Source organism: Thermobia domestica, chromosome 17, assembly GCF_964235325.1.
Source record: "Thermobia domestica chromosome 17, izTheDome1.hap1.1, whole genome shotgun sequence".
NCBI classification, from domain to species: Eukaryota; Metazoa; Arthropoda; class Insecta; order Zygentoma; family Lepismatidae; genus Thermobia; species Thermobia domestica.
Window position 1 is genome coordinate 35,422,868 of NC_137470.1, and position 288,358 is coordinate 35,711,225.

Sequence of the window (288,358 nt, forward strand, 5' to 3'; positions counted from 1 at the left end):
ACTTGCTGGGTTTGGCTCATAATTCCGTCATGCAATGATAATGCCATGGTAAATGTAACATAAGATTTTTTTTCCTTCTTCATTAGGCATATACAAAAATTTGCTAGAACAAAACTAGGCCTAAGCATTTAATGCAACTGAGACTGTTTACCATAAGGCATACTGTAATAACGTAACGAAAATTTAGTTTTTGAAGATTTGTTTTTTTAGAAAATTGATGTCAAATTTCATCTTTCTGAATTTCTTAAGTTGTGCAGTTATTTTTTATGAAAGAGTATTAGTGATATTAGTGTCTCTTTTCAAGGCTTTTAGTGCGAAAACATCCGGGTCCTCGTTATGAAATACATTATAACCTATTTAAGTAGATTAACCTATTTAGATATACGGCTTTGAGCCCAAACATCTTGCGCAGAAACGGCCTTTCGCCCAAACGTCCTGCTCCGGATGGTGAGAGGCAAGGGAACTCATATTAAAAAAGCATCCCGAAGGGAACAAATTATTACTACATCCACGTCGTTGTTCCTGAGAAACGCTAAAACTAGATTTTAATACATTGATAAAAACAAACCTTAAGTGTTTCCAAATGCTGTCCCTTTAAGTGACATCTGTGACAGAAATTACACTAACAATGTGGACATAGTAATGTATTAAGTTCTGGAGGATCAAGTGTTTCTGCTATAAAACACCGGTTTATCATTACAGATTTTAGAATAACTGCCTTTCTAATATGAGATTGTAGAGGAGGAATCAACTATGGTGTAATTTGGTGGTATTTCCTAAAATATCACAAGTATTAACTTTTCTAATCTGATGTGTATTTTGTAACTTACTTTAATTTTCCCGAGTGTTTGAAACCTACCTTTACTTTGTACATTACAGCACCATCTATCACGCAACGTAAAAATGTTCAATACAAAAGTTACGTATATTTTCACGGAGAATCAGAATATGCAATAAAAAATGGTGGTTCCTATTCAAGATTTCAAAGTTGACCCCCCTGCTGCCCCCGGGGGTGGGGAAGGGGGTTCGAGTGTCGTATTACTGGATGTCCCCCTTTGAGACGAACAATTTTTACAACAACTTTTCAAAATCCGATTTGTAGTTTTCCAGATATTCCCAAAAACAGTTTTAAATGTCTCATTTCTCGTTTGTAAGCCATTTTGATTTTTGACGATTACAGCGCCATCTATCACGCAACGAAAAAAAATGTTCAATGCAGAAGTTACGTTTTTTTTTTTTTTTTTACGGAGAATCAGAATATGTAATAAAAATGGTGGTTCCTCTTTAAGATTTCAAAGTTGACCCCCTCCCGCCCCCGGGGGTGGGAGTAGGGGGTCGAGTGTGGTATCATTGGATGTCCCCCTTCGAGACGAACAACTTTTATTACAACTTTTTTCAAATCCGATTTGTGGTTTTCAAGATATTTCCAAAAGCAGTTTTAAATGCCTCACCCGGTATATCTGGGAACAAACAGACATGCACATAAAAGAATTTTAGTCAAATTCGAATGGTGATTTCCCCGTTGGAATAGTTTACGATTTACAAACACTATGTTACAAAAGAAGAAATGAAGATTGCCTTGTTATCCGTTTAAAACGGGATTTTCGCTAATCATCCTCTGCATAACAGTCGTTTTCATACTGTACTGTACATATCTCCATAATTGAAATTATTATCCTCCATAATTGAAATAACAGAATAGAAACGGGATTTTACTTATTTTGACTTCAAATTAATTTATTTCGGAATTTGATTTTAATAATCATTTGATTATTTAAAAAAAATTAAGTCATTTAAATCTTGATTTAAATCAAAATGATTTATCAGAATTAATTCAATGCTCCAGATTAAATCAGAATTAATCCAATGCTCCAGATATAGCACTTGACTAACTTCTTACGAAGTCCAATAAATTATTATAGACTACCAATTGCTCACTTAGACAATTTATGAAGTTCACTTTAACGTAACAGTTTTATACAAATTAGATATCTGGATAGATACTTAAGTATTGTTAGCATATTTAAAGTACTATCAAATATCATGACATATAATTATTAGTTTTAATTAACTCAAATGAGAAGAAAATCAAAGCCCGCTGGCGAAAGGTTAAATATTAACTTAAAAATACCTGTACCTTTTCAAAGTAATAAATACTGGTACCGTACGGTATTGGTTTCAAGGCAAATAGCTGTTTCTCCGAAATAATTTTAAAAAGTAAGCAAAGATTTTCGAGACATTCGAGTCGAATCAAGATTTTTACGAGCAATCGAATCGAAATTCGAAACGTGTCTTAACTCGTGCGCATCCCTACTTCTCGGTTCGGCTCCATAGTGAATGAGCTGTGAGTTGAGCCGCTCGAGCCGTTGACAACCCTAAACCCGGGCTGAGTAGTTTTGAACATGTTTGGCCGGCGCCCTATAACTTTTAACAAATTTTGGCTCGAGCCCGAATACTTGCTCCTCCGGAATTCAAATTCCAACCTCATGAACAGTCTTCACGACTACCTAGGTCGCAGTCAACTAGTTCTTAGTATCCAGATACATACCGCCTATCTTTCATGTTTATACACGGTGTTATAATAATAATAATAATAATAATAATAATAATAATAATAATAATAATAATAATAATAATAATAATAATAATAATAATAATTTGTAGTAGAAGTAGTAACATTGATAATAATTATATTGTCTATGTGGAATAATTCAACAGAGTACTTGAAACTACATACAGGATTTAGCTCGATTTGGATCGTTTTGGCTCGACTCGACTCGAAACTCGAGCAAAATTCGAGTCAAGTTTCGAGTCGAGTTGGAGGAAATTTTTCGAGCCGAGTTCCCGAGTCGAGCTAAAGGATGTCTGTTTCGAGTCGAGTTTCAAAGAAAACTCGCTCGAACTCGCTCGTGCTCATCCCTAAGTACAGTTCTTCAAATTAGAAAGAAATCTCGTTATAAGGTTGAAAAAAACTAAATTATTATCTTCAAGAAGAAGAAAACATGGTTATTTCATAAAACAATTTGGTCTACGCTAGAGCACTACATGTTCTGCCAGAGGTCCCTGCTTCAATAATCTATCACACAAAAGGCTACCCTTAATTTTATCGTGTACGTAGTTTCTTCTCGTCGTTCTCTGTTTCCTCCCACATAATTATACGAAGCCCTTCTCTTTGGTGGTCCAGTGGCTATGACGAGATTTTTTTTAATAACATGGTGTTTCTAATTCGATTCTCGGTCGTGCCAAATTGGGGAAAACGTTTAATTTGCTTCTGTTGGTTTTCTTTTAAAAACTAGGGCGCAAATGGTAGTTGCTTGGATGAAAGCGGTAAAATAATAATAATAATAATAATAATAATAATAAACAGAAATCAATAGTTTGATATTCATCACAAGGAAACTTGTTTTTTGTGGTTTCTGTTAGTTTAGCAGTCGTAGCATTAATAAGTTTTCATAGATATAATAAACAACGAGTTACCAAGTGTGTATGGATATTTCGATACTTTACGGTAAAAAAAATACGTCCTTAGCACACTGCGTGCAATTAAGTACGAATTATTAAAATAGAAAGGAATACGTTATGAGTGTGAGATTATTCGATAAAGAAAAAAATCGTTAGCAGAATGCTTACAATAAAGTAGAGTTCTTGAAATTAGAAAGAAATATCGTTCGTTATAAGGTTGAAAAAAACTAAATTATTTTCTTCAAGAATGAAAAACCATGGTTACTTCATTATACATTTTGCTCTGTGGTAGAGTGTTGCTTTTGTTGGTAGAAGTCCTTGCTTCAAAAACCCACCACGCAAGTTTATCTTAAATTATATCGTGTCCGTGATTTCTCTTCCTGCAGTTGGAAGGTGTACCAGGAATTCCACATTTGGAAAAAAAATTAAATTTTTTCGACCGTGTCCGCACCGGGAAACGAACCCAGGACCGCTCGCACCAAGCGCGAGAGCGTTAGCGAGTACCCTATGTGGAGCTGCAGGAAAATTTTAGAATTCACCGGGTTTGTAACTCGGGACTCTGTATAACAATTCATATTAGATCATTGTTCCAATTTTGGTTCAGTGAATAAGGAACGACATTAATGTATTTTAACCAACAATGACGATTCGTTTAAAAGATTTATTATTATTATTATTATTATTATTATTATTATTATTATTATTATTATTATTATTATTATTATTATTATTATTATTATTATTATTATTATTATACAGCACAGTAACGCTTTAATTTTCAACGTTGTACTCAGTAGCATCATTTCCGATTTTGTCATGAGGGAGGATCAGAGTGTTAACTGAGATAAGAGTTTTATCTGGCTTATTTGTGTACTGGTATACAATGTAGTACAAAAAACATGTGTTTATTGAGCTCAAGGAGGGAAATTATCCCCTGCCCTCCCCAAATGTCACCTGGTACATAGCACAACATCTATTTTCAAATTTCCACATGAAAACCACACCACACTGTGCTCATTTATTAGGTTTACTACGTCATTTGTGTGTTGTAAGTCTATGAAAGCAGCGCATCATTTATTCTTATATTATTATTGCGTTTCATCAGAACCTTCGAGAAATTCTCAAGTTCTGATTGCTTGTATAGAAACCTAAAATTTATAAAATTAAAATTGTAAAATTCTAATTTAACCTCGAATCATTTCGCTAGACTTAAAACAAAAGACACCAGAGGAGATATTATAACAGTCGCGTATTCGATGTTTAATGAGAATTTCAGTTTCTTCTGCTTGATAGAAAGAATATATCTCTTTATAGCAAAGGAATGAAATATAGGAATCAGGGAAACTCATTTTTATATAACAAAAGGCTTTACAAACTGTTAAAACGATTACAATTAATAGATTTCGTCCTATCTAGAAATCATAACGCTCTGCCACCTGTTGAACAACGTGAGAAAAGTGGAAATTAGTGTTTACAAGGATTTATTTCTTCTTTTTACGTGCTGCGTAGACACCTATTTAGCCAAATTAAATTTAGATTTTCTTGAAAACAGCTCAAAGGATTTTGTTTATATTTCATATATCAATACTTCGTTAGCAACTTCGTAATGTGTATAAGTCGTTTCTCTGTGTATATATATATAAACCACTGGAAACGGTAGTTTACTCTCGGAAAGAGCTTCTTCAAGCAATATTTGTTTCAGAAACGACTCAGACGACTTTGTTCATATTTCACAAATTAACATTTCATTAATAATCTGACGAAATACTGTAACTCGTTTGTTCTGAAAAGAAAGTTTCCAAAGGATACTTCACTCTTCAATACAATGGAACTGAAACAGAAACTTCAAAATGGAGTATACACGGTTTCTCAGTTTTATAGACCTTAAGTCTGGTGCATGGCATCCCCAGTTCGATCCCCGGCCATAGAACTTTATGGTGGAGTACATCCTGTCCGCGGAATTTCTCAGAGTACTCCAGTTGCCTCCCACATTACATTCCACTAATTCTTCCATCATCATTCACTTGCCATAATCATCCGTTTCCCTTAGCTTTAAGGGCTTAACCATAGAACTTTAAATTGAAAAATTTCATTTCATTTCTGAAAGAAACTTGAAAATATTAGTGTTAAAGCCTCTGAAAGAATATTAAGGCGTCGGCTCTCTGAAATGAAACTCAAGGCACGCAGACCTACTTAGAAGCCTAAATCAACCCGTGACATGTTTCGCAAACATTTTTTTCGTGTGTGTGCAAAATCCCACAAAGACAAAATCAGTTACTACTGTTTACATATCTTTCTGGTTGGTGAAGTATTGTGATTTTAGGAATTGCGACATGGACAGGAACATCTAATAATCAGAAGGGCCAATGTCAGGACTATATACTGGGTGCAGCATCTAATCGATGCCATCACCTTTCTTAATTTCTTGTTGCGCTTTTCGATCCGAGTATTGTTTTGTGTTATTCTGTTAGTGGTAGAGACCTCGCTAGGATTTAATCGATGCTGCTTGGTGAATTTCAAAATAAGAAGCTACTGAAATACTCTCTTTTTGGCATAAATTTGGAATCCCTTCCCTCTGTAAAGCCCAAATTATATATATATATATATATATATATATATATATATATATATATATATATATATATATATATATATATATATATACAGTTTGTTTCAAAAGTCCGGGAACACTTTAAAAAAATATATTGTAGCCAAACTAGTAGCTTTGTAAACTAACGAAGTAAATAATTTGAAACATTGAAGTTGTATTTTTTTTCATTGCAGGTGTAACGGGTAGTTCCATGTATCGCCACTAGGTGGTACCAAAGTCTAGGTGGCGCTTTCTGCAGGTGAGAAGGCTTTCTGCGTCCTACAATTTGACAAAACAAAGAGTGCAACAGATGTCCAACGAAAATTTAGGTTGAAGTACGGTAAAGCAGCACCAACATGAAAGGCATACTACAATCGGCATGAGAAGTTCGTTGAAACAGGGTGTCTGTGTGCCAAGAAGACACATGGTGGGCCAGGTGTCAGTGCAAATGACGTTGAACAAGTAAGAGGAGCTTTCAGAAGGAGCCCGAGAAAATCGTTACCCTGTGCTTCACTTGAGTTGCAAATGTCAACAACGTATGTGTGGCGTGTTTTGCATAAAAAATTGAACATGAAACTATACAGACTACAGTTAGTGCAAAAGTTATATTTAGCATAGATGAAATTCAAGAGAGCCATCATAACTAATTGTTGAAAAATTACAATTTGTCTGTAAATTCAGTATGCGGATGTGTTACATAAAAAGTGCAGTGTAAGAATACAAACCAACGTGTACTCGGTGGCCATTAAAGTATAGGAATACTATCTAATGGATTCAGCGTAGGGTAGAGCTAGTGGGCCCGTGCAGTAGCGCGTCCGAAGTGACCAGGTGCGTCAGCAGTGGTAATTAGACTCGTATGCAAGGGTACTGAAAACACGTGGGTTTTCACAGTAATATGAGTTTGCGAGTATTGCTACATTCATAAGCATAAAATACAGCTATTGTACACTCCAAAAATACTGCGCTGGGGGGAAATAGGGATGGCATTAAGCAGTGGCGGCCGGTGGATTGTGGTTTCGGGTGTTGCAGTATGAACGATAAGAGACAGAAGATAAAAAGTTGACTCATTGACTAATCAGCATAACTTTAGATGCAAATGCTATATGACATGTTATATTAAATAAAATTCTGTTTTTAAAAAATAAAAAAAATGCAGAACATTTTATCCGATTAATCACCTTAATTAATTAGTAAGTTTATTTTCCTCTCTATGATTGGAACAAATCTGTCTAATACATACTGGTTGAGCTCTGGTATTCTTATTGTCAGGTCTTTTTCGATTGAAAGCATAACCAATGGTGATAACCTTTCTTGGGACATTCAATTCCTTGAAAGTGTCAATTCTTTTCGATGTGGAAAAAAGCTTTTCTTATTTTCCTGACGCCATAGGTACACTTATATTAATTTCAGAAGCTTTGTAGATTCAATAAATATTTTTTCTAGATTATTGCGAACGATTCATTCTAGCAAACTCAGTCCCTGACAGTGATCCGAATCCCTCTTCAGGGTTGACTGAAGAGTTCGTAGCAGAGATTAGTGTTATAAAAAAAATGTATATAAAAATGTATATTACATTGAACACACTTTATTCACAGTTTATCCAGGAAAATTTAAAATAAATTGAGGAAAGGTATCTAGTGCAAACAACATTACTGCCATAAGATATCCTGTAAATTTAAACTGGATTTTTTTTTTCGAACACTCTCCTGAATTGCCCTTTGCTTGTTTTGTCTAAGCCTTAATTCCAAGTTTTTACTCAGTTGATAGCTGGTCAATGTTTTTTGAAAGTTATTTACAGAAGTCGTGGTATACAATCCATTCAGAATGTGTAGGTTATTTACAGAATTAAAGCACACACAATAAAATTAAATCTAATAATTAAAAACCAAAACAGCTTATACAAAAGAGGTACTGGTATATGAATTCCGAATGTCACATATTCATACATCAACACACACACATGTGCGTAAAAGGAAAAAAAACTACATTCCAAATCATCCGTCTTGATTGTTACGCAATGCACGATGAACACAATATACTTCCACGTGAGGCGAAACAATGCTTATCAATGTCATATGTTCCGGAAAAGAAACCTCGAAACCCGCCAGATGTAGGATCAGCATGTAACAAAAGCCAAAAATCAAACAACATCAAAACAAACAGCATTGTTAGTTTTACGCCCAGAAAAGTTAGCTGGGAGGGGTCGAAAGTATTTGAAAGAGGTCCAATACGTCTACGTAATATGGAACCTGTCTTATACTGCACCCGAAAAGACACTAAGTAATTCTTAATTACTGTTACCTATATTTTTAGAAAAAAATGATAGAACGATTATTTGTATAAGAAAAGAAAGAGTAAGTACATGATGACGCGTAAAATAAAATATTTAGCCTACATCAATCATTGCTCTGTTAAACAAGTATAGTTCGTTAGGAAAGCCTACAAATGTTAGTCAAGTTTCGAAATTTTTCGTAGTGTCCGCACCCGGTGGACCCCCCTCGTGACTACGGCCCTAAGCATTGCTAACTAGTCCCAAATTCAATGTGGCGTTCCCCATCATACAGTTTTATGTGGAAATTATCAAGAGTATAAACTATACTTATTTTATAAAAAAATATGTATATACTAAATTACTATTCACAGAGGGGGGGGGACGATTCTACATACTGACTTATTAATATTTGATTCACAAATTACTGTAGAAGAAACCTTCATTATCAATATAAGCTAAGAATTAACTTGTAAATGCAGGTCTACTTTCATTTGTTTTCTGCTCTACTAGATACTTTCTTTCTTATTTTGTAATTCTGAAATTACTTTTTTTAATTGTCATTATATTGATTTGCTTCAGTATGGTCCCGTAATTTAAAAACATGAATACATAAAAACAAATTTCATTTGTTAATTGCTAGTGAAATAAAATTCAGAAATCTTATTTAGCGCGAAAAACCTTCTCGTTCACTGGAAACCGTGCTGTGTTGCAGAAGCACTGCAACGACCAGTCCCTTTAACTTCTGAGATAGGGGAAAGGAGACTTAACATTTGCTCCAGTTGCCGCGCTGAAGGAATCTGGTCGTTGTATACTCGCTGCAACACAATATAAATTAGAGACTCTGTGACGGATTATTTTTCGCTTTTTAAAACGGATTAACAGAACGGACAGTTACAGAAGTAAAAAATATGTTATTTAAAGTGTATATATGCGAGTATTAAAAATATTTTTTCTGTTCTTTACTACTATTGATAATAATATTTTTTCTTGAAATACTTTGGTCGTTGCGCAACGCTGCAACACTAACATTAGCCGTCACTGGCATTAAGTATGTCCTCCAAATCGATCGACGGCTCCTGAGCCAGTAGTGTGACTTATTGTGAGCCATTTTAAACGACCTCATTTATGCGTATACCCACTGTCGTTGACGCACCTGCACCCAATGGACGCACCCCTTCGCTATCGCTCGGGCCTCCTGCTCTGACTCGGTTAGATAGCATTCATGCTATTGGGTGATATCAATAAAACGGAGAAGTTACTCATTATTCCAAAGTTTGTAGTAGTTACTCGCATTGGTATCAATAAAAAGAGAACCGAGTACTACTCGTCTCGGCTGACCTCGAAAAAGCCCCGCCCTTTTGAAGTAACCACACCTCTATTCTCGAGCCGAGTAACTACTCCGCGTTTGATATCAATAAAAATCAAAGACTCCTCTGTGATGCTTGTAACTTCTCCAAATTTGTGGAGGTGACTCCGTGCGAAATGTGGCAGAGTATATGATTGTTTTGCTACGTAGAAAAAACTCATAAACTGCATAGAAATGTTGCAAATAGAGATTACAAAGAACATTATACTTTCATGAAAGAAAATGTAGAGTGGCTGGCACAACATTTTTTATGAGAATCAACCAAAATTCGGAGTGGTGCACTACGTAATGACGAAAAGATGCGGGTTTTCTTGCGTTACGTGAGTGATCCGGGATTCCAGGTCGTAATTTCAGGAGATGCTGGTGTGGCTCAAAGTACTGTGTCTATGACTACTACAAGTGTAATGGATGCGATTATTGCGAATTCTAAAAATTGATTGTTTACGGAAGTGTGCTTAATATGCAAACAGCAAAGGCAGAGTGGCAAGAACAATATACATTTTCGGGTGCTATCGGAGCACTTGACTATACACATGTGGCAATGAAGAAACCTAGTATTTTGGAGACGAATACGCTAATAGGAAGAGCTCCTTTGTGGCTAAACGGTTAGCGTACATGCCTTTGGCTTGAGGGTCCCACGTTCGATTCCCGGCGGGAGCTCATGTGATTCGGATTCCACGTTAATCAATGGGTCCCGTCTCATATAGCCTCGCTACTGAAAAGGACGTTAAACTCAAAATTAGCTCAACTCATCTCAACGGAATGGTGTATACATGAGAATGTATTTTGTTTATGTGAAGGCGAAAGGGGATACGTAAGGTGTGGAAAACGCAATCACATGGACGTGCTTTATGACGTGACTGGCTGGACGTTTTTTTTAAAAAAAAAAAAGAAACAAAGGGGTCAAGTGTCTGATTTCGTTCTTAAAGCCAAACAATCTACAAAGACCTTGGACAACACGTGATATGCGCTTGTGTTAATCTTGATATTGCTGGATTCGAATCAACATCCAACAGCTCCAATAGGTTTTATTCTCGCTCGAATATTAAAGATTCTCTTTTGGATTTGTGTCTTAGTCGCAGATGTATTTGATATTTCGTTGCATTTCACTGTAATTGCCTTCAAAGCTTCGGCTTTCCTTCCTTTACTTTCTGGTAACTGAGACTTTGAAAGTGTACCACTGGAAACTCTTTTATAATATCCACAAATGCACTTTGATTGAAACTGTCGTTGCTACTTGCCCCTTCCATGGCGTTTAGGATACTACGCCATAGGTTAAAAACAACGAAATGACTGCGCGACGGATGGGAGAAATGAGGAATCACTTCCTTTATTGATACGACTCACTGCTACGCGCAGAGGAAACGCGAGTGAACGTTCATAAATCTGGAGCAGTCTAGACTTGAGTAGTGGCTTGTTTTATTGATACGAAATTGAGGGAGGAGATTACTCCAGGTGTAGTTACTCCGATTCTCGAGCAGGATATCTCAGGAGTAGTTACTTATTTTTATTGATATCACCCATTAAGTGGCGTCCTAGCAAAAGTTACTTCGTGCTTTATGCACTGTAGTTTTTATGCAATGTGTCCACACGGGCTCCATTGAATGACTAGATCACAATTACAAATAACGAATCGTAATCACTACCAAGTGAGCCAGTCATTACGAAGCGATTTGGGGTAGAAACTAAGACATACACAAGCATCTAATAGTAATCTTTCATATATACTTACTTACTTTAATCGTCGTAAAGAATTTTAATAAGTTTACACTAGCAACTCTACAATTGGAAACCTGAAATCCAGCTGTATTAGTTAGTATTTAATTCTGCCGTCTGCAGAAATTTGTTTCTTATGAATACGTCTTTTCATGCGGAGTACTGTAGTTGTAATTGTAAATTTTGCAAAATATGGTGTGGCTAAACTTGAAGAGCACCGACATTTTTTCCTTATAAATATGTCTATCCAGGCAGAGTGATGAATTTTACCTGTATTTTTGCAAAGTTCGGTGTGCTAAACGTGAGCAACACCTACCACAACAAATGTAACTAATAAGTAATAAAAAAGAAATTATAATTTTCAGGCATAACTACTCGTTCAACCATATGAAATCAAGACAAAAATTTATCTACTAAATTTCAGAGTCCCCGAAACTAATAAAGGTAATTATAAGCCAGAAAATATTTGTTGGCTAAACTGTAGTGTTGTTACAGTAACACAAGCCAGGGTACTTAAGATAATCTTCATTCACCTGTACTCAGGCCCGAGTTTATGTATTGTGCGCCCCTTTCCTTTAAAGAATTTGCCGCTCCCACAAAAATCCCCCCGAAAACGACCAATATTAGAGTTGAATTCATAGTTTTTGGGGTCGCTGAGATGAATAGTGAGAGTTTTAATCCGATTCAACTTCAAGTTCATACTCCATTCCCTAGGGAGGGAGCGAGATTTTAAAAGTAATCGAAAACGACAAATATTAGTGTTGAATTCATGGTTTCAGAGGTCGCTGAATTTAACGGTATCTGTTTTCATTATGTTCAAGTTCATTATCACCCCTTTCGGTGGGGGTGGAAAGGATGACTTTTTTAAAAAAAATAACCCGATAAGCTAGCTGATTAGTAACTACTATAATTAGAGCGAATTAAACACATTAACAAATTTTCTCGCGCTTGCTCTGGACTCTGCGGGTTGCTAGTTTTAAATATTACTTTATAGTAAATCTTAAAAGAATTCCAAAATTTTGAAGCCCCCTAAATTCTGGCTCCCTGTGCTGAAGCAAAAAATAGCACTTACCTAACCTGAGGGCCTGCCTGTACTGTTTTGACGTTTTTTTTTTTTTTTTGTAAAATATTTATTACATTTTTACATTGTACTCTTAATAAGAGAGCGAAAATATTCATTTAACTTACCTAATACTATTAGATGTTCATCAAAGTATATTTGTTACTAGCATACATTACCCGAGAGAGCCGCGGTCGCTCAATGGGAGCCGGTGGGTGTAGCCGAGCGGTCTGAGGCGTTAGGCTGATGATCGATAGGTGAAGCCCATTGGGGGTTCGAATCCCTCTGATGAGCAAGGGTGGAATTTTAACTGTCCTCGATGTTTCTGTGTTCGTGTCCCTGTCGTGTCTAGTAGTCCTGAGAAGTGGTTAAAATAGAAAAAAAAAAGTAGTCAGGAATTTTTTAAAGAAAAATGGTAGAGCGTTCATCTCTGGTGCTTGGGGTCCAGGGTTCGATCCCAGCCCCCGCCAAGCGATCTTTGTGGTAGCCAAACACCGTGTGCGTGGGTTTCCTCTAGGTTCTTCCAGTTTCATTCAACCATTTTCATTCATTACTGATCATCACCGACTCCTTTAGCCTATCCGGCATAATCGTGGGACGTAAAACTCAAGGATTTCATTTCATTTCATTTTTTCATACATTATCCGCTTCGTTGGGTTCAAATAAATAATTTAAATGAACATCTTTGTATCTCATGTATTTTATTGTTTATTGCAACAAGTATGTATACACAGTTTTTGTTAATGTTTTGGAACGTTGTGACGTAGTAACAATATTTTTTCATAGTTGTAAATTAAATGTGATTCGTGTTCTAATACTGCAGAAATAATTATATTATTTCGTAATTCAATTAGTGTCACTGTTCATCTCGGCGACCGCGAAGAACTATAGATTCAACAATATATTGGTCATTATTTTTACCATTTACATATATATAGTTCATTTATCATTTGCCATTTACATATATAGGGTCCCCATGTTGCGGGCCATGGCATCTAAAGGTCACCGTTCATCTCAGCGACCCCCAAAGATGTGAATTCAGCACTAATATCGGTCATTTTCTATCATTTTAAACATTTCTTCCTCCCCCACCCCAAGTTCCGGGATTGAATTTGAATTTAAACGTTATCGAAAGTATCATTGTTCATCTAAGCGACCCAGAAAACTATAAATTTGACAGTGATAGTGGCCATTTTTGATCATTTTATATATGTCTTTCTCCCCTACCAACTGACGGCGCTCATTTTGGCTTTAAACCGGATCGGAAATGTCACTGTTCATCTGAATGATCCCGAAAACTATAGATTCGACAATAATATTGGTCATTTTCGATTATTATTCCGTGCTGCGGCACATCGGAATTGTCACTGTTAATCTCAGCTATTCTTACGTTATACCCTCCGCCTCCCCAACGATCAGGGCTGAACTTGGATTGAAACAGCATCAGAAGTGTCACTGTTTTTGTCATTATCCCCAAAAACTATGGATTCAACACTAATATCGGTAATTTTCGTTCATGTTTAAATTTCTGTCCCTCTCCTATGCGTTGCATCGTCAAAGTGAATAGCCGAAAGTAATCTCTGCCCCTAAATTCATATATGTTGAAAATTTGATTGAGATCAGTCGGGTGGTTCAAGAGTGATAAAGTCATAAAGGCAGTCATTTTTATTTCAATTATTTTACATATATATCTCCCCCTCCCCTCTCCTACGTTGGCTCGCCAAAGTGAAACAATAAAAAAACACCCGAGGCCCGACCATGATATATGTTGAAAATTTAATCGGGATTGGTTGGGTGGTTTAAAAGTTATTAGGTTTTATTTTTTTATTTAAACGTCCCCCTCCCCTCCCCTAGGATCTACCGTTAAAATGAATTTTTTTAAAAAAATATTTCCAGATCCGAACCTCATGTATCTTGAAAATTTGATTGATATCGGTCATATAGTTCAAAAGTTATTAAGTTACAAAATAGTCACTTTCAATCTTATAAAAATTGATTTTTATATATATCCCCCTCCTTCCCCTCCCTTACTTTGTTTCGTCAAATTTAAATCATAAAAGCGATTCCAGTCATAAACTTCATCTATGTTGAAAATTTGATCTTTATCGGTCGAACGGATCTGGAGTAGTGATGAGCAAATGCAAGACCAAGACCAAGACCGGGGTGGTCTTGCTCTTGGTTTTGCATATCCAGTCTTGGTCTTGCACTAAAACACGTAGTTTTGGTCTTGGTCTTGGTCTTGCACACCCAGTCTTGGTCTTGGTCTTGCACACCCAGTCTTGGTCTTGGTCTTGGTCTTGCAAGTCTTGCTTTTAAAATATCTTATACTTTTCATAGGTAAATTTTACTCTGAACATAAGGGATAATAAATTCTACAATGGGCCAATAGTAACAGAAATACAATGTATGTTTCTAAATGTAACATAGTTTACCTTCGTGTATGATGATAATGCACAACATAGGTGATGACCTTAAAAATTTTTAATGGGTGTCTACGCTTCACTGCTTATAAGCAGTTCCTCACTGTCGGTTAGTTGTGCCTCCATTGAAACAAGCGCACAATGGGAGAAACGTCGAGAGGAAACACGTTGGCATATTTCTTTCTCTGTGGCAGCAACACGATCGCATTACGAGGTCAAAGTCAGATGATGCGAGGATTTCTGCATGCTGAACCAAAGGGAAGAGTAAATACTGGTCTGAAACGAACGGGACGTACAATTGTACACACGCGGAATCACACCGTGTGACAACAACAATGGCGTCAGCAATAGACCACGACGGGGGGAGGGCACATACTGTAACAATAAGCAGAAGTATATTTGCTGCTGTTGAATGAAGCTCTAAATAGGGAACCAATGACAATATTTGGATGGCAATATTTGAAGAGACTGCTTTCCGTATGGCTGCGACAGAAGCGCAGTGGATGGGGAGAACTATGATGAGGGACAATGTACGATGCTATAACAAAACGGAAGAAGAAACTATTGGTTGCAACGAAGAAAGACGAACCGAATGTGCTGTTGCCAAAGCATGGAACAAAACATGGGGACAGAAAGCTGAGGCGTTGCAATCAAGCCATTGGAGAAAGATGAGTAAAGAGCTAAAGGATCAGCTTACCTTCTGCGGAGTGTAGTCGACGCCCCCTGGCTTTTACAAATGTTCAAAGTGATGTCCCCGAACAGCAATACAGCTATTTATTCGCTGTACGTAATTGTGAGCAACAGCTTCCAACTCGGCCACGTTGATGTTCCGGAATGCGGTTGTAATGCGGTTTTGCATGTTGCGAATTGTAGTTGGTCGGTTGACATATACAACGCCCTTAATTCCACCCCAGAAAAAAATAGTCCATACAAGTAAGGTCGGGCGACCGCGGAGGAAACTGTGGATTGGAACCTCTTCCAATCCAGCGTTGCGGAATTAGAACATTTAGCTCTTCTCTACACATGGCAGCATTATGGGCTGGACAGTCATCTAATTGAAACCACAGCGTCTAACGTATATGGAGGGGTACATTTTCCAATAGCGGCTGTAGATGGTGTCGCAAGAAACCACGAAATATTGCACCTGTTAAATGACCAGCAAAAAAACCATGGCCTAATGACCTGAGTCCCTACAATGCCACCCCACACATTAATTCGCCATCGGTGTAGCCGATTGACTTCTTTCATCCAGTGAGGGTTCTCCGCTGCCCAGTAATGTGCATTGTGGAGATTCACGTTGCCATCACTGAAGAATGTTGCTTCATCTGTCCGTAAAATGAAGTGAATGAAATTCGGATGTTCTCTCACGCGATTGACCAGCCAGTTGCAGAACAGAGGACGTAAATTACAGTCCGCATCACTTAGTTCTTGATGCAGAGAGAGGTGGTACGGGTGAAAATGTGATTTCCACAGAATACGCAGGACACTACCTTGACTCATACCACGATCTCGTGCAATCTGCCGCGAAGATACATGAGGGTTTAATGCAATAGCGGCAAGTACATCAATGGCAACGGCTTCATTTTGTATGACTCTTCTCCGGACACGATAACGTCCAAGCATGATGCCTATACGCCGCAATCGTGCTGCTAATCTCCGCAGCAGATTGTGGGAAATAGTTTGTCGCTGTAGATACCGTTGAGCGTATAATCGAGCTGAAGCCCTATAATTTTCCCAGCATTCTCCTAAAATCATGAACATTTGGAATGCCTCCAAATTCGTATACCGCATGAATGTTATTTACTACCGACACTTTCTACTACAATCACTCAAACATCAACAAAATCAAAGAGGTTTCACTGCTTGTGGAAGTATTCGTCCCGTCACGAGCTTTTAATACACAGGGGTAGTAGGACTCGATGCACGACACCTTGTCCACTACACGGACCACTTTAACTCACTGCAGAGGTGTTTAATCACTCTCGGACTCTACACACTTGCGTTACCTGTTTTGGCCACAGCATCGCTCCTTCTGCACTCTGTCTGACATAGCAGTAATCGCCTGTTCGAGGCCGCATAGATTATGTCTTAAGCAAGGTCATGTACGTGCTAGCTACTGGATCTAAAATAGTACCACTACACAATCACTGGCAATGATAATCGAAACAACTACATACAAGCCCACAACACATGCTTTCGAATTTGGGAGATATTTCATATTGTACGTACGCACACAAGATACATCGCGCGTCTACGTCATTGTGGGTCTGGGCTACCCTTGGCTTAGGCCTCGAGTTAATCCTGTAAAGGCGTTGTTTGCCAAGGCATGGTTTGCACGCATGGTTTGCACGTTTGCATTCGCCTGATGTGACTGGGGACACCCTCGCACCATCTGACTTTCACCTAGTAATGCGACCGTGTTGTTGCCACAGAGGAAGAAATATGTCAACGTGTTTCCTCTCGACGTTTCTTCCATTGTGCGCTTGTCTCAATGGAGGCACAACCAACCCTTGTTTCCATGTCAAATTTTGCAGATGACCCCCGCTGGAGAAATTCACGATACGCCGCTGGTTTTGGTACTATTTTTATTGTATTCTACACATACGATTTGGTAGTTCAATTGTTTGACGGCTATTTGTGCATTATTAGCTGAGATAAAGGCCTGGTATGGGTAGTCAGATACAGGTCTGCAACAACGCCTCTAGCAGCTAAATGGGAAAGGTTTTGACAAAGTTTGTCCTCTAAAAGTTGCACGACATTTAATGTGTTTTGAACGATTACAACAGTTATAAAACTTTCCATTGCAAATTTGAAGTTGCCCCCATTGGAGATATTCACGAGACGCCACTGGTCTCGCTACTACTTTTATTGAATTCTACACATAAGATTAGGTATTGCAATTTTTTGTTTGAAGGCTCTACGTGCAGTATTAACTGCGATATAGGCCTGGTACGGATAGTCAGATACAAGTCTGCAACAACACCTCTAGCGACTAAATGGGAAAGGATATGGCAAAGTTTGTCCTCTAAAAGTTGCATAACATTTAATGTCCTTTCGAACGATTCCAACAGTTATAAAACTTTCCATTTCAAATTTTGAAGTTGCCCCCCGTTAGAGTTATTCACGAGACGCCACTGGTCTCGTTACTGTGTCTATTGCATTCTACAAATACGATTTGGTAATGCAATTTTTTGTTTGAAGGCTTTACGTACAGTATTAGCTGTGATAGGCCTGGTACGTTTTTATTGAATTACCCTGTATATATAGATTATGTATTTCCTCTCTTCCAACAGTAAGATTTTTTTTTGATATTTACATTACCTGGATAATCTCACAAAGAAAAACATGCATTTCTCCCAGTCACGAAAGACTCTTGAAACCAACAGCTTGTTGCAAGAATCTTAAATAAAAATTACTGTTTATTTTAATAAGAATTCCTAGATGGCAGGCAAAAATATGCAATTTAGTTAATGCATTTACTTCTTGCTAAAATGTGATCGAGAGGAAAACAAACTTTAAAATATTAGATAGTTTAACTGTTTATTTAGTCACACTATTATCTTTGAAAGCAATTGAATAGAAAAGTTAGTTGCAGTTGATATAACTCCAACAAATGAGGGTGACTTTTATAACAGGAAGTTTTATAGCTTCGTCAATGAACTTTCACTGCAAGGATAACACGTGTTTCTTTAGACACTAAGTTATCATCGAGGTTTAAATATATTTATTTTGTATTAAAACTCTCGTTTTTAACTGCTTCTGAAAGCAGTGTAACAAATAAAGTATATTAGAAAAAAAAAAACATTTCATGAACGCAGAAAAGCCAAGTTTTGTCAAATGGTATTAACAAAAAACACTTAGGACACCTATTCAAAAGATATTTACCTCATTGGTCGGAACCGAATTGTTTAAAATCGATATAATTTCATTGCCTTTCATTTACTGTTGTCACAAACAATTATAAAACAAACTGTATATTACATTATTCGAGTTTGCATAAAATGCTTCTTGATGTCACCTCTGAGCAAACTCATTTAGAAACGATGTAATGATTATAAGGAATCAATTTATCAAGGGGCGTTTTCACTTGGTCGATTCGTAGTCGATTCAGTTGAAATGTCATCACTTTCGAGTCTGTGTTTTTCCCTCGATTACTTTTAAGTTACAAATGGATCTTATTCCGTACCAGTCTCTGAAAATTTTTCATACGGAAACACAATGAAAAATCGCAATATGCCAATATTACTGCAATGCAGCTTTTCGCACAAGAAAGCACATATTTTCTGTCGCGTTGACGCAAACCGGTACAGAATATGGCTGTAAATATACGTAATCAGAAGCTTAAGTACATGAAGGCATGGATAATTTCTATTTTCTTCTTCTTATTATTTTCTTTAATAATTACAAGCTCTTTGAATTGTATGAAATTAGAAAATAAAGAATGAAGCTTCCCTTTCCATTACGGTTAGTATCAACGCAACGCAAATTTTTCATTTTAGTTAACTATATTCGGCATAATGGGCCTTATGCAGAGTCGTTCTGAAGTATTATTAGTGCCATACTAAAGAGTTCGACTAACATTTGTTTCCTGCAGTAGTCCGGCTTTTAGTATGACGCTAATAATACATCAAAATGACTTTGCATAAGGCGAAATATTTTTACTTAATGGTTGCATCTTTTGCGTTGTTCTGCGATACGCAAGGTTACCAAAGACTGTTGCAGAACAAATGGCGCATACAGGTTTGACGGCATGGGCTACCATTGACCTTGTCTATTGTTTTTAGTAATAATAATAATAATAATAATAATAATAATAATAATAATAATAATAATAATAATAATAATAATAATAATAATAATAGTAATTAAAATTTCAAGATATGTACAATAATGAAAAAATAGTGGTTGATGTGTTTAGATTGAACTTTTGTTTTCAGACTATTAATGTTTTCCAATATAAATGAAATGCCATCATACCTCTGCACAGTTAACTTGTCATGGATTGCACTTTTTTTTTTTTTTTTTTTTTACAATGTCACTTCTGTCGAAAGCCGGCTCTTTTACTGACATTGATTGTCATTCTGTACTAGTCTTTACAAAATTCTACGTACAACAACTAAACGCAAACAGTGCAGAAAGTCATGGTAATTGCTATCCCGATTATCGCAAAATAAATCGCAAATTTAGAGTAGCGTTAACGCAAACAGGTACAGAATGTGCCAGGTTCTTCGATGCAATATTTTTCTTGTTTAAACAAATCAAGAGCAATTTTTCGTTCATCAGATTGCATCACGAATTATATTTAGTGATATTGCTATTTGACCTTAAATCCATTGTTGTACTGATTTTAGGCTTACAAACAAACGTACTATACCAGTATACTTGTGACAAAAATTAAAAATTGTCAATTTTCTACGTAGTATTTCATTTTCCCGCTAGATACCAACGAAAACGTTCACAAGAGAGTAAATAGAAATCAACATATTTTCTAATCGACAATATGCCTCATTTGTGATTTCTATTGCCTTCTTTCGTACAGGTACGCGCAAAATTTGCGGATTATAATCCAATTCAAATAACGCAATAAGTAATTGTAAATACGGTACCAACAATCAGAAAGTAAAAGGCTAATTTTTGCATTGCGTTAACCAAACCATTACGGAATGATGCCCCAAAATTCTCAGATATCCCCAAAATGTTTGATATGTGATTGTTCCATAACTTTCATTTACTCTGTCGCATCGCCTATGGAATCCGATTTACAGAGATGGAACCTGCCTGGTTACCAACCCGTTCCTCGCTATCACATTGTTAAAGCAGAACTTTTACGACGACACGGAAACAACGATACGATCTTTCTGCTGGCAGTAGCAGGAGAGTGGAGAGTGGTATGCCAGGGGTTGACACATCATCAGTTGCTAAGAAAGCAAGAGGAATTGCTTTCAGAGCGTTGACAGCTATCTCTTATTCAGTTAGTACTATTCATGTTTTGTGAAAAAATATAGAGAAACTAGTGCCATGAATAAAACATAACAAGATTTTATGAATGTTAAAAAAATGGATCAAAAGTTTGCGATCTTTCCCAAGGATTTTAGGAATTATCCAAAAAATGGATCAAAAGTTTGCGATCTTGGCCAAGGATTTTAGGAATGATCCAAAAAATGGATCAAAAGTTTGCGATCTTGGCCAAGGATTTTAGGAATGATCCAAAAAATGGATCAAAAGTTTGCGATCTTGGCCAAGGATTTTAGGAATGATCCAAAAAATGGATCAAAGTTTGCGATCTTGGCCAAGGATTTTAGGAATGATCCAAAAAATGCATCAAAAGATTGCGTTCTTGCCCAACATTAATCTCGTGATAAGGGCCCATAAAAGGTTGGAGCGGCCCCTAAATCGAGTTTTTTTTTTTTTTTTTCACGGAATGAGCACATCACACTGAGTTAAGTGATAGTTTGCGTTTGGCTAGACAAGATGTAGTTCTCGAGATATAAGGCCTACAAGAAAAAATTTGCCTGACATATATTGAATCATTTGATCCAATAAACTGTAAACTCATTATTCTAATTTAGGTTATACATGTTTTATTAACTTTCATTCCTAATGTTGAAGGCCTTCCGCCGGTAGACTCGATTGCTCCTAAAATACGCTCCTGTACAGAATCAGCCTCAAACACTGGTTTAAACAAATATCTTGAAACAAAATATAATGCACTCAGCTGTTTATCAAATGTTAATTTTTTCGTCAACTTTTCACAATCGTTTAAAAAGGTAGAGAGAGAAATCTTACTGTAGCTAAATTAATGGAAGCAATTACGTACACTTTTAGCAATCAAAAAAGTTCACAACAATATTTCCAAATGCGTCAGATGTCCCATTTCAGCAAGAAATATAATCATTTTTCGGAAACTACAGCATATCATGCTTCTACATAGCCTACCAGAAAAGTAATGGTATGATACAGTCATCGATTTTTGTTGGGTGTTACACATTTAGACGGGATCAGAAATTATGTTGTTCGTCCGAAAAATGGGGTACGGTTGGCAGCTTTATATATATATATATATATATATATATATATATATATATATATATATATATATATATATATATTTAAATTTATGTCTTAAGGCCTCAAAGTTTCAAGGAAAAAATCTAGTTGAATTTTGGTCGGCTCAGGCTGCTTACTCAACATCTGGTGTATATTGTAAGGATCCCCACGTTGCCGTACCAGGCAATAACCACGTGTGAACTACATGTGTTGATAATAAACACAAACAAACAGACGACGTTCCCGAAGAGGAGTCGAACACCATCGCCATCAGTCGGAAGGACGAGTACCCACGATGGAAGCCGACAAGATAGAATAAAACGGACCTGCACACCTCGACCAACATCAATCTTCACGGATTGATCACAACACCTAAAACCCCTCTCACGACGCTTGGTCACCGAGAGGTACCTATCCTTATACCCACGACGCACGGTCAACGGGTTCCTATCCTCTTTCTCACGACGCACGGTCACCGAGAAAGAGAAACCTAATCTACACCCCTCTCACGACGCACGGTCACCGAGAGTACCTAACCCCAAAGCCCACGACGCTTGGTCACCGGGCTCCTATCTAATCTCACCTAAATATTAGAGGAATTTCTTACTATAATTTGTGTACATAAAACTTTTGTAATAAAAAGGTGAAGGGAAAAGTCCAAATCCCGAGTACATTATTTGCTCTACCCAAGAAATCTTTACATGGTAGATGCGTCGGCGTCTATTTGCAGACACTAAAAGGACTTTCCTACGGGGCGCTTTTTTTATTAACGAAAACACGGACTTAGAAACTTTTTTACAATACAGTGTAAGTGTTACTAAAAGCAGGTTCATATAAAAGATAGTATCCGTATTCTCATAAATACTCTCATTACTCTTAACGGTAGATTGATTCGTTATAGGCTGGCAGGTATTTATGCCGACAACTAGATCTGGGAAAAATACATATAAAGAAGGCGATAACAATATGGCAGAATCAGGCTCTTGTATACCTCTTAATATTCCTCACTTAACTAGATATTCTGGTCACAGTACTGACGATCCCGATCGATTTTTCATGCTGTTTGATCATTTGGCTTTACTTCAGGCTTGGACCCCCGAAAAGAAGAAAGAAATTCTTCCTATGTATCTACAGGAGGTAGCTCTTGACTTTGTCTTACAATTGCAAAATCTGAATCAATTCGACACACTAAATTACGAACAGCTGAAAACCAAATTAATTTCTCTGTCCCGCCCAAATATACCAGCGTATAAGGCGGAATTAGAAATTTTTCAAATTCAACAAAACGAAAATGAATCAGTCGAATCATATTTCTTAAGGAAATTGAGGACTATCAGACAGCTGATGCCAGAGGCTTCAGAGGAACAGAAAATTCATTTTCTTTCGTTAGGACTACAACGAAATTTGCTGCAAAAGATAGCGTTGGAATCCTTTCCAACAATCCAGCGGCTGCAGGAACGACTCCACAAACTGGAAAAAGCTCAAGATCTCATGCAAAAGAGGAATTATGTAGAATTGTCACGGGCAATTCATTCTTTAATCGGCCAACCTAACCGCCCCTCACCACACCCTTTGTACGACCATTATAGCCAAACGAATTCTAATTCATACATGCCAACCTATGCACAACAGCCAACTTCTACTGTGCATCACACCCAACCTGCTCCTAGTTATTCGCAATCGATACCTTCTGCACCTCCATCGCAGAATATCTTCCCTCCCCAGTCAACTTCCTCTGCACCTGAAGTTTCGAATCCGCACCCCCACCATAGTCAAAACCCGCCCTCACAACCTCCTCACACGGACCTTACCAAATTAGCAAATCAAATGGCCGAGTTATCGTTAATGGTAGCACAGAATGCCATGAAGTCTAATTATAGGCGTAACAACGGAGGAAAAGTTCGTAAAGGAAACGGACAAAAAGCGGATGCGAAGAATAGCAATAAAGGAAATAATGGTGGTAGAAAAAGGAACAATTTTGTAAAGGGCGACAAAATATCAGTCTGCTCAATTTGTTACAAGAAGAACCACGGAGCATCTACCTGTTGGAATAATCCAAAAAATTCCAACCAGGGAAACGCCTAGATGGGCTCGCAGGCCAAAGTCAAGCCTCGCGGGCCATTTCCGAAAAGTCGGCGCGGGCCACACAGACACCACCACAATTAAGATGTGTTGGCATTCAAGAAGAGCAGGCAACAGCGAAAACTCTTAAGGACACGAACGCCAAATTTTTCACCCAGACGACCAATAATGAACATCGTGAACATGTTAGATTGGGAATAGAAAATAATAAACTGTTACTCAATATTAATATAAGTACAAACAGTCTACCAGCTATAATAGACACTGGTTCTAGTCTTAGTCTATGGTCAAGACGGGACGTACCCCCAAAGTGTACGCTAATACCATTTCAAACTCGTATCAAGGGCATTGCCAATAAAGTTCTAACTTTAAAAGAAATAGCTTTAATTAAATTTAAAATTGGCAACACTACTTTCTCACATTACTTCCGCATCATAGATGCTGACTTTAATCCGATTTTTGGGAATGACATTCTCACAAGACTTTTCTCTCAAATAGACTTGGAGAATAAATCTATATCATTATACAGAAAAACTAGGAAACCTACGTTTCCAATAGAAAAGCAAGAATCGGAAGAAATGTCACGAGACACTATGCACTCATTGCACTTGCAAAGGAATGCAAACGTCATCACAGCAAGTAAAGTTACGATACCAGCGAAATCACATTTCTTCTTTCCTGTATCGATTCAAAGAGAAACAATTCATGACGCTGCATTTTACATTACTCCAATGCAATCATTATTAGACCGATATGGCTTACAGGCAATGACCATGAGAGTACCGAGTAACGACCTTACATTACTCATTTTCAATCCCACGTCACGAATAATAACATTAAATAAAGGTACACCAGTGGCGTATACAGAGGAGGGCGTGGAAGAATTTTCATTTACAATAGAAGAAGACGAAAAGAAAACACATCAATTTCGTACTCAAGAAGAGATAAAGGAAATATTAAGGCAAACTGCTAAATCTTTTAACATTAACCTTTTTGATATAAATCCAGATTTACCAGAATACCAGCGAATAGCTGTAACCAATTTATTGTATAAATACAGGGATGTGTTTTCATACAGCCCAGAGGATATAGGCTATTTTAGAGGATATGAACACAAAATTCGTATAGATAAAAGTGCGTCATTCCATCACCGTTCCCCACCAATTCCATTAGGGATAAGAGATCAAATTGATAAGCAGATACAACAGCTGTTTGATGCAAAAATCATAACGGAGACGCAGACTAGTAATTTCTCCTCACCTTTAATTGCAATTAAAAAGCCAATCAGTTCAGATTTCAGGCTTGTGTTGAACCTCCAGGCATGTAATGTTTATACAAAATACCTAAGCATACCATTTCAAAATACAGAGGACGTTTTACAGGTTTTAAAAGGAAAAGACCTGATTTCAAGTTTGGACATTTCCCAGTCGTATTTTCAAATAAAATTGCATCCAAAAAGCACTAAATATATGACTTTCGAGGTAAATCATACACGCAAAAGTTATAAATTCCTTAGATGCGTAATGGGCCATTGTTCCTCTTCCCAATCTTTAACCATAGTAATTAAAATGCTACTAGACGGCTTACCTAAACGCATTACCAATTTCGCAGATGACATCGTCATCGGTTCTTATACATGGGAACAACAACTTTCAGATTTGGAGCTTTTATTTCAAAAATTAAGGAAACACGACTTCCGAGCCAACCCCAAGAAGACGCACCTGTTATATAGAGAACTCCCAGTTCTAGGATTCCTTGTATCCGGAGAGAAGATAAGCATCTCACCAAAAATCGCTAAGAAGATCAAGAATTTTAAAAAGCCAACGACCAAACGCATACTTAAGAGCTTTATTGGCCTATGCTCTTATTTACGAAGTCATATCAAGGACTTCACGACCAAGGTAGAACATTTCCAGCAACTTCTTACCAAAAATGCCAAATTTAAATGGACAGAAAAACATGACGAATTATTTGAGAAGTTGAAAGAAGACATTTTGAATGCCCCTTCTCTCTATCATTTCGACGAAAAGCTAGAGATAAGGCTAAACACAGATGCATCCTCTCACCAGATCGGAGGGCTATTAGCTTGTTTTGATCCCAAAACTAACGAAGAAAGAATCGTATCCTATTGTAGCAGACGTCTCACAAAAACTGAGATCAAGAGCTCAGTATGGCAAAGAGAACTGTACGCTATTATATATGCTTTACGCAAATTTAGATATTTCTAACTCAATCGTAAATTTAAATTGTTTACAGACGCAAAATGTCTAACCTCTTTACGTAGTCACCCGGACAGAGTAGGAAAATACACTCGCTATAGACTTTTCTTAGCTGACTATAATTTTGATATCTGTCACATCGAAGGAAAGAAACATCCGGCTGATATCATTAGCCGCTTAGAGCAAAATACCAGTGATATTTCAGAACCCATGGACCCACATCAGGCAATCGAAGATCTACATGCATACAGATCTAATTCATTAGAGGAACCCATTCTCCAAATAGAATACTCAGGATCTTTGAAGAACTTACGAGAAGAACAGCGTAAGGATGACGCATACGCTGATATTATAACAGTTTTAGAAGGGGGAGAACCGGCTAAAAGTTCCACCACGAGAGCAGCCAAATATTTTCGATTAAAAGACAACATATTGTATCGAACACAGAAACATCCAGAACTTGGGCTACTTCATCTTTTGTGCATCCCGAAAAGCTTGGCAGGACATTGGTTCGAGTCTATTCATAAAAACCCGTCAGCTCCTCATTTTGGGTTTTCTAAGACATATAAGACTGTCCTTAACAAATACTACATGCCAAACATGAAATCATACTTGGCATTCAGAATCAAGAACTGTAGGGAGTGCCAACTCCTGAAAAAACTACCCAGAAAACAACAAGGTGAACTTCTGCACCACCCGATAGGCCATATAGGAGAACGATGGATGTTTGACGGCTTAGGTCCCTATCCGCACGAAGAAGGAAAACCAAAATATGTTTTAGTCGCCATCGAAACAAGTGCACGTTATATAGTGACAAAGGCTGTTAATGGGATTACAGCAGATACAATTGAACAATTCTTGTTGGAAGAAATAATTCTGAAATTCGGCGCCTTTCGTTTCCTTCATCTAGACAGACATCCTGTGCACAGAGCGAAGAAACTTCAAAAACTAGCAGAGATATATAACTTTGAATTTAAGTTTTGCCCTGCTTTCAACCATCAAGACATAGGATTAGTCGAAGTTATGAACAAAACACTGCAGAATTCCTTAAAATTTTTCGTCCAACAAAATCACGAAACATGGCCAAAGTTATTACCTCATATTACTTTTGGTTTAAATAGTTTCGCTCAATTAGGAACGAAGAAATCCAGCTTCTTTCTCATGTTTGGATACGAACCCAGGACCATCAGCGATTGCAAACTTCATATTACCCCTCAGCTACAGCTTGAACGGGACCAACTCGTAAAACTTCGAGAAAAGACACGGCATAACTTACTGAAGGCTCACGAACAACAAAAGAAGTACTTTGATAGAAGACATAAACAACAAACTTTTCACACTGGAGATAAAGTACTCATTTACTTTCCCTTTCGAAGAATTGGAGAGTCATCACAATGGACCGATAGATACTGCGGACCGGCTACAATAATTTCAAAACTAAACAATAATCTCTATCGCGTTCGCATGCCCCATAATTTCAGGGAGAAAGAACAGAATATTTACATTGACAGGATTAAGCCATTTCATGCAGCCGAAGAATACATATATAATGATAATGATGACGAACGCACCAGCTAGGAAGAAGGAAAGAGAAGATAAGAAGAGAGAAAACCAAGATCATCATCCTCTCAGCAGATATAAACAAGCGACATGCGAAGCGCACTCTTCGTTTCAGCGGCAAAGAAGAAAGAAAAAAAAACTAAATATGGAATAGAAGAAACCAAGATACACCTATAATACAGCTAACTATTTGAAGTGACCAAATCTAGTACCCACCTTAGTGTTCAAATCGCAAACGATCCCTTGTCTTTTTTTTTTCACTCTTATAATTTCTAACCAACCTGCATTCTGTCATATGAATAAGTATACATACATACAATTTCCTTCAGTAAACAAAATTGCAAGCCAGCATTTTCTTTCGACTTCGAGCGAACGAACTTCACAAGGCCAGCTATAACATTTTTATCTTCGCTTCTCTGCTTCGTATCATATAACTGTCACTAACATAATGACCTACATATATAGAGTGTTCGGAAAATCAGGACTTTTGATTGGCAACCTTTTTCCGCCGTGACTACAATTATCAATGTAATGACTTTAATCGTTCTCTAAGTATGTTCTGTCATCTATTAACTAGTACTAGCCAGAACTAGACCAATATTAGAAACATTTGTATAATAGCGCCATATGACGCGCGAACTTCATAACCTATACTGCGGACATTACTATCAGTGACGTGGTTATAACTATTAACTGTAATCATCAGAGCTTCGACAGCCTCTCCTTTGAGGGAAATGACGTGCCATACGGATCCTGCTTAGCTTAAGAGGACAAACTGTCAGTGCTCAACTTCAACTTTAAAACTTATGTGATAATATCTCAAACAGTGATATCAGTGACCAGTGCTTTTTAACTTTGATTTTGTGTTTCAGTGTTATAGTGTTTTCCAGTGTCTACTGTGCCCAATATGCAGATTCCATGCTGGCACAACCACGAAAAAATAATCCAGTGGCTTATTTTATTTCTACGCCCCGGGGGTGTAAGGATCCCCACGTTGCCGTACCAGGCAATAACCACGTGTGAACTACATGTGCTGATAATAAACACAAACAAACAGACGACGTTCCCGAAGAGGAGTCGAACACCATCGCCATCAGTCGGAAGGACGAGTACCCACGATGGAAGCCGACAAGATAGAATAAAACGGACCTGCACACCTCGACCAACATCAATCTTCACGGATTGATCACAACACCTAAAACCCCTCTCACGACGCTTGGTCACCGAGAGGTACCTATCCTTATACCCACGACGCACGGTCAACGGGTTCCTATCCTCTTTCTCACGACGCACGGTCACCGAGAAAGAGAAACCTAATCTACACCCCTCTCACGACGCATGGTCACCGAGAGTACCTAACCCCAAAGCCCACGATGCTTGGTCACCGGGCTCCTATCTAATCTCACCTAAATATTAGAGGAATTTCTTACTATAATTTGTGTACATAAAACTTTTGTAATGAAAAGGTGAAGGGAAAAGTCCAAATCCCGAGTACATTATTTGCTCTACCAAAGAAATCTTTACAATATGCTAGTTCTATGGTTCAGATATCAGCGCCTCGGGGAAAGTAACTGATAAGCAACACTTACGGTGAAATTAAGTTATTAGGTGCAATAGGTTGGGATCGGTCCACAGAACAGTATGTAGTTTAATTTCAGAAATGCACCTGCAGATACCAGGGGGAACTTGTTTTGTATGTGTTATTGCATAGCATTGCATAAGAATATTAAACATTATTTTCCAGTTTGCTCCAAAGTTAGAAGACGTGACATTTCATTGTCATATTCATATATCATGATTAATTCATGTTCTACTTTTTTGTTCATGTCCCTGAGATTTCATGACAGGAATTACATACTATGTATTGGCCATACACCTGAAGTAATTTATATTAATATGTTGACTAGTGAACATATTTTGCAGCTTGCCATACAGCAATTTTTCCTATATTGTAAATTATTCGTGTAAGAAGTTAGGTTGAATTAACTGAATTATGCACTGCGAAAAGTACAGAAACTACTTTTAGACACAGTGAGACACTGTACACATTACCGACACTCTTTGAACACCTCCAGATGACACATAATCACCCCTTGCACATACTGTGTTGTCCAAGTATGTTCCACATGTATATACAAAATGTGTTAAATGAATGTCATCACTTTGTGTTTGAACTGTTTTCGGATAATGAACGCTTTTGGATACGCAAAGCACACTGTATAAACACACACTTGATATTTTCTCCCTCAATATCTGTACTAAAAGTGTTAAAATGCTGTTTTAGTTTTTACAGTGTGTTGGAACATACTCACAACCATAGGTTTTTATATATACATATGGCATGATCAATTCCTTTGTCGTTGCCCTGTCAGAAAATTATAACCTGAGGATAATAAATACAGTCACAAAATAAGGAATGAATAGAATAAATAACGACTGGCAACACTGTAAATTCCCGAGCCAGCTGAAATGTTCGTTCTTGCCTAAGCTTTGTCTCAAATGTCATCGGGGTTGGCACCCAACGGCTAAGCGATTCCGAAAGCACAGTAATCGACGATAGATCCCAATGGATTCGATAGTAATCTCGATATATGTATATATATATATATATATATATATATATATATATATATATATATATATATATATATATATGTGTGTGTGTGTGTGTGTGTGTGTGATTGATGCTAAGTTCAACCTATAATGTTAATTTTCAAGTTTCATTACCCCCTTATATTTGCGATTTCTTCAATATAATAAATAAATTTGTTTTTTCTTTTTTGTAATTTAATTTTATCGTTTATTAATATAAACGCCTAGTTTAGTTAAATTCTGAAAGAAAAACCATATTTTGAAGGCACTTAATAGTCTATAGATGGATTGTAGCTTTCCAAATGTCAAAAGTCAAGTTAAGAAATGAGTTGAAAGTAAGTTGTATTTTCATACAATTTAAAAATAAAAGAGATTATTTGCATTTCACACGGATTTTGTTTCTTTTTCCCTCATAAATTCTGCTTTATAAATAAAAGGTGATGGGGCAGGCATTAAGTTGTTCAGCGTCACTGTTTCTTCCAGGCACGAAACATGGTGGCCCCCAAAGTGACCAACTCCTGCCCATCCTCACCGGAGCTGAAGTAAATTAAATTGTCGCTGTTGTGCAGGATTCATCCTTTAGCAACTAGTGTCCCAGTGCAATCTCCTCACAATTTGATTTTGCCCTCGAACAATGCTTGCTGGACAAAACTTCCTTGCAAGCAGCCGGCAAAAGTCCCTTCAGCTGCTTGTAGGAAGCGTTTTTAGCTATATGTTTCTACCGAGACAGGAGTTGAGCCAGTAATTTTGACAGGAGGTAATTGGTATTGAATGTTTCTTTTTTATCCCTTTCTCTTCGTAAATCGAAAGAAAGGAAATTTCCCTAACCAGAAAATTTCGACTATAGCCAAAGTTTTAAAAGATTTTGTCCGAATCTTGGGCTTCTTGGGAGTAGTTGCCAAAGTTTTCCGTGCGATTCTTTGAGGTTACGTTAGTTACCGAAGACAACAGAACACAATAAATCAAACGAAATTCCTTTGGTGACTACTCTCGACAAGTCCAAGATACGAACAAAACAATATTAAAACATTGACCATACTCGACATTCGCAGGTTAGGGAAATTTTCATTCCATCGACAAAGGTCGACATATTCAGTGAAAGGGTTAATAACATTCTAACACTCCCGTTCTGCAGATAGTTAAAAGATCTAAATACGTAATTCAATTGGAATTTGCTTTCTTTTATCTTAAAAATAAATATATCTGGTCATTCTGAAAGGATTCGTGTTCATTTTGGTGCCAGGGATGTTGGAGTGTATCATCACAAAACCCATCTCGATTAACTCTTATATTTTTTGAGTATGTTAGACCTTTGCCCTCAACAAGTTTACACCTTTTAATTCTACGGATGATGGTAGGTTCAAAGAGGACTCAAAATATTACGCGATGTAAAATTGGGGATATTAGCTACTTTGTATTGATAATAGACTCAGAGCAGATTTTGTGTTTTTGCATTAATAATAGTTTCTACGTATACTCAGCGTCGCTTCACATCTGCTACCTAGGGACGCACCACAGCCCGCCGAAAGCTTTCCAACATAAATGAACTTAACAAAAACTCAAATAGGAAGTGCCATGGAGCACATCGAATTGTGTTAATGGGGTGACCAACAGAGTTACCCTTCATGAGGGCCCAGGGCCTAATTTTAAAATTTTAAATGGAAACACGAAGCGACTGATACCCCGTTCGATAGATCTTTAAAAACTACAAAGCGTTGGTGCAAAAAAAAAAAAAATCATATCGGTCACCGTATAAAATGACATGGTGCCTATATCAAATAAAATGTTCAGTGCCATTAGTGAGAAAACGGTTGGAGATAAATGAAAAGAATAAAAACTGAAACAGGAAAATGGTATAGGGTACGCCGAATGATGGTGTTGTGGTGACTAAAGGGCCGCCTTTCGTGAGGGCCCAGGGCCTAACTTTGAAATTTTAAATGAAAATATGGGTCACGTTTATTTATTTAAACATTAAACAGCGTTGTGGCAAAACATTTTTCATAGGGATCACCGTTTTAAAATTGGCCTCCAAGACATGATCTCTGTATCAGATAAAACGTCCAGTACCACTAATATGGAAACGATTGGAGATAAATGAACAGAATAAAACTCGTGTAGGAAATCACAGAGGGTATTTATTATTCCACGGCTCGAGAACGATGCAACGGAGAAAAAGATAATTAAAATGAAAGTGACTTAATGCAAAGGAGGAAATCTAATTCCTAGAAAGTTATCATTGCAACCTGACTTCTCTGAAGTGGGAAAGAATGGTGAAATTGCAAATGAGAACCTTAGTTTTTGATAATTGAATCTATGAATTATCTGAAATGTGTTTTTATAAGAGATAGATGTCTCTGTAATGAGAAAAAGTAGGTAAAATTCGTGTTAAATGGTACATTCTATTTTTATTGCATGCAAAAATCAATCAACTGAAATGCAAAACAAAAGTGTCGAACGTTGCAGTGTTTCAATGTGAACGAGATATCACTCGCCCCAGATTTCCATTTAAAATTTTGAAATTGGCTCTGGGCCTCCCGGGGGGTAATGCGACAATACGATTCGATGTGCCCCATGGCGATGTGTACAGTTTATACACAAATTTCCTATTTGAGTTTTTGTTCGGTTCATTTATCATATTAATGGTACTGGACGTTTTATTTAATATTGTAATCATGTCTTGACGGCCATGTTGAATACTGTGACCGATACGAAAAATCTTTTACCGCAGTGCTTTTTAGTTTTTAAAGATCTATGGAACAAGGTATCACTCGCCCTATGTTTCCAATTAAAATTTTTGGGTTGAACCCTGGGATCCCATGAATGACGGCCCTGGAGGGCCCCGCGACATTACCATTCGACGTGCTCCATGGTCTTTCCTATTTGAGTTTTTGTTTGGTTCATTTATGTTCAACCGTTTTTATGTTAGCGATATTGGACGTTTTATCTGATACAGGCACCATGTCTTGGCGGCCATTATGAGTACGATGACCGATATGAAAAATCTTTTGACACAACGCTTTTTACCTTTTAAAGATCAATCGAACAAAGCATCACTCACCCCATGTTCCCATTTAAAATTTTAAAGTTCGACCGTGGGCTTCCCTGACGAGCGGCCCTGGGGGACACCGCGACAACACCATTCGATGTGTCCTATGGCATTTCTTTTTTGAGTTATTGCTTGGTTCATTTGTGTTGAACCGTTTTCGAGATATTTCCGTGGAAAAATTAAAATGGGCCACCCTGTATATATTTACATGAGTGACAGTTTATACAGCATATCGGTTTGTACTAGGGATGGCCACAAAATTCCAATTCATGGCTATCTGGTTTTAAGAACCGGTTCCAGACCTGGATCCGGAAGACTCCCAAAGACCCGTAAAGGAGGCACAAAGTTGACCTTCAAAACACTGCAAAGAGGATTACGTACTTGTGCCCTAGGCGCCCAGACCCGCTTGTGCCCTCCAAAAAAAAAAAATTGGTTCATCAGTGGGTGTTTAGCCAAATGAGTTTCACGGGCGTCGTTAAGGGGGGTAAAGGGGTTAGCCCCCCCAAAGTTCCCAATCTCTTGACAAGTTGGCAAATTAAAATACATAGTTGGCAATTTGAAGAATGCCGGTTTGTTCAATTGACTTATCCGGTTTAACATTTTATTAGGTACCCAGTTGCTGCAAATTATCAGTTCTCCTATAGACTTGGCATAAGTTTTGTGTAGTTTCCAATCTTGAAATAAATTGATATATTCGTTTAAAGTTTCTTTACTTGTTGCAAGTGATTACACTTCACTTTTGTTCATTTGATACTCGTAAACATTTTGAAGAATCTTTAATGAAAATCGGGAACCGTACCACTGACAAAAGCAGAATAGAGTTGACATGAAAAGACAGACAGAAGAGGCGTTTCGGTGGCAAGTAGAGCATTGGACGCAAAAGCATTTGATACAAGAGCGTATACAAGGCAACAGGTAGTGACTGGCAGAATTGTTGTTAATAAAACAAGAACAAGGCAGTGACTGGTTAGTATTAAGCCTACCATACGTCCCGTAAAAAACGGGACAGTCCCGATTTTGGACCCGAGAATCCCGCGTCCCAATAAATTTAGTCGGGACAGGCAAATGTTCCATATTTTAATTCCATCCCATTTCTGCTATCAATATAAGCTTATTCGAAAAGTAATGAAGTGGCTGGGATAATGTGAGTGAATAATAAAGTGTAGCATGTAACAGTTTTGAGCAAGTTATCACAATACCCTGTCCGACTTGATAGCGAGCGAAATTTGCAACACTGCCTTTTCCATTGTGCCTGGTGGAAACTCGAACACTCTCCAGCATAAAAAAAAGTAAGATGGCTTTGAGTGTTTCTACATGTACTGTACAAGCACAGGAAAGATGAGTGACTTTTTCTTCAGAGAGACATTAAATAAAGTAACAAGAATTATAATATTTTTGAGAGGTTATGGGAACAGAATTCTGCTTGGTCCAGGGCTTAGAAATATGTAAATTTGGTCCTGACAATTATAGACGACACAAGGAGAAAAATCAACTTTTCATCAGATTAAACTACAATTGTAATTTTTTTTCAAATACTACCATGTAAATAAATACTGCTAAACGCGCGAAGAATATTGAATGTAGATTGTGTCACTGATTTAAACAGTTTGCATATTGTTTTTCTGTAAAGCATTTTTATAAGACATTATCTTAAGTTTTTAAGGATTTTTTTTTTTTTTTTTTTTTTGTAGTTGGATTGTAAACATCTTCAGTCCGTAAAGTTAATTGCAGGGAACGACGAGAGAAAAGTAGCTCCAGCTTAGGGAACTTCCGCCTATTATATTGTTGATAAAAATAAATGTCGGCTAGGCTAAAGGAGATGTTGATGATGAGAAATGAATGAAATGGTGGAATGAGGAAAGTGGGAGGAAACGGGAGAACCCCGAGAAATCCACGCACACAGTGTTTTTCCACTACAAAGCTCACTGGAAGTGAGCTGGGATCGAACCAAGGACCCCATGCACCAGAAGTGAACGCTATATCACTGAGCCACCGCGCCCTATTATACTGTTATTCATAACCAGAGATATAGTTTATTTATTGGATTGTGTTGGAAAGTTTGGGGAGAAGGGGATCTAAGGTGTCCCGTATTCACATAAAGAAAACATGGCAGGTTTATTAGTATAAACTTTTTACTATGTGTAGTATGTAAATTTGACAAATTTAAGTTTTTTTTTTCTAACAGTAAAATGTCAAAGGGAAGTAGATTTTGATAACAGAGTGAATATGCTTTGTATTATGTAACCGTGTATGCTTTGTGTGTGACTAAACCTTTCGCTTTGAAACAAAAGCTGATCATATTAATATAGAGGACAAGAATAGCTTATTTCAGTTCTTTTTTGCTGTAAGACTTTCTATTTACAGGGCTTTTCGAGTAGGGAGAACTAAACAAAAGTGTGTTTTGGGAATGGCATTATCAGTTCCTTTCATAACGGGGGGCGATAGCCCCAGGCGCCGAAGAAAGAGGGCGCAAAATTGGGGAGAAAATGAAAAAAGAGAATGAAAGAAAAAGAGAGTAAGAAAAAATTACTTGGAATATTACTAGTATGTACTTAAATCCTCTTTCTGCTCTAGCAAGTGGTCCTATAATGTTAGTCATGTTAGGAAAATGTATGTGCACATATATAAAATGGAAGGAAAAGTAATAAAAAGTGTTCAAAATCAAGGAGGGTTTATTTTTGAATTTTTTTTTACGCTTCGCGCCAACCATGGTGGCGCTTCGCGAATGATCTGTCGCCCTAACTCATATGTACGAGGCCGCCGTCATATACTCTCGCCCCTGGTGCTGATTTTCCATAACACGGCACAGGGGGGCACAGTAGGTTTCTGGAAATGTTTTTCGATGGACGAAAGCTACAATGGATGAATCGAGTCATTCTGTCACTTCCGCTATGAACCGAAGTGCATGTTTCCAAAAGTCACATTTTGGGGGGCCAAACAATACGTCTGCTGGGTGAAAGCATTCATCGGTGTGTGTTTCACTTCATTTTCATACAAATGTGTTGCCTTTCCTACTTTGTTTTTAATCACATCATGTACGTAGTTGTTTCTTTCGGAAAGTAAAACAAAAATTGCAATTCTTCCTTTCTTTATAGTACTTATAAGTGAAAGCATTACGTAAATATTGTATGTTACTTATGTAGCTGATGGGGCAGCAAGCGAGGCACGTGACCCGGATTTGCGGTTGGAGGGGCGCCTAAAAGGGAGGTTTTATATTAGTACTTTTCTTGCCGGTATTTAATACTTTTCATCAGAGTGCGAAATTATGAAATCGAAGTGGGAGGAGGCTGGAGGACAGAAGAGAAAAAAAAAACCTACGCATTTCTGGTGAGGATTGACTGGTGCAGATTACCTAAACTAGCCATAAGTTGTCAAATTAACAGTTGTGCATCGTGGGAGATGATAATAATTTTGAGTTGAGGTGAGAAATTTTATTAGAAACCGGGGGCTGTTCGTATTCATATCTCAGGTGGGGCACGGAATGAGACGAATATGAAAATAAGGTTGCTGTAAAGTTTTCCGCAGGGTTGGTAAAAGTGAGACTAAGATTTTCGAAACACTTGGTATTTTTTTTTTTTTTTTTACCAAGACTTGGCATTTTTTAAATCAAGACTTGGCAATTTCAAGTTTCATATCCCCCCCCCAATCTGGTAATGCTCGTTACGCCGCTGATGAGTTTGCCTGTTTAGCCAATCAGTTTGCCAGTTTCTCAGTTTGTTTAGGCAAATAAGACAAGGGGCCGCCTGCCTGTCGCTTCCACTACTTCATCTAGCACATTGTTCACAGCCTGCCAGCAGCTCGGGTTTAGCGGTTGCACCATGAGAAAATAACAAGAAATTTATCATATAGGGCGTTGCATGAAAATGTTTACATTACATTATAGGCCCTACCTGACTGGAAAATCCGTTTGTGCAGCCTCACGAATAATTGAACATAACAAATAGATGTGGGAAAATTTACTGACAATGTTCAAATTCTTGCAGGATCTCCCTCTCCCGAGAAGAGGGGTGACGGACTTGGAAATTTCAAATGGAAAGGAGGGTCAACTGAAAACTAAAGATGGAGACAAAGTTCCGGATCCGGCGGAACCAGTTCCGCGAGAAACCGGTTCTTAGAGATTCACTTTTCAGAACCGGTTCCAGTCCTGGAACCAGTTCCTGACTTGAATCCGAAAACCCGGTTCCCGAACCGGATCTTAGGAACCGATTCCAGACCTGGATCCGAAAACCCGGTTCCGGAACCGGATCCGTACAGAGCCTAAAATCGGTTCCATCAGGAACTGATTCCGGCCATCCCTAGTTTGCAGGCAAGTTATCAATCTTCACGGAATTCATTGGACAAAATCAACGAAAATTCGAGTATAAAACATCTTAGAGAATCGTTTCAAGGAAGAATAGTACAGTATAGTAAGTTTACTTGAGACGAATAATCTTTTGTGGCATACAAGTTTGCACGTATATTATCAATCTGTAGACATTTGGAATGCTGCACGTAAATAAAACAGAGGCGTCATTTAGGGGAAAGGGGGGATTTTATCAATACAGTAGTAGAAAGTCAGTGAAAAACTCGAAATTTTACTTATATCAAGGGCTCTTGCCACCCCAAGTAAAATCTGAAATGACCCTCCTAAAATAAGACTGTATAATGTCTTACATAATCGTTCCAAACAACAGTGAGTAATGTGCGTTTTTAGCATGAATATATATATATATATATATATATATATATATATATATATATATATATAGAATTCCACGTCAGTTTGCACGCATATTATCAATCTGTGCGCTGTTGTTTGAGTATGAACCAGGAAAGTAACAGTACAGAATTTCTTAGCTAATCATTCAAAGCAAGTTTTTTTTTTTATTTATTTTTTTAGTATTTGACTACGTACGGCAAAGGTACACGGAAATTGATTCTTTCCAGTTGAGTAGCGTTGTGATTAATCTTAGTATAGAAATTTAAAATTTTCAAGATTTTTTTTTTTTTTTTTAAGAAAAAGAAATATTTATGTAAAATTTCTGATCCACTGGAATACGTAGTTTGCATTTGATCTGGTAATCGGTTCCGTTGAAGACCACTATTGTGGTAATTGTGATTAGCAGTAGTACATATATATTTGTGGGCCAAACACGGCTCGACTCAGTACGCATTGGCCTGATTCAGCTCGACTCACCTCGTGTAATATCTCACTGACAAATGCGTGTTGACTACTGTCAACTCACACTGCAGTCTCAGTGCGAAAAGTCCTTAATTTGTAATTATTACAATCAGAAATGATACATAAAAAGACTAATCATAAAGCTTATGTCATAACAGCTGTGGTACGAGTGAGTTCTGATCTTCAACAACCTGCCGCTCGGCTGAACTTTTCTGCATGGTAAGTAACAAATTATTCGTGAGCTACATTTCTGATCTTATTAATAATAATGACAAGGAAATGTTTTTGGATATAAATAATATATGGTAAATTATTTGGTTTGTTACAATAATTACAAATATTAAGCGATCTCCATCGAATGTGAGTTAAATTAAAAGTTGCTGGGTAAATGCACAACATTCCCCACCACCTAGTGAGCTAGTTAGGATTTATTTGTTACATTGCTATTAACATAGTAGCATTGTCAATGCGAACAACATACTTGGATGAAAATCATTGTAATCTCGTTCACAATTAATAGCCAGGGTCTCGTTAATTATATGCTGATGAGGTTACAGACCATGCGAGGTACTGGACAGTGGCGGCTGCACAAAAGGGGTGCGGGAGGCACCAAGCAATGAGAAATATTTTTGACAATATAGAAAAGTTTTAAATGAATGATGGCCTTTATTTAAGATAGAATAAATTAATAAGCATGTTACTAAAACCATGTATCTGTTAACTTTTAAGCAGTAAAATAAGCTTATGATAATTAAAATAATAAACTATGATAATTAAAATCTTTATCTTTATATACACATAAATGAATATATGAGTGTATGTATGTATGTATGTGTGTGTGTGTGTGTTCCAGCATAAGTGGAAGGGCTGGAGCTATTTTAACGGAAAGATGCTTTTGAAATAAGACTCAGAGCACACTAAGGAATAGGGAAGGGGGAGACATGTAAAGATCAAAAACGACTGAGATCAGTGTCGAATCCATAGTTTTCGTGATCCCTAAGTTGATTAGTGATAATTTTAGCATCCTTTAAGTCCAAGGTCAGTTCCCAGTTGGGGCAAGACCCTGTCACTCCTAGAGAAATGGGAGGGGAAGACATAAAATGATCGAAAGCCAGTGGTGGATCTAGAATGTAATACTGAAGGGGGGACCAAGAACTTAGACTATGATAGATACACCATGAGATTACTATAAACTTTCAAACAATATATAAATAATAGCTTTAGTTATTTTTGTCACTCAAGAAACTGGGGGGCGGATTTAGGATTTAGGAGTTAGATTTCTGGGCTTTCGGCATCTAAGGCCATTTAGCCCGTCATGATTTGAGAGTTGACGTCCCTCGGCAAGCACACAATCCGGGGAAAGTGAAGGAAGAATTGATTGGGGAAGAAACGAAGCGTCCTGGGACCTATAAACTAGATACCACCCCAGCATTTGCCTGGTGTGAATGAGGAAAACCCAGGAAAACCACATTCAGGGTGGCTGACCTGAAAAAGCGTGTTATACTTTTTCAATCGAGTGACCTCACCGGGAATCGAACGACGGACCGCTGGCACCGAACGCGAGAACGTTAGCTACAACGCTAAGCGAAACTGGAGGGGGTTTAGCCCTCCTGGTCCCAAGCTTTATCCGCCACTGTCGATAGAGAGATGATATTGTCGAAGTTCATAGTTTTCAGATCAATAATGACACTTCCTGTGCCGTTATCCGATTTAAACTTCATTGGCAATGCGGAGAGGAGTGAAATTGTGACACGTAAAAATATCGAAACCGACAGATATTAGTGTCGAATCATTAGTTTTCAGTGTCACTTACTTAATTGCTGGCAGTTCTTTTGTCGTTTAGGCCGTTGAAGTTCAGCCCCAAGTGATGGCAACACCCTTTGAGCACAGTTAGGGGGATTGGGAAAGGCAGACATAAGGAAACGATCGATATTAGGGTTGAATCCGTGGTTTTTGTGGTCATTTAATTAAAGAATCACATTCCAAATGTCATTTAAGTTCAAGTTTAGCCACCATTAGCACCCTGGGAGGGGGGTGGGGGTAATTGAGACATGTAAAGTTATTAAAAATGACCGATATTAGTATGGAAACCATCGTTTTCGGGGTCGCTGAAATGAACAGTGACGTCCTCAATGACGTTTAAGTCCAAATGAAATGAAATGTAATGAAATCTTTGAGTTGTACGTCCCATGCTTATGCCGGCTAGGCTAAAGGAGACTGTGATGATGAGAAATGAAATGAAATGATGGAACGAATTGAGGATAACCTTACGTGGTGGGTTTTTGAAGCAGGGACTTCTACCAACAAAAGCAACACTCTACCACAGAGCAAAGTGAATGATGAAGTAACCACGGTTTTTCCTTCTTAAAGAAAATAATGTAGTTTTCTCAATGTTATAAAGATATTTCTTTCTAATTTTAAGAACTGTACTTTATTGCAGGGAATCTGATAACATTTTTTTCTCTTTTTTGAAGAATCTTACAGTATTCGTAACGGATTTCTTTCTAATTTAAAAATTCGTACTTAATTGCACACAATGTGCTAAGGACTTATTTTCTTTACTGTAGAATTGCAAACGATCCACACACACTTGGGTAACTCGTTTTTATGTTGTAACTCTGAAAATTAATAAGTCCTTGCGTACCAGTGACATCCAAGCGGATGTCATAAAATACCCCATTGCAAAATACCAGTGACATCCAAGTGGATGTCATAAAATACCCCATTGCAAAATACCAGTGACATCCAAGTGGATGTCATAAAATACCCCATTGCAAAATACCAGTGACATCCATGGGAATGTCATGAAAACGTATCCTTATTGAGGGTCGTATTAATCCTGGAGGTGATGAAATTTTATAGTGAATGCAACGTACGAGTTTCTTCTTAGGTGCAGCACCTCACTGAAAGAAAATAAAAAAAATGTTTTGTCTTAGTAGATAGCAGACCTAAGGAAGTATTCAATTACGACACACTCGTTTTTTTATTACAAGATCGACAAAAGAGAATAAAGAAAAAAACTTTGTCTTTTATCTCCGATCAACAGAGATTGAGTGGGTCAGTAAAAACTTGACCCACGACCCACTACCAATCGTGACCCACTCTTACACACGAACCACCATTACCCACTTCGACCCAACACCCACTATGAACCATTCTTACGCACTGTGACCCACTCCGACCCACCAAAACTTATCGTCATCAACCCTGACCCATGATCCACGCCATCTCCACTGACTGAAGAGTTTTCGCTTTTAATAAAACAAGGCAGTGAAATTCTTACTAATTGAAGTTTTGAATTTCTACGATCAATCGCTGAAGCACCACTCTGTGACAATAACGGTGGATTTGACCTTTAAAATATAAAATGGTAAAGTCCGTGTCATGGCCCAAATTACGATGAATTTCGATTAAATTATTATGGTATAATTATTTCCTTGTTGAAATACCAAAATTTTTCAGTGGAAAAAAGTATGAAATTTGAAAGTCCCAAATCAAGGTAAATAGATCAATGTAAAGGGAAAAATGGTGTAAAATTTTCCATAAAATTAAGTGTACAGTACAAACTTAAAATTTCCATGTAATAAAGCTTACAGGAGAAATTCTATGTCTACTTTCTCACAATTTTATGAATTGACTAGCAGCGTTCACCCCGCTTCGCTGCGGTCACCCCGGAACGCAATAAACTTTGTTACTTAGATAATTTTTACTTTTTCGCTTTCAAGTGATATGATAAAAACCATAGAAGATTGCAGTAAATGTTAACATTATATCGCCTGTCATTTATGTTAACCCGCCCCGCTTCGCTGCGGTCACCCCCGAACGCAATAAACTTTGTTACTTAGATAATTTTTACTTTTTCGCTTTCAAGTGATATGATAAAAACCATTATAACGCCTGTCATTTATGTTAACCCGCCGAGTGACACGGTCATGCGGGTTGCATATACATACGTTTATTTTTATACCTATGATGAACTAACAAAGGATTTGTACGTAATGGACACCTGAATGGTCAATTATCTCAAGACACTGGTAATTGAAAATTAAAGTGATATGATAAAAACCATCTAGGGTCCAAATCCTAATAACCCCCCAAAAATAAAAGAAATTGGTTCAGCCGTATTAGCGTGATGAGCGGACAAAGGATTTGTACGTTCTCTTTTATATATATAGATTGTCTTGCGCTTTGAGCGCTTCATATAATAAACACAAGCTTCTGCGATTACTGTAATGGAAAGGAGTGGATATATAAAGCGAAGCACCGTATTTTTTGTTTCTTAATAATTGTTTGTGAATTTGTTTCTCAACTAATATCGACCGTTTTCGATTATTTTTATAAATCAATCCACTACCAATTTCCCATATTTCAAAACAACACCGACAACGTTTGGGAGGTGATTCCTGACACCAAGATAGGACAAAAAGTACATACCAACCTGGGTGCCCAAATGCTTCCTTTCGGAGATATAGGCCGCCGAAAACATGAAACAAATGAATTTTATAGGTCCATAGCTCCAAAAACAATGGGACCTACCGTAGTCGGGTCAAGACGTCACTTAGGAACTAGCATGTGCCCTATCCAAATATCCAAGTTTCAGAATCCTCGGTACTTCCGCAACCATTTTTACGAAGGTAGTTGGAGAGTACTTTAAATTATATGCCCGTAGCCAAACTCCCTCTATAAAAATTGTTATGAAAGCATCTCAGGATTCTGAAACACGCATTTTTGGTATAGGGCTTATATTAGTTCCTAACTGAATTATTGACCCGACTACGGTGAATCCCATAGTTTTGGAGCTATAAACCTTTGAAATTTATTATTTTTCTTGTTTTCGGCTGCCTATAACTCCAAAAGGCAGCATTTGTACTCTCAGGATGGTCTATACTTTTTGTCTTATTTTGGTGTCAGGAATCACCTCCCAAACGTTGTCGCTGTTGTTTTGAAACACCCTGTATAGAAAGTCCCCCCTAATAGAAGTTAATTCTAAAAATACTGTGACACGTTCTGTTTATTTATAATAAGGGGTTAGTATACTGAATTCTGGCTCCCTAAGTTAATCGGCTTCTGGGATACTCATTTTTTTCGCAAAAATTTGGACCCGCAGTATCCCCTTATGATATTTATTATAATAAAAGCGATATGATAACATCCCAGTTTGGATTGAGGCCTAGCTACATAGCAAAAATAATTTCATTTGACTTTGCAATTCTTTCGTGATGATCAGGCACATATAGTTATATTATTATTTTTTATATACCGTATAATAATTCATATGTTACAGATTATCCAAAAATGTATTTTTTTTAGTAGTTAGCTAACCTAAATTTCACAAGCTGTATGTCTGGAAAGCCAAGTAGTAAGTCCTACTGCTATTATTACAATTACAAATATCAATACCCAAGAGAGAGTACAAATGAAAAAGGAAGGGAAATGGAAGTCTTGAAAGAAAAACGGAGACAAATTGACGAGTGTTCAGAGGATGCTGTCTACAATGCACTGAGCAGTGGGTTGGCAGGTCAGAATGAGTCGGTGGATCAGTGGATCATGGTGGATAGGTGCGTCGCAGTGGGTAGTGGGTTGCATCTTGTTGACCCACGACCCACTGACAAATCTTGATCCACTTGACCCACCGGCCCACTGACGTAGTCCATATTTGCTGGTCAGTGTAGTCAACCTGAAGCAGTACAAAATCCCTTCACAGAACATCAAAATTTCCCTTGTTTAGCCCGAATGTTGCACAATGCAAATACTGTTTTTTTTATCTGTAACAGGAATGGTCTCCTCGCACGTGCACAATAACTATGCCCTATACAGCGTTCTAGTTGGTCTTTTAACAGTAAGCGAAACCCTGATATTACAGTTCGGAAAGAAAAATGGCACGTGAAATGCAAGGGCAAAATGCTACAATAGCCAAACTTTAACAGAAAGCATAGCTAACAAGTCGTCTTGAGACGAATATCAAATTATTAGCTTCTGTTCTGTTAATTTTTACCGCTTTCATCAAATCAACTACTAGTTGCGCTCTCCCATTCAATAGAAAACCAACAGAAGCAATTAAAAGTGTTTTTGAATTTTGGCACGACCGAGAATTACACTCGGAACCCCATGCAGAAAAGAACCGGAAGAAGAAGATGGCATTGGACCACCAAAGGGAAGTGCGTGGCATAATGAGGGAAAAAAGAGGGAATTCGAAAAGAAACCACGCACACGATATAATTGAGGATAACATTACGTGGTGGCTTATTGAAGCAAGAATCTCTGGCAGAAAATCTAACGCTCTACCACAGAGAAAGTGAATGGTGACGTAACCACGTTTTTTTTTTCTTTTTGAAGAAAATAATTTACTTTGTTTGATGTAATAACGATATTTCTTTCTAATTTGAAGAACTGTACTTCATTGCAAGGATTCTGCTAACGATCTTTTTTTCTTTTTTGAAGAATCTTACAGAATTCATAACGGAATATTTTTCTAATTGAAAATTCGTACTTAATTGCACACAACGTTCTAAGGACTTATTTTCTTTACTGTAGAGTTGGAAACGATTAACACCTACTTTCTAACCCTTTATTTCCTTATAATTTTGAAAATTACTAATGCTATGACTCCCAAACTTTAACATAAAGCATTACTAACAAGCACTGGCGGATCCACGGGGAGGGCGGAGGGGGCGACCGCCCCCTCCAAAGGATTTTTTAAACTTCCAACATTTACCATTGGGAAATTCTAATATAGTCTTTTACCGACCGATTCAATCTGTGTGACAAGCATTGCAGACTCTGATCAAAATGTGTGGTACTTAATAGTACTTAATACAGACATATTTGAATTGTGAATACTTCTCTTTCTTGGGGTGGCCAGCATAAGCCCCAAAGGAGCGAGAATATGATTCGTTCGTTGGACGAACAGCTGTAGGAAGAAGGGTAAGATGGCTCACTCTTTGAATTAAAAATGTGTTATTGTGTCCTAGAAAAAGGATATGAAATGCCGGATTATAACTTCAATTAACTTTAATAAAGAGAAATATAGAATCTTCAGCGCTCCTTCCGAAAAACTCTGAATCTGAGAGGAGACCTTTCGGTTGGTTGATTGATTAATACGTATTTACGTCGTTCGTCAAAATCAGTGCTTTACAGAACGATAACTAGAGTTTAAAATTGGATCTGAACCACTGTAATGCGTTCAATGCTCACTCACCGGAAATTAAACCACAGAACCTCATGCATCAAAGATCATAGGTACGTTCGCTAGCAACTGGATCAACAAAGAGAGCCGTGACTTTTGAGGATCAACACGGAAACATTAGGGAGGGACCAGGGATTTATTGTGACTTCTAATGGCATTTCATCTTTTCTTGGGAAAGCTGTTATTGTAATTCATACATAATAGGAAAAATCCTGAGTGAGTAACTTCGCACAGGCCAAACCGCTTAAGCGAGGAACTTGAAATTAGGACAGTAGATAAGATTTGTTACGTAGAGTATCACTAAAGAAGTTTTTTTTTTTCGGAAATCCGAATAAAGGAAGGGAGAATGGGGTGGAAATTATTTTAATAAGATGGCCATCTCTTCGAATCCGTTAAGACTAGAGACTTGAAATTTGGCATTTGGATTTCTCACTTAAGATAATTTGACACGCGTTTCAACGGTTTTTGATATTTTAGTAAAACGGAGAAAACCGAGATGGAAAGAAAAAGTGGCGGCGATTGCAAGTATTGTAATAAGATGTCAATATCTAAGAATCTTTGAGGGTTAGAAACATGAAATTTAGTACATGGACTTTCCACTTAAAATAATTCAATATGTATTCCAGCGTTTTTGATATTTTACCTAGGAGGGAAGAAAAGAAGTGGGATTATTATTATTATTATTATTATTATTATTATTATTATTATTATTATTATTATTATTATTATTATTATTATTATTATAAGATGCCCATATCTCGGGATCCCTTGTGGTTAGAAACATGAAAGTTGGAAGTTTGATTTTTCATATAAAAAAAATTCAACATGTATTTGAGCTTTTTTTCACTTAACGTAGAAGAGAAGTAAAAAAGGTGGGGTGGTTCATTAAAATGCCTTACGAGGTGTTTTAATTTCGTGACACAGTTTTAGCACAATCCAATTCTATATGAAAGACAGAAGGAAGAACGCGAAATATTGGGCCACAGTAGCACGTAGAAGCATTTGCTATATTGTGCAAGGCCGTATGCCGAGCAGATTGGGGATCTATGGACAAAGCCCCACTTAGACGAAGGCTAGTATAATATAATTTTATTGTTGTTGTAAGCATAGCTATAATTATACTATGTTTCGTGGACCCCACACAAATATAGAGATATATTAATCTAGTATTATTTTTTATGCACATATACTTTTGTTATCTATTTTTGCGTAGACCGAGCTTTTTTTTTTCTAACTGTTGTCGCGCAATTGCTATTCAAACTATAAATGATTAGAACAAATTGTACACTCTTTCGTTAAAATGAATGCCATCGTCATTTTTTAATTTTTTTTAAAATTATATTTATAAGCCTCCACTTCCCCCTGCTTGGCCGATTTCTTACGGTCTTATTATAGGGCAGTCGCAACTTGCCTCTGCCTTTTCTCTCTCTCATATACTCTTTTAAATCATTTTTTCTCTCTCTGCTCTGGGGAGGACAGGGGACAGTTGCCGTCCATGGGTTTAAGAAACAAAAGCTTCTTTAATAAATTGCATACTAATAAAATACAGGAAACTCTAATCTCAATGGACAATTTCCCCATCCTCCGTTGCAAAATAAATAAATAAATTTAAAAAAATTAAAAAAAAAATGAAATAGCTCTTTTGAGTACAATGATCCACATTAAAGTGTAACTGTGTTTCACGTGTGAAAAAGTATTTAGCAAGCTTAAAGATCTAATTAATAATAATAATAATAATAATAATAATACATATTTTAAATGAATCGTCATTGTTATTTAAAATACATCAATATTATTCCTTACTCGATGAACCAACTTCATAACATGGATCTACTGTATTTCATATACAAGGTGTTTCAAAACAGCACCGACAACGTTTGGAGGTGATTCCTGACACCAAGATAAGACAAAAAGTATAGAAGAATATGGGTGCACAAATGGTTCCTTTCGGAGTTATAGGCTCCCGAAAACATGAAAAAATCAATTTTAGAAGTCCATAGCTTCAAAACTATTTGACCTACTGGGAGATGAATTTAAAACACCTAAATGGCACATGCCTAGCACGTCTTGTGCTGTTAGGGTTTCTTCAGAAACATTATGTAAAACAATTGAAAACACATTGCGCGGTATGCATTTTGAAATTTTGCGTATACTGTAATCAGCACATTAAAGGTGTTATAATATTTAATTTGCATACTAAATTTTTGCAATATAATATGAATAATTAACCGTTTAATTAGGACGATTTTTATATTAATTTTAATTAATTTACATATGTTGCAGAGGGAGCAGACTTAATGTTGGTATTTTGTGTATATATATTGTTTGTGTAGCAGATTTGATCATATATATTTGACATCAGGACAGGACACGATACAAGGAACATTAATATATGGATACTATTTGCATATTATAAGATAGAAGGACATAGGAGTTGAGTTTGAAATACGCTAGGTTTTGCTTTTCGTCGAGGCAGAGAAGCCCTCAGAAAAAAAAAACTTTAAGAAAGCAAGCAGCCACTCTGTTGCTTTGTGCCAGCGAAGCTTGGGTGCGTACATTTATACACTGTATCCATCTTGTTTTGGAATAGTAACCCAAGAGCTTCAAACTTCGTTTATAAGAAGAGATAGGTACAGTTCCTAGTGTACTATTTGTTAGGAGCATACACTGTTCCAGAGTAGTCACCAAGTCGGTAAACACAATAGCTTTGCAGCACACGGAAATTTAGCGTGTTCATGGCAAATCGACGACACAATAGTGTGTGAATTTGGATAACTCCTCCTCTTTTTAGCGTCCTAGATAGGGTATGCGTCCTTTCCTCTAACGAACTTCTGCCTGGGTGGAGAAGCTGAAAATTTTGAAATTTGGAAGAGTCCACCCTGGTCCTTGATGTAGTAAGTCAGAAACACACGATAGATGTCTCTGACGTGTAAGAATTTTTCGTCTGCTTCCCTAGCATGTCCTGCTACTCGAGTATGTTTTGATATGTTGTAAAATAAACTTTCTGGATGATTACGAACTATTTACATAAATTTTAAATCGTTACTATGTTTTCAGTAAAGTAATGGCTTGTACTAATAAAGATCAGAAGCCTGGTTGATGGTTTTGTGAGGTAACATATGGGAAAGACACAAACCTAAGTTTATTTTAAACCTCCACCCATATGCTAATACTGGGAGCTAAGAAAGGAACCCTCGCCAGAAACACAATCCTTGATTTCATGTGTCACTCAATGACAGCCCCTAAGAGGCTGTTCACAGCTTAATTAATATGTATACTCTGTTTATTTTAACTCATTTACTTTGATAAACAATTTTAAAGCAAAGAAACATTGAAAGTAAACAGTGTAGATTGATGCTACCCCAAACGTCACTTGGACAAGAGTTTGGGTGATTGGTCACTAGGTGGCAGCACATGTCACGACACAGGTCGTAGTGCATGGCAAGTGACGATATTGCTATTTTTTGTGTTTATTTAAACATTCTGAATTAATACGTTACAGTGCTAGATAGTGAAATATATCAAATCAAAGCTCATTAAACGAGCTATGTAACGAGTCTAGTGACACTAAATACTTTAATTGGTGTGAACTATAAAGTGGTGAAATGTAGGCAAAATTGTTGATACTTAAAATAAGTAGGTCACAGGTAGCCTCATTGTGAGGGTGAAACTTCCACCCACTTTTTTTTTTTTTTTTTTTTTTTTTTTTTTTTTTTTTTTTTGAAGTTGCTGAAAGTGGATTCACCCGACGCGAGTTTCGGACGAACAATGAACTTCTGTTTGAATAAAACCGAAGAGGTCATGAGACTCGTGGCAGTTTCGTTTCAACTTTGGTGGTGCATGTATCAAGCACCACAAGCGTGATTATTAAGTGGCAGTTTCTACCTGATCGTTGAAGTGTGCTTGAAAACTTCTAACATGGTGATCACGTGTTAAGCTCAGGATGAGCATGTTATCTTATTCAGAGTGATTTTTAAAGATTATTTACTGATCCATTGGTGCTCACAAACTTAGTGCGTCCGTTTAATTTCATGCATAGTGAACCAATGCTTCGATTTAGTAAATTTTCAAATATAATCTCCAGTGTCGTACCCACTTACAAGAGACTGAGTACAACATAGCCTTGTACAAGTAGGGACTAAGTTAAAATCTACGACGTATCAAATTGTATATATATTTTTCGTCACCATGTATGAATATTCGTTCGTTAGTGCTTCGTGTATATAGATATTTTATTTGTGTGATTTATTGTTACTGCAGTCGAGCAAGACTTTCTAGTGCAAGTCCAATTAACCGCACTATGCTCGAACGTACAACCGACACTGATGTAATTCGACGCAGAGGGTATGAATGACGGACCCCTAAGGAAGCGAGGAATGCAGACATCCTGGGTTCCAGAGAAGGAAGTGATCCGGCAACCGAATCCAGAGTCCCACCGGCAACTGTAGGAATTTGCAAGAATCAGCGGTCATGTGGAGAAGGATCAAAAACGCAAATATATGGACACTGCAAGAAAGAAGACATCAGTGAAAGTGTGAAGAAAAAGCGTGCACGAACGGTATCTTAAGCGAGCTCTGCTAAAATATCAGTGGTTTATTCAAAATTCAAAATTTATTAAATTATTATTTTTTTTCTTTTTCGTATCTGCGCGCGAGTGAATTGTCAGAATGTATTATAACACTTTGAGTTCTCAACAACATCAGTAAAAGGATTGAAGCAGAATTATTGGAGAGTGTTCTCTTTTCATCACCCATCTTTGCCGTCAGGTATGTGTTGGCATTTCTATTCTTTATGTTCTCTTTTCAGGCCAGATGCCAGGATTGTGCACACACCGTGAATCTGCTGGGCACGTTTTATGTGTGAGTGAGTAATTTTCTACTCAGGTTGGTCGTTAAAACCGCGCGTACCTTGTAATCAAGATTCTCATGTTTCATATTTTCTAAATTATAGTTTCAAAATTTTGTTTTCAATATTTTAGACTCTACCGACTGACATAAATGCATTAGCATTGAACTTTGTGAGTGGAAGGGTACGCATAATTAACGTAATTATTAGCTTGTGTGTGATGTCTCCTCCTACATTATCATTTTACTAAAGTAATTAATTATTTGTTTTTCACAACACATACGTTAAATCTTCCCCCCGTTCACAATACCTGGATTTCTTTAAGTATTTCTTTCTACTGTATTTGTCTGTAGCTTCAATTCATTAGCCTTTATAATTAGACTAGCTTTTGGCTAACTGGGGGCTCCGCCCACAGGCCCCCGCCCCCAAGCCCCCGCCCCCAACCCCCGCCTTTGCTCGGCCTACGGCCTCGCATCTCTTAAATCCGCAATTCTACCAAATTTCAAGTTCTTTTTTCCTATTTCAGCTATCTAAAAGATTTTGTATCCTAAGAAAACGCCCATTTAAATAACATGGGGATTTTCTTCATCCGCGCTTTAGACCCCTTAAAAACTAAAAATATTCACTTTTGGCAATTTTCCTGTACGTTAGTTCCGGAAGGCTACACTCTTACGAAATTTCATCTTTCCAGTCCTGCTGGAAGTCTCTAAACATTTTGGGGTGTAGAAGATGTTCCATATAAATAACATGGGGAAGATTTTTCAGTTCCCCATAAAACCACTCTACAGTTGGAAATTTTTATTTTTAGCGATTTACGAAAACGTATAAACGTGCCGAATTTCAAATTTTTATTTCAATTCCAAGTACCTAAAATATGAGTCCAAAAATGCCCATTTAAATAACATGGGGATTTTTTTCACTTCTCCTTTAGATCCCCTAAAAATTAAAAATATTCACTTTGACAATTTTTCTGTCGGCTAGACCCAAAACGCTCCAATCATGTCAAATTTAATCATTGTAGCCCTAGAGGAAGTGCTCAATAATTTGTCATCTCATGTAGTTTTATATATAATGGAATCCCAACATATTTGGCAATCACGCAGAAAACAACACCGAAGATTCTACACTTGTGTTAATTTAACACACAGGCTGTGTGTCATTTCAACTGCCGGCATTTGACACAACTCCAAATGAAGAGTGAGTTGTTCTAACCGTTGTTTTTGTTATATTTTAACACAATCGTGTTAACACATAGGCATGTCGTTGAAATAACACAAGCTTTTTTACAATGTACAAATAAACCAGATGAAAATTTTATGTCAGTTACCATTTCCCATATAGGTAGAGGATGAATTTGGACTTGAAAAGAACTGGATGTGACACTGTTCATCTCAGCAACTACTAAGATAATGGATTTGTTTTAATATAGATGGTTTTTGATTACTTTTACATGGCATTCCCTTACGTCTTCTTCTCCCTTGGTGTAAATGTGCTCTACACCTAAATTAGGCCACGGTCCTCTAATGTAACGGAAATCATCAAAAGCGGTGCGAAGAGAGCGGATTGGTTAGCTAGGAAACAGTTACATTCGTTTTTATTTATAAAGGGCCGCAGTGGTTCAGTTTGCCCTCACCGGTTGTCTAGTGGCTATCAAGTGCGCTTTTGGTGTACGGAGTCCCAGGTTCGATTACCAGTGGGAGAACGTGAGGTCCCTGGTGGATGGGATCCCTGGTTCGATCTCAGCTCGCTCCAAGTGGAATTTGGGGTGAACAAACACTGCGTGCATGGGTTTTCCCGGGGTTCTCCCACTTTCTTCATTTCACTATTTCATTCTTTTCTCATCATTACCGTCTCCTTAAGCCACACGGCATAAGCGACGGACGTAAAACTCAAAGATTTATTTTTTGTTTTTACAGACTATATGAAAAATCCGTTCTTCGCATGGGATGTTTTGAACCACCCTGCGCATTCCTCTGACCTCCAGACTATCATCTGTTCACCTCCATGAAGATGCACATGGGTGGAGAAAAGTTCAATTGACGAGCAACTGAGGTGGAGGTGAAGAATTGGGCAAATAGATGGCGGCCGACTTCTTTGACCAAGGCATAGAAAAATGTATCCCTCGTCTCACTAAGTGCATCGAGGGGTATAGCAATTACGTGGAAGAATACTTCACATATGTACTGATGTAACCATGTAAAAGTTTTCTTTTAAGTAAGTTTTTGAATGCTACAAATATCTAGTACACTTATTTCTGGACGTGTCTCGTATATGCTCATGTGTATGAGCCGTCCCTTGATGAGTTTTTGGCTACGCCACTGATATCTAGTATTAATTATATTTATTACACGAAAATGCATTTAAAAACATAAATTTTACGATTTACCAGCTCTTGTTTCAGTTCTGATATTCAGCAAACCGCAACTCTGTAGAACTCTTATACGTGATGAGTAAAAAATTTTCAGTGAAATATATTTTCGATCTTAATAATAATAATGACAAAGAAATATTTTGAGATATAAATAATAAATGGTAAATTATCTCCTATGTTACAATAACTACACATATTAAACGACCTCCATCAAATATGAGTTTACTTAGAAGTTGCTCTCTAATTGCACAACATTTCCTTCCACCTAGTGAGCTAGTTATGATTTATTGTTACATTACCATTAACATAGCAGAATAACTCAGCACTGCCAATACGGATAACAGACTTCGATGGAAATCAACGAAATATTGTAATTAATAGGGAAGAACTCCTTGATTATGTTAATGGGGCAGTCTATAACCCTGGGCGCCAAATAAGAAGCGTGGTGGGTAGAAGAACACAGATGTTTTGTAGCTTTGTATCATAATTTTTTTAAAAATCTAACACCACTAGGCATAATATAAAAGCATCAGGGAAATAGAACAGGTAGTGTTTCTCTATACCTGAGCAGTATTATTTATGGTGATATGAAGTGCAAACGTGAAATAAAAGCAAGTGTACCAATAGCAAAAAAAAAAAAAGGAAAAAAGAATAGGAAAATATTTAAGAGGGAAAAATATATTTTATGGCACTTTGAATAGGGAGCCACAGGATTGCGCACACTATAGATCCCGAATTGCGCACAAATCTCTGTTGGTCTTTCTGAACACAGATTTTTGCCAAATGTTGCCACAATGGTAGATTTAAAATCTGTGAGCAAAGAAGGTTTTCCTTCAGACTAGGATAGAAACAGAAATTAGAAATAAAATTCATATTATATTGAGGATTAACTAAATATAATTTGGTCAGTAGATACAAGAAGTCATGATACCTCCGAATTTACAATCCAAATGTTAAAATTTTCTTGTCTCATAATCTGAATCCCTTTGGAGTTCTAGTACCTATTTTTAGTACTAAAGTAGCGTCTTCATTATTCGATTAAAAAAGAACCAGTAAAGCTTTTTACTTTTTTTCAAGTCTAGAGGCACTGCAGAATACGTTACGTATGTTTTCACGCCTTCCTGCATCGAGACATAGAAGGTGATGATACCATAACTTTAAAAAAATATTTTTTTAGACCTATTTTCATTATTTTTTGGCGGGCTTACTTTCGCACCCAGAAGATTGAAATTCTGTACAAACATTCAGTCTATATTCAGTCTACTATTTATTAGATTTTTTCGGATCTCCGCGTTAGCAAAAGGTGGATCCAGAAAGACAAAAAGGTAAATAAAAGAGATTTTGTGGTTTAAGAAATCCCTTTTTTCCCGATTTTCCCGCCTGAGATACATGATGGAGACATGTGAAGGGTCCGTTTGCAAGGCAGTTTTATTCTGAAGATAATAAAGGGCGAACTATGATTCTAGGATAAATAGGGATGTCTCAGGAAATGTTCTGCCTGAGATCAAGGTATTTTACAGTAATCTGGGGTATTGTGGGGATTATTGATATTTTTCCCGCCCTGACTGTTCAAGATAAAAGCTTGAAATTTTGTACAGGCATTTAGTACACCCCTTAGTGTTTTCCAGTTGAGTTTTAAGTCTCTGCATTAACACAGTGGGCGTCTCGGAAATATTTTCAAAGAAAAATCCCGATTTCCCTCAAAATTTCCCGCCTCAGGGACATGACAAGGAGATGTGAATGGTACCATTTGAAAGGTTGCTCTATTGTAAAAAGAAAACGAGGTATGAACCATGATCCTATGATAAATAGAAATCATGCTGTAGCCGCTTGACTGAAAGTCTGATTTACCTTAAAAAGCCGGAATCTATAAGGGTTAAGCATTTCATACTGCTTCAATATAATGTTATGTTTCTTTAAATCTTCCTCTTTTTTGTTTATTGGTATATCCTTTCGCAATTGATCTTAATTTCAATTTTGTTTCTGATTGTATCTTCAACAAAGAAGAGATCACCTGATAAATATCTGGACCAAGTGAATAGAATTATTAATTGTAATGTTTGTGAAATGTTTCCGCCCTATTTTCGTTCGAGGAGCTACTGAGGGTTCTGAAGCCCATATTCTAGGTGGGAAACTAAATAAAACAAAGAAAACATTTATGATGACATTCTTAATGTTAATAATAATAATAATAATAATAATAATAATAATAATAATAATAATAATAATAATAATAATAATAATAATAATAATAATAATAATAATAATAATAATATAGTATACATACTTCCCACTACTAGCCAAGTTTTATGGAAAAATTGAAAATTGAAAAAGTGAATAATTTTCTCCATTGTCGTAAAGTTTTGCTTTGGTAAATTTATTGAGGTCTATCGTTAACGTCTGGTCATATAATAGGATACTTGTTACAATAATATGTGCTATACAATAAACTTAAATTCAGTGGCGGCTAATGTTAGTGTTGCAGCGTTGCGCAACAACCAAAGTATTTCAAGAAAAATATTATTATCAATAGTAGTAAAAAACAGAAAAAATACTTTTTAATACTTCCGTATATACACTTTAAATAACTTTTTTTTTTTTACCTCTGTAACTGTCCGTTCCGTTAATCTGTTTTAAAGAAGCGAAAAATAATCCGTCACAGAGTCTGTAATTTACATTGTATTGCAGCGAGCATTCAACGACCAGATTCCTTCAGCGCGGCAATTGGAGCAAATATTAAGTCTCCTTTCCCCTATCTCAGAAGTTAAAGGGACTGGTCGTTGCAGTGCTTCTGCAACACAGCACGGTTTCTAGTGAACGAGAAGGATTTTCACGCTAAATGAAAGTTCTGAATTTTCTTTCACTAGCAATTAACAAATGGAATTTTTTTTATGCATTCATATTTTTAAATTACGGGACCATACTGAAGCAAATCAATATAATGACAATTAAAAAAAAGTGATTGCAAAATTACAAAATAAGAAAGAAAATATCTAGTAGAGGAGAAAACAAATGAAAGTAGACCCGCATTTACAAGTTAATTCTTACCTTATATTGATAATGAAGGCTTCTTCTACAGTAATTTGTGAATCAAATATTAATAAGTCAGTATGTATAATCGCCCCCCCCCCACTGTGGATAGTATTTTAGTATAAACATATTTCTTTTATAAAATAAGTATATTTTATACTCTTGATAATTTCCACATAAAACTGTCTGATGGGAACGCCACATTGAATTAGGGACTAGTTAGCAACATTTGTAGACTTTCTTAATAAACTATACTTTTTTAACACAGAAACGATTGATGTAGGCTAAATATTTTATTTTACGCCTCATCATGTACTATTCTTTTCTTATAAAAACAATCGTTCTATCATTTTTTCTAAAAATATAGGTAACAGTAAGTAAGAATTACTTATCGTCTTTTATTTAGATTATACCTGCAGTATAAGACAGGTTCCATATTATGTAGACGTGTTGGACCTCCCTCAAATACTTTGGACCCCTCCCAGTTAACATTTCTGGATGTAGAACTGGCAGTGCTGTTTGTTTTTATGTTCTTTGATTATCTTTTTTTTTTTGGCTTCTGTTATATGCTGATCCTTCATCTGGCGGGTTTCGAGGTTTCCTTTCCAGAACATATCACATTGGTAAGCGTTGTTTCGCCTCATGTGGAAGTATATTGTGTTCATCGTGCATTGCGTAGCAACCAAGACGGATGATTTGGAATGTAGTTTTTTTCTTTTACGCACAATCAATTGCAGAAACCCGGTTCTAGATGTATTTTACCGTTTCTGCTCTGATATCTCCTGACAGACAGACGGACATAACGTTCATAAAGACTTACGGCACTTATACATAGCATAGTTTCGAAGTATAATAATAATAATAATAATAATAATAATAATAATAATAATAATAATAATAATAAGAAGAAGAAGAAGAAGAAGAAGAAGAAGAAACAGAAGTTCTAAAATGAAAAAAAAAAGAATTTGGAGGGTCCTTGCAGCCCTTGCAGTCACCCTACGCTGGGAAAATGATGCTAATGTCTCGACAACACACTTTCGAGAATAATATAAAAAATGTTGCCCATTGCTGTAATACAGAACGAGATAAAAATTCAGAACGAAATTTCTATAAAAGAAACGTATTGTTTTTCATCTTGGAAGAGTTGTTGCAGACTTTTGCGTTGGCGGATCTGGTAACTCCTCTTAATTACCACAGACTCATGATTGACATATCGTTAGAAGTCTTGTGGAATTCAGATTCCAACGAGGTAACTCTTGTGAAGCTCCTGCCCTATTCGTAGAAGGAGAAGGGGAAACCAAAAAGTCCTAAAAATATGAAAAAAATAGAATTTAGGGAATCCTTGCAACACTTGCAGTCACCCTACGCTAGCAAAATGATGCTAAAGTGTAAGCAACACACTTGTGACAATAATATAAAAATAAAAAAAGCGTAATTAATTCGTTTTAGGTAGGAAGGGGGGTATGGTTCCCCAAAAAACCTGATATGAAAAAAACAGCAACACAAAATTTACCCTCTCCTCCGCCGTGGTACCTCCCAAATACATAAAATGCATGTCAGCGGAAATCTTCATTCTTCAGAAATACATTGATTTCAAAATTATTTTCTTAGCTTAATTAAGGACTGAGCTATTGATATTTAAAGCTTTAACACAGCAGTTGCGTCAATGTGCGTTTAAAGGTTAATAGCAATAAACATTAACTCAATAGATGGTGAAGATCATTGTGTATTTACAGAGCAAAATCTTATAGCCTTATATTTGGAGGAGGCAATTTAATAGATGCAATTATTTTAATATATTTAATAATACAACTTTTATTATTTATAAATCAAAATATTTCTTTTTCATTGGTATCAAGGAAAGTAAAATTATAAGGTCGCTGAAAATTCACTGCTCAACGTACAGAAAAGTACTGCCGAGTGACAATTTCCTTAATAGTAAGACTTTTACGGTGTCTGTAATCGATTTCCGAAAGTATTAGTCTTTTGTGTAACATGTCTGAATAATATATAATAATTACAAATTCGTGAAGCAAGCGCATTGAGCTTCATCCACTGAAATCACCTGGAATTTGTGTGCATGTCCGTTTCATGGTGATTCCCGTAATATTTGTCCCATTTCAATCAAACATTCTGTGTACGTTCCTTTAGCCTTCAGAAACAATTCTATGGTTTATCATTCAAACCTATCACAAATATGGGGGTGAACGGGACAACATACATATGTTGCAAGTGTGCATATATACTAATGCGTTTTTAAAAGTTTCCGTTATAATCTAAGTAAACATTGTTCGGTTCAGATAAAATTACTATAAATAAAAATAAAATCGACGTCAACTCTTACAGAATCACGAAAAAAAACTGCTCAAAATTTGAAACCAAATTTGACACCGTAAAGTACACGGACGTTATTATAACATTCTTATTGTATCTCAATAATGCTTTTGAAGCTTAGTATTGAAAATCGCAAATAGAATAATACACTACTTACGAACACTTAATATTTCTTGAAATTACATATTGATGCTAATATTTGTACTATTTCTGCTAATTTGTACTCGCAAAATATGTCTGAGTTCCATATATACAGTGCATAATAATATCTTTCTTGAAGAGTGCATAATATCTTGAACTATTTCTTTTTTTGCGTAGTTATCTTAATACTGTTGTAAACAATGGACTACTTTACATAGACCGTCCATGTTAAGTGTTGCAAGTAAGAGAAATAAGTAGATTTATTTGGGTAGCAGTATTATAATTTAAATCTGACTCTACAAATTTTAGATTTCTATATAAACAATTAGAAGTCGGGAATTCATCCAACGTTCTGATGCAACTGTTGTCTGACCAAATGACGTTGCGCATCCTACTGATATTGATACCAGACGCTATATTGTTGAATTGCACACCTTAAAAAACAACATAAAAATCAGAAGATAAATTAACAAAACATACCTCATCAGTACTTGCACCACTCTTTCATTTTGTCCAGTATTTTCACCCACATACGATCGCCGTAGATGATTAAACTTCTGTTTCACATCCTCAGAAGAGGTGTCAGGTCTCACAACGCATACTCGGGCAGCAATGTTTTCCAGAATTTGTTTTCACTTTCTCTCACCTGAGAGTCGATCCATTCTAAGTGATCAAGCATGTGCCGCTCGACCATCTCCAAAAAAATCTATTTTTTTCATGAATGTTTATATTATATCAAGAGTACTTCAAAACCACGATCATTGGGTTTTTGAAACATCTCGTAGCGAAGCAGCGGCTGCCGTCATTTTGCGTTTTCTCGATTTCAGGCGTTTACGTTGTTTCGAATATTTCAACAGGTCTTGCATCGTTTGGCCTAATCCTCGTTTCGCCTAACCAATTATCTGACACTTTTATGACAGATAAAAGATAAGCTTTATGTCCGCCATTTTAGGCGAAATAAGGATACTCATTTGGCCTGATCCTCGTTTCGCCTAAAATGGTGGACTATAAAAAAGTCGTGGAGATAAAACTGGAGGGAAATTTTTTGAAAAAAAAAAAAATATTCCCTACTATGTGAAGAACTGAAAAATACTGATGCAAAACCAGTTAAATCCTTCTTCCATATTCAGTTTCATAAACTGTTAAATTCCAAACCTCCAAATACTCTAATGAGAAAAGCAGAATCAAACCCGGTTAATTCCATATTTCAAACAATTTGATGTTTCGTACTGTATGGGATTAGTTTAGTAATCTGAATATTTATTGCAACTCTTCGTAAATCATTCGAAATTTTATTTGGCAGAATTTGAAGTGTGTGCTTTCATTATTTTTTTTAATTTTTTTTACTGAAAATTTAAAAAAAAATGAAATCTTTAGTTTTACGTCCCACAGTTATGCCAGTTAGGCTAAAGGAGACGGTGATGATGAGAAATGAATGAAATGGTGGAATGAAGAAAGTGGGAGGAAATGGGAGAACCCTGAGAAAATTCACGAGCACGGTGTTTGTCAACCACAAAGTCCACACGGCGCGAGCTGGGATCGAACCAGGGACCCCAAGCACCGGAGGTGAACGCAATACTACTGAGCCACCGCGCACCCTGGACTGAAAATGGAGACATTATACGTCTTAACCTAACTGTTCCTGAAACTTTTCTGTGCTTATTTGCTTTTCTTTAATAATTACTAGACAAATGCACGCAAAATCAAAAGGAAACGATACTCTAACCAGCGATGATCATAATTTTGTTATCAGGCAACACCAAAATTGTCTAGAAAACGTACAAGACACATGAAAAACTGCGAACGAAATGTAGCCAAAAGACAAGGTGAGTGGACTATCCTATGGTTAAAAGTCGTTTGTTTTGTATTTCAGGGTAACTCTTTAGTTTGAACAGAACATTGTAGGATTAGATTCTTCTCTAAACGGTCTCTTCAGCTTCAGCAGAACCTTTTTCTTAAAATGTCTCGTGTCAATTATCATTCAAAATTATAACATGCTTCTGGTTCAACATGTTTAAAAAATTTGCCAGTTATTTACCATTTTTGATTTTCTTTCTGCCACTGTTTTGCTCAAACTCAAGATTTGCACATTTTGTTTTGCTATATTTCAAATTCATATATTGGGATAATTGGCAAAATAATATTCACCCTATGTTAGTCCTTAAAAGGTTAGAAACTTTTCCAAAATATAGTCATTCAGTTTAGAAATGTATACGGATAGATATAATTACTCCGCTTGTAGTTACGAAGGGTTTGACGATTGAAAGCAGCTCAAAGCTTACGTTTTACAAAGAGGTTTTTGACGAATAGGAAACCGAGAAAATATTGTGATGCACCAGAGGACGACGGCGATATGGATTTCCATAGATGATGATGGAGAGGAGGTTACATAATTCAAGTTTTTGCACATTTGGATCCAGTATTAGTGACAATCTTATGCAATGTATAGTTGATAATACATCCCCCCCATATTTTAGTAGGCATAATACTGATTTCTGACTCTGACTCCCTTTCTTTTTGAAAGGTTTTGTATCTTGAGCCTCAACAAAAATGGCCGCTCATCCAGATGCAAAAGCTGTTATTTCCATTTACATAAGCAAAACATGTTAAATCCAAACCATTTTCTTCAATAACGAAATTCACAGACTAGTGTGATTATACAACTTTCGACGGGCCAACACTCACATTATTCTTAATTTTTTAATGTTCTCTAGTATCTAATGTTATTTTACAATTATGAAGTTTCTGATTCTAAAGGTTGAATGAACAATTTCCATAACATTTGCACGCCTTGTGATCTGTATGAGCAGCTTAGTGAAGTTCTTTTTTTTTCGAACTTTTTTCCTGTTTTCTTCAAAAATTTTCCGTACTACTCATCACAAAAGTCTGCGTTCAACAACACAACGCAAAATTACTGAGAATTATGACTGTTTGATCTATTATCGCGAACTAAATCGCAAATTTCGCGTTCTGTTGACGCAAACTATTACTGAATGTGCTCGATTGTTACTAATAGACTGGAGTAGTGGAGCCTTATGCATAGTCGTTTTGATGCGTGATTAGTACCATACTAAAGAGTTCGACTAACATATGTTTCCTGCAGTAGTCTAGCTTTTAGTATGCGGCTAATCATACGTCAAAACGACTCTGCATAAGGCGGGTGATGTCTATTAATTTCGTCTTATGGCAAATTATATCACGAAACTACCATAAGAAATACATCGGGAATATTTCTTTGGGTCAAATTCCCACCAAATTCAAAAGTAGTAATGATCTCTTCTAGTGCAATCGTTAGTATTTGCTAGTGCACCAACTCCGAACATTAGTTTTTCTTGTCGTGAATGCTTTTGTTGGGATGAGATACCGTGTTTTTGTCTTCCCTTAAGTTTCGTCTTTTAGCATTCATACAATAAGAGCACTAATATTAGGAGTTCCGCAAAAGACCCACTATTGTAATAGTTACCATTACACTACATATGTTCATTAGTGCTTTTAAATTTGGTGGAAATTTTACAAAATGGAAATTGCCACTTGTCTAAATTTAGCCCCGCACGCATCTGAATTACTACCAAAACATTTCACGTGGTTAGTGCTTCGTTAGTGCACATTAGGTCACAAAACACTAAAATTAGTGCTATGATAGTTTAGAAGTTATTAGTGAATAGCTCACGTGGGACTAAATTGAAATTTATTGAATTCTACAATAATTGTCTTACGAAGGTGGGATAAATGTCAAAAGTTAGTGCATCGTTATTGCTTGCCAAAGCCCCCAGCACTAATGTTAGTGCTATCATAGTTTAGGAGTTATTAATGAATAATATGCGCGAAGGTAAATTATCGAATTTTACAATAATTGTCAATCAAAATGTTGGATAATCGCTAAAGATTAGTGCTTTGTTAGTGCCCCAAAACATAGCAAACACTGACGATAGCAATATCATAGTTTAGGAGTTATTATCGAATAATTCAGATGAAACTCAATTAAAATTTATTGAATTTTATTAATAGTGTAAAAGTTAAAAAAAAAAAGATTTTAGCCCCGCCGAGTAAATTTATTAATAGCTCCTAAACTATGATGGCAGCGACGTTAGTGATTAGCGTTTTATGGACCACGAAGAGTGCGCTAAGCTTTGGTGGTTATTCCACGTTTGTGTAAAATTGTGGAAGTGAAACATCTAACTCTGCATAAGGCTCCACTACTCCAGTCTATTAGTAACAATCGAGCACATTCAGTAATAGTTTGAGTCAACAGAACGCAAAATTTGCGATTTAGTTCGCGATAATAGATCAAACAGTCATAATTCTCTGTAATTTTGCGTTGTGTTGTTGAACGCAGACTTTTGTGATGAGTAGTACGGAAAATTTTTGAAGAAAACTGGAAAAAAGTTCGAAAAAAAAGAACTTCACTAAGCTGCTCATACAGATCACAAGGCGTGCAAATGTTATGGAAATTGTTCATTCAACCTTTAGAATCAGAAACTTTGAAACGGTCTGGATATGTGTCATATGTTTTCTAATAAGCGGTTTTTCTACAGCACTAATCACACGTCAGAACGACTGCATAAGGTCCACAAGTTTGATTTAAATCGGATAAATATTACGGGAGTCATCATGATGCGGACAGACACAAAAATTCCAGTTGATTTCAATGAAAGAAGCTCTATGCGCTTGCTTCACTAGTTTGTGATTATTATAACTAACGATGTGTGCAATCGAAATTGTGGCCTGCTATAGGTGGCCTGCCAAATTCATGGACATAAAATTATGCGTATCTGATGTTAGATTTTTAGTCAATTAGCGCCCTTCTTATTTGGCGCCCATAGATTATGGTCCCACTAACATGTAATTTAGAAGACCCTTACTATTAATTACAAACGAAGATTTTTAAAAAAAAAAATGAAGTCATGCCAGTGCTGAGAGACTCTACTACGTTAATGGCAATGTAGCCATTAAATCATAATAAGCTCACTAGGTGGTGCGGAGCGTTGTGTATTTACAAAGCAACTTCTAAATGGACTCACATTTCATGGAGATCGTTTAATATTTGTAATTATAGTAACATTTGAGGTAATATATCATTTATTATTTATATGTGGAAATATTTATTTGTCACTATTATTAATAAAATCAAAAATATAGCTCATAGAAAATTTATTACTCATCACGCAGAAAAGTTCTGTCGAGTGACAGTTTGCTAAATACTAGGATTCACAGATAAACTGAGAATCTCAAAATTTTTATACTTTTTAATAATATATTTTTACGAAATAGCTCTAATTAATACTAGATATCAGTGGCGCAGCCAGAAACTCAACAAGGGACTCTCATACATAAGACCATATATATAGTGCTAGTGCTGTTATTTCAGGGTTCCATGATTATCTTTAACAACCGTTCTATTATATGATCAGTATAGTAAGTTGGCTGAGTACTGATATTATTAATATATGATTATATTACTATTATTATTTCAAAAAGAATTGAAATACTCATCCTCTGATTAATTTAAATAAAAGGAAATAAATAAATCCGTTAACTTTAAATCCATTGTTTTGCTTCGTTTCAGATTTTGGTAAATTATTGTGTGTGTATTATTATGAGCAACATTTTTACCTGAATTTCTCTTCAAATTTTGATATTTTGTAATTGGTATTACTGTTATTGTGCAAAGTTCGTATTATCGACAGAGAAAATGATTTTGCCTTGTTATCTTTTGTTTTTTATCACATGCAAAAATAATGGGAAACTACCGATATTAATCTCCAATTCATAAATTTTAGGGTCGTTGAGATGAATAATGCCATTCCAATGAAAAGAGATTGATATCAAAATATAGTCAAAGGTGATCGACATTAGTCTCAAACCAAAATTTTTTGGGGTCGCTGGAATGAACCGTAATACTTCTGATGTCTGTCATCTCAATGAAATACAGGTCTCATTAGCAATCCTGGGGAATAGAAAAGCGGTGCAATGTAAAAATAATCGAAAACGACCGATTTTGGAGTCGAATGCATGATAGTCAAGCTAGTAAGCTCATTGGTAACAGTCCGGATGTCCCATAAGCTCGTTTAAGTCTGAGGGGTAATACATTTTAGCATCCCTACGCTTAGGGGAGAGCGTGAATAAAATAATAAAAAATGACTGATTTCAGTATTGAATCTATAGATATCGGAGTCGCTGAGAAGAATAGTGACACTACCAATGCGTTTTAAATAGGAATTCACTCTGATCGGAATGAAAGTGATAAGGAATGAAAAATAAAATGTCCAAAATGATGAGTTTAGTGTTGAATCCACATATTTCAAAGCCGTTAAGTTGATTTGTGACAATCCAAATGGTATTTAAGCTCAAGTCTAGTCAAGAACGTGCATGTTAGCAGGTCCAGAGATTATCATGGAGTTATCATTGTCATTTATTATACGTAGTACCAAAACTACATGAGCTCCCGATCTCCCAGAATCAAACCCGCGTCCCCCACGCCAAAAGCTGATCGCTTACCTACGAGGGAGCTCAATCACATCATGGAGAAACAATTGACTCATTTGAAATGAATTTTGGACACAGTTAGTAACTACTTCAAGCTGGGCTTTTATTGTGACACTTTGATTAAAGAGCTTATTCAAAATATCTTGTATGTGTTTATCATTATACTCTCATTGAAATGCGTACCTTAAGAGACAAGAAAGGGTTCGACAAACTTATTTTCCCGTGCGAAGAACGGACGTTGCATTAAGTAAATAAATAAAAATTATACACTCTGAGCTACAACTGATGGAGAAATGAGACCTGCCAGCTACCACAGTGTGGCGCTGTGGCTCAGTGGTAGAGCGTTCACCTCTGGTGCTTGGGGTTTCTGGTTCGATACCAGCTCGCGCGGTGTGGACTTTGTGGTGGACAAACAACGTGCTCGTGGGCTTTCTCGGGGTTCTCCCATTTCCTCCCACTTTGTTCATTCAATCATTTCACTCATCATCACCGTCTCTTTTAGCCTAACTGGCATAATCGTGGAACGTAAAACTTAAATATTTCATTTCATTTTCAGATGGCACAGTTCGACTGCGAAACTCTTGTGGCCCAACTCCGTAATGGCTTGCGTAAACGTAACGCAAATTCTATGTTTTAGTTTGGGATAATGGACAAAACAGTCATAATGTCAAAACAATCATAACCGTCATAATGAATAATTGATTCATGCTAATTTTGCGTTGTGTTATGCTGCTTAATTTTTACAAATCATAGTAAGGAATAAGTCCATTGAATAGTACGTACATCAACTCAGAGCCATGAGGCTTTATGCAGAGTCATTTTGACGTATGATTAGCGTCATTCTAAAGGCCTGACTACAGAACGAAACATGTTAGTCGAACTCTTTAGTATGCCTCTAATCACACGTCAGAACGACTCTGCATATGGCTCTTTATTTCTAACTTTCCACACAAGGCCAGAGTCTGCTATCTGTTAATACAATTGCCTTATTTTGATGAGATTACCTGACGAAAATTTTAGAAGGGAAAAGGACGAGTTACATCTCTGGGCTTTGGACATCTATGACCATGTTAGCTCTTAACGTATGAGGGATGATGTCCCTCGGGGATCACACTATCCGAGGTAAAGGAAGGAAGGAAGTTGCGTCGGACCTATATGTTAGGTACCATCCCAGTATTTGCCTGGTGTGAATAAGGAAATCTCAGTAATGTCTCACTCAATATATCTGATTTCACAGTGAAACAAAGTAACGCTTTAATTTTCAACGTTGTACTCAGAAGCATCATTTCCGATTTTGCCATGAGGGAGGACCAGACTGTCAACTGAGATAAGACTTTTATCTGTTTCTTTTTGTATACTAGTATACAGGGTGGCCCAAAAGTAGGTATACAGTCCTGTACTGACCAGCTCATGGCATTTTATATCAGTTACTTATTATAATCTGTACAGGTAATGACTTAGTTTATTCATTGTCCGTTCTTAATTTCTTTTTACTTATGCCTTAAGCTTAGCACAGACCAAAGCAAATAAATTCATTATCTCAATAAATTGAAATGTCACACTTGATTGATGCAGGACTACTTTTGGACCACTCTGTATATTTAAAAAAAAAGCTTCTGTTTCTTAAACTTATGAAGGAAATTCCCCAAATTCCCCTGCCTTCCCCAAATGACGCCCCTGGTTGTACTTCAGTTTTTCACCCTAGTACACATCACAACATCTATTTTCAAATTGCCACATGAAAAGCCCATCACACTGTGTTCATTTATAAGGTTTAGTACATCATTTATGTATTGCAATTCTGGGAAAGCCGCGAATAATTTCCTCTTCTACTTCTTCTTCCTATTATTATTATTATTATTATTATTATTATTATTATTATTATTATTATTATTATTATTATTATTATTATTATTATTTTATGAGTTTCATCAGAACCTTCGAGAATTTCCCAAGTTCTGATTGCTTCTATAAAAATCTAAAACTTACAGTCAGATTTAAATTATAAAAGTTCTACTTTAACATCTTATTATTTCCCTAGACTTAAAACAAGAGACACTAGAGGAGATATTATAACAGTCTTGTATTCGATGTTTAATGAGAATTTCAGTTTCTTCTGTTTCAGAGAAAGGATATATTTCTTTATAGCAAAGGATTGAAGGAAGGAGTCAGGGAAACTCATTGTTATATAACAAAAGACTTTACAAACTGTTAAAACGAATACAATTTATAGATTTCGTCCTATCTAGAAATCATAACACTCTGCCACCTGTTGACCAACGAGAGAGAAGTGGAAATTACTGTTTACAAGGATTTATTTTTTTCTTAAGTGCTGCATTAATGTCTGCTGAGCCAAATTAAATCAGGTTGTTGTTACTAATTTCACAAAATTTTGTTCTTATCGTACAAAATTGAATATACATATATCAATCTTGACTTCCTGTAGATAAAAAATACGGACACACCAAGATATTCAAATTCTTAAACATTTCACAAAGTTGGAGTCATCTTTGAAAGTACTAAATGCTTAAATCAAAGAAAATATTTAGTTTTGCGTTTCATTATGCCCTTTGGGGTAAAGAAATGAATGATCGATGATCGTAAATAATTGGTGGAATAGTAATGATGGAGGAATTGGGAGAACTCCGAGAAAATCAATGCATACGATGCTGTCCACCACAAACTAGCGTGAGCACGGGGCTCGAATCAGGTACCCCTCGCAATATTCTTTGTTTCACCCTAGGAAGAATACAAAACGGAATACGTCAAACGCGTCAAACAAGTGCAGTCAGTAGCAAAAAGTGACTTTTCTGTCAGAAAGGATGAAAGACTATTGTCCCATTATACATGTGCATATAGTCTCATACAACAAGGTTACTGACCCTACGGTTGCTTCTATTCACAGAACAAGTGGGAAGTGAACAACACAAGTCACTTTATGTAGTTATTTATAACAATATCTTTACTTAAATAACCTAATAGTGTGTGTGATCCAATTTTATGTATGGGCAAACGGCAAAGCAGAATGAAAAGATTTTCTGTTTATATTAGACCCCAATCCCAATTGAGATATTATCATATCACATTCATTATAATAGTATACCAAGAAAGAGTGGGGAGAAGTCCGAATTTTTGCAAAAAAAAAAATAATAATAATAATAATAATAATAATAATAATAATAAATGAGTATCTCACCAGTCGCTCAACTTAAAAACTTGAAATTTTACATTTTTAAACAATAAGCAGACAGTCTAGCAATTTTAGCGTTTTTGATAATTCCCTTCAGATTCTAGGCCCTTCTACTATTCAATTTTCTTACGCACACCCCTGGATAGAAAAGGAATCCAATTCTATTTTCAAATCCAATTCCATCGATCAGTATCATATGTTTGTTGCATCAATTTAAAAAAAGGTTTGCTGATTTATTTGTTTCCTTTCAAAATACGAAGTAAACACATGCTCATGTCTGATTTTGTAAAGCACATAATTTTATTGTTTCGGAGTTTCGATCAAGACAATCAAAAATAATATGCATGCTTAATCCTTCTCTTCTGGGCGCCGCAGTACCTTCCGAGAAATAATTAAGCGTGTAAGAGTTTTCTTTTTAAGCAAATTGATACGTATAAATGAAGGTTGAGAGGGAGGAGACCATTAAACCAGTTATTATCACTAATAGTTGAGTTACAGAATATATTGCTTTGTGAAAACACCCCCTTTTATTTTGAACATCCCCCTAATTATAAGTTCCTGGTTTACGTATTGATTCCCCTTTTAATGAGAGGTCGCGCTTTTAGTATATTACGAGTTGGTAGTGGGCTGATATGTAAAAATAATCGGAAACGATTGATATTAGTGTCGAATTCATACTTCAGATGTCACTGAGATGAATAGTAACTCTCCCGAAGCTGTTCAAGTCTAAGCTTAGCCCCATCCACTTGGTGAGGATGAAAATGTCCAAACTCATTAAGATTAGTGTAGAACTCATTGTTTTTGGGGTCGCTAGATGTATAGTGACAATCTCCAATCTGTCCAAATAGAGTTGCTCACGAGAAGAGAAATAAGGTTTTCTCGCCTCGTCTCGATTATGGAAGACTCACTTCTCGTCTCAATTATCGAAGGATTAGTTCTCGTTTCATCTCAAAATTTATTCGGATTGTTTTGTAAATTTATTTATGCCCTGATTATTTTTAATTTCATCCACAATTTATGAGATTCCCTCCTTATCACAAGAGGTTTACGAAAAGTGTAGTATAACAGAAATTTAAAGTATGTTAATTTTTGTAGCAATAGTGTGGCCAGGGAGGATTCGGGGCTATACACCCCTAAACGTTTTCTTTTTTAAATTTCTGCATTATTATTTTTTGTAAAAGTTATAATTAGCCAATTTTAAAACTGTCCAAGTTAATAGCCTATACTATTCTTATTTTCAGTACACTGAATTTTTTATGTATTTTATTGTTATTTATGATGTAAAACTTGTTTAAATGCGCTTGCCCATTCTCTATTGGAAGTATTTAAGCAAAACTAAATTTGCTTGAGAAAGTCATTGAAGCGGTGGGGGAATATAAATTTGTAAAAAATGAAGCCTAAAACAACTTTTACGGGGGAGGGTTCCGGATTACCCACTGTCCTGTGTGGTATTCCATACTACTGGTGCGAAAAGAAATAACGGTTTTGCGGTTTTTAAAAGAACCGACAGAGATTTTTCAAAAACCGGGAAGATTATAAAACAGTTCCGATTTTTAGAGAAAATTGTTTCGAATTTAAAAACTGTTGCGTTTGTAACTGAAGCCGATTTTAATAGAAAACCGAACCTTTTTTTAGAAGAAAAACAAGCCGGTTTAAAACCAAAAACGGTTTTGGTGAATTTGGTTAGTGACATAATTTAAAATGTTTTTGAAGATTGTGGTAAAAACAGGGGTGTAGCCAAGGGGGGCCCATCGGGGCCAGGCCCCCCCAAATGATTTCCTGACCCCCCCAAAGGACCAGCTTTTAAAACATCATTGTAAAATTGTCTCGTTTCATTCATTTAAAAGTAACAAAATTTACTGACAATTAATAATTTACCATATAATAGTATGGAAAAATATTGTTTTTCCATACCGATCGAAAAATAGGATACTTTTTTGTGACAGCAAATTACACAATTTACTGCGATTTATATTTGACAGTTTGAAGACAAACGTTTTAACAAGGCACTATAAATACAGCCATAAAACAAAGGTACTAAACTGATTTGTAAGTACACTATATTTTTATATGCTTTAACAAGTATTTTAAAAGACTTAGAGGTTGGAAAATTTGGTGAGAAACAGTGTTTTTATTCAGTTTGGATTTCATTCGCTCTATCTTTTACTTCTACTCAGTGTAATAAAATAATTATGTTTTCTTTTCTTGTTTTAGTCACGAATAATTAATAAATATTTTTGTCAGGAAACCGTAAAGAAATTAAGTGAAATTTAAAAGAAAATCAATCTTATGTAGATAGGTTCTGTATACAAGGTCTTAAATTTAAATACAAAGGTAACCAAGAAAAGTTTTGTTGCTTTTTCACACACATCTTCGAAAATCGATATGTCACCTAACCTGGAAGATCGAAAATAGTCCCCATCAGAATCGACGACCTTCTCCCAACATTCTGAAAGGCCATGGATTCTATCGCGGTAGAACATGGTGGGCCGTGAAACGAAGAAGGTATCAGGTGCATTTTGCACTTCTACTAGGGATTTGAACTGGCGTCCTCTAAGGTGATTGTCCAAAGAATGGAACAGGTGATAATCGGACGGTGCAATACCCGGGGAATATAGTGGTTTCAATATTGTTTCCCATCCAAGGCGTAGAATGGTGTCCTGAGCCATCCTAGCCACGTGGGACTTAGCGTTGTCCCGTTAACGAGGACCCGTTTGCAATTCAGAAGTAATGGTTCCAGAGCTTTGAGCTTTTCTTGAACACAGCTCAACTTCTGACACTACACAGTTGCATTGATACTCTGACCAGCTGGTAGCAGTTCCCGATGTACGATGTGTCAAAGACACAGAAGGACCTTCTTCTGGTGCAGTGCTGGTTTCGGCTGTTTTGAAATCGGTTCATGGGATGCTAACTAATGATGACGGCGCCGTGAAACTTCGTACAGGACCCACTTTTTATCACATGTCAACACCCTGTCCAGAAATGGCCCCGAAACAGTAAATAAACACAGGCGACTGCCGCGTTGCCTTCTGGCCCGGAGTCAAAACATGTGGGACCCATCGACCCAACTTGTAGTGCTTACCAAGTTGATGGATGTGCTGCCGAATGGTTTCTCCACTCACACTGAATTGTAGTCCCAGTTCCTCTTTGTACATGTGTTGGTCTTCCGGCATGTGGTGTTTTCGGGTGTTTCATCATCGTCCTTATACTTGTTAAACCATCGCTGCACAGTCCGCGTCGTCACACCCTCACCAAATGCCTGGCATATCTTCTGTCCCACTGCAGCGGCGTTTGACCTCCGAGTAGTAGGGACCGACGTATATTGAGCCGAGTCAGCAAAAATTTTTGTGACGTCATAGGTCAAAGGTCAATGACCTTAGCCCAGGGTCAATGACCTAGGGGTACCTAGGACCACCCCCTCTAAATTTTGGCAGGGGTACCTTGGCCCACCCCCTAAATTTTGGCAGGGGTACATAGGACCACCCCGCTTAAATTTTGGAAATTGTCAAATCTAAAAATTTGGTATGGTAGCATAGGACCATAGTATGTACCTCTATCAGTATTGGGTGTCTATGTCGTTCCCTTTCATGGGTAAAAAATTGCCAAAAATTCAAATTTCGGGGGTTTTTGACCTAATTTATCCCCTTGGATGAGGTATTATTACCCTATATAGTTATATGGGCGTATACAGGGGTTCATTACCTTTCATAAGACATAGGTACATTAATGCACCCCTTGAAAATTTTGGCAGGGGTACCTTGGCCCACCCCTTAAATTTTGGAAATTGACCAATTTAAACATTGGGTATTATAGCACAGGACCCTAATATGTATCGTGATAAATTTGGGCGGTCCACCTCATTCCCTTCTAGGGGTACAAAATTGCCAAAATATAAACGTAAGCAATACGTTGTACCACGTGTTTGGTTTTCGACCTAATTTATCTCCTTGGATGAGGTCCTATTACCTTATATGATTATATGGTCATGTATAGGGGTCCATTCCTTTCATCAGACATAGGTACATTAATGCACACCTTGAAAATTTTGGCAGGGGTACATAGGACCACCCCCCCCGCCCCCCTTAAATTTTGGAAATTGCCAAATCTAAAAATTTGGTATGGTAGCCTAGGACCTTAGTATGTACCTCTATCAGTATTGGGTGTCTATGTCGTTCCCTTTCATGGGTAAAAAATTGCCAAAAATTCAAATTTCGGGTTTTTTTGACCTAATTTATCCCCTTTGATGAGGTGTTATTACCCTATATAGTTATATGGGCGTATACAGGGGTCCATTACCTTTCATGGGTACCTTGGCCCATCCCTTAAATTTTGGAAATTGACCAATTTAAACATTGGGTATTATAGCACAGGACCCTAATATGTATCGTGATAAATTTGGGCGGTCCACCTCATTCCCTTCTAGGGGTACAAAATTGCCAAAATATAAACGTAAGCAATACGTTATACCACGTGTTTGGTTTTTGGTCGATTTTATCCCCTTTGATGATGTGTTATTATCCTATATAGTTATATGGTCATGTATAGGGGTCCATTACCTTTCATAAGATATGGGTATATTTGTGCACTCCTTTAAAAATTTGGGAGGGGTACTTTGGCCCACCCCTTAAATTTTGGAAATTGACCAATTTAAACATTGGGTATTATAGCACAGGACCCTAATATGTATCGTGATAAATTTGGGCGGTCCACCTCATTCCCTTCTAGGGGTACAAAATTGCCAAAATATAAACGTAAGCAATACGTTATACCACGTGTTTGGTTTTTGGTCGATTTTATCCCCTTTGATGATGTGTTATTATCCTATATAGTTATATGGTCATGTATAGGGGTTCATTACCTTTCATAAGATATGGGTATATTTGTGCACTCCTTTAAAAATTTGGGAGGGGTACTTTGGCCCACCCCTTAAATTTTGGAAATTGCCCAATTTAAACATTTGGTATTATAGTACCGGATCCTAACATGTATTATGATAAATTTGGGCGGTCCACCTCATTCCCTTCTAGGGGTACAAAATTGCCAAAATATAAACGTAAGCAATACGTTATACCACGTGTTTGGTTTTTGGTCGATTTTATTCCCTTTGATGATGTGTTATTATCCTATATAGTTATATGGTCATGTATAGGGGTCCATTACCTTTCATAAGATATGGGTATATTCGTGCACTCCTTTAAAAATTTGGGAGGGGTACTTTGGCCCACCCCTTAAATTTTGGAAATTGCCCAATTTAAACATTTGGTATTATAGTACCGGATCCTAACATGTATTATGATAAATTTGGATGGTCCACCTCGTTTCCTTCTAGGGGTACAAAATTGTCAAAATATAAACGTAAGCAATACGTTGTACCACGTGTTTGGTCTTTTGGCCCAATTTATCCTCTTGGATGAGGTTCTATTACCTTATATGGTTATATGGTTATGTATAGGGGTCTATTCCCTATCATAAGACATAGGTACATTTGTGCACCCGGGGAGGGGTACCTTGGCCCACCCCTTAAATTTTAGAAATTGCTCATTTTATATATTTGGTATTATAGTACTGGACCCTAACATGTATTATGATAAATTTGGGTGGTCCACCTCGTTCCCTTTTAGGGGTACAAATTGCCAAAATATAAACGTAAGCAATACGTTGTACCACGTGTTTGGTTTTACCTAAGTTATCCCCTTGGATGAGGTTCTATTACCTTATATGGTTATATGGTTATGTATAGGGGTCTATTCCCTATCATAAGACATAGGTACATTTGTGCACTCCTTTAAAAATTTGGGAGGGGTACTTTGGCCCACCCCTTTAATTTTGGAAATTGCCCCTTTTTACATGTTTGGTATTATAGTATAGAACCCTAATATATATTACTATAAATTTGGGTGGTTTACCACGTTTCCTTTGATGGGTACGAAATTGCCAAATTTTAGTACAACCACGTGTTTGGTTTTGGCTCAATTTATCCCCTTGGATGAGGTCCTATTACCTTATATGGTTATATGATCATGTATAGGGGTCCATTCCATATCCCCTTAAATTTTGGAAATTTTCCAATTTAAGCATTCGGTATCATAGTACATGACCTCAACATGTATCATGATAAATTTGGGTGGTCCATCTTGTTCCCTTTCATGGGTAAAAATTACTAAAATATAAACATAAGCAATATGTTGTACCATGCGTTTGGTTTTTGGCCCAATTTCTTCCCTTTGATGGGGTTCTATTATCTTATATGGTTATATGGTCATGTATATGGGTTCATTTCCTATCATAAGACATGGGTACATTGACGCACCCCTTGAAAAATTTGGGAGGGGTATCTTGGCTCATCCACTCGGTTTTAGAAATTGTTTTAATATAAGCATTTGGTATCATAGTACAGGACTTCAATATGTACCACTATAAATTTGGATGGTCCACATCGTTCCCTTTCATGGGTAAAGAACTACCAAAAATCGAATTTCGGAGGTTATTGACGCCTATTTAGCACGTTATATGGTTTATTACCTTTATATGTTTATGTTCCCTTTTAAATTTGGGAATTATCAAATAACAAAATTCGGTAAACGTTTTCTAGGACCCATTGGTGTTCCTCTTATGGCCAAATATTCAAAATTTAAATGTTATTGACCGGCTTTATTATTGAATAAGTACAGGATTTATTACTTTTTCATAAGACACAGGTGTATTTGTGTACCAATCTTTAATTTTGGGAGGGGTACATTTCTTATTGTCATATCAATAATTGGTAATTGTTCTTTGGGTAAATCATTATGATCACGTGATCAGTTATTGACCTATGATGGGATTAGGAGTCCAGGACATTGGTACATTGAAACTTTGTAGGATAATTTGAGAATGCGTCATTGGTATTGATTATTACAGCCAAATATAAACGTAAGCAATACGATGTACCACGTGATTGACCTTGATGAGGTAGTGTACAGGGATACATAGCTAACCTTATTGAATCTTATGACTCATAGTCTTAAGGGAATACATGCTACAACACTGGCAAAGTTATTGTTGATGCAATTTGATTGGTTGATCACTATCTTTCGTGCAATCTGATTGGCTGATCACTATCTTTCGTGCAATCTGATTGGTTGCTGATTTTCAAATCTTTGCTGCATTCAGTTTTTAAGTTTTGTTTAACATTTAAAAATCTTGGTTTCGTTCAACATTTTGGACTCACTGATAAATATGATCAAAACCGTTTATTTGTTAATCGAATAGTTAAAAACCGGATAAAGTTTGACGGTTAACCGTGAAACGTAAAATTTTTTTAGTTTGAAATTTTTTGTTTTAATTTTTTTTGTTTCAGAATTTTGTTTGAAATTTGTTTCAAAATTTTTTGTTTGAAAATTTTTTTGTTTGAAATTTTTTTTGCAAAATTTTGTTTGAAATTTTTTTGTTTAAAATTTTTTGTTCGAAATTTTTGTTTTGAAATTTTTCGTTTCAGAATTTTTTGAAAATTTTTTTTGTAAATATTTTGTTTAAAATTTTTTTGTTTGAAATTTTTTTTCGTTTCAAATTTTTGTTTAAAATTTTTGTTTGAAATTTTTCGTTTCCAAATTTTGTTTGAAATTTTTTGTTTCAAAATTTTGAATTTTTTTTTGTTTCAAAATTTTGTTTGAATTTCTTTCGTTTGAAATTTTTTTGTTTGAATGTTTTTCGTTTCAAAATTTTGTTTCAAAGATTTTTGTTTGAAATTTTTTGTTTCAAAGTTTGGTTTGACATTTTTAAAGTTTGTGCACTCATTAGTAAAGAACCGGAACTGTTTAGAACTAAAACCTCTGGCAACATTGTGGTGCAATAGTACACGTTAGAACATGATGCAATAGTACACGTCAGAATATGGGGTTGCACTTGAAATGAAAAAAACACAATTCATTGAAATGGATCATTTTATTACACTCCACATACAACCATACCAGATAGTGGTTCTGGATATTGTCGATACAATGTATTTTGAACTTCTTGCACTAGTTTGTCTTTAGCATATAATTTTAATTCCAGTTGAAGTCTTTTAAGGTCTAATGCAATATCAATTGGTGGAAACTCAATGTCCATTTGATCACAAATAAACTGTTTATCAATACAATTATGCACCCACGAACGATGTTGACAACCAGCACAATATCTAGATACATGTTGTACAATATGCATAACACATTTTTCAAAATAGTACTTTTTCAGGAATATACTTGTTTTGTTGCACACTTCCACTGCATGTTTCACACACTGAAATACGCTGATGAATTTGTTCCATTCCGTTTGTGTTAGATACACCATGTTGCGAGGGGCATGAAATGTACTCTTTTTACGTAACAGCACCATCTTCTCTTCGAGCACCACTTCATGATTTGAGCCTAATGATTTGACTATGGTCACATTTAGCTCATCATTCATTTGGGCGATTCGTGCCATTCTTCACAGGTCAGTTGTACACCAAATTGTTCTGCTTTGCCCAATCGAATCACAGGTTCAAATGTTCTAGCACTGATACCAATCATCACATGTTTTGTTTATTGGATAATAGCTTGCGAAGATGAATTCTTTATCGTTAGAAGTACACATCTTTCCTCCTGAAAAGCACTTGCTCAAATGATTTCACGGTATTGGTTGATTTATAGAACTACGGCTGACGTCATGTGCTGACGCTTGAATACATGGTTTCATCACAGTTGCTGACGTCATGCTGACCAACCACATTCATACAACTATGTCTGATGTGGTGATGTTTGAATCACAATTGCTGACGAATCTGGCTGTGTACTAAATTCAAATTGATGACTTCGACCCAAGAGTCTTTTATAGCATAAAGATACAGATCCAGTATTTAAGAAACGCAGCAGTTCTTCTTGTTTTGATGCTTCCATGGGTAAATATCTTGCTGGTAAAATTATATTCTTATCATTTTCAAGCTTCACTACGATTCTTAATCCAAACTTTGTAGGGATCATTTGGCTAGCTAAGATTCTATAAGGTACATTCAGTTGTAAATCAGTAATCTTGGTAAATGATTTCATCACATCACGTGTGTTTAGAAACTGCAGACAAGTAGCCATGATGACGTTATTATGAATACTAACGCGAACGATGATGCAAAACTGATGACGTTTCATTATCATGTTCTGACGTGCACCACAATGTTGCCAGAGGTTTTAGTTCTAAACAGTTCCGGTTCTTTACTAATGAGTGCACAAACTTTAAAAATGTCAAACCAAACTTTGAAACAAAAAATTTCAAACAAAAATCTTTGAAACAAAATTTTGAAACGAAAAACATTCAAACAAAAAAATTTCAAACGAAAGAAATTCAAACAAAATTTTGAAACAAAAAAAATTTCAAAATTTTGAAACAAAAAATTTCAAACAAAATTTGGAAACGAAAAATTTCAAACAAAAATTTTAAACAAAAATTTGAAACGAAAAAAAATTTCAAACAAAAAAATTTTAAACAAAAAATTTACAAAAAAAATTTTCAAAAAATTCTGAAACGAAAAATTTCAAAACAAAAATTTCGAACAAAAAATTTTAAACAAAAAAATTTCAAACAAAATTTTGCAACAAAAAATTTCAAACAAAAAAATTTTCAAACAAAAAATTTTGAAACAAATTTCAAACAAAATTCTGAAACAAAAAAAATTAAAACAAAAAATTTCAAACTAAAAAAATTTTACGTTTCACGGTTAACCGTCAAACTTTATCCGGTTTTTAACTATTCGATTAACAAATAAACGGTTTTGATCATATTTATCAGTGAGTCCAAAATGTTGAACGAAACCAAGATTTTTAAATGTTAAACAAAACTTAAAAACTGAATGCAGCAAAGATTTGAAAATCAGCAACCAATCAGATTGCACGAAAGATAGTGATCAGCCAATCAGATTGCACGAAAGATAGTGATCAACCAATCAAATTGCATCAACAATAACTTTGCCAGTGTTGTAGCATGTATTCCCTTAAGACTATGAGTCATAAGATTCAATAAGGTTAGCTATGTATCCCTGTACACTACCTCATCAAGGTCAATCACGTGGTACATCGTATTGCTTACGTTTATATTTGGCTGTAATAATCAATACCAATGACGCATTCTCAAATTATCCTACAAAGTTTCAATGTACCAATGTCCTGGACTCCTAATCCCATCATAGGTCAATAACTGATCACGTGATCATAATGATTTACCCAAAGAACAATTACCAATTATTGATATGACAATAAGAAATGTACCCCTCCCAAAATTAAAGATTGGTACACAAATACACCTGTGTCTTATGAAAAAGTAATAAATCCTGTACTTATTCAATAATAAAGCCGGTCAATAACATTTAAATTTTGAATATTTGGCCATAAGAGGAACACCAATGGGTCCTAGAAAACGTTTACCGAATTTTGTTATTTGATAATTCCCAAATTTAAAAGGGAACATAAACATATAAAGGTAATAAACCATATAACGTGCTAAATAGGCGTCAATAACCTCCGAAATTCGATTTTTGGTAGTTCTTTACCCATGAAAGGGAACGATGTGGACCATCCAAATTTATAGTGGTACATATTGAAGTCCTGTACTATGATACCAAATGCTTATATTAAAACAATTTCTAAAACCGAGTGGATGAGCCAAGATACCCCTCCCAAATTTTTCAAGGGGTGCGTCAATGTACCCATGTCTTATGATAGGAAATGAACCCATATACATGACCATATAACCATATAAGGTAATAGAACCCCATCAAAGGGAAGAAATTGGGCCAAAAACCAAACGCATGGTACAACATATTGCTTATGTTTATATTTTAGTAATTTTTACCCATGAAAGGGAACAAGATGGACCACCCAAATTTATCATGATACATGTTGAGGTCATGTACTATGATACCGAATGCTTAAATTGGAAAATTTCCAAAATTTAAGGGGATATGGAATGGACCCCTATACATGATCATATAACCATATAAGGTAATAGGACCTCATCCAAGGGGATAAATTGAGCCAAAACCAAACACGTGGTTGTACTAAAATTTGGCAATTTCGTACCCATCAAAGGAAACGTGGTAAACCACCCAAATTTATAGTAATATATATTAGGGTTCTATACTATAATACCAAACATGTAAAAAGGGGCAATTTCCAAAATTAAAGGGGTGGGCCAAAGTACCCCTCCCAAATTTTTAAAGGAGTGCACAAATGTACCTATGTCTTATGATAGGGAATAGACCCCTATACATAACCATATAACCATATAAGGTAATAGAACCTCATCCAAGGGGATAACTTAGGTAAAACCAAACACGTGGTACAACGTATTGCTTACGTTTATATTTTGGCAATTTGTACCCCTAAAAGGGAACGAGGTGGACCACCCAAATTTATCATAATACATGTTAGGGTCCAGTACTATAATACCAAATATATAAAATGAGCAATTTCTAAAATTTAAGGGGTGGGCCAAGGTACCCCTCCCCGGGTGCACAAATGTACCTATGTCTTATGATAGGGAATAGACCCCTATACATAACCATATAACCATATAAGGTAATAGAACCTCATCCAAGAGGATAAATTGGGCCAAAAGACCAAACACGTGGTACAACGTATTGCTTACGTTTATATTTTGACAATTTTGTACCCCTAGAAGGAAACGAGGTGGACCATCCAAATTTATCATAATACATGTTAGGATCCGGTACTATAATACCAAATGTTTAAATTGGGCAATTTCCAAAATTTAAGGGGTGGGCCAAAGTACCCCTCCCAAATTTTTAAAGGAGTGCACGAATATACCCATATCTTATGAAAGGTAATGGACCCCTATACATGACCATATAACTATATAGGATAATAACACATCATCAAAGGGAATAAAATCGACCAAAAACCAAACACGTGGTATAACGTATTGCTTACGTTTATATTTTGGCAATTTTGTACCCCTAGAAGGGAATGAGGTGGACCGCCCAAATTTATCATAATACATGTTAGGATCCGGTACTATAATACCAAATGTTTAAATTGGGCAATTTCCAAAATTTAAGGGGTGGGCCAAAGTACCCCTCCCAAATTTTTAAAGGAGTGCACAAATATACCCATATCTTATGAAAGGTAATGGACCCCTATACATGACCATATAACTATATAGGATAATAACACATCATCAAAGGGGATAAAATCGACCAAAAACCAAACACGTGGTATAACGTATTGCTTACGTTTATATTTTGGCAATTTTGTACCCCTAGAAGGGAATGAGGTGGACCGCCCAAATTTATCACGATACATATTAGGGTCCTGTGCTATAATACCCAATGTTTAAATTGGTCAATTTCCAAAATTTAAGGGGTGGGCCAAAGTACCCCTCCCAAATTTTTAAAGGAGTGCACAAATATACCCATATCTTATGAAAGGTAATGGACCCCTATACATGACCATATAACTATATAGGATAATAACACATCATCAAAGGGGATAAAATCGACCAAAAACCAAACACGTGGTATAACGTATTGCTTACGTTTATATTTTGGCAATTTTGTACCCCTAGAAGGGAATGAGGTGGACCGCCCAAATTTATCACGATACATATTAGGGTCCTGTGCTATAATACCCAATGTTTAAATTGGTCAATTTCCAAAATTTAAGGGATGGGCCATGGTACCCCTACCAAATTTTTAAAGGGGTGCATTAATATTCCCATGTCTTATGAAAGGTAACGGACCCCTGTATACGCCCATATAACTATATAGGGTAATAACACCTCATCAAAGGGGATAAATTAGGTCAAAAACCCCCAAAATTTGAATTTTTGGCAATTTTTTACCCATGAAAGGGAACGACATAGACACCCAATACTGATAGAGGTACATACTATTGTCCTAGGCTACCACACCCAATTTTTAGATTTGGCAATTTCCAAAATTTAAGGGGGGTGGTCCTATGTACCCCTGCCAAAATTTAGGGGGTGGGCCAAGGTACCCCTGCCAAAATTTAGAGGGGGTGGTCCTAGGTACCCCTAGGTCATTGACCCTGGGCTAAGGTCATTGACCTTTGACCTATGACGTCACAAAAATTTTTGCTGACTCGGCTCAATATACGTCGGTCCCTACTACTCTCCGTTTGAACTCGTTCAGCATACATGCCCTTATGACGCTCTGTGAATGTCCCATGTTCCCTCTGTCCTTACGCAAGTTCACAGTGTATCTGAATTGCCACAACCAGGTAGTATGTTGGATATACCCACACCAACAACTGACCTTCGCCTTATCTCCACTCGCATTCAACTCACGGTGTGAGGACCAATTGAACACAGATCCACGAAAAGTGACAGAACTTTCTCGGTTACCTTTATAGTTACGCACAAAAGTGGGTCCCGTTTGGTCCCGGGCAGTAGTTCTTGATTAAGCATAATAAAAACTACCTTGAATGTAATTTTGGAGAAAAAGTTAATAATAAAATTAATAATAATAATAATAATAATAATAATAATAATAATAATAATAATAATAATAATAATAATAATAATAAGCTAAAATAGTGTTTTTAGTTTTCGAGAAGGAAACCAAAATTTTCCTTTTTTTCAGGTCCCAAAGACACTAGCAGCAACACATTTTTTTTGGCTTTGTACATTGTAGCTGGCCTCCTCTCAAAAACGACGGGCCCCTCCTACATAAAGCTGCTGGCTACACCCCTGGGTAAAAACAAATTAAACTTTAGAGTTGACTTGCGCGGCAGTTTATTTTGTGTTAGTAGTTAATTTTGTGTTTATCTGCTGTAGTGGTATTTTTGGAGACAGTCCCTGAAAATTCCCACATATTTATAAGAAGCAAAGAAAGAAGGTAAACCTCATTCTACTGGTGAAAAAGTCATATTATTAAACGTTTAATCATATTTTCGTAACCAGACAATGAAGCTGGAGAGAGGGTTTGTCCTTAGACGTCATGGCATCTCTGGAAAGGGGGGGAAGGGGTGAGAGGAATAGTGTGATTCATACCATGACTGAGAGTGGGTAAATTCTTGGAGCTGACCTCGTTTTTCGCGGCACAAAAACAGGTGATTATCACGGAGAATTTGAGCAACAGAATATGAACATTTCCAAGAAATACTCCTTTCGAATGTAGCACCAAATTCCGTGATTGTTATAGATAATGACCGCACACACTCAATAAAAGACGAAAAAAATCCGTACGAAATCATGATCCAAATAAAGAAATTGTAGAGTGGTTAAAAAACAAAAGTGTTAAATGTGATTCAAGCTGCAACAAATTTGAAGTACATGTAATAGAAATGTTAAATAAAGTTGCTTCTAACACAGGAGTCTCCTACAAAATAGACCGCATTGCAAAGGAAGTCGGATATTAAGTTCTTCGTCTCCACCTTACCATTGCGAACTCCCTCCCACTGAACTTGTGTGGAATAAAGATTTGGGTGCTTCTTTCCTCCAGGAATAGATTACGTATGGTTTCACAGTTTCTCTTCTATTATTATTATTATTATTATTATTATTATTATTATTATTATTATTATTATTATTATTATTATTATTATTATTATTATTATTATTATTATTATTATTGAGTCACTTACCGCTGCGCAGTTTGATTTGTGTTCTCTTTTTATTTTCTCAAATCGTCTTCCTCCTACTCATAATAAGTGGCAACGTCGCGCTCCTTGAACGTCATTTCCGTTTTATAATCTTCCTAGGATGGGACAGAGAGTAGAGGTGAGGGCTGAGTTCTACTGAGTTCTACTGAGTTTCCGCAACCGTAATATATAGCGAGTCTTTACTAGTAATTACTATAATATTTTAGACCCTACTATGTTCACTTGTTTTCTAACTTTCTAGCGACGACAGGAGAGAAGAAATATGGTGATCATGTAAAAATCGAATTGAGATTTCTACGGATTTACATATTTCATCGCCTCTACAAACTAAAAGGTGATTTTTTGGTTTCTTCTGTCTGTTCGTCCGTCCGTTCGTCATGGTGAAAATGTGTGCACTCGTTTAGATGCCTTATTTTTCAAACGTATCCACACAAAATTTGCAACTTAGGGGGCTTCATGCAGAGTCGTTCTGGCGCGTGATTAGTCCTATATTAAAGAGTTCGATTAACATATATTTCCTGCAGTAGCCAGGCCTTTAGTATGATGCTAACCATACGTCAAAACGACTTTGCATAAGGCGGAAGATGTTTATAAGATTATTCAGAGGGTTTACGAATTTATTTCCTACACCTAAAAATAAGGGTAGGCTACTGAAGAGTGAAAATCAACTCAAACAGCTCTAAAGATTGTGTTTATATTTCATATATTAATACTTTATTAGCAACTCTCTACTATGTATAAGTAGTTTCTCTGGGAGAAATCCAGAAGGGGTAGTTTATTCTTGGAGGTGAGCTTTTCCGAGCGATTTTTTTAAGAAACGACTCAGACGGCTTTGTTCATATTTCACAAATTAATAGTTCATTAATACTCTGACAAAATGCTGTAACTCGTTTGATCTGAAAAAGAAATCGGCAAGAAATACGTCACTCTTCAATACAATGGAACTGAAACTGAAAACGCTTAGGCACGGTAGCTCAGTAGTAAAGCGCTTACCTCTGGTGTGGGCTCCCTGGTTCAATTCCCGGCCTTGTAAGTTTGTGGGGGACAACACTGTGTCCGTGTGTTTCCTGGAGTACCCTTGCATTTTTTTCTTCCAACTCATTCCACCAATTCTTCTAACGTCATTCACTTATCTTAATCATCCGTTGTCCTTAGCCTAAAGAACATAATTGTGGGACTTTGAACTCAAAGATTTCATTTAATTTCTGAAAGAAATTTAAAATAGATTTGTTGAAGTCTCTGAATTAAGTCGTCGGCTTTCTTTTATGGACCTGAAGGTACGCAGACCTGCTTAGAAGCCAAAATTAACTCTTGCCAAGATGGCAAACATTTTCTTTGGACAAAAGCCCACAAAGATAAAGTCAGTCAGTCACAGTCAGTTGCATCCCCTGCTGGTTGGCGAAGCATTATGGTTTCATATATTGTGTCGTGGACCGAAACAGGTATAATCTGAAGGGCCAAAGCCAGGACTATATGCTGGCTATGGCATCTGATCGATGCAATTAAGTTTTTTACTTTCTTGTTGCATTTCTCGATTCGAGTGTGATTTTGCGTTATTCCGTTAGTACTAGGGACCTGTTTATGCCATAATTGGTCCTACTTGTTGAATTTAGATCACGTGACGATTCTGATTGGTTCTGAGACGTTACGTGTTATTACGTCACGCCCCCGTGGAAAATTCATAATTAACCCCGCCTCCTAGGTCACGTGGTATGACATAATGAAGTCGCATACTCCTAGGCCACACCCCATGAGTAATTCAAATTAGCAACACCCTTGACCTATGACTTCATTGAAACGGAATTTTTAATCAGAATCTATGATCTATAGGCTATCCAGAGTCTGGTCTGTACTGTGGCTGCTTATGGGCTTTTACTTCTGTGTACTTACCCCCTTAAACAGAATGGATTTCACTACTGTAGTTTATCTTAAAAAATGTTAAATATTTACCAACAATACAAAAATAATTTTCATAGCTTCTCCTCTCTTTATAACTTATTTAATTAGCTTTTATAGACTAGTTTTTGCTTTTGAAACTCAAAGGGGGAAGGCGTGATAAGCGTAACGGCTGCTAGAACGTTGCCGCTGCATTTGCACGTGACTAAAACTCTTTGCTCAAAGGTAGCGCTGCCAACTGCCGAGTAATGTCACCGTAGTGTCAACCTTCATTCGTTAGCTCATTAGTGTTGTCATTTCCACTGATTTCAAGTACGAAAAAAGGTAGCTGAAAAGGAATAAAAGTACTGGCAGAAAGAATCGAATGCACACTTTCTGATTTAGAAAAAGTAAAACTTCTTTCCATATCCTTTTCTTTCTTTTTTCCTATTTCAGCCGAAGAAAAATATTTTAATCGAAAACGGAAAGAGAGCAGAAAATGGTTACAACCTAACGTGGGATTCGAACTACTTGTGTCCCCCGAGACCCTTCGACTACAAGGCAACGAGGGTAACTACTCATCCACGGGAGTGTGCTGTGAATAGAAAGGCAGTAAATAATTCCAGGGGATGGTCTGTGGGTTTTTTTTTTCAAGTAGGAAATTACCATCTGAAATAGTTCAGTTTTATTAGGTCTATTATTATTATTATTATTATTATTATTATTATTATTATTATTATTATTATTATTATTATTATTATTATTTAACCAAGCTACGGACATAATCCATATCTTTTATATCTATATATCTTTAATATAATCCATATCTTTAATACTTGCTTTGTATTAACCCTTAAAGTATTTTTGTTACCATATGGCAACATTGGTTTCTTAGAAACTAAATATATAGTTCTGATGCTTCATGCCCGTTATGTCGCGTTGTAGACACTTGTCTACACCCTTTTAACCCAACTGTCAAGCACTGCTACCGTACGTCAGAAATTTGTAGCTTCCACAGTAGCTGAACTGTAGCTTTTAGCAGTTCGGATGGAAGACGACAAAAGTGGTAATATAATTTATTAAATATTATTATTATTTACTATGAACTGATTAACATTTTGAGTGGAGTGGTCACAATGACAACAAGAATTAAGAAGCAACACTTATAACATATCAGTAATGATTAGTAGATTGTTGATAGCGATTTGAATATGAGTGTTTCCATATGGACACATTGTGAAATAGGAGATACCTATTGATGTGATGTAGGAAAGAGTATACTGTTATTGTTTCTTGACACATACACATACATAGACATACATACATATATATAAGTAAAATCTCCATTTCCACATTTTCAATTGTTTTCTTCGGATGATCTTGTACATAACATAGTAAACCAGTCACACCTATATTCTGTTCAGCAGACTTTTCGATCAACTGCACTTCAAACGAGATGAAAGATTTTATAGCTATTATGCTATACCCGATAGCAGAACTTTCTTTGACTTTCTGCGATGAGGTTTTGTAAGTCAAAACTTTTCTGCAGGAATTCCAAAATGAATAAAGATGATACTGTCTTATTTTTATTACAACGTTACATGGCAATTATTCTGCACAGATGCGTGAGTTTTTCTGCGATCACATCACAGATCGCGGCATGTTCTGCTATTGGGATGCAATGTATGGGAATTATGAGTACTTCATCTTACAAAGATTACTGGGCTAATGGCACTTGGGTTCCGCAAGTAACTGATGTTATACCACTAAATAGGTTCATAAGGATAAGACGTATTGCTATGAAATGGGTTCATAATAAGTGCATAACAATAGCAGGAACATCCTGCGATGTAGAACCTGTGACAAGCATCAAAAAGTGTGACAAAAAGAAAAAGAAAAAAACGGATGTGCCTTGACCAGCTATCGTCAAAGAATTCAATAACCATAGAGGTGGTGTAGGTGTATCAGATATGATTGTGGAACAACATAAGACCCCATCAAACTCTAAACGGTGGTACTACCCCATATTTTCATACCTCCTTGACTTGTCCGTATCCAATGCATGGCTGTTGTATAGAAAGGACAATAACGCGGGTTTGGACACCAAAGAAATGACTCTCCAAGAATTCCGAAAATAGATCATAAGTTTTATGTAATGCAGGAAGATCAAAATGTGGTAGACCATCACAAGATAATGAAGCACAGCCTACTGGAAAGATAAAGAGTTCTAGTGGTTCCAAGACCAAATGATGATCAGATAGGACATTGGCCATCATACTGATCAAAAGGACGTTGCAGATTATGCCCTAAAGGAATGAGTAGAATGAAATGTACAAAGTGTGATTTTGTGTTGTGTTTCACAAAATGACAGAAGAAAAAAGATTATTTTATCCGTCTCCATGTAAGACTAATGTGCGAATGATTGAATGAATGTAAACTAATTTCCTGTAATCTAAAACTATAATGTAAATCTGCCTTGGTATAAGAAATTTGATAACATAATACTAGTATTGTATATTTGGTTTCTGCAACAATGCATATAGAAATATATTTTCTTAATTGTTTGTATCAATCACAACTAATAGTGCCAATAAACGCCATAAAATAAACAATCTTACCTAAGATTCCATATATCTGAATGTATTCATACATATTACCTTTAAGTGACAATGTTGCCATATGGACACAATTTCTAAAAATAGAACATCGACAACAATGAGCAAAATTTTCATTATTTCCAGCTCAGTAGGTCTAATTAGCGTAGTATATCAGTGAAAAAAATTTCATCCAACTTTTAGAGGGTCTGTGACTTTAAGGGTTAAAATAAACGCTAAGTGTAAAACTTCTTTGGCCTAGCACTGATTTATGAATTTTTTGTCGGTACATCTGAGTTCGATTATTAATTCGATATATTTCCCGTCGGCAAGGAAATTTCAGCGAGAATTGCTGTAGGACACATTTCGTATTTCTTCTTTTGACTTTCGTGTATTGAAATTTCTTTTGGAGTTCATAGCTGACTGACTTCTGTTGGATTTCATAATAGCATTTGTTTCAGAAACCACACCAGGAATTATGGAGACAGTTTGATGCATTGGATGGGACCAATTGCTTACCTACTGTATTGTCTATTGTCGCGCTAGATGACTCATGTCAGACTCCAGACAAATTTATTCTCTGTTGTGTCTTTGTTATTGTGCAGAGTGTGGTCTCTGAACATTCGGCATTTTATTTGAACATTCGGCATTCGCGTGTGGCTGTGTGCGCGTAGGATAGAGGTCTGCACGGGCCGGACTTTTACCCCGAGTCCGGACCGTGAATTTATAATGTGAGGTCTGAATCGAGTCCGAAATATGTTTTGGAATTTAGACCCGAACGCAGCCCGAGTACGTGTGATAATCAAATGAGCCCGAAATAAGCCCGAATTACAGAAACTGAATAATTAGAGCAAAATTGTATTTTTATTTACAGCAATTAGAGGTTTAGTTTTGTAGTTTTGCTTTAAAAGGTTTCCAATAAGAACGGTCCAATAAATATCGTTGTAGTACAGTATGTTTACAAAATTAGGCAAGAAAAGGCCCGAAAAATATGGTTGTATATTTAAAACTTTACGTACAGAGCCCAAAGTGATATATGTTTTGTAGTGTGCCCGTGCTGTACCATCAGTCATAGCTCAGAATAAGCTCTACAATACTCATTAAATGAGTGCAACGAATTGGGGATGAAACTGATGCACAACTCGGTACTTAACTGTAAAATTTTGGTTGAATTCAAATAAAATTCAAATGTTTTAACTTTGAAAATGACTAGTTGGGGAAATAGGTGAGAGAGAGAAATGGGTTGTGATTAAAAGATAAAGGATGAGCACTAGCCAGACAGATCCAATTAGACTGGTGTTGTCCTGGTCATCTGGCTGATGAAAGGTTTTCCCCAGAGGAGCCTGGATGTACTGGAGTCAGCCAACATCTGGATCTTAGTCCTGATGGACTGCCAGGGGCGTCGAGTTCTCTCGTCTTGATGCGTTTCCAATGATGTTCTCCTACAAATTCATTCAACTAGTCAGATATAGACTCTGTTGCTGCGTGTATGAACGAACAGAATGGTACTCTTAACACATGGAGTTGGTTGTTCTCCAATGGAGCGACGTGCCTCTCACGACGATACTGCACTCTCCTAAACTTTGTGGCGAATATCCTCTGTCGAAGTGTCCTCCGTGGTTTTGTCTAATCAAAAACGATGAATCTGATGCTCAGAAAACAATGAAATGTCAAGCTAGCCGGAAAAGAACGCGGAAAGGCAAGAGGGAAACTAGTCGCATTTATTGACAGTTTCAAAAGTAACAATTAACAATTTAATAAAGTAATTGAATTTAGCGAATTAAGTTAAGAGTTTACACAATTATCACATGGTCACTTCAGATCTAATACACAGCTACTTCACAGTAGGCCCGAGACCGGCCCGTGGGCCGGGTCGGTCCTAAGCCCGCGGGTTCGGCCCGAGTCCGTGCAGATCTCTAGTGTAGGTGTGTGCGTGTGTGTTAATATATCAAAATGGAATAAGTTACAGGCAGCACCTCTTTTAAGCGTAAGAGTAATCAAGTATTGGAGAGCAAATAAAGGGCCTTTGACATGAACATGTTTAATTATTTAAAACAGAAAAACCCGGGTAAAATTATAAGTTGGGTCTCGACTAAAACAGCTTGGAAAAAAGACGACATGTGGCAGTGGTTAACCTTGCACAATATTGAGTATGATGATGATATGTTAAGGAAAGATTTGTTGGATCTAATAAACATTGCCTCAAAACTTCCAATAATACTTTTCTTTTTTAATATTTTAATCTTAATGAGATTGCTAATAAAACTACAACTGACCAGAGCAGTGTGTATATATATTAAGATTATATATGTGTGTTACGTAGCCGAAACTGTAACACAAATATATACCCTATATATATCACATACTGTTTTGCTCAGTTGGAGTTTTATTGGCAGTCTTGAATTTACTAAAGCTGCAACGAATAATTTACAACTTGATAAGGTCTGTACAACTAAATAGTAAATCAAGTATACTTTTCAGAATTAGAAAAAAATGTAAACACTCATTCATTGATTGATCTAAATAAAAGAAACAAATAAAGTATTATTTTGTAAATTAGAAAGAAAGTAAACATTTTGAGCATTCGGAATCTAAATAAAAGAAAATAAATAAATCAGTTGGTTTTAAATACATTCTTTGTTTTCTTTCAGTTATTTATCATATATATATTCCTGTTAGTACTACTATTGCTATGAGCAACATTTTTATCTGAAATTCTCTTCAAATTTTGATAATTTTTGTTTGGTATTACTATTTTTACGGAAAGTTCCTATTTTCTTTGTTCCAAAGACGAAATTATTTTGCCTTATTCTCCCTCCTGTTTTTACTTTCAAGCACGGAGTGAATTATGGCAATCGTGAGAAGATTAATTCAAAATTTCAACGGATTTACATTTTTATGATCTATAGATACCGAAAAAGTGATTTTTCAACATATGTCTGTCTGTTCGTACACTCGTCCTAATGTACGCTCGCCTAGAGGTTATACCGTCCAACGTATCTCGACCAAATTTTAAACTTAAGACTTCTATGTGATTCTTCAGAAGGAGGTATCGAATTTTCTTCCTACCCCTATAGATAAGGGTAGTTTACTGAGGGGTGAAAATAAAAAAGTTGAATGTTCTCGAAAACAACTCTAACGATTTTGTTTCTATTTCATAAATCAACTTCTCAATAACAACTCCATCTGTGGTATGAGTCGTTTCTCTGGAAAAAATGAAGAAGGTTTAGTTAAGTCTTAGGGGTAAGTTTCTTCGTGCGATTTTCTCTAAAACGACTCAGGCGATCATGTCCATATTTCCTAAATAAATATTTCACTAATAACCTGATAATATGTCATAAATCATTTGTTCTGAAAATTTCTATAAGTTGTAGTTTATTCTTGTGGATGACTTTTTCGGACAATTTTCTCAAAAGTGACTGAGGCAATTATGTTCACATTTCCGAAATAAATATTCCATGAACCCATATATGCCCTTATCTTTTTTTGTTCAATGTTTTGATTTATTTTGGAAAATAGATAGTTTTCGACCTATTATTGGTGAATTTAGTGTCGTTTCTTTTTGCTGATCTCCCATTGGCTAATTATGATATTGGGTTGAAAACGACCCGGGGGGACTTTATCAATAACAAAATATGGAAGTGGGTCGTGTTCGACCCGTGAGGCTTAAATCGGTTAATAACATTAAAATATGGCACGAGTAATTTCTTATGGACAATCTACAAAATATAGTTTGCATTTGGGAAGTTTTCTTTCTTTTTTTGACGAAGTTTTCTGGTAACACCTTATAAATGTGTTCGTATTTTTACAAGAAAATGATTTAATTTAAGAAATTAGAACGACATAGTTCAGGACGCTGGCCCATAACTTTTAGTAAAAATAATCGATAACAACCGATAAATTAGTCTGGAATCCATAGTTTTCTGAGGTAGCTATGATGAATACTGACTTATGTCAAAATTTATTCCCGATATGTATCATAAAAGAGAAAGGATGCAAACACTTTGCATAAACCAGTATTACCCATGCGAAGAACGAGCATTCAAATAGCTTATGTAAATAAAAATGAATGTAACGATGTTCCTTTGATATCTTCTCGTTGACCGCTGAATCACTTTTATGGTTTTCGGAACGTGAGTGAAACCTGATCTAACTTAGGTGTAGATGGCAAGGGGAAAGGAGGGGTATGCCATTTAAAAGTAACCTATGTTAGTGTCAAATCCACAGTTTTTGGGGTTGGTGATATGAATACTGACATTCCCGATGCTCTTTAAATCCAAACTCGTCCCCCAAAGGCATGAGAGGTGGGAGTAGGAAAGATTGACATGTTAAAATAATCTAAAACGATCGATGTTATTGTCAAACCCATAGTTCAATGGGTTGATGATGTCAATAGTGACACTTCCAATGTTGATGAAATCCAAGTTCATCCCTATCGGTATGGGGCGTGAGGGATGAGGTGGGAACGAGTGACATGTAAAAGTAACCAAAAAGGACCGATGTTAATGTCCAATTCATAACTTTCGGCGTGTCACAGATGAATAGTTACAACACTGATTCACTTCAAGTTCAACTCATCCTCTATCGGTGTAGCGAGTGATCGAGTGGGAAGAGGATAACGTATAATAATAATAGAAAAAAAAATGAAATGAAATCTTTGAGTTTTACGTCCCACGGTTATGCCGGCTAGGCTAAAGGAGACGGCGATGATGAGTAATGAATGAAACGGTGGAATGAAGAAAGTGGGAGGAAACGGGAGGACCACGAGAAAACCCACGCACACGGTGTTTGTCCACCACAAAGTTCACTTGGCGGGGGCTGGGATCGAACCCGGGACCCCAAGCACCAGAGGTGAACGCTCTACCACTGAGCCACCGCGGCCCCCTAATAATAGAATAAAAGACCGATATTAGTAGTCGAATCCATTATTTTCGAGCTATCTAAGGTCATACGTAACAGTCCTGATGGCAGGTAAGCTCAGTTTAGCCGAAGGGGTAAGGCATCTTTAGCATCCCTAAGGTTGAGAAAGTGGGTAACGTAAATATAATCAAAAGTGACTTACTTTAACGCTGAATCCATTGATAAATAGTGACACTGCCAATGCAGCTTAAGTCCAACTTCAGCCTTCAACGGCATGGAAGTACTAATGGAGATGACTACGAGGTTGTCAATTTCCACAAGCGTTACTGCGTTTCCAAAATTTCGGTTTCAAAGGATGAATAGAATTTCTACAATCTTTTTGCCAATTGATACGGATGTTGTCTGTTGTTTGTAATAGCATCAGGTAGAAACAACTGCCCCGTCTGAAATGAATTTTAGACGCAGTTAGTACCTATTTCAAGCTGATTTTTCTATCATGATACTTTGATTAAAGGGCGTATCCTAACGGGGTGCGGGTTCAAATATCCATAGTGTGTATATTTATCATAATACTTTCATTGAAATGCGTATCTTAAGGGGGGAAACAGGGTTCAAACACTCTCAACAAATTTATCTTTCCCGTGTGAAGAAGGGACATTCTTGATAGTAAATAAATAAAAATTAAAAACTCTGAGCAAAAAATGTGAAGACTTTGAACGACCAGATTGTGCAATTCAACAGCATAATATTTGGGCCCTATTCCGTAATGGCTTCCGTCAATTCAAGGCCAGATCTGCGTTTTAGTTTGGAGTAATAGACAAAGCAGGTATAACTAATTCTTGCGAACTTTGCGTTACGCTCTGCATTTTTTCCAAAGCCTGGTAAAGAATAAGACTTTTGGTTAGTGTGTACATTATTTCTGACCTTCTGCTCCCTGGCAACACTATTTTCCACTTTAAAGATTAGAATCTAGTATCTATGAATGCAATTGACTTATTGTGGTGGGATTAGATCAGTAAAATGTGATGATTCACCGGGATTCTCTTCCAAGACTATGCGAACCAAAGCATATATGAAATACAGGAGATCAAGGAACGATGTTGATGTATTTCAAATAACAATGACGATTCTCTTAACATTATTATTATTATTATTATTATTATTATTATTATTATTATTATTATTATTATTATTATTATTATTATTATTATTATTATTATTATTAATCAATAAATCTTTTAGCTTAATAAAATACTGATTTTACAAGTGAGGGACAATTACTCTTTAATGTGGATCGTACTATTCAGAAGTGTCATTTCGGTTTTTGCGTTGTTAAAGTCATGGAGGGCACAGGGCCGCAACCAGAGCGGGCTGGGGTGCCTGGATTTTAAACTTTTCGTGGCCCCTCCAGACATCAAGACATGCTATTATTAATACAAAAAACACAATTTAGATATTTGTAAGAGAAATTTTAATGATTTGGCCCCCTAACCCTTCCATTACCACTGGGACATATGTGTTCCACGATACATTCTCAATGGACTCGTGGTAATTTACCGCATGTTATTGCTGTGAATCGATGTTCCACTGGTAAAGAAAAGCCTGCTAATGGTTTACAGAATTCTTATGAACATTATCAAATAGACAGTAGTGGAAGAGAACGTGGTGATAATGGAAAAGATGAAAGTGAAGAACAAGGTGCTAGTGACAAAGCAGTGGTTGCATGTACTGTTATTTGGAAAAGGATGTCGAAATGTAAAATATTTGTAATCATAAATACAACTCAACTGTTTTTCCGACAATATACGTATCATGACTGAAAATACAAGATGATCATTCATGTCACTACCACTGGGACATATAGGTCCGACATAAAAATATCAGTGGGATACATATGTCCCACCCTTCCCACTTCGAAGAACGAAACGGCGAATTTTTAAATATATATATTTATACGTTTGAAAACAACTTAAAGTAACCATATATTGTTTCACACTCCGAAACAAAATGGTAGTGAAAAGATTAACATATTCATGCCCGCCCCAAACCTCTGGCTGGTATTAAGCCTGAGAGGCCAATTGTTCCTGCCCTTCCGAAATGACGCCTCTAGTTATACTCCTCCCCTCGCAATTTCCAGATGTTTTTGGACCCGGGTAACACATCACAATATCTATTTTGAAATGTTAACTTGCAAAGGCCATTACAATATATTTATTTATTGTTCTTATGAATTACGAGGTACCGAAGTCGGGTCCAGAAAGTCAGAGACAATGGTGTTTGGAGTTGACACACTGACCAGTCATAACAACTTGTACGACCCCGTCACCGCCATTTGCGGATTTATCGCAAGGAAAGCCGAGCAATGTTTTTTATTATCATTATTAATAAAGAGTAATTGTCTCAGAAAGGTCGAGCAAATTCCAAATTTATTATAATCAATTGTTTATTACTAGACTAAAATTAATATTATTAGAACGAATATCTCAATCTTCCATTTTTCCTATACTTAAATCAAAAGACACTAGATAACATAATATCACAGTTGGGGATTCGATGTTTTGTGAGAATTTCAGTTTTTCCTACTTCAGAGAATTTATATGTTTCTTTATAAGAAAGAATCGAAAAAAAGGGAGTAAGGAAACTCATTTTTATGTAAGAAAGGGTTTTACAAACTGTTAAAATGGAAGCATTTAATGGTTTTCTTCTTACCTAGAAATAATAACGCACTGCCGTCTGTTGACCAACGGGAGAGAAATACTAATTAATGTAAACGAATATTATTATTTCTTAGTACGTGCTGTGTAAGTATCTGTTGAACCATATCAAATCAGGTTGTTGTTACTAATTCGAATAAAGTTTATTCTTATGGTACAAAGTTGAATTTATATCAATCTTGAATGCGTGCAGATTAAGATATTCAATTTCTTACTAATATCACAAAATTGGCGTTATCTTTGAAAGTACTAAATGTTTAAATCAAATTAAATTTTTAGTTTTGCGTCCCATTAATCCCTTTGGGCTAAAGGAAACGATTGATTAATGAGCGTATATTATTGTGAACAGAATTGGTAGCATGAGAATGAGGGAGGATAATTTGGGAGAACTCCGAGAAAGTACATAGACATGATGTCCACCACAATCTAGTGTAAATACGGTGCTCCTACCAGGTACCCGTCGCACCAGAAATGAGGGCTTTACCACTGAGTCTCCGTGCCCCTAGTATATAATAAATTTTTACTACTAGTTACTCTAATGCACCGCCCGCTGAAGTCACTCTTCTCTCGCTCGCTCTCTATACTGCCTGTCGAATCATCGAGAATAACATGGAGATCACCGTACGAACATTTTTCCTAATTCCGCCGCATGGGTGCAGCACTAAGCGAGGCTTGTGTGTATAAACTTAATAGAGGAAAATACATTGTGTGGTTCAGTATTTTCGCAAATTAAAGTGTATTACTGTTGTATGTCCTTTTCTAAGGCACGAAGAGGCATTTTAGAATACGTTCGGGTATCGTTTTACGAAATAGTATCGAGTATTCAACTACAGAAAAATGGTTAAGTAAAATATCAAGACATAGTGATACGATTGGTAGAAACTGAATTCTCCAGACAGATCTGTTGTTTGTTGTTAACATTCTGTAAAAGAAGATTTTTTAAAAAAATGTAAAATTCGGAAGCTGAAAGAAGACTCTGTGCCCAATGTGTTATCTGAATATTAGTAATAGACGACTAGAAGAACCACCTAGAAAGGTGAACTTCCATACTCTAAACTGTCTCACGTTTACCTCATTAAAGGACTGTAAGACTTCATAGAGGCTGCTATACCGGATTTCAAGAGATCGGTAGATTTACTGAGAAATCTGAGGCATTATGTTTGCCAGTTCTGCGGAATGTACTTTGTTGAACTGTCACAGTCAAGAAAAGCACAAATTTATATTATGAGAAATAATAGTGAAAAAAAAATGAGAAACCACTATTCATATGTGCAGAAAGCATAAACAAGGAGTTTTGATTTTCTTGAAATTTCAAACCCATTTCCAGAAAGACAGTTGAAACTCTAAAAAAAAGAGTATTGGACAATTTCCACTGTTTTGTATTATTATTATTATTATTATTATTATTATTATTATTATTATTATTATTATTATTCATAATAACATTCCGTTCAGCAGCGAGGCTATATGACACGTTGACCTAATGATTAACGTGGAAACCGAACCACATGAGCTCCCCGCCAGGAATCGAACCCGAGTCTCCTACGCCAAAGGCTAGCTAAGGAAGACGGATGATTAAGGCAAGTGAATGTTGATGGAAGAATTGGTGGAATGAAATGTGGAAGGAAACGACAATACCCTGAGAAAACCAACGGACACGAAGTTGTGCATCACAAACTTGCTTGGCCGGGAATAGAATCAGGAACTCCACGCATCAGAGGAACACCACTGAACCACCCTGCCCCTATATATATTTTTGTACTAATTTTAACGAATTACAGAGAATGATCAGTGTGTGCTAGAGTAAAAGAAATTGTTTTGAAGTTTTGTTCGTAAATTGTTAATATTGAAATACTAAAAAAATCTCAGAATAATTGTATTTGAATGTTGAAATTTATGTTTCTACTGCAATGTGAAGTTATTATTTTGGTTAGAATAATTAAATCCTTAATAAAACTTTTGAATATTATACTTTTTGTTCACACTAAAATCTTAATTTCAGTATCATCTTAATGAACACTAAATCATAAAGATTAATGAAGTGAAAGAAAATGGTATTATGAAACAGTATAATATGGAAATTGTTGCTATTGTCCAACTTATTTTAGATTTATATGAACTTTTGTCCTTAAAACAAATTTAAACTGATTCCTTCTTGCTTTGTACCGAACGAAGGTGTTCATCTCCCCAACATGATTAGCGTAATCATACTGAACTTCATGGAGGTGTTTACTGTCTCTAACCATGTTTATTATTCTTCATCTTTTGCATTTTTTTCGTTTTGCATATTAAATTTTGGTCCTACGGGCGATCATAAGATCGTTCTGCCCTTAGGTTGTGTCTAGTTGTTGTAGTGTTAAATCCTGCCTTGCACAGGATATATACATATCAGGTACAAAATTTCTTGGGTTGGCATAGAAAAATGTACGATGTATGAGAATGCATCTTGGGGAGATGGATAGTAAATCCTATTTCATTTTATAGTGTGTAGATTCAATGATAAGATTCAATGGCAGTCTTGTGTTTCTGAGATGATGAGTTGTTGCTCTTTTTGTCTATAATTTTAATATAATAATAATACTAATAATAATAATAATAATAATAATAATAATAATAATAATAATAATAATAATAATAATAATAATAATAATAATAATAATAATAATGGTGGTGGTGGTGCTCATCAACACCAGGTTGGTCTTATCAACTGAGTTGATCATAATTTAATTGCTTGGAGTATGTTTGGTCTATTTTGGATTTACTTCTTTGAGAAACTAACGATGATACTTTACGTATTTTCAATTACATATTATGTATTTTTTATATGTGAGAGAAATACTTAGCAAATCACAAATGACATGGCGTTAGTGATTGATACAGCTAACGATGATTACATGTCTATTGCGCTCTTTTTGTGTTAACCTTTCTCTTACTTTGTGATAATAGATATGTAGCATTTGTTAAAAGAAAAATTCTTATTTAAAAAATATGTACAACCTTCCCGTATGTAAGTAAGTTATTGAAAAATTGTACTAGTTCTATCAAAAATTGGGGAAAAATTATGCCGAATTGCTGTAGAGCTACATTGAAATTGAGAAGAAGCCTCGGCTTTCCCTTCCACCTAGCGGCCAATTTTTTTCTTTTTGTCGTACGCTATAAATCGTTGTTTCGACAGGCAGTATAAGGAGCGAGTGAGAGGAGTGACTCCAGCGGGCGGTGCTCTTATGTTTTAGACCCTACCATGTTCAGATGTTTTCTAACTTTCAAATGACGACAGGAGAGATGAAATATTTTGATTTTGGAAAAGTCGAATTTGACATTTCAACGGATTTACACGTTTCATAGTCAATATAATCCAGAAACGTGATTTTTGGTTATCAGACGTATGTTTGTTTGTTTGTTCGTTAGGATGTAAATCTGTCCACTTGTCTAGAAGCCTTATTGTCCAAACGTATCTACACCAAATTTTAAACTTAAGGTTTTCCTAAATATTCTCTAGGTTTCCTTCGAATTGTATTCCTACCCCTAAAACCAAGGTTAGTTTACTGAAGGGTGAAAATTAAAATTTGCATTTTTTTTTCAAAAACAGCTCTAACAACTTCGTTCATATTTCACAAACCAATGTTCCACTAACAATTCTATAATATGGCATAAGTCGTTTTTCTAGGAAAAATTCAAAAGGGGTAGTTTTGCTAAACTTTCTTAAAGCACACTTGTATGTTCAGTATAACCAATATGCCTTGTTTTCTTGCATTTGAAGTTTGACTATTTCATAGCTCATTTCACCTTTCTTTTCCTTCTTCTACTCAACATATGAATTCAAGATTGCTAAACAAGCATGTAGGCATCCAAATGATACAGTAAACTGACACGAATGGGCAGGAACATGGACTCTTACCTTTATTCGTACAAATGGTCTTCCAATTCTTTTTTAGTAAACGAAGTTAGTCAACACGTTTTGGCAAACTATAGAAACTGTGTTTGAAATGATTCTATTTTTTTTTCCCAGTTGCTTTTTAAGTAGTTCCAAGAATTACTTTTGTAGTTATAATTTAAAAAAAAATATAAAAAGAACAAAAAGAAAAGAAAAGATTGGAGGAAGAAAAGCAAAAACTTTATTTCTAAAATATGAAAACAAAAGCTTTTTAATTGATTTCGTTTGATCACCAACTGTGTCGAAAGTCCTCAGAGAGTAAGGCCTCTTTAAAACAAGGAAGACTTCATAACAAAGAAAGACTGGGGGTGATTTCTTCCATAACATAGTCTATAGAAAAATATACAGGAGAAAAGATTCATGAAGTAGTATAGTGATAAACAAAATTTGAAATATGCTATAATAAATTTAAGACTCAGATTGAGATAACGACAGAATACGAACTATTGTAGACGTTAATAACTGGATGCAACAAACGACAGACTTTTAGTAGTTGTAGTAAGATATGTAAATTAATGGGTAATTAATTTTGTTGATATCAGATAGAGATCTTAAAAGTAAATTATATGCAAAATGCCAAAAGTGCACTGAAGATTCCATTTGCTTATACTAGGGATGACCAAAATTTTCCGGAATCCAGATTTCGGAAAAAAATCCCTAGTTTAGAAAATTACCGGATTTAAAATACGGAATTCGGAAAAAAATTCATATTGCGAATTCGGAATACGGAATTCAGAAAGCAAAATAAAGTTATATGCTTGAGAAAATAAAGAAATAAATTGTCCCTCCTGAACCAAACTTCTCAGGAGGGGACATAGTCAAAACCTATTTTTATTTATTTTATTGAATAATTCCGGATAAAATCCAAAATTATTATACTAAACTGATATTACAATTTTTGAATAAATTGCGTGTCCGTATAATACACCTCATGTGGGCAAATCGGGGAAAACTGTGAGTTTTCTGTAAATAACTCTATTAAAATCTTTGCATCCCTCTGGTTCGGGCCTAGGTTGGCGTAGTGATCTCAAAATCACTGGAAAAATATCTTACGTTCGAAATACGTGTGCACAATTTCAATGTGATGTTTTGAAAACTAAGAGAGGATTTCTTTCTTTATTTATTTCTTTTTCTTTCTTTCGTTCTTTTTTTTTTTTTTTTTTTTTTTTTTGAAAAATCTCAAGGTGGCCAACCTTTTATATTAGTCGTTGATCACCAAAGGGACGTAACCGCTGTTTTAGTGCTTTTGAGAAAATCGAGTTAAAAAATGTGCCAATTTTTATTTTCACAATATCTTTTCAGTGTATTGTCCTCAGAAAACGATATTTAAGTTACACTTCAAATTTAGTTCTATCACAACCAAATTAAATCCATGATACATGTCTTCATAGGGTCAATTACGACCCCTTGGCTCTCAACCATCGAACGGCGTGAGGTAAATATTTCCTTACACAAGACTATTTGTTTCTGGATCATGTTTTGTACCTCATTCTCTTCAGAATAAAACAACCCTTTAAAGAGTACCACTCTCATGCTCATAGCATACAACAGAAATGAAAAGTTATGGGAAGTCCGGGATATTTCCAGAAAAAAAATTATTTTTGAAATTTTTGAACCTCTTGAGCCCGGGCGCGGGTTGACGTATAGATCATAAGAAATGATAAAAAGTAAGGGGTGTACACAATGCTTATGCAGAATTTCAATATGATATCTTAAGAGCTAAGGGCGGGAAACATTTTTGAAAATTGTCTCAAACAAAACAAATGATGTTATGCCCCACCCCATTTGGCGCCAGCAAACTGATCATCTGGTTTCAGAATGCATCTGGGGTGTTCTTTGGTCCATGTCTGACTTAACCAATAAAAGAAACGACTTAAATGCTTGTTATTGGACATAAATAAATGATTAAAGACAACACTGCATTTTGGTACGAAAACATACCATGGGTTTCACAAGTGTTAATAATTTTCAGTTATATCTTTAAAAATAACGATATATCAAGGTGGGTGTGGATCGTTCTCAATTTTGCAGCAAAGAAAATATGTCCTTAGCACATTGCGTGCAATCAAGTACGAATTTTCAAATTAGAAAGAAATCCGTTATGAATGCTGTAAGATTCTTCAAAAAAGAAAAAAAATCGTTATCAGATTCCTTGCAATAAATTACAGTTCTTCAAATTAGAAAGAAACATCGTTATAACGTTGAGAAAACTAAATTATTTTCTTCAAGAATGAAAAACCGTGGTAACTTCATCATTCACTTTGCTCTGTGGTGGAGTGTTGCTTTTGTTGGTAGAAAGCCTTGCTTCAAAAACCCGCCACGTAAGGTTATCCTCAATTATATCATGTCCGTGGTTTCTTTTCGAAGTCCCCATGTCTCCTCCCACATAATTATACTATGCCCTCCCCTTTGATGTTTCAGTGACAGTGAAGCGTTTGTTTACTGCATGGGATTCAGAAGTCGATTCCCAGTGGTCCAAAATTCCAAAACATGCGTAACTTAATTTTGAAGGTTTTTCTTCTGAAGAGCAGAGCGCACAACTAACTTGCAAAGATAATTTCAAACTGATCAGACATTTTTTCGACCTGTAAAACTATGAAGTCGACACAATCTTACATTTTTGACATTTTACTTTTCACATCCTCCCACCTCACCCTCTGCAAATGGGGAGAAACTACGACTTAAAAGTTGGGGACGCGGTAGCCCAGTGGTAGAGCGTTCATCCCTGGAGCAAGGATCCCTGGTTCGATTCCAGCTTGCGCCAAGTGAACTTTGTGGTGGACAAATACCGTTTACGAGGGTTTCCTTTCCTTTTATTTCATTTGGACTTAAACGCCATTGAGGATGTCACTGTTCATTTTAGCGACCTCGAAAACGATGATTTTTGTACTAATATAGGTCATTTTAATTACTTTACATGTGTCAATTTCACCCCCCCCCCCCTCAAAGGGTGCTAATGGCGGCTGAACTTGAACTTAAATGGCAATGGAAATGTGATGCCTCATTTAAACGACCAGAAAAACTATAGATTCGACACTAATATCGGTCGTTTCCTTATGTCTGCCCTTCACAATCCCCCTAACTGTGCTCAAAGGGTGTTGCCATCACTTGGGGCTGAACTTCAGCGTAAACGGCATAAGAACTGCCAGCAATTAAGTAATTGACACTGAAAACTAATGACTCGGCACTAATATCGTTCGCTTTCGATATTTTCACATGTCACAATTTCACTCCTCTCCCCATTGCCAATGAAATTTAAGTTAGATAACGGCACATGAAGTGTCATTATTGATCTGAGCGATCCTGAAATCTATGAAATTCGACAATAACATCTTTCTATCGACAGTGGCGGATAAAGCCTGGGACCTGGAGGGCTAAGCCCCCTCCAGTTTTGCGTAGCGTAGTCACTAACGCTCTCGCGTTCAGTGCGAGCAGCCCCTGGTTCGATTCCCGGTGGGGTTACACGGTCGAAAAAATATAACACGCTTTTTCATGCCAGCCACCCTGAATGTGGTTTTCCTCATTCACACCAGGCAAATGCCGGGGTGGTATCTAATTTATAGGTCCCAGGCCGCTTCCTTCCTTCCCTAATACTTTCTTCCTTCCCTTTCTCCGAATTGTGTGCTTGCCAAGGGATGTCTACTCTCAAATCATGACGGGTTAAATGGCCTTAGTTGCCGAAAGCCCGGAAATCTAACTCCTAAATCCTAATCCCCCTCCCAGTTTCATAAGTGACAAAAATAATCGTAGCTATTATTTATATATTTTTGAAAGTTTATAGTAAATTCATGGTATATCTATCATAGTCTTGGTTCTTGGTCCCCCCCTTCAGTTTTACCTTCTAGATCCGCCACTGGCTTTTGATCATTTTATGTCTCCCCTGCCATTCCTCTAGAAGTGACAGGGTCTCACCCCAACTGGGAACTGACCTTGGACTTAAAGGGTGCTAAAATTATCACTAATCAACTTAGGGATTCCGAGAACTACGGATTCGATACTAATATCAGTAATTTTCAATTATTTTTAAATGTCATCGTCCCACCTAAGGAGTACTAAGGTGGACTGAATAGGGAATTAAAGAGCATCAGAAGTGTTTCCGCGACCCCGAAAACTACGGATTCGACACTGATTTCAGTCGTTTTTGATCATTTTTATATGTCCCACTTCCCCTTGACTCTAGGTGTGCTTTGGGTCACAGGCACCGATTTTTCTGTAAGTTCGGGGGGAGGGAGGGAAGCATTCAGATGCAGAAAACATATATGAGGATTTCAAAACAAACTGCATTCAAATTATGCCAAATATTGTAGATTTACAAATGCAGTAAGAGGGCTACTTGAGTTTAGGGGATCGGGCCCCCTCGGCGCCCCGGGACCGGCGCCCTTGCTCTGGGTCTCATCTCAACAATACCTTTTCCAGACTCTAAGTAATTAATATCTATCAAGTTCGGTTAAACTAGCGCCAGACTTTCCAGTTATGTTGGTACATACACACATTCATACATTCATTTATGTGTATATAAAGATAAAGATTTTAATTATCATAGTTTATTATTTTAATTATCATAAGCTTATTTCACTGCTTAAAAGTTAATAGATTCATGGTTTTAATAACATGCTTATTAATTTATTCTATCTTAAATAAATACCATCATTCATTTAAAACTTTTCTATATTATCAAAAATATTTCTCATTAACTGGTGCCTCCCGCACCCCTTTTGTGGATCCGCCACTGTCCAGCACCCCTCTTGTTTTGCGCGCATGGTCTATAACTTCATCAGCATATAATTAACGAGACCCTGACTATTAATTGTGAACGAGATTACAATGATTTTCATCTAAGCATGTTGTTCGCATTGACAATGCTGCTACGTTAATGGCAATGTAACCAATAAATCATAACTAGCTCACTAGGTGGTGGAGAACGTTGTGTATTTAGAAAGCAACTTCTAAGTGAAATCACATTTGATGAAAGTCGTTTAATATTTGTAATTATTGTAAAATAGGAGATAATTTACCATTGATTACTTACATCTGAAAATATTTATTTGCCATTATTATTAATAAAATCAGAAATATAGCTCATAGAAAATTTGTTACTCACCATACAGAAAAGTTCTGCCAATCGGTAGGTTGTTGAAGATCAGGACTCACACGGAGTGCTGTTATTACAAACGATTTATAATTAGTCTTTTTATGTAACATTTATGATTATTATAATTACAAATTAAGGACTTTTCGCACTGAGACTGCAGCCTGAGTTCACAGTAGACACCATGCTTTTGTCAGTGCGATATTACCCGAGCTGAGTCAAGCTGAATCAGGCCAATGCGTACTGAGTCGAGCCGTGTTTGGCCCACAAATATATATGTACTACTGCAAATCACAATCACCACAATAGTGGTCTTCAACGGAACCAATTACCTGTTCAAATGCAAACTGCGTATTCCAGTGGATCAGAGACTTTACATAAACGTTTCTCTCACACACACACACTAACTAACTAACAAAAAAAAAACGAAAAAAATAAATTTATATACTAAGATTAATCACAACGCCACTTAAATGGAAAGAATCCATTTCCCTGTACATTTGCAGTAGGTAGTCAAATACTTAAAAAAAAAAAAAAAAAAAAAAAAAAAAAAATTGCTTCGAATGATTAGCTAAGAGATTCTGTACTGATACTTCCCTGGATCATACTCAAATAATTACGTACAGATTGATAATATGCTTGCAAGCTGTCTTGGCATGATATATATTCATGCCAAAAACGCACATTACTCACTGTTTCTCTTGTTTGGAACGATTCTATGACATTATACACCCTAATTTACGTGCATTATTCCAAATGTCTACAGATTGGTAATATACGTGCAAACTTGTATGCCACAAACATTGTTCATGTCAGGTACTATACTGCACTATTCTTCCTTGAAACGATTCTCTAAGATTTTTTATACTCGAATTTTTGTGGATTTTGTCCAATTAATTCCGTACAGATTGATAACTTGCCTCCAAACTACGGACGGCCGGAACAAGTTCCCTATGGAACCGGTTTTCCGCTCTGAACGGATCCGGTTCTATAAGATCCGGTTCCGGAACCGGGTTTTCGGACCCAGGTCTGGAACCAGTTCCAATGACCCGGTTCGGGAACCGGGTTTTCTTATTCAGGTCTGGAAACGTTTTTCGGATTCAGGCCCGAAACCGGTTCTGAAAACCGGATCTCCAGGAACCGGTTTCTCGCGGAACCTGTTCCGCCGTAACATAACTTTGTGTCCATCCCTAGTTTTCAGTTGAACCTCCTTTCCATTTCAAATTTTCAAGTCCGTTACCCCTCTTTTCGGGAGGATCCTGCAAGAATTTGAACATTGTCAGTAAATTTTCCCATTGCTATTTTTTATGTTCAATTATTCGTAAGGCTGCATAAACTGATTTTCCAGTCGGCTATTTCAGGTGTAATATAATGTAAACATTTCCGTGCAACACCCTGTATTATAAATTTCTCGTTATTTTCTCAAGGTGCAACCGCTAAACCCGAGCTGCTGTCAGGCTGTGAACAATGTGCTAGATGAAGTAATGGAAGTGATAGGCAGGCGGCGGCCGTTTTCTCATCTGACTAAACAAAATGTGTAACCGGCAAACTCATTTGGCTAAAGACCCACTGGTGAAACTTTTTTTTTTTTTTTTTTTTGTAGGGCACAAGCGTGTCTTGGCACGGAGGACACAAGAGCGTGGTCCTCTTTGCAGTGTTTTAAAGATCAAGTTTGTGCCTCCTTTACGGATCTTTGGGGGTGTTTCGGATCCAGATCTTGAACCGGTTCTGAAAACCAGATATCCAAGGACCGGTTTTTAGCGGAACTTGTTCCGCCGGAACCGGAACTTTGTGGCCATCTCTAGTCCAAACCGATGTGCTATATAAACTGTCACTCGTGTAAACACACACACACACACACACAAACACACACACACACACACACACACATATATATATATATATATATATATATATATATATATATATATATATATATATATATATATATATATATATCTTGGCAGATCCAGGATATGATTAAGGGAGGGGCTAAACCATAGTTTGCCGTTTTATCCAGTGTAAAGCAGGATTGAGGCCAATTTTATCCAGTGTATACCTGAGCGTCAAGGGGGGCTACAGCCGCTGTAGCAACCTTGGATCCGTCCCTATGTATATATAAGTGAGAATTGTATCTATTTCGCGTCAGGGGAGGATGAAACCGATGGACCCGCGCGGAAGTGGTCCATAGGGAACAGGTGTGAAGCGACGCTGAGTATACGTAGAAACTATTATTAATACAAAACACAACAATCTGCTATGAGTCTATTATCAATAAAAAGTAGCTAATATCCCCAAGTGTTACATCACGTAATATTTTGCGTCAACTTCGAACCTACCATCCTCCATAGAATTAAAAGGTGTAAACTTTCTGAAGGCGAGGGTCTAACGTACTCAAACATATAAGAGTTATGCGAGATGGGTTCTGTGATGATAGATTCCAACATCCCTGGCACCAAGATGAACACGAATCTTTCCAGAAGGTTCAGAGACACTTACTTATAAGATAAAAGTCAGCAAATTCTAATTGAATTACGTATGTAGATCTTTTAACTATCTGCAGAACGGGAGTGTTAGTATGTTATTAGAATAGCCCTTTCACTGCGTAAGTCGACGGAATGAAAATTTCCCCAACCTGAGAATGTCGACTATAGTCAATGTTTTAAAATTATTTTATCCGTATCTTGTACTTGTCGAGAGTAGTCGCCAAAGAATTTTCGTTGGATTTATTGTGTTCTGTTGTCTTCGGTAAATAATATAACTTCAAAGAATCGCACGGAAAGCTTTGGCAACTACTCCCAACAAGCCCAAGGTACGGACAAAAGCTTTTGAAACATTGACTATAGTCGTAATTCGCTGGTTAGGGAAATTTTCTTTCCGTCGATTTACGCAGTGAAAGTTTTTTTTTTTTTTTTAAAAAAAAAGAACATTCAATACCAATTACCTCCTGTCAAAATTACTGACTCAGCTCCTGTCTCGATAGGAACATGTAGCTAAAAACGCTTTTTAGCTACATGTAGCTAAACGCTAGATTTAGCTACAGTAAGATTTCTCTCTCTACCTTTTTTAAACGATTGTGAAAAGTTGACGAATTAATTAACATTTGATAAACAGTTGAGTGCATTATCTTTTGTTTCAAGATATTTGTTTAAACCAGTCTTTGAGGCTGATTCTGTACAGGGGTATATTTTAGGAGCAATCGAGTCTACTGGCGGAAGACTTTCAATATTAAGAATGAAAGTTAATATAACACATATAACCTAATTTAGAATAATAAGTTTACAGTTTATTGGATCAAAAGATTCAACATATTTCAGCAAAAATTTTCTTGTAGGCCTTAAATCTCGAGAACTACATATTGTGTAGCCAAACTCAAACTATCACTTAATTCAGTATGATGTGCTTATTACGCAAAAAAATACGATAACTCGATTTAGTGACCGTTCAAAAAATTTCTGGCCCCTGATTCAAAAAATCAAAATACTTCATTCAGTCAAACATTTTATTGCACGAATCAATACCTCGAGAACTACACATAGTGCAGCCAAACCAAAATTAACAATTTACTCAGTATGATGTGTTTATTCAAAAAAAAAAAAAAAAAATGAAAACTAGATTTAGGGGAAGTTCAAAAATTTTGTGGCCCCCGATCCACAAAATTCAATATATTTCATTCAATCAAACATTGTCTTTTACACCCTATACTTTAAGAACTAATATATCGTGTAGCCAAACCCAAACTATCATTTAACTCAGTATGGTGAGCTTATTTCGTAGTAAAACTCGATTTAGGGGCCGTTCAAAAATTTTCTGGCGCCTGGTCTACACAATTCATTACAAAATATAGTGTAGGCAAATTCAAACTATCACTTAACTCAGTATGATGTAATTATTCCACAAAAAAATAAGAAAACTTGATTTAGGGTCCGTTCAAAAATTTTTGCGGTCCTTGATCAAAAAAAAATCAATATATTTCATTCAATCAAATATTTTCTTGTACCCCCCATATTTTAAGAACTACATATATCGTAGCCAAACCCAAGCTATCACTTAACTCAGTATGATGAGTTTATTCCGTTAAAAGTACTAAAACTCGATTTAGGGGCCGCTTCATATTTTATGGCTTCTGATCAAGAAACTAAGGTTAGCCAAGATCGCAATCTTTTGATTCATTCTTTCATCTTTCCTGAAATCTTATGTTCTTTTCATGGTACTAGTTTCTCTAGATTTTTCACGAAACATGAATAGTACTAACTGGATAAGAGACAGCTGTTAATGCTTCGAAAGGAATTCATCTTTCTTTCTTAGAGACTGATGATGTGGCAACCTCTGGCATATCACTCTCTACTGTCGTGCTACTGCCAGCAGAAAGAACGGTATGACTGCTTCCGTGTCGTCGCAGAAGTTCTGGTTTAGCAATGGGATAACAAGGTACGGCCTGGCAACCAGGCAGGTTTCAACTGTGTGAATCCGATTCCGTAGGCGCAGCGACAGAGTAAATGAAAGTTAGAGAATAATCACATATCAACCATTTTGAGGATATCTGAGAATTTCGGGGCATCTTTCCGTAACGGTTTGGGTCAAAGCAATGCTAATTATTCTTTTATTTTCCGATTGTTCGTATCGCATTTACAATTACTTATTGCGTTATTTGAATTGGATTACAATCCGCAAACTTTACACTAATCTTTATGAAATGAGACAATAGAAATCAGAAATGATTCATATTGTCGATTAGAAAATATGTTGATTTCTATTTACTCTCTTGTGAACGTTGTCATAGATATCTAACGGAAATACTACGTAGAAAATTGACAATTTTTATTTTTGTCACAAACTAAATTGATTATAGTAAGTTTGTTTGTAAGTATAAAATCAGTAGAACAGTGGATTTAAGGTCAAAGAGCAATATCACTAAACATAATTCGTGATGCACTCTGATGAACGAAAAATTCCTCTTGATTTTTTAAACACGAGAAAAATATTGTATGGAATAACCTGGCACTTTCTGTACCTGTCTGCGTAAACGCAACTCTAAATTTGCTATTTAGGTTGTGATAATCAACATAGCAATTATCATGACACTCTGCACTGTTTGCGTTGCGTTGCTGTACGCAGAATTTTGTAAAGACTGGTACAGAATGACAATCAATATCAGTAACAGAGGTGGCTTTCGACAGAAGTGACATTGGTAAAAAAATAAAATAAAATAAAAAAATAACATTTTATGGATGCAATCCATGACAAGTTAACTCTGCAGAGGTATGATGGCATTTGATTTATAGTGAAAAATATTAATAGTCTGAAAACAAAAGTTCAATCTAAACACTCAGTGGGAGAGCATTCACCTCCGGTGCTTGGGTTCCCTGGTTCGATCCCAGCTCGCGCCGTGTGGACTTTGTGGTGGACAAACACCGTGCTTGTGGGTTTTCTCGGGGTTCTCCCGTTTCCTCCCACTTTCTTCACTTCACCATTTCACTCATTTCTCATTATCACCGTCTCCTTTAGCCTAACAGGCATAACTGTGGGACGTTAAACTTAAAGATTTCATTTCATTTTTTTTCAATCTAAACACATCAACCACTATTTGTTCATTATTGTGCATATCTTGTAAATTATTACTATTGTTATTATTACTAATAACAATTTACAAGGTCAATGGTAGCCCATACCGTCAAACCAGTATACGCCACTGGTTTTGTAACAGACTTTAATAAACTTGCGGATCGCAGAGCAATGCAAAAGATGCAGCCAGTACTTTAAATATTGGGCCTTATGCTGAGTCATTCTGACGCTGCAGTAATCAGGCCTTTAATATGACGCTAATTAGAGTTCAAAACGACTCTGCATAAGGCGGATTATGCCGAATATAGGAAACTAAAATGAAAATTTTGCGTTACGTTGGTACTAACCGTAATGGAAAGTTAAGCTTCATTCTTTTATTTCCTAATTTCATATAATTCAAAGAGCTTGTACTTATTTAAAAAAAAATAAGAAAATAGAAATTATCCATGCCAAGTTCCTGATTACATAAGTTTACAGCCACGTTCTGTAACGGTTTGCGTTATCGCGACAGAAAAATATGTACTTTCTTGTGCGAAAATCTGCATAGCAGTTATATTGGCATATTGCGATTTTTCATTGTGTTTCAGTATGCAAAATTTTCAGAGACTTGTACGGAATAAGGTATATTTGTAATTTAAAAGTAATCGAGGGAAATACACAGAGTCGAAAGTGATGACAGTTCAACTGAATCGACCACGAATCTATCAAGTGAAAACGCCCATTAATAAATGGTTTCCTAATTACAATTACGTTGTTCATAAATGAGTTTGCTCAGAGGTGACATCAAGAAGCATTTTATGCAAACTCGAATTAAGTAATACCTAGTTTGTTTTATAACTGTTTGTGACAATAGTAAATGAAAGACAATGAAATTACATCGATATTAGACAATATGGTTCCAACCAATGAGGTAAATATCTTTTGAAATGGTGTCCCAAGTATTGTTTTCTTTATACCAACTAACAAAACTTTGCTTTTCTGGTTTCATTAAATAAGTGTTTTTTTTTTAATCATTTTATTTGTTAGACTGTTTCCATGCGCTGTTAGAAACGAAAGTTTTCATACAAAATAATTAATATTTAAAGCTCGATGAAAATCTAGTGTCAAAACATGTGCTATCATTGGAGTGAAAATTCGTTGATGAAGATATAAAACTTCTTTTTCTAAATGTCACCCTCATTTGTAGGAGTTATATCAACTGCAACTAACTTTTATATTTAATTGATTTCAAAGTTAATAGTGTTACTAAACAAACAGTTAAACAATCTAATATTTTAAGGTTTGTTTTCCCCTCGTTCACATTTTAGAAAGGAGTAAATGCGTTAAGTAAATTGCATATTTTTGCCTGCCATCTAGGAATTCTTATTAAAATAAACAGTAATTTTAATTTAAGTTTCTTGCAACAAGCTGTTGGTTATGTCAGTCTTCCCTGAATGCGAGAAATGCATGTTTTCCTTTGTAAGATTTTTCCAGGTAATGTAAATATCAAAGGAATTTTACTCTTGAAAGAGAGGAAATACATAAACTAAATAAAGTATATAAAATTGAAAATCATTGTGTTCGTGACTCTAAATCCCCTGAACCGCCCCACCGATCTCGATCAAATTTGTAACATGGATGTGGTTCGAAGCTGGGCTGGTTTTAGGCTGTTCACTTTGAAGGTAGAACTCAGAGTCGGTGAGTTGGGGAAAATAAATAAAACATAATAACTCCTGATCCACTCGACCGATAATGAACAAATTTTCAACATAGAGATCAGGTTTAGACCTGGAATCGCTTTTATGATTTAACTTTGTCGAAACAATGTAGGAGAGAAGAAGGAGGGGGAGATATATAAAAATCAATTTTTATAAGACTGAAAGTGACTATTTTTGTATCTTAATAACTCTTGAACTTAGTAACTTAAAAACTCTGATCCAATCGATCTAAATCAAATTTTCAAGATACATGAGGTTCGGATTTGGAAACATTTTTGTAATTTCATTTTAACGGTAGATCCTAGGGGAGGGAGACGTATAAAACACTAATAAAACCTAATAACTTTTGAACCGCCCAACCAATCTGGATCAAAATCTCAACATATATGAGGGTCGGGCCTTGGGTGTTTTCTATTGTTTCACTTTGACAAGCCAACGTAGGAGAGGGGGAGATATGTGTATAACAATTGAAATTGAAATGACTGTCTTTGTGACTTCATCACTCTTGAACCATCCGACCGATCTCAATCAAATTTTCAACATACATGAGTTTAGGGGCAGGGATTGCTTTAGGCTATTCAATTTGACGAAGCAACGTAGGGGAGGGGGAGAAGGACAGAAATTTCAACATGGTCAAAAATGACCGATTTTAGTGTTGAATCCATAGTTTTCGGGATCAATGAGAGAAACAATGACACTTCTGATGTTGTTTCAATCCAAGTTTAGCCCTGATAGTTGGAGAGGGAGGATACAGCGTAAGGGAGGCGGATAAACATTTAAAGTGACTAATATTAGTGTCGAATCCATAGTTTTCGTGATCATTCAGATGAACGGTGACATTTAAATTCAAAATCAGCCCCGCCGCTTCCTTTGCATACGAGTCTAATTACCCCTGCTGACGCGCCTGGACACTTCGGACGCGCTTCTGCACGGGCCCACTAGCTTTGCCACCCTGAATCCATTACATAGCATTCCTATACTTTAATGGTCGCCTAGTACACGTTGGTTTGTGTTTTTGCACTGCACTTTTTATGTAACATCCGCATGCTGAATTTATAGACAAATTGTAATTTTTCAGCAATTAGTTATGATGACCCTCTTGAATTTAATCTATTCCAAGTAGGGTATTGTCATATCGTATAGTGTGAATCATATAAAATATTAAGTGAAGTAATTATAATACGTCAACAATTATTTCAAGTGCTGTACCTAAACTTGACCTACATGCAACTTTCTGTTGGTGGCAGAATTAAATACTCAGTAATACAACTTAATTTTACAGCGCGACAAATTTTTACTTTCGTAATTCCATTCATTTTATTCGATTCAGTGATTTGGAACTTTTTATTAGGGTTTTCAGATAGTATTTGTTCCTCTGTACTCCGTTTCATGTTATGAACATACTGAAGCGGAACTGGCGTTCAACGTGACATTGTGTAGTGTAGGCGACGTTGCCAGTAACAGTTGTTACTTGAACAGATGATCCCAACATCGGCAAGTGACTCAATAATAATAATAATAATAATAATAATAATAATAATAATAATAATAATAATAATAATAATAATAAAGTAAATGTAATTTACATATTATACGTTAGTTACCTCCTTTCCCTTCTTTCCAGAAGGTGCCATGAGGCCTGGGGACAATCTCTTCATCTTAACATCACGCTGTGCCTTTGTGTGCCCAGCGTTAACCCAAGTTTCTACCGCCTAAACAATGCACCTAACTGCATCACTTAGTTGCTTTAAATTCTTCAAATACTAAAGCCCGTCTCACACGGATCTGAACTAAGGCCTCAACCCAGGCTACAACTTAACAGTGTTGCTTAACTCAAACTTCCATACAATTTCTTTTATTCTGAGTTGATGTAGGGGTCTCAGACGATCCTTAAAACTAAGTAGGTTTTACCAGCAGAGCATCTCGTGGTCGCTGTATTAAAACAAACGAAAAACGCGTTACGCAAATCGTAAATATTATTGTTTTTCTATTTCACGATATGAGTTCATCTCAAGAGGATGAAATAGCCATAGAAGCGATATCTGCTCTGTCGCTGACACAAAATCCGCCCTCCCCTTCCCCTAAAAGAAACGAGAGAGAGAGAGAGTAAAGAGGAGCTGGTGGACCAGGGAGTGAATTCTTCGCCGCAATAATGCACAGGAAAGCACCGTGTTTCAATGGTGAATAATGAGGACTAGCTCGGGAGAGTAATGCTCCCGGAAGTAGAAACGAGAAACACATTTCTGATTGGTTGGCGTTATCCACTTCTTGCCACGTTTGCAGTCAAATAGCAGACAACAAACTCTTGCTGCCGTCGGCCTCAGTGGCCAAGTGGGCTAAGGCTATATGCTAGTAATAAAATCGTCTTTTGGCGCGAGTTCAAACCCCGCCCGAGGAAAGTTCTTTTTTATTTTTACATTTTTATAACACTTATTAAATTAAAATAATATGAAAAGAATACTTAAAAAAGTGATTTATTTATTTTTATGCAGATAAGTAGTTGTAGTACTTATGCCCTTGTACTCCATGATATAGGGTCGTTTTGTTCCCCTTGTACTTCATGATATAAATTTTGTGACCAACTTAAAACAATTGGCTAGGATAGCGCGTAAAACAACTGTCTAGAGTAGCGCGCGGAAAAACGTACTTCCGGGAGTATTACTCTCCCGAGCGGGTCGTGAATAATGAACTACTTACAAGTCCTCGTTCCTACAAATAAAAAAAAAAAAAAAACAACTACAGAATGGATTTTTCAGTTCCATACCCTATTGAAATTAGTAACTCCGAAAATTCGGCAACAAGATACGAACATGAGGGAGTCTGTATCAGCTGAAAAATGGTCTGTAGATCCTTGGATTCACCAGATTGTAAAACTGAAAATCAAATGGCTTGTCCAAATATGTAAATGAGGGCAGTTATCAGACGCGGAAAACTAAAATAAAGAAGAAAGAGCAATTTTCTAGTATAGGTACTGAGTGCATCCTCTCAGCTCAGTACCCACATAGCCCATAAAGTAAACTTATACCCACCGGGAACTCATCTCATACACTACACCTGGAATTTTTGTATTGTGCCAGCATTATAGAACTGTTCCCTAAAATTTCACAAAAGCCACATAACACTGATGACAATTAAATCTCATTGTTTCTGTTTTTGGCGCTGGTTTACTTTTGGCGCATCACATCTGAATTTTATATTTACAAGTGTAGGATTACTAATTATTACAAGTGCTTTACGACGGATAAAATAAATGAGTTGATATGAAAGATGCCTATATAGAAACTATTTTCCACAGGCGATGAATTTCTGCACAGTTTACAGAAGTTGTATTTTGTTTACAAGAAGAACGCTACTAGTATGAAACCATGACAAATGCTATTGAAACTCGTATTGTTGTCAAAACCCACTCGTTTTCACTACCCTCGCTTATACGAATACCCACCTTCGCTGACGCGCCTGTTCCCTTCAGACGCACCACCTCACTAAGTTTCGGGCCCTACAGCTTCGCTCTGCTATGACTCGGTTAGATAGCATTCGTGCTTTTTAGTGGCGACCTAGCGCAGATTGTTTTGTGCTTTTTGGGCTGTAGTTTTTATGCATGCATCCGGACACTGTATTTATACGCAAATCGTAAAATAATTATAATTTTTCAACAATTGCTTATGATACCCCCTTGAATTTTAACTATGCCATATGGATATTTTCATATCACCCAGCATAAATCATTTAGAAAACAATAAGAAGGTAATTAGTGAAAGAATTCTAATTTTTGAACAATTATTTCGAGTGGTGCGCCAAAAGTAAACCTGCACGCTTTTTTTAACATGTTACATTTTTGTGTAATACAAATTGCACAATAACCACCTATTTTTATTCTTTTAAAAGATGTAATTACATTTGTTCACAGCTGTAGTGTTCGGGCGGATGCCTTCACTGCATACCTCCTCTGAGGTCTTTATTCTTGCATTTTTTAAATAATATAAATCATGCTACAAAAAATCATATTTTTCGTATGACTATTAATACTATTTGTGCTTCTCTTGTCCAGGCAGCATTGTCTTGAAATTACAGCGAGAAATAAAGTTGAATGTCGTCAGGCGCTGATTGGTAGTTGTATGCAAGTCCAGATGAAAATAGAAACTGCTTCTATTCTTTCCAAGTCAGGATCCAAATAAGGACAACAGAAAATTTCAACCTGAACTAGGGGCAGGTTACTTCTCACACGATTGTTAAGTAAGGTTGTGAATTTTACATGGTGAATCGCAGCCTTACTTCAGTCCCGTCTGAGACAGGCTTTAGGCCTCCATGTTATCATGGCCTTCCTCTCAATAAATAGGGAATGACATTTGTGACATGCCCACCTTGCTGATGAAATGCAAAGTGGTTAGCTTTTAGAAACGAGGTTTCAGATTCAATTCCCTATGGAAAAGCACAAAATTTTAATTTCACAATCATTAGTTTCAATTCAATTAGTCATCCGTCACGTTTAACGTAAAGGGAACTAAAATAAAAATCATTTTTGCTTACGGAAGATTAATCTAAATTCTATTTTCTGTAGCGCGCTGCATTGCCGACACTGATACAGTGGGTAGGTCATCGTCTTCTGCTACAATGCCATGAAATTTTTTCAAAGAAGGGAGCACATTTTCTATACATAAATGAATTTTACTGCGTGTTTATGCTTGGATGAATGTGTCATATTTTGGTTCGGCCCTTACGTTAGGATATAGGTCCAAATCTCATATAGCGACACTGGTGAACGGGAGGCTAAACTCCAATGCAATGTTGTTTAATGTCTTGCGTTGCCATCCGCAAATTTTGCAAATACTTATTCCGAATGGAACCCTAGGCTTTTTTTGGGGGGGGGGTTGATTAGAAACGTTTCATTAGACCTTAAGCAGAGTTGTTTTGGCGTTTGATTAGAGTAATACTAAAGGCATGACTAATGCAAGAAACATATTTTAGTCTAACTCTTAGTATGGTACCAATCACGCATCAAAATTACTCTGCATAAATTCTATTTAGTTTAGTACGATAGTATTTCTGTAGAACTTTTAATATTGTTATGGTTCCACCTAATGTTGCTTCAGATGTCTTCTGAACTGCTTCTGAAACAGATTCAGTACTTCCTGTCGCTGTATTGCTTCGGAAATATGAATAAGCGTTTAATATAAATTTCCCTTTTTTTCCCTCCTTAAAAGAGCGTAGAGAATTCGCAGACATTGTCAAAAAAGAAGAAGGAGGAGGAAATAAATAGAGGTGTTCTCAACACTTGTAACAAGATAGGATTTTTAACGAACAGCACTAACAATAACACAGAGTAATATCACCAACAACGACAAGAAAATTAATAACAAGCGGGTACATTCAGTAATAGTTTGCGTCAACGCAACTTAAAATTGGCGATTTTGTTTGCAATAATTTATCAAGCAGTCATTATTCTCTGTAATTTTGCGTCGTGTTGTTGAACGCAGACTTTTGTGAACAAATTTTGAAGAACAAGAAAAAAAATTCGCAAAAAAAAAAAAAAAGAAAAGAAAGAACGTCACTAAGCTGCTCATACAGATCACAAGGCGTGCAAAATGTTATGGAAATTGTCCATTCGACCTTTAGAATCAGAAACTGTGAAACGGTTTGGATATGTGTCAACTGTTTTCTAATAAGGGTTTTTTATACAGCACTAATCACACGTCATAACTTTGCATAAGGTCCACAAGTTTGATTTAGATCGGACAAATATTACGGGAGTCACCATGATACGGACAGACACACAAATTCCAGTTGATTTCAATGAAAGAAGCTCTATGCGCTTGCTTCACTAGTTTGTGATTATTATATATTAATTAGACATGTTACACAAGAGAGTAATGCCTTCAGAAATCGATTACAGACACCGTAAAAGTCTTACTATTAAATACATTGTCACTCGGCAGACAATTTCTGCACACTGAGCAGCGAATTTTCAGTGACCTTATAATTTTACTCTCATTGATAGTAATGAGAAAGAAATATTTTTATTTATAAATAATAAAAGTTGTATTATGCAATATGTTAAAATAATTAAAGCTATTTAATTATTTCCTTCATATATAAGGTCACTAAGATGTTGCTCTGTAAATACACAACGTTCTGCACCATCTATTGAGTTCGTGTTCATTGCTATTAACCTAGCAGAGATTTTTAGCATTGTCAATACTAATAATGGACTTCGATGATAATGAAATGTTCGTTCATAATTAATGGCCAGGGCTGGGGTATACGTGGCAAGGTGGTCTAGTGGGGGGGGGGGAATGATTTTTAAACGGGAACTTGGATTTGTAATATTAAAAGCAAATAAAGAGTCTTCTTTCAAGATATGAAGGAACTGATACTTCAACATACAAACTTAAATATTACACATATATATACGTATTATTATTATTATTATTATTAGACTTCAAACTATGCTATACGTAAGTGCCGGAGGTTAATGAACTGTTATGCCCGTCTGTCTGTCAGGAGGTATCAGAATAGAAACTTTAACCTCTACAGTCCCCCAGTACTCATTTGAGTACATTCATTTAATATTACGTAAATATATGCTGTTTCACTTCAATCGCACCTTTAAACGTTTTGCTTCTCAAGTACTCATTCGAGAACACATTTAGTGCACTCTGGGTCCTTCAGATGGCAAAATTGAGCGTACAATGTTAGATTCAAAAGTATGGCTGCAGCAGGAGAGAAAGGGACTGAAAGTCCTGACAAAAAAAAAAAAAAAAAAAAAAAACGTGAGTATATTATTTTATTTACCTTCGGCATGGTATAAAAAATTATTTTCTTGTAGCTTAATAGAAACTTCTTGATATTAAAAAATTACTTGTGGTTTGGATTTTCTGTACATTTCAAAACTTACTAAAATTCTCATGTACTCAGATGAGTACTTCGGGACTTACGTATACATATTATTTCCCTGTCCTCATTTGAGTAATTTTCATATTGCTAGATATCTTTTATCTCTCAAAAGCTATTTTAAGTTTTGATTTATTTTAATTGCATTTAGAAAAAAATATGCTCCCTTTTGTAGATAACTTATCTCATGATCCCGAATCACCAGAGAAAATTTGGAAAATGAAGTCAATAGTTGATGAGATAGAACACGGTTGTTGCCTGTTGCCACAAACAAAGTCCGTTGTTATCGACGAACAAATTGTATCTTTTTTAGGACAGAAAGTAACTCCAGGTTTGAAGCAGTATGTTCCTTCAGGCCCAATTCTTAGGGATTAAAAAAATGCTCTAGCAGCGTGTAATGGTTTGGATTTAATCTTTTTGAAATATCAAGGTAAAAATACATTTCTTGAAGAGATAGTAAAAGTGTATGTAGTAGGAGGAACTGTTGCGAAAAATTGGTTGAACCAATGGATTTTGTAAAATTTGTTTAGACTGACAAGGGTTTTACTAGTGTATTCGTTGCTGGAAAAGTCTTGGAGGCAAATATATATTGTACTGGTACAGTAATGCGAAATAGGGTAGGGAGAGCAATTAAAAATCTGAGGAGTGATAAGGAAATGGTAAGAGGCAGAAGTGATGTAGTATGTAGAAGTGATGGTAAAATAGTTATAGTTAAATGGAAGAACAATAAGAGTCTTCTCTTGTTATCTACGGCTTTTGGTAGTTTACCACAAGATCAAGTCCTAAGATGCAGCAAATAAGGTAAGTATCATATTTATGTTTCTAGGCCTTTTGTAGTAAAACATTATAATGAGAAAATGGTGGTATAGATTTGCAAGATTGATTTCGTACTACAGAATCTCCACTAAGACTAAGAAATGGACTGTAATGGTATACACTCATTTCTTGGATTTTGCTGTTGTTATGTTATAATAAATAATTTAGCTTCAAAACAAAAACAAGTAAATCTTTATTGATAGCTAGCTTCTAATACTTGCTTCGTTCCTAGCAGAAACATCCTTTTTTATTTTTTTATTTAGAATAAATATATGTAGTACGCCCCAAAAGTACTCAAATGAGCACATGCCCTCCCTGTGGTATATTTTAATACGAAATTGCTTTTAATACACTGAAATGCCTATAACTAGAAAATATTCAGAAATATTTTTCTGGTGAAGTAGAAAAAAAAAGTCGGGTCTGTAGAGGTTAAGATACATCGAGAAGCGGTTTTCTGTAATCGATTGGACGTCCCAAGAATACTTTGCATCTCCTCCATTCCCTTTCTGTTAGTTGCATACCAAGATACTTGAACCCGGTTAATTGCGTCCCTCTTTAGATGAAATAGGCAGTCAATTGCTTCTTAACTTTTTTCCAAAGCAGTGTATCAGCGTTTTACAGGAGACACCAGGAGGAAGTTGACTCCATAGTCTCCCATATATAGTATATATAAATGAAACTGACTATGTTTGTGACTTCTTAACCCTTATATCACCAGACCGATCTCGATCAAATTTTCAACGTAGATGAGGTTCGGCCCTGGGATGATTTTTATCACTTCGCTTTTATGGTGCAACAAAGGAGAGGGGAGGGAGATATACATAAAATGATCGATATTAGTGTTGAGTCCATAGCTTTTGGGGTCGCTGAGATGAACAATGATACTTCGGATGTCTTTTAAATCCAAATTCATCTCCGCAACTTAGAGAGGAGTATATATATACAGGGTGAGGCAAAAGTTCGGATATCCCCTTATAAAAGTCGAACGGTGTGAGGAATCATAATGTCGTTTGGTATGGGGTGTCTATAGGTTGGGGCGCAATTTATAGAAGCTATGTTGACAGCGCCGGCGATCTTAAAATCTGCCATCTTAGATTTGTGTTGCGTTTTTCAAATAGGAAGGAGGTCATATCTCATATTATTTTAGACTGCCTTTTTTCTGACGAATGCACCCGTGCAATCCGTTTTGCGATAGGAGCTAAGTTGACAGAGTAAGCATTACAGCATACTCTCAATTTGACCTCCATTCCGCTGAATAAACAATCGGAGTCTTTTTTTTTTTTTTTTTGCCACTCCTGCTGCGCACGTCCCAGGGTCTTTGGGTCAACAGAGCTACATACCTTCTCAATACGCGGGCAGAGATGGGGTGCATTATTGATTTCATACACAATTGATTTCAAATGACCCCACAGATAAAAGTCAAGAGGTGTGAGATCAGGGGACCGTGTTAGCCATTCCATAGGTCCCCTCCTACCTATCCAGTGACCTGGAAACTGTTCATTCAGAAACAGTTTGACATCAGTAGTGGGAAGGTGTACCTGTCCTGTTGAGTCCTGTTGGAAGAAAATTGCGAAATCACCCTGCGGATTCAACAATGTTGAAAACACATAATCGCGGAGCATGTTAAGATACCTCTCCCCATTCAATGTTCCATCAATAAACACCGGACCTAAGATTCTTGTGTCCCAAATCTCACACCAAACCATCCTTTTTCCACCACCAGCACATTTACAGGGATCCACCTACTAGAGGTCTGCATCTGACCAGTAACGGTTATTTTGTTTGTTTACCTCGTACATAAAACTTAGCTTCGATCACTGAACAACACCTTTCGTATGAAGTTTGGATTACTGTAGCACTGATTCTGAGCCCATTCTGCAAACTGTAACCCCATATCAGAGTCATCATCTGAGAGATGTTGCAACTGTAACGTGTACGGGTGGCATTGGTGTGTGAGTGCAACACACGCAGGATTGAAAGCTGACTGACACTGGATATTGTTGATAACTGCGCATACTGCGATGTGGACTTTTTACAACCGATGCTACAATTCTGTTGCAGTCTCCTCGTCGGTGGCTGTTTTCGGACGTCCATTGCGTGGCTTCTCTGCCAAAGAGCCTATTGAACGAAATTTGTCCACTAACTTAGAAACTGTCATATGTGAAATGTCATCTTTCTCAGGATGCTGGGCATTGAAGTCAGTAGCAATCACTCTGGTACTTCTTCCATAACTCATTAACACAATGTCAATGCGTTCCTCCTGTGTAAGTGCCATTGTGGATCACCTGCAACGATAAATAAAATTGATCACCTCATGGGTTAAGCGGCACTAGTGAACACTAACGACGCACTAACGAAGTGAGAAATCTAAATTGTGGCTTGCCAAGTTCATGGACATGTCATAACAACTTTTACAGCCCCGTCTGAGCCATTTACGGATTTAACGCTAGGAAACACGAGCAATGTTTTTTTTTATTATCATTATTAATAATTGTATCAGAAAGTTCGAGCAAATCCCAAATGTATTCTAATCAATTGTTTATTACTAGACTAAAATTAATATTATTAGAATGAATATCTCGATCTTCCATTTTTCTTAACTTAAATGAAAAGACAATAAATGACATAATATCACAGTTGATAATACGATGTTTAGTGGGAATTTCAGTTTTTCCTACTTCAGGGAATTTATATATTTATTTACAAGAAATAATCGAAAAAAAAAGGGAACTAAGAAAACTCATTGTTATGTAAGTAACGGTTTTAGAAACTGTTAAAACGAAAGCATTTAATGGATTTCCTCTTATCTAGAAATAATAACGCTCTGCCGTCTGTTGAGTAACGGGAGAGAAATACAGGAATTAATGTCAACGAATATTATATTTTTTCTTAGTAGGTGCTGTGTAAATATCTGTTAAACAAAATCAAATCAAGTTGTTGTTACTAACTCCACTAAAGTTTACTTTCATCGTTCAAAATCATTATTATTATTATTGAGTTGATTTTAACGTCCCGTTCAGCAGCGAGGCTATATGAGACGTGGACCTACTGAATAACGTGGAATCCGAACCACATGAGCTCCCGTCGGGAATCGAACCCGGGACTCCCACGTCAAAGGCGCGTACGCTAACCGCTTAGCCACGGAGGAGCTCTATTATTATTATTATTATTATTATTATTATTATTATTATTATTATTATTATTATTATTATTATTATTATTATTATTATTATTATTATTATTATTATTATTATCTGAAGTTGAAACATGGGTTTTCATACTGTGCAAGATTAGAATCAGAGATTAAAGGAAATGTGCCAATAAACTTTTCATAAGAAAAGAAAAAAATATTTTAGAAAGTCCATTTGTTAGGCTTGGCCTTTATATGTGTAAATAAAATGTACGAACGAACGCATTGAACTTTCTCTCTCTAATTTCTCAAACTAATTATGTTATTACTACACTTCTTACTGAAACATTTATTTATGAATTACAAAATAGAGATTTTAAAACAAGAAGTCTTAAACTTTTTGATTTGGAACTAAAAGTAAAAAAAAAAGAAAGAAAGAAAGAAAGAAATGCAATATAGACAATGAACAATTTTAACACGTAAGCATTAAATTTGAAATTTCCATGTGTAACAGATATTACACTTTTAATTATTTCAGCATATCTTCATGTTTAAAAATTAATAAGAAAAGACTGAGACCGAATTTCAAACCCAAAATCCTCAAGTTTCACAAGTTTTTTTTTTTAAATGATAGGGTCTACTCAGTATCTCACCACGCTCGATTACCGTCGACAGAAGTACTACTTGTAGATAGTGGCTACATAAAGAACGGAGGGAAAATATCATTCCCTGTGTACAGATCTGTGAGAATTGTGATGGATCTAGAGTCATCTTTTTGGACTTAGTCTCTGAAAGAGTTTCTTGGTTTCTCTGAACAGAAGTATACAAAAATGCTTTCAGGATATATCCTGTTTGTTTATGCAACCAGAAATTCTCTCGAGTGTGCATGTATTGAAGAACTTCCACTATTAATCCTATTTTCTTATGCAATCGGAAATGCTTCGTACCAGGTGCGTACAGAAAACCTTCCAGAATATAACCTATTCAGTTATGCAACCGGGAATGCTTCGCAGTCGATGCGTATAGAAAATTTCCAGGATATATCATATTATGTTATGCAACCAGAAATACTTTGGAGTGTGGGTGTATAGACGAACTTTCAGGATATAGCTTATTTCGCTCAGCAACCAGAAATACTTTGGGGTGTGCGTCTATAGACGAACTTCGAGGATATATATTACTCCATTATGCAACCAGAAATGGATGTACTGTGCTTTTATAGAAGAACTTCCATGATATTTTCGTAAATTAGTTTCCGATTAATACAGTATGATAAACTTGAAGAATTGTTTAAAGTTAAAACATCTTATTAGAAAAAATAAATATATATATGTATAACAAAAGCATTATAACTTTTATGAAAAGAAATGAAATGAAACCTTTCAGTTTAACGCCCCACAATTATTTCCTTTAGGCTAAGAGATGCATATGATTAAAGCAAATGAATGACGATGGAATAATATGTAGAATGAGAATGTGGGAGGAAACGAGAGAAACCCCAAAAAAACCTACGGACACGATGTTGTCCGCCACAAATATAACTTTTATAAAATGCACAAATAGAGAAGAAATGAATCTAAGACTATTAAAGCGTTGGCCACGATTGATTGTAATGGATTATAGCAAACCAATAGGAGCGCCTAATATGTTTTCATGTCTTAAATCCATTTCTTCATTCCATCTGTACTATTTCCATTCTTATAAAAAGAAATCTAATTTTATTATTTTTCTTGACAATATAGGTGTCAGTACCTAATTACTTATCGCTTTTTTAAGGTATAATAACACCCGTTAGATACTATATAAGCATAGCGTCTTCTACTTTGTTAAACCTTGGATACCTCCAAACAAAAATTTCTAGGTGCGCACCTGGATGTCATTCCTTAATAACTTTACATGCCTTTGTTTAACCTACAATGGGAGAGGGGCACGGTAGCACAGTGGTAAAGCTGTTACTTCTGGTGCGTGGTGACTGTGGTTCGATCCGAGGCCAAGTAAGTTTGTGGTCGACAACTTTGTCCGTGCGTTTTCTCGGAGTTTTCCCGTTTCCTCTTAAATTTTCATTTCACAAATTCTTCTATCATTAATTTGTATTAATCGTCCGTCTCCCTTAGCCTAAAATGACATAATCGTGGGATGTTAAACTGAAAGATTTCATTTCATTTTCAATTATAAAGAAAACCAAGAAAGTTCTGTCCCTTTTTGTGGAGGTCTGTGTTCAGTTGGCCCTCACATCGTGAGTTAAACGCGAATGGATATAAGGCGAAGGTAAGTTAATAGTGTGGGTATATCCAACATATACCTGGTTGTGGCAGTTCAGTTACACTGTGAATTTGCGTAAAGGTAGAGTGAACATTGAATCTCCACAGAGCGTCATAAGGGCGTGTGTGATGAACGAGTTCAAACGGGGGTCAAACGCTACTGCAGCGAAGCGAAAGATATGCCAGTCCTTTAGTGAGAGTGACGTGACTACGCGGACAATACAGCTGTAGTATCAAGTTTAAGAACGGTGTCGAAACACTCGAAGACGCACCACGTGCCAGAAACAAATATATGTACAAATTCAAGATCTTCAGGCAGCAATTGAGGAGAACAGTGGCCAGATATGTGAGGAACGGGACTACAATTCAGTGTGAGTGGAGAAACCATTAGACAGCACCTCCATCAACTTGGAAAGCACTACAAGTTGGGTCGATGGGTCCCACATGATTTAACTCTTTGCCAGAAGGCAACGCGAGCAGACACCTGTGTTTCTTTGCTGCCTCGTTTGAGAAAGGAGCCATATCAGGATAGAGTGTTGACATGTGATGAGAAATGGGTCCTGTACGAAGATCCACGGTGCCGCCATCATTGGTTAGAATTCATGAATCGGTTCCAAACAGCCGAAAACAGTACTGCACCACAAGAAGTTCCTCCTGTGTGTTTGGTGGACTGCTCGCGGCATCCTGCATCGGAAGTTGCTACCAGCTGGTCAGAGCATCAATGCAACTATTTACTGACAGCAGTTGAGCCGTGTTCAAGAAAAACTCTAAACTCTGGACCCATCACTTCTGAATCGCAAAGGGGTTCTCCCGTTACACGACATCGCTAAGTCACCACGTGGCTAGGATGAGCCAAGACAACATTTTAGGCATTTGGTTTGAAACACTATTGCATCCGACACACTGCCCGGACATTGCACCGTCCGATTATCACCTATTCCATTTCTTGGAAATCACCTTAGAGGAGGCCGGTTCAAGTCCCTAGTAGAGGTGCAAAATGCACTTGATACCTTCTTCGCTTCACGACCCTCCATGTTCTACCGCTGTGGAATCCATGGCCTTCCATTACGCTGACGGAAGGTCATCGATGATGATGGGGACTATTTTTGATCTTCCAGGTAGGAGTCGTCGATAAGGCTGAGGACCTATCGAATTTCTGAACTGAAAATTTATCAAGTTGTCATCTGTTACGCGAGGGGCCGCGGTGGCTCAGTGGTAGAGCATTCACCTCTGGTGCTTGGGGTCCCGGGTTCGATCCCAGCCCCCGCCAAGTGAACTTTGTGGTGGACAAACACCGTTTGCGTGGGTTTTATCGGGGTTCTCCCGTTTCCTCCCACATTCTTCATTCCACCATTTCATTCATTACTCATCATCACCGTCTCCTTTAGCCTAACCGGCATAACCGTGGGACGTAAAACTCAAAGATTTCATTTTCATTTCTGTTACGCGAAACCGTTCGAGTATTTGAAATTATCAAAGTTTTAGGTTTTATCGAAAGTTCGAATATTATCAAAGTATTACCAAAAGTTAGAATATTATGGAAGTTTCGGGTATTTGAAAGTTCTAGTCAGTGGCGTATTTAAGGGGGATCTTCCGGGAATAAGAACCCCACCCCCGAAATTGTATTTACTATTTTAAAATAAATGAAATATCTTGCAGAATTTTCACACTTCCAGGAATAAAGTTAGCAAAACCCCCGAAACAAAATCGTAAATATGCCACTGGTTCTAGTGTTATAAGAATATCAGGTAATTTTGAAAATTGGTTAATAGAGAAAATTCAGGTATATTCTAAACTTCAAATATTAACAAAATTACTGGTATTCTCGAAACTTCGGGTGTTATCAAAATTTCATACATTATCCAAACATTCAATATTACTGACGTTTCGGTTACTGTCGAGCCATTACGAAACTTCATTCGTCGAGTATTCAAAAGTTTTTGAATGTCACCAAATTTTGTCAACAATGATTTCTTTTCCTGATATGGTTGTAGACCCGCCTCTTATGAGCGAGGCTGATGCCCGCCCTCTAAAAATGTACACGCCTAACATTCGAATCAAGGACCCCTAACTTCGTACTGCACCATGCTAACCCCTTTTGCTAGCAAGGTCTGCATGAAATTTTAAGTGCCGGTAACAATACGTGAATTAATAATATGTCAGGTATAAAGGAAAAATTGTTAATTAATGATTGATATTTTACCTGTAATTTGAAAGGATTAGAATTTATCAATGTCGCCTCCTAGGAGAGGGAGTGAATGCAAGATGTTAACATGGTTTCCCAAAAAATTGAGTGGTTCAGATATAAACCTTATAGCCGTAGAACCGCCTACTCTGACTATTTTTTTATGTCCTTTATAACCCACCCTATAAGAAGGAACAGACTAATATAATTGCTCGGGCCGTGTATATGTATGTCTGTGCCATGCAAAGGGCACCAAATAGAGCGATCCACACTCTAACATGGTAAGTTAGTGCCACATACAACAGAACCGGCACGGTAATTTGTCAGTCGCACCATTTCATTTCAAGATGGTGGCCCAAAGAAAATGGAGGCAACGGGAAAGTGAGGAAGTAAAATCGCTTTAATATTCTAAACTAGTGAGCCAAATCCAGTGAATATTTGCACGATTACTGACATTACATGTTACAAACTTATAACTTCATGGGGCTGGTGCCAAAAGGAATATTCGAAAATGGCAAAAAATGAAGGTTCTTCTGCGACCTTCTCATTGGAGGGGTGTCAATGGATATGGTTACTGCGGTATGTGGTCATAGGCATTTCAAGATGGCGGTAAAACGGAAACTTTGGCAATGGAAAGGTGGCCTCAAGCCCCGATTTCTAATCATTACGTATTACTGTAGTACATGATCATAGGCATTTCAAAATGGCGGCAAGAAGGAAATGGCGAGCAACAAGATGATGGCAGAAATGAAAATGCGAACACTGGCGGAAGGGCAGGCTTAACTTGTTTTTACTCACATGCAGCAAGTATTTGGTGAAAGGAGATCTATTATAAAGCATATCAATAATTTGGTGTAAAATCTACCTACTTCACATAGCCTACATAATACCATAAGTCGACAAGGAAGAAAGAAAAAATGCTAAAAATATAGTATTGAAACATACTAAACGTCAGTTGCAAAAATGACAGTAAAAGATTATAGTGGTTGTAGTAGTCGTAGTAATAGAAGTAGCAGTAATATTAACAGTCGACAGCGCGATCTATAGGGAACTTCGCACCCAAACTTCCCAGAGTTTGTTTCAATGATACTCGAAGTTTAGATATTACACGAAATTTGAACAATCTCAAACACTCAAAAGGTTTCGAGCGCCGGATAATAAATTTTCGAAGCCGAAGTTCGTGAAGTCTTCAGCCTTATCGAATATCCTTACCTCTACCTATATCAGAAGCTGTCTCCACCCAGAACTTTACTTCAAATCCTCGGAACCAGATATAAAACGCTCCTTTCTCTGCATGCCTTGTTGGCGCAATCGGTAAACTGATAGTTTGTATACTAATGGTGTCTTGGATTCCATCCCGTTTGGGTGATGTATATTTTCTCTTCCTTCTCTCTCTCTCCCTATATATATATAAAGAGACTATGTTCACGAGTTAATAACTCTTGAACCACCCGACTGATCTCGATCAAAGTTTCAACATAGATAAGGTTCTAACCTGGGATGTTTTCGTCATTCCACTTTGACGGTGCAACGTAGGAGATGAGAAGAGGGAGAGATATTTAAAAAATGAAACTGAAAGTGCCAGACTTCCTGATTTAGGGTTGAGGAGGGAAGAGATATTTAAAAATAATCGAAAATCACCGACATTAGTGTCTAGTCTATAGTTTCCATGGTCGCTGAGAAGAATAGTGACAATTCTATGCCGTGACATGAGTGAGGGATATATATATATATATATATATATATATATATATATATATATATATATATATATATATATATATATAATGACACATAAGCTCAGTTTAGTCGAAGGAGTAAGACACCATTAGCAAATATAGAGTTGGGAGAGGGTGTGACATAAAATAATAAATATGACGTTTTTAATGTTGACTTAAAATGTAGATGTAAATGTAGATCTCAGAGTCGCTGAGGTGAGTGGTGGCACTACCAATGCTTTTCAGATCCGAATTTACCCTCATCGGAATGGGGATGATAAAAGGTGAAAAATAAAATATCCAAACTGACGAGTTTAGTATCGAATCCAAATATTTCAAAGTAGCTTAGTTGATTGGTGACAGACCCAACGGTACTTAAGCCCAAATATAGTCAAGAACGTGCATGTTAGTTGACACAGAGATTATCACGGGATTATCGTTGTTATTTGTTCTATTAAGTTCTTGTTTTCTCGAGAGGGAAGACGACAAAGACATTGCGAGTGGATTAGAATAAACAATGGGGATGTAATATAAAAATGATTTAAAATGATCGACTTTAGTGTCGGAACTAATTTTTGAAACAGCTGAGATGAATAGTGACACTTTTGATGCTATTTAAGTTTAACTTCAGCCCTCATCAGCATGGAGGTAAGGAAGGATATGCGTATGAAGTTGTCAATTTGCATAAGCGTAGACCTAACTGTTTCCGAAATGCCGGTTTTAATGAGGACAAAGTATTTCCACAATTGTTTTCGGTATATTGAAACTGACGTTGTATGTTGTTTGTGATTGAATCATGGAGAAACAACTGACCCTTTAGAAATGAATTTTGGACACAGTTTGTACCTACTTCGAGCTGGGCCTTTGCTGTGACACTTTGTAAAAGGGCGTATTCAAAATATCTTGTGTGCATTTATCATTATACTCACATTGAAATGTGTATCTTAAGGGGAAAAACAGGGTTCACATTTTTAACATAAACATATTCCCGGTGCGAAGAACGGACATTTAAACAGAAAACAAATAAAAATTATACGCTCTGAGCTACAGCTGATGGAGAGCTATGACCATCCAGATGGCACAGTTCGAATGGGTAATTATTAAAGAACCATTCCGTAACGGTCTGCGTCGACGAAATGCAAGATCTGCGTTTTACTTCGGATAATAAACAAAGCTGTTATTTTCTTTTTAAACTTATTATCGCAAACTTTGCTTTGTCTTACGATCCACAATTTTTGCAAAGCCTGGTTAGGAATAAGGCCCTTGGTTAGTACTATATCATCTCTCTGAAGCCATTCAAAATTATGTAGAGTCGTTTTAACGTATGATTAGCGCCATGCTAAAAACGTGACTACTGTAGAAAACTTATGTTAGTCGATATATTTAATATGGCACTAATCACTTGCCAGAACAACTCTGACAAGACCCATTCTGCCTTAAGCAGAATCGTTTTGACGTATGATTAGCGTCCTACTAAAGGACTGACTACGGCAGGAAACATGTGTTAGTTGAACTCTTAGTATGGCACTGATGACGTGTCAGAACGACTCTGCATAAGGTCCTTTATTTCCTTAACTTTCCACACAAGATCGGAGTCTGCTATCTGTTAACGCAGTTGCGTTATTATTGTAGGATTACCTCAGGAGAATTTGAGAATTCACCGAGATTCTAACCCAGGACTATGCACATATTATTATTATTATTATTATTATTATTATTATTATTATTATTATTATTATTATTATTATTATTATCGTTATTATTATTATTATTATCTTTTAGGTTATTCAAATTCTGATTTCCACGTGAAGCACACTTAAGCTTTAATATTGATCGTTGTACTCAGAAGCCTCATTTCAGATTTTGCCACGAAGGAAAGGGGACCACATTGCATGTTTCTTAAACTTATGCAGGGCAATTGTCCCTACACTTACGAAATGACGCCCCTGGTTGTATTCCTTCCTTCCACAATTTCCAATGGTTTTGTAGCCTGGCACCATACCACAAAATCTATTTTGAAATTCCCACATAAATAGCACATTGCAATCTGTTCATTCATTAGATATAGTATGCCATTTCTGTATTGTACCGCTTTGAAAGCAGCTGTGATTTATTATTACTATTATTATTTTTATGAGTTCTATCAGAACATTTGATAAATTCTTAAGTTCTTATTGCTTATGTAGAAATCTTAAATTTATAGTCAGACTTAAATTATAAAAATTCTATTTTAACCTCTAATCATTTCCCTAGACTTAAAACAAGACACCAGAGGAGATATTATAACAATCGTCTATTCGATGTTTAACGAGAATTTCAGTTTCTTCTGCTTTAGAGAAAGAATGTTTTTCTTTACAATAAAGGATTGAAATAAAGGAATCAAGGAAACTCATTTTTATATAAGAAAAGGGTTTCCAAACTGTTAAAACAAATACCATTAATATATTTCGTCCTGTCTAGAAATCATAACAATCTGCCACCTGTTGAACAACGGGAGAAAAGAGGAAATTAGTGTTTACAAGGATTTTTTGCTTCTTCTTAGGTGCTGCGTATACATCTGTTGAGTCAAATTGATTCTGGTTGTTGTTACCAATTCGACAAAATTTTATTCTTGTCATACGAAAAATATATATAAATAATGAATTCGTGCAGATAAAGAATACGGGCACAGCAAGATATTTAATTTATACTAATTTCACAATTTTATAAAACACTAACCGCCTTATGCAGAGCCGTTTTAACATATGATTGGACGCATACTAAAAGCCAGACTACTGCAGGAAACATATGTTAGTCGAACTCTTTAGTATAGCACTAATCACGCTTCAAAACGACTCTGCATAAGGCCCTAAATGTTTAAATCTAACGAAATTTTGCTTCCCGTTATGATTTTTTTTTCTAAATGAAATGAATGATCAATGAGCATAAATATTTGGTGGAATAGCAATGAGGGAGGAATAGGAAGAACTCCAAAAAATCCATACATACGATGCTGTGCACCACAAACTAACATGTGTACAGGGCTCGAAACAGGTACCCCTTACCCTTAAAAGTTTCCTTGCTCAAAAATTAGAAAAATGCATGTTCAAAACAAAATAATTAATTTTTACTCACATTCAAGGAAAAAATGTCTCATTATTTTTAAAAGTGTTTTCATTTGTGAGCTCAAGGCAAATTTTCAGGTTCTCATTTATGAGATTTTCTCATTTCTTAAAAATGAAAATGGAATAATGCATGATTTGCAATATCATAGATGATTAAAAAGTAACGGTAACAATCTTACATAAATATTGTTACTTTGTTTTACTAGGGTGTAATATTACTAGGGCTTAATTATTATACAGGAAACGAGATAAAGGATTTCAGTTGTGGGAGACTTTGAATAAATATGAGTACGCATTACGGTAATACGGCTAAGGTGTCGTATGGATACACAGAATGTGACAGCGGCGAGGAGCAACACATACAGTGAAAATCATAAGTATTCGTACACCGACTGCAAACTATGATTAAATGCCCGTAGCTCCGACTTTGTTGGAGATAGAGTATTGAAACAAACGGCACTGCATTATCCATTAAGTTATTTATTTATTACAAAACAAACGTTCTCTGAATGCGAAAATATAGACAAATAATGGCAAAAGAAACAAAAATGAACATGATTTCGATGTGTCAAAAGTATTCGTACCCTTAAGAAACGTTCAGAAAGAAAAAGATTGCGCATTATTCAATACTCGGTTGGGTTTCCTTTAGCCCTAATTACAGCTAGAAGGCGCTTCGGCATCGAGTGCACCAAACGTCGCGTATCTTCGACTATTATATATTCCATTCCTCTTCGAGTACAGTTTGCAAAGAACGTTTACTCGTAATGCTGCGCTTGCGGAGTTTCTTATCGAGTAAGTGCCATAAATGCTCAATCGGATTGAGATCAGGCGATTGAGGAGGAGTGGGCAGTTGCTTTGGCACAATGTACAGTAACCAGAGCTTTGTATTGCGTGTCGTATGTTTGGGATCATTGTCCTGTTGAAATATAAAGTTATCTTGCAGGCCCATTTGATCAGCACTAGGACGTAGATTTTTCTTCAAGATGTCAATATACATATGCTGATCCATAGTACCGTCGATGACTGTCAGCTTTCCCCCTCCCGAAAATCTCATGCACCCCCAAACTATCACTCCCCCACCTCCATGCTTGACGGTTGGCCGTAGATTTTTCGGGGCCATCTCTTTATTTGACTTACGCCACACCATTTGTCTACCGTCGGAACCAAAAACATTAAATTTACTCTCACCTGAGAATATCACTTTGTCCCAGAAAGCCACATCTTTGTTCACGTAAGCTTTTGCAAACTGGAGTCGCTTCTTTCTATTTATTTCGGAAACAAAAAATTTCTTTCGAGCAACACGCTCATTATATCCTTGTTTGTTGAAAGCCCGACGCACAGTGCTTTCTGAAACTGACATACTTGATTTGGCTGCTTCTGCCACCATCTGCGGAGCGCTGATTCTTGGGCTCTTCTTAATTACATTCAGTAGTATACGCTTACATCGTCCAGTGATCTTCCGTGGACGTCCACTTCGGGGCATGTTTTTGACTGTATTTGTTTCGATCTATGATTGACTGCATGGTAAAACGTGGTCTTCCAACAATATCTGATATCTCCTGTAAGTATTTGCAGTCGTTATGAAGCCTTATAATTATTTTTCTTTCTGCTTCTATTGTCTCTGTCCCTTTTCGACCCATTATGTCTTTCGTCTTGATTAGTCTTTGATCTTGAATGATGTTTCGCTGGTCTGTGGTTGTGTTTAGCTTTGCAAACCACCAGAGGGCCTTCTAACCGCCAGAGGGCGTGAACAACAGCTCGAACAGCAGCACGCTTTTGTCTTTAATTTCAGTGTACAAATACTTTTGACACATCAAACCATGTTCATTTTGGTTTTTTTTGCCATTATGTGTCTATATTTTCGCATTCATGGAATGTTTGTTTTGTACATAATAAAAGAATAATGGAAAATGCAATGCCAATGCCAATAGAGGTGAAACCGGAAATGGTGGTGAATTTAAGCCACTTCCGAATTGAATAGCTGGTTAGGGAAGGAGATAGAACTTACCCATGGGAAGCTGCTGAATCATGGGTCTTGAACTTAAACAGCATTAGAACTGCCACCAATTAACTTAGTGACGCTGGAAACTAATGATTCAACACTAATATCGGTCTTTGTTTTGATATTTTTACATGCCACTATTCACTCCCTCAGCGTGTGCTAATGGTGGCAGAATTTGAACTTAAATGAGTGTCACTATTTATCTAAGTGACCCTGAAAACTATGAAGTCGACACTAATATTGATCATTTCCGCTCATTCTGAACATGTATCCCTCTTCCTTCTACCTTAGGCGTGCGTTGATTGACCTAAATAAAAGAAACAAAGTATTATTTTGTAAATTAGAAAGTAAAAATTTTGTTCATCTACAATCTAAATAAAATAATATAAATAAGTCACTTAGCTTCATGATAACATGTTTTGTACTCGTACATTACTACTAATATTACTATGAGCAATATTCAAAGAACTTAAAATTTCGCTTCTGAATTATGTATGTCTGTGTATCTATCTGTTCGTATGTCTGTTATTTGCGATATTTTCAATTTTGAGCCCTCCATTCGATAGAACATCAAAAAATATCTAAGAAAATGATGAAATTTTTCATGTCACTCTTACCGTTCCCGAAATATTGGCCAAAAACTGGCCGATTACCGGAGAGTTAAGGAGCCTTATCTCGGTAACCATAAGTTATAGAGAGATGATATTGGTGTTGGTCAATACGTAAGAGGATGGTAAACATTTTGGAACCATTGAGTAACCGGTAGCCACTGGTATGATAAGTGGCCACTTGACTAGTGGCCACCAGTTAATATCGGTACAAAAATGTTTACCATCCTCTTAGGCATTAATCAACACGAATTTCAGCTCTCTATGACTTACCGTTCCCGTGATATTGGCCAAAAAATAGTTCCGATTTCGGGAGATTTAAGGAAACACATCTTTGGAACCTTAAGTATAAAGAGATCATATTAGTGTTGATCAACAATTAAGAAGATGGTGAACATTTTGGCACCAAACAGTGACCGGTGGCCACTGGCCAACTGTCACTGTTTCCCAGATATTGGCCAAAAAAGTTCTAATTTCGGGAGATTTAAGGCGCTATATCTGGGAAACTGTAAGTCATAGAGAGATTATATTTTGCGAATTTTAGCGACAAACAGAAGAAGGTGTGGATAAAAAGATTTACTTTTCCTTATAAGAACAATCACAGTTATCCTTCCCGTTCCATCTCTCCATTTTTTTTTAAGTTCGTTCTGGCAATGCTCTTGGAGCATTCTCAACTGGTTTTATCTGAAATTCTCTTCAAATCTTGATACCTTGTGATTAGTATTACTGTTATCATTGAAGGCTAATAAAAAAGATAAATTAAATAATCGAATTCCAGATTTTTAACGAATTTACAAGTTTCGTGGGCCATAGATACCCAAAAGGTTATTTTTCGACATCAGTCCGTCTGCTCGTTTGTTCGTCTATTCGTTCTAATGTACAGTCCCCTAGAGGCTATACCGTCTAACACATCTCAAGCAAAGAGTATGGAGAAAAAAACATTAACATTTTTATACGATAGGGAAGCCATGTTAGACATGGAGTTGGTGGTCGCTGGTGGTAGCGTTGGAAAGCTGGTCCCTTGAGCACAGCGGTAATGTGAAATATTGGCCAATGGCCTCGAAGTTTCAGAAATTTTAGGGTTGAGCCCATTCTATTTCTTCTTAAGCATGGAGTTGTTGGATGCGGATTGTAGCGTTGCATCGGGTCCTCTTAGCACATTGGTGATGTCAGAGATAGGATCCGGAACCCGGATCACAGGAATGAGGTCCCAAAATTTTGGGTGCTGGTCTCTTCTATTTGTCTATTAAATATGGAGTTGTTGTATTAGGGTGCTGGCTTTTGAAAGGATGGGATCGTTTAAGTACAGCTGTAATTTCAGTAATCAGGCACTGGCCTCGAACCCCAGAAATGAGATCCCGAAAATATCGTCTTCATGATTTCTTTTGAAAAATCCCTGTTTCCTACAACAAAATTATACGAAGCCTACTTTTTGAGTCATCCTGTTGCTATGACAGGCATGCGGTTCCGAATTTGATTCCAGGTCGTGCCAAAGTTCGAAAATTTATTTAAATTGCCTTTGATGGCTTTATTTTGAAACGGAGAGCAAAACTAGAAGTTGCTTTCATGAAAGCGGTAGAAAATTAACACAAGAGAAACTAATAATTTGACATTCGTCTGAAGGAGACTTGTTAGTTATGTTTTCTGTTAAAGTTTAGTAGTCGCAGCATTAAAAATTTTCTAAGTCATAAGTCAAATAAAGAGTTAGAAAGTATGTTTTGATCGTTCTCCACTCTACAGTAAAGAAATTAAGTTCTTAGTATATTACGTGCAATTAAGTACGAATTTTTAAATTAGAAAGAAATCCGTTATGAGAGCTGTAAAGTTATTCAAGAAAAAAAGTCGTTAGCAGATTTCTTGCAGTAAAGTACATTCTTCAAATTAGAAAGAAATATCATTATAACGTTGAGAAAATTGATTATTTTCTTCAAGAAGAAGGAAGCGAAGTTAGATCATAATTCAATGTGGTCTATGCTAGAGCACTAGATTTTCTGTCAGAGGTATCTGCTTCGATAACCTATCACGCAAAAGGATATCCTTAATTATATCGTGTACGTGGTTCCTTTTCGGAGGTCTCTGTCTTCTCCCACATAATTATAAGAAGCACTTCTCTTTGATGGTCCAGTGGCTATGACAAGATTTTTTTTTTTTTTTTTTTTACAGCATGGTATAATTATTTCGATTTTCGATCGTGCCAAATTGGGAAAAGCGTTAATTTGCTTCTGTTGGTTTTGTTTTAAAGGCGAGGGCGCAAATGGAAATAACTTGGATGAAAGAGTTAAAAAATAAATAAACAAAAATCAATAATTTGGAGGAAATTCGTTTCTTATGGTTTCTGTTAGAGTGTTGCAGTTGTAGCGACAGTTGTAGTTTTGATAGTTATAAAAGAGGTTTCAAGTTACGAAGTGTGTATGGATAGTTCGATCATCTACAGTAAAGAAAATATGTCCATAGCAGATTGCATGCAATTAAGTACAAATATTCAAATTAGAAAGAAATCCGTTATAAATGCTGTAAGGTTCTTCAAAAAAGAAAACAAAATCGTTAGCAGATTCCTTGCAATAAAGTACAGTTCTTCAAATTAGAAAGAAATATCGTTATAAGGTTGAGAAAACTACATTATTTTCTTCAAGAAGGAAAACCCGTCGTTACTTCATCATTCACTTTCCTCTGTGGTATTATTATTATTAAGTCCTTTCGGCAGGTCCTGGGACTAATGAGGATTTTTTTTTCAATTTTAGATTTGGGCCTGGAAATGTTTTTTCCACTTTTCTCGATCTTCACCTTCCTCCTTTAACTCCCAATATTTTCTCCTATCAGCTGTGTTCTTCTTCTTCCTATTCCTCGCTTTCCTTCCATCTTTCCTTCTATGGTGGTGTGAAGAAGATAATTTCTTTGCAAGATGTGTCCAATCCATTTGGTCTTTCTACGAATGATGGTGGCTAGAAGTGTCCTCTTCTATCCTATCCGTTTTAAAACATATTTGTTTGTTGCTCTCTTTGTCCATTTTATCTTCTCCATCTTCCTCCAACACCACATTTTGAAGCTCCCTAAATATTTCTTCTCTAACTTCCGTATTGCTCAATTCTCCCAACCATACAGTCCAATGCTCCATGAGGGGAGATTTGCTGTGAGGGGTCCTTGCTTTAAAAACTCAAGACACAAGGCTATCCTCAACTGTATCGTGTCCTTGACTTCTCTTCCTGCAGTTCAAAGGTGTACCCAGGAATTCCACAGTGTCCAAATCCCACAAAACCTCTTAAATCTGCAAAATAATATACTTGTATTTTGTTTACACCAAAGGCACACTAATCCGGCTTGGACCACAACCATTTTTTTAAAAGTATTTTCGAAAGAAAGGAAAAATCTGGATGCACTCTTGCTGCAGTTGAGACATCCCACTTTAATTTTCTGCAGCATTTCTCAAGAACAGAAGCATTCCACATGACTGAAGCCTCGTCACTCTTACCAATATTATAAATATACACAATAATATTAATAATACACAAACACATAATGATATAATTTTATATTAATATTGTTAACACAAGTCAATTTACTATAGTAATTATAGAGCGGACCCGTGTAGCATAGCTGCTAACGCTCCCGCCTTCTGTGCGAGTGCTTCTGGGTTCGATTCCCGGTAGGGGCCCTCGGTCAAAAAAGTGTAAAAAAAATTTCAGGCCAGCCATCTTGAATGAGGTTTTCCTGGGTTTTCCTCATTCACACCAGGCAAATGTCGGGGTGGTACCTAACTTTGCTTTGCGTTATGATAGGAAACTTTTACAAAGCCTGGTAAGGAATAATACACATTGTTAGTACGAATATCGACTTCCTGTAGCCATTGAGCCTTATGCAGAGTCGTTTTGACGCATGATTAGCATCATACTAAAGACCTGACATCTTCAGGAAACATACATTAGTCGAAATCTTTAGTATGACACTAATCACACGTCAGAACGACTCTGCATGAGACACATTTATTTCTAACTTTCCACACAAGGTCAGAGTCTGCTGTCTGTTAATGCAATTGCCTTATTGTGGCGAGTTTACCTAACGAAAATTTTAGAAGGGAAAGGGACCAATTAGATTTCTGGGCTTTGCGCATCTATGACATGTGTGAGGGATGATGTCACTCAGCGATCACACTATCTGAGGAAAAGGAAGGAAGAAAGGAATGGGGAAGGAAGGAAGTGGAATCGGACCAATATTTTACGTACCACCCCGTTATTTGCCTGGTGTGAATGAGGAAAACCCAGGAAAATCTCACTCAATATGGCTGATTTCATAGTGAAGCACAGTAACGCTTTAATTTTCAACGTTGTACTCAGAAGCATCATTTCCGATTTTGCCACAAGGGAGGACCAGAGTGTTAACTGAAGTAAGAGTTTCATGTGGTGTATTTGTGTACTGGTATACAATTTAGAAAAAAAGAAAGAAAAACGTTTATGTTTCTTAACCCTTTTAAATTATGGCTTTTTTAGGTATTTTGTAGACTTTCACTCAATCATCTATTGCGTCAGTGGCGTAGCAGCTGCCCCCGCAATCCCCGCCGTGCGGGGGGGGGGGGCGATGTATAGGGGGCCCCGAAGTCTTGCGATGAATAAAGATTTAAAAGAAGTAGAACTTCAATCTTACTTCTATCGGCTTTACAACTAGGGCCCCTTCTCTATACTTTGCGCGCGGGGGGGCGCAAAAGTGTGCTACGCCTCTGTATTGCGTCAAGACTATTTATTGTAGGATCATGGTTTATATCCCGTTTTGTTTCTAGTAAAGCAGTGTTTCAAACTGTGTCCGTAAAATTTCCCTAGAGTGTACCAATGCGGGAAATTTCCGCTAAAAGTGGAAAAAAGGATTTTCTTTTTTAAAAATCCTTTTCTTAAAATCGCAAATAGCTCCCCTTTTGTATAGGATACGATCATGCGAATGCTACTAAAAACACTTTCCTTTATGGTAAAGATAATGAGATACAAAGAATGGCTCTGGGATGAATAGTTTTGATTCTACAGCCGATTTACATATTTTCCCTTGATAATACCTTTTTGGGGAATTTCTATACTATCATCATCATCATCATCAAGACTGTTCATTATGGGAACATGAATTGTATCTCGTTTTCTTTGCCATGAACCAGTCTTTCAAACAGTACCACTCGCATGTCTCAAGCATGTACCATAGTGGAGAAAATTTGCAAAAAAGAAATTTTAAAAAAATCCCTTTACCCCCAATTTTGGGCCTCTCTGGCCGGCCTCTGTGTCAACCCACAGAGCCCCAAAAAGTCTCAAGCATACTACATAATATGTTTAATAATTGTACGAAGTTTCAATGTTATATCTTAAAAAATAAGAGAGGAAAAAATATTGCCCCATGTGCAAGCATTATCAGCTTACCCCTATGTGAGCAATGGATAACCCAGTTTTATATAAAAATGACCTCACTCATCCCTAATTATCGTAGAGGCATGACCTATACACCGTTTTGTTTGGCCAAAACCAGTCTTTTAAACGGTACCACTCGCATGTCTCTAGCATGTACCATAGTGGAGAAAATTTGCGTAAAATGGAAATTTTTGTCAAAAAATCCCTTTTCCCCCGATTTTGGGCCCTCCACTATGGTACATGCTAGAGACATGCGAGTGGTTCCGTTTGAAAGACAGGTTAATGCGAAAGATAACGAGGTACGTATCATGACTTTAGAATAAATAGTGATAATACTGTAGATACTTTACTAAATAATTGACTGAAAATGTGTAAAAAATGAAAAAAAATAAAGAAATCGAGATTTTTTTGACACACGTCTGTTGACTCTAACAACATGAGTCATATCTCATTTTCTTTAGCGTAAGGCTGCCTTTCAAATAGTACCACTCAAATTTCGCTTTCGTGTACCTGTGAAGACAAAAATGGGGGAAGGGTTTTTCCATTTTGGAGAAAGTTTCCCCGCTTCTGGTACACGATAGGTAAATTTGAGTGGTACATTTCAAAAGCCTGTTTCATAGCAAAACCAACGAGGTACAAGCCATGATTCTAGGGTAAATAGTAATGTGTCAGGGACTTTTTGAAAAAAACTTCTCAAATATACCTTTTTTTAAACCCATGTTTTTTTAAACCCATCGTCCATGTTTGTGACGTCACAGCCACCAGAGAGAGCACGCGAGGCTGCAAAATGCCCATAAAATATGTTTTATGATGCTTTCGTATTTGAATAGATGCAAAAAATATCCGGTCTAAAAAGCTTTAATAGAGACTTATAAAGCAAATTTCGATGGTTGACGCCATGGCACAGGTGTTGTGCCATCATAACTTAAAAGGGTTAAACTCATGGAGGAAAATTGCCCCCTGTTCTCCCCAAATGTTACTCCTGGTTGTACTTCGGTTTGTACCCTGATACACACCACAACATCTATTTTCAAATTCCCACATGAAATGCACATTACACTGTGTTCATTTATTAGGTTTAGTACGCCATTAGTGTATTTTAATTTTGGGGGAAGACGCGCATCATTTATTCTTCTCCTTCTTCTTCTTCTTCTTATTATTATTATTATGTGTTGCGTCAGAATCTTCGAGAAATTCTCTAGTTCTTGATTGCCTGTGTAGAAATCTAAAACTTAGAGTCAAATTTAAATTATAAAAATTCTACTTTATCATTCAGTCATTTCCCTAGACTTAAAACAAAAGACACCAGACGAGATATTATAACAGTCGTGAATTCGATGTTTAATGAGAATTTCAGTTTCTTCTGTTTCAGAGAAAGAACATATTTTTTTTATAGCAAAGGAACGGAATAAAGGAATCAGGGAAACTCATTTTTATATAACAAAAGGCTTTACAAACTGTTAAAACTAACACAACTAATAGATTTCCTCCTATCTAGAAATCATAACGCTCTGCCACCTGTTGAACAACGGGAGAAATGTGGAAATTAGTCTTTACAAGGAAATTAGTCTTTATTTTTTCTTATTAGATGCTGCGTAAATATCTATTGAACCAAATCAAATCAGGTTATTGTTACCAATTTCATAAAATTTCATTCTTACCGAACAAAATTGAATATCTACCAATCTTGAACCCGTGCAGATAAAGAATATGGATACAACAAGAAGTACAATTTCTTAGTAATTTCACAAAATTGGCGTCGCCTTAAAAAGTTCTAAATGTTTAGCTCAAACGAAATTTTTGTTTTGCGTCCCATTATACTTTTTGGTCTAAGGAAAACGAATGACGAATCAGCGTAAATTATTGTCAAATGATTGGTGGTATGAGAAAGAGGAATTAATTGGAAAAATTCCGCGAAAATCCATAGATACGATGCTGTACGGGGTTCGAACCAGATACCCCTCGCACCTGAGGTGAGGGTTCTACTGCTGAGTTTCCGTGCCACTACTATATAGTAAGTCTTTCCTAGTAGTTACGATAATGTTTTAGACCCTACTAAGTTCACTTTTTTTCTAACTTTAGCGGGAGAACAGGAACTGTTTCGTTTGCCTGAACGCCAGACCGGGGTTCAATTTCTGGCGGAAGCTCATGTGGTTTGGGTCCCGAATTAAGCTCTAGGTTCACGTCTCATATAGCCTTATATATATATACAGGGTGTTAATGAACTGGACTGACAAACTAAAACAGGTAATTTCTTACATTAAAAGAAGGGAAAAAAGTTCAAACCTGTGCTCAAAAGTGCATAGTTTCAGAGCTAGGACCATCCAAAACCGGAGAAAAATGAAGTTTGGGGGCGAATATCTCCAAAACTATTAGCTACTGAGCTGAGGATTCATGTTATTGTCTTACACTTGTAATCTACTCTATCCAAAAATAAATGATTCTGAATCGTTCAGTGCTGGCGCAAGGGAGTGCCCCACAGGAAGTGAAGATCCCTGATATTTCGTTAGGACAGATGGGTCCGATTCATGACAGGTAGAACAACGTACCATCAAGTATCAAAAAATTTTGTTGAAAGACCATCAATATTTTGAATAAAATGAAGATGGCAAAGGATTTTTGATGTGTTGTGCGTTGTTGCATAACAGCAGTTGGGGCTGAATGTAGCGGATAAGAGGAAATTAAATAAAATCATTACATCTGTGGGTTTATGACTCACAGTCATGATCTGTGAGCTAAAGGAGACAGACAATTATAATACGTAATGATTTTGGAAGAATTCATTCAACGAGGATTTTTTTAGAAATTGGGAGTACCCCCCCCCCGAAAAAATAACGAAAATAACAACGATAGATACAATCTTCTTCGTCACAAACTCACTTTGTCGTAGATCTAAAGTAGAACCATTTGCCATATAGGTGCACACTAGCATTGAGTTACCATGTACCCCTTTCCCCCCCTCTCACCTAGGGAACAACATATTATTTTCAACGTATGGGAGCTGATGACACATGAAAGCTAAAATACTGATTATCTAACACAAAGAAGAAAAATTCGTGTTAAGAAAGTATATATCTCGAGAAGAGTTATAAATATACCACATTGACTTGATCCCTAGTCTTCCGTTGCAAGCGCTGCTATCGGCTGAAGGAATTCCACTCGCGTTCTCTCGCTTAGCAACAGCTGAACCCTTATTGTCTCAACGCGTGGGTGTGTGAGGGTGTGAGCTTTAGTTCGCATTTTTGCCACGGCTCAAGACATTTTGGCAGCACAATAGTAACTTATCCTTCCGGATTTATTTGAAACAAAATGACATTCCACAGTGTTACCTCTTAAGCTAAAGGAGGCGAATAAGTAAAGAAATATGAAAAGAGTTGAGGGAATTAAAATATGCCATACAATGGGAGAACCGAGAGGAAATCCATGGACACTTCTGGAAAGACATCTGTTCATTCCGATGACCAACATGGAAAGTTCCTTCGCCATGTGGGTAGCGTTGTAGTTAGTAGTAGGTAGTAATGAGCAAATGTAAGACCAAGATCAAGACCCGGGTGGTTTTGGTCTTGGTCTTGCACATCCAGTCTTGGTCTTGGTCTTGCACATCCAGTCTTGGTCTTGGTCATGGTCTTGCTTGCAACAGTCGTGCAAGTCTTGCTTTTAAGAGAACTTCTGCTTTTCATAGGCAGATTTTACTCTGGATATAAGGGAAAATAAATTCCACAATGCGTCAATAGTAACGAAAATACAATGTATGTTTCTAAATGCAATATGGTTTACCTTCGTGTAACTATGATGATAGTGTGCAACATAGGTGATGACCTTTATTTTTTTAATGGGTGCTCACGCTTCACTACTTTAAGATAAATTACAACATTCGTAATATTTTTATATTTTTTTTAACAAATCCAACACTCCACTGGTTCCCAAACTGGGGATGCTACCCCCGAAACGCATGAAAGAAAACCAACACGGCACAACAGAATATTGAAAAACCATGAACTGCAAAATTATTTTTACACTCTAAAAACGTCAGATTGTTTTCCTTTTAAACTAAGATTAGCTAATTTTTGTATTGAACAAACTTCCATTTAAATATTGAGAGTTTGTTTTACTAATTCCAATATATATTCCTTGGGGCAGAAACATGAACATTTACGCAAAAGCGATGAAAAAATTGCAGGCTTTCGAAACGTGGGCATGAATACAAAAGAAAATAATTAGCTGACTTGAACGGAAAACGAATGAGAATGTTTTAGAAATATTAGCAAAAGGGGAAAAAGAAGTATTTTTTAGATGTTGTTAAGAGGAGGAAGAGGAACTGGTTGGGATATTGGCTGAGGAGGAACTGTATTATCAGGGACGTGCTAGAGAGTATGGTGGAAGGAAAGAGAGGGAGAGAGCGAAGGCGACTGTTGTTGAAGGAAAGTATTAAAACAGACAATTGCTACGTCAAGACGAACTGACTAGCTGAGGGCCAGGATGCATCGAAGCTTCTCAGTTGCAGCAAGTGGCCTGCCAATAATGGTAGAATAGCTAAGATGATGATATGTTTAGCAATATTGGCTAAAAAAGAGAGAGAAAAAGTAATAATGATTATAATCAAACCTCTTAATATTTTAGAAAATTTGAGTGAAAACTGAAAACAACCCATTTGTGTATGTCTTGTGTGTAATCTCAATTTATACAATACTTTTGACCTATATTAGAAATACAAAATAACTGCATCAAGTTATTTGATATAACTGTACAAAATCACTCTCACTTGTGAATATAGACTATTTATTGCTGTATAATGTTATATCGCTCATTCCTCGATATGCCGTATAAATAAGGAGGCTCTATAATGATAAGCAATTATTCAATATACTGTATAAACATCCGCCCATGAAATCAAACTTACGGTCACATGCACAAGTTTTTTTTATTTATTTATTTTTTTTTAATGTCATGAAAATGTTGTTTTGATATTAATTTTATATGCACACGCTGAAAACTTCCAACGGATGCTTGAGCCTGGAAGCCAAGGCGATAGTCATGTAGTCGACACCTATGGTGTACGGAATTTCCGAAGTTCAATACTGCATTTATCTTTAGTTTTGGAAGAAGAAAACCACTAATATGTTTTGAAATGAAACAAAATGTCTAGTTTAACGTCCAACGATTATGCACCGAGGCTAAGGGAGACGGTGATCAGGAATTAAATGATAGAATGAAGAAAGAAGGAGGAAACGGAAAAAATCCGAGGAAATCCACATGCACTGTGTTTGTCCACCAAAAAAGCTCACATGGCAAGAGTTGGGATCGAACCAGGGATCGCCTGCAGAAGAACTAAACGCTTTACCACTGAGCCATGTAAGGAAAGGTTGAGTAAATATTTTTATATTTTTTTTTCTCTCTCCGGAATATTTATGGGCCCGTTACAGCCACCGCGCCCATAACTCTTTAGTTTACTTTTCGCGTATCCGCTTCTTATGGACATAACTATTCTTCCTATGATTTCCCACAATCCAAATATGTTTTATCGTAAATGAATCAAATAATGACCAAAGTCAATCAGACACTGGGGTTCTTAGTATATACCTTGTGACAATTCATAGAATTATGCTCTCGGTCGTCTTATAATCAGGAATGCATCGTAATTCAGCACCAATGACACATTTCTTTGTGTGCAACAAGTTTTGATTGGAATGACATCTTGACTGGATTGACATTGGTGTGGCTTGAAAACGTGTAATAACTACAGAAAACGTGAACAACCGATTCAGAAAACGAAATACTTTAGATGTATGCTATAGGAGCAGAAGAACTCACATGGATTGTATAGCCATTGAGAATACATTCACTCCAGTGCATTTTTACTGATGCCAAAAAACTCAAGTGAAAGATATAATGATTTTCCCCTTCCGTTTTACGTTATATATATATATATAGGGTCTATATATATATATATATATATATATATATATATATATATATATATATATATATAAATCAAGTAGTAAAGGTACTTGCTCAAGACTCTTGGTCTTGGTCTTGCATACACGACTCTTGCACAAACTGCAAGACGAAGACTCTTGCGCTCATCACTAGTAATAGGAAATATGAGACATGGTATTGCCAGGCAGTAACAATGGTGAGATTGTCATTGAACGGACCAGGAGCACACGGACATGTCTCGGAACAATAGAACAATCTACACTGAATTTAATCCCCCCTCCCTTCACATCCCCTTCTCTCTTTGATGTACGAACATATGAAATTATCACAGGAGATCATATATAAAAACAATCCAATAGTATGTTCTAAAATGTTTTCACTGTTAATGGTAATTCATTTATCCCATGATACCAACATGCACATCAGATAGAAGAGAGCCATTCAGAATGTTCAATTTATTGGTTTGTATCTGATCCTTTTAACAGCAGAAAGTTTATATAGAGCGAGATGTACACTTTAAAAGCGGGATCCAACTTCTCAATGTATTCAATGCTCTCCCACTAGGAATCACACGTGAAACGTATGCATCACTTTAATTAAAAAAAAAAAAACTCTTTAAACTAGGCTTGTTCTACCACTAGTAGCCAGATAGATGAACAATTTATCTTGATACACTTTTGTAACTTTTAAACTAACGGACAAAAATCACTGTTCTTTTTTTTATTACAATGCAAACATCTACAGAAGGACATTGTTTAACATACTTTGTGATACCACAAGATTAACAGCGTTGCCAACCCACTATGGTCGTATTTCTTCAACAACATTATGTCAGATTATTACATATTTCAAATTTGCATTAGAAAGAAAAAAAACATACAATACCACATTTTCATGTAGTGTTGTAAACTAAGGGAAATCACAGTATCAGAAACATTCAAAATTTGGTGGCCCCTACAAAAGAAATAACGTAAATGAGACAAACGGGGCAAGAACATCCAAAGTACTGTAGTGCCTAATTATGATATCACAGGTTTCGAAGGAATACGAACTAAGTTACAAGGGATTGAAAATTTTACTTTTTCAATACATTCATTTTGAAAAATTGCTATGATAAGTACCTCGCCAAATTGCATAGATAATTTTCAAACAGATGTGGCGATCATAATTGCGTTTACAGCAGTTTGATATCTTAAACTGTTCCAAAGATATACTAAAAATTGTTAAAGTTTGCAAAACAGCTTCAAGTAACTCCGAGAACATTTTGTAGTTAAATTTTCCAAAAAAGCATTGTAATGCTATAAAAGTAAAATTAGTCAAAAACTGTTTTAGTTCTTACAAATAGACCATTTTATGCATTATATAAAATTTTAGTTTTTTTTTTTTATATATCTCCGGAATGGTTTGATATACTACATTCCTATAAACAGCATTACGATCTTTATGTCTATGGAAAACCTTGTACATAATTTGATGTGATACTTATCCGAACATTTTTCAAAAAAAAAAAAAAAAAATCCTTTGATAAAAGTTAAATGTTCAGTTTCTTGTTGTTCGAAATACGTCATATGATAACCGTAGTATTCCATACCAGAGATGGAGTGGGTCAGAAATGCATCTCACATTTTTCCACTGAAAAGTATCGATAACACTGGTCGGCAAAATGAAACTTTTTTTTTTCGCTTAGACGAACGAAAATGGATTTTTCCTATAGGTTTCGAGCTCCTGAGTTCGAATCTGTAACCCGTTTTTTTCCAGGACGTACCATTTTTCAGGGAGGAGGGGGGTGTTTCAATATCCACCCAAAGATGCTATTCTCCACCCATAATAATTTGCACGTTATAATTTAAATATCAATATAAATTATGCAGATAAAATTGCATAAAAAGTTAAATTTTAACACTTACGTGTCACTTGGTTTTCCTACTCCTCTTATATTTATTACAGAGTGTCTCGCGTGTCACATTCCAACAAAAGTCTGCCAACATATTCACACTCCATTTACCACTGTAGCGCCTCTCCATAGTAGTTATTTGCTGGTGAAACCTTTCCCCGTGTTCGTCAGAGACTTCCCCCAAGCTGTACATTTCAGGGAAGAAGTCCAGGTGGCAATGAAGGAAGTGTAACTTTAGGGACATATTACATCCCATTTTACGAAATGAAATAATTAACCTGCCCACAATGTCTTTGTAATCAGGTGACTTGTGATTCCCTAGAAATCTACTGCTCACTTCTCGAAAGGCCTCCCAAGCCTCACTTTCCACTACATTAAGCTTAGAAGAAAATGCAGTATCCTTAAAAACGTCTCTGATTTGAGGTCCCGTAAAAATACCTTCTTTCACCTTGGCCTCGCTGAGTCTTGGGCATAGTTTTCTGAGATGATTAAATGCTTCACCATTCCGGTTCAGGGCCTTGACGAAGACCTTCATGAGCCCTAATTTGATATGAAGGGGTGGTAAGAATATTTTCTCCAGATCCACAAGACGTTCATTAGCCACGTTAATCTCCCCTTGGACCAGTTGCTTCCTAGGCGGCCATTTTGTGATGGTGTACTGATCTTTGGCTCGACTGTTCCAATGACACAAGAAACAGCAGTGCTTCGTGTAACCTCCTAGTAAACCGGTGAGGATGGCAATAACCTTAAGGTCAGCGCATACGGACCAATGGAACTGTTCGTACTTTATTTTCTGCAATAGGTTTCGCATGTTCTCGTATGTTTCTTTCATATGTACAGCATGAGCAATAGGGATGGCTGTTTTTTTTTATTGCCATTGTGTAGTAACACTGCCTTGAGACTTATCCTAGAGGAATCTACGAATAGTCTCCAATCTTCAGTGTTGTAGTTCAACTTCAGTTGTCCCATAAGCGATGGAATGTCACTTCAATTCACCAAATCACCATCCTTTGTAAAATTAGGAACTAGGCTTACCTCTCTTTTCCTATACATCCTATACATCCTTTTCCTATATATTCACATCTTGGTTTAGTAGATTCCATTGTTGAAGTCATGGTGCAAGCAACAGGGCCTTAGACTTGGGCAGGCTTATGTCTCTGATCAGATCATTCAGCTCTTCCTGACTTATCACATGTGGCTCATTAGTGTCAGGCACTGGAGCGTAATTGGGATCTGACTGTGTACTCTAAGATTGTGCAACATCCTCACAAGCAGCAGGTTCTTCATCGGATGAAACACTGCACAGGGTGTATGAGTCTGGTGGTACGGGTACAGGCAGACAAACATCATGTTTCACAGGTCTCCTCGCGGAATCCAAGTTAGGATACTGTATTTTATGCTTCATGTTTTTTGATAAACCTTTTATATTAGTCAGGCAGAAGTAACAGTCTGAAACTTCATCACGGGGCTCGCCCAAACCATAGGTACGGCGAACGACATCGATTTATGTGTACTTTTCAACCATCCTGTGAGAGTACGCGCACACGAGTTACAACTTTGTTTTAGATCCTGGTGGCCGATTTTACACCCGAAGTACAGATGGTAGAATGTCTTCAGGAACGGTGACAATGGCCTACTTTGTCCCTTGAAAATCACTTCCCCACATATGTAGCAGAATGAATCTGTCGAATTGTTGCAAGTTCTCGGCATGTTCATTTAACACAAACGTCAATATTTCACGCAGAAATATTTTTCACCTACGGTATACACAGACACAGCATAACACCACCTTCTAACACGAAGATAAATTCGAAACTGAACTATTTGTTTCGCGCCACAACGTGGTGTATGTCTTGGCGCCTTTTTTCAACAATCTGTCTGTCGTCTAGACAAAAGGGAACCGACGAATGATCGCAAGATGATTACGAAACCTTTCTCCGTCAATAATGCCTAAGTTTTAGTGTATGCCTTGTGGAACGACAATAAATCTTTGCAACTCAAGGGGAGAGCGTACGTTTCCGGGAGTCGTGAGCTAGAGAAAAGAATGTTCCTCGGATATAGCCTAGTAACAGTTCTTGGATTAAGATAAAAATTCAGAATTATGCACTCTAAACACGGAAAACACATTAAATACAAAAAAAACAAAAAAAAACGATTTTCCTGTCAATTATAGAAACAGCACCTCGCCAAAAAAAAAAAAAAAAACTTACGTGCTGGAACTTTCTCGATGAGATATTCGTAATCAGCTTCTCGAAATGTATCCGGTACACCCTTTCACTCTCGTAAAAATTCAGAATTATGCACTCAAAACACGGAAAACACATATTAAATACGAAAAATAAGATTTTTCTGTCAATTATGGAAACAGCACCCGCAAAAAAAAAAAGAAAGAAAGAAAAGAAAAGAAAACTTACGTGCTGGAACTTTCTCGATGAGATATTCATAATCAGCGTCTCGAAATCTATCCGGTGCACCCTTTCACCCTCGTGGGAGGATTTTCAAGCAGACCAGTGAAATTCAACAAGAAATTAAATTATACCATGACAATTTAATTGGTATTCATCGTAATTTGGATCATGACAAACACTTTACCATTTTATTTCGTAAGGGTCAGGTCCATTGTTATTGTAACAGAGCGGTGCTTGAGCGATTGATCGTAGAAATTCAAACTCCGATGAGTGATAGTTTCATAGCCTTCTTCTATTACTAGTGTAAATTCTTTAGTCATTAGAGAAGAGGCCGTGGATCTTGTGTCAGAGTTGATGATGATAAGTTTTGCTTGGTCACAGCGTGTGAAAATGGTCCCGGTGGGTGGTGGGTGACAGTGGTTCATGGTGGGTGGTGAGTCAGAGTGGTTCATGGTGGGTGTTGGGTCAGTGGGTCGTGGGTCAAGTTTTAATTGACCCACGCCATCTCTGTTCCGTACTATTGTGCTTTGAATGTGCGTTAAATCATCTATCTCATTTGCGTTCTTAGTGTTGTAAAACCCTAAAAATCATTTTTTTAATTCCGGAATTTTTCCGAAATCCGGATTTTTTCCGAATTCCGGAATTTTCCGATTTTACTTTCCGGCCGTAATTGGCCATCCCTAGAATGTACGCACCTTACCATTCCAAAAGAAATTAAAATAATTTCAGCTACTACTGGGTCACTATCTAAACAAATCTATGACGAACCACAAATGTATTCTACGTACTATTTTAGAAAAAATCAACTGGAATTCAAAAAAGTGTTAAAATTTAATATTAACGTTTTAAATTCTAGGGGCACCCTAACTTCTCATTTCATATTTTTCAGCAGAGGTCCAACTTTACATTTGTCTACGGGCCCAAATATTAATGCTTGCCCTACCAGGAAAGTTCCAAGTTACGGTGTAGGCCGTACGTATAAATTAATCCTCCGTTACACACATAGATTGCTGCAGTTCAAAATTTGAAGAAAACTGAAAACATTCCCATTTCAATGAAATACGTAATTCCTGTCATCACCCTCGAGAAGTCATTGAGTAACTATTTCAATCTTAAGTTTGTTTAGTTCATGTATCTTGTCATCTATGTACTTAGAAACAAGATTTCCTATCCATTCTTATTTATATCTTTTGCTATCTTGCGAAATGAACACTCAATTGTTCACTTCCGTACTTCTCACATGGATTTGTAAAATAAACAAATTCTATTTTTAGTCGTAGTGTATGATAATAAACACAAATATTAAAAAAAACACCCTCCCCGCTAGACTAGTAGTTAGCACGTGCAGCTTTGGTACATAGGATCTCGGGTTTAACTTTCGGCAATAGAATTTTGAAATTTGAGCGCATTACGTTGGTCCGGGTTCCACCCTAAACTGTAGATCCACATCTCATATAGCCTAAGTGTTGAAGGGGACGATAAACTCCAAATCAACTATTTATAGAAAGTGAAAACGAAACTATAACAAGATCAAAACTTTCAAAGTTTTCGAGTTTCCTCTTCACACACATACACACTCATAAAAATCATACATATATGCACACGTAAGTTTCTTACAAACTTTTTTTTTCCTTTAAAATTTGTTCGTTACATTTATTTTCTGACTCCTTCTTCATTACAAAAAAGAGGTTTTATTTCTTGAATTTTATTCGCAGTTTTCTACATATACTGTATGTATCATATAAATTCAGTTTAAATATGGATACATGACGATTATTACAAACATTTTTTCCTTTAAAATTTGTTCGTTACATTAATTTTCTGACTCCTTCTTCATTACAAAAAAGAGGTTTTATTTCTTGAATTTTATTCGAAGTTTTCTACATATATGTGTTACATAAATTCAGTTTAAATATGGATAAATGACGATTATTCTAAGGTAGACGGAAAAGAAAAAAGCGGCTTAAGAAAAAAGTTTGCAAATGTTGTATTAGAGATTATTTTACATTTGCTCCAATATCTCACAATAATTTCCATACACATTCGGATCATTCCAGTTTGCTACTAATTCCATTATCATTCCCCTTGCGTTGAGCGACTTACGTTGATCCACAGTGTGAGAAAATTTTAATTATCTCCCAGAAATTATTGAGATATTTTGATGTAACTCGGCCTGTGTAGACATTAAATCTTGCATGTGTCATTAAGTGAAAATTATTCACGTATGATATTTACTTTTTCTACACTTAATGCTAGTTGTCAGTAAAGTGCAAAAAAGGAAGGCAGAAACTTCTAGCTTGATTAACTTTGTGAATTTGAAGGATTGTAGCGCCCGGAAAATTCATGATGAATTAATCTTATCTATGGTATGGATTGTCTATCCTCTGAGACTGTCATGAGAGGAGCAAGAATTTCAGAACAGGCCATAGTCCCCTTACAAATGAACCAAGGACTCGGTGTATATCAAAACCGGCACAGCCGCTGCATTGAGGAGAATGGAAGAGCTGATCCTGGAAGATCAACTAATGATCATTCCACAACACTATACAGCTCAATGGACTCAGTTATGGTAGTGTATGGAAAATAATTAATGGAAAATTGCACATGTCCAACGTAACAGCACATTGGGTAAAGCGATTACATATTCCGCTTCAGACAAAAACTCCGCAGTGACATGTCGAGTCATTCCTTGAAAATTTTGGACCAAGATGGAGAAAACTTTTTGCTCATGTGGTAACGTTGCACGAATGTTGGACCTATGTATATTATTCTGAAACTAAAGAGCAAGGAGTGGAAACATTCCTCCTCATCTCACAAAAATAAGTACAAAAGTAAGCAAGTAAGGTCATCTTCTGATATTCTCAAAAAAAAAAAAAAAAAAAAAAAAACTCCCCTCTCGCAAAAAGAGAAGCAAAAGAAGGTACAAATAATTTTTACTTTTAGGGCATCAAGGAGTTAAATTTTGCAAAATTTTATCAAATTCTGATAATTTCTAAACAGTATACATAATAAATCTACTCGTAAGTGTAACAGAAAATGTCATTCTTCTCTCTTCAATCATAAAAATAAAGACATTGATATTTTGAGTTTATTTCTACCCATCGCAGTCATTATAGGCTAAACCAAAAGACAAATAATAAATTTATATGAAATATTATGCCACATCTGCACAAAACAAACAGGGATTAAGAGAATTATTTTATTTGATTCTCAGCACCTCATTAAATTTTGAAATTTTATACCATTAACAAATATTTCTAAGATAAGCCTCGTCCCATTCTCAAATGTGCAAAACGGAAAATGAATGTCCAGTTTTATTATTCCTCTACTCACAGGCCAAAAACATAAAAATTAAACAAGCTTTATCAAGTCGTGTAAATCCTTCTAGGGTAAAAGCAAGACCGAACAACAGGAGTTTATAAAAGGATACGCACCCTCTGCTCCCCCAAATACAAGAGAAGAAATTAAAAAAAAAATATTTCTGTCTTCAGTACGTCACTCTGACTAATATTTATGAGTTTTATGCAATTTAAAACTTTTTTAGGGTTTTGCCCCCATCCCCCTTTGAATTTGCAAATGGAAAATTTAATTTCTTCGCGGTTTTATTGCTGTCTGATGGGATATGAATCCTGCAAGTTTCGTTCCAATCGTTCAACTCCTTCTAGGCTAGACCCAAGAACCGAAACGTAGGATTTTATGAAGGAATATGCCCCCTCTTTTCTCTTCAAACACCAGTAGAAAAATTTAAAAAAAATATTTCTCTCTTCAGTACGTTACTCTGATTAATATTTATGAGTTTTGTGCCATTTGGACAATTTTTTAGCGTTTTACCCCCCGTCCATCCTTTGTGTTTGCAAATGGAACATTCATTTTTTTTACGGTTGGTTGTTGACCAATGGGCTATGAATTCTACAAGTTTAGAATAGCAGTAGAAAAATTTAAAAAAATATTTCTGTCTTCAGAACGTTAATCAGATTACTATTTGTGAGTTTTGTCATTTGGACAATTTTTTAGGATTTTGCCCTCGTCCCCCCTTTGTGTTTGCAAATGGAAAACTTATTTTTTTTCGCGGTTTGGTTGTTGCCCAATGGCATATTAATCCTGAAAGTTTCGTTCCAATCACTCAGCTCCTTCTAGTCTTGACCCAAGAGCCGAACCATAGGATTTTATTAAGGAATATGCCCCTTCTGCTCCATTGAAACAGTAGTAGAAAATTTTTAAAAATTATTTATGTCTTCAGTACGTTACTCTGATTAATACTTATGATTTTTTAGCCATTTGGACATTTTTAAGGGTTTTCCCCCGTCCCCCCTTTGTATTTGCAAATAAAAAATTTAATTCTTTCGCGGTTTGGTTGTTGCCCAATGGGATATTAACCCTGCAAATTTTGTTCCAATTGCTGAGGTCTTTCTAGGCTAGACCCAAGAGTCGAACCCTTACAAAACTCGATGTTTATGATATTATAGCGCCGTTAGTTTGCAACACTGTACGACTAGTATGGTATTCTTTCCACATGTATATTCGAAATGTGTAATGTGTCATAAAATGTGTAATGTATAATAAGTTGACGTAGTACTATTTGAGAGAATAAAACTTTATGCTGAGTTGACAACACTGTTAATTTTTGCCCCACTGCTGATATTTTCATTGTACAAAATCGAAGCATTTTCTGTCTATTCATTTATAAGTTCCAAGGGCGTTTCAGGATAAATTGTCCACTCTGTTGAAGTAATTTTAAAACATAGAATTAAAAAGTATGCCTATGTGAAGTTAGATTTTTAAAACAATTATCATACAAAGTGATAAAATCTCTGTGACCTTCTGCCCACCGCCCCTCTTATTTGGCGCCCATTAGCATATAATTAAGAAGGCCATCCTATTAATTAGGAACGAAGATTTCGTTTATTTTCATCGAAGTCTTATTCGTACTGACAATGCTGGGATTCAATGTTACGTTAATGGCAAAGTAACCAATGAATCCTAACTAGCTCACTAGGTGGTGGGGAACGTTGTGTATTTACAGAGAAACTTCTAAGTGGACTGACATTTGATGGAGATCGTTCAATATTTGCAATTACTGTAACGCAGGGGATAATTTACCATTTATTATTTATATCTGAAAATATTTCATTATTATTATTAATAATAAAATAAAAAAAAAAATAGCTCACTGAAAATTTGTTACTCAACATGCAGAAAAGCTCTCCAGTGTGACGGTTTGTTGAATACAAAAACATTTTACGCTGTAACTATCTGTAAAAGATCTCTTAAGATTTATAGAGTTTTTATGATTGTCTTTACATTTAATAAGTCTAATTAATACTAGGCGTCAGTGATGTTAGCAGAAAAACATCAAGGGCGCTCATAAACATTAGCATATACAGGGTGGTTCAGTAATGTTGGACAGCCCTGAATAAATCGGAAACCAGAAGAGATATTAGCAAGAGTGTGGTGGATCCAGAAACTTGTGGAAGGGGGACGTCTTTTGAGGTACCACGCAATGTTACCAGGTCAACAGTGTTGCCAGCTCAGTACAAAGTTTTTTTTTTTTTAAATGAAACATATAAGTTTATGCCATCGAAAGAATTAGTACAGAATGTGAATACCAACAAGCAAAACCACACCTGTCAGTGTTGTCAATTAAGGAAGTTATAAATCTTCAAAGATCAAGAAATTAAAGTGACCGTAGAGCAAAACTAGCAAAAAGGCAAGAAAATTAATACTACGGAATGAAAGGGAGTAACCGAAAGAGTAAACCAAAGAACGCACAGCATCCAGTGAATAACAGGGTTGCCACAGCAAAGGGGGAAAAAATTGAAAATTTTACAGTTGCCATAGGAGAAAAAGTGCCCATATGACATAATGCTGGAAACACCATAGAAAGTCTATGTAAAATTCAGGAATCCTAATAGCGTTTGTTTGAGAGCGATATCTCTAACCGTTCTCGAGATACACCAAAGGTGTGCGGGGTTTGCAACACTGCATAATAATTCCCTCGCCCTCCAAACTACAGGAACGAGTAATGAAAATGACACGCGCAACAAAATGTAAGAACTACACGGGTCTAATCGTCAAATAGAAGGCAATGATACCTTTATGTTTACAAGAACATATGATGAAGTGTGGGATTTTCCCCGTAACTCGTATGGGACACGGAGACATCATTGTCACGCAACGTCCGTGACAATATACACATTATGGTACACTAATACTATACTCTCTCTTTAGATCCCCTAAAAATTAGAAAATATTCACTTTTGGCAAAAATAAAAAAAAAAAAAATCCAACTTTAGAGTGGTTTTATAGGGAACTGAAAAATCTTTCCCATGTTATTTATATCAAACACCTTTCACACCTCCAAATTATTGGCACTTCCTCTAGGGTTACAATGCTTAGATTTAACATGATTATAGCTTTTTGGGACAAACCGACAGAAAAAATTGCCAAATTGAATATTTTTAATTTGGCGGGGATCTAAATGGGAGATGAAGAAATTCCCCATGTTATTTAAATGGGCATTTTTTTGGATCTATAATCTCATATTTGAGGTACTTGGAATTGAAATAAAAACTTAAAATTCGGTATGCTTATACGTTTTCGTTAGCGTTAACTAAGTAATTCGCTAGAAATAAAAATTTCCAAATGTAGAGTGGTTTTATGAAAAACCTGAAACCTGAAAAAACTGAAAAATCTTCCCCATGTTATTTATATGGGCCATCTTCTACACCCCAAAATGTTTAGAGACTTCCGGCAGGACTAGAATGATGAAATTTCGTAAGAGTGTAGCCTTCCAGCACTAATGTACAGGAAAATTGCCAAAACTGAATATTTTTAGTTTTTAAGGGGTCTAAAGGGGGGATGAAGAAATTCCCATGTTATTTAAATGGATGTTTTCTTAGGATAAAAATCTTATCTTTAGATAGTTGAAATAGGAAAAATACTTGAAATTTGGTAGAATTGTGGATTTAAGAGGTGCGAGGCCGTAGGCCGAGTAAACGTGAGAATCTAGGGGGCGAAGTCCCCAGCTGTGCCAAATTCAGGAAATGTGATTAAAGAGCAAATGCACAAAATTCACTCTTGATGCAAAGGCTGATACCTAAGAGATGGAGGCCGTAGGCCGGACAAACGCGGGGGCCTGGGGGCGTATACTAATGCGAAATCATTACATAAATTTCATCTTTTGGACAAAACAGACTAAGTACGCTCAAAAATGGTGTTTTATAAGCGTAGTTGCAATCCTTAATATAAAACTTATCTCTACTTTAGAAATTCCATCGTTTTCTGGTTAAAGTGCAACTCAATTTGCATTTAGAGGAAAATTATATCATTTCTATGGTAATAGTTTCTCAGAAAACGGTAGTTAAACGTTATACATTTATTTATAACTAGATGTCTCTACGGTGCAGATTAAGGATACGTGTACAAATACAAAATCATTACCTAGATAGATAGGACAAAACACATTCTTAGTACGTTCAAAAATGTAATTTTGTAAGGGAAGTTGCAATTCTTGGAGCAGTTTTACTTTAGGGGCTTAAATATCATGGCTAACATTCCAGCGTTTTCTGGGCAAAATTCGACTCAAACTGCAATTAGGGGTAACTAAAACTACTTTTATGGTAAAATTTTCTCAGCAAATGACAGATATATATATTATACATTTATCTATAACTAGATGTCTCAAAGGTGCAAATTAAGAATAAGAATACAAATACAAAACAATTACACAAATCCGACCTTTTCAACCAAATGGACTTAGTTATTTCAAGCGTGGTACCGTATTTTGTCAAGTTGTATTATCGTGCAGGTATTTTGTAAGTTGTGTTCCCAAGTGCATGTATTTTTTAAGTTGAATGTCTTAGTGCAACTTTACTTTAGATGGCATAATCATTATGGCTAAAATTGTGAACCAAACACGGCTACGTTAAATGAAAACTATCATCAACTTTTACTAGGTTGCTTACTTACACAGACAGATTTGTTCCACAATCCAGGTGGAAGCAGGAATCTGAGATAGGGTTTCATACAGGCTCGTTTTGGCGTATGATTAGCGTCATATAAAAGGCCTGACTACTGCAGGAAACATGTTAGTCGAACTCTTTAGTGAGCTCCTCCGTGGCTAAGCGGTTAGCGTACGCGCCTTTGGCGTGGGAGACCCGGGTTCGATTCCCGGCGGGAGCTCATGTGGTTCGGATTCCACGTTAACCAGTAGGTCCACGTCTCATATAGCCTCGCTGCTGAAAGGGACGCTAAACTAAAATCAACTCAAAAATCAACTCGAACTCTTTAGTAATCACGCGTCAGAATGATTCTGCACAAGTTCCCGCAGCGAGTAAAACTACGCGATTAGCACGGGTGTTAGGGTGCCGAAGGTGCTATTTGAATTTTTCTGGTTTAATATCCCACGGTTATAGTCCGAATCTAAAAGGAGCAGTGATGATGATTATCAAAATGGTGGACTGAAGGAAGTGGGAAAACACCGAGAAAATCCAAGCACACTATGGGTCCTACATAAAGTCTTCCTGGCGAAAAGTGGGATCGAAACAGCGATCTCGTGCGCCAGAAGTGATCTATCTACCGAGCTATTTACAGCTAATTTTATTAAAATCTGCTAGTATATTTAACCTACTTCAATTCTCCAAGTGTTTTGCAAGTACTTGCTTTTGCACCATAATTGCTGTACTTCATATATCACATGATCTTCAACAATAACAAGCTCAAGTATGAATTCTCTAATTCTTGTTTATAGTGGCATATATTCAAAACAATTTCACGCTATCTTTCAATACTGGTTCATACTTGATACTATGCACACCTGAAGATAATAACAGTTCCGAATAAGAACACTTTTATCCAGAAACAATCGCAGGATTTTTCCAAGGGCGGGGAAGGGGCAAAAGACCGACATACATTGATGCACATAACGCATAATGCAAAACAATTATTATTGAGACTTATTGCATAACTTTGTGGACTACATTAAATAGGTCTATATTAAATACTGTAGTAGGTGTAATCAAATATAATGTGCCTTCACGTGTGTTTGTGGATAAAAGTGTTTTGAAACAACCAAACACCTTTCGAAAATGCAAGGTAAAGCGATTGTCCCCTTGCCTTCGCTGCGGATGCTCATGGCCTTATCGTTGACCGAGCATATTGCTTTGTTTAATGGTGTCATTCACCTAGTTCGCCCGAACCGGTTATTAAAATTTCTCAGGTTCTTGGAACCGGTTGTTAAAATTATATCTCCACTTCCATATCCGATAGTTACGGAAACAACAATTTTCTAATGTTACGAGTGTCAAAAAAAAAAAACTTTAAAACTTAAAAAAAAAAAGAGTGAGTATGGAACCAGGCTGGTAGCCAGCCCAAGAACGCAGTCTTCCACAATGAATACCATCATGTCCATGGGTTTTCTTGAGGTACTTATGTTTCCTCCCTTCTTCTCATTCCGTCAATTCTTCCATCATCATTCATTTGCCTTAATCATCGTCTTCCTTAGCTTAAAGGGTATAATGATCGGATGTTAAACTGAAATATTTCATTTTTTCCACAATGCACAGAGGCCTGCTGGGTTGGGAGTCCCGTTGAAGTTAGTTCCGCAGCTAAGCGTTTCGGAGACAAATGTCATTGTTTAATGTTTAGGTGGCCACACGGGAAAGTGACACTTGAATGGCAATACAGTTGCTTTCAAATAAATCTTATTAGCCTATTTACCCGATGTGCCAAATAGGATGCAATTTGCAAGTTGAAAGACGCCATCACTCTTCAACCCTTCCCCAATAAATTTCCGTATCTTCCAAAATGCGTACGTGTTGACCTTACCATTCTGTCGAGCACCCAAGAAAACACCCCAGTACTAAAAATGAAGCGTGTATCTCAAAAAATGGTTTCTTCAAACTTTTTTTCAAAATCTGTTCAATTTTGAAATTTTAACGCTGATAATTCGAACAAGCTTGCGATCGAGGATTTCTCCGGTTGCCTAATTGTTTCATATGTAAAAAGAAGTCGACTGAGTATAGTATCAATATGAAGTCAGAGTAACACTCCACAACCTTCCCTAATAAGGGAAATTAATTAGTATTTTCCACTAACGGATTCAGGCAACTAATCGTGATTATATGAAAGCTCAAAAACATAAAGAGATTATTTTCAAGAACATATAATATTTTACCTAAGCAAATTAAGTTTCAGCAAAAATAAAGAAAGAAAGGTAAGAAAAGAAGAAAAAAGAAATAACACATATTAGGCTACAAATTTAACGTTTAAAATGATCGTCAAAATAAACTATCTTTGTATTTCACGTGTGTATAATACTTACGTGGAAAAAATGTAAAACAACACGAAAAACGGTAATATAATATTCATATTCCGTAATGAGACAACTACTTGTAAAATAATTTATGCTTGTAAGTAAAAATTTCAGAAAACTGAGCACAGGAGTAGCAAAATCTAACAGCAAGCGCCATCTTGCGTACTCATCTTAAAAATGATTAAGTTTTCCCCTTATATGTTACAAGGTAGGTTTTACGTCATTTCTCTTGCCTTTATCTAACACTGATTCACACATTTATTGTTACTATTAGTATGGTCAATACACTGTATTCATACAGTATGACAGCTTGGCAAAGTTGGCAGTCACTTGCTTTCAGCTTGTCAGACTGTGAGAACCATCAACAAGCATGATACGAGCTAGTTGAAACAACATTATTGATGATTGTTATAACTGACCTATTCCAGCGTTCAGTAAAACGTATTATTATTATTATTATTATTATTATTATTATTATTATTATTATTATTATTATTATTATTATTATTATTATTATTATTATTATTATTATTATTCAAAACCATAGTTCACTGCTACAACCCTGTAATTATTATTGTTTCAAGATTTGGAATTCTTATGTGTGCAACCGACTACATCCTAACGCGAAGCCAAGAAACGTTACTAAAACGTTTCATAGGAAATCGCCTCTATCTAACGTAATTATAGTGCATGTTGAAAGAACAAACACAGTAGTCCTGAATGGGATCGAACCAACGACCTACGTCCTACCCCGAATCGTTAACCACTACATCACAAGAACACCTGATTTGGTTTGTGTACCATAATATGTATATTGTCACGGACGTTGCGTGACAATGATGTCTCCGTGTCCCATACGAGTTACGGGGAAAATCCCACACTTCATCATATGTTCTTGTAAACATAAAGGTATCATTGCCTTCTATTTGACGATTAGACCCGTGTAGTTCTTACATTTTGTTGGACGTGTAATTTTCATTACTCGTTCCTGTAGTTTGGAGGGCGAGGGAATTATTATGCAGTGTTGCAAACCCCGCACACCTTTGCTGTATCTCGGGAACGGTTAGATATCGCTTTCGAACAAACACTATTAGGATTTCTTAATCTTACATAGACTTTCTATGGTGTTTCCAGCATTATGTCATATGGGCACTTTTCCTCCTATGGCAACTGCAAAATTTTCAATTTTTCCCCCCTTTGCTGTGGCAACCCTGTTATTCACTGGATGCTGTGCGTTCTTTGGTTTACTCTTTCGGTTACTCCTTTTCATTCCGTAGTATTAATTTTCTTGCCTTTTTGCTAGTTTTGCTCTACGGACACTTTAATTTATTGATCTTTGAAGATTTATAACTTCCTTATTTGGCAACACTGACAGGTGCGGTTTCGCTTGTTGGTATTCACATTCTGTACTAATTCTTTCGGTGGCATAAACTTATGTATGTTCCATCTAAAAAAATACAACTTTGTACTGAGCTGGCAACGCTGTTGACCTGGTAGCATTGTGTGGTACCTCAAAAGACGTCCCCCTTCCACAAGTATCTGGATCCACCACACTCTTGCTAATATCTCTTCTGGTTTCCGATTTATTCAGGGCTGTCCAACATTACTGAATCACCCTGTATATATATATATATATATATATATATATATATATATATATATATGTGTGTGTGTGTGTGTGTGTGTGTTTGTTTGTATTCCACGGATTTTATGATTACCCTCTAACAAACGGTTCTATAATATGACCAATATACGGTAGAAAGTGGACTGAATACTACTACTACTACTATTATTATTATTATTATTATTATTATTATTATTATTATTATTATTATTATTATTATTATTATTATTATTATTATTATTATTATATCCAATGATATTAGTGATACTAACTTGGAATGAATCATATAGCACCTTTATACTTGATATTTTGTATATTAATTTTTAAAAATAATATTTGAATTTTTTCTTTGTAAATACTGGATGTAGAGCTAGAGAAACACTTAACAACCAGTTGGAAGGAGCTGACAAAATTTAACTAGTTCAAGCAAACCGGTGAGAACTGACTGAATGACACCATTGTATATAGGCCTATTTCAGGAGTGAAGTTTTGAATTTTGATTTTGGTAATAGGCATTTGCTTCAATTAAATCTGTGCAAGAAGAATGGGGACTGGGTCTGAAATGTCGTGCCCTCTCTCTCTCTCTCTCTCTCTCTCTCTCTCTCTATATATATATATATATATATATATATATATATATATATATATATATATATATATAGGCGAATCCAGGATTCTCTGAGCGGGAATTTACCAATAACTACCAGTACATTTGAATTAAATTTGAGTTTTTTTAAATGCCTTTAAGTATCTGTGATGTGAATGAGGAATTCCTTTAGAAATGCTGAGTGTCTGCTCTCGATGAATTCTTTTTCTTCAACCTTCAGAAAATTGACTTAAATTGTTGATTTTGCAAAACTCACTGCTAGCTTCTCACTTTAGGTAGTGTAAGCTAAGCAGAAGCTCAGTAATACAGAATGTTCCAAAAGTCCCTTAACAGCCGTCCTAAAGACGTGTTGTTCAGAGATTGCCATGTTTGACGATATAGTAATACTGTACGGGGAAGGAGAACTTGATTGCTGATGTCCATGAACTTGGCTGGCCACTATGACAGGCCACAATTTCGATTTCACACATCGTTAGTGTTTCGTTAGTGCTCGTTAGTGTATCATATTTCATCGTGCTCCGCAGATAGCGGCCACATTTTTAAGAAGTCATTATTGACCTGCTAACTTCATGCCAGCAGATCACGGACGAAATCTACGGCAGACCACAATTTCAATTACACGCGTCATTAGTGCTTCGTTAGAGTTCGTTAGTGCTGCATATTTCATCGTTAGTACTCCAGAGATAATGGCAACATTTTTTTAAAATCCAATTTCCACTCCTAATTTCATACCAACATGCAAGGAACGAAACCTACAGAAAACCACAATTTTGATTACACCAGACATTAGTGCTTTGTGAGTGCTGGATACTGCCGCATATCCCACCATCAATGCTTTACAGAAAACTAATTTATATTTTAAAGAAAAATGAAATGAAATGAAATCTTTAAGTTGTATGTCCCACGATTATGCCGGTTAGGCTAAAGGATACTGTGATGATGAGAAATGAATGAAATGGTGGAATGAAGAAAGTCTGAGGAAACGGGAAAATCCGAGAAAACCCACGAGCAGTGGCGTAGCGTAAGGGAACGCCGGTATGCCCGGCATCCCCTGTTAATAAGAAAAATTACGTGTTTCATTATACAGTATATAAATTGTTTGCTTGTAATTATTTTCAGTGCAATCTTCTGAATGTGCTCTCTCGCCTTACTTTGATAAGCGGAACCTACGCATGCGCGTCACTGACATGGACATTTTCTATCTTTCCTCTTGTATGCTATGTTCCTTGAGCATCCAGGCCTACTGCAAGAAACGGGATTTTCGTCTGCTTTCTGTGGAGTGCGCATGCACAACTACTTGCTTTCTTAACTCCCTTCACCCCTTGCAATTCTACATTTTGCCTTAGATATACGCTGGCATATCTTCAAGTATTTCCAACTCTATCTATTTTGAACTAAGCTATAGTTTCTGTACAGAACGTACGAGCGCTAACGTCAAGAAAATAGAACAAAACAGAAATGACTAGTCCAATGCCTTTTTGAAGCATGTTGGTTATGTAAATAATAGTATAAAAATAGTTATGCTTTAATCGTAATTAAATGCATCGTAATTGTAATCGTAATTAAAGGCAAACTATTAATCTTCATCATAAATACATAGTATATATAGTGGCGTGGCCAGAAACTCTTTGAGGGAGCTCACACACACAGCATAAATATAAAGCATTCTGTAGAATCACGGTCACCGATCTGGTAGACCAAGAGAGCCAGCATTCCCGCCCATCGCAAAGATTGCTAGGGCCTTCAGTCATTGGCACATATCCCGAGGAGATAAGGGGGACATCTTCCCTCCATCCGATTTGAAATTGTGTTGATTTGTATCCGAATGCCACAAAGGAAAGTGGGATGAAATTGAGGTCCCTTGACTTGTTTCATTTTTAAAAAAGAATAATGTTTTTTTTTAATATTTCATTGTCATTAATTATTGTTAGTCTATTTTCAACTATTTGTTTAATTCCTGTAACGATTCCTATAATGCTATTGTGATCATCATAATTTTGCTCAAATAAGAGTATTATTGCGCCATACATAGTTGATTTTCTTTCATAGTTTTGGGGAAGTCATTATTTATATTATTACAAAACAAGTGTCCTAAAATTTTAGTGTGGATCATTGTGGATGCGTAAATAGAAACATATCAATTATAAATATGCATGTATTCAGATTTCAGAATGTGTTCACGGCACTTGATACGTATCACAATTTCATCTACATCGCCTGGTATATAATATACAACAGGTTCACCTCAGAAATCAGATTCATCTACCGTAATATGAGTTTCATCACCCCTTCCCCCAGAGTAAGCCTCAAATATGCCCTCTTCCCTCAAATCTGCCCTCCTCCAAATGTTGAAGACAACTCTGATCCTCCATAGCATTGTTTTTCAACTTCATAAATATTTTGAACATCGCTTTAAAAAAAATGGGAACGGTCTTACCCGTTCCCCGAATGTTGAAGATAGATTTGCGCCCCTGCCTTCAGTATCTAGATATCTGACAACGAAATACATACACAGAAACAGGCCCCCAGAGTTGGTTTAAGTGTTTTCTATTTGCATCTTCAAATGATATACGTATACACTCAGGCCCATATTCACGAATGGGCGTCTGAGTTCCGGACTCAAGATGACAAATTTCTAGGGGTGACTTTTTAAAGAAAGAGATTGAAGTATGGTATGCGGAGAAAGAAAAAGGGAACTATAGAAACAATGTGCATACAACAGCGGGGCCGAGTTTTCTTGTCACACGCTAGTGGTAAGCAGAAGCTGAGACAATTGCTTATTGGCTTCTGACGTAATCCACGCATTTCCTTCTTTATGCCCCACTAGGCCACCAATTAGGGGGCCTCCCCTAAATTTTTTACAACGCTATGTTTCCCATCGGTATAGCTATGTATTGGTGATTTTAGTAATATTGTATCGCACAAGTGACTAACTTTGGCATCCTCATTTCGGAATACCACGCTACGCTACTGCCCACGAGCACGGTGTTTGTCCACAACAAAGTCCACATGACACGATCTGGGATCGCCCCAGGGACCCCAAGCACCGGAGGTGAACGCTCTACCACTGAGCCCCCGCACCTCCATATTTTAAAGAACTTCATGTCAGCAGACCAGGGAGCAAATCTACGCAGATCACAATTTTGATTACTCCTGCCATTGGTGATCCGTGAATGTCAACTATAGCTACGTATCCCATCGTTAGCGCTCGACAAGTAAGTGCTACATTTCTGAAAACTCCATTTTCTTCTTATAATTTCATGACAAAAAACTACCCACTAAACCTAGAGCAGACCACAATTTTGATTACACCCGTCATTAGTGCTTCGTTAGTGCCCGTTAGTGCTGCATATAAACCCTTTGTGCTTCACTGATAACGGCTACATTCTTGAAGAAAACCATTATTGACTAGGTAGCTTCATGCCAATCGTCGAGGGACGAAATAGACGGCAACCCATAAGTTTGATTGCATCTGTCACTAGTACTTCGTTAGTGCTTGTTAGTGCAGGACATCCAATCGTTAATGTTCATTAGTGCTTCACAGCCCGTTGTTACATTGTTAGTGCCTCACAAATAGTGCTACATTTCTTAAGAAACCAGTATTTGCCTGCTAACTTGATGCCAGTAGACCAGGGACGAAATCAACGGCAGACCACAAGTTTGATTACATCCATCACTAGTCCTTACTTAGTGCTCGTTAGTGCCGCACATCCCATTGTTAGTGTTCGCTAGTGCTGCATATCCCATCGTTGTTACTGCACATATAACGGCTACATTTTCTAAGAAATTCATTATTGGCTTGCCAACTTCGCTCCAGGAAACGAGGAACGAAATCAACTGGAGACCACAATTTTGATTACACCCGTCATTATTGCTTCGTCATTATGCGTCAGTGCTGCATATTCCATCGTTACTGATCCATTAATAAAGGTTAGGCCCTACATTTTTTAAGAACGGCAATATTGATCTACTAACATTATAGTACCAGACCAGAGACGAAATTTACGGGAAACCACCATTTTCATTAAGCCTTTCATTAGGCTTCATTAGTGCTCTTTAGTGCTGCATATGAAACCATTAGTGCTACAGAAATGACGGCTTCTTCTTCAAGAAAGCCATTACTAGCCTGTTAACTTGATACAAGCAGACCAGCGACGAAATAGACAGCAGAACACAATTTTTTTTACATCTGTCATTAGTTCTTTGTTAGTGTTCTTTAGTGCCGTACATCACATACTTAGTGCTCGTTAGTGCTGCATATCCCATCCTTAGTGTACAATTGACAACTGCTACAATTTAAAATAAAAATCAATTTTTCCCTCCTAATTTCATGCCAACACGCAACGCTCGATTCCCGGCTGGAGCTCATGTGGTTCAGATTCCATGTTAATCAGTAGGTCCCGTCTCATATAGCCTTGCTGCTAAAAGGGCCGTTAAATTCAAAATCAACTCAACTCAAATTCATTTGTATTATTATTTGGATTACTGTGTCTGTATTATATTTGTGGCTACATTTATCTTTTTTCAGACTATGTTTCTAATTACATGCAGTAGATAATTAAAAAAGAAACTGTAAGACGTTTCCCACAACATTTGTCACTTTATTGACTCAGAAAGACTTCGCATATAGTTTTCAACACAATCCAAAATTTACCAGAAGTACAAGAAATTGTGGTCTAGTCGTACTATAAGACACTATACATGTGTAAATAAGACTACATATTCAATAGAAATTACTACTACAAATTACATAATAGGCTTATTGCCTGTCCATTTATTATGCACATCAGATTTTCCCCCCGGTTAGATTCTTATTTTTCTCATCTGTGAGTTGGTGCTTCAGAGATAACGACTTTCACAGGTAACATTTGTATGCTAAATTCGTGCCAGCAGACCAGGGACGAAATCTACGGCAGACCACAATTTTGATTAAATATCATTAGTGCTTCTTTACTGCCGCACATCTAATCGCTAGTGTTGTTAGTACTGCATATCTTATACTAAGTACTCCACATATATCAGCTACATTTTTTTTAAGAAAATTATTATTGGCCTGCTAACTTTATGGCAGGAGACCAGAGAAGAAATACACAGCAGAACACAATTTTGATTACACCAGTGATTAGTGCTTCGTAAGTACTTGTCAGTGCCGCATATCCCACCGTTAGTGATCCACCGATACCGGCTACATTTATTTTAAGAACACCATTAATGGCCTGCTAGCTTTATGGCAGGACACCAGGGAAGAAATCTATGGCAGAATACATTTTTGATTACATTTTAAATTAGTATTTAGTTAGTGCTCGTTAGTGCCGCATATCCCACCGTTTGTGCTTCAAAGATAACGGATACATTTTTCAGGAAACCCATTCTTGTCCTGCTAACTTCATGCCAGAAGACTAGGGACGAAATCTAAAGCAGACCACAATTTTTAATACACCCGTCATTAGTGTTCGTTAGTGCTGCGTATCTCATCGTTAATGCTCCACATATAAAGCCTACATTTCTAAAACATCCATTTTCTCCTTCTAATTTCATGCCAAAACACCACGCACAAAAATTACAGCAGACCACAATTTTGATTTTATCTATCACTAGCATAAATTACCCGCTTTATTGGTTAAGTTAAGAAAAAATAATAACATGTTCCGTTAGTCAGTCATATATACCCTTCCCTTTCCACAATTATTGGAGAGCTGAACCTTATATTGATTTAAATGGCATCAGAGGTGTCAGTGTTCATCTCAGCGACCTCAAAAACTATAGATTCGACACTGATATTGGTCATTTTCGAACATTTGTAAATGTCTTCCCCTTCATTTTAAGTTACATCGTCAAAGTGATATGACAAAAATCATCTGAGGTTTAAACGTCATCTAGGTTGAAAATTCGAACTTGATCGGTCCGGTGGTTCAAGAGTTATTAAGTTTCATTTATTTTTATATATCTTCCCCTAGTACCTCCTCTCATAAGTTCTATCGTCAAAGTGATATGATAAAATCCACCCCAAGCTCGAACTTTATCCATATTGAAAATCTGATTAAGATCGGCCCTGTGATTAAAGTGTGATGAAGGCACAAAGACAATCACTTTTACTGTTATTCTTTTTACATATATCTCCCCCTCTCCCTCCCCTAGGTCGCACCATAAAAGTGAAACCACGGAAACATCCCAGGCCCGAACCTTATCTATATTGAAAGTTTGATCGAGATCGGTCTGATGGTTCAAAAGTTATTAAGTCATATTTATTTTTATAGATTTCTCCCCTCCCCTCCACCAACTCTAAGTTCTACAGTTAAAGTGATATGATAAAAATAACCTCAAGTCTGAGCCTCGTCTATGTTGAAAAGTTGGTTAAGATCGGTCGGGTCGCTTAAATGTGATGAAATCACAAAGAAAGTTACTTTTATTTTTACTTTTTCGACATGTATCTCCCACTCCCCCAACCCTTCGTTGCACCGTAAAAGTGAAGTGAAGAAAACATCCCAGGCCTGAACCTTATCTATGTTGAAAGTTTGATCGAGATCGATAGAGTGGTTCAAGAGTTTTTAAGTTTTATTCATTTTCATATATTTCCCCTCCTCCCCTCCTGCTCCCCTAAGTTGTACCATCAAAATAAAAAGCTAAATACATTTCCAGGCCAGAACCGCATCTACATTGAAAATATAATTGGGATCGGTCGGTCGGTTCAAGGTATTAAGAGTCACAAACATAGTCACTTTCAATTTTATAATATAGATTAGTTTTTCGTTAATACTCGTTAATGCTGTATATCATGTCGATAGTGCTTGACACATTACGGCCTCTTTCTTTTTAGAAACCATTGTTTGTCTGCGAACTTCGTTATAACAGACCAGGGACGAAACCTACGGCTAATCACAATTTCATTTACAGCCTTCGTTAGTGCTTGTTAGTGCAGAATATTGCATCGTTACTGCTGCACAGATAACGGCTACGGCTAGGTCGTTACTGCTTTGATATGCCACACACACCATCATTAGTACTTACAAATAATGCCTATATTTTTAAAAACTCATTATTGGCCTTCTAACTTCCTGCAAACTGACATGGTACAATGCCTACTTCAGAACACAACTTAAATTTCACAGATCGTTAGTGGTTCTTTGTTCTCTCTCTGGAGGACAGGTGTTTTCTCTTGAGCACTAACGATGACATTTGCGGAAAGTAAAAGTAATAAAGGACCACTAACTATATTTACGTCTACATTAAATGCTTATGTCTACATTAAATGATTGTTTTCTGTATATGCTTTCTGACTACCTCTAACGGTTCAACAGATGGTTTCTACTCTTAAACCCGCACCATTGCCGAAGTAAAAAATAGGTGTCAATTAATTTTCGATGTTCTACAAATGTTCAAAGATTCATTCAAATCGGTGAGTGACACTTCCGTAAGTCTCCTTGTTAGTGCATCAACCCCTAACGTTAGTGCTTCGTTAGTGTAGGTGCTACAAGTAAAACACCTTTGGAGGGCCAGCGTGACCTTGACCCCCATTTTAAGCACTAACAAAGAAATTATTGCCTTTCGTTAATACATTGCTAGTGCTTCTAGAAAACACTGATAGTTTCGTTAGTGCTTCAGTATTAGTGTAGTTATGGCCAATTACGTGTCACGAAACTCCCGTGAGAAGTACATGGATAATTTCTGATTGCGTCAAACTTCCGCCAAATTTAAAAGCACTAATGATCTCTTCTAATGCAATCGTTAGTACTTCATAAGTGCATCAACACCTAACGTTAGTGCTTCATTAGTGTAGGTGCTACAAGTAAGATATATTTGGAGGGCCAGCGTCATGTTCCATTGAAATTACACATTTTCTCTATTATGGTGTCTTCTATCGAAATTACAACAATATAAAAAAATTCAATTGCAAATAGTAAAACACTGTACGTCATAGGCGAAAACGATTTCGATATTTGAAATCAAAAAGCTTTAATTAGGTTAAATCACCTCTTCAAGCTCTTGCCGGAGAAAAAAGTTTTATTTCGCAGGCCGGTATGATATATTTAAACCTCCTTTCCTCATTTAGAATCCGCTTTAGGTGAGTAAATTTTGTAAGAGTATGGTGAATGGGGCATGGAGGTTGGCCATCGACAGGTTAGCGTAAAAGTCAGTAACTTCAGTCACTTATGTTTTGAGTCCAGGTAAATGACAACATTGCATTTTCATTTAACATTGAGCGCATAAAGAGTATACAGCCCAAACGGCTCGTCAAATTAAAAAAAAAAAACAAAAAAAAAAACGTTGCTTTAGATTGAAAACATCAGAGTTGGAAACTGTTCCCCTCTTACATTTTGTTACAACTCAGATAATAACAGGGTCACGTTATGTCAGGGGACTTTGAGACACTAACGGAGACATTGTAGTTAACAGTTTATCCGCGTGGTGGCTCCCTTGGTAGACTGCTTCTATGAACTCTCAAGACATTACGCCATCTGTCGGGAGAGTAGCGAACTACATGATGTAACGAAATGTAACCCTTTATTAAGCTTATGTTTATTTTTACTAGTTTATTTTCATTTTATTTCTTTATTTTCTGTTCAGTTTTGTTGTTTATTTCACTTGTGGTTTCAGCACCTTCCCTTACAATGACTTTTCCTTTCCCCTTTTTTTCCTTTATTTTTTCATTTTTTCAAATAAAGAAAGATATACAAATATGAACCAATCGTAATGATGATAACTCGTTGATTTTTAAATGTTCAAGGTAACCGACAGAGAACGCACGCGGCTGAACGAATGAAAAAGAAACCTTTTAAATTTTGACTTTTTAAAAGATAAATTATAGACTTTGTAATGTATTCAGAATCTAGTCATTTATAAAATATTATTATTATTATTATTATTATTATTATTATTATTATTATTATTATTATTATTATTATTATTATTATGTTATTGTTTCCTTGGTTTGGTCATTATTTTTACTTCACGGCATTGTAGTTTTGTTTTTACGAATTTAATTTTTCACTTGTTATCTACTGGAGCATGCTGGGAGTTTTCTGGCTCGCCATGTAAAAATTCTCAGAGGCTTCAGTTGACGTAATTGCCTGGTGAGTTAACTTCATTTTTTATAGCTCATCAATTATTTATAGTTTTGTGACAGTATAATCGAGTCTTGCCAGTAATATACGTATTGCAGATAAGTTTAAAATATATACATATATTTATGTGAATATTCCGAGTATTAGTTCATATATTTTTCATACATAATAATTATAATTATTTGTCATTTTTTTATCTTTTGGCTGACGCCATTTTTGTAACAAAAAGAAGAAGGACTATTGTGTCCTCGTGGTTAAGGTAATTTTGAATAAAACTAAAAATATTACATATCCACAACTTAGAGTTGACAAAACTAAATTGCGTTTAGTTTCTTGTTGAATATTTTTGATAATTAAAGATTATATGTACAATTGTTAATTATTGACTTTTTTAATATTTCTAAAAACCAGCAGTATAACCTCAATAGTATATAGAATTCATGTATGTATTTTGGCCAGAAACCAAATTAGATTTTCGGGAAGTTAAATAACTCATCCAGATGTGTGGTTGTTTTGTCTCTCTGGCCTTACGACCTGCTTTCCAATACATGTTTGGATTTATTCAATGTTGTCTTGGGTGGGTTGTGGGGACGGAGAGAGGAAATGGTTACATATAATAGATTACGTCAACTCACTCTCGTATGTTTTTGTTTCTGGCCTTTAATCGAAGTAGCTCGGGGGCATGTAGTCTTTGCTATTACTTGTATTTGTTTGATAGTGAAAGAAACCTGTCTGTTTCTCGTGTTATCAATTGGATTATAAACAACAGGTGTAGATTGCTGGTGTGTAGCCTTGAACTTACGAATACAGGTACGTGCTATTATTTAATAAAAAAAGGGACAGTTATATTCTGTTAAGGTCTTACAAACTTCATTTATTTGTTTTGCCAATAAATATTTGTAATAATTCATAATGTCAGAATCTGAAGAAGATAAGGACTTGCACCTTACTCGTTCCGGAAAGGTATGGGGTTCAAAACCCGAGGCGAAGTCACAAGTTACTCAAACCGATTTTGTGTCAGGAGGTGATAGTGGGACTAGTAAACATGTGGTAGGCGGACAAACACTACCTTATATGAATGAGAGTTCAGGTTCAATCCCTCATAGCAAATTAGAACAAAATGTACAATTGAAGCTTATTGATATGTATGTGAATCAACTTCCGATGTGTGATGGTACAGTGCCCGACCAATTGTATACCTTTTTAGTCCAATTGAGTGAATTGGACGAGTTGAACATTTTTCCTTTCGAATGTTTAATGTTGGCAGTGAGATCCAGGATGAGAAATCCTCTTAGTGATATTTTTACTGAAGCGTGTTCTTTGGCTAGCGCTTGGGACCCTGTATGTAGGCACGTTGTTCGGCAGTTAATTTCTGACTGTGCCCAACATCACCTTATGGTTACTAATTTTTATCGTCCCCAAGGTCCATGTGAACGTATTAAGGACTATGTAAAGAGGGTGTGTACTAGTGTAAAAATTTTAGATCTTACAGTGGGTGAAGAAAGTATATTGTTTGCAATTGCTTCGGGTGTTACTCCCAGTGTTAGGGAGAAATTATTCTATGCTGGAATGCCTAAATCCATGAGAGATTTTGAACAATTATTGGAACAGTATATGAAACATGAACTTTATTCTCTGCAATTCAATAATTCGTTTCAACCCACATCGTCCTCTACGAGAACTGCTACTGATAGTGCTTCCCCCTCGTTTCATAAATCTAGATCGGGGCATTATTTTTCTCCAAAAGGTGGTAGAACTTTTCACAATAAAGATAGTGCTGCGCGCTTGCCTTCGTCTTCCTTTAATTCTAAGAACATAAAAGGACATTCGTATAATACTAAGGCCAGGGACGCTTCAGTACCATTTCACAAGAGACTAATAGAGGTGTTTATGTGTTAATTAAGCTGTTTAGTAAACAATATCATGCTTGTATAGACTCAGCATCTTCAATCAATTTAATAAATAATGAGGTGTTTCAGTTTTTGAAAACAAAAATGAACTTAAAAATTATTCCTAAAACATTTAAAGGAAAGGCAGTTAATAATACCGAACTTGTGTTAGACAAGTGTGTACGATTCAGTTTTAAAAAACAAAACAAACTTATTAGTGTGCGCTCATTTGTCTATCCAGAACTTGAATTTCCTGTTTTATTGGGGTTGGAATTTTTGAATGATGCTCAGTGCTACATGGACTTTAAGAGTAAATCTTTAAAACTTCAACGCTATCAACTGTCTATTCCCCTATTTACGGGAATAACAACTCAACTCCCCCCACCCTCCCCTGGATCTTTTTCCAACATGGATACTGGTGCCTTTGATTCTACTTGCAGGAAGTCTGTCGATGAAGGGCACCCAATACACGCTCGTTTTGGGGATGCTGTCACCTCAGATACTTCCTGCGCTGTTCGAATGTTTAACAATGCAGAGGATCGTCGATCTAAGGCTACATCTGTTTATTCTGTTGCTGGGGCACAGTGGAAGGATTCACATTCTCGGCTATCTGAGGGGAACCTGATTCCTGGCGTTTCTGGTGAGGTGGATGTCCCGGTAAGATACGCCACTGACATTCAAAAACAGCAGGTGAGGTCTTTATCTATTAATAATTATGAGAATCGAGAGTCCACACGTTCAGCGAGTGCTTATCATTTGCCAGCGAAAAATGAATGTTTATCAACAAAAAGACAAAAGAAAAATAACAGCTGTTTTCCTATACACCTGTTTGTGCCAGACATTCAACCAGTGGAATATGAAATGTACTGTTGTAGTGTTGATAATGCAGCCAACTTGGCTCCTAGTGTTGATACGAATAGTATTATAAATAGTGTTGATAAAAAGTTGCTTGTTTCAAATCCTACATTAAGTTCGTTTGTTCAATATATGTGTGATGAATTTAAAGAAGTTCTTACAGATAAAATAGGTAAGGTTACCAATTTTGAATATCACTTAAAATTAAAGGATGACACTGTTGTTTGTGAAAAACAGTATCCGCTGTCGAAAGCTCACAGAAATGAGATGAGAAAATTTATAGAAGAATATAAGCGTAATGGGGTCATTCAAGAAGCGAATTCTGATTACCGTTCTCCTTGTTTCATTGTTAAAAATTCCAAAGGTGAAGGGAGAGTAGTTTTAAATTACGCGAAATTAAATGAGCATTTAATGGGTGATAATATGATCTGTCCTAATGTAGAAGAGTGTATGGCTTCACTAGCTAACGCTAAGATAATATCACATATTGATGCCAAGCGGAGTTTTCATCAAATTGTCCTTGCAGAAAGTAGTAGGGCCTACACGGCCTTTGCTTTTGAGGGGAAAACCTATGTGTGGAATAGAATCCCTATGGGAATAAAGATAGGAAGTCAAGCAATTACTCGTGTTTTGTATGATGTGCTGGGTGATCTAAAAGGAAAGGGTGTTGATTTCTATATTGACGATATTGTCCTAACTTCTTCAGATGTAGAATCTCACAAGAATTTGTTGCTTGAGGTATTTTCTAGATTGCGTTCTAGAGGGATAACGGTCTCGCCTCAAAAGTGTAAGCTGTTTCAAACTTCTATTCAGTATTTGGGTTTTTTGTTTTCTGATGGTAATGTTTCATTACTCCCTGAGCGTATTGAGGCGATCCGTCGATTGCCACCCCCCCGTTGTAGAAGAGGGGTTCAGAAATTATTGGGAGCTCTGGGGTATTATGCGAAACATTGTCCTAATTATGCGGAAATAATGTCTCCTATTACGGAGTTAAAATCTCCTAAGAAAAAATTTGAGTGGGGGCCTAGGCAGGTCGATGCCTTTAAAAGAATAAAGGAAGCCTTTGAAGAAAATATAATACTAAAGGCTCCTGACTTTAATAAGAGATTTTATCTTCAGGCAGATGCATCTCTAAAATGCCTGGCTGCGACAATCTCACAAAAGACAACTGATGGTTCAATGCTCCCTATTGCTTTCTACTCTAAACGTTTAAAGGAGGCTGACGCTAATCGTACAATTTTTGAACTGGAACTGTTTAGTATTTTTAATGCGGTGATTAGATTTCAGCAGTTCTTGGTAAATGAATTTACTATCCTTACTGACAATATGAGTTTGGTACATATGTTACGCAATCCTAAGAAAGTATCTCGTTATGGTAACATAATTCAAAGACTTTTTGAGTTCAATTTTAAAATTGAACATATTACCTCGGGACAGAATTTAATACCAGATTTTCTCACCCGTATATATGACACCAATTTGTATGATGTGTTAGATGAACCACTGGATGAAGATGTTTATGCTAAGAATTTTATTTGTAGTTTGCGAGATTTGCCTCTAGCCTATGGTGATATTAGGAATTATCAAAAAACTGAATCTGACACGAAAGACTTATATCAACAAGTGGCTAATAATGGAAATAAGTTGGGTAATTATAGAATAGAAAATGGTATTCTTTACCAGCGAACTAAAGCTCGTAATGTTCAGTATAAAATATTGTTACCTTTGTGTTTGAGAAATATGATCATGAGTTACTATCACGAATTTCAGCTAACGGGCAATCATATTGGTTATTTTAAAACTTTATGTAAAATTCGTAGGCTTTTCACTTGGCCGAATATGATGGCTGATATCAAGTCTTTTGTAACCACTTGCCATACTTGCCCATTAGTTCTGGCTATTCTTATGTGTTATTGGTACTTGATAACTGTACGCGTTTTTTGCATTTAATTCCATTGCGGAAGGCCAATAGCACTACTATTACACGCGAATTATATAACATTTTTTTGTAAATTTGGTTTCGCGTTTTCTCTCACTACGGATAGGGCTTCTTATTTTACAAGTTATACCTTTAGGTCTTTCCTGCATGGCTTAGGTATTAAGCATATACGTAGTTCACCCTATTTTCCTGGGGGAAACGCCGTGGAACGATACGTGCAGGTTTTGAAAACGGCTATCCGAAGTTATTTTCATGACAAACAAGACAAGTGGTCGAGTTATTTGAAAGAATTACAATTTGGCATTAATGCGGCAGTTCATTCAGAACTTAAATATAGCCCATTTCGTTTGTATATGGGAAGAGAACCCATTGATCCCTTAATGGCTAGGTGAGATATTTCTGATAACGATATTGTAGCTCCAGAGGCCAAGGATATTTGGTCTAAGGTATTTCACAATATGGAAAAAGTATGGAATGAACGAAGACGTATTTATAATAAACGAGTAACTCCAGTAACATTTTCAGAAGGGGATAAAGTGCTGTATCGCTCTCATATTCTGTCGTCTAAGAAAGATGCGATTAATAAATCCTTGTCGCCCTTATGGGTTGGGCCCGTGGTTATTGAGTCGTTTTTGAGTAAAAATACAGCTTTGTTATTCAATGAATCTCAAAATAGGAAGTTTCCTTATCATGTATCGTTATTAAAACGCTACTTACCTCGGATGCATGTTAATGATCCTTAAGGTTTAAGAAGGTCTGGCATGACTACTAGATATATAATATTTACATATAAAAATGTTTCTCTGGTTTTGTTGTGTTAATTGCACTTTATAATTTGTTTTTTTTTTTGTGGCCACAAAAACGTCAAAATTATCTATATGTAATACTTATTTCCTTTGTATATATTTGGTAGTTGTTTCATTTACTATATATTATATATATGTATTTATGGTTTATATATTTCAATGATCTATTTTCTGAATAAGGTTGGTATCATTCTGGGCCTGAAAAAGTTCAGCCTGATCACCTGAACTTTTTCAGACGGAGGAGGGTGATATGTAATGTATTCAGAATCTAGTCATTTATAAAATATTATTATTATTATTATTATTATTATTATTATGTTATTGTTTCCTTGGTTTGGTCATTATTTTTACTTCACGGCATTGTAGTTTTGTTTTTACGAATTTAATTTTTCACTTGTTATCTACTGGAGCATGCTGGGAGTTTTCTGGCTCGCCATGTAAAAATTCTCAGAGGCTTCAGTTGACGTAATTGCCTGGTGAGTTAACTTCATTTTTTATAGCTCATCAATTATTTATAGTTTTGTGACAGTATAATCGAGTCTTGCCAGTAATATACGTATTGCAGATAAGTTTAAAATATATACATATATTTATGTGAATATTCCGAGTATTAGTTCATATATTTTTCATACATAATAATTATAATTATTTGTCATTTTTTTATCTTTTGGCTGACGCCATTTTTGTAACAAAAAGAAGAAGGACTATTGTGTCCTCGTGGTTAAGGTAATTTTGAATAAAACTAAAAATATTACATATCCACAACTTAGAGTTGACAAAACTAAATTGCGTTTAGTTTCTTGTTGAATATTTTTTGATAATTAAAGATTATATGTACAATTGTTAATTATTGGCTTTTTTAATATTTCTAAAAACCAGCAGTATAACCTCAATAGTATATAGAATTCATGTATGTATTTTGGCCAGAAACCAAATTAGATTTTCGGGAAGTTAAATAACTCATCCAGATGTGTGGTTGTTTTGTCTCTCTGGCCTTACGACCTGCTTTCCAATACATGTTTGGATTTATTCAATGTTGTCTTGGGTGGGTTGTGGGGACGGAGAGAGGAAATGGTTACAACTTTCAGTCAAGCGGCCACAGCATCATCCTTATTTATCTTAGGATCATGGTTCATACGCAGTTTCTTCACAATAGATCAACTTTTCAAATGGAAACATTCATATTTCCCTCTCATGTTCCTAAGACTGAAAATTTTGAGAGAAATCGGAATTTTTCTCTGAAAATATATTTTTTTTTTAAATTGTGCCCCTCTGAATTCCTCTGTGTTAACGTAGAGCTCTGGAAATCAACTGAAAAATACTAATGGGTGTACAAAATTTTAAGCTTTTATCTTGGACAGTAAGGGCGGGAAAATATTTAAAAATAATCCCCACAATGCCCCAGATTACCTCAAAAGACCCTGATCTCAGGTAAAAGATTTCCTGAGACATCCCTATTTATCCTAGAATCGTGGTTTAACCATCATTCTCTTCAAAATAGAACTGCCTATCAAATGGTACCATTCACATGTCTCCATCATATATCTGAGGTGGGAAAATCGCAAAGAAAGGTATTTTTGGGTTAAAATAAAACTTTTTGCCATTTAAGACCCCCCTGTGTTAACGCAGAGATCTGAAAGAAAATATGATAAATGCTACTCGATGGAGTGAATGTTTGTGAAAAATTTCAATCTTTTAGGTGCAAAAGTAAGCCTTTCAAAAGTAATATACCCACAATACCCCAGATTACCGTATAAAACATGATCTTGTGTAGAAATTTCTTAAGAGATCCCTATTTATCCTAGGATCATAAGTCGTGCATCATCCTCTTCAAAATAGAACTTCCTTTCAAACGGTAAAATTCGCATGTCTCCGTCATATATCTAAGGCGTGAAAATCACGAAAAATGAACTTTAAAAAAAAAAATCAATTTCTTACATTTTTGTCCCCTCTGGACTCCACCTGTGTTAAGGCATAGACCTGAAAAAATCTGATAAATGCTACTCGGTAAGCTGAATGTTTGTGTAAAATGTTAATCTTCTAGGTGCAAAAGTAAGCCCGCCAAAAATAATAAAATTAGGCCTAACAAAAAATATTGTTTTAAAGTTATGACATCATCATCTCGTATGTCTCGATGCAGAAAGGCCTGAAACCATACGTAACGTGTGCTGCAGTGCCTCTAGGCCTGAAAAAAACGAACTAAAAGCTTTATTGGTTCTTTTTAAATCGGATAATGAAGACACTACTTTAGTATGTAACTAAAAATAAGTACTAGAACTCCAAAGGGATATCGGTCATTTTCGATCATTTTTATGTATTCTCCCTCCCCCTACCCAAAGTTGCACCGTCAAAGTGAGATGATAAAAGCCATTCCAGGCCTAAACCTCATCCATGTTGAAAATTTGATCGAGCTCGGTCTGGTGGTTCAAGAGTTATTAAGTCACATAGCGACTTCAATTTTAGATATAGACATAAAGAATATATGTTAGACAAAACATTAATACGATTTATATGTATTAGACCAACCTACTATGACTGGCTTATTATTGAAGAAATTGTCAGTCGGCAGAACTTTTCTGTGCGTTGAGCAGCAAATGTTCAGTGACCTTATAATTTTACACTCATTGATAGTAATAAAAAAGAAATATTTTCAATTATAAATAATAAAAGTTGTATTTGCATCTATTAAACTAGCTCCTTCAAATATAAACTCATAGGATAACACAAATATAACTCAAATATAAACAAGTTGTATGACCCTGTCTCCGCCATTTGCGGATTTATCGCAAGGAAAACCGAGTAATGTTTTTCATTATAATTATTAGTAATGAGTAATTGTCTCAAAAAGTTCAAGAAAATATCAAAATTTGTTCTAGTTAATTGTTTATTACTAGACTAAAATTAGTATTATTAGAATGAATATCTTGATCTTCCATTTTTCATATACTTAAATCAAAAGACACCAGATAGCATATTTATCACAGTTGGGAAATCAATGTTTAGTGAGAAAATCAGTTTTTCCTACTTTAAAGAATTTATATATTTATTTACAAGAAAGAATCGAAAAAAAAAGCAGTAAGAAAATTCATTTTTATGTAAGAAATGGTTTTACAAACTGTTAAAATGGAAGCATTTAATTGTTTTCTTCTTACCTAGAAATAATAACGCACTGCTGTCTGTTGATCAACGGGAGAGAAACATGAGTTAATGTCAAGGAATATAATTTTATCTTAGTAGGTGCTGTGTAAATATCTGTTGAACCATATCAAATCAAGTTGTTGTTTCTAATTCCACTCAAGTGTATTCTTATGGTACAAAGTTGAATTTATATCAATATTGAATGCGTGCAGGTTAAGATAAGGAACACTGCAAGATATTCAACTTCTTACTAATATCACAAAATTGGCGTTATCTTTGAAAGTACTAAATGTTTAAATCAAATTAAATTTTTAGTTTTGCGTCCCATTAATCCCTTTGGGCTAAAGTAAACGAACGATTAATGAGCATAAATTATTGTGAACAGAATTGGTAGCATGAGAATGAGGGAGGAGAAATTGGGAGAACTCCGAGAAAGTACATAGACATGATGTCCAGCACATGTCCAGCAATTTTAAACTTAAGTTTCTTTCATAAATATTCTCTAGGTTTCTTTCGAATTCTCTTCCTACCCCTAAATCTAAGGGTAGTTTTCCGAAGGGTGAAAATTAAAATTTACAATTTTCTCAAAAACAGCTCTAACAATTTCCTTCATGTTTCACAAACCAATGTTCCACTAACAATTCTATAATATGGCATAAGTCGTTTTTCTAGGAGAAATCCAAAAGGGGTAGTTTTGCTAAACTTTCTTAAAACACACTTATATGTTCAGTATAACCAATATGCCTTGTTTCTTTGCATTTGAAGTTTGACTATTTCATAGCTCATTTCACGTTTTTTCCTTCTTCTACTCAACATATGAATTCAAGATTGTTAAACAAGCATGTAGGCATCCAAATGATACAGTAAATTATCGCACTCAAAACATATTCAACTGTCTAGAGACACAGAAAGCTAATACGATTGGGCGGGAACATGGACTCTTACCTTTATTCGTACAAATGGTCTTCCAATTCTTTTTTAGTAAACAAAAATAGTCAACACGTTTTGGTAAACTATAGAGAATGTGTTTGAAATGATTCTATTTTCTTTTTCTCAGTTGCTTTTTAAGTAGTTCCAAGAGTTATTTTTTGAATTTTTAATTTTAAAAAAGTAAAAAAAAAAAAAAAGAGAGAGATTCGAGGAAGAAAAGCAAAATCTTTATCTCCGAAATATGAAAACAGAGGCTTTATAATTGATTTCGTTTGTATCACCAACTGTGCCGAAAGTCCTCAGAGAGTAAGGCCTCTTTAAGACAAGGAAGACTTCATAACAGAGAATGACTGGGGGTGATTCCTTGCATAACATAGTCTATAGAAAAATATACAAGAGAAAAATTTCATGAAGTAGTATAGTGATAAACAAAATTTGAAAGGTGCTATAATAAATTTAAGACTCAGATTGAAGTAACGACAGAATATAAGCTATTGTACATGTTAATAACTGGATTGAACAAACGACAGGCTTTTAGCAGGTGTTGTAAGATATGTAAATTAATGGGTAATTAATTTTGTTGATATCAGATAGAGATCTTAAAAGTAAATTATATGCAAAATGACAAAAGTGGACGTGATTTCTTTGTGCACTGAAGTTGCCATTTGCTTATACTAGGAATGACGAAAATTTTCGGAAATCCGGATTTCGGAAAAAAATCCCTAATTTAACAAATTCAGGTATTCAAAAAATACAAAATTCGAAAAAATTCCGTGCTCCGAATTCGGAATTCGGAAAACTTCCGTATTGTGAATTCGGAATACGGAATTCAAAAAGCAAGATAAAGTTATATGCTTGAGAAAGTAAAGAAATAAATTGTCCTCGTCTGAACCGTAGTATTCGGAGGGGACATAGTCCAAACCTATTTTCACTTATTTGATTGAATATTTCCGAATAAAATCCAAAATAATCATACTAAACTGATGTTACTATTCTTAAATAAGTTGCTTGTCCGTATAATACACCTCATGTGGGAAAATCGGGGAAAACTGAGTTTTCTGTAAGTAACTTTTTCAAAAACTTTGCATCCATTTGGTTCGATCCTGGATTTACGTAGTTATCTCAAAATCACTGGAAAAATATGTTACGTACGAAATACGTGTGCACAATTTCAATGTGATGTTTTGAAAACTAAGAGAGGATTTCTTTCTTTCTTTCTTTCTTTCTTTCTTTCTTTCTTTCTTTCTTCCTTTCTTTCTTGCATTTTTTTTTTTGAAAATCTCAAGCAGGTTAACCTTTTGAAGCAGGCACGTCGTGAAGTAAATATTTCCTAAGACAAGACTATTTGTTTCTGGATTACGTTTTGTACCTCATTCTCTTCAGAATAAAACAACCTTTTAAAGAGTACCACTCTCATGCTCATATCATACAACAGAAATGAAAAATTAGGAGAAGTCTGGGAAATTTCCAGAAAAAATCCTCTTTTTGAAATTTTTGAACCTCTCGAGCCCGGGCGCGGGTTGACGTAGAGATCATAAGAAATGATAGAAAGTAAGGGGTATACACAATGCTTATCCAGAATTTCAATATATCTTGAAATGTAAGGGCGGCAAATTTTTTTGAAAATTGTCTCAAACAAAAAGAAAAAAAATGATGTTACACCCCACCCCATTTGACGCCAGCAAATTGATCATCTGGTTTCAGAATGCATCTGGGGTGTTCTTTGATACATGTCTGGCTTAACCAATAAAAGAAACGACTTAAATGTTTGTTATTGGACGAAAATAAACGGTTAAAGACAACACTGCATTTTGGTACGGAAACATACCATGTATTTCATAAGGGTTAATATTTTTCAGTTATATCTTAAAAATAACGATTCATCCAGGTGTGTGTAAATTGTTCTCAATTTTTCAGCAAAGAAAAAATGTCCTTAAGACATTGCGTGCAATTAAGTACGAATTTTCAAATTAGAAAGAAATCCGTTATGAATGCTGTAAGATTCTTCAAAAAAGAAAAAAAAATCGTTAGCGGAATGCTTGCAATAAAGTACAGTTCTTCAAATTAGGAATAAAAGTCGTTATAACGTTGAGAAAACTAAATTATTTTTTTCAAGAAGGAAAAACCGTTGTTACTTCATCATTCACTTTGCTCTGCAGTTGAGTGTTCCTTTGGTTGGTAGAAATCCTTGCTTCAAAACCCACCACGTAAGGCTATCCTCAATTATATCATGTCCATGATTTCTTTTCGGAATTCCCATGTTTCCTCCAATTATACGATACTCTCCCCTTTTGATGTTCCGGTGACATTGAAGCGTTTGTTTACTGCATGGAATTCAGAAGTCGAATCCCAGTGGTCCCAAATTTCCAAAACATGTGTAACTTAATTTTGACGGTGTTTCTTTTGAATAGCAGAGCGCACAACTATCTTGCAAAGATAATTTCAAACTTATCAGACATTTTCTCGACCTGTAAAACTATGAATTCGACACAAATATTACATTTTTGACATTTTATTTTTCACATCCCCCACCTCTCCCTGTCCAAGTGGGGAGAAACTTCGACTTAAACGTTGGGGCCGCGGTGGCCCAATGGTAGAGCGTTCACTCCTGGTGCAAGGATCCCTGGTTCGATCCCAGCTTTCGCCAAGTGAACTTTGTGGTGGACAAATGGTTGAATTTATTTCCTTTCGTTTTATTTCATTTGGACTTAAACGCTATTAAGAACTTCTCTGTTTATTTCAGCGATCCCGGAAACGATGATTGTTATACTAATATAGGTAATGTTTAATAACTTTACATGTCTCAATTTCAACTCCCGCCCCCCCCCCAGAGTGGTGATGGTGGCTGTACTTGAACTTAAATGGCATTTGGAATGTGATTCTTTATTTAAAAGACCACAAAAACTATAGATTCGACACTAATATCGGTCGTTTCGTTATTTCTGCCCTTCCCAATTCCTCTAACTGTGCTCAAAAGGTGTTGCCATCACTTGGGGCTGAACTTTGACGTAAATATCATAAGAACTACCAACAATTAAGTAAGTGACACTAAAAACTAATGATTCGACACTAATATCTGTCGTTTTCTATATTTTCACATGTCACTATTTCACTCCTCTCCCCATTGCCAATGAAGTTTAAATCGGATAACGGCAAAGGAAGTGTCATTCTTGATCTGAGCGATCCTGAAAACTATGAAATTCGACAATAATATTTCTCTATCGACAGTGGCGGATAAAGCCTGGGACCAGGAGGGCTAAGCCCCCTCCGTTGTAGCTAACGCTCTCGCGTTCGGTGCCAGTGGTCCCTGGTTCGATTCCCGATGGGGTCACTCGGTCGAAAAAGTATAACACGCTTTTTCAGGCCAGCCACCCTGAATGTGTTTTTTCTGGGTTTTCCTCATTCACACCAGACAAATGCGGGGGTGGTACCTAACTTATAGATCCCAGGCCGCTTCCTTCCTTCCCCCATCCTTTCTTCCTTCAATTTCTCCGGATTGTTTGCTTGCCGAGGGACGTCAACCCTCAAATCGTGAGTGACTAAATGGCCTTAGTTGCCGAAAGCTCAGAAATCTAACTTCTAAATTCTACCCCCCCCCCCCGAGTTTCTTGAGTGCCAAAAATAATCGAAGCTATTATTTATATATTTTTGAAAGTTTAAAGTAAACTCATGGTATATCTATCATAGTCTATAGGTCTTAGTCCCCCTTTCACTTTTACCTTCTAGATCCCGCCACTGGCTTTCGATCATTTATGCCTCCCCCTCCTATTCCTCTAGAAGTGACAGGGTCTCACCCCAACTGGGAACTGACCTTGGACTTAAAGGGTGTTAAATTATCACTAATCAACTTAGGGATTCCGAGAACTATGGATTCGATACTAGTATCAGTAATTTTCAATAATTTTTAAATGTCATCGTCCACCTTAAGGAGTACTAAGGTGAACTGAATAGGGAATTAAAGAGCATCAGAAGTGTTTCGGCGAGCCTGAAAACTACGGATTCGACACTGATCTCAGTCGTTTTTGATCATTTTAATATGCCCCCTTCCCCTTCCCTCTATGTGTTTTCTGGGTCAAAGGCGCCGATTTCTCTGTAAATTTTGGAAGGGCCCATTCAGATGCAGAAAGAATATATGAGGATTTTAAAACAAACTTCATCAAAATTATGCCAAATGTAAATTTACAAAAGCAGTAAGGGGGACCACATGAGCTTTTGGAGGGCCCGGGCTCCGACGGCCCCCCGTGATCGGCGCCCTTGCTGTAGGTCTTATTTGAACAATACCTTTTCCAAACTCTAAGTAATTAATATGTATGAAGTTCGGTTAAAATAGCGCCAGACCTTCCAGTTATGCTGATACATACGCACATTCATACATTCATTTATGTGTATATAAAAATAAAGATTTTAATTATGAAAGTTTATTATTTTAATTATCATAAGCTTATTTTACTGCTTAAAAGTTAATAGATACATGGTTTTAATAACATGCTTATTAATTTATTGTATCTTAAATAAATACCATCATTCATTTAAAATTTTCTATATTGTCAAAAATATTTCTCATTGACTGGTGCCTCCCGCACCCCTTTTGTAGATCCGCCACTGTCCAGCGCCTCTCTTGTTTAGCGCGCATGGTCTGTAACCTCATTAGCATATAATTAACGAGATCCTGGCTGTTAATTGTGAACGAGGATTACAATGATTTTCATCTAAGTCTGTTATTCTGATTGACAATGCTGCTATGTTAATGGCAATCTAACCAATAAATCATAAGTAGCTCACTAGGTGGTGGAGAAGGTTGTGTATTTAGAAAGCAACTTCTAAGTGAAATCACATTTGATGGAGGTCGTTTAGTATTTGTAATTATTGTAACATTTACCATTTATTACTTACATCTGAAAATATTTCTTTGTCATTATTATTAATAAAATCAGAAATATAACTCATAGAAAATTTGCTACTCACCACACAGAAAATATCTTCCAAGCAGCAGGTTGTTGAAGATCAGAACTAACTCGTAGTGCTGTTATTAAAAAGTATTTATGGTTAGTCTTTTCATTATTATTAGTCATTTCTGATTATTATAATTACGAATTAAGGCCATCTCACACTGACACTGCTTCCTGAGTTGACAATAGGCAGCACGCTTTTGTCAGTTACTCAGCTGAGTCGAGCTGAATCAGGCCAATGCGTATTGAGTCGAGCCGTGTTTGGCCCACAAATATATGTGCTACTGCTAATCACAATCATCACAATAGTGGCCTTCAACGGAACCGATTACCAGTTCAAATGCAAACTGCGTATTCCAGTGGATCAGAAACTATACATAAATGTTTTACTCTTAAAAAAAAAGAAAAAAAGAAAAAAATGAAAATTTTAAATTTCTGTACAAAGATTAATCACAACGCCACTTAACTGGAAATAATCAATATCTGTCTACATTTGCAGTAGGTAGTCAAATACTACCAAAAAAAAAAAAAGAAAAAACTTGCTTTGAATGATTACCTAAGAGATGTTGTACTGATACTTTCCTGGCTCATACTCAAATAACTACGTACAGATTGATAATATGCTTACAAACTGACGTGGCATTGCATATATATATATATATATATATATATATATATATATATTCATGCCAAAAACGCACATTACTCACTGTCTCTATTGTTTGGAACGATTCTCTAAGACATTATACACCATCATTTACATGCATTATTCCAAATATCTACAGATTGATAATATACGTGCAAACTTGTATGCCACAAAAGATTGTTCATGCCAAGTACTATACTGTACTATTCTTCCTTGAAACGATTCTCTAAGATGTTTTATACTCGAATTTTCGTGGATTTTCTACAATTAATTCCGTACAGATTGATAACTTGTCTCCAAACTAGGGATGGCCGGAACCAGTTCCTGAAGGAACAGGTTTTCGGCTCTGAAAAGATCCGGTTCCGGAACCGGGTTGTCAGTTCCAGGTCTGGAATCAGTTCCCAAGATCCGGTTCCGGAACCGGGTTTTCAGATTTAGGTCTGGAACCTGTTCAAAAATCCGGTTGGAACCGTTTTTTTCGGATTCAGATCTGGAACCGGAACTGGTTCTGAAAACCGGATCTCCAAGAACCGGTTCCGCTTGAAACAGAACTTTGTGTCCATACCTAGTTTTCAGTTGACCCTCCTTTCCATTTCAAATTTCTGAGTTCCTCCACCCTCTTTTCGAGAGACGGAGATCCTGCAAAAATTTAAATATTGTCAGTAAATTTTCCCATGGCTATTTGTTAGGTTCAATTATTCGTAAGGCTGCATAAACGGATTTTCCAATCGGCTATTTTAGGTGTAAAATAATGTAAACATTTTCGTGCAACGACCAGTATTATAAATTTCTCGATATTTTCTCAATTTGCAACCGCTAAACCCGAGCTGCTGGCAAGCTGTGAACAATGTGCTAGATGAAATAATGGAAATGACAGGCAGGCTGCATCCGTTTTTCTCATTTGGCCAAACAAAATGGTTAACTGGCAAACTCATTGGCTGAACAAGCAAAGTCGTTTGACTAAACACCCACTGGTGAAGCAACATTTTTTTTCTGGAGGGCACAAGCGTGTCTTGGCTCAGAGGGCACAAGTGCGTGGTCCTCTTTGCAGTGTTTTAAACGTCAAGTTTGTGCCTCCTTACGGGTCTTTGGGGGTGTTTCGGATCCAGGTCTTGAACCGGTTCTGAAAACCACATATCCAAGAATTGGTTCCGCCGGAACCGGAACTTTGTGGCCATCCCTAATGCAAACTGATGTGCTATATAAACTGTCACTCATATATATATATATATATATACAGTGCAGTATCGGATATAATCAAGGGAGGGGATAAACCATAGTTTGCCGTTTTATCCAGTGTAAAGTAGGATTGAAGCCCATTTTATCCGGTATATATACTTGAGTGTCAAGGGGGCCTATAGCCCCTACAATCACCTTGCATCAGCCCATATGTATATATACAGATAGATATAGATATAGATACTAGTAGGCTAGTAAAAGTGAGAATTGTATCTATTTCGCGTCAGAGCAGGATGAAACAGATGGACCCACGCGGAAGTGGTCCATAGGGAGCAGGTGTGAAGCGACACTGACTATACGTAGAAACTATTATTAATACAAAACACAACAATCTGCTATGAGTCTATTATCAATTCAAAGTAGCTAATATCCCCACGTGTTACATCACGTAATACTTTGCGTCAGTTTCGAACCTACCATCCTCCGTAGAATGAAAAGGTGTGAACTTTTTGAGAGCAAGGGTCTAACACAGTGTGGAAATTGAAGCAGTTCAAGGTGTGGGGGAAGTTAGTGTCGGCCAAAAATATACTTGTACTAAGAGTGTACTCTTGCAGCAGTGGCGTATACTGATTTGATGGCTTGGGCTACCACTAACCTTTATATTACCTATACATTATTATTATTATTATTATTATTATTATTATTATTATTATTATTATTATTATTATTATTATTATTATTATTATTATTATTATTATTATTATTGGATATTTTCCACTTTATTATACAAGCTTCAAAATAAGAAATAAAACTTTACACCAACCTTTTATCAAGTAGATACATATCATTTTCTCTTAACTAGCAAGACTTATATTACCTTATTGGTGTTACGGAAAAACGATCGTAAATTTCTACCTTTATTTGTTGCATGAAGTATCACTATATTTCGCATTGGATAGATGGTAACACTACTCACCAAAGCAAATGGAAGCGGTCCGAGTAATAATGAACGCTGAAATTGACGATTAGAAAAGGAGAAAACTGCTGTAAAACACAAAATTTTTTGTTGCGCTAACGCAAATAGCTACGGAACGAGGCTCGTGATGTAAAAAAAAAAACAAAAAAAATCACAGAGAGCCCCAAAATCCATTGTCATTACTCGTCTAAGTTCTTTTTACTCTTCAATCACGCTCAAGAAACCGATTTCTCTAGAGACAACTGCTTTTACCTGGTGGCCAGTTCGTACGCTGTGGGTGGTGGTGGAGCGAAAGGGAATGCTCTGATACTATTGTTACTGTAGTAGCTAGAGAGTGATTTCTGCTGCGTTGTCATATTGAAGACTCTTGAGTTCGCGAGACAGGCTGCGTGCTAAGAATTCACTGGATATTTCTAAATACATTCAAATACTCAGAAACTTTAATCATTGAAAGAAGATACTAAATTATGAAATCAATAATATAATTTAGTTCATATTATAACTTTATTTTGTATATACTGGTGCTGCTGTCGGTAGGCCGGGTAGTCCACAAAATACGCCACTATCTTGCAGATTGTTAATTTCCCTACACATTCAAAAAATAAACTTGTACTCGCATGAAAATAACTCTGTACAATAGGGAATAGGTTATAATTTCTTAGTTCACAGTATTTTTCTCACAAAATACTTGAAAAAATCAGTTTTCATAATGAACATAGTGTATAAAGGATCTTGGGTATCCTCTGTGAGAGTGTCTCCATAAAGTGTGCTCATAATTGTAATTTGTGTAATCACTAGAACACTACGTTAAATTTAAGTTACAAATATGCATAACCGCAATTATTATGAATATTCATTCAAAGTAGTTAACCTTCTAGTTTAAAAGAGGTTTATTATACAAAAAAGGTAGCATAGATATTTGTTAAAATCTTTCTTATATCCATTGTTCACAGTAAAATAGCTTCCAACGAAACATAGAACTAAACGTGAGAGACTGAAACACACCTCAATCTGTTCACTGTTCAGGAGATGTTATTTTTCAGCGTTTCGGATAACTCACTGTACCAATGGCGTATTTACGATTTTGTTTCGGGAAGAGCTATGCACAATACGGGGAATTAAGGGACAATTGCCCACCTGAGTTGGAGAATTAATATTTTAATCAATTGTTTACTAATTCTGTACTAGGAAAAAACGTGTAACTCGTATGTCGGTTGAGGATCTTACTTCCCAGGTAAATCCGAAATGACACTCCTACAAACACACCTTGAAGATTTGTAATCTCATTTCAACTTAACTGATTTCAATTTAGAAAAAGCGGAAATATTCTCTTTTATCTGTGTAAGCTTTTACCTGCAAGAAAATGTTGAGATAAGTTGAAGCTGAAATATACTGATTGCAGTTTTAATGGCAAGAATTGTAGACTGGTGAATCTTATGTGATATAATGCACAAAAAAAAAAAATGAACAATCAAACAGTTTATTCTATTCATAGAAGAAAAAGGAAGCATCTTCTTGACGTACACAATTTCCCGGGCTACGTATTTCCGCTCTCTTGATTTTCTTTAATTCAAACATTTGCTTTTCTTTATAACTAAACGATGTATATATTCCTTTGCTATAATAACAGAAGTCCCGTTATGCTGATATCCATGCAAGTTGGTGTGGAACATCAGTTTCGTTTACCAGCTTCTCACAGTTTTGAAGTTACTGACGACGGTCGACTCAAATCACAACAAACAACGGTCGAAACTATGATAGGAGAAACGAAAGAAAGTAACAACCAAGAAAAAGAAACAGAAGAGTAGAATGGACGAAAGTTTTGAAAAAAAAAAAAAAACAGTTCTTACGTGGAATGAAATTGGACAAATGCAGTATTATTTGCTAACAAAGAGCATACGAAAATGGAAAGTCAATGAAATTCTTAGGAATGGTGAGGAGGATTAATGTTATAGCCCTACGTGGAATGCGAAACCCATCAAATTTATTTCGGGAGGAGCTTGAGCCCGATACCCCTCCCCCTAAATACGCCACTCCACTGTACTAAAATTTCTCGGAGTAGATTCTATTTCGACAAAGATTCCTTTTTAGTAATTTGAAAAACTGATGATTTTTGTTTGTATAGGTCTATAAATTTAATTTTTGTAATTACACATGAAGGTTGTTGGGGTCATTACCAAGTCCACCTCTAGAAAGCACAAAGGGAACGAGGTTCCGGGGAAATATTCAGACGTGCCTTGGAATTTCCCCCTTTCCCCCCTTCAATTAACCACACTGGTCTAGCATACTCAAAAATATAAAAGTTAAGCGAGATGGCTTTTGTAATGATATATTCCAACATCCCTGGTACCAAAATGAACACGAATCCTTTCAGAATGGCCAGAGATACTTATTTATAAGGTAAAAGTGAGCAAATTGCAAGTGAATTTTGAATGTAGGTCTTTTAACTATCCGCAGAACGGAAGTTGTAAGTCAGAATGTTATTAACCCTTTCACTCCGTAAGTCGACTTTTGTTGATGGAATGAAAATTTTCCTAATCTTCGAATGTCGACTATAGTCATTATTTTAAAATTGTTTTGTCCGTATCTTGGACTTGTCGAGAGTAGTCGCCAAGGAATTTCGTTCTATTTATTGTGTTCTGTTGTCTTCGGTAAATAACAGAACCTCAAAGAATCGCACGGAAAACTTTGGAAACTATTCCCGACAAGCCCAACATACGGACAAAAACATTTAAAACATTGACTGTAGTCGAAATTCGCTGGTTAGGGAAATTTTCTTTCCATCGATTTACGCAGTGAAAGGGTTAAAAAAAACATTCAATACCAATTACCTCCTGTCAAAATTACTGGCTCAGCTCCTGTCTCGGTAGGAACATGTAGCTAAAGACGCTTCCTACAAGCATCTGAAGGGACTTTTGCCGACTGGTTGTAAGGAAGTTTTGTCCAGCAAGCTTTGTCCGAGGTCAAAATGAAAGTGTGAGAAGATAGCCCTGGGACACTAGTTGCTAAAGGATGGAACACTAGTTTTCGAGGCCGCTGAGGTGAATCGTGACACACCCTATGGTGCTTAAGTCCAAGTTCAACTCCCGTCTGCACGACTGGGGAGAGGGGTGACATGTAAAATAATCGTAAAGATTGATATTAGTGTCGAATCAATCATTTTATGGATCGTTGAGAAAATTTGTAACAGTCCAGATTCCGTTCAAGTCCAGCTTCCAGTGTGGGTAAAATCTCTTAGTTTCCTAAGGAGTGTGAGAACGTGTAAAAATAATCAAAATGATCGATATTAGTGTTAAGTGCAAGTTTTGGGATTGTTGAAATGAATAGTGACACTTCCGATGCTGTGTAAGATTACGTTCAGCAGCAATTATCACCCCTGTGAGTTGGGAAAGGAGTTATGAAAAAATAGTAAACAAATAACCAATATTAGTTTCAAACTCATAGTTTTTCGAGTTGCTGAGAGGAGTAGCCACACTCTAAATACCGGTAAAGTCAAAATTCAATCCACATTGATATGGGAGTGAGAAGGCAAAATGTTGAAGATTACTGAGATTACTATCGAATCCATTGGGATCTATTGTCGATTACTGTGTTTTCGGAATCACTTAGCCGTTGTGTGCCAGCCCAGATGACATTTGAGACCAAGCTTAGGCAAGAACGAACATTTCAGCTGGCTCGGGAATTTACAGTGTTGTTAGTCGTTATTTATTCTATTCATTCCTTATTTTGTGACTGTATTTATTCTCCGCATTTCTTAATTTTCTGACGGCAGCGCCAAAGGAATTGATCATGCCATATGGTTGTGAGTATGTTCCAACACACTGTAAAAACTAAAACAGCATTTAAACATTTTTAGTATAGATGTTGAGGGGGAAATATATGAAATGTGTGTTTATACAGTGTGCTTTGCGTATCCAAAAGCGTTTATTATCCGAAAAGTGTTAAAACACAAAGTGATGACATTCATTTAACACATTTTGTATATACATATGGGACATACTTTGACAACACAGTATGTGCAAGGGGTGATTATGTGTCATGTGGAGGTGTTCAAAGAATGTAGGTAATGTGTACAGTGTCCCACTGCGTCTAAAAGTAGTTTCTGTACTTTTCGCCGCGCATAATTCAGTTAATTCAATCTAACTTCTTACACGAATAATTTACAATATAGGAAAAATTGCTGTATGGCAAGCTGCAAAATATGTCCACTAGTCAACTTATTAATATAAATTACTTCAGCAGTATGGCCAATACATAGTATGTAATTCCTGTCATGAAATCTCAGGGACACGATCAAAAAATTAGAACATGAAATAATCATGAAATATGAAGATGACAATGAAATGTCACGTCTTCTAACTTTCGAGCAAATCAGAATATAATGTTTAATATTCTTATGCAATGCTATGCAATAACAGATACCGAACAAGACCCCCTGCTCTGCAGGTGCATTTCTGAAATTAAACTACAAACTGTTATGTGGACCGAATCTAACCTATTGCACCTAATAACTTAATTTCACCGTAAGTGGTGCTTATCATTTTTTCCTCGGAAACGCTTATGTATGAACAACAGATTTAGTATATACACTAGATGTTGAGTAAGCAATCTAAGCCGGCCCAAAATTGAACTAGATTTTTCCCTTGACACTTTGAGCCCTTAAGACATAAACTTAAAAAAAAATAAATAAGAAATAAAAAGCTTCCAACCGTGCCACATTTTTGTACGAACAACATAATTTCTAATCCCGTCTAAATCTCTAATACCCAACAAAAATCGATGACTGTATCATACCATTTCTTTTCTGGTAGGCTATGTAGAAGCATGATAATGCTGTAGTTTCCGAAAAATGATTATATTTCTTGCTGGAATGGGACATCTGACGCATTTGGAAATATTCTTGTGAATTTTTTTGATTGCTAATAGTGTACGTAATTGCTTCCATTAATTTTGCTACAGTAAGATTTCTCTTTCTACCTTTCTATAGGATTTTGAAAAGTTGACGAAACAATTAACATTTGATAAACAGTTAAGTGCATTATATTTTGTTTCAAGATATTTGTTTAAACGAGTGTTTGAGGCTGATTCTGTGCAGGGGCGTATTTTAGGGACAATCGGGTCTACCGGCGGAAGACTCCCAATATTAAGAATGAAAATTAATAGAACATGTATAACCTAAATTAGAATAATAAGTTTACAGTTTATTGGATCAAATGATTCAACATATATCAGGCAATTTTTTTCTTGTAGGCATTATATCTCGAGGACTACATATTGTGTAGCCAAACCCAAACTATCACTTAATTCAGTATGATGTGCTTATTTCGAAAAAAAAAATATTAAAACTAGATTTAGGTGCCGTTCAAAAAATTTGTGGCTCTTGATCTACAAAATTCAATATATTTCATTAAATCAAACATTTTCTTGTACGCCCCATATTTTAAGAACTATATATAGTATAGCCAAACGCAAACCAACACTTAACTCAGTATGATGTGCTTATTAAGCAAAAAATATGAAAACTAGATTTAGGGACCGTTCAAAAAATTTGTGGCCCCTGATTCAAAAAATCAAAAATATTTCATTCAGTCAAACATTTTCTTGTACACCTCAATCCCTCAAGAACTACATATAGTGCAGTCAAAACAAAGTTAACAATTTACTCTGTATGATGTGTTTATTCCGCAAAAAATATAAAAACGAGATTTAGCGGAAGTTCAAAAATTTTGTAGGCCCTGATTCACAAAATTCATTATATTTCATTCAATTAAACATTATTTTGTACACCCCATTAGAGATGCAAGGGCTCGGAAAAAACCCGGCTTTTTTGGAAAAAAAACTCGTTTTTTTCTGCTTCGCTATTTTGCTTGGGAAATTTTGGGCTTTTTTGAAAATTCTGCTTTAAATTGATAAACCAGATTTTGTTTCGCTTCTCTACAACACAAAAAAGTCATTTAATTAGTGGTTGATGCCGATAATAATATAAAACCTCGAAAATAAACCATGAATTTCGAAAAGATATTTCAAACAGTTTTACTTTTCAACATATTTACATTATAAATTCCAAAGGATTAACCAATGTATATAGTAAGATTTTTTTTAACCTCCTACATACAAAAGTAAGCAGGGTTGGCAAGAGCCATGGTTGTTTTTGAAAATGCCAAAAACCCGTTTTTTGGGGGGAGTTTAAACTAGGCTTTTTTGGTTTAAACCAGTTTTTTTTTTTTTTGGTTTAGATATTTTGCTTTATGTATTTATATTACATATTGACAGAAATAAGTTTGTTTCGCCTTGGTGTTATTATGCAACAACGGGGTTATGCTGGAAGAGGTCACATAAGCTTAAAGAAGTCCGGTCAGTAAATTTCTTAAATTGAGAAACTCCCGCCCTAGCCATCGGGAAAATCCCGTCATTACTCTAAATGTAAAACAATAACGGAAAAAATCCTGTTATTGCTTTGCATGTAAAATTTAAAGGTCAGCGTATCATAATCAGTACGCTAAAACTGAGGTATTAAATTACAAATTTAGTGCGTACATATCATTGAAAATACAATCCAAGCTAATGTTGGAAGCTACGTAGGCAATCGATAAATTTTGTCAATTTATATCAGTATATTTAAGCAACCTTGGCTTCTTTATAAAACAACAGGCATTCAGGCATGCAGAAATATACAATTTAGTTTCGTTTTGTATGTTCAGGCTTAACATCCTTACGTAATACCGAGGTTATCAAGGAGAAGACTTTCGCTTAAAGTGACATCCGAACCGCTACTTTGTTTACGCATGAAAGAAGGGTTGTGGTTCGACCGAGAATTGAACATGGGACACCTTGTTTAAAAGGTGAAAAGGAAATAAAACTAATGCAGATGGTTTGATGTATGGAAACGTCACCATGAAGTTCACACGATTCGCATTTTTCGTACCTTTTATTTTTTTTTCGGTTTAAACCAGTTGTTTATTTTTTAAAAAAAGAAGAAAAACAGCTGGTGTAAACCAGCCAACCCTAAAAGTAAATACTTCTTTTAAAAAAAAATACTCAAATAAGTAGCAAAATTCTATGTAGTATTTTTACTTCAAAATATTCCATACCCTCTTTTTGGAACAAAATAAAATTAAAATAAAACATAAGAAAAATACTTAGATTTATATGATACACTTAAAGGCTGCACACCTAGAGCTTTTGGTTTTGTATATTCTTGAAATTCTACAGTTTTATATAAGCACCATCACGGTTTATTCAGTCCTCAAGTTTTCTGTATTTTTAACAAGAGGGATTGAACATGAAGGGTGTGAGATAAGAACATGGTAACCCATAATTTTACTATTTTAAGAAATTAGAAATTTTCTGCTGCACAATCCATTTTGAAAGTCGGAAAGCTGATTTTTCACGTAAGTCTATACATGAGGGATTAAACGAAGCGGTATGCGTTGCTGCCTATCTGATGCTGCGTAACTCAGCAATTGAAAATTTGTTAGCTACCATGTTCTTGGCTCACACTCTTCATATCATTATGGAACTCTCCCCATCCCACCAACACACACACAAGAAAAGGACTACGGAATATATGTAAGTTAAGATAAATACAACTGCACAACAAACGTGATTGACTGGAGCTTTTGCGCTTCTATGGAGAAGTCCGGAATTCAACTCAGCATTCGACCATTCTGACAAAACTTTTCTTCATTCCATCTATGAAGTAGAAATAGTGCGTGTACTGTGAGTTGACTGACTTCATTTCTTATTGTTTTTAAATCGTTATTATTACTAATTACCAGCAGTGACGGTTTTGCGAGGGTTAGGGGGGGCGGTCTTTCGGACTGAAGCCTGTTCCCCAAAATTACGGAATGTCTAAAACAAACGAAATATCTATTAGTTATGCCTTTACTCATTAACTTTAAGCTGCCGTCAAATAAAAATTACGAATGTTTAGAAAAACTAAACATTAGTCAGAAAAAAACCCTCCCAAAATACTTTTCTAAATCCGCCACTGATTCTCAGTATAAAATGATCTTCAAGGTTGTATCCGGAAGATTATCGCTAAATATATAAACGAAACGAAATACAGTATTAGTTATGCCTGTACTCATAAACTTCAAGCTCCTCCCAAATAAAATTAGGAGATTTTAGAAAATGAAACAATCAGAGAAACCCGTCCCAAAGTACGTTTCTAAATCCGCTACTGATTATTTGTATAAATTAGTATTCAAGGTTGTATCCGGAAAATTATTGCTAAATCGTTGCACAGCTACAGCATAACAGAAATGTGGAAGTACGGTTAGACGGATATATTGAAAAACGTATGCTTTGACGGATATATAGAAAAACGTAAGTTTAACTTCTGCGTTAGAAGGTAGAGTACTAAGCTCTTAGAAATGAAACAGACGAGAAACTAAAATGATATCGAGAAGAAAAAATATCGATAATTCAAAAGTTAAAATAAAGTTAAATAGCCTCTAAAATTGCCCTCAAATACTACATTCTTCATGTTAGCTTTAATTCGTAAAACATGTGCTCCATCCATCTTGATGGTGAATTGTAGAGCGAAATATGGCATTTAGGTCATGGAATTCTTATCTAAGTATAGAATATACTATAAGAAAGCTATTTAGAAAGAAAAATCATGAAAATGAAAAAAGCCAAAATTTCCAAAATTCTCGTTTTTTTTCCAAAAAAGCCGGCTTTTTATGTGAAAAAAACCATCGATTCAAAAAAGCCGGCTTTTTTGCATCTCTACACCCCATACTTTAAGAGTTACAATTCGTGTAGCCAAACCCAAACTATCACTTAAATCAGTATGACGTGCTTATTACGCAAAAACACGAAAACCCTATTTAGGGGCCGTTCAAAATTTTTTTGGCCCCTGATTCAAAAAATCAAAAATATTTCATTCAGTCAAACATTTTCTTATACACCTCAATCCCTCAAGAACTACACGTAGTGTAGCCAAAAAAAAAGTTAGCAATCTACTCTGTATGATGTGCAGGCAGCAGGAATGTAAAGGCAACTTTTACACTACGAAGTAGGTTACACGCGTAAATACGTGTGAAACACACGCAATACGTAAGAAACTCACGTTCAATGAAATTTGTGATTAGACGTGTCTACATTACAAGGAATGACAAAGTGAAAGTGTCAGAATTCTGGAGGTTTGCTACGTATGTATGTTGTCTCTACATGTGTAACTTGTTACACGTATGGCACATCCTGTCGACTGGTAACGCGAATCAATATGACGTCATATACGAATAGAAGCAAGCAAGATTCAATCACCTGCTGAGAATGAAAGCATAATAAAGACAATATTTACAATACGTACGGATTTTTGTGTGGACTGCAGGAGATTCCTGCAGTACAACTGGAAAATAACAATATAAACTTCATTTTCAGGAGGACGCTGCTATTTACAATCTGGAGAGAGGCAATGTACGTACGTACTGGTGTAAAACACAGTATTTTCAAGAGAATAAAACATACTACAGTCTGGCAGGACTGTGTTTAATCGCTACGTGGACTTCAAATGTTTACTGAAATTTGGCTGAGCGGAGAAGCAAAAAATTGTGTTAAATTCACAACACAGATCCACAAATCACAGCCGTGTTAAATATACTAATTGGGAGTGAATGTGATCGCTTAGATAAAAAGCTAAGGGTTAAGCTATTACAAGTACTGTGTGAAGGTATTACCTGTTGTTAATTTTCAGTACTCACTGTAGAAGGCCTATGTCCTTCTCCATCATCTGCATATCAAAATGCAGATGAGGGGCACATTTACATACCAATATGTAAATAGAGTATATTGGGATAAAATTAATTGCTTGAATATTAGCATACTTTTTACATATATCCAGGTATTATGATTAAATTGTGTAAAACACTGGAGCGTAGTACGGGAATATTAATACAATATTGTATCATATTGTATTATATTTATTTGTGTTATTTTCGTTTATAGGCTTGTTATATTGTAATAAAATGTTTGCATCTAATTACTGGGTATTGGACAATGCATAGCATACATGGGGATGAAAGAAGAATGATATAAATATGCATAGAATGGATAAATAATTGAAGAAATAAGCATATTCGATGAGAATCATACATTGGATTTTTGGCTGGAAGACAGAGCAAGCGCTCACAGAGAATTTGTTTTTTCTTCCCGACTTCTCGTCGCCTTAGACTTCGAGATGTGGGGTCCTCACAACTCACCATGGAAAGAAATCACTAGTTTTGGGAATAAATAAAGCTCACAATACACAGGAAGGATTCTACAAACTTCCTTAGTGGTACCACTCTGGTTTGGAAACAGTGGGTAGAGACACACAGCTTCTATTGTGTAAAAAGTCATAAAATTTTTAGCTTCTACATGTGAGTTTTTAGATTTCTATAGGTGTGAGTTTGTGCGACGCTAGGCTCAAGCTTCGCTTCCGCCCCCACTTCCCCCATGACCAGTACGGGTCAGCAAGCGGACCTAGACTCCTTTCCCAAGATGCAACAGCAGTTTGAATGTTTACTCTATTTTGACTTATTTTTCTATGTTAATTATTAATATTATCGTATTACGCTCAAAACGTTCTTGGAAATATCGTATAAAATTCCTGACTTATTTATCATCGTGTATCCCTTATCGAACAAGACACTTGGATCTTGTAATTGTAAAAAGTAAATATTAACAAAGATGTTTCCTCTATCCCTCTCCAAACAAACATGGATGCATTAGTAGCAGACAGTTTTGAAGGACAGCCACAGGAAACTGGGCTTACTGCTGCTTCTGATAGAGATGACAGTTCATGTATTTCATAACTACGTATTCTTTGTATATTTTCCTTTATTTTTATGTATAATAACATATGTTTCTCATATTAATGCGTGTGTAACAAGTGAAGATAAACATAATTGTGTTAAAAACTCTCATAGATTTCTGCTGGGAGCAAAAGCTTTCGTGTTGACCGTCCTTGGAGTAAGGGCAGCACCTGTCAAAAGGGTGAAGGTGAAAATTGGCAACGGAAGGTAGCTGAACAAGTGTATTTGCAGATAGGACCACCCGGAATATAGCCAGAAGGCACACAACCTTTTGTCAAAGGACTCGAAAGGGAACGAGTTTCTTCCTTTCCTGGTTTTGTGCTATTGATATACTTGTTTCTGCAGAGAAACAGGGGAGTTCAACTTAGTATCTAGAGGTGAGAACATATAGCTTTTGTCGTAAGGAAGTCATCTGACTTCGCTTACATAGTTGCTGATAACCCGGGAAAACGTGAGGACAGTGCCGGTCCCCGTGGATATTCCTGTGAACAACAGTACTACGCGAGTGTGTAGTGAACTCTACTTGTGCAAAACACCGTCAAGTGAAATTACAGAAAGTGTGAAGCCATGCACATATCTTCTGTGTTGGTAAATAAGTTGTATTAAGTAACGACGAGTGACACATGGAACTAACAGTTAAACTTTTTTCTCTTTTCGTTCTCAAAGTGCTATCCGTCACTAAAAAGAGATTGCTAACTTTGACATTTGTCAAACACCCCACCGTTAATATTGGTGAAACAAATACTTCCAGTATGGGAGAAAACAAAATGTGCAATATCTCCAGTAGAAATATTGCCATAGGCCTGTAACGCTTTTACACAATGCCTTTCCTTGGACATTTGAACAAGGAGTTCAAGCAGTTTAAATTGCTTGTTTGAAGGACATATTACATGTCTACTCTGTGAAACTTCACAAGCCAGTGTAACTAAGCTCATAAGGAACATTTCCCTTCACAGTGAAATGGTAATGCGGAAGGACATTGTGATGTTCATCTAGAACTATGTGCGTGACATCCTCGTCTACAACAGAAACTGTGTTTCGACAGAACAAAGATATTATATCAGTTTAAATTTTGTTTGTTTCTTTATCATCGTATTTATTTTAAAATGATATCTAGTGTGAAATTATTCTCTCCTCTCTAAACTGTTTAGAGACCATAAACTCACTAAAAATGAGGAGATAAGAAAGTTTGTATATAAATTGTTTTTTTTTTATCTGCAAAGGTCAGCCAGACCTTTATCTCACATTTAATTCCCTCTCCTTTTGTTATTTTAAAATGCAACAGTGGTGTGAATATATATATATATATATATATATATATATATCTAGGAAAAGTTTAAGTATGTGTGGTAGTGCACTACAGAAGGAGTTAAAGTAACAAGTGTATTGGAATGTAAGATATTCATCACAGCTCTCATCTTTATGTTCTGTTCTATGAGAATAAAACTACCATCTCTAACCAGAATTCTTGGTCTACTCAATTTGCTGCAGGGTGAGTACCTGATACTAATCAAATGTTTGTTTTCAGGAGTGTGATACAAGGAGGCATTTTTCCCTTGTCATAAGTATGTCTGACCGGCTCTCTGTATGGGGCCCAGAGAGTAAAAATGCCCATAGAACCAATAAACAGTCATGAGTATAGTGGGTTAAATAAACAGGCTGCTACCTGTTATTATTTTAAAGTAGATTTTTTTTTATTTTTAACCTTTTTGATATTTGACAAACAACCCACTATAGTAGCTTTCGACCATGACTGTAGACCAGATAACCCTGAGATCTGTGGTTCGTAGTAACTAAAAATTTATTTATGCTCTACCGATTTACCAGTGGAAGTGGCGGCTCTTGCAGGAGAACACTATCATCTCCAAGAGGGAATAGATTATGCAGATGTTGGTAATTTGCATTTCATGTAAATTTCATGTTTTAATTTAAATATTCCCAGTCACTCCACCTTATTTATTTATTTTATTTGTGTTGGTGTTGTAGTAACCTTAGTTTCGGCTCAGGCTACCTGCACCTCACAATATAAGTACAGCGTTAAGGGCATAGAGTATACTGCAGATACTCACTGGTCAGCATACAGTTTATGTAAATTTTCGGTATATGTTTTGTTACTCCCTGAAATTTCCAAGAACGTCGGTGTCTTGTGTATTTGAATTTATGTTGTGTTTTGAAACGTTATATATGACTACATTGTATTAGAGAATTCAGGATTTTGAAAGTTAGGGTGGAAGTAACCGTTTGAAACCTTTTGTATTTGTAAATGGTCGTAACGCGAGCACAGGCTCGAAGATTAGAAAGAATGGACACGGAGTTTGTATTTGAAGAGTTCGCTCAGAGAGCTGGTGAGCTCTCAGAAGAGAATAGTATTGTAGAAGCGCAGAGCACTAACGAGCGCTCAATCAGCGTAGTGGGAGACGCTGAAGCGGTGGAAACGGTCCCGCCAGTCACAGGTAGGGAACCGGAAGTGCAATTACGGGAGGAAAGGGAGGAAACCACGGAAACTCCAGAACGAAGTGTTAGCCCCGCTGTTAATGCATGTAGCTCTAAGGGAGATATAAGTAATGAAAATTTAGCCACCATGATAGGTGAACTTTTTAAACAACTTAAAGAAAATGCGAGTCAGTTAGAAAGAAAACTAGAAAGCAAATTAGAAGAGAATTCAAAGACTTTAGAGAATAAGATGGTAGAAAACTCCCAAAGTTTAGAAAGAAAACTAGAAAAGAAATTAGAAGAAAGCTCCAAGGGTTTAGAGAAATTAGATAGAAGTCTTGAAAAGTCCATAATGAAACAAGACAGAATAGTGAAAGGCTTGAACAGGCCATAGAGTCGGTCAATGCTCGTCTTGAAGTTCGGTTAGAGTCCATGACGTCGAGACTTGAGCAGAGTGAACGGGAGTTGACAGAGCGACTAGAGATCACCACAGTAGAGCTGAGGGGGGAGATTGAAGGCGCTCGGGAAGATCTCAACTCACGTGTCACCGAAACCACCAGGAAACTAGAGGAAAATTACACAGAGCTTTCTGAAAGTGTGAAACAGGTCTCGTCTCGTGTCGAACAGACCACGATCCAACTGAATAATCAGGTCAGGAGAGTGGAAGTGAGTTTCGCTTCTCAACTAGCCAGGATCAGGGGGGAACTAGAGCAGGAAACGCCACTCGAGGAAATCCGATCTGAATGTAACGGTAGCATCCAGCAGATGCAAGATACCGTTCAAGATGTGTGCGCACAACTTGAAAAGAAAATGGAGGAGTGGAAGAACTCCATTCAGAAGGAGACGAGTGAGGTGATTGAGGGGAGACTCGCAAACATCTCTGTCTCCAGCACACAAGAACGACCGCCATCTCCGAACAACACCTCGAGTCGCGACTTGCCTGGTTCTCAACCTGGGAACCTCGGTAGACCCCACGAGACAGACCCTGTTCCGTCGACGTCTCGCTCATGCAATCATGAGACGAGACAAAATCTCGCAACCGCATTTGATCTCATACACAGGGACGTCACTTTACCTGTGTATACAGGAAATGAATCAGAAACCGAGACCTATAATTTTCTTCAAGATCTCGACCGGTACTTCGAGGTCACTGGAGTACCGGACGAGATGAGATTAAGTTTCATACCTCGAGCGGTCCGGAACACCTGTTACCAGTTGTTCCAGGTCAACCGTAGCAAAATCCACACATATGAAGATTTTGTATACAATTTTAGGCAATGCTACCTTAGCGAAGAGCGGTTGGCTAACTTAAGGGCAAATATTCTCACCTCCCACTTCGACAATCGTGTACACAAATCCCCCGCAGAATATCTGCTGGATTTGCTGCACAAAAATAGTATATTGGAACCAAGAATGTCAGATGAGACTTTATTAAAGGTACTCCCGAGGCACTTCCCGAATTGGCTATTTAGGGCAATAGTCTCGTCTCGCCCTAAGACCATAGCAGAACTTTTGAATCTGGTGCAAGAACTGCAGTCGTCGATGACGAATCGCGACCAGTTTTACCAATCAAACCCGAGGAAAGGGGTCAACATGCTCCAGGTGAGCATGGAAGGAGAGGAAAACAACCCCTCTGGCCTCAGTGGTAAGCACATGGTTAGAAAGAAAAACAGAACACATAATAACCATCGTCCTTACCAGAGACGACGACAAAATAACATGAACCAAAACAACAGCCACCAGCACTCCCCGCCTCGAAACCAGAGTAGCGGAAGTGGGTCAGCTGGCTGGTCACGTGGGGGGAACTCCCACTCCACCCACAACAACGGTCGTGGAGCCCGGGGAAGGAGGGGCGGAATGCGCAACACGGATGGACAGCGAGGGAATTCCTTCCATCGAGAAGAGGAGGAAATTCAACTGCTTGAGCGCTATGACCGTGCACCCCCTCCTCCTTCACAAAATGTAAACAACACCAGGAGTAACCAATCTTCTTCTCCTTCGTCACGAGAATGAGGATTGTCCGCATATACTTGCGGCGGCTATAGGAAGGGCACGGTGAGAACTTGTCCAACCGAGTTGACAAAATTATATCCCAAGTATGTGCGTAATTTTGAAGATAATGTAGAAAATAAACATGATGAAAACTCTTGCGAAACCGCAGTAAAGGAAAATTTTGTAACTGAGGAAGAAAAAGAAGAAGAAAATTGTAATTTATGTTTAGAAATAACATCCAAGAAGCATTTTAGTGAAGGCATGTTTGAGAATAAATTAACCTTACTTAGTAGGAATGGGGAACATATTGACCTAGAGAGGGAGATCTACGAAGAAGCAAATGGCATCTTTAAAAACTTGTTTGATTCTTGTAATGAGGAATTACCTACCAATAACGTCATCTCACTACCAGAGATAAAAGTGTATTTGTTTGGAACAGAAGTAAATTGTTTGTTAGATACTGGGGCTACTTGCTCTGCAATTTCGAAAGAAATTTGGGACACTGTCTCAAATAGCCACCCCCTTCCCGCATTTTTGAGTGCGAAGAATATACGGGTTACGTCTGCTTTTGGAAGTAAATCAGCGACGATCATAGGCCAAACGCTGTTAGTCATTGAGATACAAGGGAAGGAGTTTCATACTTTAGGTATCATTATTTCAGGCCTGAACAGGTCTCTGATATTAGGATCCAACTTTTTTACCGAATCTCGTGCCGTGTTAGACTATGACACCGGCCTTCTACATCTCAAACATCCTCATGATGTAGAAGTGGTGTTTAGATCAGTAGATTGAGAGACTGAGGATCTAGTAGTTCGTTGTTTGGAGTTGAGTGGAGAGTGCCAAAAACCTTTCAGTGTTATAGATGAAGTAGATACTTTTGATTGTAATTTTTCCCCGTCAGATGAAAGACGGAAGGCCACACGGGTTAGTACACAGAATGAGCCTAAGACCTGCAGAGAGAAGGCAGCTCGTGCCCCAAACTTGGATGATGGAAGATTCCTAAGTGCCCAAGAGATGGCAGCTCACGTATTCCCACCAGAAGAGTGGATGAAAGTGAGAACTCGCGCCTCCCATTCAGAGATAGAGGAGTTTGTATCGAACTACTCAGATCTCTCAGCCTCACAAAGAGAGAGTTTGAAAGCTGTGCTTCTTAAGCATCAAGCACTTTTTGATGTCAAGCCAGGTTGCATAGCGAACTACGAGCATGAGATTGGCATAACGGACGACCGTCCTATCAAGACAAAATTATACCCTTACCCGAAGCGATTTAGAAACTTGGTATCCAATGAAATTTCGCGTTGGTTGGCCTGGGGTGTGATCAAGAAACAGCCTACGGCGTTTATAAACCCTCTGGTAGTGACACCGAAGAGTGATGGACGTATCCGGGTCTGTATAGATGGCCGAGCTCTGGCAAAAATTTCTGGTGACCTTTCCGACAGACCAATGCCACCCCTATCTGTTCTTCAGGACATTTGCGACAATTCTTGGTTCAGCTGTGTCGACGCAACCGAGATGTTCTTACAAATACGAGTTAAGGAGAGCGACCAAAAATACCTAGGATTCCTACATGAAGGCATATCTTATGTCTTTCAAAAACTTCCGTTTGGGACTAAACAGAGCCTTGCTTCTTGCGTCAGAGCATTAGATATGCTGATAGGAACTGAAGCTAGAGAGTACTGCGGCGCATACGTGGATGACCTGATTTTAGCCGACAGGAGCTTCGAAGATCATATTGTACACCTCGACAGAGTGTTGGGTTTACTCACTGCGGGCGGCCTAACTCTCAGGCTGAAAAAGTGCAATTTCGCAAGAAAAAGCTTGAACATACTTGGTTCCCATCTTTCTCAATCCGGTATCGGTAAAGATCCGGAGAAAGTGAAGTCGGTGTTGGATTTTAGAACACCCCGGAACGTGAAGGAACTGCGTTCCTTCATTGGTTGCTGTCAGTACTATAGATGTTTTAGTAGGAAATACTCGGAAGTTCTCCATCCGTTGTTCCAACTACTCAAAAAGAATGTGCGGTTCAAGTGGGAACCAGAACATCAGGCAGCGATGGAGAAGATCAAGCAGATCTTCCAGGAGGAAGTAGTGCTGAAAACCGTCCTGCCTGACAAACAGCTGATTTTAGAGTGTGATGCGTGTGATATTGCGTGTTCATGTCTATTGTACCAGCGTGATGATAATGATGACGTTAGAGTTATAGCATTTACATCACGTGTGTTTAATGCGGCACAGAAGAACTATTCTGTAACAGAGAAGGAATTTTTTGGACTGATTGATGGGGTTGTTAAGTTTAAACAATATTTAGTAGGAACTAAATTCATAATTCGCAGCGACCACCTTGCGCGTAAGTTTATTCTATACTGTAGGCTTACAAACCAGCGCATCACCCGGTGGGCGATGTTGCTCTCCAATTTCAATTTTGAATTCCAGTTTGTTAAGTCGAACGAGAATTTGAGTGATTATCACTCTAGGTACCCTCCTCACACAGAAGAAGACCTCAGTGTTGCACGGAAGCCTATCCACCAGCCTATTACGCTCAAAACGTTCTTGGAAATATCGTATAAAATTCCTGACTTATTTATCATCGTGTATCCCTTATCGAACAAGACACTTGGATCTTGTAATTGTAAAAAGTAAATATTAACAAAGATGTTTCCTCTATCCCTCTCCAAACAAACATGGATGCATTAGTAGCAGACAGTTTTGAAGGACAGCCACAGGAAATTGGGCTTACTGCTGCTTCTGATAGAGATGACAGTTCATGTATTTCATAACTACGTATTCTTTGTATATTTTCCTTTATTTTTATGTATAATAACATATGTTTCTCATATTAATACGTGTGTAACAAGTGAAGATAAACATAATTGTGTTAAAAACTCTCATAGATTTCTGCTGGGAGCAAAAGCTTTCGTGTTGACCGTCCTTGGAGTAAGGGCAGCACCTGTCAAAAGGGTGAAGGTGAAAATTGGCAACGGAAGGTAGCTGAACAAGTGTATTTGCAGATAGGACCACCCGGAATATAGCCAGAAGGCACACAACCTTTTGTCAAAGGACTCGAAAGGGAGCGAGTTTCTTCCTTTCCTGGTTTTGTGCTATTGATATACTTGTTTCTGCAGAGAAACAGGGGAGTTCAACTTAGTATCTAGAGGTGAGAACATATAGCTTTTGTCGTAAGGAAGTCATCTGACTTCGCTTACATAGTTGCTGATAACCCGGGAAAACGTGAGGACAGTGCCGGTCCCCGTGGATATTCCTGTGAACAACAGTACTACGCGAGTGTGTAGTGAACTCTACTTGTGCAAAACACCGTCAAGTGAAATTACAGAATGTGTGAAGCCATGCACATATCTTCTGTGTTGGTAAATAAGTTGTATTAAGTAACGACGAGTGACACATGGAACTAACAGTTAAACTTTTTTCTCTTTTCGTTCTCTAAGTGCTATCCGTCACTAAAAAGAGATTGCTAACTTTGGCATTTGTCAAACACCCCACCGTTAATATTGGTGAAACAAATACTTCCAGTATGGGAGAAAACAAAATGTGCAATATCTCCAGTAGAAATATTGCCATAGGCCTGTAACGCTTTTACACAGTGCCTTTCCTTGGACATTTGAACAAGGAGTTCAAGCAGTTTAAATTGCTTGTTTGAAGGACATACTACATGTCTACTCTGTGAAACTTCACAAGCCAGTGTAACTAAGCTCATAAGGAACATTTCCCTTCACAGTGAAATGGTAATGCGGAAGGACATTGTGATGTTCATCTAGAACTATGTGCGTGACATCCTCGTCTACAACAGAAACTGTGTTTCGACAGAACAAAGATATTATATTAGTTTAAATTTTGTTTGTTTCTTTATCATCGTTTTATCATCATCATCATCATTTTAAAATGATATCTAGTGTGAAATTATTCTCTCCTCTCTAAACTGTTTAGAGACCATAAACTCACTAAAAATGAGGAGATAAGAAAGTTTGTATATAAATTGTTTTTTTTTATCTGCAAAGGTCAGCCAGACCTTTATCTCACATTTAATTCCCTCTCCTTTTGTTATTTTAAAATGCAACAGTGGTGTGTATATATATATATATATATATATATATATATATATATATATATATATATATATATATAGGAAAAGTTTAAGTATGTGTGGTAGTGCACTACAGAAGGAGTTAAAGTAACAAGTGTATTGGAATGTAAGATATTCATCACAGCTCTCATCTTTATGTTCTGTTCTATGAGAATAAAACTACCATCTCTAACCAGAATTCTTGGTCTACTCAATTTGCTGCAGGGTGAGTACCTGATACTAATCAAATGTTTGTTTTCAGGAGTGTGATACAAGGAGGCATTTTTCCCTTGTCATAAGTATGTCTGACCGGCTCTCTGTATGGGGCCCAGAGAGTAAAAATGCCCATAGAACCAATAAACAGTCATGAGTATAGTGGGTTAGATAAACAGGCTGCTACCTGTTATTATTTTAAAGTAGATTTTTTTTTATTTTTAACCTTTTTGATACTTAACAAACAACCCACTATAGTAGCTTTCGACCATGACTGTAGACCAGATAACCCTGAGATCTGTGGTTCGTAGTAACTAAAAATTTATTTATGCTCTACCGATTTACCAGTGGAAGTGGCGGCTCTTGCAGGAGAACACTATCATCTCCAAGAGGGAATAGATTATGCAGATGTTGGTAATTTGCATTTCATGTAAATTTCATGTTTTAATTTAAATATTCCCAGTCACTCCACCTTATTTATTTATTTTATTTGTGTTGGTGTTATAGTAACCTTAGTTTCGGCTCAGGCTACCTGCACCTCACATCACGTAATGTTTACAATAGACAGTTTGTTTGTAAATGAGAGCTGCTATGTTTGCAATACACGTTGAAACATAGCGAAATTCATCTTAAGCTCGGAATAACACAATATACGGACCCGATAGAACGGCTGCTTTTAGTTGTCAGCTCGTATATGTTTTTCACATATTTAGCTGAATGTAACGTAAGTTATGACCTACTACTAATAAGAGTTAAGTTCCATTAATACTCGCCGTGAATTGAACCTACCGTAATGTTAGCTTACGTAGCCTATTACTACTGCTACTACTATGAGGAGAAGGATGGGGCGGGTATTAACGGAAGAGATGTACTACTACTCTTGTTGCTACTACTGCTACTACCATTACTTATAAGCTTAACTAGAGGGGTCCTGTCCCCCAATGTTTTATTTGACGAAAATAGTGTGATAGTTTTACGTCAATTTACACATAGCTATTGCAATATTCAGAAGTAAGGGACCATGGACACCCCAGCAAAGTATACTAGTTACGCCAATGCTACTACTAACTAAACATATCGTAACCTAATCTAACTTACTACTGTTACTGCTTCTATTATTATTATTATTATTATTATTATTATTATTATTATTATTATTATTATTATTATTATTATTATTATTTTGTCTGATTGGTATTAACATAAATTATGCTTATCACTTGGTACGCATATAATTAATCTACACAATTTTTTGGGACATACCGTACTGCATAAATATAACAGCGTAGGATGAGTTAGGAAATCCTTTCCGGATTTGTTCCATTAAGACCCGCCATCTTCTCAAGAATTTCATTTAAAAAATGCCATCGATACTACTACTAGTAGATTAGTAAGTTAGGAGTAGTGAGGTTAGTACTAATAAAGCATCCGACTAAGGTAGTGAGCACACTGTAACCAATCTACATGAGGTCATTGTAAAAGACTTACCCACTGGGAGAACTTTTCTACCACTATATTTCAGTGGTAGAGTGCTTGCTTCTGGCGAGTAGGGTCCCTAGTTCGTTCCCCGGCCAAGTAAGTTGTAGTGGGCAACATCGTGTCCGTGGGTTTTCTCGGGGTACTCCCATTTCCTCCCACTTTCTCATTCTATCAATTCTTCCACCATCATTCGCATGCCTTAGTCATAGTCTCCCTTAGCCCAAAGGCTATAACGTTAAACTGAAATATTTCATTTTGATTTTTTTTAAAAAAAGTATCTTTATCATCTTTCTTGCTTGAAATAATTCCCTAACACATTGTGCATTCTTACTTTATAGGCGCATGCCCAAATTATCACGTAAAGATCTAATATAAACAAAATAAAGAATTTGTGTGTGTGCTGCAATGTGGCCAGACGAATGGACCGAGAGTTACCAAATTTTAGACACTGGTAATCCGGTCCCGGTCCGAGAACAAGACGAAGCGTTTTTTTTTTTGTTTTTTTTTCAATTTCGAACTAGGGGATCACAGAGGAGGGTTATCGGGACATATAAAAATTGTTTAAAATGATCGATATTAGTTTAAATTCCATAGTTTTTGGGATCGCTGAGATCAATGGTGAAATTCCGATCGCTTTTAGTTAGAAATTCAACCCCCATTGGCTCTGGGACGGTGCCTGCGGGGTGGGAAAATTGGAATTTTGTTCACTGTAATTTTTTTAAAACGAAATCCACAGCTTATTCCAGGACTTTTCATAGTATCCGAAATCCACGGCTTTAGTTAGAAATTTCATCATAAATAAAAATAAATAAATAAAAATCATTCATAAATAAAAATCATCATATATCTGAGGCGGGAAAATCGCGAAGATTTTTTTTTTTTTGGTTAAAACATACCTTTTTAAAACATTTTGCCCCTCTGGACCAACTGTGTTAACGAAGAGTCCTGAATAAAATTTGATAAATATTATTTGGTGGAGTGAATGTTTGTGCAAATTTTCAATCTTCTAGAATCTAGAATGGTTCTCAAACTTTCTGATAACGCGGACCCCCAATTCATTCGGAAATTCATCTGCGGACCCCCTTGCAATACTAGCTGAAATTTCATATGGTATTAAAAATTATAGTAATTACAATTACCATTAACAAGAAAAAGGTCAAGAAAAATAATGCAATAAGTAAATAATTGTGAAGATACATAATTGTTTCCTAATGAACGAATTTTCAGTTGAAAATGCAGTAACCTTCAAGACTGAAAATCAATATCTTAAAAAAAAATAAATAAATAAAAATAAAGAATAATTAGAAGAAGAAAATCCACTTGATAAACAATATTTTCAAATGTGCGGTCACTAATGTAAAGAATGAAATTGTTTGTGTTTTCATAATTGTATTGAAATCTGGAATAAGTTTTGTCACCATGAATCAGGTCCGATTTCACATTAAAACGATTTCGCTTTAAGGTTTTAATACTGCAAAGAGCAGAAAGATCTGCTCACATAAGTAAGTGGTAGGGAAAGACATCAAATGCTGCCAAGGGCGCCCATATTGGGGTTTCCAAGGGGGGGCAAGTATAAGCGACATTTCAAATATATGTTCAAATTTTGCTGTAACTAATGTAAAAATTCTATTGTGTTTTCGATATTCCGAAGTACAATTTTCTCTAGGGGGGCGGGCGCCCCACCTTGCCCCCCCTGATGGGCGCCCTTGAATGCTGCAATGTCTTCTTAAACAACTCTTCATACTCACAACGCACACGCAACTAAAAGCTACAAAGTTCATTTTTTTGAAAACGTTTTTTCATGAAGTATCATAGGATAGTTCCAATAGCTGTTCTTGTTCTGTGTTAGTGTCCATGTATGTAATGGATTTCTACATTAGTGAAAGGAATTTTATTCCAACCATTACCAGGTTGTTGGACAGGGAAATATTCTCAAAAACTTGCAGCTAATGCTCTCAAGTGTGCTACAAGTGCTTTGTGCATTTCAGCAGGGAGTTTTTCACCTGAAGAATCAATGCAATCCTTGAGCACTGGAAATGATGAATAATTATTGTTTTGTATTCGTACTTCGCATAGTTAAACTTTCTTAATCTTAAAAATACTTCCTATATAATAGCTGTAACTTCAATTTCATTACAACACATTTCAATTTTTAGGCGTCGCGGACCCCCTTGCTAGGTCCCTCGGACCCCAAGGGGTCCGCGTGCCCCACTTTGAGAACCACTATATCTAGATGCAAAAGTAAGCCTGCCAAAAGTAATATACCGCAATACACCAGATTACCGTATAAAGCAGGATCTTGGGTAGAAATTCCCTGAGACATCCCTATTTATCCTAGGATCACGAGTCGTACTCGTACATCATTCTCTTCAGAATAGAACACCCTTTCAAACGATACAAATTACATGTCTCCATCTAATTTCAACCTTCTAAGTGCAAAAGTAAGCCCGCCAAAAATAATAAAAATAGGCCTAACAAAAAATATTCTTTTAAAGTTATGACGTCATCACCTTCTATGTCTCGACGCAGAAAGGCGTGAAACCATACGTAACGTGTTCTAAAATACTTGTAGACTTAAAAAACAACAAAAAACTACTTAAATTATACGGTTTGCCAAACATTGTTAGGGTCATCAAATCTAGGAGGCTTAGGTGGGCAGGACATATAGCCAGGATGGGAGAAAGTAGGAGAGCTTTGAAAATGTTAGCTGTAAGACCAATCGGAAAACGACATTAGGAAGACCTAGACGCAAATGGGAAGACAATATTAAGATGGATCTCGCAAAAATAGGAATACAAAGTTGAAACCGGATCCAGTTGCCTAAGAATAGAAGTCATTGGAGAGCTTTTGTGAACGCGGCATTGAACCTCCGGGTTCCATAGGCTATAGAGTTAGTTAGCTTACGAAGCATGAGTAGATGCCTAGGCTGATACTACAAATAGATTAAATGCGCATTTACTGAAAAGATGGGTTCTACTGACATTGGATAGTCTATATACTCTTCGTGTGCTAGGGCCTAGGGGAGAAAAGGAGATAAGATTTCATATCAGGTTACGTCACGCACTGTCGCACGCCTTTATTTTCATTAAAAATGAAAAAGCCAAGTGAAACAAATTTCATCTCACTTTCCTTTGTGGCAGTTTTACACAAATCATCACGCTTATCTGCAAAAAGCACTTTTCAAATCGGATTATTGGGAGAGCCTCCAGTTCCAATGTTGGGGAACACATGTCTCCCCATTTCCCGTGCCCGTACCTACAGCTGAGACAATTTTCCAGTATGAGGAGAGGGGTATATCCTCCTCTGGCGTTTATTGCAATTTGTGCCCAAGTAAGGGAAGTGGAATTAATACATATTGATGAGACTACTAAACGTACTACAGCTCGAAGTTCACTTTGAAATACTAATGATTACGATTCTTTTTTTAGAAAAAAAATTGAAAATCCAAGAGAAATCAATTCCATCTTACATTCCTTTGTGGCAGTCGGACGCAAATCATCACATTTATCCCAAAAAGCACTTTTTAAGTCAGATTATTATGGGTTACTGTCCCCCCAGGTCCAAGATTGGGGGGACATGTCCCCCTCGTCCCCCGGGATTTGCCCCAGTGCTTTCAAGTCCTCCTTTTTTGTTCCTCTTTCATTTGTTTCTATTTACTTACCTGAGATGTGTTCATCTAAGTGGAAAAGAAAAACTTCAGGCACTTTGGATATTGGTATTTGTAATTGTAATAATAGCAATAGGATTTACTACTTGGCTCTCAAGACACAGTCGAATTTTACACTTTTTCCTTTACATTGACCTATTTATCTTGATTTGAGACTTTCAAATTTCATCCTTTTTTAAAATGAAAAGTATCTGTAATTCAACACTGAAATAATTACATGTGCTAATTTAATTGAAATTCATCGTATGACAAACACTTTACCACTTTATATCGTAAAGGCCAGATCAACCGATAGGGAGCGGTGTTTGAGCAACTGACTAGAAATTCAAACTACGATTAGTGACAATTTCACAGCCTTGTTTTATTACAAGAGTAAATTTTTTAGTCAGTTAAGAAGAAGGTGTGGATCATGGGTCAGATTTGATGACGATCGGTTTTGATGGGTGTGAGTCAAAGTAGGTCATGGTGGGTGACGGGTTGGAGTGGGTCGTGGGTCCAGTGGGTCACAGTGGGTGGTGGGTCAGTAGGTCAAGTTGTCATTGACCCATGCCATCTCTGACACTCACCCACCCACACATATCCATTTTTTATATATAAAAAGATTTAATTTTTGCTTATTTGATAAGAATGTTTTCTGTTCCATTGTTACACAAAATGTAATTATGCCTTTGTTTATTCCTTCTCGTCAATGTTATTTCAGAAAACATTACCTCTGAACTTTCAATAATACTTTTCTTTTCTGTTATTTTAATTTTGATAAGATGTATGCAATGTAACAATAAATCAAGTATACTTTTCAGAATTAAAAAAAATAAACACTCATCCATTGATTGATCTAAATAAAAGAAACAAATAAAGTATCATTTTGTGAATTAGAAAGAAAGTAAACATTTTGAGCATTCGGAATCTAAATAAAAGAAAATAAATAATTCAGTTGGTTTTAAATACATTCTTTGGTTTCTTTCAGATCTTGATAATATATTTTTCTGTTAGTTCTACCATTGCTATGAGCAACATTTTTATCCGAAATTATCTTCAAACTTTGATAATTTTCGATTTTATTACTGTTTTTAGGGAAAGTTCCTATTTTCTTTGTTCGAAAGACGAAATTAATTTTCCTTATTCTAACTCCTGTTTTTACTTTCGAGCACGGAGAGAATTAAGGCAATCGTGAAAAGATGAATTCAAAATTTCAACGGATTTACATGTTTTATGGCCTATAGATACCGAAAAAGTTATTTTTCAACATCTGTCTGTCTGTTCGTCTGTTCGTCCACTCGTCCTAATGTACGCTCACCTAGAGTTTAAACCGTCCAACTTATCTCGACCAAATTTTAAACTTAAGACTTCTATATGATTCTTCAGAAGGAGGTGTCGAATTTTCTTCCTACTCCTACACATAAGGGTAGTTTACTAAGGGGTGAAAATAAAAAAAAGTTGAATGTTTTCAAAAACAACTCTAACGATTTTATTTCTATTTCATAAATCAATTTCTCAATAACAACTCCATCAGTGGTATAAGTCGTTTCTCTGGGGAAAATGAAGAAGGGGTAATTAAGTCTTGGGGTAAGTTTTTTCTGGCGATTTTCTCAAAAACAACTCAGGAGATCGTGTCCATATTTCATAAATAAATATTTCATTAATAACGGTCCCTGGTTCGATTCCCGGTGGGGTCACTCCGTCGAAAAAATATAACACGCTTATTCAGGCCAGCCACCTTGAATGTGGTTTTCCTGGGTTTTTCTCATTCACACAAGGCAAATGCCGGGGTGGTACCTAACTTATAGGTCCGAGGCCGCTTTCTTCCTTCCCCAATCCTTTCTTCATTTCCTTTCTAAGGATTGTGTGCTAGCTGAGAGACGTCAACTCACAAATCATGACGGGCTTAATGGCCTTAGATTCCGAAAGCACAGAAATCTAACTCCTAAATCCTAAACCTCCCTCAAGCTTCTTGAGTGACAAAAATAACTAAAGCTATTATTTATATATTTTTGTGGTCAGACCTTCCAGTTATGCTGGAACATACACATATATTGATACATTCATTTATGTGTATATAAAAATAAAGGAATTAATTATTATAGTTTATTATTATAATTATCATAAGCTTATTTTACTGCTTAAAAGTTAATAGATTCATGGTTTTAACAACATGCTTATTAATTTATTCTATCTTAAATAAAATCGATCATTCATTCAAAACTTTCCTATATTGTCAAAAATATTTCTCATTGACTGGTGCCTCCCGGACCCCTTTCTGGCTCCGCCACTGTCCAGTGTCCCTCTTGTTTAGCGCGCATGGTCTATAGCCTCATCAGCATATAATTAACCAGACCCTGGGTATTAATTGTGAACGAGATTACAATGATTTTTACCTAAGTATGTTGTTCGCATTGACAATGCTGCTACGTTAATGGCAATGTAACCAATAAATCATAACTAGCTCACTAGATGATGGAGAACGCTGTGTATTTAGAAAGCAACTTCTAAGTGAAATCACATTTGATGGAGGTCGTTTAATATTTGTAATTATTGTAACATAGAAGATAATTTACCATTTATTACTTACATCTGAAAATATTTCTTTGTCATTATTATTAATAAAATCAGAAATATAGCTCATAGAAAATTTGTTACTCACCATACAGAAAAGTTCTTCCAATTGTCAGGTTGTTGAAGATAAGGACTCACATGAGTGCTGTTATTACAAATAATTTATAATTAGTCTTTTTATGTGACTTCTGATTATCATAAATACAAATTAAGGACTTTTTGCACTGAGACTGCAGCCTGAGTTGACAGTAGTCAACACGCTTTTGTCAGTTACTCAGTTGAGTCGAGCTGAATCAGGCCAATGCGTACTAAGTCGAGCCTTGTTTGGCCCACAAATATATATGTACTACTGCTAATCACAATCATCAGATTAGGGGCCTTCAACGGAACCGATTACCAGTTCAAATGCAAACTGCATATTCCAGTGGATCAGAAACTTTACGTAAATGTTTCTCTTACAAAAAAAAAAAAAAAAAAAAAATTGCTTTGAATGATTAGCTAAGATTTTCTGTACTGACACTTTCTTGGTTCATACTCAAATAATTAAGTACAGATTAATAATATGCTTGCAAACTGACATGGCATGATATATATATATTCATGCCAAAAACGCATATTACTCACTGTTTCTCTTGTTTGGAACGATTCTCTAAGACATTATAAACCCTAATTTATGTGGATTATTCCAAATGTCTACATATTGATGATATACGTGCAAACTTGTATGTCACAAAGGATTGTTCATGTCAAGTAGTATACTGTACTATTCTTCCTTAAAACGATTCTCTAAGATGTCTTATACTCGAACTTTCGTGGATTTTGTCCAATTAATTCCGTACAGATTGATAATTCGCCTCCAAACTAGGGATGGCCGGCACTAGTTCCTGATGGAACCGGTTTTCTCTCTGAAGGGATCCTGTTCTACAAAATCCGGTTCCGGAACCGGGTTTTCGGATTCAGGTCTCCAACCGGTTCCGGAACCGGTTCTGAAAACCGAATCTCTAAGAACCAATTTCCAAGTGATGGAAGTGACAGGCAGGCGGCGGCCGTTTGTGTCATTTGGTTAGTGGCCATCCCTAATGCCATCCCTAGTGACTCGACAGATTTTTACGAGAATACGTATTTCTCGACTCGTCTCGAATTTTACAAAGTGTGTCTCGATTCGAATTCGATTCGAGATTCGAGACATGTCTCGAATCATCCGCATCCCTGTTGGTGGGCGCGAGTTCTGGCGTTGGAAAGACCCGGATCCCCTAATGACAGCTATGATATCAAAAATCGGGCCCTGGCCTCGAAGCCCCAGAAATACAGACCAACAATTTTGGCTCGGGTCTTTCTATTTATCTTCAGGTATGGAGTTGTTGGATGCAGATTGTAGCGTTCCATTGGGTCCTCTTAGCACATTGGTGATGTCAGAGATAGGACCCGGAACCTGAGATCACAGGAATGAGATCCCAAAATTTTGGGTGAAGGTCTTTTCTATTTGTCTATTAAATATGGAGTTGTTGTACTAATGTGGTGGCGTTTGAAAGATCGGGATCGTTTAAGTACAGCAGTAATGTCAGAAATCAGACACTGGTCTCGAACCCCAGAGATGGAGTCCTGAAATATCGTGTTCATTGTTTCTTTTGAAAATTCTCTGTTTCCTCCCACAAAACTCTGTGAAGTCCATTTTTTTGTCATCCAGTTGCTATGACACGCATACGGTTCCGAATTTGATTCCCGGTCGTGCCAAAGTTCCAAAACTCGCTTAAATTTCCTTGGATGGCTTTCCTTTGAAGAGGAGGGCAGAACTGGAAGTTGCTTTGATGAAAGCCATAAAAAATTAGCACAACAGAATCTAGCAATTTGACTTTCGTCTCAAGGAGACTCGTTAATCGTGCTTTCTATTAAAGTTTGGCAGTCATAGGATTAATAATTCTGAGAGTTATAAAGAAAATAAAGAGTTAGAATGTATGTGTTGATCGTTCCCAACCCCGCTGAAAGAAAATATGTCATTAGCACATTGTGTGCAATTAAGTACTAATTTTCAAATTAGAAAGAAATCCGTTATGAATGTTGTAAGATTCTTCAAAAAAAGAAAAAAAATCGTTATCAGATTCCTTGCAATAAAGTACAGTTCTTCAAATTAGAAAGAAATATCGTTATAAGGTTGAAAAAACTAAATTATTATCTTCAAGAAGAAGAAAACATAGTTATATCATAATTCAATTTGGTCTATGCTAGAGCACTACATGTTCTGCCAGAGGTCTCTGCTTCAATAACCTATCACACAAAAGGTTACCCTTAATTATATCGTGTACGTGGTTTCATCTCGTCGTTCTCTGTTTCCTCCCACATAATTATACGAAGCCCTCCTCTTTGGTGGTCCAGTGGCTATCACGAAATTTTTTACGGTATGGGGTTCCTAATTGGATTCTCGGTCGTGCCAAATTGGGAAAAAACGTTTAATTTGCTTCTGTTGGTTTTATTTTAAAAACTAGGGCGCAAATGGTAGTTGCTTGGATGAAATAGGTAAAAAAAAAATAAATAAATAAATAAAATAAAATAAAATAAACCGAAATCAATAGTTTCGTATTCGTCACAAGGAAACTCGTTTCTTGTGGTTTGTGTTAGTTTAGCAGTCGTAGCATTAATAAGTTATCATAGTTATCAAAAAATAACGAGTTACCAATTGTGTATGCATATATATCGTTACTTTACAGTAAAGAAAATACGTCCTTAGCACCTTGCGTGCAATTAAGTACGAATTTTTTAAAACTGGAAGAAAACTGTTATGAGTGCGGTGAGATTATTCGAAACAGAAAAAAAAGGTTAGCAGAATGCTTGCAATAAAGTACACTTCTTGAAATTAGAAAGAAATATCGTTCGTTATAAGGTTGAAAAAACTAAATTATTTTCTTCAAAAATAAAAAACCGTGGTAAGTTCATCATTCACTTTGCTCTGTGGTAGAGTGTTGCTTTTGTTGGTAGAAGTCCTTGCTTCAAAAACCCACCACGCAAATTTATCTTAAATTATATCGTGTCCGTGATTTCTCTTCCTGCAGTTGGAAGTTGCTTTTGCACAACGTAATCTACTAAGTAGCTAAGTAGCTAAGCTATCTATCTACTAATCTAGCTAAGCTATCTACTAATCTACTAAGTAGCTAAGAGCACAACGGAATTCATTTATTCGATGACCTAAAGAGAAAATAGTGCCCACTAGTAAAGCAAAGAATATACAAACCAGGAAAAATTACAGAAATAAAAACTATTATGAATTAATATCTCCCTGTATGTTCAAAAGAACGTGAATAATAATAATAATAATAATAATAATAATAATAATAATAATAATAATAATAATAATAATAATAACCTATATTATAAAATTAAAGTGACTGTGAATTATAGTCTCTTGAACCACCCGACCGATCTCGATCAAATATTCAACATTTATAATGTTGGGACCTAGGAGTATTTTTATCTATTCGTTTCGATGGTGTTACTTAGGGGAGGGGGAGAATGGAAAATATAAAAACTAAAGAAAATTTAATAAGTTTTGAATCAATCGACCAATCTGGATAACATTTTCAACATAGATTACGTTTGTGCATGGAGTGCTTTTAACTATTTCACCTTGATGGAGGAATATAGGGAAGGGGAAGGACGGGGAATATACAAAAATCAATGCAAATAAAAATAAAAGTGACTATTTTTAGTAAGTTAATAAGTCTTGAATCATCGGAGAGATCTGCATTAAATTTTCAACATGGATGAAGTTCGAGCCTCGAGTGGCTTTCATCATATCACTTTGACTGTAAAACTTAGGGGAGAGGAGGGGAGGGGACAGATATATAAAAATAAATAAAACTTAATACCTCTTAAAGCACGAGACATATCTCGATCAAATTTTTAACATACATGAGGTTCGGGCCTGATATGATTTTTATTATTTCACTTTGACGCTAGAACTTAGAGAAGGGAAATGGAAAAGGGATATATATAAACATAAATAAAATTTAATAAGTCTTGAACCAACGTACCAATCTCGAAAAAATTTTCAACCTAGATGAAGTTCAAACCGGATATGGTTTTCCTCATATCATTTTGATGGTTTAACTAAAGGATGAAGGAGGGATAGCAACATTTAAAAGAGAACGAAAAATGACCGATATTAGTATCGAATCTATAATTGATGGAGTCGCTGAGATGAACAGTTACACATCTGATGCCGCAAATCCAAATTCAGTTCGCAACATGGAGAAGGGGAAGACATATAAAAATAATCAAAATAACCAATATCATTGTCGAATTTATAGTTTTCCGGGTGGCTGAGATGAACAATGACGCTGAAGATGCCGTGCTCCGCAACGTGGGAAATATAAAACTCATCGAAAATGACCGATATCAAAGAGTGCTTTAGTAATAGAAAAAGTGACTGAATAACGGAACATGTTATTATTTTTTCTCACTCTAGCCAATTGATGCTAGTAATAATAATAATAATAATAATAATAATAATAATAATAATAATAATAATAATAATAATAATAATAATAATAATAATGAATTATTATTATTATTATTATTATTATTATTATTATTATTATTATTATTATTATTATTATTATTATTATTATTATTCGTGTACTTTTGAACTTGCAGGGAGAAAATAATTCACAATAGTTTTTATTTCTGTAATTTTTCCTGGTTTGTGTATTCTTAGCTTTACTAGTGGGCACCATTTTCTCTCTAGGTCATCGAATAAATGAATTTCGTTGTGCTCTTAGGTGCAAATAAAATTACAGGAAGAAACTTGATCGTTCCAAAGATCAAGATTAAAGTAAGTAATATTTAGCTTTTAGTTTCAGGAGGCATGGTAGCGTTGTCATTCGTGCTCGTGCTTTCGAGCAGTTCAGATCGCAAAGCCTGCTGGGAGCATACTTCATACGATTGTCACCCATTGGTAGTGTGGTGAACTGAGTGGCATCTTGTTTTGCCTATTTAGGCTCGTACGTTTAATATTTGTGGTGATTCCAATTTCTGTGTCTAGAGACTTTGAGCGTCATGTCTTATAAGAAAGAATTACAATACAAATTCATGTTCGATAAGCGTTATCGAAGTTCTCGACCTAATTCCAGTCAAGTGTACCAATGGCTGTTGGAGAAGTTTCCTCGCCTGTTTGACCAGATTTGTGCTCTTCAACTTCATGAAGAAACTTTTAGTATTTATATTAAGTTTAAATCAATCAAAGATTATGACCAGTTTGCCTCGACAGTGCCTGAGACTGTGAACTTTACTCACATGGACGGAAACGTAAGTACCGTAAGGATTTTACCCGCCGAGGACCCTGTGAAATTGGTGAGAGTTTATGATTTTCCATTGGAAGCTCCAGTACAATTATTGGAAGAACATTTTCGTGCCTATGGATTGGTAAGGCGAGTAGAACGACAGTATTGGGCGGCACCGTTTCCTACAGGCATTGACAGTGGTGTGCGGGTCATACATATTGAGCTAACTAAGCATATTCCCTCTAGATTGATCGTCCAAGGTTACAAAGTGAATGTTTCATATGAAGGTCAGCCAATTACTTGTTTTTTTTTTGCCAGAGCACGTCGCATACCGTCTCTAATTGTCATTTGAAGAAGAAAAATAGTACTATGGGGGGGAAACCGACCCCGCCGCCAGTGGTAATGACTGAATTGGGGAAGGTATGGCGATCTAATCCACTTCCGGCTTCTTCCGTTCATGTAAGTGACGAACCAAGTTTATCTAAGACTGGGTTTGCAAAGGATAACAGTGTTCCCGATGAGTCTCAGTTTCCTGCTTTACCAACGAGTTCCGTCGCGCCTTTACCATTGCCAACCATGTCGTCAGTTTTGGAGGAGAAAAAAATCTTGGTGTCTGAGCAACAGCCCTCCGAGTCGTCTCTGGTCTCTACGATACATTCGGAGAATCTCAAGAATGTAGATGTACCCATGTGTCCAAGTGACCCCCTCCCCCCCTCGCAGGGTCTTGATCCTCTTAGCAATTCCGTTATCTCACCCAGTGCTACGATGATTGCCGTTGATCCGGCTTCCCAACAAAAACGCCGAAGGGTATCTAGATCGACTACAAAAAAGAAAGAACAGACAGCTGTTGTTGGTGCTTCTCAAGGTACAATACAGTCCAAGTCACGTGATCACAGCCTCAAAAGCCGTGCTACCTCCGATTCCGAGATATAGCGTGCCTGCATTGTGTGTTTTTTCTTCTTTTTTGCGCCTTCAGTTCACGAGTGTTTTTTAGTTGCATTGAGCTGTGTGTTTCGCACGGTGAAGCTTTCTTTTTCCAGTTTTTATGTGTTATACATTTCTTGTCTACTGCAGTGTCTTTTTATGGGAGATACAAGTAAGTTTTTGTTTGTATTGCTGTTAGTGTTTTTGTGTGGAAGTATGGCGCAGATCAATGCTTTTACTTTAATTACACTCAATATTAATAGAATTAGTTCTGCACAGAACTTAGCGTTATTACAACAATTTATTGAACGGAATCGTGCAGACGTTTATTGTTTAACTGAAGTAACTTTTCATACATTTGACTTTCTCTCTGACTATAATACTATAGTGAATTCCGAAAAAACCACTGGTGTCGCGATGTTAGTACGAAAGGGTCTACATTATGATAGGGTTATGCTATCTCCGGATGGGAGAGCCATCCGTTGCTATATTAACGGTATATGTATTATTTGTTTATATGCCCCTAGTGGTTTTCTTAAAACACGAGAGAGGGAAGATTTTTTTTCCAGTGTCATTCCATCGTTATTACCTCCCGGTCTTACTTATTGTTTATTTGCCGGCGATTATAATGCGGTGATCGACGCCCGTGATTCGCTCACGCCATCACCTCCCTGTCATGCCTTAGTTGAGTTGGTGAGAGTTCTACAGCTCCATGACGCTCTTCTAGCATCTCACTCTAAGCATGCAATGACGTTCACCTGTACTACGACACGCAGTCGCTTAGATAGGATTTACGTCGATGCTCGCTTAGGTAAGGCTGTCCTCGCTGTCCATACACGGCCTGTATCGTTCACAAATCATGCAGCTGTATTAGTTCATTTTAAGCTGCCTTTTTTTCTTCCGGCGGGAAGGGGTCGTTCCTTCTGGAAAATCAACAACGAAGTGCTATTAAGAGAAGACACTGTTGAAGAGTTTACCGAGCGTTTTAAGTACTGGCGTAAAATGCAACGTTATTTTCCAACGGAGGTTGCGTGGTGGACTACTTATTGTAAACCCAAATTCCGTAGTTTCTTTCAATGGAGAGGGAAATTGTCCCAACAGCACGATCGTCAGCTATATGAGTTTTATTATAGGGCACTATGTGACCTCTGGGCTGCACAGCCTTCCCTACTTAATCTGGCTTGTATTAACGATATTAAACGTAGAATGCGTCAAATCGATACTCGAGTATCGTTGCAGGCGTATTTTTCAGACGATCTATATCATTGTTTTCCGGAAGAATCGTCTTCCTTGTATCATGTAGATCGCCTTTTTCGACAGCGACGAGCTACATGTATTGAATCGTTAGTATTGGCCAACGGCGATACCATTTCCGACCCTTTACAGATCTTACAAGAATTTACGCAACACTTTATAGCCTTCACGAGCGCATCGCATTCGGATCTTCTTTTTGCTCCTGAGTTTCTATCAGCAATTCCCCAGCGGCTGCCTGCAGAAGATTGTCAGGCTCTATTGCGCCCAATTACGGCTGACGACATCTTGGCGGTTCTCAATAAGTCTAAGGGACGTAGTTCTCCCGGCATAGATGGCTTGAGTGTATCTTTTTACCGTCATTACTGGCCTATTCTTCGTGGTACCCTTGTGACACTTTTTAATTCCTGGTTGTCTAATGTGCCCTTTCATTCTAATACTGCGGTTGTCGCACTTATACCCAAATCGTCCAAGGCGAAGGTTGTGGCTGATTACCGCCCTATCTCTTTATTGCCAGTTGATTTGAAATTGTTTACTAAAGTTCTTACAGCCCGATTACGACCCATCATACAGAAACTTATCAGTCCGTATCAAGCAGCCCTGCACGAATCGAATAACATTCAATTCACCCTTCGTACTCTTCGAGACCTCTTTGCATACTTTCAGTCTCGCGGTGTCCCAGCCGGAGCGTTAGCAGTAGACCTAGAGAAGGCTTATGATAGTGTCGATCATAATTTCCTTCGTCTAACCCTCGACGCTTGGGGTTTTCCCGCAGCTTTCTGTCAAGTAATTTCGAATTTATACACCACCGCCACGTTTCGTCTCCAAATTAATGGACATCTATCTGACCTCATTCCCTTAAAACGAGGATTGCGTCAGGGCTGTAGTTTAAGCTCTATTTTGTTTTCTTTAGTTATAGACCCTCTTCTCCATCGTTTGGCGCTAATGTCTCCCCCAGGCCCTACCCTCTTTACTTGTCAAAACATCTATTGTTTCGCTGATGATTTGACTATCACAGGGGTTGACGCAGTTGCTCTCCAGGGTGTCTTTCTGGTTCTCAAACGATTCTCGCGTTGCTCTGGTCTTCAGTTTAATGAAAAGAAAACTCAAGTGTTACAATTTCACGGCTTTCAGTTACCCTCTCCTACCCCAGGTACGCAGCCTATACCGCATGTGACATCCTTAACTATTTTAGGCATTCCATTCACGTCCCTTCCCACTCCCCATTATGACGAAGTTTGGCAACCTCTCCTTCAGCAAATTCGAGGGTTGTTCTTCACCCTCCGATTTCGTCGACTTCATTTATGGCATCGCATTCAGTTTATCAATATCTACGTGGCATCTAAATTGTGGTATAGGGCTCGGGTCTTTCCCCTCCCTGAGATTTACGCCAAAAGATTTGAATCTCTGTTCCTTTGGCACATATGGCGGGGTTACTATTTTCGCATCCCCAGAACTGCCATTTATCTCTCACGTTCCCGCGGTGGTCTCGGTTTAGTTCATATCCGTCTCAAATGTCAAACTCTCTTCATGGCAGATTCCTACGTGGGTCTTTCATCCGTCGATTCTATTACGAACCATTGGTTTAGTTGTTTTTGGCCGGAGTACGCTCACCCTGTCAATCCCCCTTTTATTCAATTTGCCGATCAGTGTCCGAAATATGTGTTGATCTTTATTCGATATTGGATTTATGCCGGGGTGCCTTTGGTCCCCCAGCAGCACAATGCTCGCTCATTATATTCTGTTCTCTTCACATTGTCCTCTCAGCCGACTCAGTTACGAGTAGTACAACACTTTCCACATATAGAGTGGCGGCAAGTCTGGGCTAACATTTGGAACCCAATCTTACCTCCCTATATGCAAGTGTTATGGTTTCAAGTAGTCCATCAACTTATCCCAACACGTGCGCGGCTTTATGCTATACAACGAGCACCTGATGCTTTGTGTACTATATGTCGTTCTGAGGACACTTTGGCTCATCGGTTTACAACATGTGAGGGAGCGCCAGTGATATGGAACGCCTTGCAGGTGATGGTGGGTCGTATCACTCGTCGTCCGAGTGCACAGTTTCACATTGATCATCTGCTCCTGCCGGACTTTCATTTTTTTCCCCCCACTAAGCATCGGACAGTGCTTTTCCTGCTAGCCAGCACTTTACTATATTTCCAGCGGCATATCACGTTACTGGATGCACGCACTTATTTTGATTTTCTTCAACGTACACGCCGGAAATGTTATTCTCCGCAGCAGGAAAGGATTTCTTTTAGTAGGTTTTTAGAAGTGCTTTTGTCATGAACTAAAGTTCCTCTCTCGTGTTTTTTTTTTTTTTTGTTATTATTATTATTATTATTATTATTATTATTATTATTATCATTGTTCATATTATTATTATTATTATTATTATTATTTTTTACTTTTGCATTTCTTTATTTCTAGTTCTCTGCATTTATAGTTGTAGACCCAGAATTGGTGATTTTTATATTTATGTCTAGTACTTTTCATGTTTAGACTCAGCTAGTTGAGTCCATTTTGTATTTTTCAAGAAGGTAATAATAAAACTAGTAGCGTAGCGGAAACGTAATGGAGTTACGGTTAATAAAGCTATCAGGCATAGGTTCAAATCCTGTTCATGCCAAACTTGAATATTTTACAAAGTGATAGTGAAGAATCGATTTCTCATACTAGACGTGCAATGCTTAAGAATGTGGAAGCAAACACCTTTATCATTATAGAGACGATTTACGAATGTTTTTTGAGAAAGGGCAAGAGATTTGCTAGGATATTCGAAACACTGCATTGATCTACAGTAAACACTTTTCGTGTTATCGTTCTCAGAAAGAAATATTACAATATTTGTTGTACACATTTTGGATAAAGCAATCGGTGGTGTAGTGGTAAAGTACTACACTTTCAAGCGAAAGATCTAGGTTCGATTCCCCATCAAGTAATATAACTTTTTCGCATAAAATAAAGGCTGCAAACAGAGATTTATCTTCTCTTGGAGAACTTACAAAGCATCACTTGCGAGAATTCGAATAAACAGTGTGTGTGTTCTTCATCATACACTGTAATGATAAGTATTATTCATATTTATATTCGTTTCTCCCTCTCTCTCACTCTTTCTTGACGTTTCCCTATCCTGTCCTTGCATCTTTCACTTCTCTTCCCTCTCTCTCACGTACACACGCACTTCATGTCCGTGTGCCTGTTCCAAAGTTAAAACGGAGCAAGAGACCGATAGATGTGGTCTGGAAAATGTAATTAACTGCCAAATTCAGCGTCGAGTTTTGGTGCTCTGGGATAAACATCTCCAGTCCTGGTCATCTCTCGTAGAAATATTGTTTAAACGCAAAGGAATAAGCAAAATATCTTTTTTAACATATGGGTTACCGAGTCTCAGTCGAATTACCGGGTCACTACGGGTTTGAATGCTCGACCAAGTGATGGTCCTAAGCATCATCCGACTGACAGTATGATCCGTATGAGCTCTAGCGTGTTCATTTTATTTGTGCAAATTACATCGTTTATATCCGCAAGATATGAAAGTGATGCTGGATGTTACGAACAGATAAATCTTCGGAAAAGACTAGAAAATGGCAACCTCTTTGGTAATTTGATAACAATTTTTTTTTTTTTAGTTCGACCCAATTTGTTTCGATCCTATAATTCAATGTGATTTATTCACGTTGAAATTTGAAACATCTATAAGGAACATCCAATTTTCCATTTGAACATTTTTAACTTTTCATTATGATACGGTTTGGACTTTTAATATCGGACATTTTTTATAAAAGAATACCAGTAAAATAGCACTCATTCAATTTTATCTTTCTTTCTTTCTTCCTTTTTCTTTTCGTTTTATTCTTTTTTTGTTCACTTTGCATTAGTAGTCTGGAATGGAAGATATGACTTGCGCTACCTACTGGGTTTATTAGAATGTTTGCATCAACACATGCAATGAACACTACCGAATTTACAACCGAACCACGCGGAAACAAAGCATGTGTTAAACTGTTGACATTATCTTAGATGTGTCTGTGAGATCTACAGTTCTACTGGAAATTGAGTATGCTATCCTTTTTGAAAGTGACTTAATGAATGTTTCAATCATCCTCCATATATTCGAGTAGTCCTGAAAAAAATATAAAAATAAACGTTATTTCTATATTACTGTTGGATTTCTGGTAACGGAACTTTATAATGTTAGGTTGTTTAAAATTCCACATTTATATCTGTTCTTTCTTTTCTTTTTTCTTCTTCTCTCGCCTTTCTCTCTCTCTCTCTGTCTCTCTCTGCTTCATTTCCTGTGTAATATACATCCATTGGTTACAATTTTTCATTGAGTGTGTTTCAGTTTCTCCCTAAATCAACTTATGAATCTTGTTTCGTCTCGGTTTTGTTATTTCATTTCATCGATACTAATGCATGTGTAGTTTGAAATTTGAATTGCCTTCATGTTGTTAGCTAATTTTATTTATGGAGAGAAGAAAGGAGGAGAGAGAGGGGATCCCTTTACCAGACACGATTATGGGATAGAAAGGTGTGTATATTGGGTGGCCTACCTGCACGGCGATAGGTGTCGCAATTTTTTGATGCGGAGTGTACAATTCCTGCCCTATTCGTAAAAGAAGAAGAAGAAACGAAAGTCCTAAAAAATTGAAAAAATAGAGTTTGTGATGCCCTGGTAACCCTTGTTGCCACCCTACGCTGCATCTCATAGAATTTTTGTGTTTTACTAAAGAGAAAAGCGTAATGAATTCGTTTTATGTATTAAATGTTCTGAAAAGAATGTTACCGGTATGCGTAGAAAAAAACATCGAATTTGGCGACCTCCTCCGTGGCTAAGCGGTTAGCGTACGCGCCTTTGGCGTGAAAGACCCGGGTTTGATTCCCGGCGGGAGCTCATGTGGTTCGGATTCAACATTAATCAGTAGGTCAAGTCCCATATAGCCTCGCTGCTGAAAGAAACGTTAAAATCAAGCCTCTACCAAAGTACCACGGTATAAGATCATCATTTTTACTGCGCATCATGTACAGCAACAGGAACTATCCTTCTAGACCCATTCAGTAAGCAGATATTTTTCTCCTATGGAACAGTCCTGAAAATAAATGTAATTTACGTTAAAAAAAAAGTGAGACAACAAATTTGCCTTTGCCTTCTCTTCTCTGATATAAGCAAAAAGTTCGCACACAGGGTATTACCATGTAGTAGACAACTTCATTGCTTCACATACGCCTACCAATTCTTATGAGTGTACCCCAAGGGGAAATTGGACCCCCAAAAAAACGTAACACAAAACAAAACACAACAGTGCGTCAATTGACGTAATTTTTATTTTTTTAACAATTTTTATTTATTTACTTATTGTTAAATCTCATAAAGACATTGGTGAGGTTAAAAACATTGCATACTTGCGGTTTGAGTGGTTATATGAAGCGTAGGGTATTTGTTGTTTAGCAATTAGCATAACATCAATTACATGGGCACCTGCAGCGGGGGATAAAATAGGACAATTGTTTCACCTCCCCTGGATTTTTGAAAGAGGTTCGGTTCTTCGAACGCTCACTACAGTATTCAATTTATTTACCGTGGTTAATAAAGTTGTGCGATTGGCGAAAATAGTCATTGACTTTCATGAAGTATTATATGTATCTAAATGTATGTATTTGCTACTCATACACCTTATGTGGTTCGTATTTAATGTTAATCAGTAGGTCCCGTCTCATATAGCTTCGCTGCTGAAAGGACGTACAAACTAAAAATAAACTCAATAACCACACAAACAAAGACACACAAAAAACGAACTTGAAAAAATCATGCTGGTTCTCTGCTCAAAAATAAAGTTTTTTGAGTGAACCTAAAAGAATATTGGTGAGGTTCAAGCCTCAGATACTTGGAGTATGAGACGAAATATATATTGACCGCTTCAACTACCAACATAAATTCATTATTAAATGTAATTTTTACATGATTCTTTTTCCTGTATTTACCAGAGTTTATTTGATAGTACCGAACCAGAAAACATTTTCTGAACAACGTTAAATATATCAAGCAGATTATTATTATTATTATTATTATTATTATTATTATTATTATTATTATTATTATTATTATTATTATTATTATTATTATTATTATTAAGTATTCTGTCTTTTGGATGGTCCTGGGACTAATGAGATCATTTAGGTTCTTCCCTGCACATTTCTTGACCTTCAGCTTCCTCTTTTAACTCCTAATATTTTCTTCTATTTCTCAAATCATCGATCAGTTATGTTCCTCTTCTTTCTATTCCTCGTTTCCTTCCATAGCGCTATGACGAAGATAATTTCTTCGCAAGATGTGTTCAATACAATTGGTCTTCCTGCGAAGGATGCTGGCTAAAAGCGTCCTCTTCTCTCCTATCCATTTTAAAAATCTTCGTTTGTTACTCTCTCTGTCCACGTTATCTTCCCCATCTTCCTCCAACACCATTTCGAAGCTCTCTAAATATTTCTTCTCTAACTTCCGTGATGTCCAAGTCTGAACTGACCCAACCGATAGTTCAATCCTCCATATATATTACTTGATCTGCCTCTTCCTAAGTCCAACATTAAGCGTGATAGTTAAGAGTGATCTTTTCTTGTTGAATGCTTCTTTAGCTATGACAATTCTTGACTTAATCTCTTTGGTGCAGTAAGCGTCTCTCGTCAAAATCCTTCTCAGATATTTGAAATGGTCTGCTTCTTGAAGATTTTTTTGTTCTATAAGGTCGACGCATAAGCAGGGGCGGGATGGCCAGGGCCGCTAGGCCCTCTCGGCCAAAATTTTAATAAAAATAATAATGAAACAAAGAGAGAGAGAGAGAGAGAGAGAGAGAGAGAGAGAGAGAGAGAGAGAGAGAGAGAGAGAGAAATGCTAAAACAGAGCAAAGCAAAATAATTCGGTACTAGATCACTGGTTATTATTCTGCTAACACACCCCTCTTCCATCATTCCATCAGTAAGTTAACTATTTCAATAGGGCCCTTTTGTTACTGGATTTGTAGCTAGGCCCATCTTTCACTATGGTCTTTTATTATTGGAAACTGGTTTAGTTTGTGCCAGGGGCCTTAGACCCTTCTTTCAATATATTGGGCAGTTGGGGCCCTGGGCCCTTTTATTATGTTGAGCAGTCTTTCAGTAAATTGGGCAGTTAGGGCCCTTTTTCATTATGTTGAGCAGTTTTAGCCCTTTCATCGTTGAAGGCTGGGGCCTGGATTGTATCTGGGCCCATATTTAACCACAGGTTGATTGGCCCTTTATGAATGTTAACACATCTTGCAGGTCTATATTTCATAACTTAAGAACGGAAAAACAGCACATATTTAAAAATGTATTTACTTTTGCCTAGTCCAAATATCAAGTACATTTAGAACAGAAAACATGTTTCGTTTTTTGTGTTATCCGCTGGACCTTATGCTACAGTGTTGTCCTGGATCTTTATCGCCAGCATAAATATAATTCTATCCAGCTCTGGAGTAAAAGTACTCTATCACAATCATGCCCAGTAGGCGATAATGCCAATAAAGTAGGGTGAAAATAAGGGTGTAGGTAATTACTACAGTAGACCCAAAATAACTTGGTTGCTAATCAGAAGACAATGCACGACGTTTTAGACCCAGCCTTGATTCTATCCTGCTCAGAATAGACGTAGCCCTGCAGTAAACAATGCCTCTTCCTTAGCGGACAACTTATTATTTGTTTCGAGGGCCGCGGTGGATCAGTGGTAGACCGTTGACCTCTGGTGCTTGGGGTCTCGGGTTCGATCCCAGCCCCCGCCAAGTGAACTTTGTGGTGGACAAACACCGTGTGCGTGGGTTTTCTCGGGGTTCTCCCGTTTCCTCCCACTTTCTTCATTCCACCATTTAATTTCTCATCTTCACCGTCTCCTTTAGCCTAACCGGCATAACTGTGGGACGTAAAACTCAAAGACATTTTTTTTGCGTCTACTGTATGAGGTTGATTCACGTTACGTCACAGAGGTGTTTGATCACATGGTGCCAGTGAAAACATTCAACGTACCTCAGCAGCATTTGTAGAGCTTTATACAGAAATATCAATCACGGGATCTTCCTGAAATTGGTTTTATTAGTGGTTGAATAAGATGCTGTGCTGAAAGAGCATGTTAAGGGAGCAATATCGCTCAGTAAACATCGCAAGGAATTGTAGCAACGTCGTGGAAGTCTGAAAGGACAGGGAAAAGGATCGCTAACGATTCTTCTATCAAAAACGTTTATAAGTAAACTAATCCGTATTATTGGACAGTTATTGCAGAAAAAATAGTGGAAGACGTCAAGAAAGAGGGCATTTTCAGCATAATGGTCGATTCTATCCGAGATGTTTCAGTGCTCAATTAGTTGGCTACGGTAATTCGCTACGTTATAAGTGGTATAGTATTTGAGAGGCTGTTAGCAGTTGTCGTAAACAGTGACACTACAGGACAAGGAACATACAATGAAATCAAAAGAGTACTTTCTGCCAACAATGTTTTGATGTCCGATATTGTAGGCTGCTCTTTTGATGGAGCTGCTAACTTGTGAGAATACTATGAAGGAGTTAATGCATTACTGGAGAAGGATAATCCTGAAAACATTTACACCCACTGCGTGGCTCATGACAAATTCAACTGAGCAGATCCCTAAAGCATATTTGGTGTGGTTCAGACTAGTCCTGTGTTCCTATCTGAATCCTACAAAAGAATGGATGCTTGGAAGAAAATAATTGATGCAAGCCACGAGGGACATGACAGACTACGAAAACTTCAAAAAGTTGGTGCAACATGATGGTGGAGCAAAAATAAGGCATTGAATGCGATAATCGACACTAACGAGTTTCACTACGAAACAGGAAGCCAAGACGAGGTCGACTGTCCATCATCAAGATTTCTTACATTTTTATTGTTCCTCAATGATGATGTACAGGACAGGCACTTTGATGCGAAATAAAAATTTCAAGCTGAGACTTTGCAGAATAAATGAACACAATTTAATACTGTAATGATGTGCTCTGTGTATCAGGACTTGTTTACAGAAACGGAGCCTATTTAAAAATACCTGCAGTCTCACGGATTGAAATATATTACGGTATGGAGACGTGTAGACAATTTGCAGCAGCAGCTTCGGAAGAAAATAGAAGCAAAAGAAGATGCATGTTTAATGTTTTACGAAAATAAAATAAAAATATTTTGTGAGAAGATAAATCAATCAGATATCGAGATAGAAATGCAACAAGACAATCCGTCCAGAAGAATCTCAAAGAACAAGAAAATGCCATGAGCGCTTGCCGCAAATGAACTGGGAAAGAACATAAATGTAAGTCAGAAACTGCATCGAAATTCTGAATACAGCTGCTACACGTGTTAGTGATAGATTTCAGCAGCCAAAAGACAGAACTGTTTAACTTGAAATGCTGGATCCCAAGCACGTTCCGGAAATCAAGGAGAATGGGGCGCTGCCGGACTTTCAGAAAAAAGTAAAAGAAAAAGATAAAAGAAAAAGAAACAGATTCTTTCAAGAAAAAAATAAAAAAAGAAACTAAATATAAAACAGGAGGAAATATGCAAAGAGCTCCAGCAGTTCTCTGTCGTGTATGACACTCTGTCATAAAACATTCTGCTATTTGATGATCCTGAAGAGAATGATGCCCCTGAATCCGTAGAAGATGATGATAATGCATCTGAGCCTGCTATGCGAGATGAAACATCTTTGGACGGGATTCACGACAACAGTGATAATGGTGCTGTAAACACCTTGTGTAAAAATTGTTTGGCATGTGCAGGGAAACTTTTGTACCATTTCTATGTCAGTCAAGTTATTTTAATATTTTATACATTGTATACAAATATGCGTTGTCTTTACCATGCACACAAGTGACATGTGAAAGGTGCTTCTCAAAGTTAAAGTTGGTGAAATCAAATCTGAGCTAGTTTGTCTGAAGACATTTTGGACACATTTTAACTAATGAGTATGGAAAGACATTAAATTTAGTGTCCGTGGACGAAGTTATTCAGGAACTCTGCAATTCATCATCTGAACTGGAAAGAATCTTAACTTTTTAAAATTATTATTTGTTTAGTGTTTCAGCAGTGTTTTCCATTTTCAGTAAAACTGTCGTGTTCATTCCATAGCCAAAAGTTATTATTTGTTTAGTGTTTCAATTTTCAGTCAGCTGATTGTTCATTCCACAGTAAAAAGTTATTGGCTATTATTTGTTTAGTGTTTCAGCTACTATACAGCAGTACAATAATAATTATAAAATATTTTCTCGAGAGTTTGTTTCTGGAAATCCTGTACTTTGCTGTTTGATTAAAACTTGCTGTGACATCAAATTTCCAATGACCAATGATAAATCGTAGTTTGCAAAAACTACCAAATAACAACGAATTTACAACGTCATAACGCGATGGCTCATCGCAGATATTCATTGTATGCTATTTTAGAAATTGGTGTTATAGTCTGAGGACCCTCTTTGGTAACCGCGGTCTAGGCTCTAATATACCCAGTCCGCCCCTGCGCATAAGTTTGTGCGGTTTTCTTTTGGGTTGGCAACAATGCGGCGTGAAGTGATTTTTATCGTTAATCCATTGTTTTACCGTAGTTTGGAGTTTGTGTGTTGTGAAAAACAGGTTTTCTTGATTGTGAGCGTAGACAGATATAAAATGTCAAGTTGAGAAAAGTGATCATTTCCGTCACATTTTACTCTTCGAGTTTATCCAAGGATCCAGTGCTCCAAAAGCTGCGAGAACAATTTGTGCAGTGTACGAGAATGAAGCAATTGCTGAAGAAACTTCACAGAAAAGCTTCTCTTGACCAATGGCTAACAGATTTCTTCCAGTCAAAACCAAAACAGTTCTACAGGCGAGGCATTGAACTGCTACCTGAACGTTGGCAGGTCATACATAAATAGTGGAGGTGAATATATCACTGAGTGATTGTGAGTTAATGTGAGTGACAGTAAAATATATTCAATGTATTGTTACACTCGTAGAATATATTAATGTTATGTCCATGTTGTGTTTTTATTTGAATTAACAGGAACAGCAGAATAAAAATAAAATTTAAAATATATGAACCGCTTCGACCCGTAATGACGCATTTCTACGGGATATTCTCATGACCTTCTATTTTTCGATGTTGATTTTCATTCCATTTCTACAAAAAAAAAAAAAAAAAAAAAAAAGCATATGATAATTTAATGTCACTCATTTTTGTTCAACTCAATGGACTCTCGTCTTTCGGAAAATGTTCGCAGTTCAGTGATGCCAAACTGGAACCTGAAATCCCAACTTGATTTTATAAATCCCAACTTGAAAGGCAGAAATTTCCATTTTGCTCTTAAACTTCCCACGCGCTATAGGGGATTGGGGGGACATTGGTACATGGGGCACATAGGTACAAGGTAGATATTTTTCCACTGTGAAAAGGTAAATGGACAACAGTTTGGTATTGACAACATTGGTGACAAACGATCATCGTGAGGCACAGTTGATGGATAGTCACATCGTTCTTTTCTCTGTGCAGAAAAAAAAACTTGATTTCTTAGAGCAAAAGTAAGTTTTCACTTATTTCTTTGTAAGATTATATTTGTAATAAGCACTGGATTTTTTAAAACCTTATGTATGTTGCATGAAAGTGTAATTCTTTACAAATAATTTTATTTATGTTCAATTGCCCTGCGTGGAGTAATTTTTCAGTTATAGGAATTAATGATCTTGGAGTTCGGTTGGGGCAAATTAGTACACATGTATGTGGGGTGGATTGGTACGGACCTATGTGCCTCCACTGCTCTGTACCAATCTACCCCTTCCATTTGTAATTATATAAGGGTAGACTACTCTTTGTGCATTTCCCATGCATTACAGTTTTCATTGTAATTATCATCAAGTAGGAAAAGTTACTAATGTTATAGGGTATCTCTTGTGTGATCGCTTGATTCCATAATCAAAGCATAAAAATAAATTAATCAAAATAATATGAAAACTTTCCTATTATTAGGTTTAGGCTATATTTCCGACCTTCGGGAACTATAGGTATAGCCGATATAAAAAAACGTTTGAATGGAAAATTGTTTAACCATTTAGGAGCAGAGGCGAATCTAGAAGTTAAAAACTGGGGGCAGCCAGACCCCACACTATGAGAGGTATATCATGAGTTTACTATACACTTTCAAAAATATATAAATAATAGCTTAAATTATTTTCGTCTCTCAAGAACTGGGTGGCCTAGTCCCCCCCGGCCCAGGGCTACATCCGCTACTGTTTAGGAGCCATGATAGCGAAAATGTGGAGGTTCTTCCCCCCAGGTCACAACATGTGAGTGATTTTAATAAGCACATGTCTAACAAAATCAACCTCATATATATATTTGTACATGGACGCTAAAAGCAAGCGTATAGTAAGCGTCATATTCGAATTTCAGTAACTCATTTTTTTGAAGTTATTATGAGGAGCTCTTGAAACTTTCATATTATAAAGGTAACCAAGAAAGTTCTGTCGCTTTTTGTGAAGGTCTGTGTTCAATTGGCCCTCACACCGTCAGTTGAATGCGAATGGAGATAAGGCGAAGGTCAGTTGTTTGTACGGATAAACCAACATACTACCTGATTGTGGCAGTTCAGTTACACAGTGAACTTTCGTAATGACAGAGTGAAAATGGGACCTCCACAGAGAGCCCTAAGGGCGAGTATAGTGCACGAGTTCAAATTGGGATCAAACGCCTCTGTAGCAAGGGAGAAGATATGCTATGCCTTTGGTTAGGGTGTTGTGACTACGCGGATAGTGCAACGGCGGTTTAACAAGTTTAAAGACGGTGACGAAACATTGGAAGACGCACAACATTCCGGACCGACACATGTACAAAATGAAGATCTTCAGGCAACAATTAAGGCGAACAGTGGCCAGACATGTAAGGAACTGAGACTACAATTCAGTGTGAGTGAAGAAACCGTTCGGCAGCACCTCCATCAACTTGGGAAGCACTACAAGTTGGGTCGATGGGTTCCACATGAATGAATCCGGGCCAGAAGGCAACGAGACCAGATGCCTGTGTTTCTTTGTTGTCTTATCTGAGGACGGAGTCATTTTTGCACAGGTTGTTGCCATATGGTGAGAAGTGGGTCCTGTATGAAGCTCCACGGCGCCGTCATCATTGGTTAGCATCACACGAACCGGTTGCAAAACAGCCGAAACCAATACTACACCAAAATAAGGCCCTCCTGTGTGTTTGGTACAATGCTCGTGGCATCGTGCACCGGGAACTGCTACGAGCTTGTCAGAGCATTAATGCAACTATGTACTGTCAGCAGTTTAGCCGTGTTCAAGAATAATTCAAAACTCTAAAGCCAGCACATCTAAATCGCAAAGGGGTTCTCCTGTTACAGGATAACGCTAAGCCCCACGTGGCTAGGATGACGAGGACACCATTCTACGCCTGCGATGGGAAACACTACTGCATCCACCATAATCCCCGAACTTGCACCATCCGATTATCACCTGTTCTACCGCGATGGAATCCATGGCCTTCGAGAACGTTGGAAGAAGGTCGTTGATGCTGATGGAACTATTTTTGATCTTCCAGGTACGTCTTAGGTGATATGTCGATGTTCGAAGCTTGTAGGTGAAAAAGCGACAGAACTTTCTTAGTTACGTTTATAATAACACAGCTCCGTCTCCTTTGGAGAGAAGGGGTACGCTCGAACCAAAAGTACAACATCTTTTCCAGTTAGTAGTTGAGATATAAAAGATTTCAAAATTTTGTAAACTGTAGCCGTTCGATTATTTACTTCTATTTTTCCTTATAGAGACAGAACCTCATTTATAGTACGTTTTTATCTTTGTAGCTTGCGGAACTTTTAAATTTTGATGAGAATACAAGCAAGCATTGGACTTTTTATTTTTATTTATGTATTTCTTTTTTGTAACAGGTTGAACTAGATCTATTGAATTACTAAAGTTTCTTACAAATCTACACATTCTTTTTTATGAAACATGTTTTTATTCTGCATTTTTCTGCTGTAGGTTCTTAAATCTATTGTTAAAATAGTTGAGTATGTGGAAGTTTAATTGAATATTATATCTCAAAATATTTCATGAAAATAATTACGTTATTTCTATTATCAAAAAGTCTGTGTGATATTTCACTTTGCTCGTACCAATCTGCCCAAGCCAGTACCAATCTGCCCCTACATGGGGAAGATTGGTACAGATTGTAGACATTTCGTAAAATGTAATTTACTCCAGGTAGGACATTAGTAGAAACAATATTGTACATTGTATGTGTAGCTAAAGAATCACAGTTTAAGCAGGAAAAGAAATCGTGTTTCTCAAACTAACGATATCTTCTAAAATCTCGGGCAAGTAAAAATCGTACCAATGTCCCTCCCCTCTCCCCTACTGACAAAATTTATAAAATATCAAAACTGAAAATACTGTATGTCATTTACGTTTCTTTAAACATTTAAGTGAATTGTTCGTGGATTCCAATCTTCTAAATTCCTAATAAGTATTTCCTTAATTAAAAAAAAAAAAAAAATAAATGAAATTGTTGACGAAAGCAAGCATACCGAGTGGTCCAAAAGTAAGTATACAGCCCTGCATTCATCAAGTATATCGTTCTAGTTTATGGGTTTATTTGCTTCTGCTGTTTCAAGCTTAAGATATTAGTAAAAAAATAAAAAAGCATTAAGAGAAAATAAAAAAGAAACTAGTCTAACTGTTTGATAACAATAATAAATGATGTGAAATACAGTGAGCTGATCAGTACTTTTCTTTATACTTACTTTTGGGCCACCCTGTATTTTGTTGTCAGAATTTAGTATTTCCATCACACTTTAGTGCCATAATGTTCTACTAGACAAACCTCATTCTCCAATTAGTTCGTGTGAGACGTTTCAGAAAGTGACTGTATCTCGTTTGGTAATTTATTTTCTTTGTTTATGATTTAAAAAAAGACTCGAGAGTACAATGTATAGTATGTTCCTTGTCGCTTGTTTTCTGAGATTTGGAAGATCCTGTACAAATAATGTTCAAACTAACATGCACTTTTCAACAACATTGATTTCACCTTTTTCAAGCGCATTACCTTACTTCTCGCTCATAGGGAATTCTGTTGACCGTCCGTGAAATATATGAAAAATCTCATATATGCTGACAATTTTAGCGAAAATTTCCTTTATCCCTATCCGAAAAATTAGTTAAAAATCCCCCAAAAGGAATTTTTTCACTGGTCGGCATCACATTCGCAATGACGTCACTCTTCCAACCCATCCTTTACTAAATGATCATAGTGTTGTGCCACGAATTTTCTAACTTACTTTTGATTCTCATATTCACGTATTGCTTACGAATCCATTTTTATTCTTCATGCTGCATAATGATGTATTAAACTTTTGAAGACTCACTGATATTACATGTCCACGAGAAATTTCCTTTGACGAAGGTATTCAAACAAAATACGAATAACTACATCGACAGACAAAATGTCATGACGGTAATTTTACATGCAGCTAACTAATCCATAACTTATTTCAATCAGTTCTGCCTTTACTATTCTACGTGTGATATGTAAGTATTCATTTTATACCCCCTCTTTCCATAGGAATAGGAATGAAGAAAGGAACAGTTTCTTTTGAAAACTGCTGAAAATAAAATTGTAAACAATGTCGCTAGGTGGCACACATGTATGAGATTTCACCTGAAGAGAGTATTTCTAATACTCCCATCTATGAAGGAAAATACGAACTATGATCGTTCCAAGATTTCCAAGTATGCTATGCCTAAGTGTCAGATGTCTTTATTCGTCAGTCGGTCCCTCTGTTGCCAGCTATTAGAGCAAAAACGGCAAGAGACATCGAGAAGCTGTTTCTTGTAAAGGATTCAGAATCCCAAAAATATGTTTCATCTCCTCCGTTAACTGTCTATTCAAATCGAAATGGTTCAAATGAGCCATTTCCAGTTTCAACGTTTATTGCCATAGAACTAAAACGGTAACAGATAGCGACAAGTCATCTGTTTGCAAACGATTCACAGTCTCAAGGAAACATACTAGAACTATCCAGAGTATTCTACTAAAACCGAAATTGTTCAAACTTACTTCCTGTTCCAATACTGATTGCCACAGAGCAAAAATGGTAAAAGATACCAAGATGCGGTTTTCTGCAATCGACTCAGCGTCCTAAGAATATATTCCATCTCATTCAATAGGCTTTTATTCAAACCGGAAATGATTCAAACTATTCATTTCCGGTTTCAACGTTTATCGACAAACAACTAAAACGGTAATTGATAGCAAGAGGGTGTTTATTTGCAAAGGATTCAGCATCCTAGTGCATTATATCAGGACTATCTGCAACAATCTACCAAAACCAGAAATGGTTCGAATTCACTATTATTTCTAGTTTCAATATTGATCTCTACAGAGTCAGAGATATCGTGATACAGTTCTTTACAATCTATTTATTGTTCCAGGAATAGGTTCCATCTTTTCCATTAATCCTCTATTCAAACAGGAATTGGTTCAAATTAACAATTTTCGGTTTCAACTTTTATCGTCATGGAATGAAAATTGTAATATATAGCCACAGGCGGTTTCTGCAATCGATTCAGCGTCTTAAGACAGCATATAAATCACAACCCGAAATACTTTACCAAAAAGTGTTCGACCGAAGAAATCCCCATAATATAAACTTTATTTCTCCTTTCCGTTTGAATTTTGTAGTTTTGCAAACGTAAGGTATCGTACTCTCTGATATGGACTTTCTTTTCTAGGCAGAGTGCACAAGATAAAAGGAATATCTTAACGTATATGATGAAAGTTATTCGTTGTAACGTTTGGCAACACCGCGTATAATCATGCTTCATGACGTATCTGGCAAAGGATAGTTTTTCCTTTTACAAAAATAAGCAAACACATTTACCAACTAGAAAGGAAAGTATTTCATTAATATTGACGTAAGCCACACTACATCCAGTGCATGTTATTTGTAATATTTAATTAAAAATGTAGCTAACCAAATTTTTCATTTTTAACCCTTACGAGACCGACCTTGGGAACGACCAATACGGATTTGCCACTTTTTAAATCCTCTGCTGTGTGATCAGGATTTAAATAATTAAGATATCAGGATGATTTTTTTCTCTGTCAAATATGGAACATATGTTTTATCCTGATGGTATTTCTTTTTACTGGCTGTTGAATTTCCCTCTCAAATTTGAGCCCAAAATCTAACATTCGATAATTTTCGAATATCCTCTTTTCTTTCTTTCCCCCTTCTTTTCCTATATCTTTTTCCCTTTTAAAGAAATCTACTTAGTACTTGTCAGGTACATAACTCGTATGGATACCTAATTGTTGAGACCAATAGAACTATCAAACGATCAGTGTTGCCAACTATGGAAATTAAAATTTCCCTATTTTTGGGTAGAAGAAATCTTCGAAATTTATGTTTATAAATCCATATCTATACGTACGAATTCAAAATTTCGCCAGTCAAACATCGATCCTTGCTGAACAAAAGCAAGTACAGATTGTTATAATTGGGTAATTAGAGGGCGCTCGAAAAATTCGAATTTATGTTCTAAGTCTTTTTTTTTTTTTTTTTACTTTCCTTTTCTGTTTACCATATTCTATTTTTTAAAACTATAAGCTTCGTTTCATAGATATCGACATGATACTTGTAGGATGTATTAGTGGTGTACAAATGTTTATTTTAAGATAGTTTGTGACTGTCTGGTAGCAGTGTTTCCTGCCACAGAAAATTTTAATTCCCTATTTTAGGGGAAAATTTGAAAAACTCGCCCTTTTCGCCCTTTGTTAGTTACACTTCCCTTTTGTTGGCTACATTGCAACAAATGCACCAGTATCTGAAAGCCCCGTCTTTGGCCTACAAAACACGCCATGGAAAGTCTCACTTGGATAATGAGAGGAAGTACAATTGAGGTTTACAGTAGACCTTGTTCTGTAAATGGACAGATAATTGTGATTTTTTAAAAGTAGAATGAGATATTTTAATGACATGCTTAGTTTATTAGATATCGTCACGATACTTGTACGACATATTAGAGGGATACAAAAGTGTATTTTAAGATAGTGTGCGTCTGTCTGGTAGCAGTGTTTCCAGCCACAGAAAATTTTAATTCGTGATTTTAGGTGAAAAATTCTGAAAATATCGCACTTTCTCCTCTAATTTCCCTCTTGTTGGCTACATTTAGGGTGACCAACCGTCCCGTAAAAACGGGATTGTCCCGTTTCTTCACTACCATTCCCGGTGTCCCGAAAATTTTTCCCGGGACGCCAAAATGTCCCGTATTTACGTACATAAGGTACAAAAAGCTTTCCAATCTAAAATTTCCTAATTTATATTATTATTTTCTAAACTATGTGATTATATTGGAATATGTCTAAATACTGAGCAACGTCATTACGACGTTTGCTATATTGGATGTGGTGGCTGCACTGTTTACATCCAACACTTCCACTCCGCAGACAATAGTGCAGGGGGTTGAAAGTCTTATGAAAAACAAACTGTTTTTAATCTCTATTTCGGGCGGCAGAAGACTGAGGCGCTGTCATCAGTACAGTACAGTGTTTCCGTGATTTGACTAAGATGTAACATACTGTCATTTACGAAAGGGGAACAAAAATATAGAACTATAACCCTTAAGAGATCCGGGGTTTTGGGGCTATTTTTAGACTTTCAGTCAAGCAGCTACTGCATCGTCACTATTTATCCTAGGATCATGGTTCATACCTAATTCTCTTCAGAATGGAGCTGGCTTTCAAATGATATCATTTGCATGCTCATACCATATACCAGGAGCGGGAAAAATGATGTCAAAGGGAAAATTTTGGAGGAAAAAATTTTTTCTCGCATTTTTGGGCCCCCCTGGAGCGACCCTGTGTGAACGCAGCCATCTAAAAAAAATCTGATAAATAGTACTTGGTATACTAAATGTGTGTGCCAAATTTCAAGTTTCTATCTTGAATACCAAGGGCGGCAGAAATTTTATCAGGAATTCCCACCATGCCCCAAATTACCGTAAAACACCATGATCTCAGGTAAAAAATTTCCTGAGACATTCCTAATTAACCTAGGGTCACGTTTCGCCCACCACTCTCTTCAGAAAAGAACTGCCTTTCAGGCGGTATGACTCACGTGTCTCCATTATGTATCTAAGGCGGGAAAATGAGGAAAAAAGGGATTTTTGGGTAGAAATATCCCTTTTTTCAACTTTTTGACCCTCTGGTTCCCCCCCCCTCTTGTTTTAACGCAGAAATCTAAAGAAAAAATCTGGTAAATACTACTCGGTGGACTGCATGTTTGTGCAAAATTTCAATCTTCTACGTGCAAAAATAAGCCCGCCAAAAGTACTTTACATAAACCCTCTAAAAAGTATTACACGAAAATATAAATTTTAGACTTATGACGTCATCACCTCCTATGTCTCGACACAGGAAGGTGTGAAGCCATCCGTAATGTCTTCTGCAATGTCTCTGGACTTGAAAAACAAAGAAAACCCGGACGAAAGAGCTCAAATAGGAGAGTTATAACGCAATGTACCATGAAACACCCCGTATGGTACAAATTGTACCATAAGATCCCCAAAGGGATAAAAGTGAAAGTAAAAAGAAAACTAGTTGTAAGTGAAATAATGTTTAAAAGTAAGAAAAAGCAAATAAAGGGAGTTAGAATCCGATGCTAAGAGTAGTTTGTTATAATTTCTGCCGGTGACAGATTTTTGTTGATTGACAGATATTGATGAATGTTTCATATATTTTAGAAATGTTTTCAAAATTTCATTTTTTATTAATTGCTTATAGTTATTTATTATTTAATTAATTCCACAACCTTTTCAATAGGTTTTAAAACGAAAAAGTGTAAACTTGCTCTTTTTGTGAGAGATACAGAGAGAGAGAGAGAGAGAGAGAGAGAGAGAGAGAGAGAGAGAGAGAGAACGGAGAGGTAAAAATATATATTTAGGGGAGCAACCTATCCAAAAGTAAAAAGTTGTCCCGTTTTTCCTAGTTGACGATTTGGTCACCCTAGCTACATTGGAACAAACGTACCAGTATCTGAAAGTCTCTTCTTTGTCCTACACAGAGCATCATAAAAAATTTCAATACGAGGAAAGTTGTCGACCCTGCATAACTGTTGATTTTTGCTTCTGAGTCAGAAAAAGTGTCAAAATTTCCTGTGTATGATAAGAGAGAATTCTTTTTTCTTTCCGTCTTTGTACAGCAGACAACGACTTCAGGTTTTCATTATGCGTTGTCGACAATCCAAAGAATTTTTTGAGTTAACTTGGACCCATGTGGCAACAGTGGTGTTAGATCAAACAAGGATGTTATAAAATAGAGGATCTGCCCATACAACAAAATCGTGAAGCCATACGTCACATCTTCGCCACATCTATTCTGCCCACTCTGAGCCACTAAGATCTCAATGTTTCGAGCCAAAAATCATGGCGGAAACGAGAGTAGCCAATCAGACGTGCCGGCTTAGACGATGCTCGGTTGTTTTTTTTTTTTTTTTTTGGCTTCATTGAGTTCATATGATGAAGATACGTATGGGCAGTTAATCTATTTTATAACATCCTTGAGCTCAAAAAAAAAAAAAAAAAATCTTAAATTTCGGTTAGGGATTTTCTGTGACTTTGCACCCCTACACTTACCTCCATAATTTCCATCCTGTTGACAACACTGCAATCAATCTTACGTCATAAAATTTCCACTTCTTTCTTCTAAAAAGCAAGGTATCAACCATATCAATCGAGTAAATTAATAATTTATTAACTGAAAGTATATAAAAACGCCAAAAATGACCCTGTTTCGAAGGGGTTCACGAAAATATGAACAATTCAATGCATTCCATATCACATGGTGACATAGCTTTGCTACTTAACTATGTTCCTCTCTCTCGCTCTCTTGATTTCCTTCTAAAATAGAAAAATCTGTGTGTTAGCAAATGGATAATCTTTTACATACAACACAGTCTTTATACAGAGTGTTTCAAAACAACACCGACAACATTTGGGAACTGATTCCTGACACTAAGATAAGACAAAAAATATAGACCAACTTGTGTGCACAAGTGCTTCCTTTCGGAGTTATAGGCTGCCGAAAACATGAAAAAATGAACTTTAAATCTCCATAGCTCTAAAACTATGGGACCTTCCATAGTCGGGTCAAGACTTCAGTTACAAACTAATATATAATTTAACGTACTCACCAACTACCTCTATAAGAATTGCTGCGGAAGTACCGCAGGATTCTGAAACATGGAAAGTGTAACATCTACAACCAAAAGTAAACATGAAAGAATAGTTTGATATTTTTTGACGAATAATCTAATTCATGTTGGGAACTACTGTTTCATTCAGAAAGACATCCCTGCGGTTCAGTTATCCAACACCCGGTTCGGGTATGCCACTTCCAATAAAGCCGTAATTTGTATATTTGATCCGTTTTCTCAGTGGACACAACGTCGTTAACGTATTCGAGATAGCTCCATAGCATCACGCTTCATTTCTTTGTACAACTGTCCAGAGGGACAGTTAAACTACGAAGGACAAGTTTCGGAAAAAATGTTCCAATTTATTTGTTTGCATCTAATTTTCTTAACAGCAGAGAGGGTATATAGGACAAGATGTACATTTTAAAGTGGAATCCAAATCACTCTATGCTTTCAATGTTCTGTCACCGGAAATCGCACGTGAAACACAAGTTTCACATTAACTTAAAAAAAAAAAAAAAAGACTTTTTCTACTACTAATAACTATATACAAGGTGGACAATTCATTGTGCTACACCCTTCTAACTTTTACTCGTAGACAATAAACACTGAAATTTTTACCATGCAAATATCAACAAAGGGATATAGTCTACAATACCCGAAGGTTACCAGTGTTGCCAACCCACAAAATGTTTTGTTTTTCAAAAACCATTACATCAGGTTATTACATGTTTTAAATCCACATTAAAAGGAAACACATACAATACCACGCTTACATGCAGTGTTGCAAACTAGGAACGCTACAGTATCACAAAACATCAAAATTTTGGATGCTTCTACAGCAGTAATAACGCAAATGAGACAGACGGGGCAAAGCACATCGAAAGACTTTTAGAGATTAATAGTTTCACCACGATATGATGGATTTCAAATGAATACGAACAAAGTTACAAGGGATTAAAAATTGGACTGGTTTTAATACATTTATTTAAAAAAAAAACTGCTAGGATAAGTACCTCATTTAATTGCGTAGATGATTTTCAATGGATATGACGATCACAATATTGTTTACAGCAATTTCATATATTGAACCTTTTTGGAGATATACTAAAAATTGTTAAAGTTTGCAGCACTGCTCAAAGTATGTCATTCCGAGAATTTTTAAAGTTACGACAGTCAAATACTTTTATTGTAATGTTACAGAAATGGTGGAAATTGTTTTAGGAAGTTCTCACAAATATGCCATTTTAAGCAATATATGAAATTTTAGTTTTTCATATTTCCCCAATGGTATAAGATATCTAATTGATGTAAACAGCATTACGATCCTTGTATCTTTTTTTTTAAAAAATAGGTAATTCGCTGTAATACTTGTCTAAGCATTTTTTTAAATTCGGGTGGCCCCGCGTAGCGTAGCCGCTAACGCTCTCGCCTACGGCACGAGCGGTCCCGGGTTCGATTTCGATGGGAGCACTCGGTCGAAAAAGTGTAAAAAGCTTTTTCAGGCCAGCCACCCTGAATGAGATTTTCCTGGGTTTTCCTCATTCACACCAGGCAAATGCCGGGGTGGTACATAACTTATAGGTCCCAGGCCGCTTCCTTCCCTTTCCCCGGATAGTGTGCTCGCCGACGGACGTCATCCCTCAAACGCGACGGGCTAAATGGCCATAGATGTCGAAAGCCCAGAAATCTAAAATCCTAAATCCTTTCTTCAACTCGTTATAACTTATTGTTTCTACTTGTTCGAAATACATTATATGACAACTGTAGTATTTCACATTATACTACTTTGAATGTGCATTACATCGTCTGTCTCACTTGAGTTATTAGTGTTGTAAAACCGTACAAAATTTGGTTGTTTTTCGATGTTAGTGATATTGTAGCGCCCTTAGTTTGCAACACTGTCTGATTAATATGGTCTTTCCTTTCACGTGTAGATTTGAAAAGTGTAATAACCAAATGTAGTACCATTTGAAATAATAAAACTTTATGTTGAGCTGGCAACACTTTAATCTTGGCAACACGTGTCTTTCTAACCAGCGCCCTTTTTATTTGGCGCCCATGGGTTATACCCCCATTAACATATAGTTAAGGAGGCTCCCTCATTATTAATTACAAACGAAGACTTCGTTGATTTTCATTGAAGTCTGTTATTCGTATTGCCAGTGCTGAGATACTCTGCTATGTTAATGGCAATGTAACCAATAAATCATAACTAGCTCACTAGGTGGTGGGGAATGTTGTGTATTTACAGAGCAACTTCTAAGTAAAGTCACATTTCATGGAGATCGTTTAATATTTGTAATTATAGTAACATTTGAGATAATATACCAGTTATTATTTAAATGTGGAAATATTTCTTTGTAATTATTAATAATAAAATCAAAAATATAGCTCACTGAAAATTTGTTACTCACCATGCAGAAAAGTTTTGCGGTGTGGCGGTTTGTTGAATACAAAAACGTTGAAACCTATCTATTGCAGATAACTATCAGTGAAAGATCTGAAAAATTGATAGTGTTTTTAGGTAATAGTTCTAATTAATAATAGATATCAGTGGCGCAGCCAAAACTCTCAAGGCGCAGCTCATACACGTGAGCATATATATATATAGGATGGATCAGACCATCCGTCCCAGGCATTTTTCTCAGCTCGTAATGCACGTAGACATTTCAAACAAAAAATTGAATTATCAAATCGTATGTGAAGAATCAAATGGTGATGCTTCCATATCCAGTGGCGTACCGGGAATACTACTACGGGGGGTTAACTCCAAAATTTCAAATTGAAAGTGGTATCAACTTCGATTTCTTTGGGAGCTCTATTGAAAAAGACACCACTTTTACAGGAAACACTTTTCATTAAATTCTACGGTTTGGCATCTACGTCTGTTATTTGTAGTAGAATTGATATTATCAGACCACCCGTCCCAGGCATTTTTCTCAGCTCGTAATGCACGTAGACATTTCAAACAAAAAATTGAATCACAAAATTGTATGTGAAGAATTAATTGCTTATGCTTCTATGTTCAGTGACGTATCGGGAATACTACTACGGGGGCACAACTGCAAAATTTAAAGTAGAAAGTGGTATCAATTTCGATTTCTTTACAAGTATTATTGATAAAGGAAACATTTTTCGTTAATTTATACGGTTTGGCATCTACATGTGTTATTTGTTGTTGAATTTCTATATTAGACCAGTCGTCCCAGGCATTTTTCTCGACTCGTAGTTATAGAGAGCCGCATATCAGCTCTCCAATTGCATATCAAAATACAGATGACTGCACATTTGCATATCAAAATTTAAATTGTGCCTGATGTAATTAATTTATGTTGATAAATACTTAGTTTCAAATTAGGTACCACAGAGCAAATGACGACAATATTCGTAAGATAAAATGTAAATTGTATATTTTGGTATTGAAGAAACGGTATTAAATTACTAATAGCATTGCATGAGACATCCCTACTGAGGAGCATAGTAATCAACATATCATTTACCGCTGTAATACTGGGAGTTATCTGCATGAAAAAAGTTTGTATTTGTTTATTAAATATGATGCAGAATTTGAATAAACAGAAGAGCATGAACGGAGTTTTTTTTTTTTTTTTTTTTTTTTTTTTTAAGACAACATTCTAACTGGACATCTGTAAGTCCACTGTTGCTGCCTTGATATAAGGAGGATGCCTAGTCTAGTACTAAGAAGAAAGAGATAATCATATGTTAACGTACAGCAAACCAAGTCTGAAAATGGAATTCTAGTTGGGATCACTGCGTTCAACATGGTTCTCTCCTATTGTTTCAATTCTCATAAAATTTTTAACAAAACTCTGCTGAACTTTGTAGTTGAATAGAGTTGGTTTTCTCACCTTTCACAAGAATTTCACAACCTCGATAGCTCAAACGTCGTAGGCTAACCGTCACGGCTCGTCAGCGAGCGGATATATTGCTTCTTTACCCATAATGCTATGCTAGTTTGAATGTGTTATTTATTTTGACTAATTTTGAATAAAATTACTAATATTGTCGTATTACGCAAAGATGTTCTTGAAAATTACAAGAATAATTCATAATTAAATTTCACATCGTGGTCCACTCCGTCACAGATACTTAGCTCTCTGTATTTTCTAAATTATAATTGCGTTTGTAGTATACCTCACCCCTCCCCTCTTGGAAGGTTGGCTGGTGGAGATTTGCAGACGTCACCTCACAGAAGGCTGGAAAAATGAAGATTGTGTAAATAAAAAGAGTTGTCATACTATGGTTTATGTTGCTATATGTTCCATACATCCTATTAAGTCTTATTTATTTCTTGTTTTTTGTTCTATATTGTATGTGCTTTTTATCCTTATATATTGGATAGGTAAACAACAGATTCTGCTCTTGGCAGAAGACAGATGAGCACCTCCTCAAACCACCACCCCATGGTGGCGGAAGCACCTACTAGAAGTCATTGCAGGTTCAGAATAAAATCGCATAGTGTTGCGATTAATTGTGATTTAAATTATCAAATTTTGAATGTCTGATGAAGTGACTGATATGTTTTGTTACAGATAGTCTAAAGTTAATAATGGTGTCGTCATATCAACGATTAATCAAGTTAGGAAATATTTAAAGTTATTTCAGTATATTTTGGGTAATTCATTGTTTGATAGTGCTCTGTGGCCACCCACCACGAATATCGTCTTGGGCAATTTACTATGGAAAAGCACAGACCATTGGGGCACAGTTTCAACAGTTCCTTTGTGAAGGGTGGTGGATATTGGCTTGAGAGCGGAAAAAAGGAGGATAGTTCAGGTTTGGTTAGGAAGGGAGACGACACGGCGAGTTGTGTTCCCTGATAGTGTGAGCATATAGCTCCATTCGGGAGTGAGTGATTGAGAGTTGGAGTTTTTATATTTTTGCTATGTTCATTACATCGATATTATAACCTAAATTTTGAATACATGCCAACTCTAAATTGAATTTATTGTTTCTGCATTTAATTTCGTGAAAAAAAGGACTTGTGAGTGGTAACATTCTGCACATACTATCATAGAGTAAACCTGCTGTCAGTTAAGTAAACTATAAACTTTTACTACTACTACTTCCGGTAGCCATGATGGATATCGTGGATCATATTATGTGTTGGTGATCTCCTATCGTGATAGAATTTACATTATATTACTGGAGGTGAATACCTGCTTCGATCCCAGGTCGTGTCCATTAGATTTCTCGAGATCCTTCCGTATCCTCCCAGACTCTTATTCGAACAATTCTTTTATAGTCCGTCACTCTCATTATTCATTAAAGTGCATAATCGTGGTATGTAAAACTAATAATTTCATTTTATTTAATTTCGATCAGGGTCTGATAATATAACCGTCGTTGCATTTCACGTGTTCCTTGGACCATTTGTCAGTAGCCTTGCTCAGAGGACCAGATGAGAAAATAAATTACGTTTTCTCATCTCGTCTTGTAAATTTTATAGAAATCTCGTCTCATTTCGATTCTTGAAAAATACTTTCTTGTCTTGGGAGCACGGTGGCACAGCGGTAGAGCTCTTACCTCTGATAAATGAAGTCCCTACTTCGATTCCCGGCCAATTAGGTTTGTGGTAAACAACATCTTGTCCGTCGGTTTTCTCTGAGTGCTCCCGTTTCCTCCCACTTTCTCATTCCACCAATTATTTTATCATCATTCACTTGCCTTAGTCATCGTATCCGTTAGCCTGAAGGGTATAATCGTGGGAAGTTAAACTGAAAGATTTCATTTTAATTTTCTTTATTGTCTTGTCTCGATTCATGGAAAACTTTTCTTCTTTCGTTCTCTAAATTCATGTTCAACACAAGCTCTGATTTTCTTCTTAATTTAATTTCATTTAGAAGTTACGACAATCCTTTCACATCACGACAGGCTCATGAAGATTGTGAATGATATAACAACATTTAAATCATATTTACTGTTGGAATATGAGAGACAGTCAAATGAAAACCTAACATAAGCGAAAAAGTATCAATGAAATGTTTTTTATTCAAAAGTAATTGCCAGATGCGTTAATACATCTATCCCACTGGGAGACGAGACGATCAATTCAATCTTGTAGAAGGAGTTAAGTCGCTGACGGATCTACCTCTCATCCACTCTTGCACTTCTTCGTCTGACTGAAACCCACGTCCATGAATGTCTTCCTTCAAGTAGCCAAAAATGTGAAAATCACAAAGGGAAAAATCTGGGTTGTACAGAGGATGTTGAAGTGTTTCCCAGGCAAAGTTATTATGTCAATCTTTTGTCCCTCCATCAGTTGATGCGGAACCCACTTCGCCCAAAATTTTCGGAACAGCAGGTGTTCTTTTGTAATGGCATACACAGACCCATGGCTAATTCGACTTGAATACTAATTTCTTCCTTAGTGATTCGTCGGTTTTCCGAGATAAGACCATAAACCCGCGCAATTACATCAGAAGTAATGGCTCGGTGGGCCTGCCGTGGGCGCGAATCGTCTACCAGTGATATGCATCTTTCTCAGAATTTCTTATGCTACTCCTGCACACTTATTAGAGATATGCAGTGCTCACCATACACAGCAGATATGCGACGATGAGTTTGCGTGTTCCAACTAGAGGTGGGCACAAAAATCGGTTTTTGGAAAAAAATAAAAAACGGTTTCGGTTTTCTCCAAAAACCGGTTCGGGTTTTCACGGAAACCAGTTTGGGTTTTCTTCAGAACCGGTTCGGTTTTCACCGAAACCGGTTATCGGTTTTCTCCAGAATCGGTTTCGGTTATTCAACGGATCCGGTTTCGGTTTTCTTCAAAACCATTTCCGTTTTTTTTTTCAAAATTTGTTCTATTTCTGACCAGAATAGTGATTTCGTTGTTCTCCGGAAACCGATTCCATTTCCACAGAAATAGTTCTGTGTGTTTTCCAAAAGATTTAACCTGAACCGGTTTTTGGAGAAAACCGAAACCGGTTTCGGTGAAAAAATTGACCCGATCCAAAAATATCTGATATTAAAAGTCCAAACCGTATCATAATGAAACGTTACAAATGTTCAAATGGAAAATTGGATGTTCCTTATAGATGTTTCAAATGTCAACGTGAATAAATCACATTCAACTATAGGATGGAAACAAATTGGGTCGAACTAGTATAAATAAAATTTTGTTATCAAATAACCAAAGAGGTTGCCATTTTCTAGTCTTTTCCGAAGATTTATCTGTTCGTAACATCCAGCATCACTTTCATATCTTGCGGATATAAACGATGTAATTTGCACAAATAGAATGAACACGCTAGAGCTCATACGGATCATACTGTCAGTCGGATGATGCTTAGGACCATCACTTGGTCGAGCATTCAAACCCGTAGTGACCCGGTAATTCGACTGAGACTCGGTAACCAAGATGATAAAATAGGTATTTTCCTTATTCCTTTGCGTTTAAACAGTATTTCTACCAGAGATGACCAGGACTGGAGATGTTTATCCCAGAGCACCAAAACTCGACGCTGAATTTGGCAGTTAATTACATTTTCCAGACCACGTCTATCGGTCTCTTGCTCCGTTTTAACTTTGGAACAGGCACACGCACATGAAGTGCGTGTGTACGTGAGAGAGAGGGAAGAGAAGTGAAAGATGCAAAGACAGGATAGGGAAACGTCAAGAAATAGTGTGTGGGAGAGAGAAACGAATATAAATATGAATCATACTTATCATTACAGTGTATGATAAAGAACACACACACTGTTTATTCGAATTCCCGTAAGTGATGCTTTGTAAGTTCTCCAAGAGAAGATAAATCTCTGTTTGCAGCCTTTATTTTATGCGAAAAAAATATATAACCTGATGGGGAATTGAACCTAGACCTTCCTCTTGAAAGTCTGGTACTTTACCACTACACCACCGATTGCTTTACCCAAAAAGTGTAGAAAAAATATTGTAATATTTCTTTCTGAGAACGACAACACGAAAAGTGTTTACTGTAGATCAATGAAATGTTTCGAATATCCTGGCAAGTCCCTTGCCCTTTCTCAAACAACATTCGTAAATCGTCTCTATAATGATAAAGGTGTTTGATTCCACATTCTTAAGCATTGCACGTCTAGTATGAGAAATCGATTCTTCACTATCACTTTGTAAAAAACTCAAGTTTGGCACGAACAGGATTTGAACCTATGCCTGGTAGCTTTATTAACCGTAATTCCATTACGTTACCGCTACGCTACCATGCAACCTGAAACTAAAAGCCAAATATTACTTACTTTAGTCTTGATCTTTGGAACGATCAAGTTTCTTCCTGTAATTTTATTTGCACCTAAGAGCACAACGAAATTCATTTATTCGATGACCTAGAGAGAAAATAGTGCCCACTAGTAAAGCAAACAATATGCAAACCAGGAAAAATTACAGAAATAAAAACTATTATGAATTAATATCTCCCTGTATGTTCAAAAGAACGTGAATAATAATAATAATAATAATAATAATAATAATAATAATAATAATAATAATAATAATAATAATAATAATAATAATAATAATAATAATAACCTATATTATAAAATTAAAGTGACTGTGACTTATAGTCTCTTGAACCGCCCAACCGATCTCGATCAAATATTCAACATTTATAATGTTGGGACCTAGGAGTATTTTTATCTACTCGTTTCGATGGTGTTACTTAGGGGAGGGGGAGAATGGAAAATATAAAAACTAAAGAAAATTTAATAAGTTTTGAATCAATCGACCAATCGGGATAACATTTTCAACATAGATTACGTTTGTGCATGGAGTGCTTTTAACTATTTCACCTTTATGGAGGAATATAGGGAAGGGAAAGGACGGGGAATATACAAAAATCAATGCAAATAAAAATAAAAGTGACTATTTTTAGTAAGTTAATAAGTCTTGAATCATCGGACAGATCTGCATTAAATTTTCAACATGGATGAAGTTCGAGCCTCGAGTGGCTTTCATCATATCACTTTGACTGTAAAACTTAGGGGAGAGGAGGGGAGGGGACAGATATATAAAAATAAATAAAACTTAATACCTCTTAAAGCACGAGACCTATCTCGATCAAATTTTTAACATACATGAGGTTCGGGCCTGATATGCTTTTTATTATTTCACTTTGACGCTAGAACTTAGAGAAGGGGAATGGGAAAGGGATATATATAAACATAAATAAAATTTAATAAGTCTTGAACCAACGTACCAACCTCGAAAAAATTTTCAACCTAGATGAAGTTGAAACCGGATATGGTTTTCCTCATATCATTTTGATGGTTTAACTAAAGGAAGAAGGAAGGATAGCAACATTCAAAAGAGAACGAAAAATGACCGATATTAGTATCGAATGTATAATTTTTGGAGTCGCTGAGATGAACAGTTACACATCTGATGCCGCAAATCCAAATTCAGCCCGCAACATGGAGAAGGGGAAGACATATAAAAATGATCAAAATAACCAATATCATTGTCGAATTTATAGTTTTCCGGGTTGCTGAGATGAACAATGACGCTGAAGATGCCGTGCTCCGCAACGTGGGAAATATAAAACTCATCGAAAATGACCGATATCAAAGAGTGCTTTAGTAATAGAAAAAGTGACTGAATAACGGAACATATTATTATTTTTTCTCACTCTAGCCCAGCAAAGCGGCCAATTGTTGCTAGTAATAATAATAATAATAATAATAATAATAATAATAATAATAATAATAATAATAATAATAATTATTATTATTATTATTATTATTATTATTATTATTATTATTATTATTATTATTATTATTATTATTATTATTATTATTATTATTATTATTATTCGTTTACTTTTGAACTTGCAGGGAGAAATTAATTCATAATAGTTTTTATTTCTGTAATTTTTCCTGGTTTGCATATTGTTTGCTTTACTAGTGGGCACTATTTTCTCTCTAGGTCATCGAATAAATGAATTTCGTTGTGCTCTTAGGTGCAAATAAAATTAGAGGAAGAAACTTGATCGTTCCAAAGATAAGACTAAAGTAAGTAATATTTGGCTTTTAGTTTCAGGTGGCATGGTAGGGATTCGTGCTCGTGCTTTCGAGCAGTTCAGATCGCAAAGCCTGCTGGGAGCATACTTCATACGATTTTCACACATTGGTAGTGTGGTGAACTTAGTGGCATCTTTTTCTTGCCTATTTAGGCTCGTACGTTTAATATTTGTGGTGATTCCAATTTCTGTGTCTAGAGAATTTGAGCGTCATGTCTTATAAGAAAGAATTACAATACAAATTCATGTTTGATAAGCGTTATCGAAGTTCTCGACCTAATTCCAGTCAAGTGTACCAATGGCTGTTGGAGAAGTTTCCTCGCCTGTTTGACCAGATTTGTGCTCTTCAACTTCATGAAGAAACTTTTAGTATTTATATTAAGTTTAAATCAATCAAAGATTATGACCAGTTTGCCTCGACAGTGCCTGAGACTGTGACCTTTAATCACATGGACGGTAACGTAAGTACAGTAAGAATTTTGCCCGCAGAAGACCCTGTGAAATTGGTGAGAGTATATGATTTTCCATTGGAAGCTCCAGTGCAATTATTGGAAGAACATTTTCGTGCCTATGGATTGGTAAGGCGAGTAGAACGACAGTATTGGGCGGCACCGTTTCCTACAGGCATTGACAGTGGTGTACGGGTCATACATATTGAGCTAACTAAGCATATTCCCTCTAGATTGATCGTCCAAGGTTACAAAGTGAATGTTTCATATGAAGGTCAGCCAATTACTTTTTTTTTTTTTTTTTTTTTTGCCAGAGCACGTCGCATATCGTGTCTAATTGTCATTTGAAGAAGAAAAATAGTACTATGGGGGGGAAACCGACCCCGCCGCCAGTGGTTATGACTGAATTGGGGAAGGTATGGCGATCAAATCCGCTTCCGGCTTCTTCCGATCATGTAAGTGACGAACCAAGTTTATCTAAGACTGGGTTTGCAAAGGATAACAGTGTTCCCGATGAGTCTCAGTTTCCTGCTTTACCAACGAGTTCCGTCGCGCCTTTACCATTACCAACCATGTCGTCAGTATTGGAGGAGAAAAAAAGCTTGGTGTCTGAGCAACAGCCCTCCGAGTCGTCTCTGGTCTCTACGATACATTCGGAGAATCTCAAGAATGTAGATGTGCCCATGTGTTCAAGTGAACCCCCCCCCTCGCAGGGTCTTGATCCTCTTAGCAATTCCGTTATCTCACCCAGTGCTACGATGATTGCCGTTGATCCAGCTTCCCAACAAAAACGCCGAAGGGTATCTAGATCGACTACAAAAAAGAAAGAACATACAGCTGTTGTTGGTGTTTCTCAAGGTGCAATACAGTCCAAGTCACGTGATCACAGCCTCAAAAGCCGTGCAACGTCCGATTCCGAGATATAGCGTGCCTGCATTGTGTGTTTGCTTTTCTTTTTTGCGCCTTCAGTTCACGAGTGTTTTTTTTAGTTGCATTGAGTTGTGTGTTTAGCAAGAAGAAGCTTTCTTTTTCCAGTTTTTATGTGTTATACATTTCTTGTCTACTGCAGTGTCTTTCTATGGGCGTTACAAGTAAGTTTTTGTTTGTATTGCTGTTAGTGTTTTTGTGTGGAAGTATGGCGCAGATCAATGCTTTTACTTTAATTACTCTCAACATTAATAGAATTAGTTCTGCACAGAACTTAGTGTTATTACAACAATTTATTGAACGGAATCGTGCAGACGTTTATTGTTTAACTGAAGTAACTTTTCATACATTTGACTTTCTCTCTGACTATAATACTATAGTGAATTCCGAAAAAAACACTGGTGTCGCGATGTTAGTACGAAAGGGTCTACATTATGATAGGGTTATGCTATCTCCGGATGGGAGAGCCATCCGTTGCTATATTAACGGTATATGTATTATTTGTTTATATGCCCCTAGTGGTTTTCTTAAAACACGAGAGAGGGAAGATTTTTTTTCCAGTGTCATTCCATCGTTAATACCTCCCGGTCTTACTTATTGTTTACTTGCCGGCGATTATAATGCGGTGATCGACGCACGTGATTCGCTCACACCATCACCTCCCTGTCATGCCTTAGTTGAGTTGGTGAGAGTTCTTCAGCTCCATGATGCTCTTCTAGCATCTCACTCTAAGCATGCAATGACGTACACCTGTACTACGACACGAAGTCGCTTGGATAGGATTTACGTCGATGCTCGCTTAAGTAAGGCTGTCCTCGCTGTCCACACAAGGCCTGTATCGTTCACAAATCATGCAGCTGTCTTAGTTCATTTTAAGCTGCCTTTTTTTCTTCCGGCGGGAAGGGGACGTTCCTTCTGGAAAATCAACAACGAAGTGCTGTTAAGAGAAGACACTGTTGAAGAGTTTACCGAGCGTTTTAAGTACTGGCGTAAAATGCAACGTTATTTTCCAACGGAGGTTGCGTGGTGGACTACTTATTGTAAACCCAAATTCCGTAGTTTCTTTCAATGGAGAGGGACATTGTCCCAACAGCACGATCGTCAGCTATATGAGTTTTATTATAGGGCACTATGTGACCTCTGGGCTGCACAGCCTTCCCTACTTAATCTGGCTTGTATTAACGATATTAAACGTAGAATGCGTCAAATCGATACTCGAGTATCGTTGCAGGCGTATTTTTCAGACGATCTATATCATTGTTTTCCGGAAGAATCGTCTTCCTTGTATCATGTGGATCGCCTTTTTCGACAGCGACGAGCTACATGTATTGAATCGTTAGTATTGGCCAACGGCGATACCATTTCTGACCCTTTACAGATCTTACAAGAATTTACGCAACACTTTATAGCCTTCACGAGCGCATCGCATTCGGATTTTCTTTTTGCTCCTGAGTTTCTATCAGCCATTCCCCAGAGGCTGCCTGCAGAAGCTTGTCAGGCTCTATTGCGCCCAATTACGGCTGACGACATCTTGGCGGTTCTCAATAAGTCTAAGGGACGTAGTTCTCCCGGCATAGATGACTTGAGTGTATCTTTTTACCGTCATTACTGGCCTATTCTTCGTGGTACCCTTGTGATACTTTTTAATTCCTGGTTGTCTAATGTGCCCTTTCATTCTAATACTGCGGTTGTTGCTCTTATACCCAAATCGTCCAAGGCGAAGGTTGTGGCTGATTACCGCCCTATCTCTTTATTGCCAGTTGATTTGAAATTATTTACTAAAGTTCTTACAGCCCGATTACGACCTATCATACAGAAACTTATCAGTCCGTATCAAGCAGCCCTGCACGAATCGAATAACATTAAATTTACCCTTCGTACTCTTCGAGACCTCTTTGCATACTTTCAGTCTCGCGGTGTCCCAGCCGGAGCGTTAGCAGTAGACCTAGAGAAGGCTTATGATAGTGTCGATCACAATTTCCTTCGTCTAACCCTCGACGCTTGGGGTTTTCCCGCAGCTTTCTGTCAAGTAATTTCGAATTTATACACCACCGCCACGTTTCGTCTCCAAATTAATGGACATCTATCTGACCTCATTCCCTTAAAACGAGGTTTGCGCCAGGGCTGTAGTTTAAGCTCTATTTTGTTTTCTTTAGTTATAGACCCTCTTCTCCATCGTTTGGCGCTAGTGTCTCCCCCAGTCCCTACCCTCTTTACTTGTCAAAACATCTATTGTTTCGCTGATGATCTGACTATCACAGGGGTCGACGCAGTTGCTCTTCACGGTGTCTTTCCGGTTCTCAAGCGATTCTCGCGTTGCTCTGGCCTTCAGTTTAATGCAAAGAAAACTCAAGTGTTACAATTTCACGGCTTTCAGTTACCCTCTCCTACCCCAGGTACGCAGCCTATACCGCATGTGACATCCTTAACAATTTTAGGGATTCCATTCACGTCCCTTCCCACTCCCCATTATGAAGAAGTTTGGCAACCTCTCCTTACGCAAATTCGAGGGTTGTACTTCACCCTCCGCTTTCGTCGACTTCATTTATGGCATCGCATTCAATTTATCAATATCTACGTGGCAACTAAATTGTGGTATAGGGCTCGGGTATTTCCCCTCCCTGAGATTTACGCCAAAAGATTCGAATCTCTGTTCCTTTGGCACATATGGCGGGGTTACTATTTTCGCATCCCCAGAACTGCCATTTATCTCTCACGTTTCCGCGGTGGTCTCGGTTTAGTTCATATCCGTCTCAAATGTCAAACTCTCTTCATGGCAGATTCCTACGTTGGTCTTTCATCCGTCGATTCTATTACGAACCATTGGTTTAGTTGTTTTTGGCCGGAGTACGCTCACCCTGTCAATCCCCCCTTTATTCAATTTGCCGATCAGTGTCCGAAATATGTTTTGATCTTTATTCGATATTGGATTTATGCCGGGGTGCCTTTGGTCCCTCAGCAGCACAATGCTCGCTCATTATATTCTGTGCTCTTCACATTGTCCTCTCAGCCGACTCAGTTACGAGTAGTACAACAGTTTCCACATATAGAGTGGCAGCAAGTTTGGGCTAACATTTGGAACCCAATCTTACCTTCCTATATGCAAGTGTTATGGTTTCAAGTAGTCCATCAACTTACCCCAACACGTGTGCGGCTTTATGCTATACAACGAGCACCTGATCCTTTGTGTACTATATGTCGTTCTGAGGACACTTTGGCTCATCGGTTTACAACATGTGAGGGAGCGCCAGTGATATGGAACGCCTTGCAGGTGATGGTGGGTCGTATCACTCGTCGTCCGAGTGCACAGTTTCACATTAATCATTTGCTTCTGCCGGACTTTCATTTTTTCCCCCCCCACTAAGCATCGTACAGTGCTTTTCCTGCTAGCCAGCACTTTACTATATTTCCAGCGGCATATCACGTTACTGGATGCACGCACTTACTTTGATTTTCTTCAACGTACACGCCGGAAATGTTATTCTCCGCAGCAGGAAAGGATTTCTTTTAGTAGGTTTTTAGAAATAGATGAGAATGCTATGATTTTACGTAGTGATGTTTGATTTAAGCCTCCAATGCTTTTGTCATGAACTAACGTTCCTCTCTCGTTTTTTTATTATTAGTATTCTTATTATTTTAATTATTATTATTATTATTATTATTATTATTATTATTATTGTTGTTTAAATATGCATTTATTTATTTCTAGTTCTCTGCATTTATAGTTGTAGACCCAGATTTGGTGATTTTTGTATTTATGTCTAGTGCTTTTCTTGTTTAGACTCAGCTAGTTGAGTCCATTTTGTATTTTTCAAGAAGGTAATAATAAAACTAGTAGCGTAGCGGTAACGTAATGGAGTTACGGTTAATAAAGTTATCAGGCAATGGTTCAAATCCTGTTCATTCCAAACTTGAATTTTTTACAAAGTGATAGTGAAGAATCGATTTCTCATACTAGATGTGCAATGCTTAAGAATGTGGAAGCAAACACCTTTATCATTATAGAGACGATTTACGAATGTTCTTTGGGAAAGGGCAAGGGATTTGCCAGGATATTCGAAACACTTCATTGATCTACAGTAAACACTTTTCGTGTTATCGTTCTCAGAAAGAAATATTACAACATCTGTTGGACACATTTTGGGTAAAGCAATCGGTGGTGTAGTGGTAAAGTACCAGACTTTCAAGAGGAAGATCTAGGTTCGATTCCCCCTCAGGAAATATAACTTTTCGCATAAAATAAAGGCTGCAAACAGAGATTTATCTTCTCTTGGAGAACTTACAAAGCATCACTTGCGAGAATTCGAATAAACAGTGTGTGTGTTCTTTATCATACACTGTAATGATAAGTATGATTCACATTTATATTCGTTTCTCTCTCCCACACACTCTTTCTTGACGTTTCCCTATCCTGTCTTTGCATCTTTTACTTCTCTTCCCTCTCTCTCACGTACACACGCACTTCATGTGCGTGTGCCTGTTCCAAAGTTAAAACGGAGCAAGAGACCGATAGACATGGTCTGGAAAATGTAATTAACTGCCAAATTCAGCGTCGAGTTTTGGTGCTCTGGGATAAACATCTCCAGTCCTGGTCATCTCTGGTAGAAATACTGTTTAAACGCAAAGGAATAAGCAAAATATCTTTTTTAACATCTGGGTTACCGAGTCTCAGTCGAATTACCGGGTCACTACGGGTTTGAATGCTCGACCAAGTGATGGTCCTAAGCATCATCCGACTGACAGTATGATCCGTATGAGCTCTAGCGTGTTCATTTTATTTGTGCAAATTACATCGTTTATATCCGCAAGATATGAAAGTGATGCTGGATGTTACGAACAGATAAATCTTCGGAAAAGACTAGAAAATGGCAACCTCTTTGGTTATTTGATAACAAAATTTTATTTATACTAGTTCGACCCAATTTGTTTCCATCCTATAATTCAATGTGATTTATTCACGTTGACATTTGAAACATCTATAAGGAACATCCAATTTTCCATTTGAACATTTGTAACTTTTCATTATGATACTGTTTGGACTTTTAATATCGGACATTTTTGATAAAAGATTGCCAATAAAATAGCACTCATTCAATTTTATCTTTTTTTCTTTCTTCCTTTTTCTTTTCGTTTTATTCTTTTTTTGTTCACTTTGCATTAGTAGTGTGGAATGGAAGATATGACTTGCGCTACCTACTGGGTTTATTAGAATGTTTGCATCAACACATGCAATGAACACTACCGAATTTACAACCGAACCACGCGGAAACAAAGCATGTGTTAAACTGTTGACATTATCTTAGATGTGTCTGTGAGATCTACAGTTCTACTGGAAATTGAGTATGCTATCCTTTTTGAAAGTGACTTAATGAATGTTTCAATCATCCTCCATATATTCGAGTAGTCCTGAAAAAATATAAAAAGAAACGTTATTTCTATATTACTGTTGGATTTCTGGTAACGGAACTTTATAATGTTAGGTTGTTTAAAATTCCACATTTTTATCTGTTCTTTGTTTTCTTTTTCTTCTTCTCTTGCCTTCTCTCTCTCTCTCTCTCTCTGTCTCTCTCTACTTCATTTCTTGTGTAATATACATCCGTTGGTTACAATTTTTCATTGAGTGTGTTTCAGTTTCTCCCTAAATCAACTTATGAATCTTGTTTCGTCTCGGTTTTGTTATTTCATTTCATCGATACTAATGCATGTGTAGTTTGAAATTAGAATTGCGTTCATGTTGTTAGCTAATTTTAGTTATGGAGATAAGAAGGGAGGAGAGAGAGGGGGTTCCTTTACGAGACACGATTATGGGATAAGAAGGTGTGTATATTGGCTGGCCTACCTGCACGGCGTTAGGTGTCGCAATTTTTTTCATGCGAAGTGTACAATAGTGCTCTGAAACTCATGAGCGACATTTGTGTGTGTAAAATACGACATCCGATCCTAGTGCACACGCTTCTGAGGCAGATCCTCAAACGTCTAAATGACTGCGTTTGGCTTATTAAGCTAGAAATTCTACATTGTCCTGTTCGAGGCTGCTCTGTATCAGGGTCGGATCCAGGACGGTCTTCTGGGGGGAGTGGGTTGTATTACTGCTACTTAGAGCTACTTTTAAGAACTCCAAACTCTGGGATGGCTTTTCTTTATACATAGAATAAGAAAGTATCATCTTCTGGGGGAAGGCGATCGGCCCGATAGCCCGCTGGATCCGTCCATGCTCCGTATATTCCCCAACATCCACCGTACTCTTTAATACGCACTTATACACCGTCGTTAAGATTAATTAAATAATCGATTTAACTTTAAAATTCCTTTTTGATATATATATAGTGTATGAGACGGGATTTTTCGACGTGGTTCTGAACCATTTCTTGATTTTCTTTCAGAGGCTTAGTACAGCAGCTGGGATCCAACCAGGGACTACAAGTGCTGGGAACAAATAAGTTATCCACTTGGGTATGAAAGGGCACATACTGTTCTTTAGCATTGAAGCCTTCGGAGCAAGAGTGGCAGAATCTTTAACTTTAAGAACGCGAGATTGTCAGTGGAACGTCGAGATACTGGTAAGGAAAAGATATTCTCAATAATTACTGTAACATTTTTGTTTGTGCGAATTGAGTGAAACGAGGTACTAGCACACAACATCTTAGGTTCTGTAAAATGAACTGAAGCTTCTAAATTGCTATTTCTATACAATTTATTCAGAAGTGATTGTCTCGTTGTTCCTCCGGAGACCTTAATATTATAAATTAATACGGATTATATTTCTTAAGTAATAATATACCTCTTGATCAGGGACGTAGTATTTTCCTGTAACTAAAGATAAAAAAAAATAAATAAATAAAAGGATTTGGGAGACATAGAATATATGTAACGTTACTCTCTATTTGTCATGTAGGGAAACCTTCAACTGGTACATCCTCAAGAAAATTAACAGGAAACAAATGAAAGAAAGGAAAGAATAGAAGTTAATTTGAAGTAATTTAGCCGAAGGATTCTACAGAAAATTACGATCACTTTTTTCTCATTTTTCAAATGTTAGTCCTAAGAAAGATCTCCTTATTAGGTAAGAGAAATTATATCGTTCAATAGTTACAATTTCATATCTTCAATGCACAGATCGTTAATTCTTCTTTTTCATTATATATGTTAATAATAAACTTATTGGTTCTGTTGAATAGTTGAGAAAAAATTATAACTTCAGTTTAACTTAGATAACACATCACTTAAGTGTTAAAGAAATATTTAAATTGTATTTTCTTACCTTGTCAAAAATTATAATTACTATTTCTGAACCCAATACCGGCTGCTAAAAGTAGAGATGCAAGGGCTCGGAAAAAAACCGGCTTTTTTGAAAAAAAAAACTCGTTTTTTTCTGCTTCGCTTTTTTGCTTGGGAAATTTTGGGCTTTTTTGAAAATTCTGCTTTAAATTGATAAACCAGATTTTGTTTCGCTTCTCTACAACGCAAAAAGTCATTTAATTAGTGGTTGATGCCGATAATAATATAAAACCTCGAAAATAAACCATGAATTTCGAAAAGATATTTCAAACAGTTTTACTTCTCAACATATTTACATTATGAATTCCAAAAGATTAACCAATGTATATAATATATTTTTTTTTAACCTCCTACATACAAAAGTAAGCAGGGTTGGCAAGAGCCATGGTTGTTTTTGAAAATGCCAAAAACCCGTTTTTTTGGGGGGGAGTTTAAACTAGGCGTTTTTGGTTTAAACCAGTTTTTTTGGGGTTTAGATATTTTGCTTTATGTATTTATATTACAGATTGACAGAAATAAGTTTGTTTCGCCTTGGTGTTATTATGCAACAACGGGGTTATGCTGGAAGAGGTCACATAAGCTTAAAGAAGTCCGGTCAGTAAATTTCTTAAATTGAGAAACTCCCTCCCTAGCCATCGGGAAAATCCCGTCATTACTCTAAATGTAAAACAATAACGGAAAAAATCCTGTTATTGCTTTGCATGTAAAATTTAAAGGTCAACGTATCATAATCAGTACGCTATAACTGAGGTATTAAATTACAAATTTAGTGCGTACATATCATTGAAAGTACAATCCAAGCTAATGTTGGAAGCTACGTAGGCAATCGATAAATTTTGTCAATTTATATCAGTATATTTAAGCAACCTTGGCTTCTTTATAAAACAACAGGCATTCAGGCATGCAGAAATATACAATTTAGTTTCGTTTCGTATGTTCAGGCTTAACATCCTTACGTAATACCGAGGTTATCAAGGAGAAGACTTTCGCTTAAAGTGACATCCGAACTGCTACTTTGTTTACGCATGAAAGAAGGGTTGTGGTTCGACCGAGAATTGAACATGGGACACCTTGTTTAAAAGGTGAAAAGGAAATAAAACAGATGGTTTGATGTATGGAAACGTCACCATGAAGTTCACACGATTCGCATTTTTCGTACCTTTTATTTTTTTTCGGTTTAAACCAGTTGTTTATTTAAAAAAAGAAGAAAAACAGCTGGTGTAAACCAGCCAACCCTAAAAGTAAATACTTCTTTTAAAAAAATACTCAAATAAGTAGCAAAATTCTATGTAGTATTTTTACTTCAAAATATTCCATACCCTCTTTTTGGAACAAAATAAAATTAAAATAAAACATAAGAAAAATACTTAGATTTATATGATAAACTTAAAGGCTGCACACCTAGAGCTTTTGGTTTTGTATATTCTTGAAATTCTACAGTTTTATATAAGCACCATCACGGTTTATTCAGTCCTCAAGTTTTCTGTATTTTTAACAAGAGGGATTGAACATGAAGGGTGTGAGATAAGGACATGGTAACCCATAATTTTACTATTTTAGGAAATTAGAAATTTTCTGCTGCACAATACATTTTGAAAGTCGGAAAGCTGATTTTTCACATAAGTCTATACATGAGGGATTAAACGAAGCGGTATGCGTTGCTGCCTATCTGATGCTGCGTAACTCAGCAATTGAAAATTTGTTAGTTACCATGTTCTTGGCTCACACCCTTCATATCATTATGGAACTCTCCCCACCCCACCAACACACACACAAAAAAAGGACTACGGAATATATTTAAGTTAAGATAAATACAACTGCACAACAAACATGATTGACTGGAGCTTTTGCGCTTCTATCGAGAAGTCCGGAATTCAACTCAGCATTCGACCATTCTGACAAAACTTTTCTTCATTCCATCTATGAAGTAGAAATAGTGCGTGTACTGTGAGTTGGCTGACTTCATTTGTTATTGTTTTTAAATCGTTATTATTACTAATTACCAGCAGTGACGGTTTTGCGAGGGTTACGGGGGGCGGTCTTTCGGACTGAAGCCTGTTCCCCAAAATTACGGAATGTCTAAAACAAACGAAATATCTATTAGTTATGCCTTTACTCATAAACTTTAAGATGCCGTCAAATAAAAATTACGAATGTTTAGAAAAACTAAACATTAGTAAGAAAAAAACCCTCCCAAAATACTTTTCTAAATCCGCCGCTGATTCTCAGTATAAAATGATCTTCAAGGTTGTATCCGGAAGATTATCGCTAAATATATAAACGAAACGAAATACAGTGTTAGTTATGAATGTACTCATAAACTTCAAGCTCTTCCCAAATAAAATTAGGAGATTTTAGAAAATGAAACAATCAGAGAGAAACCCGTCCCAAAGTACGTTTCTAAGTCCGCTACTGATTATTTGTATAAATTAGTATTCAAGGTTGTATCCGGAAAATTATTGCTAAATCGTTGCGCAGCTACAGTATAACAGAAATGTGGAAGTACGGTTAGACGGATATATTGAAAAACGTACGCTTTGACGGATATATAGAAAAACGTAAGTTTAACTTCTGCGTTAGAAGGTAGAGTACTAAGCTCTTAGAAATGAAACAGACGACAAACTGAAATGATATCGAGAAGAAAAAATATCGGTAACTCAAAAGTTAAAATAAAGTTAAATAGCCTCTAAAATTGCCCTCAAATACTACATTCTTCATGTTAGCTTTAATTCGTAAAACATGTGCTCCATCCATCTTGATGGTGAATTTTAGAGCGAAATATGGCATTTAGGTCATGGAATTCTTATCTAAGTATAGAATATACTATAAGAAAGCTATTTAGATAGAAAAATCATGAAAATAAAAAAAAAGCCAAAAATTCCAAAATTCTCGTTTGTTTTTTCAAAAAAGCCGGCTTTTTATGTGAAAAAAAAACATCGATTCAAAAAAGCCGGCTTTTTTGCATCTCTAGCTAAAAGTAATGTGTAAAAATGTAAGAATCTAGTGAGCATCCGGAGAATTATATTCATATTTATCACAAGAGGCATATCTATCATCATGCTTATAAGCTAACCCATCAGTTAAAAACGGAACATACCTATAAGTAATAAAATAAGCTTTTTCGTGGCCAAATATATTATTTTATTATATAATAATCGTAGGGGCGTAGCAGTAAATTTAACTTGGGGGACCCAAGAATTTCCCAGAATAACCAGAATTTAACATACTAAAAGACAACCGAAAGTTTTGTTTCAGAATGTGAAAGTAATAATAACTCACCATGGATAGACTACATTTATTATTATTATTATTATTATTATTATTATTATTATTATTATTATTATTATTATTATTATTATTATTATTATTATTATTATTATTATTATTATTATTATTTTCACTTGAACCATTTATTTCGAGACTGGTCAAAATTTGAATCTTAAGTCGAAGGAGATGTGCAAGTAAATTATTCACAGGAAAAGAAAAAGTATTTTACGAAGTCCATTTGTTTGACTTTGTCTTCACTTATGTAAATAAAATGCACGGACCACCGTACTAAACTTTCTAGCTCTAATTTATTAAGCTAAACCATGTTATACTGCAGTTATTACTGAAGCATTTATTTAGGAAATAAGAACCAAACTCTGTCTTCGAAAAACTTCAATCAAAGAAACAACTTCAAAAGTAAACTACAGTTTTTGGACCTTTTAATAAAAATGACTATCATGTAATAGAATTATTTATTAAACATTTGTTTATGAGTTACCAACAAAATCGTATGAGTCGTATTTGAGGAAACAGTAGATAATAATAATACTAAAAATGAAGCTATTATTGTATACATTTTCGTGACAGGTGATTTGTGCAACTTTATACACTTATTAACGACCTATGATCAAAATAATTTGAGTCGTTTTTATGAGAAAAACTCACGTACAGAAAAAAAACATCCTTGTGAATTTTGTAGGGCAAATGAATTATGCCATATTGTTAGCTTATAAATGAAATATGAACAAAATCATTTTAGTTGTTTCTGGGAAAATTTTGCAGGAAATTTACCCCAAGAATAACTGTGTTTTAAATTTTTTTTTAGAGAAACGAGTTAACAGGTTACTCATGAAATATTTATTTACGAAATATGAACAAGATCGAGTGTGTCGTTCTTGAGAACATATTTCAGAAAACTAACTCCCAAGAATAAACTACCACTTCTGGATTTTCCTAGACGAGGTGACAGACCAAATATTCGTTTCTCGTCACGTAGAGATCATGAAATGTAATCACCATATTTCTCTTCTATAGTCTCTCAAAACTAAAAATGTTAGAAATAGAGAAAAAATGAAAAAAATAAGATCACTTTCAAATAATTATGAAATAGTAATTAGGAATTAGATTTCTGGGCTTTCGGCATCTATGACCATGTTAGCCCGTCTCTAGGATTAGGATTAGAAATGAGATTTCTGGGCTTTCGGCATCTATGACCATGTTAGCCCGTCACTAGGATTATGATTAGGAATTAGATTTCTGGGCTTTCGGCATCTATGACCATGTTAGCCCGTCACTAGAATTATGATTAGGAATTAGATTTCTGGGCTTTCGGCAACTATGGCCATGTTAGCATGTCACTAGGATTAGGATTAGGAATTAGATTTCTGGGCTTTCGGCATCTATGGCCATGTTAGCCCGTCACTAGGATTAGGATTAGGAATTAGATTTCTAGGCTTTCGGCATCTATAACCATGTTAGCCCGTCACTAGGATTATGATTAGGAATTAGATTTCTGGGCTTTCGGCAACTATGGCCATGTTAGCCTGTCACTAGGATTAGGATTAGGAATTAGATTTCTGGACTTTCGGCATCTATGGCCATGCTAGCCCGTCACGTATGAGGGATGACGTCCCTCGGAGAGCACACTATCCGGGGAAAGGAAAGGAAGATGGGATTGGGGAAGGAAGGGAGTAGCCAGGGACCTGTAGTTAGGTACCATCCCGGCATTTGCCTGGAGTGGATGAGGAAAACTCAGGGAAACCTCACTTAGGACGGCTGGCCTGAGAAAGATTTTACAATTTTTCGACTGAGTGCCCCCACTGGGAATCGAACCCGGGACCGTATAGTCCCGAGGGAAATTTAGGAGTGTTTACTGAAATGCAAGTACGCTAGTAGTGGAAAACTAAGGAAAGACGAAAGGAACCAAAAAAACACGTGGTTTGAAATCAGATTACGAACCCTCCCGAGAGTGGATGGAGCTACACTTCAAATCTCAGATTCATTGGTTAATATTTCAGTTACTCGTTGAAAAGGCATCTAAAAGCGATTTTAAAGTTTAAGGTAATGAAATTGTGATTTATTTAATCAACAAAATGCTCATTCCATCCGAAATTCAATCGTATATCGTAGTTCATAGACATCGTGAGAGTGATTCAATAGTTCAATTTCTCTTCTGTAACACTGAGCAGACCCTTTCTGATTCTAACCTGGCCAAGCAACGCAATTTCAGAGATAATGATTCTGCTTGGAGACAGAGATAATGATTCTATAGGTGTAAGTAGTTTCCATTATTTTATATTATACTGCCATTATTATTAATGATTAAAATGTAAAGAACCCTCAAATTCTGGGGACAATTGACCACTTGCCGCCCCTACTGATTTGACCCTTAAGCACACACGCACACACACAATGAACAAATTTATGCTATGTAACTTCCAAGCGTTCTGTTCAATTTACCTGTTTCCTCATATTCATTGTGATAATTTCAGTCAACAAATTTAATTTCTTCAAAAGATGGTACAAAATCACAAAATTAATTAAATGACTATTCTTGCTGTCCAAAAGTATTTTTGTTAATTTTTGCATTACTAATAAAATTAAAATTTGGATTTTGTTTGGCGAATTTGAAGTTCTTTCCTTGTACTATAATAAATAATATGAAATTAGAAGAAAATTTTAAAAATGTACGCAAGTGTTTATTTCAACTAGCGACCTTTATTCGTAGAGCATTCGCGCATTAATATCTGTAACTGTGTTTGGAACGCATTATGCACTTTTTCAAAGAGCACTAATGGGCGCAATATGTCCATGACTCTGTAAATAAATTCTAAAATAATATTAATGGAGAAATCCTTGTAGTAGGGAGTCGAGTGGTTTGGAGCCTACTGATTATTATTAATGGGCGCCAGTCTGGAACAAGTTGGTTGTTAGAGAGATTCTATCATGGGAAGAAGTAAAATTATTGTAGTTAAAATATCAGAGAGGGATTGTAACAGTTAAAAGTCATTAACATACCAAACCAGGGGCGGATCCAGCGGGGAGGATATGGGCAATCGCCCCCAGAATAAGATATTTTTTATTTTAAAAATAAAACCTATGCTTTAAAAAATCACCTTTGTATTATAAATGTAAAATAAAACCTATTGACTTCGAACGACCGCCCGACAAATATTCGGCCTGCATCCGCCCCTGTATCAAACTCTCTTTGTTATCCATGCTAAATAATGGATTTCCTTCAACTGAACAGAATTATTGCAAACAAAGTGAAACCGTGTATTTAACATATACAAATTAACACTTATGGGAATTATGGTAACTTTTGTTACCATAGCGTAGTGTTGTCTTCGACCGCTAATTTAGACCTTATAATAGGCATTTAAGTCGGATTTTTTTTTTTCATTGGTCAAGTCAAGCATGGACCAACGAACACCCGATATGTGTTTTGGAACCAGATGCTGAACGTGGCGATGCTCTTTTACTTCAAATTATTGTTGTACTTAAAATTATCTGACCGTAGCACCCGCGCCGACTACGTGGATGCTCCGGAGTCCAGAACCCAAAAAATAATCTTGTGGGTGCTGCGCACGCACAAGATTTTTATTTTGACAGAAACAAATTAAAATAAATATTTCTCACATGCCATTATATAAAATAAAGGCAATTAAAACATTGAGATAAAAGTTAAAATTTCTAAACTCTAAACATACTTATTTGTTTCAAATGTGTTTGTGTAAAACAATCAAGCAACGCACGCACCCTTTTCTTGCCTGTCTCAGTCCTAGTCAAAGGCAGTCACTACAATAAAAATGAAACTATATTGTGAATAGAGTCGGGCACAACCCGTTTATGACAGTGTTCATAAAAGATTTTAACTAAAAGCAAATCAATCAAAAAATATTGAGATCACTGAGAACATAAAACACGTCCCACCATTGATATACACCTACATAAATTTCGGAATGTCGGCGCCGTTGGCCCGTAGCTAAACTTCCTTTATAAAAGTTGTGAGTACCGCAGGATTTTCAAACATGGATTTTTGGATAAGGCAAATATTAATTCCTAAGTGAAGTCTTGACCCAACTACGGCAGGTCCCATAGTTTTGGAGCTATTGACCTTTATACTTCATTATTTCATGTGTTCGGCAGCCTATAACCCCGAAAGGACGAATTTGTGCACTCAGCTTGGTCTATACTTTTTGTCTTATCTTGGTGTCAGGAATCACCTCCCACACGTTGTCGGTATTATTTTGAAACACCCTGTATACCGAATTTCAAATCTCCAACTTATGCGAATACTTGCACTGGGCAATTTGAGAAAAGAAGCGACATTTCAAATTATTGAAGTGACCGCCGTTTTCCCCTTTAGAAACGGAATTTTCGAAAACGTGGAAAACTTATTCCCTTATTTGCCAAATTTTACATCTTCAACTTAAACGTATTATCATATCAGATATTTCTCAATAATAAAGAAAGGGACACTAAATATATTGAAATGATACCCGTTCTCCCATCAGGAGCAGAATTTTGGAAAACGATGAAACACGTGTTCCCTTGTTTTTGTCGAAGAGTTTATATGCAAAGTTACATCTCTAAAACTTCAGAGATTAATGAGATACACAATTATTGGCAATACATTTGATCCCCTCATCATCCCCTTCGAATATATATTTCCAAAAATTATTCCTTGTTTGAGCTCTACCGTGGATAAGCGGTTAGGGTACGCGCCTTTGTCGCGGGAGACTTGGGTTTGATTCCCGGTGGGAGCTCGTGTGCTTCTGATTCCATGTTAAGCTGTAGGTCCACGTCTTGTATAGCCTCGCTGCTAAAAGGGACGCTAAACTGAAAATCAGATCAAATCAATTTTTTTGCTTTAGTGCCTAAAAAAATATTCTTTCTCAATTTGGAATTTATACCTATGATAATGGCTTGGATATATATATCTACCTGCGCATGGCGTGCGTATGGATATACCTCCCTGGGCAGTACGGAAATTTCCAAAATAGTTTACTGGTGTTCATATTCTGCTTAGTTTACATTCTAGAAAATAACTTTTTCTTATAGCTTCCAATAAGTACTTCACTATTAAACTCAGATAATATCTTAATTCATCTCTAGAGAACTCGGAAGTGATCTTTTACTGAGAGGATGAGTTTTATTTGGACTAAGTTTTCAGTAAGCAATTCTTATAATTTTGTTCATGGAGTAAATGTTATAGTAATAATTGAAATGCAAAATAGATTAAGAAATTAGAACGAGAAAGATTAATTCAGTGGCTTAAGCATTTTATTTTATTTTGTACTAGCATCAATTACCTTCTTTACTGGATTAAATTAAGAAAAAACAGTAATATGTTCCGTTAGTCAGCCACTTTTCACTGTTATTGAAGCGCTCTCTCATATCAGTCATTTTCTATTATTTTATTTATATCTCAGCCTCACCTCTCCTAAGATGCGGAGTTAAAACTGGATTTAAACAGAATCGAAAGTATCACTGTTAATCTCAGCGTCCCCAAAAACTATGGATTCGACACTAATATTGGTAATTTTTGATCATTTATATGTATGTATGATGATTTGAATATATATATATATATATATATATATATATATATATATATATATATATATATATATATATATATATATATATATATAATCCATTTCTGGGAGCTAATACCCCCAACTGAAAGATAAATCATTTAAATAGAAACCAATATTGTAGAATAAGAAGATTTTAACAATTTCCAGTTTAACAGATGGCAGTGCTACTCACTCGGCCTTGGATAAGATTACTAGAGATTCAATAGATGACCTGGATTATCTCTGACAACACAGTTATTGCTCATAATTGCAGTGAAATATAATAAGTATATTTCTGTTCCATTGTATAAACTTCATAATTCAGAATAAGAAATCACTTATCGGGCTAATTCTCCCAACTAAATGATAAGCCATTTAACTAGAAACGAATATTGAGGAGTAAGAAAATCCTAACAATTTCCGGTTGAACAGACGACAGTGCTAATCTCTCGGCTTTGGATAAAATTACTAGGAATTCAGAATATGACAGTTATTATTTCTGACAACACAGTTATTATTCATAATTGTAGTGTAATACAATCATTATATTTCTGTTCCATTTTATAAACTTCATAATTCAGAATAAGAAATCACTTCTGGGAGCTAATTCTCCCAAGTGAAATTAAGTCATTTAACTAGAAACAAATATTGTGATATAAGACATTCTTAACAAATCTGGTTTAACAGATGGCAGTGCTACTCGTCCTGCTTTGGATAAAATTATTAGAGGATTAGCAGATGACTCAGATGATTTCTGATTATATAGTAATTAGTCATACTTGTAGAATAATAGTTTTAAAATATTTCTGATCCATTATATATTCATTCAAATGCAGAACAGCAAACCACTTCTGGGAGCTAATTCTCCAACTGAGAGTTGTCATTTAGCTAGAAAAAAAAATATTGAGGAATAAGACAATCTTAACAATTTCTGGTTTAACTGATGGCAGCGCTACTCACTCGGCTTTGGATAAAATTATTATAGAACAAAGAGATGACAGAGAAGATTTTTGATTACAATGTTATTAACCATAATTGTAGAATAATAGTTTTATTAAATTTCTGATCCATTATACGTAAATTCAAATACAGAACAGGAAATTACTTCTGGGAGCTAATTCTCAAAACTGAAAGCTAAGTGATTTAACTAAAAAAACAAGTATTGTGGAATAAGGGAATCCTAACAATTTCTGTATTAACAAATGACAGTGCTAATCATTCTGCTTTGGATAAAATTATTACAGGATTAAGAGATGACAGGAAGATTTTTGATTACACAGTTATTAGCCATAATTGTAGAATAAAAGTTTTAATACATTTGTGATCCATTATAGAAACATTCAAATACAGAACAGGGAAACACTTCTGAGAGCTAATTCTCCCAACTGAAAGTTAAGTCATTTAACTAGAAACAAATACTGAAGAATAAGACAATCCTAACAAATTCTTGTTTAACAGATGACAGTGCTACTAGTTCTGCTTCTGATAAAAATATTAGAGGATCAGGAGATGACGGGGAAGATATATGAATACACAATGTTTAGCCATAATTGTAGAATAATAAATTTAGTATATTACTCCTAAAGTTTAATAATAATTTAGTCAGTGCTTACTATGTTTTGGAGCACTAACAAAGCACTAATTTTTAGCGATTATCCTACCTTTTGATTGACAATTATTGTAAAATTCGATAATTTAGATTCGCGCGAGTTATTCATTTCTAACTTCTAAATTATGATAGCAGCAATGTTAGTGCTTAGCTTATGAAGGACTAACCGCTGGTTTTGTCTCATTTCTGTCTGAGAATTAGTGTAAAATTGTATAAAAATTAAAAGATTTAAAGTTAGTTCGCCCGAGTAGTTCATTAATAACTGCTAAACTACGATATCAGTAACGTTAATATTTAGTGTCTTTTGATACACTAACGATGCACTAACCTTTGACGTATATTCCACCTTTGTGGGACAATTATTGTAAAATTAGATATAATTACATTATCCCTGAGTGAGTTATTCATTTATAACTCCTACACTATGATAGCACTATCGTTAGTGCTTCGTGTTTTGGCAAGCAATAACGATATACTAAATTTGGCGTTCATCCCACCTTTGTAAGACAATTTATTGTAGAATTCAATAAATTTCAATTTAGTCCCACGAGAGCTATTCGCTAATAACTCCTAAACTATCGTAACACTAATGTTAGTGCTTAGTGAACTAATGTACACTAACGAAGCAGTAACCATGTGAAGTGTTTCAATAGTAATACAGATGCGTGCGGGGCTAAATTTAGACAATTGGCATTTTCCATTTTCTAAAAGTTTCACCAAATTTAAAGGTACTAACGAACATATGTAGTGTAATGGTAACTATTACATTAGTGGGTCTTATTGCGGAACTCCTAATATTAGTGCCTTTATTGTATGGACGCTAAAAGACGAAACTTAAGGGAAGACAACTACACGCTAGCCCATCCCAACAAAAGCATTCACGACAAGAAGTACTAATATTCGGAGTTGGTGCACTAGCAAATACTAACAATTGCACTAGAAGAGATCATTACTACTTTTGAATTTGGTGGGAATTTGACCCAATGAAATATTCCCGATGTATTTCTTATCAGAGTTTCGTGATTTAATTTGCCATATCTGCACTACTAGTGAAGCACTAACGAACGAAACTATTAGTGTTTTCTAGAAGCACGACCAATGCACTAGGTTCAACCGTTGGTGATTTCTCAAGAGGCTAACATGCAGTTAGGTCTACCAAAGTTTTTCCCTTCTGGCATTGAAACTATTGATCCATTAATGTTGGGAGTTAATACTCCAAGAAACAGTATCGATTGCACTAGAAGAGATCATTAGTGCTTTCAAATTTGCCATAAATTTGAGACAATGAAAAATTTTTCATGTCTTTTTTATGTGAGTTTCGTGACATGAAATTGGTCATGTCTACAATAATAGTGAAACACTAATGAAATTATTAGTGTTTTCTAGAAACACTAATGATGCACTATCGATTTCACTAAATGTCATTGTTAGTTCTTTGTTGGGGGCTAAAGATTTTTGCTTCTACGGTCCAACTTATTGAAGCACTAATGTTGGGAGTTGGTGCTCTAAAAACACTAACGAAGCAATAACAATTGCTTTAAAAGAGATAATTAGTGTTTTGAATATGACCAAAATTTGAGCCAATGAAAACTCCCAATTCATTACTTACGGGAGTTTCGTGATATGCAATTGGACATATCTACACTAATAGTGAAGTACTAAGGAAAATATTAGTATTTTCCAGGAGCACCAACGATGCGATATCGAATGGAACTAATTCTTTCGTTAGTGCTTGAAATGGGGGCCAGAGTGTAAATACTATCATATTTTGGCTTTAGAGTCTGGACTAATGAAGCATTAACGTTAGGAGTTAGTGCACTAAGAAGCACTAATGATGTACTAACGATTGCACTAGAAGATATCATTAGTGCTTTTAAATTTGGCGTGAGTTTGACGCAACCAAAAATTACAAATGTATTTCTTATGGGAGTTTCGTGGCATGTAATTGGCCATAAGTACACTAATAGTGGAGCACTGACAAAACTATCACTGTTTCCTAAAAGCACCTAACGATCCAGTAACGAATGACACTATTTTTTTCGATAATGCTTAAAATGGGGACCAATTTGACGCTGAGAGCTCATCCTTGGCTAAGCGGTTAGCGTTCGCGCCCTTGGCGTGGGAGACCCGGGTTCGATTCCCGGTGGGAGCTCATGTGGTTCGGAATCCACGTTAATCAGTAGGTCCACGTCTCATATAGCCTCGCTGCTGAACGGGACGTGAAACTTAAAAAAATCAATCAATCAAAAATCAAATCAATTTGACGCTGGCACTTCAAAGGTGTTTTACTTGTAGTATCTACACTAATGAAGCACTGATGCTAGTGGTTGGTGCACTAAGATGAACTAACGATTGGTACTTATTTTATCGTTAGTGCGTCAAGTGGGGCCAAGTTCACCGATGTGTAATTTCAACACCACTATCGGACAAATGGAGGCAACACCAAGCACTAACATAACACAAACGTTTGGCATTAGAAAATCAATTCTATCTCATTTGCGGAAAAAGCGGGGCCAACTTGACGGAAAGAAAATTTCGTTATAACGGTGTTATTTGAACAGCACTAACGCAGAAATTTAGGCACTAACGTAGCACAAACGTTTTGCATTAAAAATCAAACATTTCTCAATTAGGAAGAAATGCGGGGCCAACTTGAATTCAAGTTGGCCCGCAAGTTTAAATTGTTCATAACATTGTTATTTTGATAGCACTAGCATTTTTATTTGGGAACTAACCTGCACTAACAAAGCACAACAGAATGGTATTACTTTTCCGTCCAAAAGTGTTGGGGCCAAGTTGATACTAATTTCTGCAGAGGACCACTTCAATTTTGATTTCACACTGTTAGTGCTTGGTTATTCCTCGTTTGTGTCTCAAATTCCATCGTTAGATTTCCGGGGATAACTCCAACTTATCAAAATAATGTATTTAGCTGCTACATTCATAGCAATTTCTGGCAAGCCATCTACGGCACACCTTGATTTCGAATGCATATATCGTTAGTGCTTCATTAGTAATCGTTCTTGCCGCTAATATCATTGTTAGTCCTCCACAAGTAACACTCACTTTTATAAAATATCATTATCGGCTTTCTAACTTTGTACCAACAGGATTGGCAAACCACCTACAGCGGATCACAATTCTGGTTTCACATATCGTTAATTATGGGCTAGTTGACGTAATAGGTGGAGCACTAACACTGCAATTTGAGACACTAAGGAACAGTAACCAAATACTAACGGTGTGTAAAATCAAAAACATCCAATGTAGGTAGAATGTCAGACCCGTCCAAATGAAGTTGGAAAGCCTATAATGATATTTTTAAAAAAATGTAGGCGACATCTGCGAAGCACTTACAATGAGATGCATCACCAACGAGTACTAATGAAGTATTAACGACATGTGAAATCGAAATCGTGCTCTGCCGTAGGTGTTATGCCTGCCTGCCCTTTGACCAGAAGTTAGTAGGCCAATAATGATTATTTAAATATATAGGTGTTCTCTCTGGAGCACTAACGATGAAATTTGCGGAAATAACGAGCACTAACGAACCACTTACGATGTGTGAAATTGAAATTGTGTTATGAAGTAAGTGTCGTGATAGATCTGTTGGCAGGAAGTTAGATGGCAAATATGGGACACTAACGAGTACTAACGACGCACTAATGACGGGCATAATCGAAATTGTGGTCTGCCTTACATTTCGTCCTTTGTCTGCTGACATTATGTACAGTCCATTAAAGGATTTTTGTAATATAGCCAATGTCTATCGAGCACTAGCGATATGATATGCGGCACTAACGAGTAATGACGAAGCACTAATGACAGGTATGATCTGTCGCAGGTTTCGTCCCTGGCCTGCTGGCACGATGTTAGCAGGGCAATGATGGTTTTCTTTAAAAAAAATTGGCTGTTATCTGTAGAGCACTACCGATGGGAGCATTAACGAGCATTTACGAAGCACTACTGATGGGAGTAATCGAAATTGTGGTCTGGAGTAGTTTTCATCTCTCGTCTGCTGGCATGAGTTAGCAGGCCAATAAGGGTTTCTTCAAAGTTGCAGGCGTTATTTATTGTTTATTAACGATGTAACATGCGGCAGTAACGACCACTAACGATGTAATAACGATAGGTGAAATCAAGATTGTGGTATGTGTTAAGTTCTGTGTGGCGTGTTGACATGAAGTTAGGTGGCGAAACTGTTTTCTTTTTAAATATATATCCCTTGTTTTTGGAGCACTAACGATGTGATATGTGGCAGTAACGAGCACTAACGAAGTACTGACGATATATGCGGTCTAAATCGTGGTCTGAAATGGGTAGCCTGCGAGCTTCATATAACTGACCCATTTTGTTACCTTAAAAGGTGTATATATATAGAAGCACTAATATTATTATTTATGACACCAACGATGCTCGAACCGGCATTTTCATTTATTTTGATATGTTGGCCTTTTGGTATGAAGTTAGCAAGCCAATTGTAACTCTTGAAAATTGTGACATTACTTTTGTATCACTAACGATGGGGTTTGTGGCACTAACGAGCACTGACGAAGCACTAACGATGTGTGAAATCGAAATTGTGGCCTGCCATAGATGGCCTGCCAAGTTCATGGACATATTACTGAAAACTGGTTTAATTGAACAAAACTAGTACTGATGGCTCAAAATGTATTTGAATTATTTAAAGAAATATGGGAGACTGTAGTTTTCCTGGTGTTTCCGGGGTAACTCTGGTAGAATGCTTTAGTAAACAAGTTGGGGTGCAATTGGCTACGTATTTCATCTAAAGACGTTGAGTTGAGTTGATTTTGAATTTAAAGTCCCTTCCAGCAGCGAGGCTATATGAGACCGGACCCACTGATTAACATGGAATCCGAACCACATGAGCTCACGCCGGGAATCGAACCCAGGTCTCCCACGCCAAAGCCGCGTACTAGGGATGGCCAGAACCGGTTCCTGGTGGAACCGGTTTTCGGCTCTGAACGGATCCGGTTCTTGAAGATCCGGTTCCGGAACAGGTTTTTTCGGAACCAGGTCTTGAAACGATTTTTGGATCCTGGTTTGGATCCGGTTCCCAAGATCCGGTTCTGGAAGAGGATTTTCGAATCCAGACCTGAAACCGGTTACCAAGATCTGGTTCTGGAACCGGGTTTTCCGATCCAGATCTGGAACCGGTTCCTAAGATCCGGTTCTGAAACCAGATTTTCGGACCCAGGTCTGGAACCGGTTCCTAAGATCCGGTTCTGAAAAAAGGTTTTCTGGTCCAGGTCGAGAACCCGTTCTTAAGATCCGGTTCTGGAACCGAGTTTTCAGATCCAGGTCTGTAACCGGTTGCGGAACCGGTTCTGAAAACCGGATATCCAAGAACCCGGTATTTTTAGGAGCCTCAGTCGATTGCAGAAATCCGATTCTCGATGTATCTTACCGTCTCTGCTCTGATACCTGCTGTTCTGTAAGACTTCCGACAGCATAGTTTGGAAGTATAATAATAATAATAGTAATAATAATAATAATAATAATAATAATAATAATAATAATAATAATAATAATAATAATAATAATAATAATAATAATAATAATAATAATTGGAAGAAGAAGAAGAAAAAACGAAATGTCCTAAAATGAAAAAATGGAATTTGAAGGACTCTGGCCACCCTTACAGTCGCTCTACGCTGCCAAAATGATGCTAATGTGTAGGCAACGCACTTGTGACAATAATAAAAAATAAAGAAAAGTGAAATGAATTCATTTAATGTAGGAAATATTCTTTAAAAAAATGTTATAAGTAGAAGAAAAATCACTGAATTTGACATTCTCCCCACTCCATCCCCCACTATACTAGCTCACTATATGAACATCATTTTTCCTGCACACATCATGTACAGCAACGAGAATTATGCTTCTAAACCAATTCAGTGAAAAGATTTCTTATATCGTCCTGAAAATAAATGTAAGTTACATCGACAAACTGAGACTCAATAAATTGGTCTACTTTTCCCCCTTCCCCTCAATCCCATATAAGCAACAAGTACACACACAGGTTATTACCATGTACTGGAGTACTTCATTGTTTCACATACCAATTTTCATTAGTTCACCTCCAAGGAGGATGGTTCAAAAAAAAAAAAAAAAAAAACACGAAATTTACCTTCCCCCTCCACCGTGATACCTCCCAAATACGTAAAATGCATACTAGTGGAAAGCTTCATCCTTCAGAAATACATGGATATCAAAATTACCTTTTTAGCTTCAGGGGCTGAGCTATTGAAGTTTAAAGTCGTAACGCAGCAGTTGCATCAATGGGCGTTTAAAGATTAATAGCAATAGCCACTAACTCAACAGATGGTGCGGGACGTTGTGTATTTAAAAAAGCAACATCTTATGCGTTTATATTTGGAGGAGGTAATTTAACAGATGCAATTATTTTAACATATTTAATAATACAACTTTTATTATTTATAAATGAAAATATTTCTTTTTCATTACTATAGATGAAAGTAAAATTATAAGGTCACTGAAAATTTGATGCTCAACGTGCTGAAAAGTTCTCCCAAGTGACAATTTCTTTAATAATAAGCCAGTCACAGTAGGTTGTGCTAAGACATATTAGTGTTTTATAACATATCTGGTTTATCTATACATATAAAAATCAGTCATTATGTGACTAAATAACTCTTGAACCACTCAATCTATCTTGATCAAATTTTCAACATAGATGAGGTTTGGGACTGGGATGTATTTTGTCATTTTACATTGATGGTGTAACTTAGGGGAGGGGGATGGGAATATATAAAAATGATTGAAAATGACTGATATTAGTGAAATGAAATAAAATGAAATCTTTAAGTTTTACGCCCCATGTTTATGCCGGCTAGGCTAAAGGAAACGGTGATTATGAGAAATGAAGGAAATAGTGGAATGAAGAAAGTGGAATGAAATGGGAGAACCACATGAAACTTCACGTACATAATGTTTATCCACCACAAAGCTCACTTATCACAAGTTGGGATCGAACCAAAGGTCCCATGCACCAGAAGCGAACGCTCTACCACTGAACCACCGCGGTCCCTGACCGATACTAGTGTCGAATCCTTAGTTTTTGGGGTCACTGAAACGAACAGTGACACTTTCGATGCCGCTTAAATCCAAATTCATGGAAATAGCGTCCAATGCACTACTAGGCCCAAGGTAGGATTACATTACGTTACATCATGTATTTCGCTTCTCTCCCGACAGATGGCCAATGTCTTAAGAGTTCATAGAAAAAGTCTATGAAGGGAGATATCATGCGGAATAACTGTTAACTACAATGTCTTCATTACATTGCATACAGGAAGATGATTACAATCTTTATATACAGGGTGTCTCAAAAAAGTTCCCTGTCATATAGTAACTGTTATTATCAGAGTAAGGTTATAGCAAAATGTAAGAGGAAAATGCATTCCATACATGATGTTTTCAATCTAAAGTGAAGGATTTTAAGTCGGACTAGCCGTTTGGGCTGTACACTCCTTATGCGCCCAATGTTAAATGAAAATACAACGTTACCATTTATCTGGACAAACATAATAAGTGAATAAAGTTACTGTTTGAAATGGGGGTTGGCTATCGACAAGTTAGAGTAAAAGACAGGAACCTCATTCACTTATATTGTGTCGAAGTAAACGGCAACGTTGCATTTTCATTTAACATTGGGCGCATAAAGAGTGTACAGCCCAAACAGCTACTCCGATTTAAAAAAAAAAAAAAATCCTTCACTTTAGATTGAAAACATTATATTTGGAGACGATTTCCCCTCTTATATATATATATATATATATATATATATATATATATATATATATATATATATATATATATATATATATACAGCGTGTTTCAAAAGTCCGGGAACACTTTTAATATTTTATTATAGGCAAACTAGTAACATTGGAAAGCAACGAATTGCATAATTGTAAAGGGTAAACTGAAAAGTTTTTTTTGAACAATGTTTATTTCACAGACACTCTATGTGGGAACCACGTGTGACCCTACAAATGTCTACGTGATAATCCAACTCTTGCCATAGATGACCCAACATGTCTTCCGAGACTGTTGCCGTTGCTTGCTCAATTTTCCTTTTCAATTTCCTAACATCACCCGTCAAAAGAGGGACGTATGCAAGGTCCTTCACGTACCCCCAGTAAAAGAAATCGCAAGGGGTGATATCTGGAGACCTAGGAGGCCATTTGAGCACACATTGGTCTTCTGATACACCACGACATATCCAACGATTTGGTAGCTCTGAGTTCAGATATGACCTAACATCACGGTGAAAATGGGGGGGGGGGGGGGCACCATCCAACTGAAGGACAAAATTCTTTGATTCAATTTGCAACAATGGCAATAACCGGTCCTGCAACATAGGAAGGACTCTCCATTAATAGTTTATTTTTCAAAGAAGAAAAGCCCATACAGTTTCTTGTGGAACATGGCGCAGAAAACATTTACCTTTGGAGAATATCGATCGTGTTCCAAAATTGCCTGAGGGTTTTGTGTTCCCCAAATTCTACAATTGGGCCTATTCACTTTTCCACTTGTATGAAATGTTGCCTCGTCTGAAAAAAAGATTGATTCACAAAAGCATCCTCTTTGTCCTGCAATGCACAACAAAACTGGAATCGCTCATCTTTGTCTTTCGGATATAACTTTTGCACTAACTGTAGTCTGTATGGTTTCATGTTTAATATTTTACGCAAAACACGCCACACAGACGTTGTTTACATTTGCAACTCAAGTGAAGCACTGCGTAACGACTTTTTCGTGCTTCTTGTGAAAGCTTCTCTCACTCGTTCAACCTCATTTGCACTCACACTTGGCCTACCACTTCTCTTCTTGGCACACAGACACCCTGTTTCAACGAACTTCTCATGCCGATTGTAGATTGCCTTTCTTGTTGGTGCTGCTTTAACGTACTTCACCCTAAATTTTCGTTGGACATCTGTTGCACTCTTTGTTTTGTCAAATTGTAGGACGCAGAAAGCCTTCTCACCTCCAGAAAGGGCCATCTAGATTTTAGTACCACCTAGTGGCGATACATGGAATAACACGTTACACCTGCAATGAAAAAAAATACAACTTCAATGTTTCAAATTATTTACTTAGTTAGTTAACAAAGCTATTAATTTGGCTACAATATATTTTTAAAGCGTTCCCGGACTTTTGAAACAAACTATATATATATATATATATATATATATATATATATATATATATATATATATATATATATATATATATATATGTGTGTGTGTGTGTGTGTGTATGTATGTATATATATAATTTGGACGTTACAGAGGGAACGGATTCCAAATTTATGCCAAAAAGAGAGTATTTGAGTAGCTTTTTATTTTGAAATTCCCCAAGCAGCATCGATTAAATCATACCGAGGTCCCTACCACTAACAGAATAACACAAAATAATACTCGGATCGAAAAACGCAACAAGAAATTAAGAAAGTTGATGGTATCGATTAGATGCTGCACCCATCATATAGTCCTGACTTTGGCCCTTCTGATTATTAGATGCTCCGGTCCATGGCATAATTCCTAAAATCACAATATTTCACCAACTAGAAAGATATGGAAACAGTAGTAACTGATTTTGTCTTTGTGGGATTTTGCACACACACACACACAAACTAAATGTTTGCGAACCATGGCAGGGGTTAATTTTGGCTTCTAAGCAGGACTGCCTGCCTTCAGATCCATATCAGAGAGCCTAACGCCTTAACGTACTTTCAGAAGCTTGAACAACACTATTTTCAAGTTTCTTTCAGAAATTAAATGAAATTTTTCAATTTAAAGTTCAATGGTTAAGCCCTTTAAGCTAAGGGAAAAGAATGATTATGGCAAGCGAATGATGATGTAAGAATTGGTGGAATGTAATGTGGGAGGCAACAGGAGTATCCCGAGAAATTCCGCGGACAGGATGTACTCCAACACGAAGTTATATGGCCAGGAATCGAACCGGGGATGCCACGCAACAGATTTAAGGTCTATAAAACTGAGCCACCATGTATACTCCATTTTGAGGTTTCTGTTTCAGTTCCATTGTATTGAAGAGTGAGTATCCCTTGGAAACTTTCTTTCTAGAACAAACGAGTTGCAGCATTTCGTCAGATTATTAATGAAATGTTAATTTTTGAAATATGAACAAAGTCGTCTGAGTCGTTTCTGAAACAAATATTGGTTGAAGAAGCTCTTTCCAAGAGTAAATTACCCTTTCTTTTTTTTTTTTTTCAGAAAAACGACTTATACACATTACGAAGTTGCTAACGAAGTATTGATATATGAAATATAATAATTTCCACTTTTCTCCCGTTGTCCCGTTGTTCCATCTGTTCAACAGGTGGCAGAGCGCTATGCTTTTTAGATACGATGAAATCTATTACTTGTGTTTTTTTTAATAGTTTGTAAACCTTTTCCTTATATAAAAGTGTGTTTCCCTGACTCCTTTATTTCAATCCTTTGCTATAAAAAATATATATTATTTCTGTGAAGCAGAAGAAACTGAAATTCTCATTAAACATCGAATACACGACTGTTATAATATCTCCTCTGGTGTCTTTTGTCTTAAGTCTAGGGAAATGATTCGAGGTTAAATTAGAATTTTTATAATTTTAATTTTATAAATTTTAGGTTTCTATACAAGCAATCAGAACTTGAGAATTTCTCGAAGGTTCTGATGAAACGCAATAATAATAATAAGAATAAATGATGCGCTGTTTTCCCAGACTTACAACACACAAATGACGTAGTAAATCTAATAAATGAGCACAGTGTGGTGTGTCTTTCATGTAGAAATTTGAAAATAGATGTTGTGCTATATAGCAGGTGACATTTGGGGAGGGCAGGGGATAATTTCCCTCCTTGAGTTCAAGAAACACAAGTTTTTTTTGTACTAAATTGTACACAAATAAAGAAGATGAAACACTTATGTCGGTTGACACTCTGGTCCTCCTTCATGACAAAATCGGAAATGATGCTTCTGAGTACAACGTTGAAAATTAAAGCGTTACTGTGCTATATAATAATAATAATAATAATAATAATAATAATAATAATAATAATAATAATAATAATAATAATAATAATAATAATAATAATAATAATAAATATTTTAAACTAATCGTCATTGTTGGTTAAAATACATTAATGTCGTTCCTTATTCACTGAACCAAAATTGGAACAATGATCTAATATGAATTGTTATCCAGAGTCCCGAGTTAGAAACCCGATGAATTCTAAAATTTTCCTGCTGCTCCATGTTGGGTACTCGCTAACGTTCTCGCGCTGGGTGCGAGCGGTCCCGGATTCGATTCCCGGTGCGGACACGGTCGAAAAAATGTAACAGTTTTTTTCCAAATGTGGAATTCCTGGTACACTTTCCAACTGCAGGAAGAGAAATCACGGACACGATATAATTTAAGATAAACTTGCGTGGTGGGTGTTTGAAGCAAGGACTTCTACCAACAAAAGCAACACTCTACCACAGAGCAAAGTGAATGATGAAGTTACCACGGTTTTTCATTTTTGAAGAAAAATAATTTAGTTTTTTCAACCTTATAACGAACGATATTTGTTTCTAATTTCAAGAACTGCACTTTATTGCAAGCATTCTGCTAACATTTTTTTTTCTTTTTCGAATAAACTCACAGCACTCATAACGTATTCCTTTCTATTTTAAAAATTCGTACTTAATTGCACGCAATGTTCTAAGGACGTATTTTCTTTACTGTAAAGTAACGATATATCCAGATGCACTTGGTAACTGGTTATATTTTTTGATAACTATGAAAACTTATTAATGCTACGACTGTTAAACTAACAGAAACCATAAGAAACGAGTTTTCTTGTGACGAATACCAAACTATTGATTTCTGTTTATTATTATTTTTTTTTACCGCTTTCATGCATGCAACTACCATTTGCGCCCTAGTTTTAAAAAGAAAACCAACAGAAGCAAATTAAACGTATTTCCCTATTTGGCACGACCGAGAATCGAATTAGGAACCCCATGCTATAAAAAATATCGTCATAGCCACTGGACTACCAAAGAGAAGGGCTTCGTATAATTATGTGGGAGGAAACAGAGAACGACGAGAAGAAACCACGTACACGATAAAATTAAGAGTAACCTTTTTTGTGATAGGTTATTGAAGCAGGGACCTCTGGTAGAAATCTAGTCCTCTAGCGTAGACCAAATTGAATTATGAAATAACCATGTTTTCTTCATTTGAAGATAATAATTTAGTGTTTTTCAGCCTTATAAAAATATTTCTTTCTAATTTGAAGAACTGCACTTTATTGCAAGGAATCTGTTAACGATTTTTTTCTTTTTTTGAAGAATCTTACAGCATTCATAACGGATTTCTTTCTAATTCCAAAATTCGTACTTAATTGCACGCAATGTTCTACTGACTTATTTTCTTTCAGTGGAGTTGGGAACGATCAACACATACTTTCTAACTCTTTTTTTTTCCTTATAATTTTCAAAATTATTAATGCTATGACTGCCAAACTTTAACAGAAAGCACGGTTAACGAGTCTCCTTAAGACGAAAGTCAAATTACTGTTTTTTTTTTTTTTTGTGCTAATTTTTTATGGCTTTCATCAAAACAACTTCCAGTTCTGCTCTACTCTTCAAAAGAAAGCCATCCAAGGAAATTTAAACGAGTTTTGGAACTTTGGCACGACCGGGAATCAAATTCGGAACCGCATGCGTGTCATGTGAACTGGATGACCAAAAAAAAAAATGAACTTTACAAAGTTTTGTAGGAGGAAACAGGAAGTTTCCAAAATAAACCATGAACACGATATTTTCGGGACCCCATCTCTGGGGTTCGAGACCAGTGTCTGACATTACTGCTGTGCTTAAACGATCCCGATCTTTCAAACGCCACCACATTAGTACAACAACTCCATATTTAATAGACAAATAGAAGAGACCTTCACCCAAAATTTTGGGATCTCACTCCTGTGATCTCAGGTTCCGGGTCCTATCTCTTACATCACCAATGTGCTAAGAGGACCCGATGCAACGCTACAATCCGCATCCAACAACTCCATACCTGAAGATAAATAGAAAGACCCGAGCCAAAATTGTTGGTCTCTATTTCTGGGGTTTCGAGGCCAGGGCCCGATTTTTGATATCAAAGCTGTCATTAGGGGATCAGGGCCTTTCCAACGCCAGCACTCGGGCCCACCAACAGGGATGCGGACGATTCGAGACATGTCTCGAATCTTGAATCGAATTCGAATCGAGACACACTTTGTAAAATTCGAGACGAGTCGATAAATGCGTATTCTCGTAAAAATCTGTCGAGTCACTAGGGATGGCATTGGGGATAGCCACTAACCAAATGACACAAACGGCCGCCGCCTGCCTGTCACTTCCATCACTTGGAAATTGGTTCTTAGAGATTCGGTTTTCAGAACCGGTTCCGGAACCGGTTGGAGACCTGAATCCAAAAACCCGGTTCCCGAACCGGACCTAGGGAGCCGGTTCCAGACTTGTATCCGAAAACCGGGTTCCGGAACCGGATTTTGTAGAACAGGATCCGTTCAGAGAGAAAACCGGTTCCATCAGGAACTGGTTCCGGCCATCCCTAGTTTGGAGGCAAATTATCAATCTGTACGGAATTAATTGGACAAAATCCACGAAAGTTCGACTATAAAACATCTTAGAGAATTGTTTTAAGGAAGAATAGTACAGTATAGTACTTGACAGGAACAATCCTTTGTGACGTACAAGTTTGCACGTATATTATCAATATGTAGACATTTGGAATAATCCACATAAATTAGGGTGTATAATGTCTTAGAGAATCGTTCCAAACAAGAGAAACAGTGAGTAATGTGCGTTTTGGCATGAATATATATCATGCCATGTCAGTTTGCAAGCGTATTCTCAATCTGTACGTAATTATTTGAGTATGAACCAAGAAAGTGTCAGTACAGAATATCTTAGCTAATCATTCAATTCTTTCTTTTTTCTTTTTTTTTTTTTTTTTTTTTTTTGTAGTATTTGACTACCTACTGGAAATGTACCAGGAAATTGATTCCTTCCAGTTAAGTGGCGTTGTGATTAATATTACAGTATAACAATTTAAAATTTTCAAGGTTTTTTTTTTTTTTTTAAGAGAGAAATATTTACGTAAAGTTTCTGATCCACTGGAATACGCAGTTTGCATTTGAACTGGTAATCGATTCCGTTGAAGGCCCCTAATCTGATTTTTGTGATTAGCAGTAGTACATATATATTTGTATGCCAAACAAGGCTCGACTTAGTACGCATTTGTCTGATTCAGCTCGACTCAGCTTCGGTCATATCGCACTGACAAAAGCGTGTTGACTACTGTCAACTCACGCCGCACTCTCAGTGCGAAAAGTCCTTAATTTGTAATTATGATAATCAGAAATGTCACATAAAAAGACTAATTATAAATTCTTTGTAATAACAGCACTCGTGTGAGTCCTGATCTTCAACAACCTGCCGCTTGGCAGAACTTTTCTGTATGGTGAGTAACAAATTTTCTATGAGCTATATTTCTGATTTTATTAATAATAATGACAAAGAAATATTTCCAGATGTAAGTAATAAATGGTAAATTATCTCCTATGTTACAATAATTACAAATATTAAACGACCTCCATCAAATGTGATTTCACTTAGAAGTTGCTTTATAAATACACAACGTTCTCCACCACCTAGTGAGCTAGTTATGATTTATCTGTTACATTGCCATTAACGTAGCAGCATTGTCAATACAAACAACATACTTAGATAAAAATCATTGTAATCTCGTTCACAATTAATAGCCAGGGTCTGGTTAATTATATGCTGATGAGGCTATAGACCATGCGCGCTAAACAAGAGGGGCACTGGACAGTGGTGGAGCCAGA